General features: G+C 43.9%; 10 protein-coding genes across 19 annotated transcripts; 5 read left to right on the forward strand and 5 right to left on the reverse strand.

Moving 5' to 3' along the window:
* Positions 1-12721: 12721 nt before the first annotated feature.
* On the reverse strand, positions 12722-14814 carry cbr1 (carbonyl reductase 1). Its single transcript, XM_029667950.2, has 4 exons — positions 14728-14814; positions 14090-14371; positions 13879-13986; positions 12722-13565 (listed from the first exon to the last, which is right to left on the reverse strand). The coding sequence occupies exons 2-4, from the start codon at positions 14367-14369 to the stop codon at positions 13129-13131; spliced, it is 825 nt and encodes a 274-aa protein (XP_029523810.1). The 5' UTR covers positions 14370-14371; positions 14728-14814; the 3' UTR covers positions 12722-13128.
* Positions 14785-21322, forward strand: setd4 (SET domain containing 4). Of its 3 annotated transcripts, XM_029667928.2 has the most exons (11): positions 14788-14879; positions 15481-15565; positions 15655-15750; positions 15865-15902; positions 15987-16075; positions 16456-16885; positions 17816-17990; positions 18267-18351; positions 18448-18528; positions 19811-19934; positions 20597-21322. In XM_029667928.2, exons 2-11 carry the CDS (start codon positions 15490-15492, stop codon positions 20774-20776), a joined length of 1374 nt encoding a protein of 457 aa, XP_029523788.1. In that variant the 5' UTR covers positions 14788-14879; positions 15481-15489; the 3' UTR covers positions 20777-21322. The 3 variants fall into 3 exon arrangements, with proteins under 3 accessions (XP_029523798.1, XP_029523788.1, XP_029523779.1); XM_029667938.2 differs by lacking the exon at positions 15481-15565 and having other exon boundaries at positions 14785-14879; XM_029667919.2 differs by lacking the exon at positions 14788-14879 and having other exon boundaries at positions 14886-15565.
* Positions 21323-22525: 1203 nt separating this feature from the next.
* LOC115134212 (quinone oxidoreductase-like protein 1) lies at positions 22526-28109 on the reverse strand. The gene is made up of 12 exons (XM_029667961.2): positions 27942-28109; positions 27738-27815; positions 27412-27484; positions 27255-27299; positions 26987-27055; positions 26698-26831; positions 26415-26526; positions 25845-25943; positions 25568-25677; positions 24201-24306; positions 23971-24016; positions 22526-23376 (listed from the first exon to the last, which is right to left on the reverse strand). Exons 1-12 carry the CDS (start codon positions 28005-28007, stop codon positions 23277-23279), a joined length of 1038 nt encoding a protein of 345 aa, XP_029523821.2. The 5' UTR covers positions 28008-28109; the 3' UTR covers positions 22526-23276.
* Positions 28110-28536: 427 nt separating this feature from the next.
* On the forward strand, positions 28537-99708 carry LOC115134218 (intersectin-1-like). The gene is given in 45 exon segments (XM_065025856.1): positions 28537-28680; positions 45570-45765; positions 48595-48662; positions 49224-49319; positions 51428-51491; positions 51797-51963; positions 54143-54262; positions 54265-54303; positions 54488-54563; positions 54650-54651; positions 55998-56108; positions 56205-56268; positions 56627-56764; positions 57114-57226; positions 57663-57925; positions 58297-58446; positions 58555-58695; positions 61514-61601; positions 66508-66647; positions 69249-69335; positions 70079-70165; positions 72172-72293; positions 72446-72514; positions 72516-72646; positions 73065-73186; positions 75849-76074; positions 76077-76176; positions 76333-76507; positions 76922-77127; positions 84834-84916; positions 85418-85584; positions 85959-86126; positions 86449-86647; positions 87226-87420; positions 91055-91176; positions 91553-91659; positions 91927-92110; positions 92513-92611; positions 93177-93344; positions 93579-93791; positions 94210-94331; positions 94432-94514; positions 95074-95157; positions 96728-96901; positions 97064-99708. Coding segments are annotated over 43 exon segments (5442 nt in total). The 5' UTR covers positions 28537-28680; positions 45570-45765; positions 48595-48634; the 3' UTR covers positions 97213-99708.
* A 9433-nt stretch (positions 99709-109141) lies between these two features.
* LOC115134243 (homeobox protein PKNOX1-like) lies at positions 109142-116373 on the forward strand. Of its 3 annotated transcripts, none has more exons than XM_029668020.1 (11): positions 109142-109229; positions 110170-110289; positions 112114-112250; positions 112464-112635; positions 113143-113316; positions 113506-113653; positions 113947-114044; positions 114143-114277; positions 115217-115293; positions 115390-115562; positions 115867-116373. In XM_029668020.1, exons 2-11 carry the CDS (start codon positions 110239-110241, stop codon positions 116043-116045), a joined length of 1344 nt encoding a protein of 447 aa, XP_029523880.1. In that variant the 5' UTR covers positions 109142-109229; positions 110170-110238; the 3' UTR covers positions 116046-116373. The 3 variants fall into 3 exon arrangements, with proteins under 3 accessions (XP_029523880.1, XP_029523897.1, XP_029523889.1); XM_029668037.1 differs by having other exon boundaries at positions 113506-113623; XM_029668029.2 differs by lacking the exon at positions 109142-109229 and adding an exon at positions 109279-110084.
* A 48-nt stretch (positions 116374-116421) lies between these two features.
* LOC135574371 (transmembrane protease serine 3-like) lies at positions 116422-118221 on the reverse strand. The gene is made up of 3 exons (XM_065025877.1): positions 117996-118221; positions 117522-117674; positions 116422-117152 (listed from the first exon to the last, which is right to left on the reverse strand). The coding sequence occupies exons 1-3, from the start codon at positions 118119-118121 to the stop codon at positions 117129-117131; spliced, it is 303 nt and encodes a 100-aa protein (XP_064881949.1). The 5' UTR covers positions 118122-118221; the 3' UTR covers positions 116422-117128.
* LOC115134258 (transmembrane protease serine 3-like) lies at positions 118138-125333 on the reverse strand. Of its 2 annotated transcripts, XM_065025863.1 has the most exons (10): positions 125181-125333; positions 124658-124931; positions 124313-124432; positions 123618-123734; positions 123272-123395; positions 121552-121680; positions 120120-120166; positions 119849-120014; positions 119512-119684; positions 118138-118351 (listed from the first exon to the last, which is right to left on the reverse strand). In XM_065025863.1, the coding sequence occupies exons 1-10, from the start codon at positions 125235-125237 to the stop codon at positions 118230-118232; spliced, it is 1329 nt and encodes a 442-aa protein (XP_064881935.1). In that variant the 5' UTR covers positions 125238-125333; the 3' UTR covers positions 118138-118229. The 2 variants fall into 2 exon arrangements, with proteins under 2 accessions (XP_064881935.1, XP_064881931.1); XM_065025859.1 differs by having other exon boundaries at positions 118261-119684.
* Positions 125334-132282: 6949 nt separating this feature from the next.
* Positions 132283-165604, forward strand: pdxkb (pyridoxal (pyridoxine, vitamin B6) kinase b). Of its 2 annotated transcripts, none has more exons than XR_010465429.1 (11): positions 132283-132679; positions 137954-138008; positions 145978-146082; positions 150051-150134; positions 152831-152865; positions 154149-154234; positions 155825-155870; positions 157686-157797; positions 157932-158068; positions 158505-159961; positions 164369-164400. XR_010465429.1 is itself a non-coding variant. In XM_029668061.2 (11 exons), the coding sequence occupies exons 1-11, from the start codon at positions 132590-132592 to the stop codon at positions 164485-164487; spliced, it is 936 nt and encodes a 311-aa protein (XP_029523921.1). In that variant the 5' UTR covers positions 132285-132589; the 3' UTR covers positions 164488-165604. The 2 variants fall into 2 exon arrangements, 1 of the variants encoding a protein (XP_029523921.1); XM_029668061.2 differs by having other exon boundaries at positions 132285-132679; positions 159895-159961; positions 164369-165604.
* Positions 165605-169249: 3645 nt separating this feature from the next.
* On the forward strand, positions 169250-221459 carry LOC115134283 (1-acyl-sn-glycerol-3-phosphate acyltransferase gamma-like). 4 transcript variants are annotated; one of them, XM_065025904.1, is made up of 11 exons: positions 169250-169432; positions 171724-171878; positions 212263-212320; positions 212783-213010; positions 216153-216322; positions 216434-216595; positions 217107-217260; positions 217339-217441; positions 217605-217680; positions 217797-217995; positions 220414-221459. In XM_065025904.1, the coding sequence occupies exons 4-11, from the start codon at positions 212833-212835 to the stop codon at positions 220503-220505; spliced, it is 1134 nt and encodes a 377-aa protein (XP_064881976.1). In that variant the 5' UTR covers positions 169250-169432; positions 171724-171878; positions 212263-212320; positions 212783-212832; the 3' UTR covers positions 220506-221459. The 4 variants fall into 4 exon arrangements, with proteins under 4 accessions (XP_064881976.1, XP_029523965.2, XP_064881983.1 ...); XM_065025911.1 differs by lacking the exons at positions 169250-169432; positions 171724-171878 and adding exons at positions 207272-207540; positions 210166-210247; XM_029668105.2 differs by lacking the exons at positions 169250-169432; positions 171724-171878 and adding an exon at positions 206107-206137.
* A 17519-nt stretch (positions 221460-238978) lies between these two features.
* Positions 238979-281342, reverse strand: LOC115134294 (parathyroid hormone 2 receptor-like). Its single transcript, XM_029668117.2, has 13 exons — positions 281137-281342; positions 279525-279624; positions 270475-270585; positions 269271-269392; positions 265257-265354; positions 263222-263405; positions 255148-255301; positions 254833-254893; positions 254351-254417; positions 250147-250241; positions 246886-247024; positions 242155-242196; positions 238979-241172 (listed from the first exon to the last, which is right to left on the reverse strand). Exons 1-13 carry the CDS (start codon positions 281242-281244, stop codon positions 240795-240797), a joined length of 1659 nt encoding a protein of 552 aa, XP_029523977.1. The 5' UTR covers positions 281245-281342; the 3' UTR covers positions 238979-240794.
* Between the last annotated feature and the right edge of the window lie 7016 nt (positions 281343-288358).

Here is a 288358-nt window from a genome sequence, read left to right on the forward strand (position 1 = left end):
AAGGCAAAGGGTGGCTACTTTGAAGAATCTAAAATATATTTTGATTTGTTTAACACTTTTTTGGTTACTACATGGTTCCATGTGTTATTTCATAGTTTGTCTTCACAATTATTCTACAATGTAGAATTAAAGAAAACCCCTTGAATGATTAGGTGAAATCATTTAATGGGAACTAAAAGGTGTGCAACATGAAAATAGTGTCTCATTTACATTGTATAATTTATTGATGGTCCTTAATTAGCCCCAGGGATAGGCTTTACAAAGTTCAACCAACTTTAACACCTGCAAACCCACACACACCCTAAAACCAATTTACGTTTGAGTTCAGCCATGGCCGCTAGCATCCTTTAATTAATGACACAAATCTAAAAGGAGGCAAAATCAGGACGTGCAGTCACCTTTAAGGTCATTTCCAATTGAACAGACATATGCAGCGTTTACCACACATCGAATCGAGCCCCTAATTCAATTTCACTGGCACCAGAGTCGATCAACATATTAAACAGTAGATTAGACAATCTATAAGAAAACCACACAACAATCTAATCAGTACTCCAGTAATCACATTGATTTTATTCTTACAAATAACTCCATTCTTTCTAAACATGAAAATAATTAGTGTTAGGTTAAATTCTGATTAAAAAGGTGTTTGTTAGTGTCTGTTAGCTTTCTCGGTCAAATAGTGCATGTCTGATATAAGCAACAACCTCACACAATGCATACATAGTTTGACAATTCAATTGACACATGCTAAGTGTGTTTTTACACATATGTGTGTAGTTGCATATAGACAGCAGTTCCTGTCCATCCTAAGACACTGGAGTACAGGTGCTGTTGATCAGAATCAGCTGCTTCTTCCAAGGAGCAGTCACAATGACAAAATGACAACGGAAAATCTGGAACGAGAGAGAGAGAGAGAGGAAAGGAGTTTTGGCATTAGGGAGTCAGCATAGCAGAGAAACTTCCATATCCAAGTTCTTTGTGATAAGGACTGTTACCAAGGCAAATAGTGTAAACATGCACAGCCTCTGTGCTATTAGCACTAACTCAACCCCCTTAACAAGAGATTAGATTAAAGACTAAATACTGATAGCTCTCGAAGGACTTTCACTGCCTCAAAAAAACATGCCGACCCCAGTCCGACCCCATGCAAGGCTCTCCCAAAGCCATTCTTGAAATGAATTCAGAAAATATTTACATCCTCCATCTCTATCAGAAGGAAATGTAGTTTATTTTATACCTATTGGTAATGGACGTTCAGGTCTGCCCCCCCTCTTTCTCATGCCCCTAAATTAAATCCATAAAATAAATGCTGCAGATACCGAGCGGGTTCAAGATGTGGTTGAGGCATACCTGGGTGTTGGAATTGTCTGGAGAACAGAAGGAGGACTGGCAACCTCTCACCTCCACATCAATATCGTACTGACCTGCACCGACCTCCTGAGAGAGCCACACCTTAGTTCAGCTTCACTTGTGCGTTAAAGGGCTTTCAACAAGAAATCGGACGCAGAGCAAGCAATTGCAAAATCATACTTCAATGTACAAGGCAAATGCAACAAAGCTATGTTTATCTAGTTGGGAAGTGAAAATAAAATGTACAGTATTAGGGGAAAAAAACATGTGTAAAAATACTAACTCTCGAATCATCATACCTAGAAAGATGAAAATGCACTCCCTAAATCTTTATTAGGAGTTGCAGTCTTTACAAACAGATTGCCCATAAGGTATGATCCCTTAAAATCAATTATGAGCTGGAGAGACTGCAGTCAAACAAGGGGGTCTCTCACCTCTCTGTGGACAGAGTGGAACTTGGTAATGTTGTGGAGCTGATGAGTCTGGCTGTGGAAGTTGAAGCTCTTGATGCCGAAGGCAACACAGGCCTGTACCTCTGGGTCAGCTGGGTCCACATCCTGCCCAAGAGGTGCCGCAGTGGCCATGGCTGACAGGAGGAAGAAAGGGCAGAGGAAATGCCAGAAGTAGGACATATTCGATCTGGTTAGTAACAGGTTTTCCTACGACTTAGAGAGACTCTCTGGCTGGCACCAAGAAGGGCGGCACCAGATTATACACTGTATGTACACAGAAACTCACACGCACACCCACGCTGGTTTGTCAGTAGCTTAATCTGTTTAGTGAGCTGTGTTGGTGTGAGCCTTTGATACTTCTGTCTTGTGTAGGACTCGGACAGTAATCAGTTTAGTGGGTTAGGTTTGAATATCTCATGTTAGGTATGGCCTGCAGTAACACATGGTGAGGTCAGTGGCTGGATAGGCACTGGCAATTATCAAAGCACAAATGAACCTTGATGAAGGCCAAGTTCACCATACAACAGATACTGTAGCTTCAACAACCAGGGTGACATAGGCCAGGGTTTCTGAAACTTGGTCCCGGGGCCCCCTCTGGGTGCACGTCTTGGTTTTTGCCCTAGCACTACACAGCTGATTTCAAATAGTCAAAGCTTGATGATGAGTTGGCTATTTGAAACCGCTGTGTAGTGCTAGGGCAAAAATCTAAATGTGCACCCAGGTGGGGGTGGGGTGGGGGGGGGGGGCATACGCTATTAACTGAAATTGAGAAACGATTTGATGTAGCCATCCACAATTTTAACCTATAGGTGGCACTAAAGACCAATATATGGACACATTTGTAAAAGTCAAGCTAATGCTGTTCAGCCTACTACTTACTGTAGGGGGAGAGAGGGTGAGAGAATGACCTGTGATAAAGACTGTGATGAAGACAACGTCAGTGACTTGCTGGTGCCAAGGCACAGCTTGTGATCAATCACAATTCATGGCATTGTCTGGAGGAATGGCTATACCACAGGGACTGGGGAGATTTTCAGGATAAAAGAAACAGAATGGAGCTAAGCACGGGCAAAATCCAAGAGGAAAAAACAGTTTCCGTCTGCTTTTCTCCAGAGACTGGGAAACTAATTCACCTTTCAGCAAGACAATGACCTAAACACAAGACAGAATCTGCTGTTGCTTACCAAGAAGACAGTGAATGCTCCTGAGTGGCCTATTTAGAGTTTTGACTTAACTCTGCTTGAACATCTATGGCGAGACTTGAAAATGGCAGTCTAGCAATGATCAACAACCAAACTGTCAGAGCTTGAAGAATTTTGAAAATAATAAATGGGCAAATATTGCACAATCCAAGTGTGCAAAGCTCTTAGGGGCCAATCCCGATTTAGGAATTTATGCCTTACTCACTTCCTACTCACTTCTCTGTATTTGGTGTTCAGACTTGCCTTGTTCAGTCATGTATTGCGCTCTGCAGGTGTGGCTACCTTTGCACACTGAATATATTTCATTCAACCACTGAAAACCCTCCCACTTTCTGGCCAACAGATTTTCCTGTGGAGTTTTCATTCAGTAGGGTTTTCAGTACATTTATCTGAAGCCACCCCTTAAATACGGTGCACTTTTAATTATAATTTGTCGACAGACTCAATAGAATACATTCTTAGAACAGGTTCAGAATATAGGAACCAATACAGCCCCACAGAGGAGGTGTCATTATACCCATAAAACCTAGCGGTCAAACAGGGAAATGGTTCCGATAATTTTTCCACCATTCATTTTTCCCATAGGGGACGTTTTGACAACCATGCAAATCTCTCTCGGACAAGGTGGCCTTTAAATCAAATCAAATCAAATTCGATTTGTCACATACACATGGTTAGCAGATGTTAGTGCGAGTGTAGCGAAATGCTTGTGCTTCTAGTTCTGACAATGCAGTAATAACCAACGAGTAATCTAGCTAACAATTCCAAAACGACTACCTTATACACATAAGTGTAAAGGGATAAAGAATATGTACATAAAGATATATGAATGAGTGATGGTACAGAGCGGCATAGGCAAGATGCAGTAGATGGTATCGAGTACAGTATAGACATATGAGATGAGTATGTAAACAAAGTGGCATAGTTTAAAGTGGCTAGTGATACATGTATTACATAAAGATGCAGTAGATGATATAGAGTACAGTATATACGTATACATATGAGATAAGTAATGTAGGGTATGTAAACATTATATTAAGTAGCATTGTTTAAAGTGGCTAGTGATATATTTTACATCAATCCCATCAATTCCCATTATTAAAGTGGCTGGAGTTGAGTCAGTGTGTTGGCAGCAGCCACTCAATGTTAGTGGTGGCTGTTTAACAGTCTGATGGCCTTGAGATAGAAGCTGTTTTTCAGTCTCTCGGTCCCAGCTTTATCAATATATTCAGCTCTATTTACTTTCAGATTCAAAAATGCAAATTAGGATCAAAGTAGACATCATGCAAAACTACAAATCCCTGCATATCATCTCTAGCTGATACCTTTGCTAACAGGTATTGTGTCAATTTAAAACTTGCGCAAGACAGATCACAGAATTGTCCATTTAATGAAATGTAACCAATTCAATCATTACTATATTTGCCAACATTAGATAGTTAATCCAGAGATTCTTAACTAAGCCTTGATTCGGCCTTCTCGTACAGATCATCATGGCATTTGTAGTTCTTTATGATAGCCACATTAGCAGCTAATTAACATTTCGTTTTGGGGGAGGGAGGGGGGTAAATACAGGTGAATATTTTGATAAAAGTCACCTTGTCCTAAAGAGATTTACATGGTTATCAAAAGGTCACACCAGGGTAAGCACAAATCACAGCCCTTATTTTAAAAGTTTCTAAAATCCCCTATGGGAAAAACAAATGGAACCATTTCCCTGTTTGACTGCTAGGTTTTATGGGTGTTATGGCTCATACTGTGGTACTCTATGAAAGAAACCAATCTATGCATTTTCGTCTCAATTTCAGCACCAACTGGTAGTTAAAAATACTCTGATTTTGTAAACTATTTAGGCACATTTTAGGGTTAGGAAAGTATGTATGAATCATTAATAGAACCGTTTGGAGATCCTTTACGCAAGAAATACTGTATATTACACCAATCAAAAATACAGTGGTTTGATTAATCCGGAAAATTGTTAGATTAAAATGTAATCCATTAAATATTGGAAGGTGGAAAAAAAAGTGTACAATGGGGGTTGAACAATAATCCTATAAATCTACCCTAATTCTCATTCTCAAATCGTCGTGAACCGTGCTTCAGGCTCCCGATTTAACCTGATACGTGAGTTCCATGATGATTCAATTAGGCTACATGCCCGAAATTATTGCACAACGTTAGCCTTTTATAATCCACTAATTCATTTACAAGGACGTGACAGAGGAAAGAAAGGTAAACGGAATGGAATGATGCGAAAATAAATGTATCTGGGTATTACTGACGGTGGCTCCCGTTAGTGGAGCCGGTTCACGACGACTTTTAAAATAAAACGGAGAAAAGCCCGGGTATATAATTAAAACATTTTAATGCGCTTACGTCAAATTGACAGGTTCAGCCCTACAGAAGCCTATAGCTTGGGTCTACAAATTTCATCCAAGCAAATTATGATAGCACACAAATCGATTTCGGAATAATGGCACAGCTAGCTATTTATTTCCAAGTTCACTGTGGACAAGGGGCCGCAATACATGTCATGTTTATATGATTTTCAGTTTGCTTCAATATGTATGGTTTCACATTCGTCTCCGGGGATCATCTAAAACAATTGCTATGTGTATTTACAATCCCCCTTTCCAAACTGATTACTAATTTACCGAGCTCTTATCAATCGAGATGATCAAATTGTCAATGACAGTGCATGGAGGATGGTCTTATTTCTATCGGAAGTATTAGGGAGTTAAATCAAGGTCGGAATACAGTCTATCTGTAGACACACCTCCGCCACACTATCATTCATTTGAGCTCCACCTCAAAACGTTTAAAATCAATGTCAGAATACGCATAGAGAGAAAAGTGCATAACCCAGGTCGGAATCTGGCCCTTAGTCAAAATAACTCAACGCTGTAATTGCTGCCAAAGGTGTTTATAACATGTACTGATTAACTCAGGTGGGTGAATACTTAGCTAATTTATGTGCGTTGTTAGTGGTTAATTAATTCATGTTATTGTTTATATTTTTATTTTTCCGCGTTGACATGAGTGTTTTGTGTAGATTGACAAAAGGTGGCAAATCAAATCCATCTCACTGTGTAACAAACAAATGTGAAGAATTCCAAGGGGGTGAATACTTATGATGAGCACTGTAGCCTATTCAATTTCATGCCCAAATCATCTTATACAATTTTAAACCATAAACAATAACCCAGTACATGTTTGTCTACTTCTAAAAGGTATTCGTCGACATTTCCATAACTACAATTATCAGCGGAGGCTGCTGAGGGGAGGACGGCTCATTATAATGGCTGGAATGGAGAACATGGAACGTTATCAAACACATGGAAGCCACGTGTTTGATACCATTCCATTAATTCCGGTCCATCCATTTACTATGAGCCTTCCTCCCCTCAGAAGCCTCCACTGGTGGATTCATTCTTTGCGAGATTACGAGATGAGATGACCAGAGCACCATATGAATGAATATAGACCTACCATTACCATCATCTTTGGGCGTTTCTGTAATTCTATCCTCTTATTCCAGGCTCAAAACTACTACACTGAACAATAAAATCCCCAACATTTTCCAGATGCACAAAAAGGCTATTTCTCTCAAATCTTGTGTGGAAATTTGTTTACATCCCTGTCAGTGAGCATTTCTCATTTGCCAAAATAATCCATCCAATTGACAGGTGTGGCATATCAAGAAGCTGATTAAACAGTATGATCATTACAAAGGTGTTCCTTGTTCTAGGGACAATAAAAGGCCACTCTAAAATGTGCAGTTTTGCCACATAACATAATGCCACAGATGTCTCAAGTTGAGGGAGCATGCAATTGGCATGCTGACTGCTGGAATGTCCGCCAGAGAATGTAATGTTAATTTCTCTACCATTAGCCGCCTCCAATGTCATTTTAGAGAATTTGGCAGTACAACCGCAGACCATGTGGATGGCATCGTGTGGGCGAGCGGTTTGCTGATGTCAACATTGTGAACAGAGTGTCCCGCGGTGGGGTTAAGGTATGGGCAGGCATAAGTTACGGACAACGAACACAATTGCGTTTTATCTATGGCAATTTGAATGCACTGAAATGCTGTGATGCGATCCTGAGGTCCATTTTTTTTAAAGGTATCTGTGGCCAATAGATGCTTATGTGTATTCCGAGTCATGTAAAATCCATAGATTAGGGCCTAATGAATTTCAATTGACTGATTTCCTCATATGAATTGTAACTCAGCAAAATCTTTGAAATTGTTCGGAATATTTTACCTAAGACAAGCACCCCATTAAAACCTATACCACCAGACCTAAATACTAAGGCAACGATGGTTTTATGACCAATAATGTATCATTTACTTATTCAACATTTTGTTGTGTTAGAGCCTGAATTCAAAATGGATTACTGTTTTTTTTCCTCCCTCACCCATCTACACAAAACCACATAATGACAGTGAAAACAAGTTAAGACATTTTTGCAAATGTATCAAATTAAATACAGCAATATCTAATTTACATAAGCATTCACACCTGAGTCAATACTTTGGAGACGCACCTTTGGAGACGATTACAGCTTTGTGTCATCTTGGGTATGTCTATCAGCATTACACATCTGGATTTGGGGATTTTCTCAAGCTCTGTTAAGTTAGATTGCTGTTCACTTGCGATCCCCAATCTTCGTCTTTCCAAAGATTGTCTGGACTTTTGGCTGGGCCACTCCAGAACTTTCACATTCTTGTTCTGAAGTCATTCCAGCGTTGCATTGGCTGTTAGCTTGTCCTGTTGGAACATACATCTTCCCCAGTCTAAGGTTGATTGCACTATTTGTCTCCATTCATTGTTCCCTCTATCCTTACCAGTCTCTCAGTCCCTGACTCTGAAAAGCATCTCTATATCACGATGCTACCACCACTGTGCTTCATGGTAGGGATGGTGATAGATGGGTGATGAGCTGTGCCAAGATATTCTCCAGACATAGCTCTTTTCATTCAGGACAAAAGAGTTACATTTTTGTATCATCAGACCACAATCTTTTGTATTATGCTCAGACTTTCTCGTGTCTTTTTGCAAACTCCAGGTCATGTGCCTTTTTCTCAGGAGTGGTTTCTGTCTGGCCACTCTCCCATAAAGCCCAGATTGTTGAAATGCTGTCGGGAACGGTTGTCCTTCTGGCAGGTTCTCTCATCTCAGCCAAGGAACTCTGTAGTTTTGTCAGAGTGGTCATTGGGTTGTTGGTCACCTCCCTGACCAAGGTCCTTCTTGCCCGGTTGCTCAGCTTGGTCAGACGGCCAGCTCTAGGCAGAGTCTGGGTAGCTCCATATTTTTTTCAATTTCCAAATAATGGAGACCACTGCGCTCCACTGTGCAGTTGATAATCAAAGTAATAAATGCCACAAAGTCCACCTTCTTCACACGCAACATGTCAGGATCCCTCTGTTGACAAGGAACATCATCTGGTGTCTCATCTACTCCTACTACCATTACTTCTTCAACTTCACTCCTGTTCTTCCACTCTCACCGCCTCTGCATAGCAGCCCTTATTCTTGACACCTCTGTCTCCTTCAGATATTCAGGTCCATGTTCACCACAATTGCAGCTTTTAGATTCAGCCTGCTCATACTGTAATACTCCCCCGTTTGGGCATGAAGGCTCTCACAGGGAATCTCATATTACCCAAATACATGCCAGGTGATTCAAACAGAACATCTGCATCCGCCATTTTCCCCCCGGCGCCATGTCTTCCTGCTCTCACCCTGACATGCACTATCAACTGTGGGACCTTATATAGACAGGTGTCTTTCTTTCTAAATCATGTCCAAACAATTGAATTGGCCACATATCAAGGATGATCATAGGAAATTGGATCCATCTGAGCTCAATTTGGAGTGTCATAGCAAAGGGGTGTGAATACTTACAGTTGAAGTCGGAAGTTGACATACACCTTAGCCAAATACATTTAAACTCAGTGTTTCACAATTCCGGACATTTAATCCTAGTAAAAAACAACCCCTGTCTTAGGCCAGTTAGGATCACCACTTTATTTTAAGAATGTGAAATGTCTGAATAATAGTTAATAAATATAATTGATTTATTTCAGCTTTTATTTTTCTTTCATCACATTCCCAGTGGGTCAGAAGTTTACATACACTCAATTAGTATTTGGTAACATTGCTTTAAATTGTTTAACTTGGGTCAAACGGTTTCAGGTAGCCTTCCACAAGCTTCCCACAATAAGTTGGGGGAATTTTGGCGCATTCCTCATGACAGAGCTGGTGTAACTGAGTCAGGTTTGTAGGCCTCCTTGCTCGCAAATGCTTTTTCAGTTCTGCCCACACATATTCTATAGGATCGAGGTCAGAGCTTTGTGATGGCCACTCCAATACCTTGACTTTGTTGTCCTTAAGCCATTTTGCTTTGGGATGGTGTTCTTCGGCTTGCAATCATCCCTCTTTTTCCTCCAAACATAACGATGGTCATTATGGCCAAACAGTTCTATTTTTGTTTCATCAGACCAGAGGACATTTCTCCAAAAAGTATGATCTTCGTCCCCATGTGCAGTTGCCAACCGTGGTCTGCCGTTTTTATGGCGGTTTTGGAGCAGTGGCTTCTTCCTTGCTGAGCGGCCTTTCAGGTTATGTCAATATAGGACTCATTTTACTGTGGATATAGATAGGGTTGTACCTGTTTCCTACAGCATCTTCACAAGGTCCTTTGCTGTTCTGGGATTGATTTGCACTTTTCGCACTAAAGTACGTTCATCTCTAGGAGACAGAACATTTCTCCTTCCTGAGCAGTAGGATGGTGTTTATATTTGCAAACTATTGTTTGTACAGATGAATGTGGTACCTTCAGGCGTTTGGAAATTGCTCCCAAGGGTGAACCAGACTTGTGGTCTACAATTATTTTATGAGGTCTTGGCTGATTTCTTTTGATATTCCTATGATGTCAAGCAAAGAGACACTGAGTTTGAAGGTAGGCCATGAAATACAACCAGAGGTACACCTCCAATTGACTCAAATGATGTCAATTAGCCTGTCAGAAGCTTCTAAAGCCATGATATAATTTTCTGGAATTTTCCAAGCTGTTTATAAGTGAAATAATCTGTCTGAACAATTGTTGGAAAAATTACTTGTGTCATGCACAAAGTAGATGTCTTAACCGACTTGCCAAAACTATAGTTTGTTAACAAGAAATTTGTGGAGTGGTTGAAAATCAAGTTTTAATGACTCCAACCTAAGTGTATGTAAACCTCAAATTTGACATTTCTGTATTTCATTTTCAATAAATTTGCTGAAAGTTTTTCATTATGGGGTATTGTGTGTAGCTGGGTGAGAAAATACAAGATTAAATATATTTAGAATTCAAGCTGTAACACAACAAAATGTGGAACAAGTCAAGCGGTATGAATACTTCCTGAAGACACTGTACGTGCCCCATTCACTTACAGTGGGGCAAAAAAGTACTTTTGCAAGTGTGCAAGTTCTCCCACTTAAAAAGATGAGAGGCCTGTAATTTTCATCATAGGTACACTTCAACTATGACAGACAAAATGAGAGAGAAAAAAATCCAGAAAATCACATTGTAGGATTTTTAATGAATTTATTTGCAAATTATGGTGGAAAATAAGTATTTGGTCACCTACAAACAAGGAAGATTTCTGGCTCTCACAGACCTGTAACTTCTTCTTTAAGAGGCTCCTCTGTCCTCCACTCGTTACCTGTATTAATGGCACCTGTTTGAACTTGTTATCAGTATAAAAGACACCTGTCCACAACCTCAAACAGTCACACTCCAAACTCCACTATGGCCAAGAACAAAGAGCTGTCAAAGGGCACCAGAAACAAAATTGTAGACCTGCACAAGGCTGGGAAGACTGAATCTGCAATAGGTAAGCAGCTTGGTTTGAAGAAATCAACTGTGGGAGCAATTATTAGGAAATGGAAGACATACAAGACCACTGATAATCTCCCTCAATCTGGGGCTCCACGCAAGATCTCACCCCGTGGGGTCAAAATGATCACAAGAACGGTGAGCAAAAATCCCAGAACCACACGGGGGGACCTAGTGAATGACCTGCAGAGAGCTGGGACCAAAGTAACAAAGCCTACCATCAGTAACACACTACGCCGCCAGGGACTCAAATCCTGCAGTGCCAGACGTGTCCCCCTGCTTAAGCCAGTACCTGTCCAGGCCCGTCTGAAGTTTGCTAGAGAGCATTTGGATGATCCAGAAGAAGATTGGGAGAATGTCATATGGTCAGATGAAACCAAAATATAACTTTTTGGTAAAAACTCAACTCGTCGTGTTTGGAGGACAAAGAATGCTGAGTTGCATCAAAAGAACAACATACCTACTGTGAAGCATGGGGGTGGAAACATCATGCTTTGGGGGCTGTTTTTCTGCAAAGGGACCAGGACGACTGATCCGTGTAAAGGAAAGAATGAATGGGGCCATGTATCGTGAGATTTTGAGTGAAAACCTCCTTCCATCAGCAAGGGCATTGAAGATGAAACATAGCTGGGTCTTTCAGCATGACAATGATCCCAAACACACCGCCCAGGCAACGAAGGAGTGGCTTCATAAGAAGCATTTCAAGGTCCTGGAGTGGCCTAGCCAGTCTCCAGATCAAGGGAGTTGAAAGTCCCATGTTGCCCAGCAACAGCCCCAAAACATCACTGCTCTAGAGGAGATCTGCATGGAGGAATGGGCCAAAATACCAGCAACAGTGTGAAAACCTTGTGAAGACTTACAGAAAACGTTTGACCTCTGTCATTGCCAAAGGGTATATAACAAAGTATTGAGAAACTTTTGGTATTGACAAAATACTTATTTTCCAACATAATTTGCAAATAAGTTCATTAAAAATCCTACAATGTGATTTTCTGGATTTTCCCCTCATTTTGTCTGTCATAGTTGAAGTGTACCTATGATGAAAATTACAGGCCATCTTTTTAAGTGGGAGAACTTGCACAATTGGTGGCTGACTAAATACTTTTTTGCCCCACTGTATATTGATTGTTAGCTAGTGGTGGCTAAAGTTAGCTGAAGTTGTAATGGTTGTGACGACCATTGTCAAATTCTCTTTGCTCTTGTTTTCCTTAATAGGATGTCGGTGGGCGGAGCCGGGAGGGTCGTCAGCAAAATGGGACACACCTGGGCCCAGGTGAATTCTGGGATAAATACACCTCTTTCCCCATTTATTGAGGAGGCTTTCTCCATGCAGACACATTGTTGATTGGATTGGTTGCTTGGGCACCTTTCAACACCACATCTATGCATGCAAACACTCACTTACACTACTGGCTACATACACCATTGTATTTAGGTTACTTCAGTTATTAAATATATTTTTGTTATTCCTTATTCTGTGTCCCTTTTGTTACGGGCTTCGAGCCATTATGTGACCATTTTTAAAGAAAAACAAACCTTGGTATACAGTTTATCCTGGCCCAGACTACTTTAATGGTGCAGAACCATCTAACATTGAGTTGTAAAATCCTGACCTGCCTCTGTTTTGTTTTTGAGTCTTTTTACTTTGTTGTTTTACACCAGTTTCAACATTTTTTATAACACTGAGCCAATCACAGTGCAACTAGAGAACATTACCAACCCCCTACGCTCCATATTTTCCGCTGCCTGCCCTAGCACCACAGAAAGCACTGAGCTAGGCTGAAACGCCTGCATCTTGGAGCTGCCTTACTAAAGAAAGCAAAAAAAAGACCAAGTTTGTATGCAGCTTTATTAACTAAATTATGAAATTACATTGTTTGCAAACTGATATGTGACACATTAATGCCAAAACATGCTAAACATTTTTTTTTTTTGCTAAACAGCCCACCTGATTGTGTGAAAATAAGTTGTTTGTAAAATGTTGAATACAATATCATACGTAGGTGCTAAAAACATGGTTAATTCCATTGACCTGAAAAACACTATTAGAGTGAGATTGGATAAACAACAAACACACACCTGGGTTTACACATTTGTGTTACCAAAAATCAACATTCCTGCATTTTCCTGTGATGTTGTCCTTTCCAATGTATACAGTGCATTTAACCCACATTCCCACAGATAAGAACCAGACTCTAAACCCCTCCAGAATACACACATTACTCGATAACCTAATCCTCACCACGGATGGACCTTCTTGTCCATCACAAACTGTCCCTGCGGCTCCCCAGCCCCCGCAGGAAGCAGGGCCAGGTAAACGGGGGTGATGGCGCCCTCGTCAGGTGACTTGGTGGCGGTGGGCCCAGCCATATCGGTCCTCACCCAGCCCGGGCAGCACGCATTCAGAAGGATCTGGTCAGCTGGTCTCTCATGCCTCAGCTTGCGGGCGTGGATCCTGGAGAGCACGGTGAGGCCTGTTTTGGACACCCCGTAAGCTGTGTCTGGCCAGCCCCCCTGGGAGTGCGCCCCTGCCTGGGCCTCCTGGACAAACCTCTCCATCAGCCCCACCAGCTCCTCCTCTGTGATGTCATTGCTGCGGAACCGGGCCTGGAGTTCAGGGCTGCAGCGGTTCAGGGCGATGGAGCTCATACCACTAGACACGTTCACCACCCTCCCTGAGGACAGAGAGACACAAACAACTGTGTTGTTAGTCAAATAAACAGTTACGGTATCTACTGCCAATTGACACAGCAAAAATAACCCTACGACTATGAGAGAGGGCGGGTAATGTGGTTGTGAGGTTCTGTGGCACAGGAAAAACACAGGGTCCTAGATTGTGTATGGTCATAGGACATCATTGTTCTGAAAGTGATAAAACACAATGATGTGTGATCATAAAAGGTCCCTCTGTTCCAGGGGATAGGCTCTAAAATCTACTGCTATGCATCAGTGTTCCAGCTGTCAGTTGGCTTGTTCTAACAGTATTACCTCCTGGTTTGATGATGGGGAGAAACTCATTGCACATGTCTCTTGTGGCAAAGAAGTTTGTTTTGAGAGTCACCTCAGCTTGGGTTCCAAAGGGTGTAGTATCAGCATCTGTAAAATAAACATCAGTCGTCTCTCAGATCAAAGGGGCTTCATATAGCATCATTATGGCCAGTCATAGTAGCTATTACATTTGAGCAACTTAAATCCATACTTTTAAAGGCAATCCCAGCATTGTTAATGAGCACATCAAGGCCACCGTATTTCTCATTGAAGAAATCTCGGGCCGCCCGCACACTTTCTGGGTTGTCGATGTCAAGCTGTTGGAAGAGGGGTTTCAGCCCTTCAGAATTCAGGCTCTCCACAGCCGCTGTGCCACGGCCAGCATCCCGGCCACTGAGGAAAACATCACAATTGAATTGCTTGCAAAGCGACCGCACAATTGCAAATCCAATCCCCTTATTGGAACCAGTCACCAGTGCAACTTTTGGCATACCTGAAATGCAAAGTTCGAGAGATTTAGATTATACCAGAGGTGTATTCATTAGCCAGATTCCGTTGAAAAACGTCATGAGGACCTGGATTTGTCCAATAGAAACTCTCGTTTGCGTTGCAAAACGTTTTTCGGTTGGCGTAGCTACACGGTTTCCATGGCAAAACATTTTTGCAACGGAATCCGACTAATGAATACACTCCAGGCAGAGAACCATTTTCTAACTGACAACTCGAGAGCGCTTTGCTGCTCAAACTAGCGATATGTTCTAATTTGCTAACGTTAGTTAGTTGTGTGCTAAATTGAAGTGACTACTCTAAAACAGAAGCAGTTAAGTTAAGCAGTTTTGATGTACTTACTTTAGAGTGAGGGTACTCTTGACGTGTCGTACAGTACTGTCACAGAACTGGCTTCAAACCACGGAGGTTGACACGCTTCAGTCTACTTCCTGGCTTTCGTAACAACAGCCTACTGCGCAGAACCGGAAAAACAAACTAAAATGTAGATCCGGGTGAGCATGCGCTGAATTACAAAATCCTTTTTTACACAATTATAATCTGTCTATGCTATTACAATTGTATTTTAACATACTTCAATAGATGGATAGAGAGAGCCCACTGAGAGATACTTGTGATGCCGCTGGTTTTGACTAGATGGGATGCAGTTTGTATCAGAATTGACTTCTCGTAGCAGGTTCGAATTTACGATGCAGGTTAGGACAATTAGGTTAAGGGTAGGAAAACGGTTAGCTAAAGTGCACTAAACTAAGAAAAAGAAGAAAAAAAAAATCACCTTTAGACCTAAGTTTGACTAACTATCTCCTCTAGCCATGACCACATGCTGCTTGCTTGGTCAAACAGTTGGATAAACGCAAAAGTAGTTAGGTTAGCTAGCCGGTCGTTTATTTCTTGGACATATGATATACTAACGTTACATATTACTAATGTCAAACGGGTTTAGCAACAGCATTAGCTACCCACGAACATCAACTACATTTTTACAGTTAAACAACATAACCATGACAGTGAGGCATGAATGAGATTATTATCAACATTAGAACACGGAGTTTGCCAGTTAATACGAATGTCTATGGATCTGATTTCCCATCAAAGTCCATCAACATGACGAGGAAGCAACATGGGAGAAGGGCGAGAAAGAAGAGGCAACGGGAGTGCAAAGAAACAACTGTTCAGTCTGGTGCAAATCATTACTGTCACAACCTCCTAATTCTCAAATTGGGTTCATGTTTCACAAGCCTTACCTTGTGCTATTTGTTACCTCTCCAGTGACACTATCTCATGAACCACAGTTTGTGGCTCTAAGAAGATGGCTGCAACAGAGAGGCTTCAACTCCAAGCTTCTAGTACCTGCAAACTTCTCAGGTAGAAATCCTTCGGAGCCAAGATGCATGCCAAAACGCCATACATTCTGGATCCAGGGTTGTCTTCTATTCTTCATACATTTCTGACCAGCAGCTTTGTCTTATTTTTCTTTAGACACAGGACGTGGACTGATGACCTTACAGCCTATCAAGGTTATGAGAATACCTGTCTTCTTTACTTAAAATACCAATTTGGTTCCAGTATGCCTTCAAACTCTTGTTCTGATTTGACTTTAGGCTGAGGATTTGGTGATCTCCTTACCAGAAAAATGCCTTTTAACTACCTCTACTGTTCTAAGGAGCTACATTGGTGAATACATAGAAAGGTAACATACAAACAGCATCACACACACACCAGGGGTGTATTCATTAGTCACACACAGTAGAAACATTTTTGCGGTGGAAACCGTTTACTCAATGCTCTGCAACTTGACGTAAAAACTGCTCTTAAACGGAAGTTGTCGTTAATAGGCATTTCTCTCTGCTACCCTGCTTCAAAATAATTAACTCCAACTTCCATTTCAGAACTAAACGGAACTCGACAGCTTTTACATCACGCTGCAGAGTTTAGAGTTAACGGGTTCCATTTAAAATGTTCTCTGCTGAGAACTGATGTTCAAGTCCAGTTCAAATAAAAAACTGGTAAAAAAAAAAGAAATATTTATATTTCTAGTTTGTTGATATGTTTAATTAAATCCTCTCCTAGATGGAAACCGCCTGTGTCTCCTCTCTTAGCCCTCTGTGCTTTCCTCATCTCTGAGAAACATTTTGGCCAACGTGCAGAATGGAAGCCCTACATTGACGTCCTGCCCCAAAAATACACGTGCCCTGCTTACTTCTCAGATGAGGTCATCAACCTGCTGCCGGGGAGTCTGAGTGGGAAGGCCCTGGAGCAGAGAGCTATGGTTCAGGAGCTGCACTCCTCTTCGTTGGACTTCTTCAGCTCCCTCCAGCCTCTCTTCAGTCAGCCCGTGGAGAGTGTGTTCACGTATGATGCACTGCGCTGGGCATGGTGCAGTGTGAACACGCGCACTGTGTACATGGAGCACCAACACACCCCCTACATGTCCAGGGAGAGAAATGTGTATGCCTTAGCCCCCTACCTGGACCTGCTCAACCACTCCCCAGCCATACAGGTGAGAGCAGTGAGTGCACCTACAATGTAGGAACACACAACTTAGTCATTACTAACCTGGAATCCAAACTGAATTCTGCTCAGTGAAACAGCAGTGAAATGGAACAATATTCAGTTTAGATTCCAAAAAATATAAAGTGTGGTTTCATGAGCTGAAATAAGATCCCCAAAACTTTCCAAATGCACAAAGCTTATTGGTCTCAAATTTTGTGCACAAATTTGTGTACATGCCCTGCTAGTGAACATTTCTCCTTTGCCAAGATAATCCATCCACCTGACAGGTGTGGCATATCAAGAAGCTGATTGAACAGCATGATCATTACACAGGTTCACCTTGTGCTGGGGACAATAAAAGGCCACTCTAAAATGTGCAGTTTTGTCACACAACACAAAGCCAAAGATGTCTCAAGTTGAGGGAGTGTGCCATTGGCATGCTGACTGCAGGAATGTCCACCAGAGCTGTTGTCAGAGAGTTGAATGTTCATTTAGCAGCCTCTAACGTCATTTTAGAGAATTTGGTAGTACGTCCAACCGGCCTCACAATCGCAAACCATGTGTATGGCGTCATGTGGGCAAGCCGTTTGCTGATGCCAATGTTGTAAACAGAATGTCCCTCGGTGGCGGTGGGGTTATGATATGGGCAAGCATAAGCTAGGGACAACAAACACAATTGCATTTTATTGATGGCAATTTCAATGCACAGAGATACCGTGACGAGATCCTGAGGCCCATTGTCTTGCCATTTATCCTCCGCCATCACCTCATATTTCAGCATGATAATGCACGACCCTATGACATCGCAAGGATATGTACACAATTGCTGAAAGATGAAAATGTCCCAGTTCTTCCATGGCCTGCATATTCATATATATATATGACAGTTCAAATTGAAGGTATCAGAGTGAAGCATCAAAATGTACTATGTTCTCAGGTAAAGGCGAGCTTCAGCCATGTGAGCAGGTGCTATGAGATCCGTAGCATCCAAGGCTGCAAGAGATTCCAGCAGGCTTTTATCTGCTACGGTCCCCATGACAACCAACGTCTCCTGCTAGAGTATGGGTTTGTTGCTCCTGGAAACCCTCACAGTGTGGTGTATGTGGACCAAGGTAAGGAGGGCTACCTTAGTGGGATAACACAATACACTGACCAGTTCTTTTCAGCAACGATTATATGTTCATGGTCTCAATCCTAACTTGAGTTCTGCACTCCATTGACATAAATGCATGATGTACGCAAAAGTCAGAGCTCGCACCTCAAGTTAGTTTGGCCTTATGTTTGCTGTAATATTTAGTATGCATTTATTACACTGTCCCTATCCCAATTTCCAAGCAATAGAGCCAATTGACTTGTTTGTTTTTTGGGGTTATTCGTGTGTTTTCCAGTTATCCTTCAACAGTGCGTCTGTATAAAATACATAAATCAGCTGGCACAGAAGCTACTCTTCCTGAAGAAAAATGACTTTTTAGCGTAAGTGTTATCAGCATCACAACTTACTGCTGTCTCGTACAGATACCAGTATTTACAGTACCATGAGTTCACTTGCGCTCTCTCTCTCTAAAACAGAAACTTGACCCTTAGTTTGGATGGGCCCTCCTGGAGACTGATGACCGCCCTCAGGCTGCTGTCACTTAAGACAGAACAATAGTAAGAAATATAATCTTTCAGTTTTATAACACAGTCAACTGCAAAACATTCTTAAAGGGGCAATCTGCAGTTCAAATAATAACAAAGCGGTCACGGCCACTGCTTAGGTAAACAGCTGAGGGGTGGGGCTGGAGAAATCTAACAAATAGGATCCAGGAACTGACCATCCATGATATTAAAACCATGTTGAGGCTATAGTGTTTTACAATTACATTGTTTACAAACAGTAGAGTAAGAAAACAAGCTTATATTTAGTTCTGATGGGGTACAACCGTTGAATTAAGCTCATGAGGCATTTATAAAGAATCAATGGGTATACACAGCATGTGGACACATGCTCGTCGAACATCTCATTCCAAAATCATGGGCATTAATATGGAGTTGGTCCCCCCTTTGCTGCTATAAACAGCTTCTTCTCTTCTGGGAAGGCTTTCCATTCGATGTTGGAACATTGCTGCGGGGACTGGCTTCCATTCAGCTGCGTGCATTAGTGAGGTCGGGCACTGATGTTGGGTTGATTAGGCCTGGCTCGCAGTTAGTGTCCTTAATCAGCCCAAAGGTGTTCGATGGGGTTGAGGTCAGGGCTCTGTGCAGGCCAGTCAAGTTCTTCCACAACGATCTCGACAAACCATTTCTGTATGGACCTCGCTTTGTCATGCTGAAACAGTAAAGGGCCTTCTCCAAAAACTGTTGACACAAAGTTGAAAGCACAGAATAGTCTAGAAGGTCATTGTTAAGATTTTAAGCTTTCCCTTTACTGTAACTATTGGGCCTAGCCCGAACCATGAAAAACAGCCCCAGTTGGCACTATGCATTCAGGCAGGTAACATTTTCCTGGCATCTCCCAAACCCAGATTCGTCTACCGAACTGCCAGATGGTGAAGTGTGATTCATCACTTCAGACAACTTGTTTCCACTGTCCAGAATCTAATGGCAGCGAGCGTCACAATAACAGCACTTAGTTACTGGGGCAGCTCTAACGGGGCAGAAACTTGACAAACTGACTTGTTGGAAAGGTGGCATCCTATGACAGTACCACGTTGAAAGTCACTGAGCTCTTCAGTATGGGCCATTCTACTGCCAATGTTTGTCTATGGTGATTGCATGGCTGTGTGCTAAACTGTATACACTTGTCACCAACGGGTGTGGCTGAAATGGTCGAATCCACTAATTTGGCCATGTAGTGTATTTAAATATAAAAGTCCAAAAATGTGTGTACCAATCGCAGATCAAGATTGCTTAAAATTGGAATGATTTTGAAGTGTGTGAATGTGTCTTTCAGCCCTTTCTGGAAGAGTGTCCTCTTGGGGGCGGGGGTGAGCCACGACAGAGAGGAGTGGAGTGTCGATGCAGCCCTTAGGCTTTGTCACTACCTGATGGTTGACAACACTAGAGCTCTGAACAAGGTACCGTAGGAAATAGAGACCTGAAATTTAAATCCAAAATAGAAAAAGCAAACCCATAGACCCTCAGAACGTGTCATGAAAAAGTATGGGGGTGTGACTTAAGCCAAGAGATGTCGGTCTAATGGCAGGAAAAATGGTCCTCAGGTGACAGGATTACCAAGAACTTTGGAGGTCCATATATAAGAAAGAATAGTTGTAAACTCTGTCACCCTTAACAAAAAGGCAGTATGTATAGTGCTGATCACTTGAAGCCTCTTGAGGTAGGATGAAGATTAGAGAAGGACAAAAACTCATGAAGAAGACCGACAGAGGTGGGATATAGGAAAGTCGGGAGACAAAAACAGAATTCAGGAGCAGAGGAGAAAAATGAATACAGACAAATCGAGAGCAGGAAAGAAATGCGGAGAACAGATACAGAAAAGCACAAAGAGCGAAGCAGAAAAGCATGAAGACCCAGGTACCGTAGTTGTGAGTTGCACTTGATACCCATGGCTATATCCGTAACATTCAAGTTTAATTTGTTTGTTATTCTCCATTGGCCACTTTAACAGATACTTGCACCTACAGACAGAGTGGAGCAAACTTATTTAGGATTTTGCTGATTCTAGGATCTGACAGAGTTTGTTTTGAAATTGTGTTGAGGCTTTATCCTCTTTTTCCAGATCTCCCAACTAACAGAGAGGGCAGACGCATCTCTCAAGGAGCAGCTAGCTGTTGTGGAATGTCTACGACGAGAGGAGCAAGAAATTCTGGGTCTTAACCAGGAAATGCTGCAGGGTCTTCAGAAACAATTGTTGCCAAGCAGACAGCATGCACAACTTAGAACAGCATGCACAACTTAGTATGACATTCCAGAACCGGTCAATTTATTTATCTATCACTGGCTATGCTTCTATGAGGAGACAACCATGTCCGTTTCATTATCAGTGCAATGAAGTGTCCCAGCAAAAGGGCACTGTCACTAGTTATGTTTCCATGAACTTGTCCAGTGATTTATTTTTTGGGGCAACATTTAACGTTTGCATAGAAAATAGATGCGACAATTGCCTGCTAGGGTGCATTTCCATTAAACCATTTTGTCGATTAAAAACAGCTGGACGTAATGACATCTCACCTAAAAAACAATTTACAACAAAAATAATAGCAGCCTGTATGCCCTCCCACCTATCTGTGTCTCAGGTAGCCTGCAAAAGCCAGCATGGATAGAATGCAATAATCAGGGGCACAACTTTGGTTTTAGAAGTGTTAGGGACATTAAATGTTTGTTTTTTATCCAGTTGGATAAACAGCCTACCTGACCGCTCAGAGGCATCGGCATGGTCCTAAAGCACACCGGTGCCTCATTTTGTATCACATTCCAATTATAAAAATGCAATTTCAGAATAGGGAGGGGGTCCCCAGTGAAAGTTGTGCCCCTGGCAACAATTGACTAATATTTGCCATATTCTAATAATTCTCATGTGCCAACGTATAGCCTCGGATCTAGTGCCCTTGGGCAGGCAATATCGGCTACCTAGGCTAGTCTGTGTCATGTTGAATCTTGCACTGAAATAATTGGAAGGGGAAACTTGCATTCAGCCAACCAGAAAAGCAAGGTGAAGTATTCTTAAGTCAGGACAATCCTTGTGCTATTTTTATAGATGGAACATTTTTATTTTGTAAGCAGTAGGCATTTAATATTAAATGTAGAGTGGATGATGACATCACGTACCCTAAAAGTATTCAGCAATCTTGTTAAAAAAACAAACAGTTAATGTCAATTTGTCAAAGATCTTTAGAAAATGTCTCATATCTGCCGTTTCCATTACACGCCGCAATGATTTTGTTGAATAATCGTGGGTCAATGGAAACCTGTCTATCGATAGGTCAACGACCTCAGACATCAGGGGTACGTTAACATTTGCTACATTGCAGAACGTTTGGTATTGAATGACACAAGAAATTTTGGGAAAATGTATGTTCTTGAACAGACTTTGAAATACGTTTGCGCCAGTCGGTGGGTTTGCCAGGGTGTGGGTTAAAGCAATGAGTGACGTATTTAAAAGGACAGCTGTGCATTTTTAACCCACAACCAAACCCTGCCATGTTTTTTTTTTCAATTGGTCGTTCAGTACAGCACGATTTCTGTTCAATTGAACTTTCTATTACGTTATGTACTGAATGCAGCCCTGTTAACTCTGGCCAATCACAGTGAGGGTCACTTGACAACAGAGCGTTGACTGGAAGGACAAACTATTTGGAAGTGACCCGTCTCTCAACACTTCTGATATGCCCTCAGAGAGCGGTACAGATGGACAATGGTATCTCCAATCCCACAAAGCCTCCAGAAAACAGGACATTGTTGTTTCCCCACCTTAGATTAAATCATTTAGCAAGAATTTCACTGGTCACAAATGACAAACGAAAAGCAGTTGCAGTTCATGTAGAATTCAAGCTGGGTCATGTTCAGTAAGGCACCAAACGGAATAAAACTTCTAGGTTCTACAGATGTTTTGTTTTCTGTTGCGAAATGATTTGCTACGGTGTGTCATACTAAACGCCACTGATGTATTGCTCTGTTGGAGGCTGTAAAGAATTACAATGCTTCATGCTTGAGGGTTAACCACAGGTTTTTAATAACAAGACAACTCTCAATGTGTTGAATGTAATTACATTATTAGATATCCATCTCATTTCATAGGTTTTGATCAGCTCAGAAACGGACTCTTAGCACATATTTACATTGTACTGGAATGACTGGCAACCAGCGGTATAAAGTACTACTTAAGTTGTTTTTTGGGTAACTTTTACTTCACTACATACCTATAGAAAATATTGTACTTTTTACTCCATACATTTTCCCTGCCAACCAAAAGTACTTGTTACATTTTGAACGCTTAGCAGGACAGGACAATTGTGAAATTCACACACTTAAAGAGAACACGTGGTCATCTTTACTCCCTATGGTCTGGCAGCCTCACTAAACACATGCATCTTTTGAAAATAATGTCTGAGTTCTGGAGTGTGTCCCTGGCTATCTACATTTTAAAAACAAGAAAATGGTGCCGTCTGCTTTGCTTAATATAAGGAATTTACTTTTGATAATTAAGTATATTTTAGCAATTACATTTACTTTTGATAATTAAGTACATTTAAAACCAAATACTTTTAGACTTTTACTCAAGTAGTATTTTACTGGGTGACTTTCACTTTCTATTAAAAGGCATCTATACTATTACTCAAGTATGACAATTGGGTACTTTTTCCACCACTGCTGGCCACAAATACATAGGAAATATGAGAGGCAGAATTTGGGAGCCTGCCTTTGACAAGGGGAATGCTGGACCAGAGTGTCTGTCCGCCTCAGAGTTGAATAACCAACCTCTTCCGGACTTGATTCTTTTGCACCATCTCCATGGAAACTGTGGCATCATACAAAGGCACCGGGTCCTCTAGCTGGGGCCTGCATAAGACAGAGGGCAAAGTGAGCACTGTCCACCAGGATAAACACAAACTCATCAACATACCAAGAACAAATGTGCAGTATAAACATGCTTATTCAAACATATATATTTTTGTACTTTTCACCCCTCTCGTGATATCCAATTGGTAGGTACAGTCTTGTCCCATTGCTGCAACTCCAATACGGACGAAGGTCAAGAGCCATGTGTCCTCCGACACACGACCCTGACAAGCCGCACTGCCTCTTGACACACTACTCGCTTAACCTGGAAGCCAGTCGCATCAACGTGTTGGAGGAAACACCGTACAGCTGGCGACCGAAGTCAGCATGCACGCGCCCGGCCCGCCACAAGGAGTTGATAGAGCACGACGGGACAAGGACATCCCGGCCAGCCAAACCCTCCCCCAATCCGGACGACGCTGGGCCAATTGTGCGCCGCCTCATGGGTCTCCTGGTCGCGGCCGGCTGCTACACAGGTCTGTAGTGACACCTCTAGCTCTGCGATGCAGTACCTTAGACCACTGTGCCACTCGGGAGGCCCTAGCTTATTCACACTTGCACTGCACATACACACTCATTATTGCAGTTCTGTACCTTAAGGTTCCAGTGGAAAGCTTCTCCACTATATCCTTCATGATGTCTGAAAAGGAGCATGTAAGGTTAACATGTAACATATTAGCAATTCTATTATCCATGCTCAACCCCTTATATCAGATTTTCATTTCAATATGTCTTTCATCTCAATGAATTATAGTTAGGAGATTTTAAAATTCCTGCCCACTCCAGAGGCTGACCCAGAGGGGCTGGGGTAAGCTAAAGGATACGGAGGTACCTCCCCTGGCGGGCACTGGATGCCCCCCACACTTCCTCGTTGAGGAAAGACAGGGAGGCGGCCTTCAGGAAGAGGCTGCGGCTATCTGGAGGGTCCAGCTGAGAAAGAGAAGCGAGACGAGATAAGATTAAACCCCAAACAAAGACGCTGTGTACAAACTTGAGCAAATCCACTTGAAGGTCAATGGGAAGACATAAATACACATTAATACAGGAAACACCATCTAACCCAGATCTCTTCACTCCTCCCAACATAACATTTGCAGCGTTCATGGTCTTTTTTTGCAGTATGTTTAACTTCTCAGAAAGCACACATTAATAAGCTGTAACAAACAAACAATATTTAAATCACCCATGGTATGTATGAGTGTGACAAGTAGTGATGAATAAATCTTATATGATGACTAGTGGAAATGAACTGCCAAATGGCTACTCTAATCCAACACGGATGGATAGAATACTTTACTTTATCGAAAACTTCAACAAGCATTTCTCAACGGCTGGCCATGCCTTCCTCCTGGCTACTCCAACCTTCGGCGATGTCATCTACAAAATAGCTTCCAATACTGTACTCAGCAAACTGGATGCAGTTTATCACAGTGCCATCCGTTTTGTTACTAAAGCACCTTATTCCACCCACCACTGCGACCTGTATGCTCTAGTTGGCTGACCCTCGCTACATATTCGTCACCAGACCCACTGGCTCCAGGTCATCTACAAGTTCATGCTAGGTAAAGCTCCGCCTTATCTCAGTTCACTGGTCACGATGGCAACACCCACCCGTAGCACGCGCTCAAGCAGGTGTATCTCACTGATCATCCCTAAAGCCAACACCTCATTTGGCTGCCTTTCGTTCCAGTTCTCTGCTGCCTGTGACTGGAACGAATTGCAAAAATCGCTGAAGTTGGATACTTTTATCCCCCTCACCAACTTCAAACATCTGCTATCTGAGCAGCTAACCGATCGCTGCAGCTGTACATAGTCTATCGGTAAATAGCCCACCCAATTTACCTACCTCATCCCCATACTGTTTATATTTATTTACTTTTCTGCTCTTTTGCACACCAGTATCTCTACCTGTACATGACCATCTGATAATTTATCACTCCAGTGTTAATCTGCAAAATTGTAATTATTCACCTACCTCCTCATGCCTTTAGCACACAATGTATAAAGACTATTTTTCTTTTTTTTCCTCTACTGTGTTATTGACTTGTTAATTGTTTACTCCATGTGTAACTCTGTGTTGTCTGTTCACACTGCTATGCTTTATCTTGGCCAGGTCGCAATTGTAAATGAGAACTTGTTCTCAACTAGCCTACCTGGTTAAATAAAGGTGAAAAAAAATACTGCCATCTACCTGCAGGTTTTGCTCAGTTGTAACCCAGTGACCTCCGACCCCAATCAGGGTGATGATGTCATGCTTGTAGGGCAGAAGACACCTGGCCTCTGGCTCCTCATGCAATCTCACTTGAGAGACCACACACACACACACACAAATCCATTTTCCTTCTATTCCCGTTACAAACCTTTACGGTTTTGTGTTAAGATACAAAATCACAGAAGCACACACTCACAGCACTATGATTCATGTTAGATAAAGCTAGCGAGCATAATGGATTACATTGGCTTCTTACCTCCGGAGTCCATGACAATGTCCACCCCTAGACCGCCCGTCTCTTCCAAACAAGAATCCACCAGGTCTACCTTGGCATCCCACACACCTATCACCCTGGCTAGACACAGGACAGGGGAAACCCTTTTGAAGAATACACGCCAAAGAGTGTACCAACAAGAAATAAGCATTTTTGGTACTCCATTTCCCTCCAAGAGGACACACACACAAGACCTACCTACAAGAGACTCTCACACTCCTAGAATGCGTGATTTGAGTGGAAAAGTGACAGAGGAAACAGAGAGCATAGACTATGATTAAATACTACGGGCCAGTTTCCCAGTGAATTTCCATCTAGCACGCTTTTCAGTCCGGGACTATGCTTAACCTGTGTCTGAGAAACCGGGACCTATGTGTTGCTGTCAGAACTTTACTACTGTATTTTTCATGATGAGAGTGGTTTAGGTAACAGATAATAACGCTGTCTCTTCGCATTCGTTATTACCAGGCTGCATCAATTTACAATCCTCAACTTCCAACACCGCTACTCTATTCACACAAACTACACACACGCCCCCCTCCCTGTTCTCACCGACGCTGGGCCGAAGCTGCTCCAGGAACTTCTGGTCTTCGGAGGACAGGGCTGACGCCAGTACTTTAACCCCATGATAGTGGGCCAGCTGGATGGCCAGAACTCCAAAGGGCTGAAAGGTATAAACACAGCCAAAATAGCAGTTAGTAGTCTTGTTCTCTTAAAGAGAAATGGTGTGCTACTATTAAGATTCTTTGCTGACATCTTCTTGTGATGTCCAACTATGGATTTATACCGTGCCATTGAATGCTCAGATGAGGGGTCACTATGGGGAAATACCTACACTGGCTCCATCCAGCACCAGCAGTGTGTGCCCGGATGCCATACGGGCTAGGGTATGGAGGGCTGTATAGGCCCGCAGTCCATCCCGAATGGCCCCTGCCGCCTCCACCCAGCTCAACTTCTCTGGCTTCTGCACTGGTGAGCGAACACAAGTCACTCATTATTGCAGAAGAAACAATTACTTAATTTGTACCAACAAACCCCTTTATTACTTTGTTAATTTGTACCAACAAATACTAATAGATGCTATAGATGTACTCTTGCGTAACTTTTGGATGTGTGCAACATACCAAGATGATGCTCGTTGATGACAACGGCATCGCACAAACCAGACATTGCTGTATCCAAGGGCAGAATTCCTGTCATGTGGAAGAAGGGAAAAGCAAAGCCTAGATAAATCCACAATGGTCATAACCCCAAAAATATAAAAAGGGTCTTTCAATAGGTTATCGGGAACATGGCCGTTGACAATATAAAAATCATCAAAATAAGGGGATGTTTTGAAGCTCTATGATTTATCCTTATGTAGCAGGTTCAGATCCCACCTGTAACATTTACCTACAACTTCATCATCAGGTTGGAAAAAGGTCACCTTAGGCCCAACTGAAAACAGGACAAAAACATTGCAAAAGATTAAAGGTTTGCTCCAAAAATATAGCACATTGTGTAATTATCAAAGTGATAAACAAGGTCAATTAGTGGATATTCTGTTTACCTTGGAGGACGATCCCAACAATCTCCCTCCCTACTGGCACCAGGTCCCTTTGGAACTTTAGATCCTCATGGAGCTAACCAGAGGAGAGAAGGTAAGGAAATGTTACAAATAGCCCATACATGCTGTGTGGTCATCCTATAGGCCTATCCTATAGCAACACATACTTTGGTCTAAAAAAAAATACAGGGGCTGATACTTATTTTCAGCAGCATATTGAGAGCGACAACAGTAAGTCTTGTCCATTATGACTGAGACAGTAGGGCTATTGCTAGGTCTATATAGTCAACATTGACAACACAATGAGTATAACACACATTTACACTTACTTTTATATCCAGTGGACTAAGGGCACATGCCTTCACTTGCACTTTGACCTGGTTGCTACCAAGGGCACTGGGTACATTCTGTGACATGTTGAAAAGACAATCAGTGAGTTTGTCAGACAGCAAACTAGCGTTATGAGCCCTCCTGCGAAAACTGTTGGCATGCTAGACTAAAGTGACAGCTACATTATTATGCTGGGCACTCACCGTCTCCCGGACGACAAATTTCGCATCTGCAGCGGTTTCACCCAGTTTACAGTAAAGCCCTTTCATGGTGGAAAAACGGTCAGCATGCAGGTGAAATTCACGCGCAATAAGAGCAACTAACGTTAGCTAGCAATGCTGTTTGTTTATCTGTGCATTGAAAGTAGAAACTTGTACTGCCAAAATTATTGTTAAACCATGTCAATGAGTATGCAGATATCTTACAAAACAAATACATGTCATTTTGGACATATTATATTAGTTAACGGTCTTCGGTTAAAAGAAAATGGGCAGAAAGTTAGCTAACTACATGCATCAACAAATATTTGTATGTTTTCCTTTAGTTCCTCTGTACGCCCAAAAATGTTGATACCGCGAGATTGGCTTAAGCTGCCCATTGGTCTTTTGATTTATCGCGTTCACAAAATTCAGTGTCAATCAACGATTATAGTCCAATAGGGCACTTCCATCACATTTTTGCTATTTGTGATTAGTACAATTTTACGTCGATCATATTATATCGTTCGCTGATTGGCTCGATACTGCCGATAGTCAGAAAATTCAACATCTCGCGGTAGTACCCCATTTTCCAATTTGCTTAGCCTTACGGCGGGCCCATGGTGGAAGGGAATTTGGAATTAAAGGGAAAATATATCGCTAAATCGACCATTCGATTTTATCTTATAAGTACACACAGTACCTTAGCTCATCAATTATTTAAGAATGGAAAACGAATGACGAGGTAAGAAAAATATGTTAATCAATCAGTACAAATTTGGAAGAATTTCTGGCTAGCGCAAACTGGTAACAGTAACGTTAGCTGGTAGGGGGCAGACCAGACGGTCGGTAGGAAAGTGCAGTGCAGCGATTATCAACCCATTTCGTGTTATTAGCTAGCTAACCAGTCAGATGCCATTGTATGAATTTTAGTGTATGATGTTTCCAAGGTTCCTTACCCTGCTAACTAGTTAGCCAACCAAGTTAATTTGTGTTGAATGTGATGTTAACGTTAGTTAGCAACCAGTCGGATTAATCAGACTGTAATGCACAATGAATTGTTAAATTATATACGGGCTGAAACAGTTGTGTGCAAAATCGTGTAAATGTTCCTTACAAAACAGAATGTTGTATATTTGAACTTATTCTACCGGTTGCCTGTGTGGTTTGTCCTTCCCTTCAGCTGCTCTTAATATGAGACAAAATATCCACAGGAAAGTATTGTGTACCCGACTGTTTAGAGCGCAAGTTGGTAGCTACATATTATTATATGGTTGGGTTCGTCACTGAGGGAAAGGTATATATTTGATATTCGGTTCTCTCGTCAATAGATATTGACCCAAGCATACCTACCTACTGCTAAAATGTTGGATAAATAATAAACTATTCTTTCCTGTGGATATTACCCTCAAATTTTAAGCAGCTGAAGGACAAACTGCACAACTGCACAGACAACCGGTAGAATAAGTTTCAATGTCATTTTTTGCAACATTCTGGTTTGTAAGGAACATTTTACAAGATTTTTCACACGTGTCCGGCTGCATATACCAATTAATTATGTATTACTCAGACTAGCTAACAATCAATAATATAAGCCAACCGGCTAGCAGACTGACTAGCTAGCTAACGAAGCTGCATTGACAGTTAGCTTGCTAGCTAGGTATGCTTTATTTTCTGTTGTGGGCTCTTATTAAGAATTTAAATATTATGCTTAGCTTCAATAGGAATGACATGGCCATAGCTTTGTATTTGCAATAGAAAAGAAGGCTCTAGACCTGGCCATATCTAACAAGAACTGTGCTGTGCTCTTGCCCTGAGATCATTAGTCTTGCACAGGTTGGATTATGTTGTTTCTTTTGTTTAGCTGATGAAATGAATATCCCTCACAAACATGTCTACTCTAGGATATTTCTGTCTGACATCTCGCCATGCCACTACGCGTGTATTTATCAGAGAGAGACCGGCAGAGAAAGAAAGAAAGGGCATGATTTTTAACAGCAATGTTTGGCATTGCCTCACACCCTGTGGGCCAATCTAAACCTAGCCCCACTGTCTGATGCTGTCTAGAAGCCATGCCAGTTTAGCTGTCAAGAAAGATCATATAAATGATCAATGTGCATTGAACTTTGTTGTTGGCAGTGATACCCTACCCCACATTATCTCTATTTGAGGGGCATGAAGGAAGTGACATGCTTTGATTTTGTAATATGATTTTGGTCACAGCATAGAATCCTTTTGCCACCGTAGTTTTGCTTTCCAGTGTTATAGCCTGCTGAGTTTTGTTTGACTTGTAGGAGACCCACTATTCTGCTCTGGTGCCAATGATTAGTGTTAGTGTGCTAATTCAGTTATTTGGTTTTCTGCTTTGTCTTACCACATCTTAACAGCAAAGGCTGGTTGGAACTCTGCTTTGCTAGACTTGCATCTCCCTCTCAAATGGGGCTTTGTATTTTTCTTCATCAGCTTTATTCAATATTATAGAGTAGGGCTGGGCGGTATATACCAGTATTGATGCATGGACCATTATGGGTTTTTACTTTCTTACATCTGCAAACAACTAGTTTATTTTTCCTTGGCATGTTTTAGCTAAATTGTGTTAGACTCTAATGCTAATCGCTAGCTAGCTATTAAATGTACTGAGTCAAAGAAAACGTAGCTAGCTATACAGCCTGATACCAGTGATGGTGTAGGCCTAAATCAGCGTGTTGTTTGTGCAACAGTATCTTTTAAGAGGAATAGGCAAAGCATGAATATGTTGTCAACATGAAGAAACATTTAATGTAGCCAAAGATTATATGGTCTCCTATAAAACACTGACCAACACTTTGGTTCCTACCCTGTCACAATAACTCCTCCCTGACATTTTCATTCTTTGTCATATCAAACACGTTTATGACCATTCCATTTACTCCATTGCAGCCATTATTATGAGTCATCCTCCCTTCAGCAGCCTCCACTGTTATATTCTAAATATACAATTTGAATAAACATTCTATTTCCATGATTCCAACTGTTCACCCTAGTGTTTTGATGTAAAGCACAAGTCAAATTTCAATTGCAACATTTTGGTTAAAAATAAGGTCTAGATTTTTTTTTTTTCATATTGTGCAGCCCTACGTGGCAGTGTGGAAATTATCTCAAATGAGTGCAGGAATTGATTAAAATGAAGGAAATTATTTTTGGTTTAATTGAACAGTATTAAACAATCAGAATGGAGAAACCCATTGAAATCACTTCGAATGTATGTGTTGCCACCCTAGGTTCACATACTACTCAAAGCAAATTTCAAAAACACAAAATACTGTCATATCAAAAGAAAATAACCTGTTATGATCATTTGGCTGTATCACCCAGCCCTACCATAGTCAGGACAAGAAAATACAGAAAATTGCGCTGTCTGATAGGAAATGCAATCTTGTTGATGGTAGGTAGATTTTCAATGCATATAGTATTGACTTGGCTTTTGAACTGGGGCTGTGCTGATGTAGGATCTGGGAATTTTCCTCTACGGGCTGAACATGGTGTGCTTATTGCAGAGAGAATTCCAGACTTATCAAGTTAATTGAATTGCCTCCGATGCCAACTAGTGCAGGGAAAACGGCCCACCAAACCTCCTAATCTTTTCTGAGATTTTACATTAACCTTTGACGATGTTGATCCGCATCGGGGCTTATGGGCTGACTGATAGGTAACAGGCGTGTGTGTGTGTGCGCGCATGCATGCATGTATGTGAAGAGCTTTGGCTTCACTGTTGCTGATACTGCAGCGCTCCTATCGCCCCTGGGTTGCTCAGCTACAGGGCAACCTTGCCTTGACATTGGCCGGAGCATGGTATTTCAGGTCCTCAACAGAAAAGTGTCACATTAAATCTACCCACCAGCAGTCCACACAGTCAACTGCAGTCCATTTTCAGCACAATTATACTGCCAATGCAACATGATGTAGGTTCCAGCCAGATATGTTTCAAAGATGCAGGCAATGCCCTTGTCTTGGCGTGCACCATAGACGCTGTCGGTGCCCTGTTCCCCACCTCAACCTTTTGATTATTGACCAGTGGACCAGTGCTGCCCTTTGGTCACCAGACTACCAATCGGTTGCACAGCATTCACTGCAGGATCTGTGGGCCCGAGATTGACAAGTTATAGAGTCGTCTGTTTTTTTTAAACACCAACTCCCTTATATCCAAGGTCATGTTAGTTTGATGAGCGATAGTTCTGATGTTGGTGCTGCAGTTTTGGAGTAGGATTCCCTCAAAAACTCTGCATGCAGTTTGGACCTCTCTTGGGGATGGTGGAAAGAACTGTGTGTGCTGCACAGTTCTCAATTTGGTTGTACAGTGCATTAAGTATTCAGGCCCCTTGACTTTTTCCACACTTTGTTACGTTACAGCCTTATTCTAAAATGTTTTAAATCCCCCCCCCCAACAATCAATATACACACAATACCTCATACTGACGAAGCAAGAAAATATTTTTTAGAAATGTTTGCTAATTTATGTATATTATTTTTACTGAAACATCACATTTACATAAGTATTCAGACCATTTACTCAGTACTTTGTTGAAGCACCTTTAGCAGCAATTACAGCCTCTACTCTCCTTGGGTATGACGCTACAAGCTTGGAACACTTGTATTTTGGGAGTTTTTCCCATTCTTTTCTGCAGATCCTTTCAAGCTCTGTCAGTGTTGGATGGGGAGTCTTGCTGCACAGCTATTTTCAGGTCTCTCCAGAGATGTTTGATGGGGTTCAAGTCCGGGCTCTGGCTGGGCCACTCAAGGACATTCAGAGACTTGTCCCAAAGCCACTCCTTCATTGTCTTGGCCTTGTGCTTAGGGTCATTGTCCTGTTGGAAGATGAACCTTCGCCCCCAGTCTGTGGTCCTGAACACACTGGAGCAGGTTTTTATCAAGCATCTCTCTGTACTTTGCTCCGTTCATCTTTCCCTTGAGCCTGACTTGTCTCCCAGTCCTTACCACTGAAAAACCTCTCCACAACATGATGCTGCCACCACCATTCTTCACCGTAGGGATGGTGCCAGGTTTCCTCCAGACTGAATGCTTTGGCCTGAATGCCAAACGCCACATCTTGTTTTCATCAGACCAGAGAATCTTGTTTCTCATGGTCTGAGAGTCCTTTAGGTGCCTTTTGGCAAACTCCAAGCCTTACATTGCACTCCACGAGGAGCCTGCATGGCAGGCAGACTACCTGTTACGCGAGGGCAGCAAGAAGCCAAGGTAAGTTGCTAGCTAGCATTAAACTTATCTTACAATCAATCTTAACATAATCACTAGTTAACTACACATGGTTTGATGATACTACTCGTTTATCGGGACAGAAGCTATACTGTAACACTTGCAATACTAAAGTGCCTATAAGAACATCCAATAGTCAAAGTATATGAAATACAAATCGTACAGAGAAATAGTCCTATAATTCCTATAATAACTACAACTTAAAACCTGGGAATATTGAAGACTCATGTTAAAAGGAACCACCAGCTTTCATATGTTCTCATGTTCTGAGCAAGGAACTTAAACGTTAGCTTTTTTACATGGCACACATTGCACTTTTACTTTCTTCTCTATCACTTGGTTTTTGCATTATTTAAACCAATTTGAACATGTTTCATTATTTATGAGGCTAAGTTGATAATATAATACATCAACAATAAGTTAAAATAAGTGTTCACTCAGTATTGTTGTAATTGTCATTATTAGAAAGAAAGAAAAATCGGCCGATTTAAAATAGGTATAGTTTTTTGTGTCCTCCAATAATCGGTATCGGCGTTGAAAAATTATAATCGGTCGATCTCTAGTTTTGATTGCTTTTTCTCACAATGCTTTTTTTGCCACTATTAGTATTCTACTGAGCACCTCAAGGACACCTATATAAGTCACTTGATTACTTAAATAACCACCCCACCTGTGCAGGGATTCTTCTGATGTAACCCTTGGATGTTTAAGTCTGTAAAAAAAAGTTTGAGTGCAGGAAAAATCAGACACTAGTTGAGTGTCTGGAGCATCAGCATTTGTGGGTTCGATTACAGGCTCAAAATGGCCAGAAACAAATAACTTTCTTCTGAAACTCGTCAGTCTCTTCTTGTTCTGAGAAATTAAGGCTATTCCATGTGAGAAATTGCCAAAAAAACGGAATATTGCGTACAATGCTGTGTTCTACTCCCTTCACAGAACAGTGCAAACTGGTTCTAACCAGAATAGAAAGAGGAGTAGGAGGTCCCGGTTAAGTTTGAGCACAAGAACGCAGCATTAGCCATGGCATAATGCATACATTTGCAGGAGATTATCTTTAAAAACTGCAACATTTTCTCTCAGGTCCATGGCTAAATGTGTAGAATTGCAGGAAAATGTATGTTAAAACTGCAAAATTGTATCCTGGCTCCATGGAAAAATTAATTGAACTGCAAGAAATTGTCTTAAATGCTAAAATTGCTCAAGAAAAGATGGGGGGCCTCTATGGTTTTCTAAATTTCAACCGTGCCGACAGCGCTCATAACTTTTTTTGCGTGTAAAATCATCTTTATGAAAGTATTTTTTTTCCTATTTTATAAATAATAGATGTGATTACAAATGTGTTTTCACATCAATAAATGGGTTCATTATTATGCTACATGATTTACATATTTAATAGTGTCCATGGAAGTTTTTGTAGGTCAACTAGTTCTTTGGAGTCCAGCATTCAAATAAAAAAAAAAATTCCCATTTGATTAATTTAAAACAAAAATGTTTAAATGGACAAAAAGTCATAATACATTTTGTCTTCCAGATCTTATTGTTCCCAATGCATAATATTGTCCACCATATATCTTTAGTATTGTCATCCATGTGAGTATCAAAAACACAGTGAGACTGTCTTGCAATTTATGCATACATCATTTACCATATTTCTTAAGTTCTGTAGCAGTTCAATAAAAGGTGTTTTAAACTCTCTTCATCAAATTTATTTATATAGCCCTTCGTACATCAGCTGATATCTCAAAGTGCTGTACAGAAACCCAGCCTAAAACCCCAAACAGCAAGCAATGCAGGTGTAAAAGCACGGTGGCTAGGAAAAACTCCCTAGAAAGGCCAAAACCTAGGAAGGAACCTAGAGAGGAACCAGGCTATGTGGGGTGGCCAGTCCTCTTCTGGCTGTGCCGGGTGGAGATTATAACAGAACATGGCCAAGATGTTCAAATGTTCATAAATGACCAGCATGGTCAAATAATAATAAGGCAGAACAGTTGAAACTGGAGCAGCAGCACAGTCAGGTGGACTGGGGACAGCAAGGAGTCATCATGTCATGTAGTCCTGGGGCACGGTCCTAGGGCTCAGGTCCTCAGAGAGAGAGAAAGAAAGAGAGAATTAGAGAGAGCATATGTGGGGTGGCCAGTCCTCTTTTGGCTGTGCCGGGTGGAGATTATAACAGAACATGGCCAAGATGTTCAAATGTTCATAAATGACCAGCATGGTCGAATAATAGTAAGGTAGAACAGTTGAAACTGGAGCAGCAGCATGGCCAGGTGGACTGGGGACAGCAAGGAGTCATCATGTCAGGTAGTCCTGGGACATTGTCCTAGGGCTCAGGTCAGTTGAAACTGGAGCAGCAGCATGGCCAGGTGGACTGGGGACAGCAAGGAGTCATCATGTCAGGTAGTCCTGGGGCATGGTCCTAGGGCTCAGGTCCTCCGAGAGAGAGAAAGAAGGAGAGAATTAGAGAACGCACACTTAGATTCACACAGGACACCGAATAGGACAGGAGAAGTACTCCAGATATAACAAACTGACCCTAGCCCCCCAACACATAAACTACTGCAGCATAAATACTGGAGGCTGAGACAGGAGGGGTCAGGAGACACTGTGGCCCCATCCGAGGACACCCCCGGACAGGGCCAAACAGGAAGGATATAACCCCACCCACTTTGCCAAAGCACAGCCCCCACACCACTAGAGGGATATCTTCAACCACCAACTTACCATCCTGAGACAAGGCTGAGTATAGCCCACAAAGATCTCCGCCACGGCACAACCCAAGGGGGGGGGCGCCAACCCAGACAGGATGACCACAACAGTGAATCAACCCACTCAGGTGACGCACCCCCTCCAGGGACGGCATGAGAGAGCCCCAGTAAGCCAGTGACTCAGCCCCTGTAATAGGGTTAGAGGCAGAGAATCCCAGTGGAAAGAGGGGAACCGGCCAGGCACTACGATTTGGCATTGCCATGTCCCCTGCCACGCCCACCAACTACGGCCCTTTTTGATCCAGAAAAAATACTCCTGTGCCATTAGTCAGCCCCAATTGATGCTGTTCACCTTAACTAGTAGGGTTGTGACTCGCAATGTTTTTTCCATGGCAAAACTGAAAACACGAAGCAGGCCACCTATTTGGTCATTTAAAAACCTGCTGTATGTAAAATATTGTGTGCTGTAGCTTGGAAAACAACTAAACGTGGCTCTGAATGACAACATACAAATTGTCTATAAATGGAGAAAGTTCAGCACTGTTGCTACTCTCCCTAGGAGTGGCCGTCCTGCAAAGATGACTGCAAGAGCACAGTGCAGAATGCTCAGTGAGGTTAAGAAGAATCCTAGAGTGTCAGCTAAAGACTTACAGAAATCTCTGGAACATGCTAACATCTCTGTTGACAAATCTACGATAGGTAAAACAAGAATGGTGTTCATGGGAAGACACCACGGAAGAAGCCACTGCTGTCCAAAAAACAAAAAAACAAAAAAAAGACAGCACCCCAACATCAAAACCATCCCAGCTGTAAAGTATGGTAGAGGGAGCATCATGGTTTGGGCTGCTTTGCTGCCTCAGGGCCTGGACAGCTTATCATTGGCGGCAAAATTAATTCCCAAGTTTATCAAGACATTTTGCAGGAGAATGTAAGGCTATCTGTCCGCCAATTGAAGCTCAACAGAAGTTGAGTGATAAAATAGGACAACGACCTAAAACACAGAAGTCAACAGAAGAAATGCAGGTGCTTCTACACCTGCATTGCTTGCTGTTTGGGGTTTTAGGCTGGGTTTCTGTACAGCACTTTGAGATATCAGCTGATGTACGAAGGGCTATATAAATAAATTTGATTTGATTTGAAAATACCCCTTCTGGAATGGCCCAGTCAGTCCTGACCTCAACCCCATTTGAGATGCTGTGGCATGACCTCAAGAGAGCAGTTCACACCAGACATCCCAAGAATATTGCTGAACTGAAGCAGTTTGGTAAAGATGAATGGTCCAAAATTCCTCCTGACTATTGTGCAGGTCTGATCGGCAATTACAGAAAACATTTGGTTGAGGTTATTGCTGCCAAAGGATGGTCAACCAGTTATTAAATCCAAGGGTTCACGTACTTTTCCCACCCTACATGTTTACACTGCATGTTCAATGAAGACATGAAAATGTATAATTGTTTGTGCATTATTAGTTTAAGCAGACTGTGTTTGTCTATTGTTCCGACCTAGATGAAGATCAGATCAAATTTTATGACAAATTTATGCAGAAATCCAGATTTTTCTAAAGGGTTCACATACTTTTTCTTGCCACTGTATGTGTGTGGAGTCAATATGCGTGTTTGTGTCCAGTTTAGTATATGTGGGAATGTGGTCAGTCCAGTGAGTGTACATGGATCCTGTGCAAGAGAGTCAGTGCAAAAACCTATAATAGATGAGAATAAAATAAGGTTGCCACTGCAAATAGTCCAGTTAGCCATTTGATTAACTTATGTCTTTTGGGGTAGAAGCTTTGTTCCAAGGCTTGGCGCTCCGGTACCGCTTGCCGTGCGGTAGCAGATAGAACAGTCTCTGCCTTGGGTGGCTGGAGTCTTTGACCATTTTTAGGCCCTAGCCCTACTAGGATGACAGTCCCTCCAACTTGTCATAGCCACTTTTGTCCTCCAGTGTGTCACTGCTTTGGACGTCAACAATACAGGAATGTCATAACGGTAGTGGCACAGGACTTTCACACCGGAGTGGGTGTCTAGGCGTTGCTAGTGAGGGTGAAGTGGGGGGGCTATTATTACCCCTCACACTGTCCCATCACCCCATGCCCCAATTAAGACGGAGAGAGAACAAAAACACATCGACTTCCAGTTCATCGTCATAATTCCCTCATCCACTTAATGACGATGGAAGAATTAGCCCAAAGAGTAATGCCCAGGATGTATTATTGCTTTGTCTGGTTGGTTGTTGTGTATCAGGGATATATTCAACCTCCCCTGGAGTTAACATGGTCAGCTCAGACACAGAGAAAACAGCCATAAGCCTGACTTAGTGTACTCAGGGCTTAGTGGACACACATCTGCTATGGCGGGCTCAATGAGAGGGCCTTGGCCCCATGTCACCCTAAAGCATTAGTTACTAATCATTTATGCATACATACAGTGCCTTCAGGAAGTATTCACACCCCCTGACTTTTTCCACATTTTGTTGTGCTACCAAATTTTTGGGTCACTGGCCTACTACACACAATGTCAGTGGAATGATGTTTATTGAGATTTTTACAAATTAATTAAAAATGAAAAGCTGAAATGTCTCAAGTCAATAAGTATTCAACCCCTTTTATTTATGGCAATCCTAAATAAGTTCACGAGTAAAACTTCGCTCAACAAGTTTCATAAGTTGCATGGACTCACTCTGCAATAATACTGTTTACCTCATTTCTGTACCCTACACATACAATTATCTGTAAGTTCCACAAAGACCAAGGAGGTTTTCCAATAACTCACAAAGGGGACCTATTGGTAGATGAGTAAAAATACATTGAATAAAGCAATTGTACACACAAGGTTGTGCAAAACTACTTTTTTTAGCAGGGATGTGCTGATCTACAGTGCTCTGCTCCACCTCGGACCTATGACTGCAGCACAGCCGTGCTAAAAAGGTAGTTTTGCACAACCTTCAGTGTACAATGGCTTTTCTACAATGGGTTACAAATGAAATAAAAATGTTATTTTTGATAAATGTGTTCATATGCTACTATTTCATCCATCAATGAAAATATAGGCCTAGTCCCAACACATCTGTTTCTAGCCAAGCCATCAGTTATGTTGCCAGACGCAATCGTGAAGTATTTTTGTTCTATATCTATGGACACAACCCAGTCGTTTGTTCTAAATGTTCCGTTTCCATGCTGGCTGGCAACACTCTTATCCCTTGCTTGCTAGCTAGCCAACTACGGCTAACACAGTCGCGTCAAACTGCAGCAAGAACAACAAAAAATGACTCGACCCAATAGAAACTGTGTTGAAATGATAGTGGATCTACATTCATACAGTTTCTTAACTGGGTCCAGCTCGCAAAAAATAATCTAAATGAAAGCTAGACAGTCAGGGAGCATTGACAATTTACAAACAAGACGGGTAGAGGACACTATTTTCACACTCACTGTTCTTTCCCTTTGGCCTCTATATTAGTTTGAGCAGTGGAAATGTGCAGAGAGTGTAACCATGTTGTCCTATGAGCAGGCAGGATGTTGTTCTGCACTGTTGTCCTGTCCTGCCCCCTGAGCTGTGAGTGACACTGCCGTGGAGTTGCACGGTAATATCACAGTACCAAAACATGATACCAACATTTTAGAATGCCTTGGCACTGTTTCGTTTGATACCACCAACTGTTTCAGCTCTATAAATCTAAAGAACCTGCTAGCGTCTTTTTAAAATGTTTATAAAGTCAGTTTAGTTCATAAATTCAGCTAAGTTTAAAGCCACTAGTCTTTTGTGTGCACAGGTCCAGTAATATCCACTTCACTTTCCTGCTATGCTCACGTGACAGCTGTAATCAGCCAGCAGTGTCCCCTACCAACCCTCAATCACCTGCTTTTCTCCGCCCGCTGTCAGTCTTCTTTTTTAAATCGAATTTAGCCGAGATGCAGATCCTGATGAGTCTTCTGTTATTAGATTTGTACATTTTGTTAAATTGGAGCAGTGCGTAAAGCAAGCAATGTTGATACGTTGTATAATTTCATCTGTTATAACCAAGAGCACAGACCAGTCTGAGTAGACTTTGCAAGTTCTGTCATGTAGCCTCTGAGTGGCAGAGATGGAAAATGGAGCACCTGCTTTGTGACAGGCAAGCTTGAATCTTTACAGTAAAGAAAACGGCGTGTCTGTAGCCTAAATGGTCAAAAACATTTTTTACCCATATTACCGATACCTTCTTTTCCCATATTGTGAATCACACACTTTTTATATAATTTCACAAGCGGGCCATTTTAAACTAATCCCGAGTCACTAATTATTGGTTGTTCAGTCATGTTACCTTGATCGCTAACAAGCTGGTAACTTGACAGTAGGTTTATGCAAATTTGATTGGCACAGCAAGAAAGGAAAAGTGTCTGCTACTCATGAGATGTGTTTCAATGGTAGCATTCATATAGGCCTAAACAAAAATCCTGTTTCTTTCTGGTGCTCCTTAATAAATGGTTTGGTGTTTGTGGGACAGGTGTGTGTGTGTGTAAGGGAGACAGAGTGAGGAAGGGAGGGAGAGTTTGTGTGTTAACTAAAGAGAGTTTCATGCAGTGTTTTTCCCTTTATTGGCACAATGATAATGCAGATCATTATGCACGTATATTCCTTCCTCCCATTCCTCCAGCCAAATCACAGGTAGGCCTTTGCAAATATGTGCAAAACAGCCATTCTATGCAGAATTCCATTGGACACTGAACAGTGAAGTGAAATTCAATGTGTTCACATTTCAGTGACAGATTTTTGGAGAACGGTTAGAAAACGTGAACAAGTGTGCGTCCAGGACAAGGCAAACAGGATGCTTGGCGACAGAATTATTTTCCCCACCGTGGTATCGCGATACTAGGCCTGGTATCGTATCGTTTGTAAAATGTGGGTATCGTGACAACACTACACTGCAGTATACAGGGCCAAACAATACCCGCTTCCTGTGTTGGGCCTCTTAAAAAGAGGGAAGTGGTGCATGTAATAGCGGGACACTTCGAGTCCCACAGTGGGGCTGAGGGAGAGAAGTTTTATACTGCAGGCCATAAAACTACTGAGCGAGGAGAACACTGGAGAGGAGAGAGGTAGTTGGTGTCTGAGCCTTAGACTCTGAGGAGAAGTAGGACTCAGTCATGACCAAAGTAATGACTCACCACTTCTTCCATCAAATCAAATTTTATTGGTCACATACACATGGTTAGCAGATGTTATTGTGAGTGTAGCGAAATGCTTGTGCTTCTAATTCCGACAGTGCTGCAATGTCTAACGGGTAATCTAACAATTCGACAACAGCTACCTAATACACACAAATCTAAGTCAAGGAATCATATATACATATAAATATATTCATGAACAATGACGGAGCGGCATAGGCAAGATGCAATAGATGGTATAAAATACAGTATGTACAGTGGCTTGCGAAAGTATTTACCCCACTTGGCATTTTTCATATTTTGATGCCTTACAACCTGGAATTAAAATATATCTTTTTTAGGGGGGTTGTATCATTTGATTTACACAACATGCCTAGCACTTTGAAGATGCAAAATGTTTTTTTATTGTGAAACAAACATGAAATAATACAAACCTGAACTTCAGTGTGCATAACTATTCCCCTCCCCCAAAGTCAATACTTTGTAGAGCCACCTTTTGCAGCAATTACAGCTGCAAGTCTCTTGGGGTATGTCTCTATAAGCTTGGCACATCTAGCCACTGCCCATCCTTCAAGGCAAAACTGCTCCAGCTCCTTCAAGTTGGATGGGTTCCGCTGGTGTACAGCAATCTTTATGTCATACATCAGATTCTCAATTGGATTGAGGCCTGGGCTTTGAATAGGCCATTCCAAGACATTTAAATGTTTCCCCTTAAACCACTCGAGTTTTGCTTTAGCAGTATGCTTAGGGTCATTGCCCTGCTGGAAGGTGAACCTCCGTCCCAGTCTCAAATCTATGGAAGACTGAAACAAGTTTTCCTCAAGAATTTCCCTGTATTTAGCGCCCATCATCATTCCTTCAATTCTGACCAGTTTCACATTCCATGCCGATTAAAAACATCCCCACAGTATGATGCTTTCCCCACCCTGCTTCACTGTGGATGGTGTTCTCGGGGTGATGAGAGGTGTTGGGTTTGTGCAAGACATAGTTATTTTTTCTTGGTGTCCCAAAAAGCTCAATTTTAGTCTCATCTCACTCTTCCGTAAAGCCCAGCTCTGTGGAGTGTACGGCTTAAAGTTGTCCTATGGACAGATATTCCAGTCTCTGCTGTGGAGCTTTGCAGCTCTTTCAGGGTTATCTTTGGTCTCTTTGTTGCCTCTGATTAATGCCCTCCTTGCCTGTTCCCTGAGTTTTGATGGGTGGCCCTCTCTTGGCAGGTTTGTTGTGGTGCCATATTTAAACAAATAAAAATTAACAATGGATTTAATGGTGCTCTGTGGGATATTCAAAGTTTAAGATATAGAGATGTGTGTGTGTGGAATATATATATATATATATACTGCTCAAAAAAATAAAGGGGACACTAAAATTACACATCCTAGATCTGAATGAATGAAATATTCTTATTAAATACTTTTTTCTTTACATAGTTGAATGTGCTCACACAAAAATTATCAATGGAAATCAAATGTATCAACCCATGGAGGTCTGGATTTAGAGTCACGCTTAAAATTAAAGTGGAAAACCACACTACAGGCTGATCCAACTTGATGTAATGTCCTTAAAACAAATCAAAATGAGGCTCAGTAGTGTGTGTGGCCTCCACGTGCCTGTATGACCTCCCTACAACGCTTGGGTCTCCTGAGGGATCTCCTCCCAGACCTGGACTAAAGCATCCGCCAACTCCTGGACAGTCTGGTGTAACGTGGCGTTGGTGGATGGAGCGAGACATGATGTCCCAGATGTGCTCAATTGGATTCAGGTCTGGGGAACGGGCGGGCCAGTCCATAGCATTAATGCCTTCCTCTTGCAGGAACTGCTGACACACTCCAGCCACATGAGGTCTAGCATTAGGAGGAACCCAGGGCCAACCGCACCAGCATATGGTCTCACAAGGGGTCTGAGGATCTCATCTCGGTACCTAACGGCAGTCAGGATACCTCTGGCGAGCACATGGAGGGCTGTGCGGCCCCCCAAAGAAATGCCACCCCACACCATGACTGACCCACCGCCAAACCGGTCATGCTGGAGGATGTTGCAGGCAGCAGAACGTTTTCCACAGCGTCTCCAGACTCTGTCACGTGCTCTGTGTATTGAACCTGCTTTCATCTGTGAAGAGCACAGGGCGCCAGTGGTGAATTTTCCAATCTTGGTGTTCTCTGGCAAATGCCAAACGTCCTGCACGGTGTTGGGCTGTAAGCTCAACCCCCACCTGTGGACGTCGGGCCCTCATACCACCTTCATGGAGTCTGTTTCTGACCGTTTGAGCAGACACATGCACATTTGTGGCCTGCTGGAGGTCATTTTGCAGGGCTCTGGCAGTGCTCCTCCTGCTCCTCCTTGCACAAAGGCGGAGGTAGCGGTCCTGCTGCTGGGTTGTTGCCCTCCTACGGCCTCCTCCACGTCTCCTGATGTACTGGCCTGTCTCCTGATAGCGCCTCCATGCTCTGGACACTACGCTGACAGACACAGCAAACCTTCTTGCCACAGCTCGCATTGATGTCCCATCCTGGATGAGCTGCACTACCTGAGCCACTTGTGTGGGTTGTAGACTCCGTCTCATGCTACCACTAGAGTGAAAGCACCGCCAGCATTCGAAAGTGACCAAAACATCAGCAAGGAAGTGTAGGAACTGAGAAGTGGTCTGTGGTCACCACCTGCAGAACCACTCCTTTATTGGGGGTGTCTTGCTAATTGCCTATAATTTCCTGTTGTCTATTCCATTTGCACAAAATTATTGTCAATCAGTGTTGCTTCCTAAGTGGACAGTTTGATTTCACAGAAGTGTGATTGACTTGGAGTTACATTGTGTTGTTTAAGTGTTCCCTTTATTTTTTTGAGCAGTGTGTGTGTGTATATATATATATATATATATATATATATATATATATATATATATATTACTGAGATCATATGACAGATCATGTGACACTTCGATTGCACACAGGTGGACTTTATTTAACTAATTATGTGACTTCTGAAGGTAATTTGCTGTTTCCTGAAGTCCACAATCATCTCCTTTGTTTTGTTGATGTTGAGTAAGAGGTGTTTCCTGGCACCACACTCCCAGGGCCCCCACCTCCTCCCTATAGGCTGTCTCGTCTTTGTTGGTAATCAAGCCTACTTCTGTTGTGTCATCTGCAAACTTGATGATTGAGTTGGAGGCGTGCATGATCATGTAGTCATGGGTGAACAGGAAGTACAGGAGGGGGCTGAGCATGCACCCGTGTGGGGCCCCAGTGTTGAGGATCAGTGAAGTGGAGATGTTGTTTCCTACCTTCACCACCTGGGGGCGGCCCATCAGGAAGTCCAGGACCCAATTGCACAGGGCGAGTTTAAGACCCAGGGCCTCAAGCTTATTGATGAGCTTGGAGGGTACTATGGTGTTGAATGCTGACCTGTAGTCAATGAACATATAGGTATTCCTCTTGTCCAGGTGGGGTCGATGTAGGTGTCCGTGACGTGGCTGGTTTTTCTTTTGTAGTCTGTAATTGTCTGTAGACCCTGCCACGTACATCTCATGTCTGCGCCTTTAAATTGCAACTTCACTTTGTCTCTATACTTACATTTCCCTTGTTTTATTACCTTGCTGCGGGAATAACTACACTGTTTGTATACGGCCATATTCCCAGTCAACTTTCCATGGTTAAATGCGGTGGTTCGCTCTCAGTTTTGCGCGAATGCCGCCATCTATTCACAGTTTCTGGTTAGGGTAGGAATTAATAGTCACAGTAGGTACAACAGTAGGTACAACATCTCCTATGCATCTCCTATTACTTATAAACTCACTCACCGAATCAGTGCATAAATCAATATTATTCTCTGAGGCTACCCGGAACATGTCCGGGTGATCAAAACAATCCTGAAGTGTGGATTCCGATTGGTCAGACCAGCGGTAAATAGACCTTGTCACGGGTACATCCTGTTTGAGTTTCTGCCTATAGAAAGGGAGGAGCAAAATGGATTCGTGGTCAGATTTGCCAAAGGGAGGGCAGGGGTGATGTTTGCATCACGGAAGATAGAGTTGCAGTGATCCAGAGTTCTGCCAGGGCAAGTACTACAATAAATATGCTGATACAATTTAGGTAGCCTTGTTCTCAAATGTACTTTGTTAAAATCCCCATCTACAATAAATGCAGCCTCAGGATATATGGTTTCCAGTTTGCATAAAGTCCAATGAAGTTCTTTTGGAGGGGGATATACACGGCTGTGACAATAACCGACGAGAATTCTCTGGGGAGATAATACGGTCTGCATTTAATTGTGAGGAATTCTAGGTCAGGTGAACAAAAGGACTTGCGTTCCTGTATGTTGTTACAATTACACCATGAGTCGTTCATCATGAAACACACTCCTGCCCTTCTTCTTCCTGGAGAGATGTTTATTTCTGTAGGCACGACGCACAAAGGATCCCGGTGGCTGTACCGACATATCCCGGGAGTTCTATGTTTCCGTGAAACAGAGTATGTTACAATCCCTAAAGTTTCTCTGGAAAGCAAACCTTGCCCTAATTTCGTCTACCTTGTTGTCTAGACTGGACGTTAGCGAGTAATAAACTCGGAAGCGGTGGGTGGTGTGCGCACCTCCGAAGTCTGACCTGAAGGCCGCTCCGTCTACCTCTTCTGCAGCGACCTTGTTTTGGGTCATCCTCTGGAATCAGTTCAGATGCCCTGGGTGGTTCGGACAAAGGATCCGCTTCGGGAAAGTTGTATTCCTGGTCGTAGTGTTGGTAAGTTGACGTCACTCTGATATCCAATAGTTCTTCCCGGCTGTATGTGCTAACACTAGTTAGTGTTACTGCATTAATATCTGCCCTTGAAGGGTGGAACAGGGGTGTATGTAACATGAGTGTATGTAGTGATTGGCCTTCCAAAATCGTAAGCCTCCTTTTTTATGTAATTGTATTTAATCTGTTAAATAAAATACCAAATCCAACTCCATGTGATGTCCTTCAAAAATACATTATTTTGGCCTGGCCTTTTCGTCTGCGGAATAGGCTTCAAATCCGGTTGATTTAAGAACAATTCTCTCCTTCACCTGTGTGCCAGGTGTGTCTGTCAGTCTGTTTGCTCTCTGTCACTTCTGACCCTGCATTGGGCTATGCCCTCCCTCAGACTGCATACCTCTGCTATGACATCATGTGCGGTGGTGCACTAGCCCCAGCCCTAGGCGTCTAGCCTGTCTGTCTTATAAGGGGCGTTCCACCACAACAGGAGCTTGCCAAGTGACCAGATTATGTAGATAAATCCACCTTGCAGCCTAGCCTATGTTTCTCTCTCTCTGAACTGTCCTGTTCAAGACCTTGGGTCACAGGGAAACACTCATCACCACCAAAGACAATCAGAAAAGTTTGAGGGAGAAACTAGGTCAGAGGGACAAAACAGCCTTGCCCCGCTTGGTATGTGCGAGGCGTCTGTGAGTCAGTAAGTGTGAGGCTAGCTCAGAATGTGTGACGAGGCTCTTGTGTGCCTTTCGAGGGCGACGTGAATGAAGTGTAGGATGATGAATCACTGTGGAACAGCATGGTAATCTGCTCTGCCTTTTCTCTGCTCTTTCTGCCTGGAGGACAGAGAGCGAAGCTGGTAGCAGCGTCAGTGCACTGCTGGCCTGGCTTTGCTCTTACGAAACAGAACCTCTCAAAGCTCCGGAAACAGTCACTACTCCCATAATTAACGCACATGAACAAGCTTCTTTTTTTTTTTTTTTTTTTTTACCAAACAGACACTGCCTAGTATGTACATGTCATGGGATATTACTTATTTTTTTTATGAACAGAGAGAAGAATACAGTGCCTGTGTCTCCTTGTCATTGAAATGTTTCAGCCTGCTTGGGGCTCCCACTGTGAGGGCTGTACGGGAGGAGTGGTCTGGCTCTGATTAAAATACCTTGGGGGGGGTTGTGTCTGTGTGCTGCTCCCTTCCCCCATGTCTTTGTTTTACTGATACTCCGGCTATGGCTGTCCTTTCCTCACCATGACGTTTACACAGCTGGGAGATAACATTGCCTCTCTTCCGTTCCCTCTCCCGCTATCTTCCCCCCATCTTTGTATCTAAGGCACTACATACCCTGGTTCGATTCCAGGCTGTATCACAACCGGACATGATTGCGAGTCCCAGAGGGCGGCGCACAATTGGTCCAGCGTCGTTAGGCCGTCATTGTAAATAAGAATTTGTTCTTAACTGACTTGCCTAGTTAAATAAATAAAATCTCATTCATCCACTTTATAAAAACATGAAGAGGGCCCTTCTGTCCCCCTTCTTCCCCTCTTGTGACAGCCACCCCAGGATGTAGCTAGGCCATTTTAAGGCCAGAGTTCTGCCTAATCAAAATCGAATAAAGTGTTATTTGTCACGTGCTTCGTTAACAACAGGTGTACACTAACAGTGAAATGCTTCCGAGCTGACAAGGTACAAATCTGTCGTTCTGCCCCTGAACAGGTAGTTAACCCACTGTTCCTAGGCCGTCATTGAAAATAAGAATTTGTTCTTAACTGACTTGCCCAGTTAAATAAAGGTAAAATAAAATAATCACATCTACAGATTTTTCGCTCTTAACAGCTCGGCTACCTGCTGCCATCGTCGTCGGTGATCATCGTTGTCGGTGATCTGGCCTACCAGTGTCCAGTTCAGAGGGAGGTGTTTAATCCCAGAGTCCATAGCTTCGTGATGAGCTTGGAGAGCTCTGTTGTTGAACGCGGAGCTGTAGACAATGAACAGCATTCTCATGTAGGTGTTCCTTTTGTCCAGATGGGAAATGGCAGTGTGGAATGCAATAGCAATTGCGTCATCTGTAGAGCTGTTGGGTGGTATGCGAATTAGTTGGTCCACGGTGTCTGGGTTGATGGTGTTGTGAGCCATGACCAGCCTTTCAAATAATTTCTTGGCTACAGATGTGACTGCTAAGGGGTGCTAGTCATTTAGACAGGTTACCTTTGCGTTCTTGGGTCTGCTTGAAACATTACAGACTGGGTCAGGTAGAGGTTGAAAATGCTCTGAGTATGCATCCTGGTAATCAGTCTGTCCCTGCGGCCTTGTGAATGTTTACCTGTTTAAAGTCTTACTCACGTCGGCTACAGAGAGCGTGATCACATATTCGTCCAGAACAGCTGGTATGCTCATGCAGGGTTTAGTTTTGCTAACCTTGAATTCAGTGTTGTTAACCAGATGACAATCCACCCATACATAATGGTTGTCTCAAATGGCACCTTATTCCATTTATAATGCACCACCTGACCAGTAAGCAATGCACTATAAAGGGAATAGGGTGCCTTTTGGGATGCACCCCACGACAACCATTTGTCTGTCAGTGCAACACCACTGACCGACTCGCTGTACTTTACAGACAAGTGATGCATTTAGGCCTATCAACCTATTACCAAACAAGTCTCTATTGCAAAATGTTAACCTTGTCTGTTAACAACTTGTTGCCTGGCCTGGCCTCCCTCTGAGGAAAGGAATAGAAAAAAGGCATAGAACATGAAGCTGCTTTGGGAGATGGAGGAGAGGATATAGACACAGTTGTGGACCTGTTGACTGTTCCGGACCTTCCTGTCTTTCAGGTGTTTGCAGCGAGGCTGCAGTTGACTGACCCACTGAACAATGGCTCAGTTTCCCACGCCCTTTGGAGGTGAGTGCCACCCAACCAGATTGACAACCGTCTGTGTGAGTCACAAGCGTGCATGTGTGTCAGAGAAATGTCTGTGCGCGCAGCTGCGTGCCTGCATGCAGGTGTGTGTGTCCTGATCTCCCTCTACACATGGGTTATTGAGAGTTATACTGTAACTTCAGCACGAAGGAAGGGCCACTATCAAGTTATTACTCCCAGGTGGTGGAAGCCTGCCCTTTTGGACCGCAATTGGCTGCATCCCTAATGCCACCCTTTTCCCTACATTCCTCAACATCAACTCTGCACCTCAGCCAGTTCCACTGTTCCCCTTTAATCAGGGACTGATTTAGACAGACACCAGGTGGGTGCAATTGGTTATCAGGTTAGAACAGAAAAGCAGCAGGAGCCGTACCTCGTAGAGTAAGAGTTGTATACCCCTGCCCAACATAGCGCACTATATAGGGAATGGGGTAGCATTTAGGATACAGCCATGGTGTATGGTGGACTTAACCCCCCTCTCACGCACACACACACACACACACAGGCCAGGCGAGAGCTGCAACTGATCTTTCTCTCTCTCAGGAGGTCTGGACGCCTGGGTGATCTCTTTGGACGAGCGAGCCAAACATGACCAGCAGTTTGTCAGCCTGGCCCCCTCACCAGCTGGCTACATCACAGGTTAGCTTTACTCACAGCCGGGGAGGGGATGGACAAACGAAGGGAAAGAGCGGTGGAGGACAGTCTTTGCAGTACATCATGTCAGGCAGAAGTTGCTTGAAGATAGCAGAAGGTCACTTCATAAGGGCTTTCTCTTATATTACACACAGAGTACCAGGTCAAAGGTGAAGGGTTAGTGCTTCTTTATCTGCATTGCTCGCTGTTTGGGTTTTTAGGATGGGTTTCTGTACAGCACTTTGACATCGGCTGATGTAAAAAAGGACTTTATAAATAAATCTGATTGAATGAAGCCTGGTGGAGTCTAGGGCAGGCCTTGAAGTGTTTCATTCCTTACAGCCCACACCGTAGCAAGCCACGTCATTCTCCACTTTTCTCACTTTCAGAAGTGTTTCATTCCTTACAGCCCACACCGTAGCAAGCCACGTCATTCTCCACTTTTCTCACTTTCAGGGGTGTTTCATTCCTTACAGCCCACACCGAAGTAGTTTCAAGCCACGTCATTCTCCACTTTTCTCACTTTCAGAAGTGTTTCATTCCTTACAGCCCACACCGTAGCAAGCCACGTCATTCTCCACTTTTCTCACTTTCAGAAGTGTTTCATTCCTTACAGCCCACACCCACTTTTCTCAGCAAGCCACGTCATTCTCCACTTTTCTCACTTTCAGAAGTGTTTCATTCCTTACAGCCCACACCGTAGCAAGCCACGTCATTCTCCACTTTTCTCACTTTCAGAAGTGTTTCATTCCTTACAGCCCACACCGTAGCAAGCCACGTCATTCTCCACTTTTCTCACTTTCAGAGGTGTTTCATTCCTTACAGCCCACACCGTAGCAAGCCACGTCATTCTCCACTTTTCTCACTTTCAGAAGTGTTTCATTCCTTACAGCCCACACCGTAGCAAGCCACGTCATTCTCCACTTTTCTCACTTTCAGAAGTGTTTCATTCCTTACAGCCCACACCGTAGCAAGCCACGTCATTCTCCACTTTTCTCACTTTCAGAAGTGTTTCATTCCTTACAGCCCACACCGTAGCAAGCCACGTCATTCTCCACTTTTCTCACTTTCAGAAGTGTTTCATTCCTTACAGCCCACACCGTAGCAAGCCACGTCATTCTCCACTTTTCTCACTTTCAGAGGTGTTTCATTCCTTACAGCCCACACCGTAGCAAGCCACGTCATTCTCCACTTTTCTCACTTTCAGAAGTGTTTCATTCCTTACAGCCCACACCGTAGCAAGCCACGTCATTCTCCACTTTTCTCACTTTCAGAAGTGTTTCATTCCTTACAGCCCACACCGTAGCAAGCCACGTCATTCTCCACTTTTCTCACTTTCAGAAGTGTTTCATTCCTTACAGCCCACACCGTAGCAAGCCACGTCATTCTCCACTTTTCTCACTTTCAGAAGTGTTTCATTCCTTACAGCCCACACCGTAGCAAGCCACGTCATTCTCCACTTTTCTCACTTTCAGAAGTGTTTCATTCCTTACAGCCCACACCGTAGCAAGCCACGTCATTCTCCACTTTTCTCACTTTCAGAGGTGTTTCATTCCTTACAGCCCACACCGTAGCAAGCCACGTCATTCTCCACTTTTCTCACTTTCAGAAGTGTTTCATTCCTTACAGCCCACACCGTAGCAAGCCACGTCATTCTCCACTTTTCTCACTTTCAGAAGTGTTTCATTCCTTACAGCCCACACTGTAGCAAGCCACGTCATTCTCCACTTTTCTCACTTTCAGAAGTGTTTAATTCCTTACAGCCCACACCGTAGCAAGCCACGTCATTCTCCACTTTTCTCACTTTCAGAAAGGACATTTCAGTCACTCACACTCACTCATATTATTATCTGATACCATTGCCTTGGGTGTGTTGATGTTCAACATCACATTGCAGAACCTCCTCACACAATTTTTTTAGTGCTTGTTTCACTCTGCTACTTCAGCAACAAGAATTGCTGATTGTGTTCAAATTGAAATCATTTGCCCTATGATTCCCCTTGAAAGAGGAACCAACTGGCCTTTTCTCTCTGCGTTTGAATAGATATATTCATAATGGTGTACAACAGACTCGACAGTATTATAATGTAATTTTCCCTTCTCATTGTCCGTAGGTGACCAGGCCAGGAATTTCTTCCTGCAGTCAGGCCTGCCCCCTCCCATCCTGGCACAGATATGGTGAGTGTCTCCTCTCACTCCATCTCTCCAATTCTTAACTTAATCTGCTGCTAATGTCAACCACTGTTGTCTCTCTCTCTTTGCCCTTCTCCGGTTTTTGTCGCTCTCCTCCCTCTGTCTTCCACTCCAGTTTCACTCATTCCTTCTTTCTCTCCTTTTATCTTTCTCTCACCCCTCCCTCGCTCTTCAATTGCTTTATTGACACGACATCCGCACGGACATCTTGTGAACAACAATGATAATAATCAGTATAATGTAATCAAATCTTTACTTTCTCCCTCTCTTGCTCTCGCTCCCTCTCTCAGGGCCCTGGCCGATATGAACAATGATGGGAAGATGGACATGCACGAGTTCTCCATCGCCATGAAGCTGATCAAGCTCAAGCTGCAGGGTCACCCCCTGCCCCCCTCTCTGCCCCCCTCCATGAAGCAGCCGCCCCTCACCCTGCCCCCGCCACCCACCGCACCCTTTGGTAAGGGATTAGACAGGGGCAGGGTGCGTCTCAATAGTCTTAAGGGGCTTCCTTTTCTCCATCTGCACTGATCTGTACAGCAGGATAGGTAAAAGCAGTGTGGTGGATGCAACCCCAAAAAAAGTACATTTTTGCTTTGACCTGTCCACTTGTTCTTTCAGATCAATGCAGGTGATGTACAAGAGACTAGGAGTGTGTGCCACTAGGCTATGAGATACACCCATGTTACTGTCCCCATGGCCACCATTAACTAAATGGACTTTAGAGTGCTCAAAGCCAACTCTGCCATATCATCTGCACCATCTATGTTCATACAGTTGAAGTCGGAAGTTTACATACACCTTAGCCAAATACATTTAAACTGAGTTTTTCACAATTCCTGACATTTAATCCTAGTAAAAAATTCCCTGTCTTAGGTCAGTTAGCATCACCACTTTATTTTAAGAATGTGAAATGTCAGAATAATAGTAGAGAGAATGATTTATTTCAGCTTTTATTTATTTGATCACATTCCCAGTGGGTCAGAAGTTTACATACACTCAATTCGTTTTGTAGCATTGCCTTTAAATTGTTTAACTTGGGTCAAACGTTTTGGGTAGCCTTCCACAAGCTTCCCACAAGAAGTAGAGTGAATGTTGGCCCATTCGTCCTGACAGAGCTGGTTTAACGGAGTCAGGTTTGTAGGCCTCCTTGCTCGCGCACACTTTTTCAGTTTTGCTCACAAATTTTCTATAGGATTGAGGTCAGGGCTTTGTGAAGGCCACTCCAATACATTGACTTTGTTGTCCTTAAGCCATTTTGCCACAACTTTGGAAGTATGCTTGGGGTCATTGTCCATTTGGAAGACCCATTTGCAACCAAGCTTTAACTTCCTGACTGATGTCTTGAGATGTTGCTTCAATATATCCACATAATCTTTCCCCCTCATGGTGCCATCAATTTTGTGAAGTGCACCAGTCCCTCCTGCAGCAAAGCACCCCCACAACATGAAGCTGCCACCCCCATGCTTCACGGTTGGGATGGTGGTCTTCAGCTTGCAAGCCTCCCCCTTTTTCCTCCAAACATAACAATGGTCATCATGGCCAAACAGTGCAGTTGCAAATCGTAGTCTGGCTTTTTAATGGCAGTTTTGGAGCAGTGGCTTCTTCCTTGCTGAGTGTCCTTTCAGGTTATGTCGATATAGGACTTGTTTTACTGTGGATATAGATACTTTTGTACCCGTTTCCTCCAGCATCTTCACAAGGTCCTTTGCTGTTGTTCTGGGATTGATTTGCACTTTTCGCACTAAAGTACATTCATCTCTAGGAGACTGTACGCATCTCCTTCCTGAGCGGTATGACGGCTGCGTGGTCCCATGGTGCTTATACTTGCGTACTATTGTTTGTACAGATGAACGTGGTACCTTCAGGCTTTTGGAAGTTGCTCCCAAGGAAGTTGCTCTCCTTTTGATTTTCCAATGATGTCAAGCAAAGAGGCACCAAGTTTGATGGTGGGCCTTGAAGTACATCCACAGGTACACCTCCAATTTACTCAAAGGATGTCAATTAGCCTATCAGATGCTTCTAAATCCATGACGGAATTTTCCAAGCTGTTTAATAAAGGCACAGTCAACTTAGTGTATGTAAACTTCTGACCCACTGGAATTGTGATACAGTGAAATAATCTGTCTGTAACCAATTGTTGGAAAAATTGCTTGTGTCATGCACAAAGTAGATGTCCTAACCGACTTGCCAAAACTATAGTTTGTTAACGAGACATTTGTGGAGTGGTTGAAAAACGAGTTTTAATGACTCCAACCTAAGTGTATGTAAACTTCGGACTTTAACTGTAGCTAGATGTTTCACTGGGGCAATTTAAAAGCTTTAACTTCCTATTATCTCAAAGCACAACTGTGTTTGTTTCTGGTATTTGAACAGGCAACGCCCTGGGTCGATATTTGGTTGCTTCCCCTGACAACCAGGGCATTTTGCTGTGCACTGCCTGTTTATGACCAGGCTAATGTTGTTCATTTTCAAGTGAATCAGTCAGAACTCAGCACTTGTAGACTCATCGGCTTTGGGTGAGTGGGGAAAGTAATAATAATAAACAGTGTTAAAATAATAGGCCTGTCAATAGAAAATGAATGGATGTCTGTTGTCTTATGTTTGTCTGACATACCTTACTTCATTCTACCCTGCAGGAATGCATGGTTTAGGTGTAATGCCAGGCCTCCCAGCAGTCCCTCCATTACCCATGCCCCCTATGCCAGGGGTGGGTATGTCCCCCCCTCTGGTGTCGTCGGTTCCCCCGTCTGTACCCCCTTGCCCAACGGAGCGCCAATGACGGGCTTCTCCCACCCAGGTATGGCCCAATCAGCATCGCCGTAAGACATACCACTGATTATTCAAAGCGGAGTTCTAGTGAATGACAGTGAAGCCCTCTGGCAACGTTTCAGAGCATCTCACTTTGTTGATTTAATCCTTTCTCAACCTCTTTTTGTGACCCCATCTCTCTCGGTCTCTTTCTCTCCATCTCTGTCTCTCAGCCACCACACTCAACAAAAGCTCTTCTTCCAACCGCTCCGGTGCCAAGATGCAGGGCCAGTCTTTTGAGACTTCTAGGTGAGTCACGGCACCCACTTGGAAGAGCACCCACTTGGAAGAATGGCCCCTGCTCATTGAGCCCAAACTCAAAGGGACAAATGTAGCTGTGTTTGTGCCTAGACACCGAGACTTTTTTTTTTTGAACACACAACAGGCTAGCTCATTAAAATACCATCACTTTTAGATGAGATCCCTCTGTTAAAAAGAGATGCACAGCCGACGTCCCATGTTGTCAGTTGGAGAAGAGCAATTCTTCTGTCCAGACCGCTTTGCTTTCTAACGTTACACAAAAATAACTTAATGATTCAAGTACATTTTTTTCAGAAGTTAACCCTTTACACTTGTGGGAGTTGGTCTATATGGATAAATTGAAATGTTTCTTAATGAAGAAATATGAAAATCATATACATAAGCATGGTAGCAATTGAAAGGGAACCGTTTGTAGATTATTGGAAAATGATTCGACCAAAGTTGAGGACACAAACGAGACTCAGTCCAAACGTTACACTGTTGATTTTATGTGCATTTTACATCTACTGTACTTTTCGCTGCATTTGTTGACAACTAAATGTGAAAATACTCTGGATACATTCAGTAACGTGATGAGAATATTCTTGTTAAATGTGGGCTAGGTGCAACATAAGACAACACATTTAAGGGTTTGAGTGAGAAGACTAACTGGTGTCTCCAAGTGGCGCCACACACCTCTTCCTAAGTTGTTTCAATGCACTTTTGTGACTCAAAGAAGAGTCTTCAACTATAATGTACAGTAGACATTCTGTTCAGAACAACCCGGATATAAAACCATGTCATCTTGTAACTGTACATTAAACATCGTGATCATAAACGTTGACACTCTATGACGTGAGTTTTATGTTATGGAAATGTGAAGTGCACATTTGTACTCACAGGTGTTTTGGCTTGCTTGTATGACGTCAAAGCTGTATTTCTTATCCTCAACATCTCATCTTTCTAAATATATCAAGTCTTCTTCATTTCCAGCATTTCCCTCACTCGGACAACAAAACATTTGCAAAAGTTGCGGGAGGGATTAGTGGGAGGGATGTGGGGCAATTTCTTATCTTGTGCGGCGTAAGTTCAGAACATCTGTGAGTCAAAACCCATACAGCGCTGTGAAGCGTAGAGCCTGATCTCTAGCGTCATGTATAGCATGTTACTGTACAGCCACTGTGTTCCAATTTAGGTGCTTATCAGTGTCCAAACCCGTATACCGGTACGAGTGTAAAGGTTTATCATGGAAATTTGTCTTTGTCTTAAAGGCAATTTCCAACTGGCTCCGACACAGACAGCAAAGCAAAAACACACAACTTAACACAACAGTACTATTAAAAAAAACAACGAATAGATACAAGCAGATGTGAGGCATCGTCAAAAAGTCTGTTTAAAAATACGCATTTAATAAGATATTGTCTCCCCCCCTCTCCATCTTAGCTCCCCTGTGCCCCCAGCCTCCCACTGACTGGGCTGTTCCCAGCTCGTCCCGGCTAAAGTACCGGCAGCTCTTCAACAGCCACGACAAGATGATGAGCGGCCACCTCACCGGTAAGACCTTGTCTGTCAACAATACACACTGCTGGTTTGTCCAGTCCACATCAGCGGTTTCTCAAAAAAGCTAATGCTTTTATCCTCGTCTTTCAGGACCCCAAGCAAGAACCATCCTGATGCAGTCCAGCTTGCCCCAGACCTCACTGGCATCCATATGGTAAGAGATGGGAGCAGAGCCAATACTTAAGACACTTGGCCACTAATTCCTATATGTTCACACATTGCTGCTCTTTGTTCTCTGACTACTGCTTCTCTCTGCTGACTCTGGGTAGAAGTTACTTTTCGACACAGATCTAGGATCAGCTTAACCATCAGATGACAAAACAAATCATATCAGTTTCTGTTTAGGAGGGTGAAACGCAAAACTAGTCTCGGATCAGTGCCGTCGGGGTGCCCCTAAACGGCACTTGTTTTTACCTTCGTCCACTCTGCTAGTCACAGGACAGGAAGTGCATGGCTGGTGGTAACACGACACGTCTTTCTCTCTCTCTCCCCCTCTCCCTGTTTCTCTATAGGAACCTGTCGGACATCGACCAGGACGGCAAGCTGACGGCCGAGGAGTTCATCCTGGCCATGCACCTAATTGACATGGCCATGTCCGGCCTGCCCCTGCCCCCTATCCTGCCCCCAGACTTCATCCCCCCCACCTTTAGGTACAATCCACTGCCCCCTCTGCTGTCTGGCAATGCCCCTTAACTCTACCTCTGTCTGCAGAGCATTGATACCGGCACTTACCTTAGAGAGTCTTGTCTAAAGATGCTTTATTGTTCTTATTGCCCTTCACCACGGCCAGGGAATCTTTCCTTAACCCCGTGACCTGACCCGGAAAAACACTGGCTCCTATTGTTTTAAGTATCAATCAGTCTATATTGATTCCATTAGGAGTTTTTCCTGGTCAAGTCACACGGTCAGGAAAAACCCCTGGTCCTGCTCACCCATGCCCTATATGAGGTGCTGTAGGTTAGTGAGCTGCTCTGACTGTGGTCTGATGTCCGTCTCCAGGAGGGTACGTAGTGGTAGCGGGGTGTCTGTCACCAGCCTGCACTCCACTGACCAGCGGGTCCAAGAGGAGGCCGAAGAGGAGCAGGAGAGCGAGAAACAGAAGCTGGAGAAACGTAACCACTCTTAAATTCATAGACCGAGCTATGGGTGACTGACTGTCCATGGGCTCGAAGTGATAGATCTGAAGCTATGCAGTGTTTGTTTACAATTACGTTGTTAATGAACAATGGAGCAAAACGAGCTCACGTTTTGGGTGCGGTGCGTCAGTTGAACTAAACCAAAATGCTTGGGAGCTATGTTCTTCTCGAATCTATGGCTATGTATCATCAATTTTAAAGTCCAAAAATGTATGTACCAATCCCTTTAAACACAGCAAAACGCTCCTTTTTAAATATAAACAGGTATATAAAAATGACCCCAGTTTTCCAAGAAATGCCCCTGAAAATTTGGCAACAGGGCAAAATATGTTCCCCATTTCTCTCTCCATTTCTCTCTCTCTCTCTCTCTCTCTCTGACCCCTCCTATCTCTCTCTTTCTCTCTCCCCAAAGTGACTTTCGAGGACAGGAAGCGGGAGAACTTTGAGCGGGGCAACCTGGAGCTGGAGAAGCGTCGACAGGCCCTGCTTGAGCTGCAACGCAAGGAGCAAGAGCGTCTGGCGGCGCTGGAGCGCGAGGAGCAGGAGAGGAAGGAGCGCGAGCGGCTCGAGCAGGAGAGGCGGCGGCAGCAGGAGCTGGAGAAGCAGCTGGAGAGGCAGAGGGAGATGGAGAGGCAGCGGGAGGAGGAAAGACGCAAGGAGATTGAGAGGAGAGAGGTGAGGAGAAGAGGTGGAAAAGGGGAGTAAGGAGGACAGCGAGGATAGATCAAGAGAGGGGGCTGGAGAGGTGGAGGGGGAGATGTAAGGGGAAAGTGAAGAACACAGGAACCAATGCAGTGTGTGTGTGTATTAACAATTCTATTACGTTGTCTTTTTAAGATTTGTAAATTCATTCTCCTTATTGTGTTGCTTTAATGACAGGGGGAGACGGGTGTAGAGAAAAAGGTGGAAACGCGGGTTGAACCCAGGTCTCCGGCAGGAAGTTGAATATGTGCGCAGACCTGGAAGTGTTACCACTCGACCACGGCTGGCTTTGCACTATTTCTGCGTATACAGTATAACATTCTCTCTGTGTTTCCTCGGGCTAGGCGGCAAAGCGGGAGATGGAGCGTCAGCGTCAGTTGGAGTGGGAGAGGAACCGCCGGCAGGAGCTGCTGACCCAGAGGAACCGAGAGCAGGAGAACATTGTCCTGCTCAAAGCCCGCAAGAAGACCCTGGAGTTAGAGCTGGAGGCACTGGTAAAGACAGAGACACACACACACACACACCATCATAACTGTCTTTACTTTGTTCTTTGGAAGAAAAGACAATAAGGTATGATAATTAGTTTCACCCTCCCTCCCCAGAACGACAAGAAGAGCCAGCTGGAGGGCAAGCTGCAGGACATCCGCTTCCGCCTGTCTGCCCAGCGGCATGAGATCGAGAGCACCAACAAGACCCGCGAGGTCCGCATCGCTGAGATCACCCACCTCCAACAGCAGCTGCAGGTATGTACACACCTTGTGTAACACATACAGTCCCCTCCATAATTATTGGGACAGTGAAGCATTGTTTCTTCTTTTGGCTCTATAGTCCAAAAGTTTGGATTTGAAATCAAACAATGACTATGAGGTTAAAGTGCAGACTGTCAGCTTTAATTTTGGGGACACATGTATATTAAAGTAGTCAAAGGTTAAGTAATTGGTCCCATATTCATAGCACGCAATGACTACATCAAGCTTGTGACTTCATATTTGTTCCATGCATTTTCTGTTTGTTTTGGTTGCGTTTCACATTATTTTGTGCTCAATAGAAATGAATTGTGAATAATGTTGTGTACATTTAGTAACTTTTATTGTAAATAAGAACAGAATATGTTTCTAACCACTTATACATTCATGTGGATGCTACCATGATTACAGATAATCGTGAATAATGATAAGTGAGAAAGTTACAGACGCACTAATATCATACTAATATCGCACAGACATGCTAACCCCTCACCATCACAATAACAGGGGAGGTTAGTATTTTATGTCATACCTCCAAGACATGCTAACCCTCACCATTACAATAACAGGGGAGGTTAGCATGTTATATCATACCCCCAAGACATGCTAACCCTCACCATTACAATAACAGGGGAGGTTAGCATGTTATATCATACCCCCAAGACATGCTAACCCTCACCATTACAATAACAGGGGAGGTTAGCATTTCATATCAGAACCCCAAGACATGCTAACCATTACAATAACAGGGGAGGTTAGTATTTTACATCATACCCCCCAAGACATGCTAACCCTCACCATTACAATAACAGGGGAGGTTAGCACTTTATATCAGAACCCCAAGACATGCTAACCCTCACCATTACAATAACAGGGGAGGTTAGCACTTTATATCACACCCCCAAGACATGCTAACCCTCACCATTACAATAACAGGGGAGGTTAGTATTTTATATCATACCCCCAAGACATGCTAACCCTCACCATTACAATAACAGGGGAGGTTAGCATTTTATATCATACACCCAAGACATGCTAACCTCTCACCATTACAATAACAAGGGAGGTTAGCATTTTATATCATACCCCCAAGACATGCTAACCCTCACCATTACAATAATAGGGGAGGTTAGCATTTGGGGGGGGGGGCATGATATTTAGGCGTCTAACTTTTTCACTCATCATTATTCACGGTTCATTCAGGACTATCCGTAGTGTATGGTAGCATCCACATTCATGTAGAAGTGTTTAGAAACATATTATGTTTTTATTTACAATAAAAGGGACTCCAAAATGACACTATACATTATTCTAGAGCCAAAAGAAGAAGAAATGATTCACTGTCCCAGTAAGTGTGCAAAGCTGTAACGGTATAGGGTGGCTACTTTGAAGAATCTAAAATATATTTTGATTTCTTTAACGCTTTTTTTGGTTAGTACATGATTCCATATATGTTATTTCATAGTTTTGATGTCTTCACTATTATTCTATGCTGTAGAAAATAGTAAAACTGAAGAAAATCCCTTGAATGAGTAGGTGTGTCCAAACTTTTGACTGGTGCCTTGACTTTATCCACATTTTGTTACGTTACAGCCGTATTCTAAAATGGATTAAATAAATAAAACATCTCAGCAATCTACCCACAATACCCCATAATGACAAAGTGAAAACAGGTCTTTAGAAATGTTAGCAAATCTTATTTAAAAAATCAAAAACAGAAATACCTTATTTGCATAAGTATTCAGACCCTTTCTCATGAGACTCGAAATTGAGCTCAGGTGCATCCTGTTTCAATTGATCATCCTTGAGATGTTTCTACAACTTGGAGTTCACCTATGGTAAATTCAATTGATTGGACATGATTTGGAAAGGCACACACCTATCTATATAAGGTCCCACAGTTGACAGTGCATGTCGGAGCAAAAACCAAGCCATGAGGTCGAAGGAATTGTCGGTAAAGCTCCGAGGCATGATTGTGTCGAGGCACATATCTGGGTAAGCTATTCCTCAGTAAAAGGCACATGACAACCTGCTCGGAGTCTGCCGAAAGGCACCTAAAGACTCTCAGACCACGAGAAACAAGATTCTCTGGCCTAATGAAACAAAAATTACTCTTTGGCCTGAATGCTAAGCGTCATGTCTGGAGGAAACCTGGCACCATCCCTAGGGTGAACTATGGTGGTGGCAGCACCATGCTGTGGAGATGTTTTTCAGCACCAGGGACTGGGAGACTATTCATATCGAGGCAAAGATGAACGGAGCAAACTACAAAGAGATCTGTGATGAATACCTGCTCCAAAGCGCTCTGAACCTCAGACTGAGGTAAAGGTTCACCTTCCAACAGCACAACAACCCTAAGCACACAGCCAAGACAATGAAGGAGTGGCTTCGGGACAAGTCTCTGAATGTCTTTGAGTGGCCCAGCCAGAGCCTGGACTTTAACCCGATTGAGCATCTCTGGAGAGACATTATGGTGCATATCTTCCACCCAAACCCTCTACAGATTAGGGATGTGACAAATAAAGTTTGATCTGATCATTAGCAAACAGACAGAGCAGGCAGGCAGGCCAGCATGAGGGAGAGAGAGAGCGAGAGAGATGGAGAGGTGGGGCAGGCAGAAACGTGCTCGTATGTTTTTGTAATCTGCATCTCGCAGTGTCTTACCTTGCAAATTCACCAAAGTAGCCTGACATTTGCCTCTTCCTCTCTGCCTTTATTTGAATTACACAAGCCTATGGACTATAACCCACAAAATAGTACTTTTTGTGATAACTGCACTGAGATTTTAATTAAGTGCTTTGTTTGTTTCCCCAAGGACTCTCAGCATTGGCTCGGCAGGCTGATCCCTGACAAACAGTGTCTAAACGAACAACTCAAACAGGTTCAACAGAACAGCCTGCACAGTAAGTACTGTTCCTCACCTCCGCACATCTTTCTACAGAGACCGTCTCCCAGATCCCTGGTCAAAAGTAGTGCACTTTAGGGGGATGGTAGGGGACGCCATGTGCGACTGACGTGTTTTCCGTTTGCTCCCGTGGTATTCTTAAAGTTTATGTGAATTCTGCAGCAGAACCGTATTTATTTTCAAATATTAATTTGGTGATCCCTTTCCGTAAAAACCAAGACTACTTTGCTTCCGAATGTCAGCATGTCGACCAAGCATAAGGCCAAAAGCATGACCTTGAGAAAACCCGGCCTACAAGACCCGCTCTCATCACCACCCTCTCCTGAGTCTGAAGGCCCGGGGACGCACACTTTACCCGGGGGCGCGGCTTGGCCTGGCGGCGCTGAAATGAACATTCTCGAGGCCATCAAACTACTACGCTCTGAGATAGTTGAAATGAAAACACAGGTGGTTGCTATGATTGAGGCTAGAATACAGGAGGTTTCTGATACTTTGAAAGCAGATTTCGCGCCACGGATTTCGTTTCAGGGCTGCTGAAGGATGTTCTTGCCTCAGATGAAAAGCCCCTGATTGATCGAGCCCACCGATCGCTACGCCCAAAGCCCCGGAATGGGGAGAGGCCCCGTGACATAATTCTCAGAGTGCACTTTTTTCATGAGAAGATGGAGATCCTCCGACGAGCCCGCAATACCACTCTGAGCTTTCAAGGACCGAGCTTTTCCATCTACCAGGACTACTCCCCCACAGTTTCCAGGCAGCGCGCAACATTCGGACAGGCCAAACGAGTACTTCGGGACCATCCAAGTGTGAAGTATGGACTGCGATTCCCGGCCCATTTATGGATATCTCATGAGGGTAAAGACTACACATTTGAATCTCCGGATGATGCTATGGCTCACATTCAACGTCACATCAAGAAGTCTTGAATATGCTCACAGTTCAGCAATTGTTGCTTGCGAACTGTGGATAGTAAGTAACCCACTTGTGGTACAATTATGTTTAGATATAACAGGCTAGTCTTGTATAGTTGGTGAAACTATTCAGGCTTATTTGATGTGATCTAATGTTTTGATCATCTAGTGTGCGTGCCGTATCTCGCTCACCTATTTAGTTTCTTTACACATTGGCTCAGTGACTCAAAATATTTTTGGTTATTTGTTTACTGCATCCGTTTGCATTGACCCAGTAAACAGTAAATGTCTCCCGAGGCTACACGGTTTTTGGGGCCTCACTTTAATTTTAAAAGTTTTGAGCGTCATTTATGCCCAGCAAACGTTCAACGTTGCGCACGCGTAGTTTTTTGGTATTGGTTGTAAGCTGTCTCAGCTTCAACTAGACTACTATTATAATTACTATTATTTTTAATTGTCTTACTACGATTTCCTTACTTCAAATTAGATTTTTGGCTGAGAGCCTTTATACATTTTATTTATTTTCTCTCTCAATGCCTGTTATAAGACTGGGAATACAATTATATACATCTACAAGTGGTGCTTTTGTTATTCCGTTTGGGATTCGCCTTTTTTTTATTTGAAAAAATACATACAAATATTTCTTTTTGCTGCTTGATCCACTAACAAAACGCGACTTTAAAGAGCGGGACTCTGGGTTTAGGTTTAAGACCGCACTCTCACAGACATACTGTGCGAAGAGAACATGTTCTATTTAGGCTTGTACCTCGTTTGGGGAGGTATTGTCTGGGATGGGGGGAAGGGGAGGGGGGCAGGTTGAATTGTTCAGTTCTAATGTTGTCCTTCTGTCTTTTTAGTTTTTTTTTCTGTACTTTCTCCAAACATTTACCACCCTACATTATTACTCTGAGACAAGTTATTCTGGGGGTTTTGGGCGCTCAATCCTTTTCCATTCTATGCTCTAATGACAGGGTTGAATAACGGGAATGCCCAGAGGGGCCGAAATAATACGATCAAGTACATTTCATGGAACACCAAAGGGGTTAACAACCCGGTGAAGCGTAAGAGGGTGTTGACACACTTAAAGGGTTTGAATGCAAATATTGCATTTCTACAAGAGACTCACTTGAGGACTGGTGAGCATTTTAGGATGCGTAAGGACTGGGTTGGTCAAGTGTTCCACTCAAACTTTCATAGTAAATCAAGAGGTGCTGCTATTCTGGTTGATAAAGCTACTCCCTTTGTAGCTTCTGAGGTTATTGCTGATCCTAAGGGACGATATGTCATAGTAACCGGTGAACTGTTTTCTACCCCTCTTGTTTTGGCTAGTGTTTATGCTCCCAATTGGGATGACACAAGTTTCATTTCTTCCTTTCTGTCTGCTATTCCCAATTTAGATTCTCATTTGTTGATTTTAGGGGGGGATTTCAACTGTAAAATGTCCCCAGTTATTGACAAGTCCTCACAAACATATACAGGCCCATCTAAATGTGCCCTACATATTCAAGCCTTTCTTCAGAAATATGCTATGTTTGAGGCCTGGCGTTTCCTACATCCTACAGATAGACAGTATTCCTTTTATTCTCATGTTCATCAAACATACTCCCGGATTGATTACTTCTTTTTGGACAAAAAACTTCTGCCTAACCTTCGGCAGTGTACTTACGAGAGTATTGTTATCTCTGACCATTCACCATTAGTGCTTGAACTAGAATTTCCCCAGAGACCTCCTATGTGTTATCAATGGCGTCTCAACCCCATTTTACTCTCAGATAAGGAGTTTGTCAATTTCATTTCTTCTGAAATCACCTTATTCCTAGAAACTAATTCAACACCAGGTATGTCCTGCTCTACCATATGGGAGTCTCTCAAAGCATACCTACGTGGCCAAATTATTTCTTATACAGCCAACCAAAACAGAGTTTGCTCCCAGCGACTTCGGGACCTGAGCAAATCCATAGCCACATTGGATGAGAAGTATGCTACGGATCCTTCCTCTGATCGGCATAAAGAGCGCCAACTACTCCAATCTGAATTTGATGAGCTTTCTACCAGGCAAGCTGAACGGTTACTCTTGCGAGCTCGAATCCCACTTTTTCCGCTATCTCCAGACTAGAAACTTTGTCAGGGCTAACACACCTGGATTTCCCAATAGGCCTGCAAATACAGCTATAGAGAGCATCTTGGAGCTGAACAAGCTTCCTAGGGGCGCAATTTCAGATGTATATGCAATCATTCATGACTTACAGAACCCTTCTTTGGTGCCTTTAAAGACTCGATGGGAAAAGGATTTGGGGGAGGAACTTGGGGAAGACGCCTGGGAATCTGTGCTGCACTGGGTGCACTCGTCCTCTTTTAGCACTAGACACAGCCTCATTCAATTCAAGGTGGTTCACCGTATCCACTGGTCGGGGGCCAAACTTGGAAGAATATTCTCTGATTTTGATCCTACCTGTGTCAGATGTAAAGTGGAACCAGCCACACTGTTGCATATGTTTTGGGGCTGTCATAAACTGTCAGGTTTCTGGGAATTAATATTTAAATGTTTCTCTGATATATATGACACTGTTATCGATCCGTCTCCCCTTACAGACCTTTTTGGAGTACTGCCCATGGGTACCCCCCTATCAAGAATCCAGTCGGACACTGTTGCTTATAGAACTCTTTTAGCTAGACGGCTAATACTACAGAATTGGAAGATGGCAGCTCCCCCAGCTTATAAATATTGGGTGAGAGATGTGTTGTGCTCTCTGAAACTAGAAAAAATTCAATTCAATTCACGTGGGAACCCCAAACTGTTTTATGAGGCTTGGGCTCCATTCTGGTCTTACTTTAAACAGTCCATCCTCTGATGGCATTCCAATTAATACTAAAATAAGTCTGTGACCATGTGCTCCATGTGCTTATTGATTGTGATCCGCAGATGCCTTGTTCATCTTGCCCAGGCAGAGACTGAAGTGTGAGCTTGTTTTTCCCAGTTATTTTTACATTTTGTTCACGCCTACATGAATAATCTTTTTTTTTTTTTTTTTTAAAGCATTGTAAACTTTTTTTCTGTCCAGTGGATGGTCGGTCTGTGGCCATGACTCTCTGTGAGTGGTTGCATTTCTCCACCCTTATGCCTTGACTGTTTACAAGAACAATGGTGAGGAGTTTGCTCTGTCCCTGTACTATAGATTGCCCTTTAACCTTTGTAGCCTTCTGCCTGGTGTGTTTAACTTGTCTAAAGTATGGTATCTTTAAAGCTATTTTTTTATTTGTTTTTTTGTTTGTATTTTTTTTCTAGTTGAGTATATTATTTATATTGCTTTGTCTTGTCTGTGTGTGTGTGTGTGTGTGTGTGTGTGTGTGTGTGTGTGTGTGTGTGTGTGTGTGTGTGTGTAAAACTTAATAAACAGAGTTTAAAAAAATAAATAAAGTAGTGCACTTTATAGTATAGGTGTGGAAGTGCCCCCCACCTAGCGGCGCATCAAATAATCTGGCCTATTAGTTTTAATTGACAAACTGTTGCCTTTGTAACCCACCTGCAAACAAAACTAAGGGAAATACTGACTGCCCTACTATACTTAAGCAATAAGACCAGAGGAGGTGTGGTATATGGCCAGTATACCACAGCTAAGTCCTTATGCACAACGCAGTGCGGAGTGCCTGGATACAGCCATTAGCCGTGGTGTGTGTGTGTGTGTATATAGGCCACCGACCACAAACCCCCTAGGTGCCTTATTGCTATTATAACCTGGTTACCAACGGAATTAGAACGGTCTGATATATCACGGCTTTCAGCCAATCAGCATTTAGGGCTCGAACCACCCGGTTTATAATAACCGATACAGCGCTTGCTCTCTGGGTCATATTCACTAGGCTCAAAATGAACGTGCCAAACGGGGAGGGGCTAGCCGAACTTGTCCAATAAGAAATGCTTGTTTTAGTTTTCTGCTGCAAAAACAATTTGCTACACTGGGCACTAATAAATACAACCCCGTCCTTGTCCAGGAGACTCCCTGTCGTCGCTGAAGAAGGCGTTGGAGGTCAAGGAGTCTAGTCGGCAGCAGCTGAGAGAACAGCTTGACACCGTGGAGAGAGAGACCCGCTCCAAGCTGCTGGAGATAGATGCCTTCAACACCCAGCTCAAGGTAGTACTACTCACTAACCACTCATCTTACTAGGTTACAGACCAGGGCCCCGGTTTTCAAGGCTAAGTTCATCGTTAGAACCTTCGTAGGAGGTTGTTTCTCAAAACCATTGGCATTCAAGCGTCACTTTGTCACTCCGTGACCGCAGCTAACTTCAGAAGGAAGTTGACTACAAAATAGAAAGTTGTCAACGGTTTGTCAATCGTTACAAACAAACAAAGGATAAAAATGCATTGAATGAACACCGAGATGACTGCATTAAAAGAAGATAAGTATAGGCTACTTAGGCCTATTGCCTATATTTCAATCATAAGCTATTCAAATCAATTTCATGTTCAATCAAGGAGTTCTATTTTGCAATGCTAATGTCTATCATTTTTGTCTCAATTTATTTCATGCTGTGTGACATGTGCGCAATGATGTACCAAATCTGTGATTTAGCGCATTATGATAGGGTTGGCATTAGAATAAACATCCTCAATATTTGCAGCCACATAGGGGATGATATCCTCTAGTGACTCCCCATCCCGGGTTCGGGAGTGTAATCATCGACCGACACTAATTAGCATAACGCAACGGACATAAATATTCCTAGAAAATATTCCTATTCATGAAAATCACAAGTGAAATATATTGAGACACAGCTTAGCCTTTTGTTAATCACCCTGTCATCTCAGATCACATCTCAGTTTGTAACACGGAAATCAGAAAAGCAATCAAATTAAATTGTTTACCTTTGATGAGCTTCGGATGTTTTCACTCACGAGACTCCCAGTTAGATAGCCAATGTTCCATTTTTCCAAAAATATTATTTTTGTAGGCGAAATAGCTCCGTTTGTTCTTCACATTTGGCTGAGAAATCGCCTGGAAATTGCAGTCACGAAAACGCCGAAAAATATTCCAAATTAGCTCCATAATATCGACAGAAACATGGAAAACGTTGTTTATAATCAATCCTCAAGGTGTTTTTCAAATATCTATTTGATAATATATCCACCGGGACAATTGGTTTTTCAGTAGGACCGATTGAAATAATGGCTACCTCTGTATTTTACGCGAGAATCACTCTGGGAGCCATCTGGTGACCAGTTGCGCAATGTAGCCGCTTACGGGTATTCTTCAACATAAATGCGTAAAACTATGTCACAATGCTGTAGACACCTTGGGGAATACGGAGAAAAAGTAATCTGGTTGATAGCCCATTCACTGCTCAATTGGAACGCAGAGCTTTCAAAAGATGAGTCACTGGATTTTTCTCAGGCTTTCGCCTGCAATATCAGTTCTGTTATACTCACAGACAATTTTTACAGTTTTGGAAACGTTAGAGTGTTTTCTATCCTAAGCGGTCAATTATATGCATATTCTAGCATCTTGTCACATTATATTTCCAAAAATGAAAATACTGCCCCCTAGTCACAAAAGGATATTTCTCTAGGTGCAGATCTGTTGTCAGTATTGTGGAATAATTCTAATGCTAAAATAAGATTTGAAAGGAGAAACCTCGATCCAAGAGCAGCGCTGACTTTCTTTCGTCTCGATCAGTATCGACACATGCTCCAACGACGCGCTTATGGACATTCTCTGTACGTGGTGTTTTGGGGAAAGCATGTGACAATCTTCAGCCGTTTTATAGGAACGATGCCTCGTTAAAACATTATGGAAGCTTTAAGTTCCATCGCTATCGGGAACCCCGGCCCTGGTCTCTCCAACCCTGTTCCTGGAGAGCTATCCTCCTGTAGGTTTTCACTCTAACCCGGTTCCTGGAGAGCTATCCTCCTGTAGGTTTTCACTCCAACCCCAGTTGTGACTAGCCTGATTCAGCTTATCAACCAGCTACTTATTAGAATCTGGTGCTCTAGATTAGGGTTGGAGTTCAAACCTACAGGATTGTAGCTCTCCAGGAACAGGGTTAGAGTGCCCTGTCTCCTGTTCCCAGTGGATAGACCTATCCCACAGAGCACAGACAAGAAGTGACCAACAACTGGCTACAGTTCTTCTCATAGGGGCGAATCCTAACTACCACAGGTTGAATTTTCACAATGCATTGATTTCAATAAGAGACCAAATGAAAATCTGACTTATAAAATGGAAGTTAGGATTTGCCCCATGTGCTCAGTTTAACAGTTGATAGTGGACCATTTTAAAACACTGACTTCCAGAACATTCTTTCTGCCTAATGATACCTTTGCATCTCTTTTGTGTGTGTGTGTGTTGGGAGCAAAAACTGTCAGAGGGCTTGATGATTTGTGTGTCTGATGATCCCCCTTTTTTAATTTCAATGTGATCTCAGTACTTTAGTCCTTTCTTTTCAACCAAAACTTTGTTAATTGCTCCACATACCACATCAGGGCCCCAGCATAGTGGAGTAGGGTTAAATTGCCTGTAGACTCTGATCTTGGGTTGGATTTGGGGAAGGGGAGCTGATCCTAGGTCTGTACCTAGGGGAAAACGTGGGGTTTTACACTGTTCTCTCACTGTATCTGACTGTTGCTCACTCTGTCGCCCCGCCCGCCATCCACCCTGAAACCCCCGTCTGGTCTGTGTGGCTTGGCTGACCTTTTCCCCGTGCCCTCTGACCTCTGCCCTCGCCTGTCCTTCCAGTCTCTGGCTGTGTTCTATCAGGGCCACACTGCCCGGATAGAGGGCCTCCGTCTGGAGCTGCTGCTGGAGGAGCAGAGGGGGCGACAGGTAGTCCACTCACCAGCACTGCTGCCCACCGCAGGACACTCTAGAATAGTGCACCCCTCTGGAGAATAATAACCAATCAGAATAACTCCGTGTGCTGTTACTAAGCAGATTTGAAACCCAATGATAAAGAAGGAAGCTGCCTTACTAACTGATGAAGAAAGTTAGACCCATGTCACACTACAGGGCCAACCGGAACTGTACTGGGCTGGCTCAATTTCACATTGCCCTTTCAAAACACTGTTCCAGCAACTATGGTGGATGTGTAACCAGGCCTAGTGCAGTACGGTTCTGCTCAGCTGGGCTCAGTAATGTGATGGGTATGTTAGGCTCACCCTGTGTCTGTACCTGTGGTAGGCTGTGCTGTTTCCGAGCAGCGTGGCCCTCTTCCCCACAACATCCTGTGGGCTCAACCTGGGGAATCAAAAATGGTTAAGCTGTATGTGGGTTGCTATGGTTTGACATCGGACACAGCCACATGGGGCTGTTGGGCCACCTAACTCAAGGCGCCAGGTCAGGGCTAGGGGTTGAGTCTAATCTGGATGTTTACCTGGGTCGTGTTCGTTAAGGACAACGCAATGGAAAACAAAAATGTGCTTTCCTTATTGGGCAGGTAGTCCCTCCCTTTTTCAGTCTGTTTCTTTCTGTTTGGTGCATAATGAACACGACCTTGTTGTTGACCTCGGTGGCACTGCTGCTGTTCTATCTGACCCTTGACCTTGGGGTCCCTGTGTGTCTCTTTTCAGTCCGAGGGGGGCTCGGTGGACCAGATGCTGCTGGACTGTCTCTCGGCCCTCCTGGCCTGTTTGCAGCGTATAGACGTCTACCTGCAGGTGTCCCTACTGCCTCCCCTTCCTCCTCCTCTTCCTCCACGCCCTCCCCCCTGCGCTCCCCCACCCCAACCCCCTTACCACTCCTCTGCTTCCTTTGAAGGGCTGGTCAAAGCAAGCCATGCTGTCCTTCCGCTTGAGCGTCTTTAGCTTTAGCCTCGGTAGCCCTGCAGCGAGTTAATAAATGCCAGCTGCCGCTTCCCTCCTTTATCTGTCCTCTGGGTGGTGCTGGAGTATATCTCTCTCATTGCCTCCTCAACCCTCTAGACTAGGGCCCAATAAAAACACTAGCATACTATTTAGTATGCGTTGCCAAGACCAGAGTCAATTGGGTCACACTAGGTAGTATGCAAGTGTATACTGGGACACAGCTCCGGTCGATGTTGTTAGCCACCATGTGCGTGAACCTGGTTGTTTCTCTATTTCATTTTATTAAATTGAATCAATGACAATTTTATATTTTTTGAGCTCCTTTAGCACTTGAGCTTTAAGTTGTCAGGCTTTGTAGTTTTGGTTACGGTGAGAGGACAACATTTACCTATTTGGAATCCCCCAAAAAACCATTAAGACATAAGCTTGTTGCGTTAGTAAACATCTGTTGAAAGCACAAAAACACTTCTCAAAAGACTCGTAAGGCACTCTGTCTTATTGGAAAGAAATGAAATGCCTTTGTTTAATTACATGGCAGGAGGACAAGATTAAAAACAGCACACTCGACCGACGCTTTGCGGCTGTACAGTCCTTCTACTGGGTGAGTGACCTAGTGTTAGTGATGTATTTATTTAATAGTGAACTGTGGTGTAGGGCCTACTATTTTGGGAGACCAAATCCATACAGACATAGGCTAATTGAAGACTTGGTACAGTAAAGAAATATAGAACAAGGTAGTGAACAGGGTAATGTCATTTATCAGTAGATTGAAGCGATATGAAAATGACCCTCAATTTGTTATTGTGAGACTATTTAAAGAAATCTTCACAGTTTCTCAGTCAGTCGTGCATCTCTTACCATTTTAACCAAATACTAAACAAATCTTGCTTTCCTGAATGTACATCACTCTCCAGCCCCATGTGTTGATGACACACCAACTAAACATATGGGGGTGAAACCTTTGGTTGCATGGTGTTGCATCTAATACTGATTAATGATCTTGATAGTAATTCATTCAGGAAAATCAAGTCCTCAGAACTTAATTCCCTGCTCAGACTGTATATTAAGACTTTCTTAACCCTTTAGAGACGATGGGTTTGAATTACACCTACCTATGATCCTTGTGAATTTCCCATTCAACTCTTTTGACTGATCTCCATATCAGTCTGTGTGCTTTTGAGAATCATAGTTTGGCTCAGATTTCTCCCAGAGCCATGAATGTTCTCTGTGATTGGTTGGTACCACTTGGCTTTAACCAGTAGTGTTTCCATTTGGTGCTCAAACCAGAGCAGAGAGAATTTGCCCCTAGATGCTGATCATAGGTCAGTTTTGCATTTTCCCCTACTAGGTTAAGGTTAGGATTGGGGGAGATGAAGCTGATCCTAGATCTGTACCTAAGGGAAACTTCACCCCGGAGCGCTGAAACACTGCAATCTTCCAGTTCCAGTGGTGTCAGTGTTGCCGTAGTAACCCAGGGCTTGTTTAACCCTCCCTCGGTGGTTCATGTGCAGCACTCGCCAGACTCCGAGAGCTGTCCAACTCCCATGAACGCACTGTGGTGGCGGCCATGTTTTGTGCAAGTGTGTCCGCCCCAAAAATCCAACTGACACCTACATTTCAGTAGTAGTAGTAGCCCAGCATTAATTGGAGAAAACACCGAGATGAGATTAAATGGAAGGAAGCAGTAGACTAAACACAGACTTTACATCTGGTAACTGAGCCCGGCTGGGATCATAATGGCGCTTACAGGGCACAAAATGGCTGACGCCTCACTGTGATGTGAGTGTTGTGTTGAGTCCCGGCGACCCCGCCCACACTTCCCCCTCACCGGTCCTCCTCTATCCCACGCTGCCTTGCAGGAGCTCCGAGAGATCCACAGCAAGCAGCAGAGGCAAAAGCAGAAGGATCACCTGGAGGGAGAAATCAACATCCACGCCATCGCCCAGGAGAGGGCCAAGTCCGCCGAGCTCACAGACGGAAGGTGTGTGTGTGTGTTTGCGCACAGGACACCATATGTGTGAGCGAGCTGTTCCTATGTCCGCTCATTCTGTATGGGTTACGCGGATGCAGCCCCATCACTGTGATCCAGTCATTTTAGAGGTTACCTCTTAACACCCCCTTTCCTCTCCCCAGGTTGTCTGCCACTGACGAGGGCCTGGCGTGGCGAGATGAGGGCACGGTGGAGGCCCCCACCCCACCCCCAGCCCTGGATGAAACGCGTGAGTGAGGAGGAGGGGCGCACTAAGAAGGACATGCAGGACAAACTCAACCAGCTCTTCATGCAGCAGCCTGAACCAGGGAAACTCATGAACCAGAGCCCATGGCCCACGGGCGGTACGTGTCAAAATTCAAATGTATAACAGAGAAGCCTTGAAAGAGCGTGCATACAGTAGAACCTCAGATTTACAAATCCTTCGATTTCTGGACTGACCAGGGGCACTGTTGAACTGGGACAATTAAATCAGACAACCAAAATGTGTGCTGTAGGTATCTGAATAAATGATTAGGAAATGCATGTAGATTCAATTCACACAATTCAAATTTCACACAATTCAAAAGTTTAATGCAGTGTTTAAGTATTCTCGAGTATTTCAGTGTTCCCGAATGACATCCATTCCAAACATTTTCAAATATCAGAGGTCCTACTGTAGACGTTCTAAGAAGGTTTGGATGTGCCTGGTTCTGTGGGTGAGAGAGAAAGATGTGACCCTGTCCTGTGTTCCTAACTCCCTTCCTCGTCTCCTCCCTGCAGACAAGATTCCGGTGACTGGGTTCAACCAGGACAAGGTCAAGGTGGTCTTCTACCGGGCGCTGTACCCCTTTGATGCCCGCAGTCACGATGAGATCACCATCACCCCCGGAGACATTGTCATGGTGAGAGGCAAGCTGTCAATCACTCCTGCCAAGCACCATTTGTGTGTATGTTATGGAGGTTTATGTAAAGTGATTAGTCTATATGAACCAGGAAGTGTGTGGTTGAGTGTAGAGGTCAACCGATTATGATTTTTCAACGCTGATAACGATTATTGGAGGATCAAAAAAAGCAGATACCGATTAATCGGCCAATTTTAAATATATTTGTAATAATGACAAATACAACAATACTGAATGAACAATGAACCCTTTTATTTTAACTTAATATAATACATAAATAAAATCTCAAATAAATAATGAAACATGTTCAATTTGGTTTAAATAATGCAAAAACAAAGTGTTGGAGAAGAAAGTAAAAGTGCAATATGTGCCATGTAAAAAAGCTAACGTTTAAGTTCCTTGCTCAGAACATGACAACATATGAAAGCTGGTGGTTCCTTTTAACATGAGTCTTCAATATTCCCAGGTTTTAGGTTGTAGTTATTATAGGAATTATGACGCATCGACTATTTCTCTCTCTACCATTTGTATTTCATATACCTTTGACTATTGGATGTTCTTATAGGCACTTTAGTATTGCCAGCCTAGGCTCAGGACTTGTTAGGCTTGAAGTCATAAACAGTGCTGTGCCTCAAGCATTGCTAAGAGCTGCTCGCAAACACAGTAAAGTGCTGTTTGAATGAATGCTTACGAGCCTGCTGCTGCCTACCACCGCACAGTCGGACTGCTCTATCGAATATCAAATCATAGACTTAATTATAATAAACACAGAAATACGAGCCATTGGTCATTAATATGGTCAAATCCGGAAACGATCTTTTCGAAAACAAAACGTTTATTCTTTCAGTAAAATACGGAACCATTCCGTATTTTGTCGAACAGGTGGTAACCCGAAGTCTAAATATTGCTGTTACATTGTACAACCTTCAATGTTATGTCATAATTATGTAAACGGTCTTTGTTAGGAAGAAAGAAACATCGATCGCAACGAGCCAGGTGGCCCAAACTGCTGCATATACCCTGACTCTGCTTGCACTGACCGGAAGAAAAGTGACACAATTTCCCTAGTTAATATTGCCTGCTAACATGCATTTATTCTAACTAAATATGTAGGTTTAAAAAAATATACTTCTGTGTATTGATTTTAAGAAAGTCATTGATGTTTATGGTTAGGTACAAAAGAATGTACTTTTTCACGAATGCGCTTTTTTAAAATCATCACTCGTTTGGCGAAGTTGAATTAGGCTGTGATTCGATGATAAATTAACAGGCACCGCATTGATTATATGCATCAACCATGTGTAGTTAACTAGTGATTATGTGAAGATTGATTCGTTTTTTATGAGATATGTTTAATGCAAGCTAGCAACTTACCTTGGCTCCTTGTAGCCACAAGATCCTGTTGATGCTGCACTCGCGTAACAGGTGGTCAGCTTGCCGCACAGTTTCCTCGTGGATTGCAATGTAATAGGCGATAATCGGCCTCCAAAAAGGCAAATTACCGATTTGTTATATGAACTTGATATCGGCCCCAATTAATCGGCCATGCTGACCCCTAGTTGAGTGTGTGTCTGCCTGCATGCGTGCATGTGAGTATTAACTCTGACTCTCTCCCGACTTTGCTCACTCTACCTGAAGGTGAAAGGGGAGTGGGTAAGTGCAGGTCCACTGTCCAATCAGCTGCTCACTTGTGATCCCAACACCTGCTTTCATTGGTCCATCTCATGTGTCCATCTCAACTGCTGTCATCTCTTCATAAGCGCTTAAAGAATTTAACCGTTGGGTTGCATGTTTGTGGTTGTATATCCGTTATATGGTCAGTATACTCGGAGGATACACACTTGTTCTCAAAGGGCATATGATTATACATCTATACAAGCGTGCCTCTACGTTGGTTACTGGAAAGGGCATTTTGTAAGCTGCAGAGAATGAGACGATCATACAGACACATTTGATCCCATTTCACCAAGTACTCCTTCAACAAAGCAGCCCCAAAGCCATCCACTGTCATTCTTATTCTCTCAGCTTCTCTTCATGACCATCCGCATGCTTGGAAAGGAAGCGGTGATATTCAACTTGTCTTGTGAATCGCGAACATCCATTCCAAAAGTGGTCCAACCACTCTGTCGTATGTTTTAAATAAGGAATAACCACACATGGCTGGGCAACCCTAGTCCACAGGATTTATTGTAACCGCTCTTAATTTAATTTGTTTCCCCACAATTTATCAATCTAATCCTGTGTTGGCTCGTCACTATCTTGGTCCAGACTACTCGCCTTTTCTGTCAGTCAGAGTTGGGGTCCATTCAATTTCAACTCAGTCAATTCAGGAATTTCCCCATTGCTTTTCAACAAAGCTTTTCAGTACATGTTCCTAATTTGAAATAGAATTGATCCTAACCCTGCTGTCAGGTATGAGCCTGTAGCTGGTTAAAGGAAAAGGTCCAATGGATAGTGTGATCCCTGAGAACTGGGGTTGTGGGTTGTTCTTGGCATAGAAATATAATTACTAGAAGGTACACTCAATATGGCCCACCCGGTCCACTCATCCCAGCATGACTTAAATGAGAATATCCGTTCTATTCATTTGAGTCATTTCTATAGTCTTCTTTGGCTCTGTAGTGCTATGATGGTGAGCTGACCTTTGACCTTCGCCCCCCAGGTGGACGAGTCCCAGACAGGTGAGCCAGGCTGGCTGGGCGGCGAGCTGAAGGGGAAGACGGGCTGGTTCCCTGCCAACTACGCAGAGAAGATCCCAGAAACCGAGGTTCCCATGAGCCTGCGGGCCAGTGCTGCCACCACGGGCGCTGCGCCCAAACTGGCCTCACGGCTCACACCCACCGCCGTCTCCACCACACCCACGCCACCCAGCCAGCCAATGGCAACCCCTCCCCGGCAACAGCTCCCCCTGCCCCTGGTCCCTGCCCTGGCCCTGGTCCCGCCTCTTCCTCCTCCTCTGCATCTAGTAACTGGGCAGATTTCAGCACCACGTGAGTGACAGTTCCAACCCTTCCTCTCACACAGCACTCAATACATTAAAATGCAATACAAGTGTTTTTCAGTCATAGTCTTACCTACACCAGGTTATTAATTGAAGAGAAATCAGAGTTTGAGTTGGTAAACTCTGTGTGCCTCTCTCCGCTCAGATGGCCGTCCACCAGCTCTGTAGAGAAGACTGAGACTGGGGAGGGCTGGGACGCTTGGCCCACCCAGCCATCTCTCTCTGTGCCCAGTGCCGGGCCCGGGGGCCAGCTGCGCCAGCGCTCTGCCTTCACACCCGCCACCCTCACTGGCTCCTCTCCGTCTCCCGTCCTGGGACAGGTACAGTCGTTTTTTAAATGTTTTTTTTTTTTTTTACCCTTTTATTTAAAAAGAGGGAGTCACACTTGAGACCGAGGTCTCTTTTACAAATGAGCCTTGCAACATGCAACAATTAAATACAAAGTACACACATCAGTCAAATAATAGTAATAATAATACATTTGATTGTAACACTCAGTTTAGATGACTCTGAGGAGCACAGGAACATATCACCTAGGCCTAGCAGGAGAATGATATTGACTCTACCTGAAGCATTGCGGTTCTACTGTCAGATGAATGAAGAGCAGGACTTAGAAACAGCACATAGAGGTTCTGTAGTACTTCCCTTCCTTCTCTCACACTCTTCCTCTCCCACTCCCCATTCCTTTCTCTCGCTCTCTGTTTCACCCCCCTCTCTCTTCCTCCATCTCTCAGGGGGAGAAGGTGGAGGGCTTGCAGGCCCAGGCGCTGTACCCGTGGCGGGCCAAGAAGGACAACCACCTCAACTTCAACAAGAGCCACGTGATCACAGTGCTGGAGCAGCAGGACATGTGGTGGTTCGGCGAGGTGCAGGGCCAGCGGGGCTGGTTCCCCAAGTCCTACGTCAAGCTCATCTCTGGCCCCGTACGCAAGTCCATGAGGTGAGGAGAATGAGGATGAAACTGTCCCTCTCCATAGTCACATTTATCAATAATGTATGTTTGTGTGTATATATATGTGTGTGTAATAATATAATCTATTATTGGAGTATTATTATTAATCAAAACCATTATTTATATACAGTGGCAAGAACAAGTATTTCATACACTGCCGATTTTGCAGGTTTTCCCACTTACAAAGCATGTAGAGGTCTGTAATTTTATCATAGGTACACTTCAACTGTGAGAGACGGAATCTAAAACATAAATCCAGAAATCACATTGTATGATTTTTAAGTAATTAATTAGCATTTTATTGCATGACATAAGTATTTGATACATCAGAAAAGCAGAATTTAATATTTGGTACAGAAACCTTTGTTTGCAATTACAGAGATCATACGTTTCCTGCAGTTCTTGACCAGGTTTGCACACACTGCAGCAGGGATTTTGGCCCACTCCTCCATACAGACCTTCTCCAGATCCTTCAGGTTTCAGGGCTGTCGCTGGGCAATACAGACTTTCAGCTCCCTCCAAAGATGTTCTATTGGGTTCAGGTCTGGAGACTGGCTAGGCCACTCCAGGACCTTGAGATGCTTCTTACGGAGCCACTCCTTAGTTGCCCTGGCTGTGTGTTTCTGGTCGTTGTCATGCTGGAAGACCCAGCCACGACCCATCTTCAATACTCTTACTGAGGAAAGGAGGTTGTTGGCCAAGATACATGGCCCCATCCATCCTCCCCTCAATACGGTGCAGTCTTCCTGTCCCCTTTGCGGAAAAGCATCCCCAAAGAATGATGTTTCCACCTCTGTGCTTCACAGTTGGGATGGTGTTCTTGGGGTTGTACTCATCCTTCTTCTTCCTCCAAACACGGCGAGTGGAGTTTAGACCAAAAAGCTCTATTTTTGTCTCATCAGACCACATTACCTTCTCCCATTCCTCCTCTGGATCATCCAGATGGTCATTGGCAAACTTCAGACGGGCCTGGACATGCGCTGGCTTGAGCAGGGGGACCTTGCGTGCGCTGCAGGATTTTAATCCATGACGGCATAGTGTGTTACTAATGGTTTTCTTTGAGACTGTGGTCCCAGCTCTCTTCAGGTCATTGACCAGGTCCTGCCGTGTAGTTCTGGGCTGATCCCTCACCTTCCTCATGATCATTGATGCCCCACGAGGTGAGATCTTGCATGGAGCCCCAGACCGAGGGTGATTGACCGTCATCTTGAACTTCTTCCATTTTCTAATAATTGCGCCAACAGTTGTTGCCTTCTCACCAAGCTGCTTGCCTATTGTCCTGTAGCCCATCCCAGCCTTGTGCAGGTCTACAATTTTATCCCTGATGTCCTTACACAGCTCTCTGGTCTTGGCCATTGTGGAGAGGTTGGAGTCTGTTTGATTGAGTGTGTGGACAGGTGCAGTTAATACAGGTAATGAGTGGAGAACAGGAGGACTTCTTAAAGAAAGAGCTGGAATTCTTACTGGTTGGTAGGTGATCAAATACTTATGTCATGCAATAAAATGCAAATTCATGACTTAAAAATCATACAATATGATTTTCTGGATTTTTGTTTTAGATTCTGTCTCTCACAGTTGAAGTGTACCTATGATAAAAATGACAGACCTCTACATGCTTTGTAAGTAGGAAACACTGCCGATTTTGCAGGTTATCAAATACTTGTTCTCCCCACTGTATGTATATTTATAGTCATGTATTTTTATTCAACCCTTAGGACAGACAAAATTGATTCACTGTTTAACGGATTTTCCCCCAGAAAAGTGAGGCGAGCGAGCAAAAAAAACGAAACATTCAGTGTATAAGGAATAACAGTACTTTACCACATTATATGGACATGAACAATAGGAGAAATATTCAATTTCAGACTGATTTTCAGATTATTATTGTTAATACACAAGTTAACGTTAATGAACATTATTTTGATGTATAATAGAATGCAGTATTCTATCATATTGAGAGAAAAAGTAATGTATTATCAGTTCATTAATCTACTTAAATCAAATGTTATTGGTCACATACGTGATTAGCAGATGTTATTGCTGGTGTAGTGAAATGCTTGTGCTTCTAGCTCCGACAGTGCAGAAATATCTAACAAGTAATATCTAACAAATTACACAACATATACCCAATACACACACATCTAAGTAAGAATTAATTAAGTCTATATACATATGGACGAGCAATGTCAGAGCGGAACGGACTAAGATACAGTCAAATAGTATAGAAAAACAGTATATACATATGAGATGAGTAATGCCAGATATGTAAACATTATTAAAGTGACTAGTGTTCCATTCCTTAAAGTGGCCAGTGATTCCTAGTCTATACCAATAGGCAGCAGCCTCTAGCGATGGCTGTTTAACAGTCTGATGGCCTTGAGATAGAAGCTGTTTTTCAGTCTCTCGATCCCAGCTTTGATGCACCTGTACTGACCTCACCTTCTGGATGGTAGCGGGGTGAACAGACAGTGGCTCGAGTGGTTGATGTCCTTGATGATCTTTTTGGCCTTCCTGTGACATCGGGTGCTGTAGGTGTCCTGGAGTGCGGGTAGTTTGCCCCCGGTAATGCATTGGGCAGACTGCACCACTGCAAGGCTTTCAAGAGGGTGGTGCAGTCTGCCTAATGCATTATCACAGTTGCCGTACCAGGCGGTGATACAGCCCCAACAGGATGCTTTAAATTGTGCATCTGTAAAAATTTGTGAGGGTTTTAGGTGAAAAGCCAAATTTCTTTAGCTTCCTGAGGTTGAAGAGGTGTTGTTGTGCTGCCTTCACCACTATTTGCGTGGGTGGTCCATTTCAGTTTGTCAGTGATGTGTACACCAAGGAGCTTGAAGCTTTCCACCTCCCGTCGATGTAGATAGGGGGGTGCACCTCTGCTGTTTCCTGAAGTCAACGATTATCTCCTTTGTTTTGTTGACGTTGAGTGAGCGGTTGTTTTCCAGGCACCACACTCCCAGAGCCTACTACTATTGTGTTGTCTGCAAACTTGATGATTGAGTTGGAGGAGTGCTTGGCCACGCAGCCATGGGTGAACAGGGAGTACAGGAGGGGGCTGAGCACGGAACCTTGTGGGGCCCCAGTGTTGAGGATCAGCGGAGTGGAGGTGATGTTTCCTACCTTCACCACCTGGGGGCGGCCCGTCAGGCAGTCCAGGACCCAGTTGCACAGGGTGGGGTTCAGACCCAGTTGCACAGGGCGGGGTTAAGACCCAGGGCCTCAAGCTTAATGATGAGCTTGGAGGGTACTATTGTATTGAATGATGAGCTATAGTCAATAAACAGCATTCATACATAGGTATTCCTGTTGTCCAGATGGGATAGGGCAGAGTGATGGCGATTGCATCATCTGTGGATCTATTGGGGCGGTAAGCAAATTGAAGTGGGTCTAGGGTGGCAGGTAAGGTAGAGGTGATATGATCCTTGACTAGTCTCTCAAAGCAGGTGAGTGCTACAGGGCGATAGTCATTTGGTTGAGTTACCTTTGACTTCTTGGGTACAGGAATAATGGTGGCCATCTTGAAGCATGTGGGGACAGCAGACTGGGATAGGGAGGGATTGAATACTTAATTGTTTTGCCTAAAAAATTAAAGAATGATTGACAATAAATAATTGTAATCAAATTAAAATATTGATGCATAATAATAAGTTCATTACCTGAATGCATCTCCATAGCCAAGGCGTTAGGTCTAATCATATTTGTATGAATATTTTGCTATCATAGACTAGGCCTTGTAGAAAGAGGGTCAATCAAGTTAGGTCTGCCAAATTTAACGTAGCATTGGAAAAAAGCCTCACAAAACAAATCAAATTTTATTTGTCACATACACATGGTTAGCAGATGTTAATGCGAGTGTAGCGAAATGCTTGTGCTTCTAGTTCCGACAATGCAGGAATAACCAACAAGTAATCTAACAATTCCAAAACTACTGTCTTATACACACAAGTGTAAGGGGATAAAGAATATGTACATAAAGATATATATGAATGAGTGATGGTACAGAGCGGCATAGGCAAGATACAGTAGATGGTGTCGAGTACAGTATATACATATGAGATGAGTATGTAAACAAAGTGGCATAGTTAAAGTGGCTAGTGATACATGTATTACATAAAGATGCAGTAGATGATATAGAGTACAGTATATACGTATACATATGAGATGAATAATGTAGGGTATGTAAACATTATATTAGGTAGCATTGTTTAAAGTGGCTAGTGATATATTTTACATCATTTCCCATCAATTCCCATTATTAAAGTGGCTGGAGTTGAGTCAGTGTGTTGGCAGCAGCCACTCAATGTTAGTGGTGGCTGTTTAACAGTCTGATGGCATTGAGATAGAAGCTGTTTTTCAGTCTCTCGGTCCCAGCTTTGATGCACCTGTACTGACCTCGCCTTCTGGATGATAGCAGGGTGAACAGGCAGTGGCTCGGGTGGTTGTTGTCTTTGATGATCTTTATGGCCTTCCTGTAACATCGAGTGGTGTAGGTGTCCTGGAGGGCAGGTAGTTTGCCCCCCGGTGATGCGTTGTGCAGACCTCACTACCCTCTGGAGAGCCTTACGGTTGTGGGCGGAGCAGTTTCCGTACCAGGCGGTGATACAGCCCGCCAGGATGCTCTCGATTGTGCATCTGTAGAAGTTTGTGAGTGCTTTTGGTGACAAGCCAAATTTCTTCAGCCTCCTGAGGTTGAAGAGGCGCTGCTGCGCCTTCTTCACGATGCTGTCTGTGTGGGTGGACCAATTCAGTTTGTCTGTGATGTGTATGCCGAGGAACTTAAAACTTGCTACCCTCTCCACTACTGTTCCATCGATGTGGATAGGGAGGTGTTCCCTCTGCTGTTTCCTGAAGTCCACAATCATCTCCTTAGATGATAAATCCAGACCGAGTATAGCCTATCGTCAACTAAATAAAAAATGTTGTTTATAACTTGCACAATTGGAAGCATCAATCTATATGCAGTTGAAGTGGGAAGTTTACCTTAGCCAAATACATTTTAAACTCAGGTTTTCACAATTCCTGACATTTATTCTTAGTAAAATGCCCTGTCTTAGGTCAGTTAGGATCACCTCTTTATTTTAAGAATATGAAATGTCAGAATAATAGCAGAGAGTGATTTATTTCAGCTTTTATTTCTTTCATCACATTCCCAGTGGGTCAGAAGTTTACATACACTCAATTAGTATTTTGTAGCATTGCCTTTAAATTGTTTAACTTGGGTCAAACTTTTTGGGTGGCCTTCCGCAAGCTTCTCACAGTAAGTTGGGTGAATTTTGGCCCATTCCTCCTGACAGAGCTGGTGTAACTGAGTCAGGTTTGTAGGCCTACTTGTTCGCACATGCTTTTTCAGTTCTGCCCATACATTTTCTATAGGATTGAGGTCAGGGCTTTGTGATGGCCACTCCAATACGTTGTCTTTAAGCCATTTTGCCACAACTTTGGAAGTATGCTTGGGGTCATTGTCCATTTGGAAGACCCGTTTGCGACCAAGCTTTAACTTCCCTGATTGATGTCTTGAGATGTTGCTTCAATATATCTACATTGTTTTCCTGCCTCATGATGCCATCTATTTTGTGAAGTGCATCAGTCCCTACTGCAGCAAAGCACCCCCACAACATGATGCTGCCACCCCCGTGCGTCACAGTTGGGATTGTGTTCTTCGGCTTGTAAGCCTCCCTTTTCCTCCAAACATAACAATGGTCATTATGGCCAAACAGTTATATTTTTGTTTCATCAGACCAGAGGACATTTCTCCAAAAAGTACGATCTTTGTCCCCATGTGCAGTTGCAAACCGTAGTCTGGCTTTTTATGGTGGTTTTGGAGCAGTGGCTTCTTCCTTGCTGAGCGGGCTTTCAGGTTATGTCGATATCGGACTCATTTGACTGTGGATATAGATTATTTTGTACCTGTTTCCTTCAGCATCTTCACAAGGTCCTTTGCTCTTGTTCTGGGATTGATTTGCACTTTTCTCACCAAAGTACGTTCATCTCTAGGAGACAGAATGCGTCTCCTTCCTGAGCGGTATGACGGCTGCGTGGTCCAATGGTGTTTATACTTGCGTACTATTGTTTGTACAGATGAACGTGGTACCTTCAGGCGTTTGGAAATTGCTCCCAAGGATGAACCAGACTTGTGGAGGTCAACAATTTTGTTTTCGGAGGTCTTGGCTGGTTTCTTCTTTTTTTCTCCTCCATGATGTCAAGCAAAGAATCACTGATTTTGAAGGTGTGCCTTGAAATACATCCACAGGTACACCTCCAATTGACTCAAATGATGTTGATTAGCCTATCAGAAGTTTCTAAAGCCATGACGGAATTTTCTGGAATTTTCCAAGCTGTTTAAAGGCACAGTCAACTTAGTGTATGTAAACTTCTGACCCACTGGAATTGTGATACAGTGAATTATAAGTGAAATAATCTGTCTGTAAACAATTGTTGGAAAAACTACTTGTGTCATGCACAAAGTAGATGTCCTAACCGACTTGCCAAAACTATAGTTTGTTGACAAGAAATTTGTGGAGTGGTTTATAAACGAGTTTTAATGACTTACACCTAAGCGTATGTAAATTTCTGACTTCAACTGTAGATCAAGCGTGACTAAATTCAAGCCCAGTAACCTTGTTCACCACATCCTCCTCTATTGTCTCGTCTGGCTGCCACGAAAAGCCCACACCTGCGGATCTGCGCAGTGCGTGCGTGCCACTGGCGATGTACTTTGCTGGACACGCTAGCTGTTCTCGGCGGCGCATCATCACTTCAAACGCATTCCGTCGTGGTGTTATCGGTTGGCCTTACTACTACTGGTAGTACCAGTAAAATGTAAGTTATGAATCGCAAATCACCATACAGCTGACACACTTCGATTTCATCAATCATTTTGACTTCAATTTGGTTGTCCAAAATACTATCAGCTTGCGCTGCGTATTTTCTGATGAATGCCCTGATCTCTGGCCAGTCAATTGGTTAAATTACATTGTTGTTTCGTCTATTACTCGCTTCTAATAGATCTGAAAATGATGCAATAACCATGAATTTAACCGACTGTTTGTTTATAGTCAGGGACGTCCCACGTTTAACCTGGACACATAAATTAGTAGGAATTTGTGCTGGCTTCAACCATGATTGTATGAGAGAGAAATGAAACATCTGCACGTCGCCTGCAGGTGCGAGCGTGTGTGTTTCACTGTCCAATCCGAGGCTTGAACATGATCTGAGCGTGTGATCTGAGGCTGCTTGGTCTGTTGGGCATCAACTTGGGAAAGCCTCAAGGGAGAGCGGACAGCTCATTATAAACATATATTGGCCAAAATATAACACATCTGATTTAGATTTGTTTGTGGAGTGGAGAAAATTGAGGCGGGGGCATCCGTTAAACAGTCATTCAACTTTGTCCGGCCTTTTCAACCAGGAAAGACGCTTGAGGTTAAAAACCTATTTTGCGTGGGTGACCTGGTCAGCAGGACAGACTTCAGCCAACTTTAGAGTAAATCCACAACTACTATTGCTTGATATTGTCTAGGAGGGAGCAACATGGCTGCCATGGAATGACGTGACATCATTATGTTTTTTTTATTGAAACCTCAATGGCCAAGTTCTCTGTGTAAGGCTTTAGTCCCTCCCCCTTTTAGAATGTATTGTTATATTATCCACTGGCTTGGCTGTCTGAGTGATTGTTTGCCCTCTCTCTGGTGCAGCATTGAGTCTGGCTCGTCCGACAGCCCCCCGATCATGAAGAGACCCACCCCGTCCCCTACCAAGTCCATGGACCCAGGAGAAGGTGGGTGATGGCCCTAGACACACACACACACACACACACAGCTCAGCATACGCTTGGAATCCCTTGAGGTGAAACTGCAACGTCCGTTTGCAATATTACAAATAAATGACTTCAAACAATGAACGCTGTTGTTTTTTTCTCTGACATCATTGTATTTCATTGCATGTGCGATTGAACAGCAGAGTATGTACTACGATTACTTTTACCGTGACGCTGGACGCTCATGTCCTTTTGGATAAGCTCAACAAAACAATAACAAATACGCCTGGGGCAACCAGTGGCACAGTTTCACCTATCATCGGATTTAGGCTTTAAATGACTCTTTCTCTCAGACTATGTTCCACACCATATATACAATATAAAACAGAACAATTACAACAGAGTTTATCATGGAACACAATATGTTCCTGTTACTCTACCCATTTAGATGAAATCCTGTGTAAAACACAACTAAAAAAGTCTATAAACAGACCCTGTTGCTCAGATGTTGTGTTTTCCCAGAATACATAGCCATGTACACCTACGAGAGCAATGAGCAGGGCGACCTGACCTTCCAGCAGGGCGACGTCATCGTGGTCACCAAGAAGGAGGGCGACTGGTGGACGGGCGTGGTCTCAGGCAAGACGGGGGTATTCCCTTCCAACTACGTCAAACCCAAGGACTCTGAGGTAACTTCTAGAAAACAGTCTTTGTGTGGCGATTCGTAAGCTCTGCGATGCAGTCCTGTTTGTCTGATCAGCTCTCCCAGTAAAACCAAAGTGCTCTCCTTTAAAAAATAAATACAAATATTTTCGTTTTCTTTTTTAGGTTTCAGACAGCTAAAACAACAGTAGGACAGTAAAATGATTTTGCCGTGTTAATACATACACATATATAAATATACTTTATACGCGTTCCAAAGCGCTCTCCTAACATTAGCGAACGTTCACGGTGAACATAAAACAAATGGAGTATGTTAGTTGGCCAGCGTTAGCTAACGTTTCACCAACTGTGTGCCTTGTTTAACTCCCAGTAAAACCAGAGCTCTCGGTCTTCCCTCTAGGGACTGGGACCCGCAGGGAAGACTGGAAGCCTGGGGAAGAAGCCCGAGATAGCCCAGGTCATCGCCCCGTACACGGCCACGGGGGCCGAGCAGCTCACCCTGGCACCAGGCCAGCTCATCCTCATCAGGAAGAAGAACCCGGGGGGCTGGTGGGAAGGGGAGCTGCAGGTTGGAGGACCATCTCTCAACACTACTCACCACAAACCAACAACACTTTCTTGAAATATCGTAGTAGATGTTTAAATACTAAGTTGTATTAATACGTGGACTTAGATGTGCCAATAATTGTCTTAATATATAGTACTAATATACAAGGTGATATGGTAATTTATACGTAGACAGTGATGTAGAAATTACAATACAGTAATGTAGATTCATTGTCATCCACACATTTGCTTTAAAAACAAGTAAAAGGGACTGTTTCTAACTGTTAAAATTCTTGCTCTGCCCCTGTGGCCTCTCATACTCACAAGTCCTCTCATTGGTCCAGGCCCGGGGAAAGAAGCGGCAGATTGGCTGGTTCCCGGCCAACTACGTGAAGCTCCTGAGCCCCAGCACCAGTAAGACCACGCCCACAGAACCCACACCCCCCAAGCTGCCAATGCCCAGTGCAGGTAGGGGCCAGGAGCAGGGATCTGACGGGGGCCCGCCAGGGCTTTGGGGCCCCTCCTTGACTCAACATATGACGGGTACTAACACGGTGCAGACATTCTCTGTGTACTTTCATGTTATAGTAGCGTCCTTGATAATAACATTCTTTCATGTTAAAATAACATTCTTTACAAGAACATTCTGTCATATTATTAGTAACAGAGGCCTGTGTTGTGCAGTGGGCCTAATAGTAGTGTTTTAATGTCCTGTCCAGGAGTAAACCCCTAGCCCCCTACACCCCTAGTCTCCTGTGTGGATCTGAGGGGATTGGATAGGTATAATTAATTTGGTAGCAGCTCTACCTTGCCCTCTGATAAGCTATACGTAGAATTGTCTCCATAGTGGCCTATATAATACCCATTCCAATCCTCTCAGATCCTAAACACAAGTTTTTGGGGGGTTTGGTCGACATTGCCGACTGATTTGATCTACAAATTGCCTTTTTTGCTTCATTAATATCGAATAATTATTAGATCAATCAGTCGGTAACAATTTACCCACAAAGTATCACAGATTTGATCAAACACCGCCTTTTGTCCCTTTTCTCGTGGACGGGGCCCAAGTCTCTTGTGTTGTATGACTAACCCTTCACTTGTATCTGTATGTGTGTATCCAGCAGTGTGTCAGGTGATTGGCATGTACGACTACATGGCGCAGAATGATGACGAACTGCCCTTTGGGAAGGGCCAGATCATCAATGTGCTGAGCAGGGAAGACCCTGATTGGTGGAAAGGCGAGCTGAACGGTTCCGTGGGCCTCTTCCCCTCCAACTACGTCAAAATGACCACCGACACAGACCCCAGCCAACAATGTGAGTGCACACACTACTACTAAAGTCTACCTCTCTGTCACACCCAGCAGTTTGAGTACATACTGAACCCTTTCTCACACACACACACACACACACACGGTCAGTCACACACACACACAGTCACACACACAGTCACAGTCACATACACACACTCACAACCCAGCACGGGTCATAACGAGTACTATGACTACATTCCTTCCTCTCTCTTCCACAAACTCACACACCAATACGGGTGATAACGAGTACTGTGATTACATTCCTTCCTCTCTCTTACACATACACTGATGTGGACTCCTGCTTTGTATAGACGTGATCTTTCTTGTATCCTCTCACTCTCTTCGAAACCTAATTCATTTCAACTAAAACCCCTGGAAACCTCTGGAATCTAATCAAATGGGACAGTGTTTGACAAGGGTACAATCTGTAGTCAACTGATCATACTGATACCTATGGGCCCCCTCTTTGAAGACCTTTCAGATCATGTACCATCCTCAGTTGAATAGAGATGTGTGTCTGTATGTACAGTCCCTCCTCACTAACATCTCCCTCAATGTCCTGTAGACGCCCCCTCCTCCCCCACATCCCTCATGCATATACTGTACCATGGTTAGACTCCACCTCATCTGTTATGCTGCACGCTGTGTGTCGTCTCGTGAACTCGTCCGCCACCGACGTCCATTTAGTTCTGCACGCTCGTGTATTTGCATATTTTTCTTTCTTTTGTTGTTGTCTTGTTGGTTTGTTTCCGTTTTTGGTTTGCGTTTTTTGCTTATGTGCTGTGTTCTCCTCCTCTTTCTAGGACTCATATGTTGCCCATTCCCACTCAGCCTTGAAAGTCCTCAAAGAGACCCACTATCCCCTAAACACTGCCCCCGTGGGATGATGGGAGATGCAGCCACCCCGATCATGTGACTGCCACATGATTACCACCTGGCCTTGTGGGCTAGAAGAGTCAAGCTGCAGAGAGCAGGCCGCATATTCGAACTGTTAGGCGCATTCGCCAAAATTGCCAAGCAGCTTCCTTATCCTACACCGTTTTATTCTTTTAAACAATTTACTTAAACAAATTAAACATTTATTATTAATCGAAACATTTCAATGTTTTTTTTAGGAAATTGAAAAAAAGAACTACTTGGAAGTGATCATATGAATGGGAGACTGGATAGTGGGTCCTTTTGTGGCTTTCTGTGAACTCTGATTCTTTTGGTAGATTTAGACATTCTGCTTTTATCATTCTGCTTTTTTTTTATCAGCGCACCACGGATTTGGTCTATTTATTTAAAAAATAAATTACTAATGAGTCAAATGGCTTCCTTTTGACGTTAAACTTCTCCCTCCCCTCCTTTACTAACCCCTCCCCCATCCAACCCACAGCTCCACAGAAAGACCCACTATTCATGACACACAGCATCAGACGGGCCCCACCAAACAACCGGGGCCTGGCCCGAAAGACAACCCCAAGCCCCTTCCCCCTACAGTTTGCAGATCTGAAGGAAACGGGATCGGTTGTAACCACATTGCTTACGTTTTACAGATCTGCACAAACCGAAGGGTTATATGGGAATGGGTGGTGGGTTGGTTGTCCGACTGAGCCCGGGATTGGTTCATCATGAGCACCCTGTCTAATGGGCTAGTCTAGGGGTTCAAAGGTCACCGAAACACACATGGGTCACGTTATAGGATGGAGGGAGAGCTTATTACATTTACTGTAGCTTACATCCAGACCACCCCTGCCCCAAAGCCAGCTCATACAGTGGACAGAGAAGCTGTCTGTCAAACCTATGGGCGGGACTGAACCTGTCCATTTATCCACTCGCATCTAGCTGTGTTTTTTTATGTTCATACTAAACGTTCTTTGGGCGAGTCTTGTTGTTTGGAGGTGCTGGGGTGTTTACTTTGTGCTGTGGCGTTTTGTGAAACGGGGTTATGATCGACGCAAACCAAATAATGCACAGCCACCAAGTGGAGTGGGGATGGTACACTCACAGTATGCACAGGCTTGTAATTGTGTGATTTGAATGGCACACCCCAAGTAAGTAAGGATGTTATATCCTCAGCAAGTCAATTATTGTCTCCTCAGAACTATGTATTATTCAGAGTATATGGGGTGTTTTGTATTCATGAGTTGGTTTATGTGTTTTCTCCTAGATTTATGTCTATTGAAGTGTAATTTCTACACAAGTTGAACAACTCTAAATCCCCAGTCACTATACCATGACAGTCTATTTTTTATAAATGAATGCAATTATAATGCATAGTGTTTTAAATATATATGGTTATGTTGTATTGTATTTTTCCCCTTCCCTCCTGAAGTTATTTTTTACCGGTTTATGCAATTGCCATTCGTAAAACTCAGAAGCAACATGTCCATTTAGTTTGACCTTTTCCGCAGTTATTTTGTCAAGAAAATCCTATTGAAAAGAACTGTGATTCAGCTGAATATGAACATACTAAATATGAAATGAATAGCCTCCCGATAATAGCTTTTTAACAATGTTTACATATGAAAACTAAGATAAAACTAAGACTATGGTATTTTTTATTTGTAGTCCTTGTAACAGAGTGGAATGCCTAGTTCTAGGGCTATATAGCTATGGCCTTAACCTATTATTATTATTATTATTATTATTATCATCAAACAAAAGGAAAAGTACTGGTACCATATCAATCTTGTTTGCTTTTGTCACAACAGTATTGTCATTTCATTGTTCTTCTAAAACACAAAGATGGAATTCCTGTATGCCGCCTTTTTTTATATATTTTTTAATATAACCGTTTGGTTCCTATTGGTTCCACTATGTGACAGTATTGGTGTTTGCTGCTTTATGATTGGTTTGTTGGACTTTCCCAATGTGTCTTTTTGAGACTCATCCGTTTCAAGGGGGTTTGTACTCCGTTGCTGACTCGGGTTTGAGAAGCACAACAAAAATTCTAACTATTACGGTATATACAATACTCTGACTATAAACTGAATTGCTTCTGGTATGTTATGGAATCAACAACCAAATCCAAAATGTAATCGTTACTCTTGGGTCCTGAAGCATTTGATCAGAAATGAATGTACAAATTGAAAAATGTATACAAACAAGTCGGCTTTCATTTTTTTGTAAGTGTCATGCCGTCTTTAATATAGAAAATGACGTGTATAATGATTAAAAAGCTCAATGGCAACGGTGGACTTGTGTTTTTTATGTATTTACCGATTTTAAAAATCAAAAGGTTTGTTTACTTGAGCAAGAGACCTACCACCATTTCTTTTTATTTCCTTTTATAGATAACTGGAAAAATGTAAATTACTAGGGTCTAAAGAATTATTCTTTCAACTTTTTATTTTTATGTATGATGTTTGGCTGGCTTTTGAGGGGAAGATCCTTTTACCCGACACCTTGTGAATACATTTTTGAAATACTTTTCCAGGGAAGTATTTTGTGGTGTATATTGTTTATTTCAATGACTTGTTCAGGTGTCAGTCTACATGCCTAGAACTCTGAAGACAGAAAGTCCAAAGAGACAGCAATTGGCTTTCTGTGGAAGTTTGTTTGAAAGATGGGTCATTGAGATTGTGTTTCTAATTGACTGTTGGTATTTGAGCTGTTGGTGGGGAGCTGATCGAAGCTGTTGTCCTGTTCCACAGGGTGCGCTGACCTGCACCTGCTGGACATGCTGACCCCCGTTGAGAGGAAGAGACAGGGCTACACGCACGAGCTCATCGTCACCGAGGAGAACTATGTCAATGACCTGCAACTCGTCACCGAGGTAACCATATTTATATATTTAATTGTTTTATTTTTTTTTACCTTTGTTTAACTAGGCAAGTCAGTTATGAACAACTTCTTATTTACAACGATGGCCTATCGGGGAACAGTGGGTTAACTGCCTTGTTCAGGGGCAGAATGACAGATTTGTACCTTTGTCAGCTCTGCGATTCAATCTAGCAACCTTACGGTTACTGGCCCAACACTCTAACCATTAGGCTTCCTGCCGCCCCATATTCAAATGTGTGTGTGTGTGTATATATATTGGTAACATGATCACACATGCAGTCCAAGCATACACACTCTGCCCTTTCTGCATTACATGCAAACGTTTCCGGAATGTTTGTGTTAACATTGCGTCAACGTTTCCTCGCCAGGTCTTTCAGAAGCCTCTGCTGGAGTCGGAGCTGCTGACTGAGAAAGAGGTGGCCATGATCTTCGTCAACTGGAAGGAGCTCATCATGTGTAACATCAAGCTGCTCAAGTACGCTCCCTAGCCACCTCTGGTCCTGTTGTCATAACTATAGTTTAACTAGCTATATGGTGGATAGCAGCTGATTTCCTGTGGGTCTTTATGACTCGTGGCTTAAAGGGGCAATCTGGGATTGGTACATCCATTTGTACACTTTCAAAGTAATTATATTTTGCCATTGATTCTTGTAAACAAACACTGTACAACTTCAGAACTATAGCCAGACTCACCAATCGTCTCATTCTCTTCTGCCCCCTTCCTCCGGTTCCCCATCACTAGGGCTCTGAGGGTTAGGAAGAAGATGTCGGGCGAGCGGATGCCGGTGAAGATGATTGGAGACATTCTGACAGCCCAGCTGCCCCACATGCAGCCCTACATCCGCTTCTGCAGCTGCCAGCTCAACGGGGCCACGCTCATCCAGCAGAAGACCGACGAGGTGCCCGAGTTCAAGGACTTTGTCAAGGTAATGGAGAAAGGTCGTAAAGAACGCGTTGCCTGCGTCACCATCTGAAATGCCACCATATTCCCTATATAGTGCACAACTTTTGACCAGAGCTCTGTTTGACTAATTTGTATCGATATTTTATTGGCCCCTAGTGTCTCGTGCACATTCGGTTTGTTCATGCCTCTTGTTTGGTTGACTGTGAATAGCCTCGACTCCAGCCGTTCTTGGTTTCTTCGCCTGATGTCTGACACCACAAGACTAGACTGTGATATACTAGCGTCAGTGTACTTTCTTATTTGAGGGTAGCCGAGCCACAGCAGTAGGTTGGGACTGTGATTCCTGTGTATATATATTTATATGTGAGTGTTATTAGGTTCTACGCTGATATCTGATACTGATAATATTTCCTCTCCCCTACAGAGACTGGCCATGGACCCAGGTTGTAAGGGAATGCCCCTCTCCAGCTTCCTCCTCAAACCCATGCAAAGGGTGACGCGCTACCCCCTCATCATCAAAAATGTATGTGCACATGTTTTCTCACACCCACTCTTCCCACCATCTGAATAAAGTGTATGTGATTTGAAAAGCCTGACCACAGCCTCCGAAGCTAAGCAGGGTTGGTCCTGGTCGGTCCCTAGATGGGAGACCAGATGCTGCTGGATGTGATGTTGGAGGGCCAGTAGGAGGCACTCTTTCCTCTGTTAACCCCGGTGTCCTAAATTCCCAAGCTGTCCCTCATACCATCAAATCAAAATCAAATCAAATGTATTTGTCACATACACATGGTTAGCAGATGTTAATGCGAGTGTAGCGAAATGCTTGTGCTTCTAGTTCCGACAATGCAGTAATAACCAACAAGTAATCTAGCTAACAATTCCAAAACTACTACCTTATAGACACAAGTGTAAGGGGATAAAGAATATGTACAGCAACAAGTATTCCCCAGGTTGTTGCTGTAAATGAGAATGTGTTCTCAGTAAACCTACCTGGTAAAATAAGGGTTAAATAAATAAAACATTTAACTGATATACACACACACACACACACACACTGAAATTGACTAACTATGTGTGATACGGCTCAGATCCTAGAGAATACTCCGGAGGCTCACCCGGACCATAGCCATCTGAAGCAGGCTCTGGAGAAGGCTGAGGAGCTGTGCTCCCAGGTCAATGAGGGTGTCAGGGAGAAGGAGAACTCTGACCGGCTGGAGTGGATCCAGGCCCACGTCCAGTGTGAGGGGCTGTCTGAGGTAATACACACAGAGACCGACACACAAACACACACACAAATCATTATGAATAAAATAAGGGGAAAAAATCTTAATTGACTCGCCTGGTTAAATAAAGGTCAAATAAAACACAATGAAAAACACAGGAACATGTACACAGGTCAAATACACACACAATTGACTCATTTCCACACCGTGAAAACAGACTCAACTCCCAACTCAATCACCTGGCCTTTTTTCTTTAACGACTTTTAGCAACTCGTGTTCAACTCGGTGACCAACTGCCTGGGCCCGCGCAAGTTCCTGCACAGCGGCAAACTCTACAAGGCCAAGAGCAACAAGGAGCTGTACGGTTTTCTATTCAACGACTTCCTCCTGCTGACTCAGATCATCAAGCCCCTGGGCTTCTCGGGCTGCGACAAGGTGTTCAGTGCCAAGTCCCACCTGCAGTACCGCATGTACAAGACCGTAAGTACTCTCCTCTCCCCAACCTACACATTGTCCGCACCCTATAGGGCAGCAATTCTCAACTTGTGGGTCGTGACCCAAATTTGGATCGTATGAGGTTTTGAGTGGGTCATGGGTGTCTGATTTGCCATACAAATCCAGTAGTATGGCTGTTTTTGTGGCATGTTCAAGACCAGGGCTACATCCCAATTATCTCTCCTTCCTGTACATTTGTTCACTTCTCTTCACTGATTCGAAAGGAAATTACCTGTATAAGAAATATTGTGGAAATCCCCTCGAGCCCAAACCTGCACCAATCCCGTGCTTTTAGATTTATGGGATGTAGTAAACGAGTGCGCACTTCAGGAACGAGACGAGATATTATTGCGATGCACCCCAGGAGTTCTGAACTTGTTGTGACCTTTAACCCCCGCCACAGCCCATCTTCCTGAACGAGGTGTTGGTGAAGCTGCCAACAGATCCCTCGGGAGATGAGCCCATCTTCCACATCTCCCACATCGACAGGGTCTACACCATCCGGGCAGAGAGCATCAACGAGAGGTACGCACACAGACGAATGCATGCAGTCACAGACACACACACACACACACACACACATTGCCACGGCTTTCTTTTGACCTTGTTGTGATGACTCATGCAGGACTGCTTGGGTGCAGAAGATCAAGGCAGCTTCGGAGCTCTTCATCGAGACAGAGAAGAAGAAGAGGGAGAAGGCTTACCTGGGTATAACAGTCTGTCTCTCTGCTCCTCTGTAGGCCCACTGTGTCTGGGAGGGACAGCTTTGTCACCTACCCTTCCAGACCATGGTCTCAAAAGCACTGTTGGTAACACTTTATATGAGTGTCTTTTTTTTAAGCATCTTTGGGTTTCATAAAAGCCCTATATAAGTACTTTGTATTATTACCCCCTTGTAACTTTGTAACCTTGTATTTATGCTAGTAACATTTTATGAAAATGTTGCTACATAGTAGTGTGGGAATTGTGGAGTTGAGCGATTTCTGTGTTATACTTGAGGAATAGTGACTACTTATTCCACTTTTAACAAAAACGGCTTAATTTCACTAAGAAGCAAAGAACGAGCTAACAACGATTTTGGTTTTGAATGTATGTACAGTGTTAGTACACAGTTATAAGACCAACTTCATGTAAAGTGTTACCAAACTATCTCTCATGACCACTGAGTGTTTTCATGCTGGCTTTGTCTCCTCTGACTTTGCCGCGTGTTTGTCTCAGACCATTACGTTTAGGTCTGACCATTACGTTTGTGTCTGTCTCGATGCAGTTCGCTCACAGAGGGCCACGGGCATCGGCCGGCTGATGGTAAACATTGTGGAGGGCATCGAGCTGAAGCCCTGCCGCTCCCACGGTAAGTCCCTAGAGATGACCCCCTGCCACACACAGACCGGAGGTTGATCTCAACACTTGATCTGTGTGTCTCTGACACGAGAGAGTGACACACACCACCTTTTAATACATGTGTCGATTGCTGTTCAGTACACTGGGAGAAGAATGATAGTGTTAACAGTACATGCAGGGGTTCAAATAGTATTTTGAGCCTGCCTGCAGTGCCAGATGGGTGGTGTTTGCCCTTTCGGGACTATTCCATTGGTTCCATTTCACCAAGCCAGCTTAATCGAGCACAAGTATGTGGAAGATCTAATCTCTCTAGGCCAACATCCAATGAGATTGCAGAGCGCCAAATTCAAATACAGAAATACTCATTATAAAAATTCTGAAAACAAAACATATTTTACATAGGTTTAAAGATTAACTTCTTGTGAATCCAACCACGGTGTCAGATTTAAAAAATGCTTTACGGCGAAAGCATACCTTTCGATTATTTGAGAACATAGCCCAGCAGACAAATCATTACAAACAGTAACCAGCCAAGCAGAAGAGTTACACAAGTCAGAAATAGAGATAAAATGAATCCCTTACCTTTGATGATCTTCATATGGTTGCACTCAGAAGGCATTCATTTACTCAATAAATGTTCCTTTTGTTCGATAAAGTCTCTTTATATCCAAAAACCTCCGTTTTGTTCGCATTTTCTTCAGTAATCCACAGGCTCAAACGCAGTCAAAACAGGCAGACAAAAAATCACAATTGTATCCGTAAAGTTCATAGAAACATGTGAAACGATGTTTATATTCAATCCTCAGGTTGTTTTTAGCCTAAATAATTGATAATATTTCAACCGGACAATAACGTTGTCAATATAAAAGGTAAACAAGAAAGGCACTCTCTCAGTCGCGCACATGAAAAAACTAACTCATTCAGACTGCTCTTACTCCCTAATTATTTCATTCAGACTGCTCTTACTCCCTAATTTTTCAGAATACAAGCCTGAAACCATTTCTAAAGACTGTTGACATCTAGTGGAAGGCATAGGAACTGCAAATTGAGTCCTAAGTCAATGGATACTGTAATGGCATTGAATAGAAAACTACACACAAAAAAGAAAACTACTTCCTGAATGGGTTTTTCTCAGGTATTCGCCTGCCAAATCAGTTCTGTTATACTCACAGACACTATTTTAACACTTTTGGAAACTTTAGAGTGTTTTCTATCCAAATCTATCAGTTATATGCATATCATATCTTCTGGGCCCGAGTAGCAGGCCATTTAATTTGGGCATGCTTTTCATCCAAAATTCCGAATGCTGCCCTCTACCCTAGAGAAGTTAAAATAATATTTTGAGGAGGAATACCCATATTGGTCTATTCTAAACGTCTATACAACTGTGCCAATCTGTTATTGGGTTGTAAAATTCTGGTAACTTGACAAAGTTTTTTTCCAGAAATCCCAGTTTGAGGGTTTAGGAATCAGGAGGGAATCCTCCAACTTGGAATTCTTCAACCAGGATTTCTTTCAAACCAGTGGATCTGGGGAAAGTGAGTGGAATTTCCCAACCCTAAGGTGTGATCTCTTCTCAGGTAAGAGCAACCCGTACTGCGAGGTGACGATGGGTTCCCAGTGCCACATCACCAAGACCCTGCAGGACACGCTCAACCCCAAGTGGAACTCCAACTGTCAGTTCTTCATCAAGGACCTGGAACAGGACGTGCTGTGTGTCACCGTGTTTGAGAGAGACCAATTCTCTCCTGACGGTGAGGCTGCGGGCACACACACACACACACACACACAAACAGCTTTTTATTGACCCGGCCTTTTTGATTCAGTGTGCTGTCTTGCGATATATTCTATCACAATATTTGGTGTGACAACCTTGTATTGAACCCTCATTACTTGTCTGTCTTGTCTGTCTGTAGATTTCCTAGGCAGGACAGAGATCCGTCTGGCAGACATTAAGAAGGACCAGGGCTCCAAAGGGCCCATCACCAAGAGGCTGCTGCTCCACGAGGTGCCCACAGGAGAGATTGTCGTACGACTGGACCTGCAGCTCTTCGAGGAGCCCTAGCCCATCCCAGTTCATCCCAGCCCTGCTCAGCTCAGCCTAACCCAGCCTAGCCTAACACCCATATACTGTACACCCCCCCCCCCCAAACCCCGTTATCCCTGCCCGAAGACTCACCAAGCTCTAGTGACAATCCCCAATGGCCCAGCCCCACACTCCTGTGTGTGTGTGTGACTGTGAATGAATGTCTGCAGAAGGGTTTTAATTATGGTGTGGGTTTTTTTCTCCTCTTTATGATTTGTATCATTATGGTGTATATATGATATCATGATTCCACTATTATTTGATTGAACAAAATTATGAAGCATTCCACAGCTAATCTAAAATCTCAAAGGCCGTCTTATAACGCAATGAACCTTTGAAACATGATATACTGTGGAGAAATGTTTGAACAACACATATGATCATTGCTTATGCACTGTATGTCTTAAAGAGCCCACCCTGTGGCATTAACACCTGGGGTGTGTTCATTAGTCAACAAGCGGAAGAAAACGGACAAACCGGGCGAGACTCCCTTGTCCAATAATAAACGTTAATTTTCTTTTCACGTTGCAAAACGTTTTAAAACGCCTTCCGTTGTGTGGCCAAATGAACACCACCCAGGTGACCACACTTGTTGTGCCATCCCTGTGACAACATACGGCAACCTCCCATATAACCTTTGACACTGTGTTCATGTTTATAAACATACGGCTATTATGTCATTGCAGGTCAGACCATTTCAAAAGCTTGTCTGAAGCCCATCTAATAAACAACCCCTGGTTGTTTTAGCTGGAACTTCTTCCCTTGTGTTTCTTTCATTCAAACGTGACCCAGGTTTCGAGTTATTTGTTCGTTTCTGTGTACGTCTGTTTGAGACCAGGGTACAAAAGCAGGTGCAGTACATAAGTGAATGTGAGGAGGAGAGCTATACTTTGTGATATACCTTCAAAGGTTTGGTGAGACACTTTGGAAAAATGTGTTAGGGAATTAAAGAGCTGTGTTGTGTTCGTATACTACAGTATGCTGAGACTGAATATGAAGCTATCAGTAATCTTTACACTGTACCTTTATATGGTCCACATATTGAGCGTTGTGTTTTAGATTGGAAATTCAAATGAAAGGCCAGACGAAATGTTTGGGTGTATTTGAAACATTACAGAAGTACTGTACGAAAGTACACGCTATCAAATTGGCTTAGCCCAAAATATATTGTTGTACGGTTTGAGGGAAATTGAAGAGCAGATTTCCTGTTTTCTAAATGATGTGTAAATGAGTGCCGATTTCTAGTTACATTTGCAGCGTAGGCCAAGATGATGGAGTACCAATGTACTACAAATCATTCGTTTTTTGATGGTTAGAAGAATCATACGGTGATGTCAGGAATGTTTTTGTACTTGTTCCGAAAAATTCAGTTATTTTCAACGCATTCATATCTTCACGTTTTGTATGTATATTTTAGTTGTTTTTAATTACATTTTTTCGTACGGCAAAAAAGCACCATTTAATATAGAGTGCTATATTTATGTGTTGGAAAGCCATTTTGTAGGTGTTTTGGAGACTGCGGTCAGGCTTTGTTATGATGGACATATTCCGCCAATGCTGTAACTGTTTGTGAAGAGGAGGCATTTCAGGTTCATTCAATTTGGGTCTCAAATGAATATATTTCCTTTGCAAGAGAACAGGAATGATTTTTTTGTTTTTGTTTTGTGTGGCACTGTGTTCAGTTGAACAACACTGTATTACATATTTATTGACGTTAAGAAAGACCATTCGGACAAAAGGGAAATATCAGCCTCCAGGTTGCTGCAATATGCAATCTACTCCGAGGTATGAGACCATTTGAATCTTTCACAGGGTCTTATCTGTTCTTTTGTTCTTTATGACGACCCTCCCATTATCTTGGGTTCCGCGTTCGAAAGGAGATGTACAAGGATATCCGAAGGCAGCAGAGACGACTGACTTCAGTCTGTTAATGTTAGCATAGTTTGTCTAATGTTAGTTTAATGTATGTTGTTGTTACCAGCTATGTGTCCGTGTAGATAATGTACAAATACTAGTGAAATTCCACTGCCGTGTTAGTGAGAGTGGTCAAGGAGAACAGCGTTTGCAGAGCCTGTGTTCCTTATGTGTATGTCTAGGAGGGAGTGAGTAACATTAACTTACTATTCTCGAGTGCTTTTGGGTTTGTGCTGGGTCTCTGTTCAAGTTGGAGGACTTAGATTATGACTAGTCATTTCCCTATAGCGTGCGACCTGTACCTCCACTCTTTCCCGGTTACCCCACAGTAGTGCCCTTTTAATGTTCACTCTAAAACCAGTGATGGTCTCTCTTCTTTTTAATGAGCAAAGTCTTAACTGATAAAGTACAGTATGTGAATATGTTGAAATATTTGAAAGGAGTATAAGTAATATATTACAACAACTACCGTAGAATAATGTTGATGACAATGTATTGTTATCAAGGTATGAGAAGTGTATTGTCTTAAATGTTGAAAATAAAATTTGATTGGACCAATGAGTTTGATGTATGTTTGGTTGTTAGCCTTAATTTACAAACCTTGTAAGTACTTATTTCATACAAAATATACTTAAATGTTTTGGAGTTTACCGCCATATATGACTTTTCCATGAAATGGGTCTCATGGATGGCGTTCACTTCAGTCAGTGCCTGAAAGGTTTGTACATTGAACGTATCATTCATGTTAAAGCAGTAACCTTGATGATTTGAAGGGGCTGGTGATTCAGCATGGGCGCAATTTTGTTACGCAAGGAACGTTTGGGGCAACAGAACATCGCTGGATTTGGCGGAGTTTGACGTTGAAATAGCAATATGTATTGTTTTTGTGTCGAACTTGCATATATACGTCACATTGAAACTGAGAATGTCTTGATGTGTGACATTTTGGTCATTTCGTTCTTTGAGGTAAGAGGGTGGAACTAAATTTGTTTTCACATTTGTTTCCGTTTAGATGGCATTCTGTGATTGCTCATTCAAGGTAGTAATGAAAACAAATATCAAATCAAAATCAAATTCAATTTTATTTGTCACCTACACATGGTTAGCAGATGTTAATGCGAGTGTAGCGAAAATGCTTGTGCTTCTAGTTCCGACAATGCAGTAATAACCAACGATTAATCTAACCTAACAATTTCACAACAACTACCTTATACACACAAGTGTAAAGGGATGAAGAATATGTACATAGAAATATATGAAGGAGTGATGGTACAGAACGGCATAGGCAAGATGCAGTAGATGGTATAGTACAGTATATACATATGAGATGAGTAATGTAGGGTATGTAAACATTAAGTGGCATAAAGTGGCTAGTGATACATTTTTACATCAATTTTTCCATTATTAAAGTGGTTGGAGTTGAGTCAGTATGTTGGCAGCAGCCACTCAATGTTAGTGGTGGTTATTTAACAGTCTGATGGCCTTGAGATAGAAGCTGTTTTTCAGTCTCTCGGTCCCTGCTTTGATGCACCTGTACTGACCTCGCCTTCTGGATGATAGCGGGGTGAACAGACAGTGGCTTGGGTGGTTGTTGTCCTTGATGATCTTTATCGCCTTCCTGTGATATCGGGTGGTGTAGGTGTCCTGGAGGGCAGGTAGTTTGCCCCCGGTGATGCGTTGTGCAGACCTCACTACCCTCTGGAGAGCCTTACAGTTGTGGGCGGAGCAGTTGCCGTACCAGGCGGTGATACAGCCCGACAGGATGCTCTCGATTGTGCATCTGTAGAAGTTTGTGAGTGCTTTTGATGACAAGCCAAATTTCTTCAGCCTCCTGAGGTTGAAGAGGCGCTGCTGCGCCTTCTTCACAATGCTGTCTGTGTGGGTGGACCAATTCAGTTTGTCTGCGATGTGTACGCCAAGGAACCTAAAACTTACTACCCTCTCCACTATTGTCCTGTCGATGTGGATAGGAGGGTGCTCCCTCTGCTGTTTCCTGAAGTCCACGATCATCTCCTGTTTTGTTGACGTTGAGTGTGAGGTTATTTTCCTGACACCACACTCCGAGGGCCCTCACCTCCTCCCTGTAGGCCGTCTCGTCGTTGTTGGTAATCAAGCTTACCACTGTAGTGTCGTCTGCAAACTTGATGATTGAGTTGGAGGCGTGCATGGCCACGCAGTCGTGGGTGAACAGGGAGTACAGGAGAGGGCTCAGAACGCACCCTTGTGAGGCCCCAGTGTTGAGGATCAGCGGGTTGGAGATGTTGTTCCCTACCCTCACCACCTGGGGGCGGCCCGTCAGGAAGTCCAGTACCCAGTTGCACAGGGCGGGGTCGAGATCCAGGGTCTCGAGCTTGATGACGAGTTTGGAGGGTACTGTGGTGTTAAATGCTGAGCTGTAGTCGATGAACAGCATTCTCACATAGGTATTCCTCTTGTCCAGATGGGATATGGCAGTGTGCAGTGTGGTTGCGATTGCATCGTCTGTGGACCTATTGGAGCGGTAAGCAAATTGGAGTGGGTCTAGTGTGTCAGGTAGGGTGGAGGTGATATGGTCCTTGACTAGTCTCTCAAAGCACTTCATGATGACGGAAGTGAGTGCTACGGGGCTCAGTTACCTTTGCTCTCTTGGGAACAGGAACAATGGTGGCCCTCTTGAAGCATGTGGGGACAGCAGACTGGGATAGGGATTGATTGAATACGTCCGTAAACACACCAGCCAGCTTGTCTGCGCTTGCTCTGAGGACGCGGCTGGGGATGCCTTCTGGGCCTGCAGCCTTGCGAGGGTTAACACGTTCAAATGTTTTACTCACGTCGGCTGCAGTGAAGGAGAGTCCGCAGGTTTTGGTATTGTTTGAAATGTTCTCCGTTTATTACCAAGTACTTCACCATATTTCAGCGCGAGTCAGTTTGGCTTGATGTCTAACTTGCAACAGTCGTTAGCCTAGTAGTCTCTTTGAGTGGGTCTAATTTTGGATGCTGATTGGTTAAAGTTCCACAAGTTACCACCGGCTGAAGCTATGACGTTGCAATTCCTATTTACTATGTTCCATCTCACCTCCAATCCAATCTCATCAGCCCAGCCAGACAATTTATGAACTTTGATATCCACTGTGAAAACCATCTAGACATTATCTCCCATTTATTTTAGACTAGCAATTGGGTTTTCAATAGCGGAAACTTTTATGAACCTTACTGTCTGTCTCTGACATTTGCAACATTGTTTCAATATTGAAACTTTGTCTCTGGTCTCAAACGCCCATGCCAATATATCCTCCAAATACTGTCTTCTTGGGCATTATTACTTCATTCAGAATCATGCAGCAGCAACTGCTGTTGATAATGGCTATCTACACTGAACAAAATATATAAAAGCAACATTTTCTTTTTACTTTAATTGACATAAAATATTTATTATTTACTCTAATTTTATTTGTCATAACATAACCGATTGGCTCAAATGCATTAAGAAGGAAAGAAATGACAGAAATTAACTTTTAACAAGGCACACCTGTTCATTGAAATGCATTCCAGGTGACTACTTCATGAAGCTGGTTGAGAGAATGCTAAGAGTGTGCAAAGCTGTCATCAAGACAAAGGGTAGCTACTTTGAAGAATCTCAAATATAAAATATATGTTGATTTGTTTAACACTATTTTGGTTACTACATGATTCCATGTGTTATTTCATAGTTTTGATGTCTTCACTATTATTCTGCAATGTAGAAAATAGTTTAAAAATATATATTTAAAAAACTTGAATGAGTAGGTGTGTCCAAACTTATGACTGGTACTGTATATATTTTTTCCACACACAAAAAAAATCCCCTTAAAACTGAAATATCAGAATTGGATAAGTCTCCAGCCCCCTGAGTTAATACCCGGTGGAAGCACTTTTGGCAGCAATTACAGCTGTGAGTCTGTTGTAGGCCTGTCCCCGACCCAAATAAATATTGGTCGACCATAAGTCATCTGTTCTTTCTACCAATCAATTGATGGATATTTTTAAATGTGTATTTTTCCATATATAGACACACCCTATGTGTTTTAATAAAATTAACTACATTTGAAGTCGGAAGTTTACATACACTTAGGTTGGGGTCATTAAAACTTGTTTTTCAACCACTCCACAAATTTGTTGTAAACAAACTATAGTTTTGGCAAGTCGGTTAGGATATCTACTTTGTGCATGACACAAGTCGTTTTTCCAACAATTGTTTACAAACCGATTATTTCACTGTATCACAATTCCAGTCGGTCAGAAGTTTACATACATTAAGCTGACTGGGCCTTTAAACAGCTTGGAAAATTCCAGAAAATGATGTCATGCATTTAGAAGCTTCTGATAGGCTAATTGACATAATTTGAGTCAATTGGGGGTGTACTTGTGGATGTATTTCAAGGCCTACCTTCAAAGTCAGTGGCTCTTTGCTTGACATCATGGGAATATCAAAAGAAATCAGCCAAGACCTCAGAAAACAAATTGTAGACCTCCACAAGTCTGGTTCATCCTTGGGAGCAATTTCCAAACGCATGAAGGTACCACGTTCATCTGTACAAACAATAGTATGCAAGTATAAACACCATGGGACCATGCAGCTGTCATACGTTCTGTCTCCTAGAGATCAAATCAAATCAAATTTATTTATATAGCCCTTCGTACATCAGCTGATATCTCAAAGTGCTGTACAGAAACCCAGCCTAAAACCCCAAACAGCAAGCAATGCAGGTGTAGAAGCACGGTGGCTAGGAAAAACTCCCTAGAAAGGCCAAAACCTAGGAAGAAACCTAGAGAGGAACCAGGCTATGTGGGGTGGCCAGTCCTCTTCTGGCTGTGCCGGGTGGAGATTATAACAGAACATGGCCAAGATGTTCAAATGTTCATAAATGACCAGCATGGTCGAATAATAATAAGGCAGAACAGTTGAAACTGGAGCAGCAGCACAGTCAGGTGGAAGTTGAAACTGGAGCAGCAGCATGGCCAGGTGGACTGGGGACAGCAAGGAGTCATCATGTCAGGTAGTCCTGGGGCATGGTCCTAGGGCTCAGGTCAGCAGCATCCAGGTGAGGGGACAGAGTCAAAGAATGGTCCTAGGGCTCAGGTCCTCCGAAGGAAAGAAAGAGAAGGAGAGAATTAGAGAACGCACACTTAGATTCACACAGGACACCGAATAGGACAGGAGAAGTACTCCAGATATAACAAACTGACCCCAGCCCCCCGACACATAAACTACTGCAGCATAAATACTGGAGGCTGAGATGAACGTACTGTGGTGAGAAAAGTGCAAATCAATCCCAGAACAAGAGCAAAGGACCTTGTGAAGATGCTGGAGGAAACAGGTACAAACATTTCTATATCCACAGTAAAACGAGTCCTATACCGACATAACCTGAAAGCCCGCTCCGCGAGGAAGAAACCACTGCTCCAAAACCACCATAAAAAAGCCAGACTACGGTTTGCAACTGCACATGGGGACAAAGATTGTACTTTTGGTCTGATGAAACAAAAATAGAACTGTTTGACAATAATGACCATCGTTATGTTTGGAGGAAAAAGGGGGAGACTTGCAAGCCGAAAGAAGCACAGGGGTGGCAGCATCATGTTGTGGGGGTGCTTTGCTGCAGGAGGGACTGGTGAACTTCACAACATAGGTGGCATCTTGAGGGAGGAAAATGATGTGGATATATTGAAGCAACATCCCAAGACATCAGTTAAAGTTAAGGCTTGGTCGCAAATGGGTCTCCAAATGGACATTGACCCTAAGCATACTTCCAAAGTTGTGGCAAAATGGCTTCAGGACAACAAAGGCAAGGTATTGGAGTGCCCATCACAAAGCCCTGACCTCAATCCTATAGAATATTTGTGGGCAGAACTGAAATAGCGTGTGAGAGCAAGGAGACCTACAAACCTGACTCACTTACACCAGCTCTGTCAGGAGGAATGGGCCAAAATTCACCCAACTTATTGTGGGAAGCTTGTGGAAGGCTACCCAAAACGTTTGACCCAAGATAAACAATTTAAAGGCAATGTTACCAAATACGAATTGAGTGTATGTAAACTTCTGACCCACTGGGAATGTGATGAAAGAAATAAAAGCTTAAATAAATCATTCTCTCAACTATTATTCTGACATTTCACATTCTTAAAATAAAGTGGTGATCCTAACTGACCTAAGACAGGGCATTTTTACTAGGATTAAATGTGAAAAACAGGAATTGTGAAAAACAGGAATTGTGAAAAATTACATGTATTTGGTTAAGGTGTATGTAAACTTCCGACTTCAACTGTATAGCATTGAGCTTGTCTAATGCTTTAAGTTTACAGTTTGATGAAATAAGACAAATGCCTCAAGACGGCACAAGATCTAGATAACCACAAGACAAAAACCTTAACCTGACCCAACTATTCTCGTCCCACCCGTGTTGGCTTTTGCAGATTCTGGAGAGAGAAGTACATCTGGGCGCATGGTCAATCCATGCAGTCAATCCATGCGGCGATATGGCCTCAGCAGAAGTCAGGGCATTCATATTTCTTGCAGATCAGTACAGAGCTGTTATGAAGTGAGTTTTGTATTTATACAGGATGTACCGCCCCCACCTACCGTCAACCAATCATGTGAAAGCGGATCTATACAGAGCCCTCCACATTGTTAGAAAATTTGCAAAGCGTATGGCGATGCAGTACGGAGCTCTATTTGGCCTTCGCATGCCTCTGGATGCTCCACGATTGCATCACACCCAGTCTATATGGAGCCTCCAACCACATTAGTCCCTGACAATGAGAAAAATCCCCATAACATGATGCTGCTACCACCATGCTTCACAGTAGGGATGGTGTTCTTTGGGTGAAGTGCTATGTTAAATCAGTTTTACCTCATTTCTATCAGCATGTTAAATGAGCAACCAGAGGAAAAAAATGTATAGACCACCTTTACTCAACACATAGAGACGTGTACAAAGCTCTCCCTCACCCTCCATTTGGCAAATCTGACAATAATTCTATCCTCCTGATTTCTGCTTACAAGCACAAATGAAAGCATAAAGCACCCATGACTCGGTCTATAAAAAAGTGGTCAGACGAAGCAGATGCTAAACTACAGGACTGCTTTTCTAGCACAGACTGGAATATGGAAACATTTGCACTGAGCTAAAGGGTAGAGCTGCCGCTTCAAGGAGCGGGACTCTAACCCGGAAGCTTATAAGAAATCCCGCTATGCCCTCTGACGAACCATCAAACAGGCAAAGCATCAGTATAGGACTAAGATCAAATGTTACTACTCAGGCTCCGACGCTCGTCGGATGTGGCAGGGTTTGCAAACTATTACAGACTACAAAGGGAAGCACAGCCAAGAGCTGCCCAGTGACACGAGCCTACCAGATGAGCTAAATAACTTCTATGCTCACTTCGAGGCAAGTAACACTGAAACATGCATGTGAGCATCAGCTGTTCCGGACGACTGTGTGATCACGCTCTCTGCAGCCGATGTGAGTAAGACCTTCAAACAGGTTACCAGGATGAGTACTGAGAGCATGTGGTGACCAACTGGCAAGTGTCTTCACTATATATATTTACCAAAAATATATGGGGGATTGGAAATTATGCAGACAATTACATTGATGGAAGCAACAATTTATCCGCAATATTAAAACTGATCCAGGAAAGAAAGTGTCTTCACTGACATTTTCAACATCTCCCTGTCTGAGTCTGTAATACCAACATGTTTCAAGCAGACCACCATAGTCCCTGTGCCCAAGAACACTAAGGTAACCTGCCTAAATGACTACCGACCCGTAGCACTCACGTCTGTAGCCATGAAATGCTATGAAAGGCTGGTCATGGCTCAAATCAACATCATTATCCCAGAAACCCTAGACCCACTACAATTTGCATTTCGCCCAAACAGATCCATAGTTGATGCCATCTCTATTGCACTCCCAGCTGGACAAAAGGAACACCTACGTGAGAATGCTATTCATTGACTACAGCTCAGCGTTCAACACCAGAGTGCCCTCAAAGCTCATCACTGAGCTAAGGACCCTGGGACTAAACACCTCCCTCTGCAACTGGATCCTGGACTTCCTGACGTGCCTCCCCCAGGTGGTAAGGGTAGGTATCAACACATCCACCATGCTGATCCTCAACACCCCTTCAGGGGTGTGTGCTCAGCCCCCTCCTGTACTCCATGTTCACTCATGACTCCATGGCCAGGCACGACTCCAACACCCTCATTAGGTTTGCTGATGACACAACAGTGGTAGGCCTGATCACCGAAAACGATGAGACAGCCTATAGGGAGGAGGTCTAAGACCTGACCATGTGGTGCCAGGACAACAACCTCTCCCTCAACGTGATCAAGACATATGAGATGATTGTGGACTACAGGAAAAGGAGGACCGAGCAAGTGCTCATTCTCATCGACGGGGCTGTAGTGGAGCAGGTTGAGAGCTTCAAGTTCCTTGGCGTCCACATCACCAACAAACTAACCTGGTCCAAGCACACCAAGACAGTCGCGAAGAGGGCATGACAAAACCTATTCCCCCTCAGGAGACTGAAATGATTTGGCATGGGTCCTCGGATCCTCAACAGGTTTTACAGCTGCACCATCGAGAGCATCCTGACGGGTTGCATCACTGCCTGTTATGGCAACTGCATGGCCTCTGAGCACAAGGCACTACACAAGATAGTACGTACGGCCCAGTACATCACTGGGGTCAAGCTTCCTGCCATCCAGCACCTCTATACCAGGCGGTGTCAGATTGCCAAGACTCCAGCCACCCTAGTCATAGATGTCCTCTCTGCTATCGCACGGCAAGCGGTACCGGAGCGCCAAGTCTAGGTCCATGAGGCTCCTAAATAGCTTCTACCCGCCGAACAATAAGACTCCTGAACAACTAATCAAATGGCTACCCAAACTATTTGCATAGCCTAGCCCCCCCCCCCCCCCCCGGAACATTGATGCTACTTCCTGTTATTATATTTGCATAGTCACTTCAATAACTCTACCTTCATGTACATATTACCTATATTACCTCGACTAACCGGTGTCCCCGCACATTGACCCTGTATCGGTACCCCCTGTATATAGCCCCACTATTGTTATTTACTGCTGCTCTTTAATTATTTGTTATTCTTATCTCTTACTTTTTTTTCTTAAAACTGCATTGTTGGTTAAGGGCTTGTAAAGTAAGCATTTCACTGCAATACCTGTTGTATTTGGCGCATGTGACAAATAACATTTTATTTGATATCAGAGCCTCTGGGGGCTTGGTGGATAAGTATGAGAAAGCACTGTCTGAGGAGATGGCCAAACGACAGCAGTTGTATGGTGGTGGTGACCCACTGAGTTCCCCGATTTTTAGTTCCCTGGTGAGTCAATTGTGTGTTCATAAGTATCCGTCCTTTGTTAATTTTGGTAAGATTTGGTTGTAGTTTAAATGACATTTAAAAAGTCAGGTCAGTCTAGGCATACGTTCTACTATCCTTTGATCATCTGTGATGCACTTTATATCAATAATCTACATCTTAATTTAGGAGCATAGATTTCACAGTGTACAGTGTCGCTTTTCTTTCTCTTTTCAGGGCCCAAGTTAGATGATTGGTCTGCAAAATTATCTTCACTCTGTCTTTTTTTGTCTTTTAATTAAATCTGACCAATAGCCATCTTTAATTTAAAAAAAATGTTTTAGTATGGGTAGTCTCCTTCACTTCTTTGTTTAAAAAGTTGTGATTGCATCAGAAATATAAAACTCATGTCGTCAATTGTTAGGGATAATTTTTCAATGATTCATGTTTTTGTCATTTGTAGGCCTAGTCCATTACATACACTTTTAAGTGTGTATACATTTTATGTAATGGAAATGTATTTTTAATTCCTAATAATAATTTGTAATCATAATTTAAGCATAAGGGGAAGGATATCGGCCTCTAGGGGCGGGACAAGGCATGTTCGGGATTGCTTCTCCTCCCACATGTTGAATATTAATGAGAGAAAATAGTCTGCGAGCCTATACGTAGTGACGACACACGAAAACTGCGGGCCCGGATTGCAGCAGCCCCTTGTCACTGTGACGAAGATTGGCACTAAGGTAAGCTGTCACTCAAATTCCTCTTTTTTTTCGTCGCCCATCAATCTAACAATCGACGCAACATGCTTGAATGCAGTGGCTCGCCATGGAATGAGCCAATGTGCACTTTGCAGAATGGACAGTGAGCCAAAAAGACTGATCACACAGAAAGGCAAGCTGTTGTGGCGAGAGAAAAAAAAGATGTCCGCTTGTTTGGAAAAGGCGCATTGGAAATGGTGAATGAGAAGGCCAAGCGTGTGTTCACTCATCTACAGACTATTGGATATTCGAATGTTATTATGAGAGATACCTAGTGATGACCGCAATGTAGATGGGACGTGTGCTGTTGACAGTTTTATTTGTTCAACATTTGAAAGCACCAATATTATCTGCTACATGTAGCCTGAGCCGCTATACGATCTTTAGACAGCGAGGGTATGATACACTGGTAATCAAATTGACACGAAATTGGATGCACTTTTTTGTTTGTTATGGAAACACATTTGATTTTTTTCCCCCCTTGTTTATTTTTGCCAATGGATACGGCTTGCTAAAGAGAGATTCGTGGGCCTAGTGTCCCAGTTTAGGATGATGCTTGGTGAACATTGCGAACTGTAGATGCACAACTACTGAGTTAAAAAAAAAGCTTTATTTAATCTAAATGTGTGCCCGGAAGTTAGGGCTACTGACTGTACAACATACCTCCCACCCTGCACGCGCGTGAATTGATAACTGCACTGTCTGAATTCCATTCTGATACACGCATACAGTGACCAAGCATTTACCACACTCCAAAAAAAGATGAATCCTCCTACCCCAGAATGAAAGGCCCCGTGTTGGCATTAGTACCCTGACTCTACGTTCTTCATTGGCTATGTATGTATCATGCAATGGTTATATCTAATCTATGACAACAACGAAAACCTTATCTAAACCCCATGTCTGATGCATTTGTCTGTAGGACTGGTAGCCACACAGGTCTTAGGTCTTGGACTGGAATGCCCGTGTATTGGCATCATTGGCAGCAACCATGATGGAAGCCCAGTCGGCATCTCTAGATGAGTACCCGGAGGTAGATCAGGTAAGAGATTGAAGACGAGGAGGAGTGAAGTTTGAACATTTTACAAAGTGGGTGGCCATATTCCAATGAATGAGCTGTGTGACGTTATATACCCCAAACTTAACCACAAATTCACTAGTAAATGCATAACTGTCTGATGAAGTGATCCTGTCCTGAATTCCCAATTTCAATGAGCTGCTGTGAAAGTTAATATTACACACTTTAAAAGTCTATCAATCCTCTGGACTCCATGGCCTCCCAGCAAACATGGCAGAGATAGCGGGGGCTGAGTCTAACCGCACATCTTCTAGCTCTCACATAAATGTGTATTTTAACACATTTGCCTTTCAATCAAAGTCATTGTTGCGCCATCACATGGCAATCACAAGGGCAAGGACCATCGATATCCAGAGACCGTGAGTGGGGGAATGATTTTCAAATACTGTAACAGCCACACATCTACGGTGTGCAAGTAGGAGAGAGGCAATATTCCTCATCATACATGTCATTTTAATATAATATATGCCATTTAGCATATGCTTTTATCTATACAGAACAAAAATATAAACGCCACATGTGAAGTGTTGGTTTCATGAAATAAAAGATCCCAGATATTTTCCATACGCACAAAAAGCTTATTTCTCTCATTGAGTGTACTCATTTGTTTACATCCCTGTTAGTGAGCATTTCTCTTTTGCCAAGATAATCCTTCCACCTGACAAGTGTGGCATTAAACAGCATGATCATTGCACAGGTGCACCTTGTGCTGGGGACAGTAAAAGGCCACTAAAATGTGCAGTCTTGTTACACAACACGTTGCCACGGATGCCTCAAGTTTTGAGGGAGTGTGCCATTGGCATGTTGACTGCAGGAATGTCCACCAGAGCTGTTGCCAGAGAATTGAATGTTTCATTTCTCTACCAACGTTGTTTTGGCAGTTCGTCCAACCGGCCTCACAACCGCAGACCACGGGTTAGCACGCCAGCCCAGGACCTCCACATCTGGCTTATTCACCTGCTGGATCGTCTGAGACCAGACAACTGGACAGCTGATGAAAGATAGACTGGTTTTCTGATCCACTCCCCTACTTTTTTTTTTTAAAAGGTATCTGTGACCAACAGATGCATATCTGTAGTCCCATCCATGCGAAATCCATAGATTAGGGCCTAAGGAATTTATTTCAATTGACTGATTTCCTTATATGAACTGTAACTCAGTAAAATCTTTGATATTGTTGCACGTTTTTATATTTTTGTTCAGTATAAAATTATTTGCAGTCATGAGTGCATACATTTTTCTCGTATGGGTGGTCCCATTAATCAAACCCACAATCCTGGCATTGCACGCACTGTGCTCTACCAACTGTGCTACAGAGGACCACTTTAAAAACCAATGAATCTCAGATCCAGTGAAGAATTAGGCACAGTTGGAATGAGCCTGACCTGAGGCAGTGTAGGACAGGGTCGTGTTCACTAGAAACCAAATGGGAAAAAACCGTTGAAACAGGGAAGGACTAGAATGGATCATGAGTAATTTATAACTGTGTGTAGAAGTTACAGACAGTGTATTCATCAGGGTTCAATGTGAGTAGATAAATGGCTAAGGCGGTGTCTGTAAACCGCTGAATTGAGACAGTGTTATGAGTGGAAAGAGTCAGACCAATATCTCTCTCCTCTCCCTGTGTGTACTCACCCCATTACCACCCTGAGGGGGAGTCATCTACCAACCACTGACTAACTTTACTGGATTTCACTCCTATCCCATCCCTTCTCCTCCACTCTCCTATTTTATCTGCCTTGTTTCCCACTCTTCTCTTTACCATACTTGTCTCTTCCCTGGGTAAAGGTCTTGGTGCAGATGCGCGTGGGAGCGGAGGGGGATCCGGAGCAGAGTCTGACCGAGGGAAGCGAGGGGGGAGCAGGCAGCCCCTCTGCCATGCAGCCCCAGATGCCCATGGACACCGACAAGCAGGCCATCTACAGGTAGGCAAGTCATGGTACTCCTCCACTCCATCCTCCTCATCAGAGCTGTTTCCCTCTGTTCCCCCCTCCTCCTTCATTTTCCTTCCCTTGTCCTGTTTATGACTGTGAGCTTGTGTGGATGTTGCGAGCGTCGGTGCATGACTGTGTGTTTGTGTACTTTCATTAACTGCGCCGACTGGCGTTAAATCCTTTGCGCTCGCCTGTGCATCGCAGGCACCCCCTGTTCCCTCTGCTGGCCCTGCTCTTTGAGAAGTGTGAGCAGTCGACTCAGAGCTCGGACTGCGTCAGCTCTGCCAGCTTCAACGTGGATATTGAGAACTTTGTCCGTAGCCAGAAGAAAGAGGGCAAGGGCTTCTTCTGTGACGACCCAGACGTGGACAACCTGGTGAGGAACTCTGCACTACCAGGGTCTTGTTCATTTGGGCATGCAACTGAAAACATTTGAAAATGTTGTGCAACTGGAGAAAAAAATAGTTGTTTCTTATTGGATATGCCCAGTTGGTCCTTTCCTGTTTGTATGTTTTCTTCCTTTTGGTACCTAATGAACATGACCTAGCTATTACACGTCTGTCTTTGACGTTATAAGATAATATAACGAAGTTCCACGGCTGTTGTGCCCCTCAACAAACCACTCTTGAATTGCCTCCTTACATCGAGCAATTGAAAGAGTGTATGTGTGATGGTAAATGTTTTATCAAAAATAAATAAATGTTGTGACCCATGTCTTTATTGGAAAGAACTGAAGAGACATGACTGACCAGCAAACTTATGTTGAATGACCTAATTGGTAAGGGTTAAGCTTCACCCTTGGCTACGGTCAGGGTTAGAGTTATGGGTTGGCAGCATACCTACCCATGGACCGCTAATGACCTCACCTGACCTTTGACCCCAGATGGTGAAGGCCATCCAGGTGCTGCGTATACACCTCCTGGAGCTGGAGAAAGTGAGCGACTTGTGTAAGGACTTCTGTAGCCGCTACATCGCCTGCCTGCGCACCAAGATGAACAGTGAGACCCTGCTGAGTGGAGGAGAAACTGACAGCCCCTGTTCCCCTGTCCAGATACAGGTACACACACTCACACACATGTTATACACACACATTTCCCCTTCATAGATTATTTGTATCTTTCCCAGAGGGAACTTTGGCTATTGTATTGGGATTAAATGATAAGCGCATAATAGTACAATTATACAAGATGAACACATGAATGTGAATGCAGTAAGGCTAATTCTGTGTGTTTCACCCCTCCCCCAGACCCCCAGCTCACTCACAGGAACCCTCAGCCCTCAAGGCATTGTGATGTCAGCCTCGGCCCTGCAGCAGGGCAACGTTACCCTGACAACAGTCAATTCTGCTGGCCAAGTGTTAGCAGGTATGTCTCCGTGGCATACCACCTCTACAGGTACCCTCTCCTCTCCGGCCTTACTGTGTCCCTGTTAAGACAACTACTAGCAATACTGGGTCATATTAATCATGGCACACCGTAGCAAAACCTTTTTCAACGGATAACGAAAACAATATTTTCTTAGCAGGTTCAGGTAGTCCCTCCCTGTTTTAGTCAGTTTTCTTGAATCTGTGAATGTTGCCTCTTTTTTTTCAGAGTTGATTTCAAAGTTGATTATGGTGAGGTGCTGAGGGTCCTTGGATCAAGGTGTTACCAAAAATGCCCTAACTTTTATTTGTGTGTATGAGCAGGTGGTACAGTGTACCAGCCCATCACAGTAGTCACTCCTCAGGGACAGGTGGTGGGACAAGCTATCTCACCCCAGACAATACGCATCAACAACACACAGGTGAGGAATACACCACACACACAGACAGACACACGGTCACACATACTACAGCCGGTTCTGTGAATTGACTGTGTGTGTGTGTGTGTGTGTGTGTACAGCTCCAGTTGCAGCTCAATCAGGACCTAAGCAGTTTCTTCACCCAGGAGGACAGCTCATCCAAGAGCAACAAGAGGGGGGTCCTGCCCAAATCAGCCACCAACATCATGCGCACCTGGCTCTTCCAACACATAGGGGTGAGTGAAAAACACCTCGTCTCAACCGTTCTTAAGATTAGAATAACTTCAACTATAACTGAATGTAATGTAACCCAGAGTAAAGCTCTGCTAGGTTATTCCAAGGGTGTCTGAGCATGCTTGTGTGCACGTGCATTCATTTGGCCCCCGTCACGATGGCTCGTCCCATGATGGCTCGGAGCGGTTGCGTTGACAGAGACGGATGTGTTAGGTCCTCATATGACTGGCCCATGGTCTGCTGGCTAAATGCTAATCAGAAGTTAATCAGTAGACAGCCCACAGGCCCAATGGTGGACCTAACCAGACTGGTAGCTAACAGAGACCCTTTGTTCCCTTTGTGTGTTCGTGCATGTGTGGGTGTCGGTGTGTGTTTGTTGTGTGCCTGCGCGTGTGTGTAAGAGACAGTTAACTAGCAGCCAGATGTTAGAACATCCTAGCCCTCACAAAGACACTTTGAGATGACGCGTCTTCACTACAGCTTGTTCCTCTCTGCTTGCTCCCGAGCGGCCAATCCTGGCCCTCAGGCCTTTGTACATCCTAAAGTTGAATCTAAATACATCCTGGTTGGGGCGAAAGCCCAACCTCCCAGTACCTCATCATTTTTCCCCACATGGCCCACTAGCAATTTATACCGGTGTTATTAATGGTCGATGTGGTGCCCACAAACGTTGCATGATGGCAGATCAAGTAACATAGAAATTGGGGAAAAGGTATCCGACTAGTGGCCAGGCTGCTCCGAACTCTTAATTCACATAGAAGCGACTTTACTTAATCAACATCCTGTGCCGTTCCAATACAAATGGACCTTTAGTCTTACGTCATCCATCAACAGTCTCACAGTCATCCACCTACTCGGCTTAATAGGGAGCTAATAGAACTCATTTGCTGTAAATGATTGTTTGTGTTCTTTACCCTTCTCTCTCTTTCTTTCTCTCTCAGCATCCCTATCCCACAGAGGACGAGAAGAAACAGCTCGCCATACAGACCAACCTGACCCTGCTGCAGGTCAACAACTGGTGAGGCAATCTTTCACACACACACACCTTATACCCAAGCGTAGAAATGTGGCCTCGGATGATTGGCTTAGCCCCTGTCCGTCTCTCCCTCTCCAGGTTCATTAATGCTAGGAGGCGTATCCTACAGCCCATGATGGACAGCAGTGCTTCAGACACGCCCAAGAGCAGGAAGAGGACTCCCCAGAGCCGGCCCACCCAGCGTTTCTGGCCCATGGCCAACAACATTGCCTCGGTCGGTGTAGGGCAAGAGGTGGCCATGGACGATGACGGTAAATGCCCAGAAAAATGAATAATATGAAAAGTCTGCAACTCTGATATGCTCCTGTTGTGATTTATTAAACCGCAAGTGAGAAATCACCGTAGGAACATATCAGAGTTCCGGACGATCCCCAGTCCCTACTACAGGCTGGGAGGAATGCCATGCTGTGGTTTTCACACCTTGATATGACTTGATCTTGCCCTTAACATACCAGCCATCTCTATTACCACGATAACCCCGGTCAACTCTGACTATACGCTGTTCAATTCCGTACTGGTTAGTGGGTGTGGCTGAAGCTTGATCTTTTTCCTCAGTGACCATGGTGACGATGGGCATGAGTGTAGACGAGCTGCAGACACTGACCTCAGACGGTGCAACACTGGCCATGCAGCAGGTGATGATGGGAGGACACAGCGAGGAGGAGGAGGGCGAGAGCGAGGAGGAAGAAGAGGAAGAGGAGGAGGAGGGGGGTGACATGGCCGGATTGGAGTGACATGCCACTACTGCGGGATGTGATGTCACACCCTCATGCATGCCTATGTTTGACTATATTACTCAACACTCATCACAGTATCCAAGACAACCCACACTAGGCCTTTAAGGCCCTTCTAGAAACAGAAAAAAAATTGCTATTTTTATATGTAAAATGTTTGGAATGAAGACTGTTTAATTTTTTTCATTTGGCTTTTTTGCTTAGTGTTTTTATTTTGTTTAGTTTGTTTTTTAAAGAATATTTATGTATGAACATTGAATGTCCAATATGGCTGACCTGCTTTTCAAGGTCTGTTGGATTTCTCTAATAATAAAATGTTCAAGAAAGATTCTCCTCAACTTAGTTTTTTTATTTCGGAGTGTAGACGCAGTATTTCAGGGGAGGATATCGACAGGGTGAACTAGGATGTATTGATAAGAAATTCACACCCTTATGAGTGCAACATCAAAAATGAATCATTGGAGAAAAAAAGCTTATTTTTTTGTAAAAATAAATACATATCTTTATGGCATTTTTAAAATTATACAGGTTTTTACTTGTGTTCTCTGTACCATATTTCTCTACAAACACATCTGCTATATAACGGTATATAACAGTGTACTATACACAGTACATGTTACAACTATTCACCTATGTTACAACTATTGTCTACATACACGGTTTGTGTGTAGGGATGGGAAGGGGCTCACGGTGGAGATGCCGACCTTCTAATATGAGACCAAGCTTAGGCCAGGATTCAATCTGATCACCCTTTTTGGCTATGCCCCACTTACAGGCGACGTTACCACGATCGTGGAGATCGCATTCAAAGTAAACGCTGCAGATGCCGGCTCAATCGGAATTGACCTTTTACTGTCAACTTTGCTACAACGCGGTTCCCCCGCAGTCCGTATTGAATCCTGGCCCTAGTTCATCTCCCCAGTCCTCCATTTATTGTCCACCATTCCCCTCCATCTTGTTTCTCTGACTTTAAAATAGAGCTCAGCCTCAGATGGTGTCCATTCATTGTGGTGCTTAAGAACAAATAATTAGTGTCTCTGAGTAATGTCCTCTAAATATGTGAGCCACTGTATCCTTTGGGGATCAAGGACTCAGTGCCTCTTCTTTCTGGGGAAAGATATCACAGAATGAGTGTGTGTCATTTTGATGTTAAATAGACTAACAGATTTAACTGACTCATCCTAAAGAATAAACTACCAAAAGGTTTTCCATTGATTTCACTGGCTGGCTCGGACTTCAAGACTGCTTCACTCTTAAATGAACGGTTCATTCTGCAACTGATGAAACCCTTAGTAAATCCAGGCCTAAATGAATGTTTATGTCTGAAAACATCTGACAGACTTTGATTTTGGGGTGGACTGTCCATTTAAACCATGTATCTCTCTTCTTTGCATAGCAGCCTTAACAGTATTGCAGTACTGTCTGCCACCAGCAGAGTTCATCAGTGCACCAGTATACAGTACCAACAGAATTCACCTCCATCTGCTGGTGGATCCAGGTCAGAGTGTGTGAGATGAGAGTGTACATGGCAGGATTGTTCCTCCCAGCACAGCCATAGCCCCAGCTAGTGGCCCCTGCCAGCTTCCACACTGATGACTCCTCACAGGCCAGAGGGCCTCCGCTATCCCCCTGAGGAGCCAAACACACCAGGATTAGCAGCAGTGCATTTGACTCCAAATAGGTGAACGTTATAACACAAAACACACTGTGCTAAGGAACGGTTAAAAGCAGCGGGTGACCGTTCTTGCACCTTTGAACAGGAAATTGGTTGACATTTTCTGTTCATTTCCTGGCGATTCTACTTGCTGAATCACCACCGTTTCGTGATGGCAAACACACAGCGGCCACCCCCTGCTTTTAACCGTTTGTCTTCGCTGTGTGCTTTTTGTCTGCACTTTGTCCTTTAGACAAATGGGGCATGGAACTCTGAGGTCCACTTCTGAAAGATACCTGGCAAGAGTCTTTGCCCCCCTCTAGGTAGCCTGCACAGACCATCCAAGGAGAGATGGCACCCTGGTACACTCCCGGTCCACTGCAGTCCCTGCTGGAGAGCACAGGGACCTGGGCAGAGTGCATGGACACACTGGTCTCCCCTGGAAAGACACACACACACACAGAGAGAGGAAGGGCAGGAAAGGTGTATCACAGTATGTGCGGGCATGTGGTGCATGCTTGCGCATCTAGTCAGGTGTTGAATTTGAGCCCATCACCTCCATCCACTGTGGCACCCCACCCAGAGATCCAGCACATCTTCCCCTCCTCAAATCTCTCCCCATAGTTCGGCAGGCAGATAGGCTCAACCAGACCTGGAGGAAAAGACTTAGCCAATGAACCTGATGTGCTCCTTCAGATTTGAGGTGAATAAGAGCAGTTACTCTAAGGGCTCTATTCAATCCGTATCGCGGAAGTTCAGCACTGAAGCCCAATTTAAATGTAAAGGAAATGTTCATGCGTTGGCGGGGGACTGTGGTCACAGTAAACCTTGCATACTGTATGTCAGCATAATCAGAAATGACTTTTACATTTCTATCACGCAATCTCTAATGCTTCCGCGATACAGATTGAAGATTGAATAGAGCCCTATATCACTATCACTCAGTAGGACAAGACAGACAGGAAGAATTGGGACACATTTTTTTTTTTTTTTTGCCTTGGTACTCCATGATACTATGACTATGAGGTTAAAGTGCAGACTGACAGTTTAAATATGAGGGTATTTTCGTCCATATCGGCTGAACCGTTTAGAAAAAAATTATATTTGTGACTTTTTCACTCATTATTCAAGGTTTATCCATAATCATGGTAGCATCCACATTAACGTATAAGTGTTTATTTTTACTTAACCAGGCAAGTCAGTTAAGAACAAATTCTTATTTTCAATGACAGCCTAGGAACAGTGGGTTAACTGCCTGTTCAGGGGCAGAACGACAGATTTGTACCTTGTCAGCTCGGGGGTTTGAACTTGCAACCTTCCGGTTACTAGTCCAACGCTCTAACCACTAGGCTACCCTGCCGACCCGACATATTATATTCTTATTTACAATAAAAGTCACTGCAAAATGACACAATACATTATTTACCATTCATTTCTATTGGGCACAAAATAATCTGAAATACAAACAGTAAATGAATCCAACACATGTGTAGAGTCACACGTGTGATGTAGTCATTGCGTGCTATGAATATGGAACCAAACACTTAACTTTTTACTACTTTAATACACATATGAGTTCATTTGTCCCAATACTTTTGGTCCCTTAAAATGGGGAGATTATGTACAGTGCTGTCATTTTTTAACGGTTCACCCGATATGGATGAAAATGCCCTCAAATGAAACCCGACAGCCTGCACTTTAACCTCAAAATCATTGTGTCATTTAAAATCCACAGTGCTGGAGTACAGAGCCAAAACAACAACAAAATGTCGCTGTCCCAATACTTTTGGGGCTCATTGTAGACCGTGGTACCATTAAAGGTAAGAGGCTCTGTTAGCTTCAATAGAGCGATGTCATAGTTTAAGCCCTTTGGTTGGTAGCGGGCATGGTAGACAATCTTCTCCAAAGAGCGAGACAGCACCCCATTGATCGGCTGATCTGTCAATCCCACTTGCACCGCCCACAGCATGGTTTTTGTTGCAAACCTTGAGAAGGGATGGACAGTCAACCAATGAGATATCATATCACTTTAAAAAATAATGCTGTGTTCATGTAAGGTCAGTACAGTATAAATGTTTGTGTGTGTACGTACTTGCATGCGTGCGTGCGTGTGCGCACATGTGCACCTGTGTTTGTGAGAGAGACTCACCCGTAGACACAGTGTGCTGCTGTCACTATCCAGCGTGGTGTGATGATGGAGCCCCCACAGAGGTGTCGGTTCTGATAGTGCAGGCTGGCCTGCCAGGGAAACTGGCCTGGTTTGGAGACGTTCCCTCCCACAATACGAGACCTGAACATGGGCCTGGAGCCACAATCTGCAGGGGGCAGCCAGGGGAAAACCATTGATATGATAATGTTGCTAGTATGCACTCACAACGCACACACACACTTCCTAACTCCACTGTCACTCTTTCACTCACCTATGCACTTGAGTACGATCACACTCTCAGAGCTGCACTGGGTCTTACTGGAAAAACAGAGAATGAAGGCTTATACTTACTGCCAACATACACACAGACAGTCTGTGGACCTGAGCAGAGAAACAATTGTATATAACATGCTGGAAATAACTTCAGAAAATGAAATTATACAGTAAACTGGTTCAAATGAGGTTCTTCTCTGTATAACACCAATGCGAAAGTTTGATGTGTACCATGTACAAACCCAGTCAAGCCCTGATGTAATTGAGAAACATGATATGGACTGAAGTGAAACATGAGATCACAACTAGACTTATGAAGCAGAGCAGAGCAACATAAACAATCAACACACGCTTACGAAACATGCTTTAGTTACTGCCGCCAAGCAACATGCGTTTCTGAGGGAAATGCTTCACATGACAAATGTGAAGCATTGACAAATACTGTATCATGCGCCACTTTGGGGGTACCTCCAGACAGTTACAGTGCCTTGCAAAAGTGTTCACCCCCCTTGCCGTTTTTCCAAATACACAGAAATTCTTGAGGGAAACCTGTTTCAGTCTTCCAGAGATTTGAGACTGGGACGGGGGTTCACCTTCCAGCAGGACAATGACCCTAAGCATACTGCTAAAGCAACCCTCGAGTGGTTTAAGGGTAAACATGTAAATGTCTTGGAATGGCCTCGTCAAAGCCCAGACCTCGATCCAATTGAGAATCTATGGTATGACTTAAAGATTGATGTACCCCAGCGGAACCCATCCAACTTGAAGGAGCTGGAGCAGTTTTGCCTTGAAGGATGAGCAGAAATCCCAGAGGCTAGATGTGCCAAGCTTATAGAGACATACCCCAAGAGACTTGCAGCTGTAATTGCTGCAAAAGGTGGTTCTACAAGGTATTGACTTTTGGGGGGGGGTGAATAGTTATGCACGCTCAAGTTTTCTGTTTTTTTGTCTTATTTCTTGTTTGTTTCACAAGAAAATATATTTGCATCTTCAAAGTGGTAGACATGTTGTGTAAATCAAATGATACAACCCCCCCCCCAAAAAATATATTTTAATTCCAGTGTGTAATGCAACAAAATAGGAAAGATGCCAAGAGGAGTGAATACTTTCGCAAGCCACTGTAGCTCAAAAGGCTTCAGTTCTGATAACAGGAACGGGGAGACATTCAACCATCACAGCCCTGTTGACAGCCTCACATCAGCATAGTATGTAGTCCTTGCGGTGGCATACCGTAGCTTGATGGCACAATCAAGAATTTGTGTACTTAACGCAATAGTGCTTGTGAAAAGATCTTTGGTTGTAAGGGCATACGCCAGAAGAGGAAGAACTTGCGGCGGCAGCTGTACATTAGAACTTTAACAGAAAGACTGGCAGACTGGTAGCGAGCACAGTTGTATTTTCTGTCAGAAATGGATGGCCAAATGGTTCACCTGAGGAAGGTGGTGTTATGGATCTTGACAGTCTGCTGGCGATCTGGATGACTCAGGTTGACTGATACCAGGTTAGCCTGGAAGGCCGACTCGACAGAGGAGAGAGGCAGGGATCTGGAACTGATGTAGCTGAGCGAACAAGAAGGAACCACACAGACATTTACAGTTTATTGGGGCAAATAGTGTGAATCTTCATTTGCCGCTTATAAGGCAATGGGTGGGTTTGGGATGCTATTATGCTGACGTTCTGTGACTAGATCCATTGACAGCACTATCCATTCATTTACAATACATTTATAAAAGTGGTCACAGGATCCTAATATACTTGGACCACAACGGAAATAAGTCTGTTGACTTTATTGTGTTTCATCCACAGTTATTTTGAATGTGTGTCTTTGATTTCATGTGCCTGTGTCACGCCCTGACCTTAGTATTCTTTGTTTTCTTTATTATTTTGATTAGGTCAGGGTGTGACATGGGTGATATATGTGTTTTTGTGCCAGTCTAGGGGTTTTGTATGTCTATGGGTGTTTACTCGTCTAGGTGTTATGTATGTCTATGGTTGCCTAGATTGGTTCTCAATTAGAGGCAGCTGTTTATCGTTGTCTCTGATTGGGAACCATATTTAGGCAGCCATATTCATTGGGTATTTCTTGGGTTATTGTCTATGTGTTAGTTGCCTGTGTCTGCACTTATCTTATATAGTGTCACGTTGTTTTTGTATAGTTCGTTCAGTGTTCTTTCTTCATTAAAGAAGATGTATGCAAATCATGCTGCGCCTTGGTCTCATCGCTACAACGAACGTGACAGGCTGAGTCAACTTTATTTGTATTTTATAAAAGCAGTTAATTATTAATCCAAACATACTCCTAACATTAACTAGGAAGGTCTTAAAGGGATACTTTGGGATTTTGGCACTACATCTTTAGTGTTTATCTACTTCCCGTGAATCAGATGAACTTGTGGATACCGTTTTTATGTCTCTGTGTCCAGTTTAAAGGAAGTTAGAGGTAGTTTTGTGAGCCAATGTTAACTGGCGTTAGCACAATGACTGGAAGTCTATAGGTATCTACTATGCTAGCAGATACCCATAGACTTTCAGTCATTATGCTAATGATAGTTAGCAATTGCGCTAGTGCTAATTAGCAACTTCCTTCAAACTGCACGCAGACTTAAAAATTGTATCCACATGTTCATCTGAGTCTGGGGAAGTAGATAAAGGGCTTCATTACCAAAATGATCCCCAAAATGGGAACGTGGCCAGATCCGTTGTAACACTGCCAATGGTATAACTGACAATCTTGACCTACTTAGAGCGCTGGTTGTTTGGGCTGGTGATTTTTCACTTCATTTAATGCCAGGCTGATTTTAATGGGATTAGCAATGCAGTTAATGGGACCTTTGGGTACAGAAACCCATTAGAAAGCCCTCCCTCTGAAAGCTGGGTAAATGTGGGTGTATTACAACGAGGAGGGAGAGCGTTTTATCACAAACTGCAGAGTCATGTCGATGTAATAGTCTCTATCTCCTCAGGCCCTGTGGGAGAATGGTTTCTATGGTGGAATGATCTGTATTCTCTGTGCGTCTCTTGACATTGCTCCACTCACCCTCACCCTAGTCATCCACCATGCCAGCCCCAGTGAACCTCTGACCCTTCACTTATCTTTTTACCCCTGTCACAGAGAACTAATTCAATTCCATTCAATTCCCAACCGGGTACCTGGAGTATCCCAGCTGTTTGCAGGCAGAATAACCCAGTGTGTGATCCCAGTTGGTGGAGCACACAGTCCCCCATACACCCCTACAGTTGATCTGCAGCACAGAGCTCCTCCCACTCAGACGCACTAAGGGACAGACAGACAGACAGACAGACAGACATTATTGTGTGTACAGGTTACTCTGTGAAAAGTCTGGCCTATCTGACCTAGCCTGGGGATGAGGTTACACAGTGAATAATGTGGATGAATGGTGCGAGGGAATTTCAAGCCCTTTATCAGGTTTACAGGGGTGGGGGTGGGGGGCGTTTTTAGTCGTGCATGCGTGTGGGAGAGAAGTGTGCATCTCACCACATTGCAGTTCGTCCTCCCCATCTGCGCAGTCGCTGACTCCATCACACTGCGCAGATCTGGCAAAACACAAAGTGGATGTGCTACAGTGGAACTTCCCCGTGCAGCTGACTCCCACTTAGGAAACAAGGAGGACACACGCATGTACACACAGACACACACACACATTGTTACACACACACGCACATTGTTACACACGGTGGTGGAATTGGAAAGAAGTTGTAGTAAAATCCTATGATTCTATGTAAAAAAGCACGTCACAATGATAAGTAATGACATGTTGACCCCCCCCCCCCCCCCTGATTACACACACAACTTGTCGTGTCATTCAGGCCTCAAGAGTAACTTACTGCACCCTGTCTCCTGTTACACATATGACACACGACTCCTCTTACAATCACAATAAAACAGTACAGAACAACGATACTATTACAATAACACTATGAGCCACTCAGACGCTGTATACCCTAATCCTAGTACTTGACACTCTATCCTAACACACAACATTGCCTGTTGTAACAGATAGATAACACTTTATAATGCAGCCATATAGTGTCAAGTGCAAATGTGTCCTTGATTTCAATCCAACGACACGTGGTTCAACATTACTGCTATAGACAGACTTTCTGATTATCTGTAATAATATGCTTGATAATGACTTTGTAATAACAAGGCCACAAACTGTGTTCCCTTACCTCCAAGCCCAATGCCTAGGGCTAGACTCAGGGCCAGTAGACCACACGCAACAATCACCAGCAGCAGCCAGTGTGCCAGGAGCTGGCTGCATAGGGTCTTAGTCTCCACCAAGCCGTCATCTGAACCAGCAGAAATGAACCATGAGAGAAAATCTAAACAATGGGGGACAGGGCAACACTGGCACTAGTAAGGCCACAAACCATCAAGAGCCATGGTTAGCCCCAATACAACATGCGAGGCACTCATAGACAGAGCAAGGGGGTTTTCCTGATTCTGTGTCCAGACCACGAAAAACTCTTGACGCATAGACGGAGAGTCATTGTGTCCTCTGAGGATTTCCATACCGTGCATGAAGGGCCGGACCTTGATGAAGCGCATGGAAGGGAGGTAGCTGGTTGGGGTGAGCTGGCCCTGGCTCTTTGGGGTGGGGGCAGGGGGCTCCTGGAACGGAGCGGTGGGTACATGGGGGTCCTGGAGGTCCTGAGAGAAGGAGCCGCTGGTCTGGCCACTGAGGGGGCTGACATTGAAGGTGGTGGGGATCTCCACGGTTGGCAGGTCCTCGTGACTCACAGACTCAACCTCAATACGGAACGGGTCCGTGCCCTCTGCCCCAGACACCTGTATGGAGTGTGTATGAGAGAGAAAAGAGAGAGAGAGAGAGACAAATAGGGAGTCAGAGAGAAATAGAGGGAAGGCGTGCGAGAGAGAAGATGGATGGCGTGAGAGAGGGAGGGGGAGAGAAAAAGGGAAAATGAGAAAGAGATTGAAAAAGAGATGAGGATGAATCTTCATGGTCAGTTGTTCGTTCATCTGAAAAGCATTGACGTTAAAACACGCAGACCTCGGGAGGTCAGTCTGGCTACACACCTCCCTCTCTTCGGCTAAACCACCAGCAGCAGTCTTGTCACTATCAGGCATGGCCATATCTCCTCACCCAGCTAATCATCTTGGCCCCATGGTAGTAAGATGACCACCACTGGAGGCTGGTTGGAGCGATGGGAGACAGACCAGACTCTACCTCTCTCTCTCTCTCTCTCTCTCTCTCTCTCTCTCCCTCTCTCCTCTGGCCACACCCTGATGGAGAGAATGGGACACCTGAGCAGGTGCTACACCAGTGTGCCGTGCCACATAAAGGGGGGATCAAGTAACGTCTGAAAGCTCCTCGACCTCGCGGGTAAGGTTACAGTGGAGTATTCTGGGAAGACACTCAGGTCACATTGCTGCTACAGGTGTTGGGGGAATTAGGGAGGGCGTGGTGGGTCTGTGGTTGTAAGGTGAAAGGTCATAAGCCTACTTACTGGCTGTTCCATATGATGTGGTCAGTCAGGTGTACAGGCTAATAGAGATGGATGTAAGGAGGCCATGCATCTGGGGAATGCTCAGTCATTTGAATTGTGCAGTGCGTGACTGATCATTGGTGCATACTGTATAGGAGGAAGGTTTCTCTATTGTCAACAGGCATGATCTTCGATGCGTACTTATCTGAGTCTAAGTGTATGACTAAAATAAAATACTATACGTTAGTAATTGTATAGTGAGCAGAACCTCTAGTGATCTAACGCCACCAATAGCAGTACTGTGTCACCAAGGAGTGGAGGGACGATGAGTTCCATTATTGGAGAACCCTTTAGTGTTTGACCCTTTTCCTCTGCTTCCTGTGTCTTGTTTCCTTGGGTGGTGCTTCGGTGTCTTTACATGTGTGGGTGTATGGCCATATGCGGTGGCGATTTTAGAAAATAAATCTTGCTGGCGCAACAAAAAAAACAACATGCCAGCAAAGCCACTACACAACACTAAACAATACATTAATTGCACTATACTGGTGATAAACGGTGCCCCCAAACTGTTAGGGCCTACACAAAGCTGTCCCAACAGCAGAGCTTTCTTTTCAGCACCATGGAGTGAATTCTAACCACTGCTACAGTGGAGCCTTGTCTGGCAGCGAACCAGTTCATTCAGCCTCATTTACAGCCTCATTGTAAAAAACAAAGCTGGTATGGCTGACTTGCTTAAACAAACTTATTTTCCACCATAATTTGCAAATAAATTCATTAAAAATCCTACAATGTGATTTTCTGGATTTTTTTTCTCATTTTGTCTGTCATAGTTGAAGTGTACCTATGACGAAAATTGCACAATTGGTGGCTGACTAAATACTTTTTTGCCCCACTGTATATTATCATTAATCTACACACAATATCCCATAATGACAAAGTGAAAACAGGTTTTTAGACATTTTAGGGAGGTGACCAAGAACCCGATGGTCACTATGACAGAACTCCAGAGTTCTTCTGTGGAGATGGGAGAACCTTCCAGAAGGACAACCACCTCTGCCGCGACTCCCCAGTAAAAGGCACATGACAAGCCCGCTTGGAGTTGAAACCAAGAATGAATTATTTTAGCCTGATTGCCAAGTGTCACTTCTGGAGGAAACCTGGCACCATCCCTACGGTGAAGCACGGTGGTGGCAGCATCATGCTGTGGGGATGTTTTTCAGCGGCAGGTACTGGGAGACTAGTCAGGATTGAGGGAAAGATAAACAGACAAAGTACAGAGAGATCCTTGATGAAAACCTGCTCCAGAGCGCTCAGGACCTCAGTCTGGGTGAGGGTTGACCTTCCAAGAGGACAACGACGCAAAGCACACAGCCAAGACAATGCAGGAGTGGCTTCGGGACAGGTCGCTGAATGTCCTTGAGTGACAAGCCAGAGCCCGAACTTGAACCCCATCGAACATCTCTGGAGAGACCTGAAAAATGCTGTGCAGCGACTCTTCCCATCCGACCTTACAAAGCTTGAGAGGATCTGCAGAGAAGAATGGGAGAAACTCCCCAAATACAGGTATACCCAAGAAGATTCTGTAATCGATGCAAAAGGTGCTTCAACAAAGTACTGAGTAAAGGGTCTGAATACTTATGTAAATCTTTTTTAATTTTTATAAATGTGCAAACATTTGCATTGTCATTATGGGGAATTGTGTGTAGATTGATGAGGGAAAAAAATATTGAATACATTTTAGAATTAGGCTGCAACGTAACAAAATGTGGAATAAGTCAAGGGGTCTCAATACTTTCCGAATGCACTGTATCTCCTGGCATATTACATCATTTATGAAGCAGTATACAATACATTTTTGGACTCACCATTGTGCTGTGCTCACTTGAACAGGAAGGCACGGCAGTCCTTCTTGTGTGCAAATTTTGCCGTGAAACTTTATCATCAAAGTCTGTCATTCTCTGGATTTATGGTGCTTTCAAGACGACTGGTCAAATCATGACATCAGTGATCTTCAGGTCGGAGCTCTAGAAAGAGGCCCGAGTTCCCGAGTTGGATGACCGTTCAAAACCTATTTTCCCAGTCAGATCTTGTTTTTTTTTCAGAGTTCCCAGATGTCTTGAACTCACTGAAGTCTGAGATTTCCCAGTTCCGAGTTTCTAATTGTTTTGAATGAGGCAGAAGTCATGCTGGATTGACAGCATGGCCAATGTATTCAACCTTCTCTGGCCCATGGTGTTACATGAATGTTTATCATTTTCAGCTTGGAAAACAGACCCTTTCAGACAGATGTTTTAAGCCCTTAAACCCAGACATGGACCACATACCCTCTCCACTGAATAGCAGGGGAAGCAAAATAGTGATTGCTTTGCAACGCTCGTAGTTAGTCACTGATTCCTTCCAAACCACTCATTGTTGAATTTGCGATTTCCAACTTGTTGTGTAACGTTTATGTCCAATGGCCAATGAGCACAGATACATTTTATCTACAGTATAATTTCTCTTCATATGACAAGGATTGAAAAGGATTTGCCAGTAGATTGTCGATGTGATTCCTGATGATGACTGCATGTCTAGCTTGCTAGCTAAGATTTTGAAAGTATGATGTTGACATGGTCAGTCCAATCAAAGCTACGGTAGATATAACATGATTTGAAATCATTTTTTATCTGTGGCCAATGACCTTAAGCCTTCTTGGATGGGCACTTCAAATGTAAATCTATGGCAGCACCCAAGGGGGCTTGAACTTTCTTGCTCTCCCTGTAGATTTTGCGGTGACGTAGTGTCCCCATGAGTGTCAGAACACTGAGCCAATCACAGCGCAACTAGAGAACATTACCAACCCCTACGCTCTGTATTTTCCGCTGGCTACCTCTCCATTTTATTTTATTTTACCAGGTAAGTTGACTGAGAACCCATTCTCATTTACAGCAACGACTTGGGGAATAGTTACAGGGGAGAGGAGGGAGATGAATGAGCCAATTAATCACAGAAAGCACTGAGCTAGGCTGAAACAAATACATTTTGGAGCTGCCTAACTCAAACAAGCAAAAAAAGAGACCATGTTTGTGTACGGCTTTATCAACTCAATACATGTTTTAAAATATTGTTTTCAAACTGATATGTGACACGTTTTAATGCCAAAATAACCTATTCTGCCCCATCTGCCCTGAATGACGCGTCGCCACTGGCCATGTGTCTGTGAACGTTCTTCCTCTTTCAACGACTCACCATACATGTGTAGGAATAAGGAGAGGGCATTCATAAATGAGGACTAGGATGTTGTGGAAATATCTTACCAGCAGATGTCAGAACCTTGTTCTTTGTTTAACCCTACAGCTAAAGGGGTTCTCGATGGGATGTACAGTATCTAAATGTGTCTTTCCAATGTGATTATTCGCATCCTATCTCCAAGCTTCCTTCTCAACTGCATTGATGAAGAAGGTCCACGATCCCTCCCTCCAATGAATTTTGAAGAAGGAGACGAGGAGAGAGGCTGCGAGGAATCGAGGAAAGATGGATTGAGAAAGAGACCTGGACGTAGAATTGTCCACATAGCCTGTGACACAGCCAGGCTACAGTAAAACTATGGGAACCATGCTCATACAGAGTAACCCAATCGCCCATGAAGACAGCTAACTAAAAGCTAGGTAAAAGCTAAATTGTAGCTGAAGTGGTGGGTAGTTTGGTAGCGTTGATTCAATTTCACAGCTTTGGGTACAGTAATATCACGAAGCCAAAGTTAGGCTCCCCTTTTAATCCCCTCCTCTTCCTCCTCCTCTCAGCTCTCAGCTCTCAGTCACGACTGTGCAGATAAAGACTGTATGACTCAGCAATCAGAACCGAACTGCACGCCCAGTCAGAATGAATACCTCAAATAACCACATCCATCCGGCTTAGATGCATCCATTATTATGACGTCTGTTATAATGGTGATTGGTTAGCGCAATAGTTGGGGTCGCTGTGGAGTCCGTTTGGGGGGTGAGTGTGTAGCAGATGGGGATTTGTGAAGCTCGCTCCTTAGCTTGAAATTTAAAAAGAGGTACGGCTAAACAAGCAGCGTGACACCTGTTCACATCTTCTCACCTTGCCTCCTTCTCAAAACAAATTGGAAAATGTTCGCGAGACCTTGGACCTTGTCCTCCAATATGGTCGAGGAGGCGGCGAGGAGTTTAGATCCGAGGAATGGCGAGTGACACATTTAGAAAGAACCCTCGCCTTGACTTGGTCAACTTATTGACCTTCCTCTCTGTACATTGGGCTAGTGCTCTGAATAATTTGCTGCTCGATAATGATCCACTATTTCTAGTCTAGTTGAGAAGAAATACTGTGAAATATTTTTTCTTTTTTAGCATCATCACTTTCCAGCCAGACAGTGTCTAGACTAGCCTACATGAAATCCTATCACACTGTGAAAAGAGTGCATCAGTCGAGTCTGGCTTGGCTTGATTCAGTGGCCTCTATTACGTGTGTGTATGTATGTGTAATTATCTAAAGGCTGCTACAGGTCCCATTTACCTCCCAGTGATGGGGTTATACTGTCCTGTTCCCAGTCAGTATCACATTCTCAATATCCTACTGTACATTCATATCCATACATCTTCCATTGAATCACTCTGGTCTATGTTCACATCATTATGTAGGCGTGACCATTCAGAGAGCCCATTCATTAGCACCATTCCCCATCTCCCCTACTATTTCTGATAGAGGATGTTCACAACGCGACAAAGATAACCTGGGGTCCAAGCTCTGCTGGCTGCAGTGGAGGGGGTGTCAGGGCCTCTATGATAAACCGAAAAGGGACAAGGCCAAGCACACATCATAGAGGACCCCACACACAATCCCAATGTTTTGAGCTGCTGCCCTCCATGAGGGCCCCAACTGTTCAGCAAGAACAGGAGCAAGGCAAGTTTCATACCATCAGCCATCGGGCTGCTGAACAGTGGGACATAGGATGATGCAGGCCCAGTACACGGTCAGACAGTAGGCCGCAGAGACTTTGAACATGTGAAAATGTAGCCTAAATGTGTGACTTGTGTACTAACTTTCCAGTTTTCCATGCTGCGTGTAATATATTGTGTTGTGTATTTGTAGGCTGACGTCACAAAAAGCCTTTCCATGTAATTGGCCAATCAAGTATAGATCTGTACTATACAGAATTCTTGGGACGTCCCTCCCCCATTGAAGTTTAAATGTACAATGGTTATGGTAAGGGTTCTGGTTAAGGTTAAGGTTGGGATTAGGGTTTAGGGTAGGGCATAGCTGCGGTAAGTAGTTTGGAGGTGGGCGTGCTGCAAAAACAATTGGCCTGCACTACAGAAGTCTATATCTGTCAGCTAACACAGGACTAGTAAAGGCCCCGTGCACTACTTTTGTGATTTTTATTTTACTAAATGTATTTGTATTTGAGTGTTTACCAGAATTTGTAACTTGAGTCTCATAATTATCTGTACAAAACAGTTAATCTGATAATACTTGCTTGATATACATTTTCCAGTTTCTTGCAAATTCAACTTAGTGTCACCCTTGGTTCTCTATGGTGTTGTAGGTCAGGGCGTGACTAGGGGGGGGGGGGGGTGTTCTAGTTTTCCTATTTCTATGTTGGTGTGCTTGGTATGGTTCCCAATTAGAGGCAGCGGATTATCGTTGTCTCTAATTGGGGATCATACTTAAGTTCTCCATTGTTCCCACCTGGGTTGTGTGAGTGTTATTGTGCACCATGACTTTCACTGTTCGTTGCGTGTGTTGTTGAAGTTTCATGGTTCATAAACATGTGGAACTCTATGCACTCTGCGCCTCGGGCAAGTCTTTAATCACGACCGTGACACTTATTCCTATGTGAAAACTGAAATGGTCTATTCATTTATTTTACGAGATGCTTTTATCCAGACAAATTTACAGCAGTGAGTGCATGCATTTTCTTTCTGGTCCCCCTTGGGAATTGAATCCACAACCCTAGCATTGTAAGCACCATGCTTTACCAAATGAGCCAGGTCATAAACCACTTGATATTTCAATGTACTCAGTTACTGTATTGTGCATTGCTTTTCTTTATGGCGATGGAAAGTCTACAGGTACAAATCTAGATGACCAGCCTATGTACAATACAGTAATATAGATTTACATTAAGTGGTTTGTAAGTATGGTAAATTAATACTGCACAAAAAGTGGTTGTTTTCCATCTTATTTGATCAAGAAAAATATTTAATTTGATGTGGGCATGTTTTGGGTCTTTGCATATAACTTTACAGGACTAGTAAAGGCCCAGTGCACTACTTTATAAAATATTTGTATTCATATATTATTTTGAATTCCGATGTTTCAGGGGGTGCTGCAGCACCCTCAGCACAACTTCTTCTCGCGGCTATGGTGTAGGAACGTCCCAAGCATCCCAGATAGCACTGACCATAATGTGTAACATAATGAAGGACCCCCCAACCCGATTCACACACTGCCTCTTGCTCCAAAGAAATGCCTTGTATCCTCGCTCTGCTTGCTCCCATTACAGTCCTGTTAGACAGGGTTCTTTGCTCCCATTAATACTTATATAGTTACAAAATCCCTGGCTACAAATGAGTGTTGGGCTCTACCTATAACATTTGTATTGATTTCATTCGAATTAGCCCACTGCTTCCTGGGTGCGCACAACACCTGCCCTTGAAATCCACAGATAACATCGTAAAGGACTACGGGTGGTTTGCATAGAAGCAACACGCTTTTTTCTATTTCACAATATTGCTGTCACGTCTGTTCCATTATTGCGCTTGTGATGTCAGTGGATTTAGGTGCCCGTCACGAATGCCTGAAGAATAACGATGTGTCTCTTCAATGAGCGTTTCTGTGTGGGTTCCATGTCCTTCAGTTTAGTGGCTGGATTCTGATTTTATCCTCACTGAAAACACCTTGGATTGTGGACTCGGGATCGCTGCTTTACGTGCAGCCCTGAACACAAAACCTGCGTTTGTTTTGCGCGGATTGTGTAGCGTGTTTTATTATAACTTTATGCACGAAATGGAATGCAGAGTATTGTCAATTCAGAGTCATGTTGTCAGGGGATATGTTGGCAATAAATCGGCATCATTTCCGTTACAGGTAGGAATCTATTCTATTCTGATTCAATGTTTTGATGAGCTAATGTAACGGTATTTCATTCTATTTATTGAGTAGAGACAATTGTGCACGCTTGCAGGTAGCAAAAGGTCACATGGCAAATACCCTTTTGGCGCTGACAATCCCTGAACACTCAAAGGAAATAGAGATGATAGTATATTTTACATGTAACAATCATCAGACATATTGTTATGGCGAGAATATTCGTTCCATGATCATGCCTGTCAGATTAGGCACAGCACTGAAGAATGGACGTATGTGACATTCGTGAAGAACATTCGGATTTGACTCTTGCAGCAATGCAATCTCATCAATAGGGTCCGCGTGTCATCCGTTCACCCTCGTCCTCCTCATAATCAATACCATCATGACATTCATCACATTAGACACTGCTGTGATTTGGGTACCATGGTTGTCATTATTTCCATGGACAGTTGATTGTCATCCAAATGTACAGGTCTGTCATAGTTGATGACCGTAAAGGCATTTCAATTAGCTGGGAATCCTCAGTTTCTGCTGTCCTCAATTAGCTAGGAAATCCTCTGTTTCTGCTGTTCTATCAGTTAAGAAAGACAGCAGAGAGATTCTGCATGGATAACTGACATATTTAGCATATATTCCTCTGACTGACGTCACTAAGGAGGAGACAGGGGCTTGTAATATAATTATCTTGATTAAACCCTGAGGCCAAAAGCAATTCACTAACTGTTTATATTCACTGGCGATTTTAAAATGTACATCTTGGTGGGGCAAACTCCCCACATTTTTTGGGATGCATGCCAGCAAAGCCACTACACTACACAAAACTAAACAATACATTAATTGCACTATGACGGTGACAAATGGGGCCCACAAACTGGTAGGGCCTACACAAAGCTGTCCCAACAGCAGAGCTTTCTTTTCCACTGCTACACCTGGCTATCAGTGGAGCCTTGTCTGGCAGCAAAACAGTTAATTTAGCCTCATTTACTGCCTTTGTAAAAACATAGCTGATATGGCTGACTTGCTTAAATGAATGTGGATTTTACTGACAATTGAAATGTACAAACTATGGCATAAGGGGGCGACAAGCGGCAAAGAGGCAATCCGTCATTTCGATTAAGACATTAATGAGCGAGCCTCGACGGACATATTCAATATAACTATTTGTTCAGCACTTTTGAAATGAACAGCGACAGAATTCAGAATATGGGCCATTCTTACAGTATTATCCCTGTACACCAAGTCAGAACCGTAGGATAAATAAAGGGGGCATTTAAGCAGACAATGAAAGCTCTTACAATATTCAATTATGACATTTCTCTTAAACAGGCTTAAGGCTACATGTGCATCAGCAAATCAGAACAGTAGGCTAAGTTATGAGGGGAAAGGGACAAAATTATTAGGGTGAAGCACAATGGCTACTAACAGCTTACTACACAACATACACTTATTATTACTTGCTTAGCTACAGTATACATATGTCCCTGACATATGACATGATTTATTCAGCAGCATACAATACATTTTTGGACTCACGTTGTTGTGCTGCAATCATTTGAACAGCGAGGTGTGGTGCAGCGGACCTTCTTGTGGGCAAATTTTGTAATCAAACTTTGTCATCAAAGTCTTCCATTCTCTGGATTTATGGTGCTTTCAAGACAACTGGGAACTAAAAAAAACAAACATGGCTGATTCATGACGTTAGTGATCTTCTGGTCGAAAAGAAAGAGGCCAGAGTTCCCAACTTGGTTGGATGACTGTTCAAAACCTATTTTCCCAGTTGAAGCTTGTTTTTTACAGAGTTCCCAGTTGTCTTGAACTCACTGAAGTCTGAGATTTTCCTGTTCCGAGTTTCCAGTTGTTTTGAACGTGGCATGCTGGGCTGACAGCATGGCCAATATATTCAACCTGGCCCATGGTGTTGCATGTGAGTGTTTATCCTTTTAAGCTAGGAAAAGAGACCCTAAAACCCAAATTTGGACCACACACCCGCTCCACTGAATAGTAGGCTAGTGATGGCTTTGCAACACTTGCAGTTAGCCACGATTCCTTCCAAACCACTCATTGTTGAATTTGCGATTTCCAACTTGTTGTATAATGTTTATGTCCAATGGCCGAGGAGCACAAATACGTTTTATCTATCATTTATCTTCATATGACAAGGATTGAAAAGGATTTGCCAGTAGATTGTCCACTTGATTCATGATGATGACCGCTTGTCTAGCTTGCTAGCTAAGATTTTGAAAGGTTGAAATTATCAGTCCAATCAAAACTACGGTAGATGAAGTACCAGTCAAAAGTTTGGACACACCTACTCATTCAAGGTATTTTGACTATGTTCTACATTGTAGATTAATAGTGAAGACATCAAAACTATGAAATAACACATATGGAATCATGTAGCAATCCAAAAGTGTTAAACAAATATAAATATATTTTAGATTCTTCAAAAGTAGCCACCCTTTGCTTTGATCACAGCTTTGCACACTCTTGACATTCTCTCAACCAGCTTCACCTGGAATGCTTTTCCATCAGTCTTGAAGAAGTTCCCACATATGCTGAGCACTTGTTGGCTGCTCTTCCTTCACTCTGTGGTCTGACTCATCCCAAACCATCTCAATTGGGTTGAGGTTGGGTGATTGTGGAGGTCAGGTCATCTGATGCAGCACTCCATCACTCTCCTTCCTGGTCAAATAGCCCTTACACAGCCTGGAGGTGTGTTTTGGGTCATTGTCCTGTTGAAAAACAAGTGATAGTCCCACTAAGTGCAAACCCGATGGTATGGCGTATCGCTGCAGAATGCTGTGGTAGCCATGCTGGTTAAGTGTGCCTTGAATTCTAAATAAATCACTGACAGTGTCACCAGCAATGCACCTCCACACCATCACACCTCTTTCTCCATGCTTCATGGTGGGAACCACACGTGTGGAGATCATCCGTTCACCTACTCTGCTTCTCACAAAGACACGGCAGTTGGAACCAAAAATCTCAAATTTGGACTCATCAGACCAAAGACAGATTTCCACTGGTATAATGTTCATTGATTGTGTTTCTTGGCACAAGCAAGTCTCTTCTTCTTATTGCTGTCCTTTAGTAGTGGTTGCCTTGTAGCAATTTGACCATGAATGCCTGATTCACGCGGTCTCCTCTGAACAGTTAATGTTGAGATGTGTGTTACTTGAACACTGTGAAGTATTTATTTGGGCTGCAATCTGAGGTGCATTTAACTCTAATGAATTTGGATATTCCTTTCCTGTTGCGGTCCTCATGGGAGCCAGTTTCATCATAGCTCTTGATGATTTTTGCTACTGCACTTGAAGAAACCTCTTGAAATGTTCCGGATTGACTGACCTTCATGTCTTAAAGTAATGATGGACTGTCATTTCTCTTTGCTTATTTGAGCTGTTCTTGCCATAATGTACTTGGTCTTTTACCAAATAGGGCTATCTTCTCTATACCACCCCTACCTTGTCACAACACAACTGATTGGCTCAAACACATTAAGAAGGAAAGAAATTCCACAAAAGCACACCTTTAACAAGGCACACCTTTTAATTTAAATGCATTCCAGGTGACTACCTGGAAGCTAGTTGAGAGAATGCAAAGTGTGTGCAAAGCTGTCATCAAGGCAAAGGGTGGCTACTTTGAAGAATCTCAAATATAAAATATATTTTGATTTGGTTACTACATGATTCCATATGTGTTATTTCATAGTTTTGATATCTTCACTATTATTCTACAATAGAACAAAACCCCTTAAATGAGTAGGTGTGTCCAGACTTTTGACTGGTACTGTATAACGTGATTTGACATAATTTTATTTGTGGCCAATGACGTTGAGCCTTCTTGGATGGGCACTTCTATTGTAAATCTATAGCAGCACCCAATGGGCGTGAAATTTCAAGCTCTCCCTTTAGATTTTGCGGTGACGTAGGGTCCCCATTAGTGACTGGACACTGAGCCAATCACGGTGCAACTAGAGAACATTACCAACCCCTACGCTCCATATATTCCGCTGGCTGCCCCACCACCACAGAAAGCACTGAGCTAGGCATTTTGGAGCTACCTTACTCAAGAAAGCAAAAAAGAGACCATGTTTGTATGTGGCTTTATTAACGACATATTTATTTATTACTTTGTTTGCAAACTGAAATGTGACACGTATTAATGCCAAACAGGCATGTTGCATGTTATTTTGGCATTAATACGTGTCACATATCAGTTTGCAAACAATGTAAAAAATTATTATTGAGTTAATAAAGCCACATACAAACATGGTCTCTTTTTTTCTTTCTGACACCAAGTCAGAACCGTAGGATAAATAAAGGGGGCATATAAGCAGACAATGAAAGCTCTTAAAATATTTGATGACATTTCTCTGAAACAGGTTAGAGGCTACATGTGGGGTTCAAAATGACGGGACGCGCATGGTTATGTCAATCTGTTGCATGTGAAGTCATGTAAGTGAAATCTATTAGTGTGGGTACCCTAAGTCAAAACCATTGCCTTCTATTTATAGAAAGGTCAAGTCATGTTAAAAAAAATCCCCTTGGATTTTTTCTCAATACAGTGCAGGAGTCCATGTCAACATGAGGCTTTTCACCAGGTACATTCTGTCATTTTAGTTGAAGACTACCAGGAACCCTATTGTGCAGGTATCTGAAACTGCTAGTCGAAATATAAGTAAAATGGCTGGTAATTTGAAACGTGTAGGGCTGTTCTTGCTTTGTGGACTATTCCCACCATATCAGGTGGACTTAGCTGTGTTTAATTTCAAGTTAAATGGGCGCCAATAGCCCAGGAGACCCTTACTGTTAGTCACTGACTCAACAGCTTTATTGGTCCAATACATTTCAGAATTGCATGCATTAAACATGATGAAAAATGTGTTTTTAGATGTGGAATAATACAAATGTATGGGGGGGTTGGCCCTTTTGGGGGCTGGTTCAATGGCATTTTTAAACGGACCACCACATCTCTAAATCTGGCCTTTTGTATAGCCTAAATCAGGGATATTAAACTCTTACCATACGAGCTACGGCGCCTAGGTGATTAACCTACCCACCAGTGGAGGGTGCTGAGTGGAGGACGGCTCATAATAATGGCTGGAATGGAGAAAATGGAATGGCATCCGATACCATTCCATCTATTCCGCTCCAGCCATTACCACGAGCCGGTCCTCCCCAATTAAGGTGCCACCAACCTCCAGTGCTACCCACATTGTTCGTCTTTTGCCCAATACTTTGATTAATGCTCTGTCTGTCTCTTCCACAGGTGCTGGGGTTTGAGGTGGATTCAATCAACTCGGTACAGTTCTCCAATCATACAGGTACATATAATGTAGAGCAGGGTTGGGGTCATTTCTATTGACATTTTAGTCAATTCAGGCACTGAAATTCCAATTCTCTTAATTTAAGAAAATGTGGAATTGGAATTTAGTGAACTTTATGAATTGCCTGGAATGTATAAAAGCAAAAGAATAAAAGTACCATGTGTTGCTGTCTTGTATATTTTTAACCCTGAAAGGAAATTATTTCACATTTTTGAGAGAAGAACAGCATCTTTGGTACCGTTACTATCATTGCTGAAAGATTTTGACATATTTTGTGTAGGCTAATAATTTTCATATACCCTTAAAAAGATAGGGCTGCAATCCCGTTAACGGGATGATATGACAACAGCCAGTGAAAGTGCAGGGCGCCAAATTCAAAACAACAGAAATCTCATCATTCAAATTCCTCAAACATACATGTATTTTATACCCTTTTAAAGGTAATCTTGTTGTTAATCCCACCACATTGTCCGATTTCAAAGAGGCTTTACAGCGAAAGCACCACAAACGATTATGTTAGGTAACCACAAACTCACAGAAAAATCCAGCCATTTTTCCAGCCAAAGAGAGGAGTCACAAAAAGCACAAATAGAGATAAAATGTATCACTAACCTTTGATGATCTTCATCAGATGACACTCATAGGACTTCATGTTACACAATACATGTATGTTTTGTTTGATAAAGTTCATATTTATATTAAAAAAATCTTTTTTACATTGGCACGTTACGTTCACTATTTCCAAAAACATCCAGTGATTTTGCATAGCCACATCAATTCAACAGAAATACTCATCATAAATGTAGATGAAAATACAAGTTATACACATGGAATTATAGATATACCTCTCCTTAATGCAACCGCTGTGTCAGATTTCAAAAACACTTTACGGAGAAAGCAAACCATGCAATAATCTGAGACGGCGCTCAGAAAATAAATACAATTATCCGCCATGTTGGAGTCAACAGAAATCAGAAATCACATTATAAATATTCCCTTACCTTTGATGATCTTCATCAGAATGCACTCCCAGGAATCTTAGTTCCACAATAAATGCTTGATTTGTTCGATAATGTCCATTATTTATATCCAAGTAGCTACTTTTGTTACGGCTTAGGTATACAAATCCAAACGCTCGTGCAGGTCCATCCGAATGTCAGACAAAAACTTTAAAAAGTTATATTACAGGTCGAAGAAACTTGTCAAACTAAGTATAGAATCAATCCTTAGGGTGTTGTTATCATAAATATTCAATAAAGTTCCAACTGGAGAATGCCTTTGTGTGTAGAGAAGCCCTGGAACGCAGGTCACTATATCATGTGAATTGCGCGTGACCAGCCCTTGGCTCTCTGCCGGACACCTGGCTCATTCAGCTCCCATTCAGCCCCACACCGCAGTAGAAGCCTCATTCAAGTTTCTAAAGATGGTTGACATCTAGGAAGTGCAACTTCATCCATATCCCACTGTGAATTCAATAGGGGCTAGGTTGAAAATTGACCAACCTCAGATTTCTCACTTCCTGTTTGGATTTCTTCTCAGGTTTTTGCCTGCCATATGAGTTCTGTTATACTCACAGACATCATTCAAACAGTTTTAGAAACGTCAGCGTGTTTTCTACCCAATACTACTAATAATATGCATATATTAGCAACTGGGACTGAGAAGCAGGCCGTTTACTCTGGGCACCTTTCATCCAAGCTACTCAATACTGCCCCTGCAGCCATAAGAAGTTAAAGCTACCTGCCTCCCCCTAACCTACCATTATATTTCCACTATGACTGCAATCAACCTTTATCACATGAAACAAAATCTCTTCCATCTTGAAAGTGGAGCTGTTGATCAGGCTCACATCAGGAAAAGTGTGATGAAAAGATATGGGTTTTGTGTTTTGTGTCACATTCCTCATTGTGTCAAGTTATCAGACAAGTTCTTGGGTGGAACAAAGTGTCACTGGTTGTAATGGTTAAAGTGACGCCACATGTACAATTTGTCCTCCCTTAAGTGGAGAAGATTAATTGTCTGTCAGGGCCAGTTCAGGACACAGTCTCAGGATTGTATTTTTCTCTACATGGGATCTGACTGGGGGATAGCCTACACGCTGACAGTGCAGGTGGTCTGAGAGAAACGGAAACGATGGCATAACAAGAGGCCACTATACTACAGTATAGGCTACTGCACCTGTTGACTCTCTCTCTCTTACACACACCTGCCCTGCTTAATAGGCCTTTGCGTTACTAAATAGTAACACGTTTGTGGCCATCTTCAGTGCCACTGGTGTGTCTTGGGTTATTTATTGAGAAGTGTTCCCAACAGGGTTCAAACCTGGGTCTTCTGTGCCTTACTAAACTGTGTTAGCCCACTAAGCCTACATAAATAATCAGGTCTCAGACAAGGTTACTCATGACGCAAGCTTACATGAACCACCTTTACACTTTCCTCCCCTTTGACCTCCTCCTGCGCCTCACATAAACCCATCCAGGTTACAGCACCTATGTGATCAACTGTGGTTTGAACCTGGGTCTCTTGTATGCCACAAGACTGTGTTAGCCCGCTCTAGTCATTCATTGATTACAGCTCAGGGTTCAACACCATAGTGCCCTTAAAAATTCATCACTAAGCTAAAGACCTGGGGACTAAACACCTCCCTCTGCAACTGGATCCTGGACTTCCTGACGGGCCTCCCCCAGGTGGTAAGGGTAGGTAACAACACATCCGCCACGCTGATCCTCAACACGGGGCCCCTCAAGGGTGCGTGCTCAGTCCCATCCTGTACTCCCTGTTCACTTATGACTGCACGGCCAGGCACGACTTCAACACCGTCATTAAGTTTGCCGATGACACAACAGTGGTAGGCTTGATCCCCGACAACGATGAGACAGCCTATAGGGAGGAGGTCAGAGACCTGGCTGTGTGGTGCCTGGACAACAACCTCTCCCTCAATGTGATCAAGACAAAGGAGATGATTGTGGACTACAGCAAAAGGAGGACCGAGCATGCCACCATTCTTATCGACTGGGCTGTAGTGGAACAGGTTGAGAGTTTCAAGTTCCTTGGTGTCCACATCACCAACAAACTATCATGGTCCTAACATGTGTCCCCGCACATTGATTCTGTACTGGTACCCCCTGTATATAGCCTCGCTTGTTATTTTACTGCTGCTACTGAATTATTTGATACTTTTATTTTAAATTTTTTACTTAACACTTTTTTATTTATTTTTATTTTTAAAACATTGTTGGTTAAGGGCTTGTAAAGGAAGCATTTCACTGTAAAGTCTACTACACCTGTTGTATTCGGGAGCGTGTGACAAATACATTTTTATTTGATTTAGTGTTAGGGAAGGTTACTCAACATGCGAGCAAGGTTCTCTGAACCAACCTTGTTACAGGAGCCCCATTTGCAACGGACTCCCTGACACTGAGTCCCATAGCTATGGGGCAGAGATTAGCAGTCAGTCTCACAGTAATCTCTCTCAGATATCCAAGGATTCTATGTCCCAAACCATGGACCACTATTCCCTATATACAGTTGTGTGCTACTTTTGACCAGGGCTTATAGAGCTCTGGTCAAAAGTAGTGTACTATGTAGGGAATAGGGCGTCATTTTGGATGCAGCCTCCAGGCCACGCCAATCACAGCCCAATCACTCCGCTGCCTGTTCACGCCTCACTGCCGCACGAGTCACCTGCCGGTGGCCCCATGAGCCCGTCACATCCACCACAGAGGAAATCTTCAGAGTGACTCCAGCTCTATTGTGATGTCAATAGTGACAGCAGAATGCACTGGATGCCGCTGGGGCAATAATGTAACATTTGTGCCAAATGTTTTGGGGTTGTGGACACTGTTATAGCCTAATACAGTAGTTGTACAGGGTCACCTAAGGGAGGATGGGAGGGGGCTGTTGGTCTTCGAGCTGAAGGTGAATGACATGGTAGACACCAGTGTGTTTGTGTGTGCGCACGTCCGTGTGTGTCTGTGAAAGAAACGTGAATGAGTGCTAATTGAGATCGCACCACTGTCAGGCTCCTCTCGGTTTCCGTCTGTCACTTCACCTGTCGCTCCGTCTGGGAAAACCACGGATGCCTGCCTGAGCCCGATGAGCAGCGTGGGCAAGATGACGGAGAGGAAGTGAGGATTGAGATTAAAAGAGAGCAGAGGGATAAGTACACTGTGTGTCTCTGACGTAGGTTTGAGGAATGACCCTATCGATTGCGCCGCGTCTGTCAACGTACGAATTAGCCAGCCTCGTGTGCCCGCTAGTGTTCTTGCTAAGTGTTCATTCATGGGGAGATGTCCTGGAGAGCGGCACTGTGTCAAAGAGCCAGCTTGGCTGTGCTGACCTCATCCACTTGAATGTGCCAGTCCTCACCATGCTATATGCTAGTCCCGTAGCCCTCTCTGTCCACTTGTCATACAACTCCCTGTGTCCTCTCAGCCTCCCCACGCTCCAACAGCTTCTGGGTAATTGGTTAAACTTCCCCCATTTTGCTTTGATACAGCGTTCAGACCTAACCCGAATGCATACAGTCCAGCAGTACAAATCGACCGTGTTAAATCCGCTTTAAGTCCGGAAGTTTACGTGATTCCTCTGAGTCAGGGAAAGACTTAGACAACCAGGTGATGGGGTTTCCTTACTAATCAGTGACCTTAATTCATCAATCAAGTACAAGAGAATAGCGAAAACCCGCAGACACTCGGGCCCTCTGTGGAATGGGTTTGGCACGTGCTCTGAGTTATTTAAGCTTCAGTTTGTTATTAAGTTCAGGTTTAAGTTATTTTGAATGCACCAATAACAACAAAAAGAGTTGGTGCCTCTAGGGCAATTCAGACGGCTAATTAAGGATTTTTTTTTTTAACTTTAGAATGCGTTTGTTTTCAATGATTGCTTTTGCTTTTTGTGTATTGGTTTATATCGATGTGCATAGATGTGTGTTTGATACAAGGCTCATCTGTAGAAGATACCTTGGTCACAGCATGACTCTCTGTCAAAATAAAGATACAAATAAAGAAACAATCAAATACAGACTTATTGGGACATCATGATGCCCAAAACGTGCATAGCGATTATAAGACCCCATGCACATCGCTCATGAATGATCCATCTTTGAATGCCTTAACATTTGTTGCCACCTAAATCAGACTCATTCCTCTGGTTGTTTTGTTGTTACCTGCCATTCTTTATGTCCCTGCACTGGGTTAATGGAAACTTTTATTTTTGAAAAGGCTTGGCTCAGACTTATCCTTTGTAAGTAGTTCCAGTGGCTAAGGATGAGAGAATGCCACATCTTGACTACTTCTTAAGGGTTTTTACTGTCGTTTCTTTCGAGACAGGAACATTACTGTATCTACTAACTCAGTGGTAGTTTTCTCATGAGCACACAATCACACACAGTTCATTGAGTTTCTGAAGATGTGTGGATTAGAGGTCGACCGACTATGATTTTTCAACGCCGATACCGATTATTGGAGGACCAAAAAAGCCGATAATCGGACAATTAAAAAAAAATCTATATTTATTTGTAATAATGACAATTACAACAATACTGAATGAACACTTATTTTAACTTAATATAATACATCAATAAAATAAATTTAGCCTCAAATAAATAATGAAACGTGTTCAATTTGGTTTAAATAATGCAAAAAGAAAGTGTTGGAGAAGAAAGTAAAAGTGCAATATGTGCTATGTAAGTTAGCTAACGTTTAAGTTCCTTGCTCAGAACATGAGAACATATGAAAGCTGGTGGTTCCTTTTAACACGAGTCTTCAATATTCCCAGGTAAGAAGTTTTAGGTTGTAGTTATTATAGGAATTATAGGACTATTTCCCTCTATACCATTTGTATTTAATTTACCTTTGACTATTGGATGTTCTTATAGGCACTTTAGTATTGCCAGTGTAACAGTATAGCTTCCGTACCTCTCCTCGCTCCTACCTGGGCTCGACAACAGCCACCCTGGCAGCAGCGTTACCCATGCAGAGCAAGGGGAACAACCACTCCAAGGCTCAGAGCGAGTGACGTTTGTAACGCTATTAACTTGCTAGCCATTTCACTTCAGTTACACCAGCCTCATCTCGGGAGTTGATAGGCTTGAAGTCATAAACAGCGCAATGCTTGACGCACAACGAAGAGCTGCTGGCAAAACGCCCGAAAGTGCTGTTTGAATGAATGTTTATGCTCCTGCTTCTGCCTACCACCGCTCAGTCAGATACTTAGATACTTTTATGCTTGTATGCTCAGTCAGATTATATGCAACACAGGACACGCTAGATAATATCTAGTAATAGCATCAACCATGTGTAGTTAACTAGTGATTATGATTGAATGTGTTTTATAAGATAAGTTTAACTAGCTAGCAACGTACCTTGGCTTACTATATTCGCGTAACAGGCTCATTGCGGAGTGCAACGAGAGAGAGGCAGGCCGTTATTGCGTTGGACTAGTTAACTGTAAAGTTGCAAGATTGGATCCCCCAAGCTGACAAGGTGAAAATCTGTCGTTCTGCCCCTGAACAAGGCAGTTAACCCACCGTTCCTTGACCGCCATTGAAAATAAGAATGCGTTCTTAACTGACTTGCTGTGTTAAATAAAGATTAAATAAAGGTGTAAAAATCGGTGTCCAAAAATACAGATTTCCGATTGTTATGAAAACTTGAAATCAGCCCTAATTAATTCGGTCATTCCGATTAATCGGTCGACCTCTAGTGTGGAACATCAGACATAATCTAGATTCTGGAACATCACAGCAATGGAGGCCAAAAACCCTTGCTCCTGTCGTAAGGGTCACTCCGCTCATCACACATCAAACATTACTGCAATGAGGAAGATTCAGACTTTAATTATGTCAATTGACTTAGGCTAGCTACTGCAGTTTCATCTCTGGTTGTCTACCAAATGGCACCCTATTCCATATAGTGAGTGGCAATAGGGCTCTGGTCAAAAGTAGTGCACTATATTGGAAATGAGTACCATTTGGGATGTAACATTTGTCTTTTCCCATGCCCAATAGTATTTTTTCAAGGTTTTAAAGAACAAATGTTTTTGCTGTGTGTAAGTGTCTCTCTGTGTTAGCTTTAGGGGGGCAAAGAGAAGCAGGGCCTGATGGGTAGATTCAGCTCAAAACACAGTGGCGGTTATCTTCCCAGTGGGGAAGGATACGCAGCGTCTATCTCTTCTTCACTCTGCACGTGCTGAAGAAAACGTGTGTATGTGTGTTTGTGTATGTGTGTGTGTGTGTGTGTCTTGGATTGTGACGAGCTGAAAATGCTCTCCCCAGCAGCGAATCATGCAATTGCGACAGCAGAAAATTATGACGACAGAGCCAGCCTTTATCACAAAGATTTCTCTCCTTCCTTGGCTCCCTCCCCCTCTATCACACACACACACACACACACACACACAGAGAAGAGCAGCGGCAACTCTTTATTGCTCTCAGTCCCTCAGGCTTTCTTCTGGCCTGTTACTAGGCAACCAGCACCACACCATGTGATCTGCTGGGTGACTCCCCTGAAGTGTGACATCACAATTCCTGCGGCAGCGACAATGGTCTCTTACAAAATGCTGGTTGCCCCCACAGCCCCACACATTTTTTTTTGCATTTGAGGGAGCTGACGCAACAAACATGCCCGTCCCATCCCCCTTCCTGAGAAGCTGTCTCACTGTGGGTGGGGGCTTCTCTAGGCCCCCTCTGTGTAGGAAAGACATCAGCACTGTTAACTGTTGTTTTCATCATTTAAACCATAGAAATTAATGAAGATACTAGCCTATGTTGTGAACTGTCAGTTGTTCTGATTGCGTCCCGATTCTCCACACTTTCCTCAAAGTTGCACTGGTTCAATCCCCGTCATAGATTTAAAAGCATTGGTGGAGGGAGTTTTCACCATTGTTAAATCCATTACAGGGGAAGTGTTGTCACTTTGTTGTGGAGTTGTCTCCCTGACCTCTAACCCCTGACCTCTGTCCCAAGGCTACTCTCACTGGAAAGGCCAGGTGCTGACCGCAGACGAGCTGCACGTCCTCTACGAGGGAATCAAGCTCAACAACGTCCACCACTATGACTATGTTCTCACAGGTGAGACTCACACACAGAAAGAAGTGAAGGCTAGCGCTAGCAGTGCTATAGCAGACTGGGGATGGTTGTTAGTTTATATCAAGTATTTATTTATGATTGTTTAGACTGTCTTGGGACACATTCGCTGCTAAAAGCTGAATTGCAGTATGCAGACAAAAAAGAAACAAGAAAAAAAAGGAGATAACAGTTAGCTAGCTGAAGAAATGTTTCATAGAGAGCGGCTAGCTAAGTCAATAGCTTCAGAGAGTGCCTGCTTCTGGTCAAGGCCTAAATTCTCTTTAGACAGATGTTGTTCTCGTCAGTCCTCGGCTCCCTCTGCAGCTTTCCAGGGAGAACACAGGAAGCAGTTGATGGACATGAGCCTCATGAGGTCACCCAGACAGAGATGGTGTCAGGCTGCAGGGTTTACAGAACCTAATGTCAGTCAGGCAGTCAGATGTTCGCCCCCAGCCACTGTTCTGTGGTAGCCGTCGTGCTCCGCTAGCCCTGGCCCAGAGAGAGAGAGACGGAACAGAAACGCTCGCACTCCCTGATGGATTACGTCTCCTCTCCTATCACCTTGAGAGGGAGAGGAGAAAATAAGAGAGAGGGAGAGAGAGAGAGAAAGAGGGAGCAGACAATAAGGGAGAGAAGAGAAGAGGAGAGGAGAGAGTGAAGGTCATGGTTTTATTCTCTCCGAGTCCTTGTGAATCTGTCGAGGTGTGAAATGTTGCCAAACAGGAATGTGTTGGAACAGCTACATTCTAGTAAGCAGACTATTGGTTGGTCAGCTCTTTTATTAAGACAGACTGCTAGACATTTGGAAGTAATCGTTACGGACACACTAGAGTAGATATCATGGATACAGTAGTTGAGACTTAAGTGCGGCTAAAAATCACATCAGTTAGGTTACATACTGTATAACACCAACAATGAAAAGGTTCACCTTTTAGTAGACTTAGGTTTGTCAGTTGAAACTTTGTCTGTAAGAAACATAGCTTACAAATGGGACTTACAGATGTCTCTGCGGTCAGATACATGGCATGAAGTACTCTCTGTGTTTATCATCCAATAGGTGGATAACCTGAATAAGTGGAGTTTGAGTTAGAATCTAGCCGTGCCAATTTGCTCCCTTTTCCCAACTCTTCCCATGGCCCTAAATCTTCATAATTTACAGATCGGTCAAAAGTTAGAAATATGGTGGAAGCTCAACTAATACACTGCTCGTATTGTGCATGGAGATGTGTGAAACTCACTCCTTAGCCTGAAGTGTCCCCACTTGCGCTGCCTAATAGCTAGCTTCAGGAGGGAGGTATGTTTGCAAGGCAGAGGTCCTGGGTTCGAGCCTTCGGTATGAGCCAAAATTAGGAGGAAGCGGTAGTCGCTAAGCAAGCAGTGTGTCGTTATTTATACTCATACCTATCCAGACCCTTCAGATTGGCGAAAACTCGGGTTAGGGACTAGAAAGGGAATAGGTGTTGAGACAGTTAGTCCCTGTGTGTTTAAATCAGCCATGAGGACATGGGCTTTCCCTCACTGAGAGCCTTGTGGCCGAGCACAAAAGTGAGGCACACACGCAAACAAGCCTTATATCAGCATTCCCATTGAATCATCTTCCTCTCTTCTGGCCCTTATCTCCCACGTACTGTATGTACAGCCAGCACTGCAGCGTCAGCAGGTCCTGCTCACGCACACGCACACACACACGATCCACTGCTGTTAACCAGGGCAAGGAGCCCGGAAACATGACCGAATACAAACAGTGTAGCTATTCCCTCCGCCAGGCAATCAAACAAGCTAAGCGTCAGTATAGAGACAAAGTAGAGTTGCAATTCAACGGCTCAGACACAAGAGGTATGTGGCAGGGTCTACAGTCAATCACGGATTACAAAAAAAAAACAGCCCCGTCGCGGACCAGGATGCCTTGCTCCCAGACAGACTAAACAACTTTTTTGCTCGCTTTGCGGAAAATACAGTGCCACTGACACGGCCCACTACCAAAACCTGCGGACTCTCCTTCACTGGAGCCGACGTGAGTAAAACATTTAAACGTGTTAACCCTCGCAAGGCTGCAGGCCCAGACAGCATCTCCAATCCTTATCCCAGTCTGCTGTCCCCACATGCTTCAAGAGGGCCACCATTGTTCCTGTTCCCAAGAAAGCTAAGGTAACTGAGCCAAACGACTACCGCTCCGTAGCACTCACTTCCATCATCATGGAGTGCTTTGAGAGACTAGTCAAGGACCATATCACCTCCAGCCTACCTGACACCCTATACCCACTCCAATTTGCTTACCGCCCCAATAGGTCCACAGACGATGCAATCGCAACCACACTGCACACTGCCCTAACCCATCTGGACAAGAGGAATACCTATGTGAGAATGCTGTTCATCGACTACAGCTCAGCATTTAACACCACAGTACCCTCCAAACTCGTCATCAAGCTCGACCCCGCCCTGTGCAACTGGGTACTGGACTTCCTGACGGGCCGCCCCCAGTTGGTGAGGGTAGGGAACAACATCTCCACCCCGCTGATCCTCAACACTGGGGTCCCCACAAGGGTGCGTTCTGACCCCTCTCCTGTACTCCCTGTTCGCCCACTACTGCGTGGCCATGCACGCCTCCAACTCAATCATCAAGTTTGCGGACGACACTACAGTGGTAGGCTTGATTACCAACAACGACGAGACGGCCTACAGGGAGGAGATGAGGGCCCTCTGTGTGTGGTGTCAGGAAAATAACTTCACACTCAATGTCAACAAAACAAAGGAGATGATCTTGGACTTCAGGAAACAGCAGAGGGAGCACCCCCCTATCCACATCGACGGGACAGTAGTGGAGAGGGTATAAGTTTTAAGTTTCTCGGCGTACACATCACGGACAAACTGAATTGGTCCCCCCACACAGACAGTGTCGTGAAGAAGGCGCAGCAGCGCCTCTTCAACCTCAGGAGGCTGAAGAAATTTGGCTTGTCACCAAAAGCACTCACAAACTTTTACAGATACACAATCGAGAGCATCCTGTCGGGCTGCATCACTGCCTGGTACGGCAACTGCTCCGCCCACAACTGTAAGGCTCTCCAGAGGGTAGTGAGGTCTGCACAATGCATCACCGGGGGCAAACTACCTGCCCTCCAGGACACCTACACCACCCGATGTCATAGGAAGGCCATAAAGATCATCAAGGACAACAACCACCCAAGCCACTGTCTGTTCACCCCGCTATCATCCAGAAGGCGAGGTCAGTACAGGTGCATCAAAGCAGGGACCGAGAGACTGAAAAACAGCTTCTATCCCAATGCCATCAGACTGTTAAACAGCCACTACTAACATTGAGTGGCTGCTGCCAACATACCGACTCAACTCCAGCAAACTTTAATAATGGAAATTGATGTAAAAAATGTATCACTAGCCACTTTAAACAATGCCACTTAATATAATGTTTACATACCCTACATTACTCATCTCATATGTATATACTGTACTCTATACCATCTACTGCATCTTGCCATCTTTATGTAATACATGTATCACTAGCCACTTTAAACAATGCCACTTTTATGTTTACATACCCTATTTTACTCATCTCACATGTATATACTGTACTCTATACCATCTACTGCATCTTGCCTATGCCGTTCTGTACCATCACTCATTCATATATCTTTATGTACATATTATTTATCCCTTTACACTTACAAGGTAGTAGTTGTGGAATTGTTAGGTTAGATTACGCGTTGGTTATTACTGCATTGTCGGAACTAGAAGCACAAGCATTTCGCTACACTCGCATTAACATCTGCTAACCATGTGTATGTGACAAATAAAATGTGATTTGATTTGACACACACACACACACTGTCACACCATGATCCCCGATCCTCTCATTAGAGCCCTGGGTGATGGGTTGGTTTTGTCTGCAGTGAACTGTATAAAACTTTGAGACATTGAGGATTTTGCTTTGACCCAGAATCCTCTTCGCCCCTCAGGGTACACTCGAGACACTTCCTTTCTGGAGATGGTTGTGGACATCGTACAAGAGCTGAAGAGGGCCAATCCTAACCTTGTGTATGGTGTGTATCCCTCGCTATGTCAACCCTATGTGTGTGTGTGTGTGTCTCACACATCTGTTCAAATCAACAGGGTGGGGTTCGACCACTGCTGATCACAAGTTCAAGATGCCAGTATGGATTATTGTTAGGGCCAAGAGTTTTTCCTGACCACCTGACCTGACCAGGGAGAACTGGTCTGGAAAACTCCTGGCCCTAGCTGTTGTATCATCGTCTTCAGGTTTGAGTTGGTAGAAGCGTAAGGACACGTAACAAAGAAAAGAAAAGCCTCACACTCATGGCTCCGAAGCAATACATTTAATATAACCTGTTATTCGACAGCTAAGCTGCCTTCATTCGGTTTCAGGGTAATGACAAGCTTGATGTGGAATAAAGCTTACCATATGTTTCCCAGTCGAAACAGTTCATGCATATATTATGACAATATTTTGTTTGTTTTGGTCTTCAGCAGGTTCGTTTTGGGCTGTTTGTGCACACAACATTTTTTCCTGAGGCAAGCCGAAGTTCGGTAGCTGAAGTCTAGCCCCCTTTGTCTGTGATTGGTCAACAGTACTACTCCTAGAAGGAGTGGGAACAGGAAGTGTTGTCATTCAACAAGAGACGACTAGTTTTCACGAAAATCTGTTCACATGAGAAATACTGCACCAAACATCTTAGTCAGATGTAACATTGTGTGACTAAGACTTCCTCTGCAAAAACTGCCAAATGAGTGACTTACCTTGATTCACGGTGCATTTGGAATGTATTCAGATCCTTTGACTTTTTCCACATGTTGTTACGTTATAGCCTTATTCTCAAATAGATTAAATCGTTTTTCCCCTCATCAATCTACACACAATAATCCATCATCGCAAAGCAAAACCCATTTTATTTTAGAAATGTTTGCAAATGTATTAAAAATAAAAACTGAATTATGACATTTACACAAGTATTCAGGCCCTTTACTCAATACTTTGTTGAAGCACCTTTTGCAGCGATTACAGCCTTGAGTTTTCTTGGGTATGATGCTATAAACCTGGCACTTGGGGAGTGTCTCCCATTCTTCTCTGCAGATCCTCATCAAGGATCTCTCTGTACTTTGCGCCATTCCTTTGTTCCTGACTAGTCTCCCATTCCCTGCCGCTGAAAAACATCCCCAGAGGATGATGCTGCCACCACCATGCTTCGCCGTAGGGATGGTACCAGGTTTCCTCCCAACGTAACGCTTGACATTCAGGCCAAAAATAGTTTAATCTTGGTTTCATTAGACCAGAGAATCTTGTTTCTCATAGTCTGAGAGTCATTACGTGCCTATTGGTAAACTCCAAGCGGGCTGTCATGTGCCTTTTACTGAAGAGTGGCTTCCGTCTGGCCACTACCATGAAGGCCTGATTGGTGGAGTGCTGCAGAGATGGTTGTCCTTCTGGAAGGTTCTCCTATCTCCAAAGAGGAACCATTGGGTTATTGGTCACCTCCCTGACCAAGGCCCTTCTCCCCCGATTGCTCAGTTTGGCCGGGCGGCCAGCTCTAGGAAGAGTCTTGGTGGTTCCAAACTTCTTCCATTTAAGAATGATGGAGACCACTGTGTTCTTGTGGACCTTCAATGCTGCACACATTTTTTGGTACCCTTCCCCAGATTTGTGCCTCGACACAATTCTGTCTCGAAGCTCTCCGGACAATTCCTTCGACCTCATGGCTTGGATTTTTCTCTGACATGCACTGTCAACCGTGGGACCTTATATAGACAGGTGTGTGCCTTTCCAAATCATGTCCAATCAATTGAATTTATCACAGTTGAACTCCAATCAAGTTGTAGAAACATCTGAAAGATGAAACAGGATGCACCTGAGCTCAATTTCGAGTCTCATAGCAAAGGGTCTGAATACTGTAAATAAGGTATTTTTGAAATAAAGCATTTTTTTGTTGATCATTTATCATTATGGGATATTGTGTGTAGATTGATGAGGAAAATGTTTATTTAATCCATTTTCGAATAAGGTTGTAATGTACTTTCTGAATGCACCGTTTTTTGTATTAATTTTGCCTATTTTGAGGAAGGGTTACTGGGTATGTTGTTGCTATGGTTGCTCATTAGGGACAAACAACAGTGATATTACTGCTTTTTCCCCCTTTTTTCAAGTAAAGGTCTTCAGGGAGTATGTGAGCTCAGACGTTTGTTTCTCCTAACTGAGTTCTCCATGAAGCAAACTGAACATTAAGTATGCGGACGCCTTAAGCCCTTGCTGCGTTTAGAAAAAGCACTGACAGGACAGTTGTGTCTGTTTCAGCGAGTCCAAAGTAAATCATTTTTCATTAAGCTGCTAATTAAGATTAAAGTTGACATCATTTAATAACGCCCATGCATTTCCATGGAAATGAGTTGAACAACATGTAGGAGCGGGATGAATGAAACTGCTGTAGCGCGTGTTTACAGTCTGTTCCCGAGGGCATTAGTGCACAACATAGCAATACGTTTCGCAACGGAAAATGAAAACAAGATTTTTTTTGTCCATGTCGTCCATCCCCATTTCGTCCCGTTATCCTCCGTTTTGGCGTCTAGTGAATACGCCCCAGGTGTTTTGACGTAATTAGCTGACGATGAACATAATCGGAAGACATCTTGGGTCAGCTTCACTTCGATGCAAAACATCTGTAATGTCTGTGTGAAACCTGAGAGATCTGTGTTAAGAGGTTGAGCGTGTTCTCGTTTGCCTTTTCAGTGTGTGACCCGGTGCTGGGGGACCATGGCTCCATGGTGAGTACTTTTGTGTTTTTGTGTTACGCTGCCTGTATTTCGTATGTTTTATTGAACAGAGCAGAAAAGACTATGAAAATATAAGTGGGTAAGATTGGAAGAGTTCATCATAGACAGTGGGTCGGATTTGAACCCACACTGACATTGGTAGGTATGTATCCTACACAATCCAGGCCAACAGAGAGTACTGTGCCTTTAATGGGTGATCAGATGGTACTAGTAAGTGATGTCACTACTCCTGCTCAATCTCATTCAATGGGGCAACGCTGACCTTCAGCTTTACCTGAACCAATGAGTCAAACCGAAGACCCCGCAGCCACACTGAGAACACATAAACGGAAATTCCAAATGTGCATTCATCGATTGCCTGTTTTTGTCTGTCAGGCAAGAGTTCAATTCAAGTCAACTATTTTCGGATGTAAAAAGGCATATTGAGCACTTTTTGATGGATAGCGATCTCCGTTGTCCGTTGGAAAACCACTGGCAAATTTTTCAGACGCAAAATCCGCAATGTGACTGCGGACTTAGAACCCCACTTTCACTTTCTGTTATCCCTTGTCCTTTCTCTGTCTGTCTCTCCCTGTGTCACTTCCTGTCCCCCTCTATCTCGCTCCCCCATCTCTTACTGGAATCTCTTCTTTACCTTTATGGGCTGAGCATCAGGGATCAGTCGACATGATGTCATTGTTGCATCATGGTGTGTGTGTGTGTGACGTGCGTATGCGTGTGTTGTGGATTGGAGAAGGATAGACCGCATCTCATTTCACAGTGACAGATGAAATTAGCATGAGCGGAGCTGCCCTCGCTGTCTGTACAGAGAGAATTATGCGGAATAATTTGCTCGATTGTGACTCACTGTGCGTGCGTGTGTACGTGTTACAGTGTGTGTGTGTGCGTACACTAGTATTTGTGTGTGTGTGTGTTTGATAGGTAGAGAGAGCAGAAGGGCATACATGCATAATGTTTGTTGATGCATATAGTGACATTGAGAAAATGGTGTGTATACTTGTTGTGCTCAATCATTCTGATTTACTCAATACATCCATCCTTTCCTTGTTATGCATCTCAGTAGTCTAAAGTTGATTCCTTTCCTCGTCCCCTTTTTTTCGTCTGCTCTGATCTGAGCTAGGCAGAAATTTCAGCTCGGTGTAGATAAATAAGGGCTGATGAGGAGAGGCAGCCACTTCAGGTGATTGAGATGCACCCTGTGTGTGTGTGTGTGTGCGTGCGTGCGTGCGTGCGTGGCTGCTCACCGGTACTGATGTGTTTCTTTCTGTCTCCAGTACGTTCCAGAGAACCTGCACCCAGTCTACAAGAACAAGGTGGTGCCAGTGGCCGACATCATCACACCCAATCAGTTTGAAGCAGAGTGAGTAGTAGTGAACCTATACAGCTGCTGTGTGTGTGAGAGAGAGAGACGGAGAGTTAAATCACCACAGGGACTGTATCGTATCTGTTACTATCACTAAGCCTCGTCCACATCCTAATCAGCTACATTGATGTCATTTTACTCAATATCCTATCAACTGATATACAGATACACCAAAGGCCTATGTATGGCGTGTAGCATGTCAGTAAGATGGCTGCTAAGCTGAGTGATACCCAGTCACTCCTCTCTGTGTTTGTCTGCTTGTCTTTTTGTCTGCATTCCTCCATCATTTTTGGTTTGTGTGTGCTGTGTTGGTTTGTGTGTGCTGTGTTGGTTTGTGTGTGCTGTGTTGGTTTGTGTGTGCTGTGTTGGTTCGTGTGGGCTCTGTGTTGGTTTGTGTGTGCTGTGTTGGTTTGTGTGTGCTGTGTTGGTTTGCATGTGCTGTGTTGGTTTGTGTGTGCTGTGTTGGTTCGTGTGGGCTCTGTGTTGGTTTGTGTGTGCTGTGTTGGTTTGTGTGGGCTCTGTGTTGGTTCGTGTGTGCTGTGCTCGTTTGTGTGGGCTCTGTGTTGGTTTGTGTGGGCTCTGTGCTGGTTTGTGTGGGCTCTGTGCTGGTTTGTGTGTGCTGTGTTGGTTTGTGTGTGCTGTGTTGGTTTGTGTGTGCTGTGTTGGTTTGTGTGTGTGTGCTGTGCTGGTTTGTGTGGGCTCTGTGTTGGTTTGTGTGTGCTGTGCTGGTTTGAGTGGGCTCTGTGTTGGTTTGTGTGTGCTGTGTTGGTTTGTGTCTGCTGTGTTGGTTTGTGTGTGCTGTGCTGGTTTGTGTGGGCTCTGTGTTGGTTTGTGTGTCCTGTGCTGGTTTGTGTGTGATGTGTTGGTTTGTGTGTGCTGTGTTGGTTTGTGGGCTGTGTTGGTTTGTGTGGGCTGTGTTGGTTTGTGTGTGCTGTGTTGGTTTGTGTGTGCTGTGTTGGTTTGTGTGTGCTGGTTTGTGTGTGCTGTGTTGGTTTGTGTGTGCTGGTTTGTGTGTGCAGTGTTGGTTTGTGTGTGCGCCACTGCTTCTCCCCTCGCTCCTTTCAACCCTACTTCTAAACCACCTCCTCTGCTCATCACTGCAATCCCAGGTCTACCGGTGCACAGGGTCCCTCTGGTGGATACCCAGGGAATGACAGATGAATAATAATATACTGTACGTTGTGTCTTGAGGTGTTTCCACAGCCTAATGATAGTCTCAGTCATTTAGCTTGGAGATGATGGCGTAAATGTTGCTCACTGTCTCTCACTATGGCCACTAGAACACTATAGTAGAACACTAAACAGACTCTTCCTTAGACTGTTTGTCGGTTGCTGTTTACAATGAATGTGGTGTTAGTGTCAAGCAGAGGAGGCTGGTGGGGGGAAGCTATAGGAGGACGGGCTCATTGTAATGGCTGGAATGGAACGGATGTGTTTGATACCATTCCATTTATTCCATTCCAGCCATTACAATGAGCCCATCCTCCTATAGCTCCTCCTCCCACCAGCCTCCTCTGGTTTCAAGGTTAAATTAGCATGGGCATGTTTGTGTGTGACCTTATTAATGTGCCCGTGTTTGTCCTCCAGGCTCCTGACAGGGAAGAACATTAGCACAGAGAAAGATGCAGTGGCGGTGAGTCTTACCATAGACCATGCAACATATATATTATGTTGCAAAGTTGTCCTCAAGTCATGTCGAACTTTGTCCATAATCCATGGGCCATGTTTGAATACCAATAAAATGGATTCTTCCTTCCTTGAGGTATTCACTGATATGTAAGTAAGCAGATGGCATCCACCCCATTGTTTTCACCAAGCCTTCCGTGACAGAGCTGTGATTTCCTCAAAGAAAAAATAAACTAAGGGTGTATTTAAAAAAATATATTTTAAGGAGAGTGGAACTTTTACCATATGTTTTATGCTTTATTACACTGAACTAAAATAAACACAACGTTGGTCCCATTTTCATGAGCTGAAATAAAATATCCCAGAAATGTTCCATACGCACAAATGTGTTTACATCCCTGTTAGTGAGCATTTCTCCTTTGCCAAGATAATCCATCCACCTAACAGGAGTGGCATATCAAGAAGCTGATTAAATAGCATGATCATTACACAGTTACACCTTGTGCTGTGGACAATAAAATGCCACTCTAAAATGTGAAGTTTTGTCACACAACACAATGACACAAATGTCTCAAATTTTGAGGGAGTGAGCTATTAGCATGCTGATTGCAGGAATGTCGACCAGAGATGTTGCTAGATATTTGAATGTTCATTTCTCTACTATAAGCCGCCTCCAACGTCGTTTTAGAGAATTTGGCAGTTCATCCAACGGGCCTCACAACCGCAGACCACGTGTAATCACGGCAGTCCAGGACCTCCACATCCGACTTCTTCACCTGCGGGATCGTCTGAGACCAGCCCCCTGGACAGCTGATCAAACTGTGTTTGCACAACCGAATAGAAACTGTCAGAAACTGTCTCAGGGAAGCTCATCTGTGTGCTCGTCATCCTCACCAGCGTCTTGACCTGACTGCAGTTCGGCGTTGTAACCGACTTCAGTGGGCAAATGCTCACCTTCGATAGTCACTGGCAAGTTGGAGAAGTGTGCTCTTTATGGATGAATCCCGGTTGCACATCTGTACCCGGCAGATGGCAGACAGTGTATATGGCGTTGTGTGGGTGAGCGGTTTGCTGATGTCAACATTGTGAACAGAGTGCCCCATGGTGGTGGTGGGGTTATGGTATGGGCAGGCATAAGCTACGGACACAGAACACAATTGCATTTTATCGATGGCAATTTCAATGCGCAGAGATACAATGATGAGATCCTAAGGTACATTGTCGTGCCATTCCTCCGTCGCCATCACCTCAAGTTTCAGCATGATAATGCACGACGCCATGTCGCAAGTATCTGTACACAATTCCTGGAAGCTGAACATTTTGCAGTTCTTCCATGGCCTGCATACTCATACCAGACATGTCACCCATTGAGCATTTTTGGTATGCTCTGGATCGATATGTACGACAGAGTGTTCCAGTTCCCGACAATATCTAGCATCTTCACACAGCCATTGATGATTAGTGGGACAAAATTCCACAGGCCACAATAAACAGCCCTGAACAACTCAATGTGAAGTAGATGTGTCGCGCTGCATAAGGGACATGGTGGTCACCAGATACTGACCGGTTTTCTGATCCACGCCCCTACCTTTTATTTTAAGGTATCTGTGACCAAATCTGTGTTCCCAAGAAGAGTGGAGACGGGGATTGAAGCCCTGTCTCTGCTGGGGAGGCATGAATATGTGCTGGGTGTTACCAACTCAACCATGGCTCTGCACAGAAGGGTGCATTTTTTAAGTATGTGATTTTGAATAGGGAGGTGGCTCCATTAAATGTAGCAGGAAGTTGACCTTTTTCCCCTGGCTGCTGCCTCCTTCCCCAGGTGATGGACCTGCTCCATAAGATGGGTCCTGACACGGTGGTCATCACCAGCTCTGACCTGCCCTCGCGTCTGGGTGACCGCTTCCTTGTGTCCCTGGGCAGCCAGAGGACGTGTAAGTGTGTGTGTGTGGTCAAGGGTGGGCAAACTAACAATGACAATGAGTAATTGATGTAACTGTCATGGTTATATGTCCCATCTGTGAATCATTGGTCATTGGTGTAACATTTCCTCTTCTTGCATCTCCAGTGATGCCTGATGGTACCAAGTCCACCCAGAGGGTTCGTATGGAAATCCCCAAGGTGGACGCTGTGTTTGTGGGGACAGGGGACCTGTTTGCTGCGATGCTGCTGGCCTGGACTCACCACTACCCCAACGACCTCAAGGTCTGACCACCGTGTACTAAAGCCAGTTATAAAACCTAGAGGGCTCATTTTGGCACAAAAGACTGTGATTGTAAGGTGTAGGGTGAAGTTGCCCCTAGACTTTTGGTCACCAACCAAAATGCAAGCCGAGATCTACCACTCAGATTATTTTAAAAACATGACTTAAAAAACGTACGCCTATGCAATATTAACCAATTAAAAACAATTCTGTAGTAATGAGGTTTGTGCAGTAGGCTATAAGCCCAATACATTATCACTGCATATTGGCTACACTTCAATCGCCCTGCCAATGTTGTTCTTCTAAGGCCATTTTTAAATGATCTACATTTTTAAATGTAGGTATATGATCACACTGGTAAGAGATCATTTGTTGTATTCCTTGTGAGGCACAGCTGAGTGAGCATAATAATTTGGTCTTTTTTTGTTTGTTTACTAGACTGATGGCCTGCATCTGATGGTCAATCTGAGGGGAGGGAGGGAGCAGCGTTGAGGCTGCCTCTTTCCCGACTCACCGTCTCTCCTCTCTCCCTCCCTCCGCTCGGAAAAGGGGACACTGTCTTCCAGCTGATGGTGAAACTCAAGTCGCACTGCATTATTTCTGCCTCATGCACCAATTCATGTTACTCCTATGACCACAGAAAATGAAATATTCCTTGATATTAAAAAGGCCGCTAAGCCGCTAATAATAACAACGCAAGCTTATCGAAACACTTTGCGATACTCATTTATTGCAGCTGCAGTGCTGGTTGTAGTGTGAGTGGAAGTAGGGAGAACACACATTTAATGACTTTTAAAACTGTTGAACAAAGTGTTGACAGTGCTGAATAACAACTTAAACAGGAACTTACTTACTTATAAAAACATCAGCACTTTGCTGTATTCGTTGAGTCTCTCTCTAGTCGTGGTTTTAAACGTTTTGAAATCTCACATTAGCAACTTTGCTGTGCGTTCGAGGCTTCTTTTTACAGTCTATGGCGCGAGGAAACTGTAGACACGGAGATTTGAGCTATGTGATTGGCTAGCGGTAGACATATGGGTGCACTTGATTTGCTCTCTGGGCCTGCCGGGTAGGTGGAGTTCTACCTTCAGACACGTGAAATTGTTCAAAATGGTAACACTTTGCCATACCGGCACTAGGGCTGCTGAATCAAGTGCACCTACCGCCAACAGCATAAAACATATTTTTTTTAAAAGAGGAACGCAAGGCTTTATCATTGGGTTTTTTACAGAAATGTTTGGTGATCGACTAGGAATGGCTTGGAGATGGACCAATCGCGATCGACCGGTTGGTGACCACTACCCTACATGCTGATCTTGAGTCAGTTTTGCATTTCCCCCACTAATGGTTAAGATTGGGGAAGGGGAAGATCATCCTAGATCTAGGGGAAACTTCACCCCGGAGTGTGATAGTAATGGCCTTCCATGGCGCTGCCCATGCTGTCATAGAAGCAATCAATAGAATAGATTGGAGGTGCACCCTCTAGGTTTTATAGCTCTCTCTTGTATAGCTGAAGCTCACCACTGATACTGTCAGCATCATACTTAGAATAATAGTGATCTCAATCAGTCAGCTACATTCCCACCATTCAAACTTCCCCCATTCTCAAGGTAAGGTCAAACTTGATAGGTGTGGTATGCTGGAGCTCTTACCAATATTTCAAAAAAATGTCTGGACCACTGAAGGGGTGCTCAGTCCTAGGATTTTAAAACCACAATTGTAAAAGAAAGACCGGGATGGCAGCTTAATTTCCTTTGAAAGTTTCATCATTGCTTTGACAAACAAGTCTCTCTCTGTCTCTCCCTGTCTCTCCCTGTCTCTCTGTTAGACTGCATGTGAGAAGACCTTCTCAGTCATGCATCACGTTATCAAGAGGACCATCTCCTATGCTCACGGTAAGACAAAAACAAGCACCATTTTACTCACTGTAAGAAGTGTTTGTGTGTACAGTGGGGCAAAAAAGTATTTAGTCAGCCACCAATTGTGCAAGTTCTCCCACTTAAAAAGATGAGAGGCCTGTAATTTTCATCATAGGTACTGTCACGCCCTGGTCTTAGTATTTTGTGTTTTCTTTATTATTTTGGTCAGGCCAGGGTGTGACATGGGTTTATTATGTGGTGTGTTTAGTCTTGTTTTTTTTGTAGGTATTGGGATTGTGGTATAGTGGGGTTTTCTAGAAAGGTCTATGGTTGCCTGAAGTGGTTCTCAATCAGAGGCAGGTGTTTATCGTTGTCTCTGATTGGGAACCATATTTAGGAAGCCATATTCTTTGAGTGTTTTGTGGGTGATTGTTCCTGTCTCTGTGTTACTTTGCACCAGTATAGGCTGTTTCGGTTTTCGTGTTACGTTTCTTGTTTTTGTATTGTTCGTGTTTATTCGTTATTAAACATGTATGAAAATTACGACGCTGCATTTTGGTCCGATCCTTGCTACACCTCTTCGTCAGAGGAGGAGATAGAAGAAAACCGTGACAGAATCACCCACCACAACAGGACCAAGCGGTGTGGTGACAGGCAGCGGCAGGAGGAGCAGCGATCACAGGACTTCTGGACTTGGGAGGAGATCCTGGATGGTAAAGGACCCTGGGCACAGGCTGGGGAATATCGCCGCCCCAAAGCAGAGCTGGAGGCAGCGAAAACAGTAGGCGGCATTACGAGGAGCAGGAGAGGCAGCGATGTCAGGATTTTGGGACATGGGAGCAGAATCTGGACTACACTACTTGGGAAGAGATAGACAGGTGGTCGGTCGACCCAGGGAGAGTGCCGGAGCCCGCCTGGGATTCGATGGAGCAGTGCGAGGAAGGTTACAGGAGAATGAGGTTGGCGAGACGAATACGGCGGCGTGGAAGGAAGCCCAGGAGTCAGCACCAAAACATTATTGGGGGGTGGCTCACAGGGAGTATAGCGACGCCAGGTAGGAGACCTGCTCCAACTTCCTGTGCTTACCGGGGGGCTAGAGAGACCGGGCAGGCACCATGTTATGCTGTGGAGCGCACGGTGTCTTCAGTGCGGGTGCATAGCCCGGTGCGGTACATACCAGCTCCTCGTATCGGCCGGGCTAGAGTGGGCATCGAGCCAGGTAAGGTTGGGCAGGCTCGGTGCGCAAGAGCTCCAGTGCGCCTGCACGGTCCGGTCTATCCAGTACCACCTCCACGCATCAGCCCTCCGGTGGCAGCTCCCCGCACCAGGCTTCCTGTGCGTGTCCTCGGTCCAGTACCACCAGTGCCAGCACCACGCACCAGGCCTTCAGTGCGCTTCGCCTGTCCAGCGCTGCCAGAGCCTTCCTCCTCTCCAGCGCTGCCGGAGTCTCCCGCCTGTTTAGCGCTGCCAGAGCCTTCCTCCTCTCCAGCGCTGCCGGAGTCTCCCGCCTGTTCAGCGCTGCCAGTCTGCATGGAGCAGCCAGAGCCGTCAGTCTGCATGGAGCAGCCAGAGCCGTCAGTCTGCATGGAGCAGCCAGAGCCGTCAGTCTGCATGGAGCAGCCAGAGTCTGCGCCAGGCCAGTCTGCATGGAGCAGCCAGAGTCTGCATGGAGCAGCCAGAGCCGCCAGTCTGCATGGAGCAGCCAGAGCCGCCAGTCTGCATGGAGCAGCCAGAGCCGCCAGTCTGCATGGAGCAGCCAGAGCCGCCAGTCTGCATGGAGCAGCCAGAGCCGCCAGTCTGCATGGAGCAGCCAGAGCCGCCAGTCTGCATGGAGCAGCCAGAGCCGCCAGTCTGCATGGAGCAGCCAGAGCCGCCAGTCTGCATGGAGCAGCCAGAGCCGCCAGTCTGCATGGAGCAGCCAGAGCCGCCAGTCTGCATGGAGCAGCCAGAGCCGCCAGTCAGCATGGAGCAGCCAGAGCCGCCAGTCAGCCAGGATCTTCCAGATTCGCCAGGATCCGCCAGTCAGCCAGAATCTTCCAGATCCGCCAGTCAGCCAGGATCCGCCATTCAGCCAGGAACCGCCAGTCAGCCAGGATCTGCCAGAACCACCAGCCAGCCAGGATCTGCCAGAGCCAACTACCTGCCTGAACTTCCTCTCAGTACTGAGCTTCCTCTCAGTCCCAAGCTTCCCCTCATTCCCGAGCTTCCCCTCAGTCCCGAGCTTCCCCTCAGTCCCGAGCTACCCCTCAGTCCCGAGCTACCCCTCAGTCCAGTGGGGTCCTTGGTGAGGGTTATTAGGCCAAGGTCGGCGGCGAGGGTCGCCAATCTAAGGACGCTATGCAAGGGGACTAAGACTTTGTTGGAGTGGGGTCCACGTCCCGCGCCGGAGCCGCCACCGTGGACAGACGCCCACCCGGACCCACCCCTATGGGTTTAGGTGTGCGGCCGGGAGTCCGCACCTTGGGGGGGGGGGTTCTGTCACGCCCTGGTCTTAGTATTTTGTGTTTTCTTTATTATTTTGGTCAGGCCAGGGTGTGACATGGGTTTATTATGTGGTGTGTTTAGTCTTGTTTTTTTGTAGGTATTGGGATTGTGGTATAGTGGGGTTTTCTAGAAAGGTCTATGGTTGCCTGAAGTGGTTCTCAATCAGAGGCAGGTGTTTATCGTTGTCTCTGATTGGGAACCATTTTAGGCAGCCATATTCTGTGAGTGTTTTGTGTCTCTGTTTACTGTGTTAGTTTGCTGTTTCGGTTTTCGTGTTACGTTTCTTGTATTGTTCGTGTTTATTCGTTATTAAACATGTATGAAAATTACCACGCTGCATTTTGGTCCGATCCTTGCTACACCTCTTCGTCAGAGGAGGAGATAGAAGAAAACCGTGACAGGTACACTTCAACTATGACAGACAAAATGAGAAAAAAATCCAGAAAATCACATTGTAGGATTTTTTATGAAAATATTTGCAAATTAGAAAATAAGTATTTGGTCACCTACAAACAAGCAAGATTTCTGGCTCTCACAGACCTGTAACTTCTTCTTTAAGAGTCTCCTCTGTCCTCCACTCGTTACCTGTATTAATGGCACCTGTTTGAACTTGTTATCAGTATAAAAGACACTTGTCCACAACCTCAAACAGTCACACTCCAAACTCCACTATGGCGAAGACCAAAGAGCTGTCAAAGGACACTAGAAACAAAATTGTAGACCTGCACCAGGCTGGGAAGACTGACTCTGCAATAGGTAAGCAGCTTGGTTTGAAGAAATCAACTGTGGGAGCAATTATTAGGAAATGGAAGACATACAAGACCACTGATAATCTCCCTCGATCTGGGGCTCCACACAAGATCTCACCTAGTGAATGACCTGCAGAAAGCTGGGACCAAAGTAACAAAGTCTACCATCAGTAACACACTACGCCGCCAGGGACTCAAATCCTGCAGTGTCAGACGTGTCCCCCTGCTAAAGCCAGTACATGTCCAGGCCCGTCTGAAGTTTGCTAGAGAGCATTTGGATGATCCAGAAGAAGATTGGGAGAATGTCATATGGTCAGATGAAACCAAAATAGAACTTTTTGGTAAAAACTCAACTCGTCGTGTTTGGAGGACAAAGAATGCTGACTTGCATCCAAAGAACACAATATCTACTGTGAAGCATGGGGGTGAAAAAATCATGCTTTGGGGCTGTTTTTCTGCAAAGGGACCAGGACGACTGATCCGTGTAAAGGAAAGAATGAATGGGGCCATGTATCGTGAGATTTTGAGTGAAAACCTCCTTCCATCAGCAAGGGCATTGAAGATGAAACATGGCTGGGTCTTTCAGCATGACAATGATCCCAAACACACCGCCCCCGGGCAACGAAGGAGTGGCTTCGTAAGAAGCATTTCAAGGTCCTGGAGTGGCCTAGCCAGTCTCCAGATCTCAACCCCATAGAAAATCTTTGGAGGGAGTTGAAAGTCCGTGTTGCCCAGCAACAGCCCCAAAACATCACTGCTCTAGAGGAGATCTGCATGGAGAAATGGGCCAAAATACCAGCAACAGTGTGTGAAAACCTTGTGAAGACTTACAGAAAATGTTTGACCTCTGTCATTGCCAACAAAGGGTATATAACAAAGTATTGAGATAAACTTTTGTTATTGACCAAATACTTATTTTCCACCATAATTTGCAAATAAATTCATAAATAATCCTACAATGTTATTTTCTGGATTTTTTCCCCCTAATTTTGTCTGTGATAGTTTAAGTGTACCTATGATGAAAATTACAGGCCTCTCTCATATTTTTAAGTGGGAGAACTTGCACAATTGGTGGCTGACTAAATACTTTTTTGCCCCACTGTATATGTGCTTCGTGTTTAAGATGCTTGAGCGTTCATTTGCTCCTTCTGTCTTTGTTTTTCTCTTTCGCTGGGTGACCCCCCCCCCCCCATCTCCTTCTCTCTGTCAGATTTAGCAGGGCCTGGCCGAAAACCCAGCCCGCCTCAACTGGAGCTGAGGATGGTTCAGAGTAAAGCAGACATTGAGGACCCCGCCATCGTGATGGAGGCTACTGTCCTAAACCTATAGAGTCCCCACCCCCAATCCCCCCGCGCCACAACCGCACAATGTATAGGTGTTGTACATTTTGATCTGTAATGTGACATTGCCTTAGAAATCTCTTACAGAGCACAACATTTCCATATGAGGAGACTTAGCAGGGTATGGATGGACAGATGGGGGGGTGAGCAGAGGAGGGGAAGACCTGAGTGGGCCGGGGTGGGGGCTACTGCACTCAGACACCTCTTTTCGACAACCTGGTCTCTCTCGGTCTCTCTTTATCTCTCCCACTCCCTCTTTGAGCTTGCCTAACCTCTTGGTTTGTCCTGCACACACAGCTTCACAGCCCAGGCCAGCCCAGGCCTAGACTATTCCAAGGCCAGCCATCACAGGGCTTAGGCCTATTGGAGTTGCAGCACTAGCTAACTACGGTGGCAATGTGGTGGCTCAGGCTAGCTAAAGCCTAGGCCGAGGTTATATCTGGCCTGCAAAAATCAACCAATCAACAATCTGTCAATCAATCAAGCCTTGTGAAATATATGCACAGCTGAGGGCAGAATACTGATCAGGGATAGGATAGACTCTGAGGCACTTATTTGAGTGGAGGTGTGGTGGTTTATAAACGTTTTACCTCATATGTCACAACAGGACAATGGTTTTGGGTATGTTGATTCTTAAATCAATTGTCCATGTTCGGTGCTTAGATCATGATCAGCGTATGATCATTGTAAGCACGTCACTAACTTTGTTGTTGTACGTTTTTGTGTGTTGTTTGTTATTTACAATGTGTGAAATGCTGGAGATCTATCATTTCAACATTTGTTGATGTATGATCCGTGTGTGTTCAAATTTCAATGTTATTGGAATTACCATGCGTATGTCTTTTATTTTGTTCTTAATTGGTTGCAAGGACTAGCAAGGATAATCTACACTGTTCATTTTATACATACAAATTAAGCAAAACATTCATATACTTTTTTATGTGTTTGTATATTTACATATCTTGGGTAGATATAATATTGATATGGTTTCTCTGTCTGTACCAAACTTGTGAAATCAAATTATGTTAGAGAGTGCCAAACTGGCTGTTTCCTGAAACAGACATGAAATTGCAATAAAGTTAATATGATTCCTGTTATTTAGCCAACTTGCTGTAAGTTTTCTGTCTTCCCCTGCTTTGTGGGGAATTCTCCATATCTTACGCTCTGTTCTGAAGAATGAACAATGTGGAGAAAGATGATTTGATCTTTCTGGTGATGCTATGTGACAACCATTTCTCCTCAGGCGGGGGAGTGTCCGTGTGCAGGACCAATCAGGGGTTAGTTCTGCTCTGACTGACATGTACTTACTCCTCAGCTTTTCATGAAACCAGTGAACTGTTTAATCTATGTTCCAATTGTGCGTTACTGTACATTTGTGTGTTTGCGTGTGTGTGTGTGTGTGAGAGTATGTACATGTATGTAAGTGTATATTTCCTCTGTAATGGGTTTTAGGGGAGGGGTTGGGGTGTATATAAATATATTTAAAAAATAAGAGAAGCAAAGACATCATCCAGAAACTAGCCTTTCCGGTGCTCTCGTAGGAATAGCCCAGCTGCTGACTAAGTCGGTGGTGGTGAGGTTTGTTGGCTGTGCCAGCTTTTGAACCCAAATACTGTATGTGGGCATTGAACTCCAAAACGGAAGCACCTAAAACTGCCATTGAGTGGTCCGAGTGTGTACTTTGAGTAGGAGCTTTGGGGAGTTGGATGGTCGAGGCTGTCTGTGTCTTCGGACGATATGTATATGTTGGTCTGAAGTGGGTTGCCTTGCAAAATGGAGTCTGGTCACATAACTAAATCTTCAGCTCCCCCAGTATTCTGTGGGAAACCATGGAAACAACATATTGACTGTTGTTGCAGCAATGTTTTATCACATTCCCTGGGGGAAACGTAGAGGGATCATTCACGGTGGATTACAAAATGTATGTTATTTATACATATATTAAAGTATATGTATAAATATGTCATGTACTGTGGATCATAAATCTGTGCTAAAGATATTGCCAATTTCTGAAACATATATTTGAGGGCGCTGCCTTGACTCCGATAGGACATTCCGAAGTATCTTCTTCCTTAATATTCAGCCAATAGCACGTGCAGTAGTGGTGAAACAAAAACAAAATGGGTTAAGGATGATTGTTGACATGTAACGGTGTGCAACATTTTGTGTCTTGGTCTAGAAAAAAATGAGAAAAAATGCCCATGTAGGGCATTACATGTCAACAATCATCCTTAACCCATTTTTTGGGTTTCACCACTACTGCAATCGAGCCACGTGCTATTGGCTGAATATTAGGGAAGAAGAGATTTTGGAATGTCCCATCTGATTCAAGGTAGTGCCTAGTTAAATAAAGGTTAAATATATAAAAGTAATAAATATATATAAAAAATAAATAAAATATGTTTCTTTGTTTGGACCACTGTGTTTGCAGTAGTGTTGGCTCTCTCCTAAAATAGTCCCTTTGGCAAAGTCTCATAACATATACTCTTGCCATGTGTATACAAGAAACAGTAGGCAACACTAGAATATTAACCATGATGTCAGTACAGAAAGGGAGATCTTTGACTAATGCAGCATTCGTGACCAAGTGGGAGGTGGGAATTTACAAGTTGTGAAGTCGTAAAAAACGAGTTGGTTGCAATTTCCTGCTTTGAACTCATCGAAACGCTGATTGACTAATGGCCAACAAGCTGCAAAAACCATAAACTAAAAATACAGCTGTCACGCTTGTAAACAAATTATAGTGTTCAAAAACCATATTAATAGATTTTTTATAAATAATGTTTTGTTGCATTTAACTGCCGGAAATGCTATTATCGAGGTTATATCCTTAGTAGATGATGTCAGCATGTAGGAGAATGGGGAGCTCAGGGTGGTGGACAAGTTTCCCACAGGTAATTACCAGTTGGAGGGCCGTTCAAGTGGATTTTTCCCAGTTGTATGTGGTAAATTCCCACTTCTCACTTGGTTACGAATGCAGCATTAAGCGCAACTGAGTGCCCCCTACTACCCCCTGCCTTTGTAACTGTATCTGTCCCTTAGTGGTTTTAACAGTGACCAGTCTATGCTTGGCTCTTCTTTTGTTTTGTTCTTATGTTAAAGATGTTATTTTTACATTTTCTTTTCTCAATGGGCAAACAATGAAATGTGTTAACTGTTTGGTAAAGTTTTTAGTGCTTCGTTTTTTGAGCCTGAATATTTTATAACATGTTACAATGAAGATTGTAGTGTACAAATCCACATTTATAATATATGATATGTATGTTATGATGCAATAAAAATAAAGTAATGATTATATTATATCCATCTGCTTTTTTCTGTAAGTAATGAGTATCAACACACTGCCAAAGGAAGGGGCCGGTCAAGGAAGTCCATAGTTGGCTGAAACTGAAAGTATTAAAAAAAAAAAAAAAGAAAGTGTTTTAAATGTAACAGATGCAAAAGAAAATGTCTATTTGAAATAGACAGGTGTTTGCATTTTGTACATTCAATATCTACCTGCAATGTCAGGTAACTAACTTTCCTGGTAACATATCCCATACGATGCTTGTCATGTACGTAAGCCAATGCATGCCTATCAGGGGACACTTTACTACAAGCAACTAATATGAATATTAGTTTCCTCCAATACGACAGACAAACAAAGGTTGACTATTTCATTGAATTCATGAACATGACACATGTCAAAAACGGTATTCTGTATATCTGTATTGCATGGTCAATGAAAGATCATACTCACATATGCTGTCTACCTATACTCAACTGAACACAGGTATACCCGTTTGCACAGAGTTAGAATACCTAAGATGATACCTATAGGCAGTGCTTGACTTGGACTTAAATAGGTGCCGGTACTCATTTTGGGTGCCGGTACTGTTTATATTTAGGTGCAAGAGCTCCACAATACTTTTGAGATAATATTATATAAGAGGAACAAGAGCTCAAGCAGTAGAACATTTGAGGTGCCGGTTCTTAGCTCCTTTGGCAGTGTGAGGTCCTGCCCAAGTCAAGTACTGCCTTTACACCTACTTTCTGGAGGGTCTTCAGTACTGTCTGTTGAAAACTGCATTCCCTCTCACTGCATGGGGTTGTCAATTAATGATCATAAATGTTTCATGTGTGTATACCTCAGTTATTATAAGACACAACACGCATAAACAGCTTGTGGAGAACATTTAAAATCAGAGCATTTTGCCATGGAAACCAAGATGACATAACTCTGTGGCCTAACATATTCAGAATGAAAAGAGTCACAGGGATATCTACCTGCATTACAATTCCGTTACAGGTGTTGGGAGAGAAGGGGGACATAATGGAAACGCTGGCTTGTTATCAGAGAGGAAGAGGCAAAGCGAGAGTGTTTACTCTCTGCCAAAGAGGTCGATGAGAGAGTCAAATTTGGTCAACAAAAAAACAATGAATTTGCTACGTGAGGCTTATTTGATCCAATATAAGTTCGGTAATTGTTAGGTTGTTACGGGTGCACTGATATAATTGGATGCACGTAGCATTTCGGCAGAAAAAAAACATCAACTTTATATCCGAGTTGTGTCTATTGTGCACACGCGTATCTGGCCTCTCATTGGCTAGAATGGTCCCACCTGATCTCGCCACCTCCCGCCTGCCTTCCATCTTTGAGGACACGTATTACCATTGTTAGAGCGGTCACTCGATTATCTTGGAAATATAATAGATACTCTTTATTGTTATGCATTGTTTCCAGGGGGACAGAGTTTGAGGTTGGATAGACAGGAAGTTGCATGTTTCACAGAAGGATGTAGCTAGCTAGCTAAAAGATAAACCTTTATATTGAAAAATAAATGCGTCTATGACTCTGTGGTGCAAAGACAACAATGTTATTTATGTGTTGAGTTGAAAACCAACGCGTTGGACCTGTTTGGTAACATTACTCGTCGTCGGGATCCAGAAATCAGGTAACGTTAGCTAGCTAAAATGCTATCCAAGTTAGCAGAGGTGTAAATAATATTTCTGTTGCAAAACGTTTACTCAGACGGAAAACCTAAACCAGTGTTTCTATTGGACACATGCAGGTAGGTCCCGCCTCATTTCCGTTTGGTTGTTAAACGGTAAACGGTTTCCGTAATGAATACACCCCTGGTTAACTAGATAGGTAAAACCACTGCAGTAGCTAGCTAACATGCCACCTAATTTAACATATCACTGCATAGCAGTCTGGACTCAGGTTTGGTAGGTATGACCACAGTATGTGAGCGGAGCGTGCCCAATTTGACTGGAGCGCAGAACGAGTTTTCCAAGGCTGGAGCTTCGGCCTTCTCCAGTAGCGCTCACTTCGTGAGCTCACTCCTCTATCACACTGGGTGTTTTTGCATTTTGGTACCAGAAGTACATTCATTTCAATGGCACGCTGCGTTTGCCTTACAGCATTGCGTTGCAGAGGCAGTTGTTGTAGTACGTTCTGTGTGGCGCATACATTGGATTTATTGAACATATGCATCAAACTACCCGTAGACGGCTTGACAGAAATGATAGTAGAAGCTGAATGTTGAACCTTTGTTGTACACATTCAGATGATAGTGCATACCATTTTGTGCAATAACACTGTCGGTGTGCCTGCCCATCATGCATTTGTTGGCTACTTTTTTAACATTTTTATTTTTAGTATTTGTTTTTTGTATTATTTTTTAAAACATGTTTTTGTTATTACATTTTTTTGTAAACTACTTGTGTGCTGCTATAGAGTACCAGGTCAAACAAGAAATGGTTCCAATTGTTTTTCCACCATTCATTTTTCCCATAAGGGATTTTAGTAGCACTTAAAAGAAAGGCTGTGCTTTGTGTAGGCTTACCTTGCGTTTTGCACAAAACAGTTCTCAACTCCGCTGCTATTTCCGTCGCATTGTTCTCAACACCAATATGCTGGTTAACTTTGCTATTAGGCACATAGCAACATTGTATAGGAAAAGGCACCTATTCAACAACAAACTGACGTTTCAGAACCACAGACAGCGATTGTTATCCAACACAGGAGAATGTGCATTTGTTATAAAATAATATTATTTTTATTAGTGTTGCACCATTGTTCTTACATAATATAAGGTAGCCTAGTGGTTAGAGCATTGGGCCAGTAACTGAAAGGTTGCTGGATAGAATCCCTGATCTGTCGTTCTGCCCCCTTAGCAAAGCAGTTAACCCAAAGACATGGACGTCGATTATGGCAGCCCCCCGCACCTCTCTGATTCAGAGGGGTTGTGTTAAATCTGGAAGACACATTTCAGATGTACAACTGATTAGGTATCTCCCTTTCCCTAATAATATACAATTTCAGTAGCACATGTCTTAGTGATGGACTGCACCATCCCCACGGCATCCACAATGGATTAGTCCACTCAGACAGGCGCGAATCAGACATGTCTTGTAGAGGTCGACCGATTCAGATTTTTCAACGCCGATACCGATTTATTGGAGGAACAAAAAAAAGCTGATCCCGATTAATCGGTCAATTTTTTTTTAATAAAAAATTTAAACGATTTAATCTGGATAGGTTTCTTTTTTTGCTGAGTTATTTATATATATATAAAAAAAGAAACAAAAAAACAAAAAAATACAAAAAAGAAACGTTCTCTCACTGTCAACTGCGTTTATTTTCAGCAAACTTAACCTGAAACTAGGGGACACTATTTTTATTTTTGGAAAAATATCGTTCCCAAAGTAAACCGCCTATTTCTCAGGACCAGATGCTAGAATATGCATATAATTGACAGCCTAGGATAGAAAACACTCTGAAGTTTCCAAAACTGTCAAAATATTGTCTGTGAATATAACAGAACTGATATTGCAGGTGAAACCCTGAGGAAAATCCAATCAGGAAGTGCCTCTTATTTTGAAACCGTTGTGTTCCTATGTACCCCTATTGACCATTGAAAGGGATATCAACCAGATTCCTTTGTCTACGTATTCCCTAAGGTGTCTACAGCATTTTGACGTAGTTTCACGCCTTAATGTTGAAGAATGAGCGTAAACGACTACATTGCGTAAGTGGCCAGCTGAGGGCTCTCAGAGTGATTCTTGCGTAAAAGACAGAGGTAGTCATTTTTCCTCTCGCTATACTGAAAAGCCAATTGTCCCGGTTGATATATTATCATTATCGAATAGATATTTGAAAAACACCTTGAGGATTGATTATAAAAAACGTTTGCCATGTTTCTGTCGATATTATGGATATAATTTAGATTTTTCTTTTCAGCATTGTCGTGACCGCTATTTCCGGTGGATTTCTCAACATAACGTGACCAACAAACTGATGTATTTTGGGTATAAAAATCATCTTTATGGAACAAAAGGAACATTTGCTGTCTAACTGGGAGTCTCGTGAGTGAAAACATCCGAAGATCATCAAAGGTAAACAATTAATTTGATTGCTTTTCTGATTTTCGTGACCAAGCTTCCTGCTGCTAGCTGGACATAATGCTATGCTAGGCTATCGATAAACTTACACAGACGCTTGTCTTGCTTTGGCTGTAAAGCATAATTTCAAAATCTGAGATGACAGGGTGATTAACAAAAGGCTAAGCTTTGTTTCACTATATTTCACTTGTGATTTCATGAATATTAATATTTTCTAGTAATATTTTTTGACCGTTGCGCTATGCTAATTAGTGTAGTTGATGACAATTCTCCCGGATCTGGGATGGGTAGTTCCAAGAGGTTTTGTGCAAATATTTGTATGAACATAACAAGATTTAACAACTGAGACATAAACTGAACAAGATCCACAGACATGTGACTAACATAAATTGAATAATGTGTCCCTGAACAAAGGGGGGGTCAAAAAAGTAACATCAGTATCTGGTATGGCCACCAGCTGCATTAAATACTGCAGTGCATCTCCTCATGGACTGCACCAGATTTGTCAGTTCTTGCTGTGAGATGTTACCCCACTCTTCCATCAAGGTGTCTCACAGTACATACATTGCAATTTATTGCCCTGGCCACATCTGCAGTCCTCATGCCTCCTTGCAGCATGCCTAAGGCATGTTCACGCAGATAAGCAGGGACCCTGGGCATCTTTCTTTTGGTGTTTTTCAGAGTCCATAGAAAGGCCTCTTTAGTGTCCTAAGTTTTCATAACTGTGACCTTAATTGCCTACCATCGGTAAGCTGTTAGTGTCTTAATTAACGACCGTTCCACAGGTGCATGTTCATTCATTTTTTTATGGTTCATTGAACAAGCATGGGAAACAGTGTTTAAACCCTTTACTATGAAGATCTGTTCAGTTATTTGGATTTTTACGAATTATCTTTGAAAGACAGGATCCTGAAAAGGGGCCGTTTCTTTTTTTGTTGAATTGTAATAATGACAATTACAACAATACTGAATGAACACTTTTATTGTAACTTAATATAATACATAAATAAAGTCAATTTAGTCTCAAACACATAAGGAAACATGTTCAATTTGGTTTAAATAATGCAAAAACCCAAGTGTTGGAGAAAGTAAAAGTGCAATATGTGCCATGTAAAAAAGCTAACGTTTAAGTTCCTTGCTCAGAACATGAAGAGGGAAACGAGGCGGTGTTCTGGTCAGACTCCGAAAAAGGGCACATCGCGCACCACTCCCCAGCATTCTTCTTGCCAATGTCCAGTCTCTTGACAACAAGGTTGACGAAATCCGAGCAAGGGTAGCATTCCAGAGGGACATCAGAGACTGCAACGTTCTCTGCTTCACAGAAACATGGCTTACTGGGAAGACGCTATCCGATGCGGTGCAGCCAACGGGTTTCTCCACGCATCGCGCCGACAGAAACAAACATCTTTCTGGTAAGAAGAGTGGCGGGGGCGTATGCCTCATGACTAACGAGACATGGCGTGATGAAGGAAACATACAGGAACTCAAATCCTTCTGTTCACCTGATTTAGAATTCCTCACAATCAAATGTAGACCGCATTATCTTCCAAGAGAATTCTCCTCGATTATAATCACAGCCGTATATATCCCCCCCCAAGCAGACACATCGATGGCTCTGAACGAACTTTATTTAACTCTTTGCAAACTGGAAACCATTTATCCGGAGGCTGCATTCATTGTAGCTGGGGATTTTAACAAAGCTAATCTGAAAACAAGACTCCCTAAATTTTACCAGCATATCGATTGCGCAACCAGGGGTGGTAAAACCTTGGATCATTGTTACTCTAACTTCCGCGACGCATATAAGGCCCTGCCCCGCCCCCTTCGGAAAAGCTGACCACGACTCCATTTTGCTGATCCCTGCCTACAGGCAGAAACTAAAACAAGAGGCTCCCACGCTGAGGTCTGTCCAACGCTGGTCAGACCAAGCTGACTCCACACTCCAAGACTGCTTCCATCACGTGGACTGGGACATGTTTCGTATTGCGTCAGATGGAAATATTGACGAATACGCTGATTCGGTGTGCGAGTTCATTAGAACGTGCGTCGAAGATGTCGTTCCCATAGCAACGATAAAAACATTCCCAAACCAGAAACCGTGGATTGATGGCAGCATTCGCGTGAAACTGAAAGCGCGAACCACTGCTTTTAATCAGGGCAAGGTGTCTGGTAATATGTCCGAATATAAACAATGCAGCTATTCCCTCCGCAAGGCTATTAAACAAGCTAAGCGTCAGTACAGAGACAAAGTGGAATCTCAATTCAATGGCTCAGACACAAGAGGCATGTGGCAGGGTCTACAGTCAATCACGGACTACAAGAAGAAACCCAGCCCAGTCACGGACCAGGATGTCTTGCTCCCAGGCAGACTAAATAACTTTTTGCCCGCTTTGAGGACAATACAGTGCCACTGACACGGCCTGCAACGAAAACATGCGGTCTCTCCTTCACTGCAGCCGAGGTGAGTAAGACATTTAAACGTGTTAACCCTCGCAAGGCTGCAGGCCCAGACGGCATCCCCAGCCGCGCCCTCAGAGCATGCGCAGACCAGCTGGCCGGTGTGTTTACGGACATATTCAATCAATCCCTATACCAGTCTGCTGTTCCCACATGCTTCAAGAGGGCCACCATTGTTCCTGTTCCCAAGAAAGCTAAGGTAACTGAGCTAAACGACTACCGCCCCGTAGCACTCACTTCCGTCATCATGAAGTGCTTTGAGAGACTAGTCAAGGACCATATCACCTCCACCCTACCTGACACCCTAGACCCACTCCAATTTGCTTACCGCCCAAATAGGTCCACAGACGATGCAATCTCAACCACACTGCACACTGCCCTAACCCACCTGGACAAGAGGAATACCTATGTGAGAATGCTGTTCATCGACTACAGCTCGGCATTCAACACCATAGTACCCTCCAAGCTCGTCATCAAGCTCGAGACCCTGGGTCTCGACCCCGCCCCTGTGCAACTGGGTACTGGACTTCCTGACGGGCCGCCCCCAGGTGGTGAGGGTAGGCAACAACATCTCCTCCCCCCCGCTGATCCTCAACACGGGAGCCCCACAAGGGTGCGTTCTGAGCCCTCTCCTGTACTCCCTGTTCACCCACGACTGCGTGGCCATGCACGCCTCCAACTCAATCATCAAGTTTGCGGACGACACAACAGTGGTAGGCTTGATTACCAACAACGACGAGACGGCCTACAGGGAGGAGGTGAGGGCCCTCGGAGTGTGGTGTCAGGAAAATAACCTCACACTCAACGTCAACAAAACTAAGGAGATGATTGTGGACTTCAGGAAACAGCAGAGGGAACACCCCCCCTATCCACATCGATGGATCAGTAGTGGAGAGGGTAGCAAGTTTTAAGTTCCTCGGCATACACATCACAGACAAACTGAATTGGTCCACTCACATTGACAGCGTCGTGAAGAAGGCGCAGCAGCGCCTCTTCAACCTCAGGAGGCTGAAGAAATTCGGCTTGTCACCAAAAGCACTCACAAACTTCTACAGATGCACAATCGAGAGCATCCTGGCGGGCTGTATCACCGCCTGGTACGGCAACTGCTCCGCCCTCAACCGTAAGGCTCTCCAGAGGGTAGTGAGGTCTGCACAACGCATCACCGGGGGCAAACTACCTGCCCTCCAGGACACCTACACCACCCGATGTTACAGGAAGGCCATAAAGATCATCAAGGACATCAACCACCCGAACCACTGCCTGTTCACCCCGCTATCATCCAGAAGGCGAGGTCAGTACAGGTGCATCAAAGCTGGGACCGAGAGACTGAAAAACAGCTTCTATCTCAAGGCCATCAGACTGTTAAACAGCCACCACTAACATTGAGTGGCTGCTGCCAACACACTGTCATTGACACTGACCCAACTCCAGCCACTTTAATAATGGGAATTGATGGGAAATGATGTAAATATATCACTAGCCACTTTAAACAGTGCTACCTTATATAATGTTACTTACCCTACATTATTCATCTCATATGCATATGTATATACTGTACTCTAGATCATCGACTGCATTCTTATGTCACTAGCCACTTTAACTATGCCACTTTGTTTACTTTGTCTACATACTCATCTCATATGTATATACTGTACTCGATACCATCTACTGTATGCTGCTCTGTACCATTGTTAGTAATTGGATATGTAGATGGGTGAGCCGGTCAAGGATCGATTCAGACTAAGTGGTAAATTTTATGACAAGTAAACAGTTTATTCAGTGTGAAAATATGTAGTACAGCGTAATTACGGCTCTTCCGTTAGTTCGTGTGGAACGGCAGGCAGAGAGTGCGTAAACAGTCAGCACAGCTCTTATATACGTCACAGAAAGTAGGTTGACCCTAGGAAGATCGGATCTCCGGTTTGGTTCGGCTGGTTGTAGTCTGTAGTCTTCCGCCATTGGCTCAGTTGTCTGTCCGTCATCGTAGGATCTTCTTCGGGCACACAGTGTTCGGTTAAAAAAGGGAGATTATGTGTGTAATGTGGGAACTATCCTGTAGGGGACCCCACAGGCTTTACTGTGAAAATACGTTGCTATGTGTTGTCTCAGTTATAACAATGCAATAGCCATATATTTAGCAGTAGGTTGGTCTCCTGCATAATAGCAATTCTTTACACCATCACTCATTCATATATCCTTATGTACATATTCCTTATCCCCTTACACTGTGTATAAGACAGTAGTTTTGGAATTGTTAGTTAGATTACTTGTTGGTTATCACTGCATTGTCGGAACTAGAAGCACAAGCATTTCGCTACACTCGCATTAACATCTGCTAACCATGTGTATGTGACAAATAAAATTTGATTTGATTTGACAACATATGAAAGCTGGTGGTTCCTTTTAACATGAGTCTTTAATATTCCCAGTTAAGAAGTTTTAGGTTGTAGTTATTATAGAAATTATAGGACTATTTCTCTCTATACCATTTGTATTTCATATACCTTTGACTATTGGATGTTCTTATAGGCACTTTAGTATTGCCAGCCTAATCTCAGGAGTTGATAGGCTTGAAGTAATAAACAGCGCTGTGCTTCAAGCATTGTGAAGAGCTGCTGGCAAACGCAGGAAAGTGCTGTTTGAATGAATGCTTACGAGCCTGCTGCTGCCTACCACCGCTCAGTCAGACTGCTCTATCGAATATCAAATCATAGACTTAATTAATATAATAAACACATAGAAATACAAGCCGTAGGTCATTAATATGGTCAAATCCGGAAACGATAATTTCAAAAACAAAACGTTTATTCTTTCAGTGAAATCTAGAACCGTTACGTATTTTATCGAACGGGTGGCAACCCTAAGTCTAAATATTGCTGTTACATTGTACAACCCTCAATATTATTTCATAATTATGTAAAAATCAGGCAAATTAATTACGATCTTTGTTAGGAAGAAATGGTCTTCACACAGTTCGCAACGAGCAAGGCGGCCCAAACTGCTGCATATACCCTGACTCTGCTTGCACTGAACGCAAGAGAAGTGACACAATTTCCCTAGTTAATATTACCTGCTAACATGAATTTAATTGAACTAAATATGCAGGTTTAAAAAAAGATACTTGTGTATTGATTTTAAGAAAGGCATTGATGTTTACGGTTAGGTACATTGGTGCAACAACAGTGCTTTTTTCGCAAATGCACTTTTGTTAAATCATCACCCGTTTGGCGAAGTTGAAGTAGGCTGTGATTCGATGATAAATTAACAGGCACCGCGTTGATTATATGCAATGGAGGACAAGCTAGTTAAACTAGTAATATCATCAACCATGTGTAGTTAACTACTGATTATGTGAAGATTGATTGTTTTTTATAAGATAAGTTTATTGCTAGCTAGCAACTTAAGTTGGCTCCTTGCTGCACTCGCGTAACAGGTGGTCATCCTGCCACGTGTAACTGATGTGAAATGGCTAGCTAGTTAGCGGTGGTGCGCGCTAATAGCGTTTAAATCAGTGACGTCACTCACTCTGAGACCTTGAAGTAGTTGTTCCCCAAATCTTTTCAGTCTCCTGAGGGGGAAAAGGTGTTGTCGTGCCCGCTTTACGACTGTCTTGGTGTGTTTGGACCATGATAGTTCGTTGGTGATGTGGACACCAAGGAACTTGAAACTCACGACCCGCTACATTACAGCCCCGTCGATGTTAACCTCTTGCTTCTACTCAACTAGAGCTCTGGAAATGCAAATGCGCTACGCTAATAGTATTAGTTAAAACTCAAAAGTTCATTAAAATACACATGCAGGGTATCGAATTAAAGCTACACTCGTTGTGAATCCAGGCAACAAGTCAGATTTTTAAAATGCTTTTCGGCGAAAGCATGAGAAGCTATTATCTGATAGCATGTAACACCCCAAAAGACCCACAGGGGACGTAAACAAAATAATTAGCATTTCGGCGTTACACAAACCGCACAATAAAATAGAAAACATTCATTACCTTTCACGGTCCTAGACCTAAGGAGATACGGTGCCCTGCATGTGTTTGACCAAGAAAAAACTCGAAGGGAAATGACAAGACTCTAGACACCGTGTGGAAGCTGTAGGTACTGCAACCTCAGTCAATTAATTGTGGTTCACCTTTATCAATGGGTTCAAGTAGCGCATGGATATATTTTCCCATTTTCAGTGATCAGTTTTTCCTGTGCTTTTCGATGTAAATGCCGTTCTGGTAAAGCCACAGCAGTGATTTAACCAGTTTTATAAACGTCTGAGTGTTTTCTATCCACACAGACTAAGCAAATGCATATACTATATTCCTGGCATGAGTAGCAGGGCGCTGAAATGTTGCGCGATTTTTAACAGAATGTTCAAAAAAGTAGAGGGTCGACTTAAGAGGTTAATGGGTGCTTGTTCGGCCGGCCCTTTCCTGTAGTCCACAATCAGCTCCTTTGTCTTGCTCACATTGAGGGAGAGGTTGTTGTCCTGCCACCACACTGCGTCGAGAGGGTGTTCTCCGCTGCTGGTCTGCACCATCTCATGGACCTGAAGCAACAGACTCTGTAGGCATTTTTAATTTAATTGTAAGTATTTCACATTTATAGACTAATTATTTAATACAACAAAATGTTGTTTAAATGCTGAGCGCTTAATGTTCCAGCCAACCTAGTGTGTCGCACTCGCAAATACTTCACAATTGATTTATTTGTAGGCTACAGACTTGAAATAATTTAAATAATAGGCTCAACTCCAGTCACATATTATGGTTACAACCAAGTTCGAGTTAACGTTAGAGAGAAACTAGATAGCTTGGAGAAGTTAGCCTAGCTAGCTAGCTGTGACTTTCAGTTAATGCTGTCATTCACATGAAAATTGGAGTGTGTTTGCTAACTAAAGTCAGTATAAATATGCATGCGGAATTAACCAGCAACTATTTATGTTCATAATACGCTCCCACGTGTGAATGAATTAGATCAGCTAATGTCAGTCAACCACTAGCCCTTGATCATGACTCAGTTCCATTACATTATACATAAGTCGCATAAGAGTCAAGGCATTTTCTGTAGGGGGAGTTTTGTTAAGAGCTCCGAAGCTCAACCTGAACATTAACACGTGGCGCTTGTGGTATGTTTTTGGAACCATAATGACCTTATCTTTCATATCAGCGAGAATTTTTTAAATTTTTTAAAACAAGGTTAAATTCATACAAACTTTGATAGGGTTAGTGTTTCCACACGGTCATATGTCCATGTTACAGCGCTTGTTTACGGAAAACATATGGAAGACGAGGCGACCGCCTGTGTTAAGCTATCTAGCATGCTCTGAACAACTGTGTGTAAGCGTAACTCAGGAAGTGTAGCGGAAGTGTAGTTTCCTCAGATGGAGGCACTCTAAGCTGGTATGGATCTGTGCAAAACTGCTACAGTAAGTGTATCTTTTATTTGAAGTATTCTTTCTCGCTGATGAAAGATAAGGGCCATGTACACTGCTCAAAAAAATGAAGGGAACACTTAAACAACACAATGTAACTCCAAAATTAGGAAGAAGGCAGAATGCCGCCTACTAGTCAATCAACATCTAGGTCATTTAAAAAATATATTGTTATATATTTAACTTGGCAAGTCAGTTAGGAAGAAATTCTTATTTACAATGACTGCCTATCCCGGGCCAAATCTGGACGACACTGGGCCAATTGTGCGCCGCCCTATGGGACTCCCAATCACGGCCGGATGTGATACAGCCTGGAATCGAACCAGGGACTGTAGTGATGCCTCTTGCTCTGAGATGCAGTGCCTTAGACCGCTGCACCACCATTTCTCATGCACAGTAGCTTGCCGGAAGATACCGACCGTTACGCTTGTTTACACTGAGCTGCACTGGGGTCAGAATGCGATCCTGGTTACATTAAGACACAGTGGAGCCGGCACGAGATATGGGTCGTAAAACATACTGTAATGCAGGGATGGGATATGCCTCTGTACTCCAGGTTTTACTTTTATCAACACTGCTCCATCGAAAATATTAAAATACTGCTAGTTTTCCAGGAAAACAGCCTTTTTCGTCCTCATGCTAGCTTGTAGTAGCCACCGCAGAAATTTTGGAATGGCAGTGTCAGCCAATCAGCTCCTTTGTGTTGTTGAACCACAAAGTCATAAACCCCGCCTATTTCGACAATTTCTTTAAAACTAACCCTAACCATACTGCTAACATTATGCCTAACCATAACCTTAAATTAAGGTTTTGTTTTCCTGAATTTTACGAGATAGGCCATTTTGACTTTGTTATTTTTACTAGTTACCACAGCCACAATGTGCCAATCTATAATGCCTGCTGTGGCTACTGCCAGCTAGCACGATGACAAAAAGGGCAGTAAATGAATACACCCCAGGTAGTTTGGGTCCCAGATGCTGATTGGCTGAAAGCTGTGGTATATCAGACAATATACAACAGGTATGATGAAACATTACTTGTTTACTGTTCTAATTGTGTTGGCAAACAGTTTATACACTGAACAAAAATAGAAACGCAAACATGTTAAGTGTTGGTCCCATGTTTCATGAGCTGAAATAAAAGATCCCATAAATGTTCTATACGAACAAAACGCTTATTTCTTTAAAAAGTTGTGCACAAATTTGTTTTTTTTGCCAAGATAATTACATTTACATTTAAGTCATTTAGCAGACGCTCTTATCCAGAGCGACTTACAAATTGGTGCATTCACCTTATGACATCCAGTGGAGCAGCCACTTTACAATAGTGCATCTAAATCTTTTAAGGGGGGTGAGAAGGATTACTTTATCCTATCCTAGGTATTCCTTAAAGAGGTGGGGTTTCAGGTGTCTCCGGAAGGTGGTGATTGACTCCGCTGTCCTGGCGTCGTGAGGGAGTTTGTTCCACCATTGGGGGGCCAGAGCAGCGAACAGTTTTGACTGGGCTGAGCGGGAACTGTACTTCCTCAGTGGTAGGGAGGCGAGCAGGCCAGAGGTGGATGAACGCATTGCCCTTGTTTGGGTGTAGGGCCTGATCAGAGCCTGGAGGTACTGAGGTGCCGTTCCCCTCACAGCTCCGTATGCAAGCACCATGGTCTTGTAGCGGATGCGAGCTTCAACTGGAAGCCAGTGGAGAGAGCGGAGGAGCGGGGTGACGTGAGAGAACTTGGGAAGGTTGAACACCAGACGGGCTGCGGCGTTCTGGATGAGTTGTAGGGGTTTAATGGCACAGGCAAGGAGCCCAGCCAACAGCGAGTTGCAGTAATCCAGACGGGAGATGACAAGTGCCTGGATTAGGACCTGCGCCGCTTCCTGTGTGAGGCAGGGTCGTACTCTGCGGATGTTGTAGAGCATGAACCTACAGGAACGGGCCACCGCCTTGATGTTAGTTGAGAACGACAGGGTGTTGTCCAGGATCACGCCAAGGTTCTTAGCGCTCTGGGAGGAGGACACAGTGGAGTTGTCAACCGTGATGGCGAGATCATGGAACGGGCAGTCCTTCCCGGGAGGAAGAGCAGCTCCGTCTTGCCGAGGTTCAGCTTGAGGTGGTGATCCGTCATCCACACTGATATGTCTCCCAGACATGCAGAGATGCGATTCGCCACCTGGTCATCAGAAGGGGGAAAGGAGAAGATTAATTGTGTGTCGTCTGCATAGCAATGATAGGAGAGACCATGTGAGGTTATGACAGAGCCAAGTGACTTGGTGTATAGCGAGAATAGGAGAGGGCCTAGAACAGAGCCCTGGGGGACACCAGTGGTGAGAGCACGTGGTGAGGAGACGGATTCTCACTACGCCACCTGGTAGGAGCGACCTGTCAGGTAGGACGCAATCCAAGCTTGGGCCGCGCCGGAGATGCCCAACTCGGAGAGGGTGGAGAGGAGGATCTGATGGTTCACAGTATCGAAGGCAGCCGATAGGTCTAGAAGGATGAGAGCAGAGGAGAGAGAGTTAGCTTTAGCAGTGCGGAGTGCCTCCGTGATACAGAGAAGAGCAGTCTCAGTTGAATGACTAGTCTTGAAACCTGACTGATTTGGATCAAGAAGGTCATTCTGAGAGAGATAGCGGGAGAGCTGGCCAAGGACGGCACGTTCAAGAGTTTTGGAGAGAAAAGAAAGAAGGGATACTGGTCTGTAGTTGTTGACATCGGAGGGATCGAGTGTAGGTTTTTTCAGAAGGGGTGCAACTCTCGCTCTCTTGAAGACGGAAGGGACGTAGCCAGCGGTCAGGGATGAGTTGATGAGCGAGGTGAGGTAAGGGAGAAGGTCTCCGGAAATGGTCTGGAGAAGAGAGGAGGGGATAGGGTCAAGCGGGCAGGTTGTTGGGCGGCCGGCCGTCACAAGACGCGAGATTTCATCTGGAGAGAGAGGGGAGAAAGAGGTCAGAGCACAGGGTAGGGCAGTGTGAGCAGAACCAGCGGTGTCGTTTGACTTAGCAAACGAGGATCGGATGTCGTCGACCTTCTTTTCAAAATGGTTGACGAAGTCATCTGCAGAGAGGGAGGAGGAGGGGGGGGGATTCAGGAGGGAGGAGAAGGTGGCAAAGAGCTTCCTAGGGTTAGAGGCAGATGCTTGGAATTTAGAGTGGTAGAAAGTGGCTTTAGCAGCAGCGACAGAAGAGGAAAATGTAGAGAGGAGGGAGTGAAAGGATGCCAGGTCCGCAGGGAGGCGAGTTTTCCTCCATTTCCGCTCGGCTGCCCGGAGCCCTGTTCTGTGAGCTAGCAATGAGTCGTCGAGCCACGGAGCGGGAGGGGAGAACCGAGCCGGCCTGGAGGATAGGGGACATAGAGAGTCAAAGGATGCAGAAAGGGAGGAGAGGAGGGTTGAGGAGGCAGAATCAGGAGATAGGTTGGAGAAGGTTTGAGCAGAGGGAAGAGATGATAGGATGGAAGAGGAGAGAGTAGCGGGGAGAGAGAGCGAAGGTTGGGACGGCGCGATACCATCCGAGTAGGGGTAGTGTGGGAAGTGTTGGATGAGAGCGAGAGGGAAAAGGATACAAGGTAGTGGTCGGAGACTTGGAGGAGTTGCAATGAGGTTAGTGGAAGAACAGCATCTAGTAAAGATGAGGTCGAGCGTATTGCCTGCCTTGTGAGTAGGGGGAAGGTGAGAGGGAGAGGTCAAAAGAGGAGAGGAGTGGAAAGAAGGAGGCAGAGAGGAAAGAGTCAAAGGTAGACGTGGGGAGGTTAAAGTCGCCCAGAACTGTGAGAGGTGAGCCGTCCTCAGGAAAGGAGCTTATCAAGGCATCAAGCTCATTGATGAACTCTCCGAGGGAACCTGGAGGGCGATAAATGATAAGGATGTTAAGCTTGAAAGGGCTGGTAACTGTGACAGCATGGAATTCAAAGGAGGCGATAGACAGATGGGTAAGGGGAGAAAGAGAGAATGACCACTTGGGAGAGATGAGGATCCCGGTGCCACCACCCCGCTGACCAGAAGCTCTCGGGGTGTGCGAGAACACGTGGGCGGACGAAGAGAGAGCAGTAGGAGTAGCAGTTGTTATCTGTGGTGATCCATGTTTCCGTCAGTGCCAAGAAGTCGAGGGACTGGAGGGAGGCATAGGCTGAGATGAACTCTGCCTTGTTGGCCGCAGATCGGCAGTTCCAGAGGCTACCGGAGACCTGGAACTCCACGTGGGTCGTGCGCGCTGGGACCACCAGATTAGGGTGGCCGCGGCCACGCGGTGTGGAGCGTTTGTATGGTCTGTGCAGAGAGGAGAGAACAGGGATAGACAGACACATAGTTGACAGGCTACAGAAGAGGCTACGCTAATGCAAAGGAGATTGGAATGACAAGTGGACTACACGTCTCGAATGTTCAGAAAGTTGAGCTTACGTAGCAAGAATCTTATTGACTAAAATGATTAAAAATGATACAGTACTGCTGAAGTAGCCTAGCTGGCAGTGGCTGCGTTGTTGACTTTGTAGGCTAGCTGGCAGTGGCTGCGTTGTTGATTCGGCGGCTAGCTGGCTAGTGTTGATAATGGGATATGATAAAGGGTGAGTCGGTCAAGGATCGATGCAGACAAGGTGGTAGATTGTACGACAAGCGACAGGTTTATTTCAGAGTGGAGATATCTGGTACAGCGTATATACGGGCCCCTCTGTTAGCTCATCAGAGACTAGCAAAAAAGACACTAGTTAACAATGGGTACAAGCTTCATATACAGAACAGAAAGTAGGTTGATATCTAGGAGATCGGATCTTCGGATTGGATCAGGCTGGGGTGTAGTCATCCGGCATTGGCTCTGTTGTCTGTCCGTCATCGTAGAATCCTGCCATGCCTGTTCTTGGTCGTCACACCATGTTCAGCTGAAAAGGAGATTTGGTGTGTGCGCTATCCTCAATCACACAATGTTCGGCTGGGAGGGAAATTATGTGTGTGTGCTTAGTTTGTCTCTAAGTCTAGGCTTTCTGCCAATGTGTGGGTGTCTTTTTTGGGTGTCCTCGGCAGCTATGTGTGTACTGTATGTGCGTCGTCCCTGTCTTCTGGGGTCAGTTTGTAAGAGCGTATGCGTCCCTGTCCTGTCCTCGAGAGTCCGTGTGTAATGTGTGTGCGTCCCTATCTTCTGGGGAGTTGTGGCCGAACTGATGGCTAGCACCTGTGGCTAGGAGTATCCTGTTGTGACAGTGTTCTGGATGATTACAGTGAGTGTGTGTGTGAGAAATATCCTGTATGGTGCCCGACCTGTTTTACTATGAAAATACGTTGTCTCAGCTATAGTAGTGTAATGTCACCTACATAGGAATTAATAGTAATGTAGTGTCACCTACATAGGAATTAGCAGTCCTCTACACTAGCTAGCAGTGTTGATTACGTTACGTTGCGTTAAAAGAACGACAATAGCTGGCTAGGTAACCTAGAAAATCGCTCTAGACTACACAATTATCTTTGATACAGAGACGGCTATGTAGCTAGCTATGTAGCTAGCTACGATCAAACAAATCAAACCGTTGTACTGAAATGAAATGAAATGAAAATGTGATACTACCTGTGGAGCGAGGCGGAATGCGACCGGGTTGTTGAGTTCTAATCGGTAGACGTTGGCTAGCTGTTGGCTAGCTAGCAGTGTCTCCTACGTTAAGGACGACAAATAGCTGGCTGCGTTGTTGATTCAGGGGCTACCTGGCTAGCTAGCTAGCAGTGTTGATTACGTTACGTTGCGTTAAAAGAACGACAATACCTGGCTAGGTAACCTGGCTAGGTAACCTAGAAAATCGCTCTAGACTACACAATTATCTAAACAATTATCTTTATCCTATCCTTCCACCTGACAGGTGTGGCATATCAATAAGCTGATTAAACAGCATGATCATTATTACACAGGTGCACCTTGTACTGGGGACAATAAAATGGCACTCTAAAAGGTGAGGTTGTCACACAACACAATGCCACATATTTCTTGTTTTGAGGGAGTGTGCAATTGGCTTGCTGATTGCAAGAATGTCCCAGAACTGTTGCCAGAGAATTTAATGTTAATTGCTCTATCATAACTGCCTCCAACATCGCTCAAAATGTCCCACTTCTTCCATGGCCTGCATACTCACAAGACCTGTCACCAATTGAGCATGTTTGGGATGCTCTGGATCGACGTGTATGGCAGCATGTTCCAGTTCCCGCCAATACCCAGCAACTTTGCAAAGCCATTGAAGAGGAGTAGCACAACATTCCACAGGCCACACTCAATAGCCTGATCAACTCAATACAAGGGACATGTGTCGTGCCAGATACTGATACTGACTGTCAATACAAAGGACATGTGTCACACAGATACTGACTGGTTTTCTGATCCACGCCCCTTATTTTTTATTTTTTTAAAGTTATCTGTGACCAACAGATGCATATTTGTATATGCATCTGCGCCTAATGCATTTATTTCAATTGACCGATTTCCTTACTGATCTATAACTCAGTAAAATCATTGAAATTGTTGCTTTTATATTTTTGTTCAGTATAATAGCAATAAGGCACCTCGTGGCTAAGAACAGCCCTTAGCCGTGGTATATTGGCCATATACCACACCTCCTTGGGCCTTATTGCTTAAATATAAGTAAGGGCTGTTCTTATGCACTGCATGGAAGCGGAGTGCCTTGATACAGCCCTTAGCAGTGGTATATTGGCCATATACCACAAACCCCGAGGTGCCCTATTGCTATTATAAGCCAGTTATCAACAAAATGTAACTGTAAACAGGTAGGTTTGTGTCATACCCATGGTATATTGTCTGATATACACACCGCTGGAATGCTGTTTCAGCCAATCAGCATTCATGACTCAAACTACACTGTTTAGCTAACTAGTTACAGTAGTATCTGAAGAGTTTAGAGAATCACCTTCAAAGTACTAGCCTAAATAATTTTTGTATTAAATGTAATAAATTCATAACTCAAAATGACCATTGGAGAAAAGAGATAGATCTTCTCACATCCCCCAAATAACAATTACATTGAAAACCAGATGGGGGTTGTCAGTGCCCTGGCTGTTGTTAGTAATTAGATATTTAGAGGGGTGAGCCGGTCAAGGATCGATTCAGACAAAGTGGTAAATTGTATGACAAGCGACAGTTTATTCAGAGTGAAGATATCTAGTACAGCGTAATTACGGCTCTCCCGTTAGCTCGCACAGAACAGCAGGAAAAGAGGCCGTTAACAATCAGCACAGCCCTAATATATGGCACAGAAAGTAGGTTGATTCTAGAAGATCGGATCTTTGGATTGGTTCAGGCTGGGTGTAGTCTGTAGTCTTCCGCCATTGGCTCAGTTGTCTGTCCGTCATCGTGGAATCCTCTTCGGGCACACAATGTTCGGCTAGAGAGGAGATTATGTGTGTGCGCTAGTTTGGCAGTAAGTGTGTAATGCGGGAGCTATCCTGTAGGGGACCCCACAGGCTTTACTGTGAGTTGTAGCCATGTATTAGCAATGGGTTGGTCACCTGCATAAGAAATAGCATTTCTTTACACTGTCGACCATTTCAGTTTCAAAACTGACCATATGGAGCATTGCCTGCCTCCAACTAGTGTTGCCAACTTAGCGACTTTGTCGATATATTTAGCGAGTATTCATACCCCTCTAGCAACACATTTCAAACTAGTGACAAATCTAGCGACTTTCTCTGGTGTTATTGGAGACGTTTGGAGACTCTGATGTGAAAGCACGTACCGTTCTTACTCTTTTCAACGGGCAGCAAGTGCTGCCGTGGGCCCCACCCCCGTCCCAAAGCACTCACAGCAATCCCTCCCAGCTGTAATCAGAGCAGGAGATGTTCACCCCTCCGGGTCCAGACTGGTCCAAATGGTTTGCGCATGCGGGAAGCCACCGCTGGCTGATCCCGCCCTGGCTTACATTAAAAAAACGAAGTAACTCCGCCGGAGTGTCTCTTTTTGGTCACTTTTGCCGGTCCCAAGCCCGGATAAAGGAGGAGGGTTGGAATTGTGACATAAAAAAACAAGAATCGACAGAAGAAAGTTAATTTGTAGTTCTAAACATATTTAGGGTGGTTTTTTTACTCACTTTTTGTCTCTCCCACAACGTTATTCCTCCCTCCTACGCGTCCATCACAATTACATGCACATGGGCAATTATGCAAATTAGGTGATGTCATTTAGCGACTTTTAGGACAGCCTATAGCTACTTTCCTTACTGAGGAGTTGGCAACACTGCCCCAAACTCCTCAACCTTCAACATGTATTTATGGACGCCGTTTGGGTCTTTGCGTGTCAAAAAAGACGAAACATCAAATAATCTTTTAATTTGATGTGCCAAATAGCCAACTTCTATTTCAACAATGTTGTGCGTGCTGAATTTGCATGCGCAACTAAGCCAAGTGCCACCACTAAGGTCAGGAGCACTGTAAAAACAAAAACAATTGGGCTACAAAGAAGCACACACACACACCGGCCACAATGTGTTTACAATACTGCGTTGGTAATAAGCCATTATGTGTTAGACCGAATGGAAAAACATATGTGTGAGCATTTAAAATAACAAGCAAAATCACAAATGTTCGCTAGGTTGTCCAACATTCCCCCCGACATGCAACTATCCCAGAGGCAGGGGTGAAAGGATGGTGATCTTGCTGGTTCTGTCTGCCTGCCAACCACATCTCAAGCAGTTTCACCTGATTAATCCTAGCTAGTGTAGAGGACTGCTAATTCCTATGTAGGTGACATTACATTACTGCTAATTCCTATGTAGGTGACATTACACTACTATAGCTGAGACACATAGTAAAACAGGTTGGGCCCCATACAGGATATCTCTCACACACACACACTCACTGTAATCATCCAGAACACTGTCACAACAGGATACTCCTAGCCACAGGTGCTAGCCGGCAGTTCGGCCACAACTCCCCTGAAGATAGGGACGCATACGCTCTTACACACTGACCCCAGAAGACAGGGACGACGCACATACAGTACACACATAGCTGCCGAGGACACCCAGATAAGACACCCACAGATTGGCAGAAAGCCTAGACTTAGAGACAAACTAACACACACACATAATCTCCCTCCCAGCCGAACATTGTGTGACTGAAGATAGCGCACACACCAGATCTCCTTTTCAACTGAACGGGGTGTGACGACCAAGAACAGGCATGGCAGGATTCTACGATGACGGACAGACAACAGAGCCAATGCCGGATGACTACACCCCAGCCTGATCCAATCCGAAGATCCAATCTCCTAGATATCAACCCACTTTCTGTTCTGTATATGAAGCTTGTACCCATTGTTAGCTAGTGTCTTTTTTGCTAGTCTCTGATGAGCTAACAGAGGGGCCCGTATATACGCTGTACCAGATATCTCCACTTTGAAATAAACCTGTCGCTTGTCGTACAATCTACCACCTTGTCTGCATCGATCCTTGACCGACTCACCCTTTATCATATCCCATTATCAACACTAGTCGAAATACAGAATAATAATCAAGCATTTTGTCACCGTTGATAACAGTTTGGAAACTGGAGGTAGGCTGTCTCCCTACTGCGTTGACTTCGGTTTGCAGTATGACAAAGTCAATCACAAATGTCTTTGATACAGATGTTATTAGCAACTTCTGGGGTAGCTAGCTAAGTAGCTTTAGCTTGGGTACTTATCTAGAACCAATACGACCAGCCAGGAAAAATGATCAGAAACTGCAATCATTTTCAACATTCTTAGCAATGATTAAGGAATATATGTGACTACGTATTAGTTAGCCAGCCACTTGTTGTTCTATTGAAATCGAACTTCAGTTCATGAAAATAACTAGCTAGCTAACAAACTAAACAAGCTAGTCAGCTACCTAGCACTGTTGCCCCAAACTAGAGTTATAAGCAGCGAGCTAGCTTAATCTCGCTAGTGTGGCTTGACTGGGTCCAACGATCATCAACAAAATCCAATAACTGTCTTATAAATTAGGGGTATTTTAAGTTAGCTAGCTAACTATAGCTACTTAAACTGATGTAGAATTGCAATGTTTTGGGGGAGAACATTGTTTGCATCCATCAGCTAGTTAGCTTTTTTTCTGACCAGTACTGTCCCAGAGTTTGGGGGAAGAGTGTCTGTCTCGTGCGGCAGGTGCAAGAGACAACTTTACCAGCACCATAGCACGTGTCGGTGAATCGCTGTGACATATGAAATACAAGTGATGTTGTAATAACGACATAAAACAATTATGAACGTGTTAAATTATTATGTGACGTGCAGTCATATTCAGGTCCTGATTGGTCAACAAGTTTATTTGGTGTGTCAAATAGTGTTATTTGACGTATATTTTATGGCATGCAAAGATCGAAACGTCATTCCATACTAATCTCATAAAATGTCTCTGTGTACTTCCAATTTGAAGCCTTTATACCTAATCTTTCACATTGTCTGGTTGCATAGATGTTTTCAGGAGTTTGCAGATTTGCATGTTTCCATAATAAATTCAGATAACCTTGTAAATTTGGTTAACCTTGTAATTACTGCCAGTGGGTCATATAATTATATAGGCTTTGTTCCTTTAAAGAGGAGTTGACTAACACATGTGTTTGTATGGATACATAGTGATATTGTTTTCCCACACCCCACAGCATTCAACACGTTTGAAACCCACCCTCTTCCCCACTGCTTGGAATGCCAGAGATTTTTAGAAGCCATGTTTGCTCTTGGATGGGGAGAGAAGGGTGAAACGTCACTTATAGAGGAAGAAATGTAATGTGAAACTGTGAAATTATGTTGTCTAGAATATGAATTGGACTTAGTCACTGCCTGTGGCATTTACTCATTCAGATCAACTTTATTATCCCACCAGGGGGAAATTAATTTGGTCAGGTGCCTAAAAAGACATACATAAAACAATATAATTAATTTAAAGTGCACTAGCTACACATTTCAATAAAATTGCAATATGTTGTGTACTCAAGGGATCAACGGACTATTTATTGGCTGTTGGAATAAAAGATTCCCCATATCTTTCTGTTTTGATTTTCTTTTGAAGAAGTCTCTTTCCCCTTGTCCGGCTGCTGCTGTGACTGAATTTTGAGTGAATGGGATTAGTACTGTCCTGTAAAATGCAGTTTTATGAGGATGAGTTTTGTGTACAGGTTGGTGGTTGATTCTTGATCTATACAAATTACATGTTTCCAAACACACATATCAGACCAAAGGACAGCACACTCTACAGGACAGATTTATAGAACATTTGTAAGATATGGTGGTCAATATTTAAAATGGTTCAGTTTGCATAAAAATTAAAAAAATCTTTGCAAAGGCACAGTCATTGGATTTCAGCTTGTCTATTTCGATTCCTCGGTACTTATGTGGTCACTCTATCGACTGATTTCCCATTGATCTTCGTAGGAGGTAGTGGAGTTTTGTTCCTTCAGAAATCAATTTCCATCTCTTTGTTTTCTTAACGTTAATTTCAAGAAAGTTATCTGCACACCACTGGATGAATTGAGCTGTTTCTCTGTCAAAACCTTGAAGAGAGGCTTGGTCTGAGTGGAGGAAACCCACAACAACAATGTCATCTGCATATTAAAAAAATGTGTGGGCTGCGTCAGAGGTTTGACAATCGTTTGTGTACAGTATCGGTGAAAGTACGCAAACTTGAGGGGCTGCCGTATTTACCATTCTAGGTGTAGAGATGACAGATTTAAACTTCACTTGTTGAGTACGGTTCACAAGGAAACTATTAATTCACTTGATCAGTAGAGAGTTGACACTGTTAGAAATTAAATGTGTAGATGGGTGAGCCGGTCAAGGATCGATTCAGACTAAGTGGTACATTTTATGACAAGTAAACAGTTTATTCAGAGTGAAAATATGTAGTACAGCGCAATTACGGCTCTTCCGTTAGTTCGTGTTGGAACAGCAGGAAAGAGACCGTTATTATTCAGTCCACCACTAATATACGGAACAGACAGAAGGTTGATTCTAGGAAGATCGGATCTCCGGATTGGTTCAGCTGGTTGTAGTCTGTAGTCTTCCGCCATTGGCTCAGGTGTCTGTCCGTCATCGTAGAATCTTCTTCGGGCACAGTGTTCGGTATAAAGGGAGATTATGTGTGTAATGTGGGAGCTATCCTGTAGGGGACCCCACAGGCTTTACTGTGAGTTGTAGCCATGTAATTAGCAGTAAGTTAGTCACCTGCATACGAAATAGCAATTCCTTACAAAACCCTCTCTTCACGTCTCACCAGAGACGTGACACAACCTAACTGGATCCAGACACAAAGAGAAACTTCTCCCATAAGGGACTATGAAATAAGGCACGGTATTAAACAGAAATAGACATATATGTATTACCATCATGTTCTCCATTCAATCCCACTATGTACTAAGTTGGCTACCAGCCACCTAGGAACTTACAACCCTCATTTAACAGAGCAGAGAACAACAGCTCAAAATAAAAGTAAAAATGCTTGTCTACATAAGCCAACTTTTTCCCGCAGGAAAAAGTTTTGGTTCCCTCTTTTCACATCTCCAAAGAGGTGTGACTTAAACTAGGCAAGTCAGGCAGAATGATCCACTTGCATAACACATACATACATCCCCCCAAGGCAACAGCAGATATAGTATAAACCTAATAGGCACTCTCCTCCTCATCCTCGAATTCAAGTAGGTCTTTATCCAGCAGAGGAAACATCTGGGAAGGGGAGGAAGGGTCAATAGCTCTAGAGATGACCCTAGTAGTAAGGGAACGGATGCATGGAATGCAACAGCATCCACAGAGAACTAAAATGGCAGCGAACACTGAAATGGATACCAAAATGGAGGACATCAGGGTTTTATATTTACCAAACGCACTCATCCAGGAGTCCCACATCGAGGTATCTATCCCAGAATGAGATTTCATTTTACCATTAAGCGTCCGCAGACCTTCCAGAGCGACCGTCAAACTACCATCCGAGGCTGTGTTATTAGGGATGAAAGTACAACACTGGTCACCAAACATAGAGCAAACTCCGCCCTTCTCAGAGAGTAACATATCAATGGCAATATGATTTTGGAAAGCCATCAGGCTGGTTGCAGCCAGTTGACCATGTACTGCTTCAAAGTCCAGTTGCCTAGTCTTTGGACGTTGTAATGAATATAGTTAATACGATCAACATTCTTGTTAATTGTGCACCACCAACAGATGGATGATTCAAACCCTGCAGCTACCTGATCTATTAACTTATACTCATCAGGCACTCCCCTAGGGACTCCGATAGCGTCTATGTAGGAGGGGTCTCCACTAGATGGGGTGGTGGTTCTCCTGAAACGTCCCCTATATCCGGGATTCACTCCCTGGATCCGCAGAACAAGGTCCTCGGCTCCTATAGGGTAGATAGAAACAGGCAACAAGAGAGTAACAAGTGCACAGCGTCCAGTACTGTTGGAGGGTAACTTATCAAACAGGACCGTACTACCACACCACCACCACACATCTGCTCTGGATATTGGCCTGAGGCTCCCCTTAATATTAATTGTATCCAGACACCAATCCGCAGGAATCCCTCCCACCTCAGTTCCTCCTCCCGTCATATTGACACAAGTCAAATTTGCCCTTGCAACCTGGTTGGAAAACACTGGGTTCCTAGTGGTGAATTTAGTAACCGGATAGACCTCATCCCAGGCAGTACAATTATCCCTGGGGTTATCTGTAGTCATAAGAGGGATTAGACATGCTAGAGTCACTACTGCTGGGACAATGCGGAGCAATGGACGAGCTCCCATGCACACCACACAACTCTGCCTGGTGGTATTTGCAGCTTCCTCGGTCAATAATAGCCAATTATTGGAAAAACCTGAGATTCCTGTGGCTGTTAAAATTACATCATCCGGACTTTTAAGCCTGGATATTGCCTCCACCGGGCCAAACAGTGGGGATGACGGGGACCCTTTTACGGGTGTGGCCATGTCATTCCTTACTGTAACCGAAGTCGGTTTAGAATTATTAATCACGCAAATTCGCCACAACCAATAACTGACCCCGGAATTCCCTGGGGCCAGTATGAAATCATAACACCCTAAGGGCTGGCCCCCTGGCCTGACAGTAAGTTTCAGTCCCGTATTTGTCTTAGTTAAAGTCAGTCGCTTCCGCCATTTCACTGCCCCCTCGTCTGTTGTCCAGTCTTCCCACCCATTACCTGTCTCCCCCACCAAATTCCTCCAAGACCAATCTCCAACCTTCCCTAATGTCATATACCAGACATGTCCGGCAAACCGGAGTGCAATGGCCCCCACCTGTTCCCTCCCCTTTAGCCTAGAGTACCCTAAAGTCCCCCAAGGGATGTTAATGATATTAGTTGCGTGTGCGGGGACGCAAACGGTCGTGCTCCGTATGTCGTTGGCCTTACAATCAGTGTCAGTGGTGGTGGAATGCCTCTTATGCAAATGATTGGTCAGTTCTATATGTGCCATGGGTGTGGTCAGGTTGGATGACTCATTAGAGGGTCCTATATCTGCTTGTAATGTGGGTGTATGATGCTCTAATACACACAGGAGAATCCCCATGGAAACTCCTGTGACTACAATGAAAATAACAAACACGGGGCCTGATATCCCCAATCTCGTCCAGGGATAGCCCCTATCTCTGGACGACCTGTTAGTTGGTGTGCTGGGGAGTTGCTCCCACATCCTCACCAACTAAGGGTTCTGTGGTTGTAATCAAATTTAGGTCGCTCAAATCGACTCTGACTTCAGTCAGGGTTCTGGAAGGAGTCGGTGCTGGTGTACAATGAGTCAAGTGGTGCCAAGGTGAGCCCGATTTACCTTTGACCTGGACTGAGTGTGAAGTAACCTCCTTCACTTCGTACGGTCCAGTCCACCTGGGATCCGCCCACTTTCTTTTGTGGACCCTGATCCTTACCCAATCGCCGACCTTTACCCTCAGTTGCTCCGGATCTCCCGTCAGCTCCCCCTCATGGACTTTGTGTATCTGTTTGGAAAGAGCTGCGGACAGTTCCGTCAATTTTCTTACATAGTCAGTCATACCTATCTGGTGTACATCAAGAGGGGGCATATGACCTCCCTCTCTTGGTGGACCTGGCATTACTCTCCCTGTCATTATTTCGTGGGGTGAGAGATGAGTCCCTGCCCCAGGTGATGACCTCATGGCCATCAACGCCAGTGGCAGGGCCTCCACCCATGTCAGTTTTGTACCAGCACACACTTTGGCTATCTTACACTTAAGAGATTGGTTGCAGCGCTCCACAAGGCCTTGGGCCTGCGGCTTATACACGGAACCAAACTTGTGTATAATGCCGAACCTCTCCTCCACCTGTCTCAGGTGTTTGTTTGCGAAGTGGGACCCATTGTCGCTTCGGATATGTCTAGGGACCCCATATCTAGGTATGAGTTCTGTTTGTAGCCACTTAATGACCGTTTTCCCATCCTCCTTAGCTGTTGGAATTGCTTCTACCCATCTAGAGAATCTATCTACCATTACTACCATTACCATCTCTTCCCGTTCTTTACATTGTCTTCTCCCATGTCTGTATAGTCTATACTGATGTCTTGGAAACATGCGTTTGGCACCGGGTAGGCCCCCATCGGGGTTTGGTAGGGCTTCTTTGGATTGTGGCTCCCACATATGTTGCATTCGTCACAGAATAAATCTGTCATGTCCTTCATGTGGGGGTGCCACCATATGTATGAAACCTTCTGTAAAGTTCTGAGTTTCCCTTCATGAGTGGGTCCATGGGCTTCCCTTATCAGTTCTGGACAGAGATTAGCCGGAGCCACCAGTCGGCCGTCATGGCATCTCCATATTCCATCTGGTCCCTTGGAGCCTCCCTTCTGTGTCCAAACCGAATGTTCGTAAGGGCCCGCCTCTTCCTGTAGTTCTAGTATGTGTTGGCTTGTCAATTCAGTCCTTGCCGGTTCTATCCCGAGCACCATCTGTCGGGGGCTGTATCCTCCTGCGGCCTTGGCTGCCAGGTCTGCGGCATCATTTCCTTGATTGGTTTTGCTGGTCAGTCTTTGGTGGCCTCGGCATTTCATTATGGCCACTGTCTTTGGTAAGGACACGGCATGCATCAAACGTTCCATTTGGGCTCGGTGCTTGATGGGTAGGTTACCTGTGGTGGTAAAGTTGCGCCTAACCCATTGTGGTCCATCTATGTGCACAGCTCCGTGTGCGTATGCCGAGTCCGTGTAAATGTTTACAGTTTTTCCTTCGGCTTTCTCTAGAGCTTGAGTCAAGGCCACAATTTCCGCAAGTTGTGCCGATGCTGGCTGGGGATAATTCCTGATTCCAACGTGACATGTGTTTTGTCATGCAGCTGCTGTACGACCGCATAGGCAGCTACGTTTCCTGTGTCTCCCTTGTAGCAACATCCATCTGTGTACAGCCATAGGTCTGGAGATGTCAGTGGTTCATTTTCCAGGTCTGGTCTCAGTTTGAGCTCTTGTGCTGCCCTCTCTTCGCAGGAGTGTGCTAGGCCATCTTCTGCAGTAAGTGCATCTGCCATGTTCTTGTCGGTGTTCACAAAGGTGATGTGTGACTGGGTGCATTTGTTCTGGATTTTGTTTATTCTGTCTGCACTGAAGGTAAATTCTTTGCTGATGAGGTATGCTGCCACCCCGTGGTGGGTGTGTATTTGCATCTTGTGGCACATTACCAGATGGGCTGTCTTCTCAATTGCCTTTGCTACCGCCGCAACGTACCTGGAGCAGGCGGTCTGGCCAGTTTCAATGTGGTCAAGTTTTGAAGAGTGGTACATGAGAACTCTTCTCTCCCCCTCATGTTTCTGAAAAAGGACGGCGGATGCAAAACCTTCCCTTTCAGAAACATCCAGGTGAAATGTTTTACCGTAGTCTGGTGCCGCGAGAGCAGCAGCCACAGACAGGTCAGTCTTCAGGTGCCCAAACGCCGTTGAAGCTTCAGGAGTCCATGTAAGTGGGGCCTGTAGGTTTCTTGGACCAGCTTCTCGAACAATTTCTCTCAGAGGTTCAGTTCTTTCAGTATAGTCTGGGATGTGAGTACGGCTGTATCCCGTCAACCCCAGGAAAGAGAGCATTCCTGAAACAGTAATGGGCCTGGGATGATGTAGGATTGAGTTTCGGTGTGATTTTGAGAGGCCGGCCCCCTCGCTTGAGATTTCCCTTCCCAGGAACAGAACGGTTCGTCTGCATGATTGGACTTTTGACATCTTGACTTTGTAGCCTTTGACTGCCAGAAAGTCTAACAGGGTTTTAGTCATTTCTAGACAGAGGTCTGAGGTGGGAGCCCCCAGCAACAGGTTGTCTACGTATTGTATGAGTATCACTCCTTCTGGGATTTTTAGTTCTGCCAGGTGAGTCTTCAGAATGTAATTGAAGATTCCCGGGGAAGAAGTGTAACCTTGGGGGAGTACGGAATAGGTAAATTGCTGATTCTCGTAGGTAAAGGCAAAAAATGGCTGGGAAGCCTCATCCAATGGGATGCTGAAAAAGGCATTGGCCAAGTCCACTACGGTGAAATACCGATGTTTGGGTGACAGGTTGCTCAGTATGATGTGTGGGTCTGGAACAGGGAGATCGATGGGTGTGGTAACTTCATTTACAGCCCGGAAATCCTGCACCATCCTGTATGTTTCTCCTCCTGCCTTCAGAACAGGAAGTATGGGGGTGTTCCAGGGTGACCAAGTCCTGTATATGCACCCAGCTCCAAGGAGGCCTTCGATAGTGGGTCTGATCCCCTCAGTCTGTTCTTGCTTCAATCGATATTGGGTTCGAAATATTGGTACCTGTGCCGGATTGGTTAGGGTAATGCACACTGGTTGGACCTGTAACTTTCCCACGTCAAATGGTGTGGTTGTCCATATTGCCTTGTCTATGGACTCCAAGACAGCAGGAGAGGAAGGGTGATCAGAATATGGTTTCCCGTGATGCCTGGGGAGAGTGAGGCGCTCAGGCTGGCACTGTTCTTCAGTGTCTACCATGGTCAGACGCCACATCTGTTCGGTGGGTGCCTTCAATAGGCCTGGTGTACTAGTCGCTTCCCAAGTGAGTTTCGAGGCCCTTTTTATCATTGGACCCAGGCTTCGGGCCTCGTGTCCATTCCCTACTGCGAGGGTCACGTGTGGAGCCGAGTCGGGTCCCAGTTGATACCAAGGTTTAGTATGGTGTGGGAGTATGACTAGGGCTGCCACCCCCTCAGGGCCGCACACAATGGTAAGGCAGCGTATGTTTGGGGTAAGATGCATCATGTTTTCATCCCAGTCTTGTGTGTAAGGCGTGTCTTCGTCGTCAGTGACGTTGAGAGTGCAGTGCAACTCTGCCAGTGGTGTCTTATAAGGATGAAAGGCTGCCCACCACCACCAGTCGGGTGGTGGTGAATTGAAATTGGATGGCAGGAGTTCCAGGTCCAGATGGTAGGCACTTAAGCCAGTAAACCTCCTGTGTGGTGGATAGAGCAGGTACGGGCAGAATTGGGAGCATCAGGATTCGGGCCCTTGGCGGTGGATCGAGCGCGACCTCCACACCTGACTCAGTTAGGTAGATTGCGCATCCTAACTTACAGAGTAGGTCTCGACCTAGTAGGTTGATTGGGAAATTTGGACAATATAGGAATTGGTGTTTCAAACTGGAAGGGCCCCACTGGAACAATAGGGGAGTAGTTTTGTATTGATCTTCAGGATTTCCTGAAACCCCCACCACCTTTACCTTGTCTGAAGAGAGGGTTTGATTAGAATTGATGGCGGAATATGTACATCCAGTGTCCACAAGGAACCTGTGGGTGACCCCTTGTACTACACATGTAATAGTGGGTTCCGTGTGGACAGAGAATTGTTGGCCATCTAACCCGACTGGTGGTGGTGGGCAGCCTCATTCCCATGGGGGGTATCCCTCGGACATCCCCTGGAAGGTGGGACCGGTAGGGGGCGCTGGGTTGTAGGCTGGTGGATATCCCTGGGCAGGGGCTGGGTACCTTGGGGCCCCTCTTCCCCGTTGTCCACCTCTCCTCCCCCTGTAGGCCAAGTATGACTGGCGCTGCGGAGAGAGGGGAGCGGGGCAGTCTCTGGCGTAATGGCCTTCACGGTTACAGTTGTAGCAGTGAAAGGGTCTTGCTTGTGGCGGTCCCCCCCTTGTTTGTGGTGCCCCCCCCATGCTTGTGCTGGGGGGTTGGAGAAACTCGGCTGGGCATAACCTCCATATCCGTAGCTGGCTCCTGGATTTGGAGTGGCGGCGTATACGACCGGTGCCTGTGCGGGGGTCGGTGGTGCTGGAGCGGCCACCAACATCTGGTTCATGGTCTGAGTCAAAATTTTGGCTATATCAGTGGGTTCCTCCGCCACCATTTGCTTTTTTGACTTTGCGGTCTTTTGGGCCTCATTCAATTGTAATTTGAGCAACTGGAGTTGCAGCGACTGAACTTGTGAATCAGCCGTGCCCTTGTCTTTGTTGTATTGAGAGATGTGATGGTGGACATGGGAGTTGAATTGGGCAGTGGGCAAGGCCATCAGCCCCACTGTGGCCCTAAGCTTGGTTTTCACTTCTGTGGGTGTCCCATTCACCACCATCTCCTTCCACATGCTGAGAGTGGTTCCGCTTTGGTCATGGGGTTCAATGTGGACTGACCTCCAGGTGGTCTTGGCCCTATTTAGGTATCGAGCTGCCTGCTCCCCGTCTTCCATGGCAAAAGAGGTAAGGGTTGCATAATTTTTCTCGGTGGGATATGCCCTTCTGAGCTCATTCCACAGTGATACTCTGTATTTCTCAGGTTCTGTTGCTGACCCCAATTTTCCCAGTCCTGCTGTGTTTATTAGGGCATTCATGGTTGTGTAGTCGGTTGACCTAGCCAATAAGGCCTTCATGTCCCCCAAGGCAAGCCGGACCCCGGAAGTTAGGGACTGAAGCTGAAGCAGCCAGGCTGAGGCACCCCCATGTAAGCTCGGGAGCTGTTCCATAAAGGCCGTTAAATCTTGCATCTTCCAGGCAACGTATTCCTCTCGGTGCGTTGTGTCGTCCATCCTGAGTGGCATTTGATGCGACCCATGTCGTCTTTGATCTTCTTCTTCTTCTCCTCTCCTTTTTCTGGCTATGAGGCGCCTCGACCGTCTTACTGCCGTTTCAACGGGGGTTGATTTTCCCTTAAAAACTCCTTGTATCAGGACCATTTCACCCGTTTCTCCTGCGACTTCTTCCATGAGTTTCAGTTGGCTTTCTGCCTCCCATACACCTGCAGCCGTGAGGGGAACGTCTTCCTCTGTCTCCTCTTGTGATTCCATATCATCTCCTTCCTGTTCTTCCGGTTCGCTAAAAGTCATTAAATTTTCTTCTTGTCGGCGGCCACTTGTGAAATACTCCTTACTAATATCGCTCCTTTGTTCCCCTCTATGTTCTCTGTACACTCTGGATGTGCAAGAGGTGGGGGTTCCCCTCTCCTCTGACTTCAAGCTGCTCCCGTTGCCCCCTGCTCCATTTTTGAATGGATTCCTCGTGTGGCCACTGGGGTGGAGCTGTTCTCGCATAGATCTAGGGGCATGCATGTCAGATAGCCCTGGTGTACACCTTTGTGCACCCACTGGTGTGGAGTAATCCTGTGGGCCAGGCTTTAATTCTTCACACTCCAGGTGGCCCCCTGTTATCAACGTATCCCCTCTAAGTACTCCTTCTTTTACAAGGAACACAGGGGCCTGTGTTGACGCAGGCCCGGCCCTTTTCCCGTTCTCAGTATAAGGTGGAGGCAGATTTGATAGGACCGGGTAAAGGGGTCGGGTCGTTGAGGGCACTTGTGTTGGCGGGGCAGAGGGAAATGGATTTGGCGCCATCTCCTGGTGGTGGTCCGTCTGCTCATCTTCCCCTTGTGAGGGCGTGGCCACCCCCATCATTTCCGGTTTGTTATTCAGTTGTGCTCTTAGCGCCTCTTCGATGACCCAAGTTCCTATCTTCAGTTCCACTTCTGCCCTTTCTCTCTGTTTAGTCCCTTTATTCTTAAATACGTGATTTTTGTTCTTTTCTGTCTCTTTCTCTCTAGCTTCCTGCAACGTCTCTTTTAACCCACATTCCATTGTTTTCAGCTGAACTGCGGATGGCGGTCCTCCTCCTAAATTACCTTCCTGTGTCCATTTTAGCTTTAATCCCTCCCAAACTTTCTTCATGTGCTTCCATTGTCCCTTTCCCCCTGATCTATATTCTATTTTTTGTTCTTGGAACTCATTAAACCTCAGTTTTGGAGTATTGGGGGTCGCCATTGTGAATTTGCTTTAATCGTAATTAAATTTAATTCAATCGGAATTTAATCGTAGTTTTAATCGGAATCCTCTCCTTCTATCTGAATATAGTTAGCATATACTTCGCCCGACGTTGATTAATACCCACGATGTACTGAAGAGACACTGCTGCACGTGCTCTGTCTTATCTCTGAGCTTCTCCTTTGTATGTTTTAGTTCGAGAAAAACGCATGAGTCGGTATGGGATTTGTGGAGCGCACAACCAAGGGATCTATTCGACTAATTAGTCTCAACATTCAAATATTATGTTCAGATATTATTTCAATTATACATCAGTCATTTCGTTCCTGATTATACATCCAACACAGAAGTCATTGGTACATACAATATAGAAGTTTCGGATTTATCCAATAACCCTTATTATATAATTCTATCTCTCTCTCTCTATGTAACCACCAACAATCTTAATGGAAACAATTACAACCACCTTGCATTTTCATATTAACAGTTACAAATAGACCAAACAAGACAAAACATACAATTACAGGTTATATCTCTGACCTATTTTAATCAACCCCTATCAGACCGAACTAAGCGGATTTACTGGACAGAATTCAACTCTAGAATTCAATTCTATCCCCTACTGATCCCTATTGAATTAACCTTATCAGATTTAATACATGTTATATCTCTGACCCCTGAAAGCCGATCCTTATCAGTGAATTTCTATCGGACTGAGCCGTGCCGGGTCGCAGGAGAAAATTACCATTTCCCCCCTCGGTGCCAGATTTAATGAATAGTAATTAACTATCCCCTTACCGATCTCTATTCCTGATTTATATCACACTAACCCCTATCAGAATTCATACACATGTCCAATCCCTATCGGAACTGAATTTATATATGTCCGACCCCTATTGGAACTAAGTGATCTCTCATCAATTGAAAGCTACCAGACTGTGCTGACCGGGTCACGGGACAAAATTACAATTTCTCCCCTCAGTTCCAGGTTTAATGAATAGTAATTAACTATCCCCTACTGATATCTTATCAATGATTTATATCACACCAGCCGTCGCTGGCTTGTTTCTACATATCTTCACTACACTGTTCTTTTCGACTCGTCAGCAAATGTATAAATTTACACAAGAATTCATACTTACTCGGAAATACTGATCAAAATTTAGGCAGACTATACGACAATATGCAAAGTTTGATTTAACAGGTTTTGCTTACCTTATTTATGGTGCACCTTTAGATCAGTTTCCCGAGTTGAGCAGAATTGTTGTCCACCCAGCGAAAATCATCACTCGTCCTCCTTGAATCGTCCCTTCCACGCGCTCACCCGCTCTCTCACACCCAATCTGCTCGCTTCGACTGGACCGTTAGTTAACAATCCTCTGCGTACCAAGTTCTGTTAGAAATTAAATGTGTAGATGGGTGAGCCGGTCAAGGATCGATTCAGACTAAGTGGTACATTTTATGACAAGTAAACAGTTTATTCAGAGTGAAAATATGTAGTACAGCGCAATTACGGCTCTTCCGTTAGTTCGTGTTGGAACAGCAGGAAAGAGACCGTTATTATTCAGTCCACCACTAATATACGGAACAGACAGAAGGTTGATTCTAGGAAGATCGGATCTCCGGATTGGTTCAGCTGGTTGTAGTCTGTAGTCTTCCGCCATTGGCTCAGGTGTCTGTCCGTCATCGTAGAATCTTCTTCGGGCACAGTGTTCGGTATAAAGGGAGATTATGTGTGTAATGTGGGAGCTATCCTGTAGGGGACCCCACAGGCTTTACTGTGAGTTGTAGCCATGTAATTAGCAGTAAGTTAGTCACCTGCATACGAAATAGCAATTCCTTACAACACCCAAATTCACCAGCTTGTCCACCAGTAGGTGGGGTTGGATGGTGTTATTTATTTCACCTTTATTTAACCAGGTAATTGAGAATAAGTTCTCATTTACAACTGTGACCTGGCCAAGATAAAGCAAAGCAGTGCGACACAAACAACAACAGAGTTACACATGGAATAAACAAGTGTACAGTCAATAACACAATATATTTAAAACAAAATAAAGTCTATATACAGTGTGTGCAAATGGCGTGAGGAGGTAAGGCAATAAATAGACCATAGTAGCAAGTAATTACAATTTAGCACTGGAGTGATATATGTGCAGATGATGATGTGCAAGTAGAAATACTGGTATGCAAAAGAGCAGAAAAGTAAATCAAAACAATATGGGGATGAGGTAGGTAGATTGGATGGGTTATTTCAGATGGGCTATGTACAGCTGCAGCGATCGGTTAGATGCTCAGATAGCTGATGTTTAAAGTTGAGGGGAATATAAGTCTCCAGCTTCAGCGATTTTTGCAATTTGTTCCAGTCATTGGCAGCAGAGAACTGGAAGGAAAGACGGCCACAGGAGGTGTTGGCTTTGGGAATGACCAGTGAGATATACCTGCTGGAGCGCGTGCTACGGGGTGGGTGTTGTTATTGTGACCAGTGAACCTGAGTTAAGGCAGAGCTTTACCTAGCAAAGACTTATAGATGACCTGGAGCCAGTGAGTCTGGCGACGAATATGTAGCGAGGGCCAGCCGATTTAGAGCATAGAGGCCGCAGTGGTGGGTGGTATATGGGGCTTTGGTGACAAAATGGATGGCGCTGTGATAGACTGCATCCAGTTCGCTGAGTAGAGTGTTGGAGGCTTTTGTAAATGACATCACCGAAGTCGAGGATCGGTAGGATGGTCAGTTTTACCAGGGTATGTTTGGCGGCGTGAGTGAAGGAGGCTTTGTTGCGGAATAGAATGCCGACTCAAGATTTAATTTTGGATTGGAGATGTTTAATATGAGTCTGGAAGGAGAGTTTACAGTCTAGCCAGACACCTAGGTATTTGTAGTGTCCACATATTCTATGTCAGAACCGTCCAGAGTAGTGATGTTAGTCAGGTGGGCGGGTGCGGGCAGCGATCAGTTGAAGCTAGTTTTTCTAGCGTTTTAAGAGCAGTTGGAGGCCATGGAAGGAGTGTTGTATGGCATTGAAGCTCGTTTGGAGGTTTGTTAACACAGTGTCCAAAGGGCCAGATGTATACAGAATGGTGTTGTCTGCGTAGAGGTGGATCAGGGAATCACCCGCAGCAAGAGCGACATCTTTGATATATACAGAGAAAAGAGTCGGCCCGAGAATTGAACCCTGTGGTACCCCCATAGAGACAGCCAGAGGTCCGGACAACAGGCCCTCTGATTTGACACACTGAACTCTGTCTGAGAAGTAGTTGGTGAACCAGGCGAGGCAGCCATTTGAGAAACCAAGGCTGTTGAGTCTGCTGATAATAATACGGTGATTGACAAGAGTCGAAAGCCTTGGCCAGGTCGATGAAGACAGCTTCACAGTACAATATTTTATCGATGGCGGTTATGATATAATTTAGTACCTTGAGCGTGGCTGAGGTGCACCCGTGACCAGCTCGGAAATCAGATTGCACAGCGCAGAAGGTACGGTGGGATTCGAAATGGTCAGTGATCTGTTTATTAACTTGGCTTTCGAAGACTTTACAAAGGCAGGGCAGGATGGATATAGGTGTATAACAGTTTGGGTCTAGAGTGTCACCCCCTTTGAAGAGGGGGATGACCGCGGCAGCTTTCCAATCTTTAGGGATCTCAGACGATATCAAAGAGAGGTTGAACAGACTGGTAATAGGGGTTGCAATAATTTCGGCAGATCATTTTAGAAAGCGAGGGTCCAGATTGTCTAGCCTAGCTGATTTGCACGGGTCCAGGTTTTGCAGCTCTTTCAGAACATCTGCTATCTGGATTTGTGTGACGGAGAAGCTGGGGAGGCTTGGAGCTGTTGGCTTGGGTTGGGGTAGCCAGGAGGAAAGCATTGCCAGCCGTAGAGAAATGCTTATTGAAATTCTCGATTATCGTGGATTTATCGGTGGTGACAGTGTTACCTAGCCTCAGTGCAGTGGGCAGCTGGGAGGAGGTGCTCTTGTTCTCCATGGACTTTACAGTGTCCCAAAACTTTTTGGAGTTAGAGCTACAGGATGCAAATTTCTGTTTGAAAGAGCTAGCCTTAGCTTTCCTAACTTCCCTGAACAGTTGCATATCGCGGGGACTATTCGATGCTATTGCAGTCCACCCCAGGAAGTTTTGTGCTGGTTGAGGGCAGACAGGTTTGGAGTGAACCAAGGGCTATATCTATTCCTAGTTCAAATTTTTTTGAATGGGGCATGCTTATTTAAGATGGTGAGGAAGGCACTTTTAAAGAATAACCAGGCATCCTCTACTGACGGGATGAGGTCAATGTCATTCCAGGATACCCCGGCCAGGTCGATTAGAAAGGCCTGTTCGCTGAAGTGTTTTAGGGAGCGTTTGACAGTGATGAGGGGTGGTCGTTTAGATAGAACAGTGGGTTGGGGCCTGATCACCTCCATGAAAGGGCTGTAACAAAGCGTTTTAAAACATTGAGCAAGGGAAAGTAAAAATGTGCATTTTATCAGACCAATCCAGGCACTCCCAGTTTCCATCTGTTTTCTTCCATTTTGGTGACTATTGAACACGACCCAGGCCCTTCCTCATTGCTGGACCCATCACAGCAGCTGAGCTTCTCCACCCAACCCCCCCGTTCAAATGGATGGTGATTTATCCAGGGTGCTTCTGCAAGAGCACTAAGCAGTGCTAATCTGTTCTGGGCCAGATTAGAGCTTTGTTATCCAACATCTCTCATTTTCCTCTCTGTACAGAGGAGAGGCTCCTTCTGTGTTCCGTCTGTTTTAACACTTTTAAACCAGTGTGTCTTGATTATTGTTCTCGTCTTGTGGGGATCTGGTGCGAAGCCGTCGCCGACTAGCTCTTTCGTTTCTCACCTGAGTTGCTTTCTTGTTGCGCAGATGGACGCTCCCTCCTCATCCTCCTCTTTTCCTTGGGATTTATTGTTCATGCTGTCATCATAGTTGGTCTCCTATGCGTATGTATTAGCATGAGTCTCGGACACTGACTCCCCCTCGTCCTCCTCTTAAAACGCTTTGGAGATTTTCATCTCTCTTTTCCGTGATCCTTTTTTCTTTCCTTTGGGGGGGAGGGGGGTGAGGTAATCAAGGAGGGGGGTGAAGATGCTGAACCAGGGGGCCGTGATGCTCTTTACAGGGCTGTGTGGGGCACTGGTGGTGCTGGCGATCGCATACTATACCTACTGGTAAGTCCTGTTGAGGGAGCAGTCAAGGATCGCGCCAGAATTTATAAGAACTTTATAGACATGACTGGTACGTTTGTTGACTCCAACTGATGGAGGCTGTGGGCAACCACAAACTATAAATTAAAATATATTCTACTGCCTGACACTGGTTTCGGGAGAGTGTAGACTGGGCTTGGTTGGTTGTTGACTTCTGTGGGTTTGTCTTATTTGTTCAGACGTGGCTCGGGACCTTCTGCTGCTGAACATCTTGGCCAAGTTTAGCCTGTTTTGGCCTTCGGAAGGCCAATGGAGGCCGGGCTGTTTCTCCCTGTTAATCAGTTTAGCCCTGAGTGGCTATTGCTAATCTCTGTCACAACCCACATCCAATCAGGCCTTGTGTGTGTGTGTGTGTGTACCCTTGCATACTTGGTAGCCTGCTAAATGGAATTAACCTGGTACATAATCAATGGCAATTTATATCCTTTGCCTGCCATGTAGGCTAGGCCAGGGGTTGTAAATCGTTTCTGTTTCAAGACTCACTGAAACGCTTAAACAAATATATGGGGACCCCCTACATCAGAAATCAAAATGACATTTCACAATGTGTTAATGCCTACATACATACTATATGTGAGATGTTGTTTTATCTACTGAAATCTGCCTGAGGCCCCCTAGTTGGCAAACAGTGGACTTCTTAGGAAATATTTGGGTAAATCATCAAATGATCATCAAATAACACAATGACACCATTTGGTCTCAAACTAATAGACAAGCAGCCTATACAAGCACCATGCCCATAGAAAGCAAGAGATGAGTTGAGAGACAACTGAACATCCCCAAAATGTCTTGGCCTGTGTATAGACTTTAAAGAAAAAGAAAAAAAGTTTGAACACGTGTTCTATTTCTTCCACTCAATTTCATTCAGTGATTAGAATAGAGTTTGTGTCGGGGGGGAACGAAAGCAGGACGCGGTCTCCCCCACCCCCCTTATACCTGGTGAAAAATGGCTGAACTTTTTTAACCTCTTTGTGTGTGTGTGTGTCACTCAGTTCGTTGGCCCAGTATTGACGGCCAGCCATTCGTCTGAGGGAATCAGGTGATGGCAGACATCCCCTCCCCATCCCATCCCCCCTCTCCCCATCCCCCCTCACCAGGCAGCGCTTTGGCAGGCAGGCTGAGGGAGCGTATCCCTCTCCTTTTTGTTCTGTGTGGGGACAAGTTTCCGACTCTGCTAATGGACGGGCTTGTGAGATGTCATTAGTCTCTTAGGCAAGACTCCAAAGTTCACTCACGTTTACCGAGGAGCGCTGTTGTTTCTCAAGCTCTCTTTCCCACTATTAGTCATTCTCACTCTGTTCCTGTCTGTGGGCAAAGCTAGGGCTTCACACTTTGACAAAAAGACTTGCTCTCTCTTCCAGAACAAGGTTAGTGGTATTTATGCTCATTTCCCAGGGGTTATTGGTGTGAATGGGATGTTATTTTATGAATATTGACATCGTTGGACGATGGAATTACTAGTCAAAGAAATAATTTCTGTTAAACCTCAATCACCTGTTTGACTGTGAACTGATGCTCCTATTGTAGAGAAATAGATAGGCTATGCCGGAAGTTACAATTTTAAGCATGCATGCTATTATCTCCTTGCAGATGCCAGACGTACCGTAGCAACTGTTTGTATTATAATTAGACTTGTTTGCAGAGTTGATATTGCCGGCTACCGTTTTTACGTTTGACTGCCGTGGTTGTTTGGTGAAGGAAGCAGTCCACTGCATTGCAACCTGATGTCAATGTGGGACAAACCTGAAGTTTGATAGCCTATACCAAAGATCAGTATCCGTAGAGAATGTCACCCGCCTTTGTGGATGTCTGCTTGATTCTTGAGTGTCGGATAAGGACGTTTTCTGGCCTTCAGTGCAGGAAACGGCCTTCGTTTAATGGGCCATTTAAAACATGGTTCCTACAGACCTACACCACACACCCTGTTATGCCTTGGTTTTATGGCATCTATCACAACTCTTCGGGGCAGTGAAGTTAGAACATAACCTTGAAGTATTGAGAAAGTGGATTGGGAAATCCTAGTGAGCTCACGGAGAAATATGCACACGTGTCACTGCTTGCTTAACAGTATAGCTTCCTTCCTCACAAGTCCTTACTGACCCTTGATCTTGAAAAGATAGCAGTTCGGAAGCACAGATGGAGACATTTCAAGCTGTGGAATGAGGTTATGAATCCAACTCGGTTACACTCGCACCTCCTAAACTCACTCCAGTGACCCCAGTCGTTGAGCAGAGTGCAGCTGTAGATCCGGGTCACGGCACCACTACTGCCCGCTCGACAGTGTCTTAGCCAACTATAGAAAAGTTAGCAGTTTGATAGCTTGAAATGTCTCCACCCACTCTAAGTAGTGAGGTTATGAATCCAACTCCGTTACACACACACCGGAGGGTGAGCGTTAGTGTGTTTAGAGGGACCAAGTCTGTTCTCTCAGCCCTATGTTCCCTCAGTTCCCACAGTTTCCTCAGCCCTATGTTCCCTCAGTTCCCACAGCCCTATGTTCTCTCAGCCCTCACAGCCCTATGTTCACTCAGTTCCCACAGCCCTATGTTACCTCAGTTCCCACAGCCCTATGTTCACTCAGTTCCCTCAGCCCTATGTTCACTCAGTTCCCTCAGCCCTATGTTCACTCAGTTCCCACAGCCCTACGTTACCTCAGTTCCCACAGCCCTACGTTACCTCAGTTCCCTCAGCCCTACGTTACCTCAGTTCCCACAGCCCTATGTTCACTCAGTTCCCACAGCCCTACGTTACCTCAGTTCCCACAGCCCTACGTTACCTCAGTTCCCACAGCCCTACGTTACCTCAGTTCCCACAGCCCTACGTTACCTCAGTTCCCACAGTCCTACGTTACCTCAGTTCCCACAGTCCTACGTTACCTCAGTTACCACAGCCCTACGTTACCTCAGTTCCCACAGCCCTACGTTACCTCAGTTCCCACAGCCCTACGTTACCTCAGTTCCCACAGCCCTACGTTACCTCAGTTCCCACAGCCCTACGTTACCTCAGTTCCCTCAGCCCTATGTTCACTCAGTTCCCACAGCCCTACGTTACCTCAGTTCCCACAGCCCTACGTTACCTCAGTTCCCACAGCCCTATGTTCCCTCAGCCCTATATGTTCAAGTGATTTGAGTAGATGCTGGTCAGATACATGTTGTTTTTTTCTCAGAAAATGCCTTTTGGGCTGCTGGAATATTGACAAAAGGTCAAGGTCATAGTGATTAAACAATTCAGTGGGTTCCAACAATAAGCATTGGTGCCAACATTGATTCAAATTGGTTCAGTGGGTACTGAGGTTACTCAAGTCCACGCTCTGTAGATAAGACCTCCTGTGGAGTTGGTACAGCTGGCCTGTAGTACACACACACACAGCCATTGATTTTGTTTCTCGGATGTGATTTGACAAAAACAGTGTAACTTTGACTTAATGCTCAATTTGTTATTAGGCCACTGTAGTTATCACTGTTTTAGGATGGGTTCGGTATAGCTTTGGAAAGTAGCCTATTTTATTATTGAGATTGGACATAGGAATTGGGGCACAGCAGGTGAAATTTCTGTAGTGGATAAAGTATGACTAATTCTGTAGTATTACTAATGATAGTAATATGTGGAAGGGAGTGGAGTGATGCAGGGCTGCTGTTTGAGGGTGTGTGTGGGGTCTAGATTTAGAAAAGAGGACACACCAGAGTCCCAGAGAGGTTGAATGGGGCAAGTGTTGCCAATTTAGAGACTTTGTCTCTATATTTATTTAGCGAGTTTTGAAACCGCTCCAGAGACTGTTATTGTTAAGAGCCTAGCAACAAATGCAGCTACTTATCAGGCTGCCTTGGAGAGTTTTGCCACCAAGGGGTTTTAATAGCATTTGGCGACTTTTCCCACTCAATTCTGGGATTATCTATCTGCAACAGAAGTCACAGCAACATCACACGAACAGTTAACACTTTGTGACAACTGCTGATGTAAAAAGGGCTATATAAAATGTATTTGATTGACAGGCATAGAAGCAAGGGGAGAGGGTGTGCGGCAGGAGAGGGGGCGAAAACGCTACTTTGGGGACCGCAGCTGTGTTGCAGCAAGGCAAGTCTGTGCTGTGACTTTGAAAATAAAGTTGGCAAAACACTGAATTGTGTGTGTGTGTGTGTGTGAGTAAGGAGTTGCTGGCCTTTTTCCAACTAGGTGAAAGGGTGTGTGAGCGTATATGTGTGTGTGGGTATGCAGACATGTACATATCAGTGGGGGGGAGGTTATGTGCAACGCCATTTGGGTGGAAGGGAGTTTATTTTTGTGGGCAAGCTGTGTTTTTAACCTGATAGTTTCCTATTTAATATTGGGGAAATGGAAATAAGTCACAGAAACTGACTGGTTGTCTGCTGATCTCCTCAGAATTAACCTTTTCTGTCACAGTTCTCTGAATTATTCAGTTGTATGTTGTTTAGTCTTTAAAAAAAATTGTTTGCGGCCATTTGGTGCAAGTTAGATTCTGTTTTGGGAAAGAGTTAAGATTGTTCAGATCTTCTGGTCTTTAAAAAAAAAAATCACCTTTATTTAATTAGGTAGGCTAGTTGAGAACAAGTTCTCATTTGCAACGGTGACTTGGCCAAGATAAAGCAAAGCAGTTCGACACATACAACAACGCAGAGTTACACATGGAATAAACAAACATAGTCTATATACAGTGTGTGCAAATGAGGTAGGATAAGGGAGGTAAGGCAATAAATAGGCCATGGTGGTGAAGTAATTACAATATAGCAATTAAACACTGGAATTGTAGATGTGTAGAAGATGAATGTGCAAGTAGAGATACTGGGGTGTAAAGGAACAAGATAAATAAATACAGTATGGGGGTGAGGTAGTTGGATGGGCTATGTGCAGTGATCTGTGAGCTGCTCTGACAGCTGGTGCTTAAAGCTAGTGAGGGAGATAGGAGTCTCCAGCTTCAGTGATTTTTGCAGTTCGTTCCAGTCATTGGCAGCAGAGAACTGGAAGGAAAGGCAGCCAAAGGAAGAATTGGCTTTGGGGGTGACCAGTGAGATATACCTGCTGGAGCGTGTGCTGCGGGTGGGTGCTGCTATGGTGACTAGTGAGCTGAGATAAGGCGGAGCTTTACCTAGCAGAGACTTGTAGATGACCTGGAGCCAGTGGGTTTGGCGACGAATATGTAGCGAGGGCCAGCCAACAAAGAGCGTACAGGTCGCAGTGGTGGGTAGTATATGGGGCTTTGGTGACAAAACGGATGGCACTGTGATAGACTGCATCCAATTTGTTGAGTAGAGTGTTGGAGGCTATTTTGTAAATTACCTCGCAGAAGTCGAGGATCGGTAGGATGGTCAGTTTTACGAGGGTATGTTTGGCAGCATGAGTGAAGGATGCTTTGTTGCGAAATAGGAAGCAGATTCTAGATTTAATTTTGTATTGGAGATTCTTAAAATGTGAGTCTGGAAGAAGAGTTTACAGTCTAACCAGACACCTAGGTATTTGTAGTTGTTCACATATTCTAAGTCAGAACCGTCCAGAGTAGTGATGCGGGACGGGCGGGCAGGTGCGGGCAGCGATCGGTTGAAGAGCATGCATTTTGTTTTACTTGCATTTAAGAGCAGTTGGAGGCCACGGAAGGAGTGTTGAATGGCATTGAAGCTCATTTGGAGGTTTGTTAACACAGTGTCCAAAGAAAGGTCAGATGTATACAGAATGGTGTCGTCTGCGTAGAGGTGGATCAAAGAATCACCCGCTGCAAGAGCGATATCATTGATAGTTACAGAGAAAAGTCGGCCCGAGAATTGAACCCTGTGGCACCCCCATAGAAACTGCCAGAGGTCTGGACAACAGGCCCTCCGATTTGACACACTGGAACTCTATCAGAGAAGTAGTTGGTGAACCAGGCGAGGCAATCATTTGAGAAACCAAAGCTGTTGTGTCTGCCGATAAGAATGTGGTGATTGACAGAGTCGAAAGCCTTGGCCAGGTCGATTAATACGGCTGCACAGTAATGTCTCTTATCGATGGCTGTTAGGATACCGTTTAGGACCTTGAGCATGGCTAACTGTTAAACTGATTGTGACTAGTTTGTAATGATGTTCTTCTCTGTCCCACAGGTCTGTAGTATTGGCTGACGGGCCGTGCAAACGGGGCTTGTGAAGGGAACCCACCGTGGTTAGTTGCACTGGAATTTCTGAACATTATCACCCTTCCACTATTAACCCAGCCTCATCGAATGGGTCAGGAGTTTTCCCTGACCATGGGACCAGACTAAGAGAACTCTGGGTCCTCGTCATAGCCAATAAGGCTCAGACCTATTCCTGGTCAGATCAGTTGGTCAGGGGAAACTCTTTTCCCGACTCATATTCATAAACATCCTCTTTTGAAGGGTAGGAAGCATGAGTTTTTACTCACTGATGTAACAACAGTTTTGTTCAAATACTTAGTAACTGAATTGTAGTCATGATCATAGTTATGTTATTTTTTGTACATATTTATTAACTTCTTTTGGATATCTTCGGAACTACCCACAATGCACTATTTCTCAACGTCATATGGAGAACCGGTGCTACCTGGTGGTATTTTCCACCGAATTAAATGGAAATGCATAGTTTCTTTCATGGTTTTCTCCCCCAGGTCGGCCGTAGTGCGTTGGCAGCCCTGCTAGACCCCAGACAGCCCTGGTCATGGGGCTGATAGCGTACATCAAGAGCCTGTTCATCGTGCAGCTGCTCGTTGGATTTGTGTTTGTGGTCAGCGGCCTCATCATCAACTTCATTCAGCTCTGCACATGCGTCCTATGGCCCATCGACAGGCAGCTCTACAGAAAGATCAACACCCGCCTCTCCTACTCCCTCTGGAGCCGTGAGTCACACTCATAGTCTTGGGTCGTGTGTGTTTGTTTGTTTGTGTGTGTGTGTGGGGGGGGGGGGGGGGCTCGGCTCAGAGCAGCACATCCTGTCTGTTGTCCCAAAACAAACCAGTCTTAAATGCAGTGCAAACTCCACCCACATAGTGTACTGGTTTTGGCATTCCCCTCTAGCCCTCTCGTTGCTGTGTTGTGTGCATTCCTCTCTCATGCGGTCTGTGTGTGGGGCTGCCGGTGAACAATGGGCGCAATGGATTTTGGTCATTGTAGTTCATTACTACATTTTCTGCACTGAACTAGGTTGAATATTTTGTCTGTTGAAAACTACAACTTCCTACAGCATCCCACAGTTCGTTCTTGATTTGATGTCTCTTGTGCTTGATAGGATATTTCTCTAGAGAAACGGGCATTGTGCTCACACAAAAAAAATATCTAAATGGTATTCAAGTAATTGAACCAACTTCAGTCAATTTGTTGTTTAATAATCAAACATAAAAATAATTTGGTTAATCGTTGATGGTGTGTTTAATAATTATGAACAGACTAAGGATTGACTGGTTGATGCGCAGATAGTACAGTGGGTTAACTGCCTTGTTCAGGGGCAGAATGACAGATTTTTAAAAACTTGTCAGCTCGGGATTTGATCTTGCAACCTCTCGGTTACTAGTCCAATGCGCTAACCACTAGAGGTGTGTGTGTGTGTGTATGTGTGTGAAACCTGCATCACAGGAATCTGGTTCACTTCAGCCTACTTCTTGTTTACGCCCACAGGGTATTTTCATTAGGAAGAACATAGCTTGTTTCCTAGCATAAACATACACTGTTGTTAACTGAGTTTACACTGATGTGATTTTTACAGGTTCAATGTTTTGTCAGAATTGAGACTAGTGTAATGTAATTCATTGCGACTGGTTACATTCTGGCCACACCGCTCCCATCGCGTGCGCGAACGGGGCAAAATAAATTTACACATGTTATTCAGTCATTGCACCCACGTCTGCGTAGCCAGGCGCCAAAATAGAACTTGGTTCTATTTGTTATGCTTGATGCGCTGCAAGTCCCGCCTCTCCCATCTCCTCAGTGGTTTTTAGGAGCATATACCCACGTGGGTGAATGAAAGACGAACTGAGGTCCACAATCCAGAGCAGTTGGTGGTGGTAATGCACCTTAAAGTTGGTTGCCAACCTCCATATAAAGTCCAGAGAAGAAGAAGCAGCCTGAAGGAGGAGATATTACTAGAAACACACTCGGTTTACCGTTTTATCTGTGGATTATTTGTCAGAATAGAGGACCTTGTGCATTTCAGGTAAAATAACAACCCAATGTTTATATCCCAGGACAAATTAGCTAACAGCAAGCTAGCGAGCTAAGTTGTCATAAATACAGTGGGGCAAAAAAGTATTTAGTCAGCCACCAATTGTGCAAGTTCTCCCACTTTAAAAGATAAGAGAGGCCTGTAAATTTTCATCATAGGTACACTTCAACTATGACAGACAAAATAAGAAAAAAAATCCAGAAAATCACATTGTAGGATTTTTAATGAATTTATTTGCAAATTATGGTGGAAAATAAGTATTTGGTCAATAACAAAAGTTTATCTCAATACTTTGTTATATACCCTTTGTTGGCAATGACAGAGGTCAAACGTTTTCTGTAAGTCTTCACAAGGTTTTCACACACTGCTGCTGGTATTTTGGCCCATTCCTCCATGCAGATCTCCTCTAGAGCAGTGACGTTTTGGGGCTGTTGCTGGGCAACATGGACTTTCAACTCCCTCCAACAATTTTCTATGGGGTTGAGATCTGGAGACTGGCTAGGCCACTCCAGGACCTTGAAATGCTTTTTACGAAGCCACTCCTTCCTTGCCCGGGCGGTGTGTTTGGGATCATTGTCATGTTAAAAGACCCAGCCACGTTTCATCTTCAATGCCCTTGCTGATGGAAGGAGGTTTTCACTCAAAATCTCACGATACATCCATTCATTCTTTCCTTTACACGGATCAGTCGTCCTGGTCCCTTTGCAGAAAAACAGCCCCAAAGCATGATGTTTCCACCCCCATGCTTCACAGTAGGTATGGTGTTCTTTGGATGCAACTCAGCATTCTTTGTCCTCCAAACACGAGGAGTTGAGTTTTTACCAAAAAGTTATATTTTGGTTTCATCTGACCATATGACATTCTCCCAATCTTCTTCTGGATCATCCAAATGCTCTCTAGCAAACTTCAGACAGGCCTGGACATGTACTGGCTTAAGCAGGGGGACACGTCTGGCACTGCAGGATTTGAGTCCCTGGCGGCGTAGTGTGTTACTGATGGTAGGCTTTGTTACTTTGGTCCCAGCTCTCTGCAGGTCATTCACTAGGTCTAGTGTGGTTCTGGGATTTTTGTGATCATTTTGACCCCCTGGGGTGAGATCTTGCGTGGAGCACCAGATCGAGGGAGATTATCAGTGGTCTTGTATGTCTTCCATTTCCTAATAATTGCTCCCACAGTTGATTTCTTCAAACCAAACTGCTTACCTATTGCAGATTCAGTCTTCCCAGCCTGGTGCAGGTCTACAATGTTGTTTCTGGTGTCCTTTGACAGCTCTTTGGTCTTGGCCATAGTGGAGTTTGGAGTGTGACTGTTTGAGGTTGTGGACAGTTGTCTTTTATACTGATAACAAGTTCAAACAGGTGCCATTAATACAGGTAACGAGTGGAGGACAGAGGAGACTCTTAAAGAAGTTGTTACAGGTCTGTGAGAGCCAGAAATGTGGCTTGTTTGTAGGTGACCAAATACTTATTTTCCACCATAATTTGCAAATAAATTCATTAAAAATCCTACAATATGATTTTCTGGATTTTTTTTCTTCTCATTTTGTCTGTCATAGTTGAAGTGTACCTATGATGAAAATTACAGGCCTCATCTTTTTTGCACAATTGATGGCTGACTAAATACTTTTTTGCCCCACTGTATTTGCTTATTGACCTGTCCCCAAATTAATATAGTTGGTTTTGAAATTTCAACCTGCGTGTCCTGATCGCGTCTTGTGTGGGGGGAAACATTGACAGCAGTTTGATGTGACTGGGTGGTTCATTGTGACGGAGTTTACACTGGTTTGTTGTCTTAACTCTCTACTGACCCTCTCTGTCCTGTAGAGCTGGTGATGCTGCTGGAGTGGTGGTCGGGTACAGAATGCACCATATTCGCAGACCAGGCCACGGTGGACAAATTTGGCAAGGAGCACGTCATCATCATCCTCAACCACAACTACGAGATCGACTTCCTCTGTGGCTGGACCATGTGTGAACGCTACGGCGTGCTTGGAGTGAGTGTGTGTGTGAGAGAGAGGGGGATTGAGTTTAGCCGCCTATATCTACTGTTTATGAAAATAAAATGGTTGGTAGGTTGGCTGAATAAAGTCGTCTTGTCTTCTCAGGCTTCAAAGGTCTTGGCCAAGTACGAACTGCTGAAGGTGCCTCTGATTGGCTGGACCTGGTACTTCCTGGAGATTGTCTTCTGTAAGAGGAAGTGGGAGGAGGACAGAGACACTGTGTTCAAAGGCCTGGCCCAGCTAAAGGATTACCCTGAGTTCATGTGGGTGAGTAGGACGACAAACCGACAACACCTTTACGTTTGCCCCTCTCCCTCTGACCGTCCGAGCGTCTCTGTATGGAGTTGTACCCTGGGGCATGTTCATTAAGCATCAAACAGATGAAAAACGCATATTTCTGTTTACCGTTGCATAATGTTTTCCGCTGAGTGTCCAAATAAACACGCCCCAGAATTGTTGGTGGGAACGTGCACACAATCTAAGCCAGTAATCTGACAAACTCTGATGGGGGGGGGGGATGCAAGAGAGAGAGAGGGTCTGAGGGGAGGAATCAAAGAAATACAACTGAGATTCTGTCTGTGTTTGTGCATGTGTTCGTGTTACTGTGGACAGTGTAGCAAGAAAGGCAGGGTGTGTCTGAGGTAGTTCCTACCTTCTGTAGTTTCCAGTGGGACAACCGGGGATTACAAGGTCATGAGCTTTAGCGTGTTAAGTGTTTACCCTCCAAAGACTGCAGCAGTGTGCGTGTGTGTGTTGACTTCTCTCTCTCTTTCTTCAGTTCCTCTTGTACTGTGAAGGTACCCGTTTCACACCGAAGAAGCATGAGATCAGTATGGAGGTAGCAGAGAGCAAAGGTCTGCCGAAACTCAAATACCATCTACTGCCCAGAACCAAAGGCTTCACCACAACACTGAGCTGTCTCAAAGGCACAGGTGGGACACACACGCACAGGCACGTGCACACACACATTTACAGCATCACACTCATGGTCGCACTCTTTCCTTTCTCAGTATCTGCTGTGTACGACGTGACACTAAATTTCAGAGACAAGAAGGTCCCAACGTTGCACGGCATCGTCAGTGGAAAGAAGTACATGGCCGATATGAATATCAAGTAGGTGGCGCCTGTCCCTCTCCCACAAACAAAGGCAGGGCACTGGTCCTAAATGTGAGCTATGGGTCCTTTGACCTGCTGACTTACTGTATCACCAGTACAGTGACTTGCTGCCCTTTAGAAGCGTTGTACTGAACTGACAGTTCCTCTCCTTCCTGTATAGGCGGTACCCAGTGGAGGAAATCCCAGAGGACGAGAAGGAGTGTGCAACCTGGCTTCACAAGCTCTATCAGCAGAAGGTGCTGGGAACTCGGCTTTCCCTTCCATTTATTTACCCTTTCTAGCCATAAGTCAATGACTCTCCACTATTATAATATTGACAACATTCTCTCTTTCTTCCTTTCTCTTTCTGTAGGATGCACTGCAGGAGCACTACGAGAAGGAGGGCAGTTTCCCCGGTCCCACCATCAAGCCCCCCCGTCGGCTGTGGACACTGCTCAACTTCCTCTTCTGGGCCACCCTGCTTCTCACCCCCCTCCTCAACTTCGCCTGTGGGGTGTTTGTCAGCGGCTCTCCCCTCCTCATCGTCGGCTTCCTGATCTTCTGCATCATCGGTGCGGATGCCACCCATTTAGCCTGCGCTAAGCCTACTGCCTTTTCCAAGTTCTTATGTTGTTAGGTCCTTCCTGTACTATATAATCTCATTTTGACTCATTATTGGCTGGTTTCCCAAACCTAGTTCTAGACTAAAAAGCTATTTCAATAGAGATTCTCCATTAAGCATGCGTTGTAGTCCAGGACTTGGGCTCCCGAGTGGCGCAGTGGTCTAAGGCACTGCATCTCAGTGCAAGAGGCGCCACTACAGTCCCTGGTTCGAATTCAGGCTGTATCACATCCGGCCATGATTGGGAGTCCCATTAGGGCGGCGCTCAATTGGCACAGCATTGTCCGAGTTTGGCCCGGGGTAGGCTGTCATTGTAAATAAGAATTTGTTCTTAACTGACTTGCCTCGTTAAATAAAAATACACATTTATCTGCTCTAAATGTATAGTGTAAATAAAGAATGCCTCTAGACTACCCTTTTCTGCTGATGGGACTGGTGCTAACAACTTTTTCAGTTGATGGCACCAGCACAAGATTTGGTCGCACCAATTTTTTTCACCACTGAGCGCTAATTAATGACTTGACCAGTGGTTTTGCATTCCATACAGAACCAGGCTGATGATGACTAGCCATCTTTTCAATTATGTAAGCGCCCCTGCGGAAATCAAATGAGCGTAACAAAATCCCCATCAAAGTCTGTCTGTCTGTTTAAGATGGAGTTATCTGTTGTATTGTCGGAATGGTTTGAGGTACAAACTAATATGACCCCTCTATGGAAAGATAAGACTCTCACGAACACATACAGGATTCTCACAAGACTCGTCTGAAGGTAGACAGACCGATACGAGATTTTAAAAACGAATGGAAATATATATGGAAGTACTTTAGTGCCAAAAACAAAGGGGTTAAATACAGGTAATAATAATTTATAACTTATATCAATTAGATATAGGACAGACACTTCAAAACATACCTCCTTTTGATTTATTTTTGGACTATCTGTTGTGCCTTGTATGAATGTTATTCAATATGTTAATAAGGGCTAATAGCAGTAAGACTAAAATAAATGTTTAATCCAAAAATATGTATTTATATTTTTATATTAACAGAGGTCCTAAAATTCTAAATCCAATAGCTAACCCAGCCCTGGGCCCTTTGACCTAAGGGGGTTTTAACTTGACTATCATATTCACATTGATTGTTTGGTTAGATTTTTTCCCCCCAACAATCTCAAAAAAAAGATGCTATTGTATGGGGTCAAATTCACGCCACATGTGTTGAATTAAAAATGAAAAACATGAAAAATAAACTTGAGAATGTAAACATTATATTTTTAAGGACGGGTGAAATGATGGATGCTGAAATCAAAAACCCAACAATTGAAAGCAAAATGTATAGAATTGTAAACAAAAATAAGACATCAAAAGCAAAACCCCAAAACTCGTAAGCAAATAATTTTAAAGCAAAACTCTATGACAAATGATTTGAACAAATATTTGAAAATGAAGGCAAAAATCGTTTTTCGGTTAAACTTTCCCAGAAACCAATCCTATTGGATAGATTTTGCCTACGCTCTTGCCTGCATGTACTACCTTTTGGTTACGCTCCTCGTATCTTTGCTTTCGATGTCTTTCTTTGCTTTTACTGCCAGGTTTTTCGATTGCGAGTTTTGTCATTTTTTCCATGAAGGGCGCGGTTTAGAGGGAGGCGTAGACAATGAATCTCCATTGGTCCGCTAGTTTTGGAGTGACGGTTCGTCTTAACCCAATCAATGAACACGATAGACAGGCTTTTCCCCCCCTATTGCTTTACTTAAGTAGACGTCTGACGTCACCTAGTTTTAGGGTTTTAGCTAACGTACTTCACCGTTGTCAGTCACGGGTCAATAATGTACGGATATTAGAAGCATGTCTATCTAATACATTTAATGAAAAACCATCTAACTACTTAGGTAAGCATATGAATTACCTGTCGCACAACGTTCGGCGCAGGTGTTGGTAACTGGTTCGCCATACACCTGCTCCGAAACGTTGTGCAACTGGTCATTTTTTAAATTCAATACATATGGTGTGAAATTGACCCAATACTATTGTTAGAGATTCTGAACAGTCACTCTACAGTTGGAGTGCCCTATAAAGTCTGTTTTATCTTTTCGGAAATTCCGTTTTCCTGATTCTATCTTTGCAGTCAACATTTAAATCGGGGGAAGTTTTTTGGGAAAGACTTTTGAAATGTTAATTCCAACAGCGCATGATGACGGAAATATGAGTGTTTTGGTCGCCCGTGTTGAGCCTTGTATAGTATGTACATGTGATTGCCTACTCCTGTATCTGCACTTTGTTCATTAGTATTATACCTCTTTTTTTTTTGTCTTCTGCTTTCTTTCTACTAATTATTGACACATATCTCTCTGTCTCCTCTCTCCACAGCCTCCATAGCAGTGCGCCGCCTGATCAGCATGTCTGAGGTGAACAAAACCGGCTCTACTTACGGCAAAATGGAGGGCAAGAAGGAGAACTAGAACTCTTTACGGCAGTCACGTTACGGTCCCTCTACTGTCGACACTCGGTCTGAGCGGTCGTTGCGGTCCCCGCACAGATGCACCCTGTGCAGCCTCCCTCCTACAAAAATATGTTACAACACAGTGTGGGGGGGGGTATAACCGAATAGACTTTTTAGACGTAAGTTAAAATATTGATTATGATTGTGAAAAAAATTTTAAATGGAATTCTTGCAGTTGACTCGCTGTGAATGCATCCTTCCAGTGAGAGGGGGGTGACAGACAGCAGGACTGAATGGTAGATACCAGGGGTGTATCTCTTTAACACCCAACGCTCACTGCACCGCAGCTCGTGGTCCCCCCCCATCGGTGTCGGTCTCCTCTGCACAGCCTTGTGGTTTCACCTCATCCACATGCGGCAGAATTTTCATGTTTCAGCGGTACCACTTCCTCCAACATGCACCCCACTTCCTGCCACATTAGCCCATCCTAAAGAAGTTTTCTCCACCTATCAAATATCCAAATTTTCTGCTTCAATATCTTTGACTGGGCCAGCCCAATACCAGTCAGATGTCCCTCTGTAGTTTCAGCAAGGGGCTCTACTGTCTGGAGAAGACAGATTCCCCAGCATGCTTTAGCTCCCCACCCTTACCCCCATGAAGGTTGGGTGTGGAGGTGAAGGAATCTTAACGCCTCTGAGCACACATCCTGTTATTTGTTTGTCCGTCTCCTCATGAAACTTGTGCAGAATTCTGACACAAATGAGATTGAGCATGCTGCTACTCCTCCCGTCCTTCCCAGAAAAGCAGACGTGATGGCCAACCTCGCACCAATGAAATGCAGTATTTAATGTTAATATAAAGCCAGGTTTGGGCCTGAGTTGATTTCCAAATTGCTTGTAGATCCCAGAAATACTGATTGTTATAAACCAATAAAATATTTATCGTTTGGTTGCCAATGAATATACAAAACTGATTGAATGATGGGATTTCATTTCTTTCCCTACAGTACTCTGGCGGGAATTCTTCAAAGGATTTTGATCTAACACAAATTAATTGTAAAATAGTTAGGCCTACCATCCCACCACACCCTGGTCCCCTGTCTATTTGACCCCTTAGTGTATGCAATATAAAATCCATAACCACAGTTTGAATGTCTTTAGGCCCAATATAAGGTGACACAAAGCTAGTATAGCAGTCGTCCAATGACCAAGAGCTGAGGACTCGTCTGAGGATGACATCACTAACACTGGCTGTCCCTGCCATCCAACTCAGCTGCCAGCAGAATAGATTTATGCTTTTACCAAGAGCAGGTGAAGTGGCCCACAGGCCATTTGCGAAGTGGATTTGTCATATCCATAATTGGATTTTCCAGCATTTTTTAAGAAAAATAAGCATAATACTTAATGCATGGCCAGTTATTGGCATTCTAAAATGCTATGCCTCTCCCACCCCCTGAAATTAGCCCAATAACATTTATTAAAAAGTAGGCCTACGTGACCCATATTATCAGATAGGTGTTATTTAAGTAATACAACTGATCACCTACAGTGTATAAAACTGATGAAGCATAGTGGCTATATATAGATGGCTGAAGCATGGGGTTAACCATTTGCATTAATGCCCCACTGGTTCAGATTAGATCAGACTAGATCATATTTTTGCTAGTTAGGCAGGTATTGATGAGCCCAGTATGGGGCAGTTGGACAGTGGAGGAAGCAGAGCTGTTAGCAGCACACAGGTGCTGCTGATACTACTGCTTCATCTGCTATTGCTGCTGCTCCTACTGCTATTGCTGCTGTTGCTGCTGCTCCTGCTGCTGCTTGGTTCTTCATCAGAGTCAAAAGAACCAACCTATCCAACCGATGGAGCTGCTGGTCCATGATCAGCCACAGCAGGCTAGACAGAAGCCCAGGGTGGAGTTGGGCTCTGGCTTGGGCATGGGAAGCCACATGGGTACGCTGGGTGGTGGGCAATTGTATTTGCCTCTGGGTCCGTTCATCATGCCAGAGTGGTTGGTGGAAAGGGGCTCCATGTGTTACGTGGATAAGCCGGGAACCAGGCGACAGAGGTTTGGTGCCAGGTTGGACTTGCTCGGCACGGGCACCAGATGGCAGATGGGTTCCATGCCAACGCTGCTTCCGAAGGCCTCTCACCACTTCTTCCAATTCTGACAGCCTGGGGCAATGTCTAAACAGTGTGTTCTGATTAGCTCAGAGTACGAGAGCATGGTGTTAACAACACTAAAAACTGTTGCCTACATCTTGTTTTCAGAGGGTAATGTTTGACAAGGGTCTCTAAGTAAATCAAATGATTAAAAGACAATGTGAATTGTGAGTTTTCTACTGTACTCTATTAATATTGGACGTGCCTCTACAAAACTAAAGTACACAATAGCATCCCTCGATCATGTGTGGTGGTACTTACTATAGAATGTTGTAGAACAGCCTTTCTTAAAGTATGGATCGCGTACCTGTTAATGGTGGGTCGCGACGTGTCAGAGTAAATGTATAATTATTTAATGAATCACTAGAATTGATTTGGCCAAGTGCAACTGCGGTCTGTTCAGTGCTCTCTCTGCTTAGCAGAGGTCTGTTCAGTGCTCTCTCTGCTTAGCAGAGGTCTGTTCAGTGCGCTCTCTGCTTAGCAGTGGTCTCGCTTCAGTGCTCTCTCTGCTTAGCAGCGGTCTCTTTTCAGTGCTCTCCCTGCTTAGGAGCAGTCTCTGTTCAGTGCTCTCTCTGCTTAGCAGCGGTCTCTGTTCAGAGCTCTCTGCTTAGCAGCAGTCTCTGTTCAATGCACTCTCTGCTTAGCAGCGGTCTCTGTTCAGTGATCTCTGCTTAGCAGCAGTCTCTGTTCAGTGCTCTCTCTGCTTAGCAGCAGTCTCTGTTCAGTGCTCTCTCTGCTTAGCAGCAGTCTCTGTTCAGTGCTCTCTCTGCTTAGCAGCAGTCTCTGTTCAGTGCTCTCTCTGTTTAGCAGCGGCCTCTGTTCAGTGCGCTCTGCTTAGCAGCGGCCACTGTTCAGTGCGCTCTCTGCTTAGCAGCGGTCTCTGTTCAGTGCACTCTGCTTAACAGCGGTCTCTGTTCAGTGCTCTCTCTGCTTAGCAGCGGTCTCTGTTCAGTGCTCTCTCTGCTTAGCAGCGGTCTCTGTTCAATGCGCTCTCTGCTTAGCAGCGGTCTCTGTTCAGTGCTCTCTCTGCTTAGCAGAGGTCTGTTCAGTGCGCTCTCTGCTTAGCAGCGGTCTCTGTTCAGTGCTCTCTGCTTAGCAGCGGTCTCTGTTCAGTGCGCTCTCTGCTTAGCAGCGGTCTCTGTTCAGTGGGCTCTCTGCTTAGCAGCGGTCTGTTCAGTGCTTTCTCTGCTTAGCAGCGGTCTCTGTTCAGTGCTCTCTCTGCTTAGCAGCGGTCTCTGTTCAGTGCGCTCTCTGCTTAGCAGCGGTCTCTGTTCAGTGCACTCTGCTTAACAGCGGTCTCTCTGCTTAGCAGCGGTCTCTGTTCAGTGCTCTCTCTGCTTAGCAGCGGTCTCTGTTCAGTGGGCTCTCTGCTTAGCAGCGGTCTGTTCAGTGCTCTCTCTGCTTAGCAGCGGTCTCTGTTCAGTGCTCTCTCTGCTTAGCAGCGGTCTCTGTTCAGTGCGCTCTCTGCTTAGCAGCGGTCTCTGTTCAGTGCACTCTGCTTAACAGCGGTCTCTCTGCTTAGCAGCGGTCTCTGTTCAGTGCTCTCTCTGCTTAACAGCGGTCTCTGTTCAATGCGCTCTCTCGTTAGCAGCGGTCTCTGTTCAATGCGCTCTCTGCTTAGCAGCGGTCTCTGTTCAGTGCTCTCTCTGCTTAGCAGCGGTCTCTGTTCAGTGCTCTCTCTGCTTAGCAGCTGTCTCTGTTCAATGCGCTCTCTGCTTAGCAGCGGTCTCTGTTCAGTGCTCTCTCAGCTTAGCAGAGGTCTGTTCAGTGCACTCTCTGCTTAGCAGTGGTCTCTGTTCAGTGCTCTCTCTGCTTAGCAGCGGTCTCTGTTCAGTGGGCTCTGCTTAGCAGCGGTCTCTGTTCAGTGCTCTCTCTGCTTAGCAGCGGTCTCTGTTCAGTGCTCTCTGCTTAGCAGCGGTCTCTGTTCAATGCGCTCTCTGCTTAGCAGCGGTCTCTGTTCAGTGCTCTCTCTGCTTAGCAGCGGTCTCTGTTCAGTGGGCTCTGCTTAGCAGCGGTCTCTGTTCAGTGCTCTCTCTGCTTAGCAGCGGTCTCTGTTCAGTGCTCTCTGCTTAGCAGCGGTCTCTGTTCAATGCGCTCTCTGCTTAGCAGCGGTCTCTGTTCAGTGCTCTCTCAGCTTAGCAGAGGTCTGTTCAGTGCACTCTCTGCTTAGCAGTGGTCTCTCTTCAGTGCTTTCTCTGCTTAGCAGCGGTCTCTGTTCAGGGCGCTCTCTGCTTAGCAGCGGTCTCTGTTCAGTGGGCTCTCTGCTTAGCAGCGGTCTCTGTTCAGTGGGCTCTGCTTAGCAGAGGTCTCTGTTCAGTGGGCTCTGCTTAGCAGAGGTCTCTGTTCAGTGCTCTCTCTGCTTAGCAGCGGTCTCTGTTCAGTGCGCTCTCTGCTTAGCAGCGGTCTCTGTTCAGTGCTCTCTCTGGTTAGCAGAGGTCTGTTCAGTGCGCTCTCTGCTTAGCAGCGGTCTCTGTTCAGTGCTCTCTCTGCTTAGTAGCGGTCTCTGTTCAGTGCTCTCTCTGCTTAGCAGCGGTCTCTGTTCAATGCCATCTCTCGTTAGCAGCGGTCCCTGTTCAGTGCTCTCTCTGCTTAGCAGCGGTCTCTGTTCAGTGCGCTCTCTGTTCAGTGCGCTCTCTGCTTAGCAGCGGTCTCTGTTCAGTGCTCTCTTTGCTTAGCAGCGGTCTCTGTTCAGTGGGCTCTCTGCTTAGCAGCGGTCTCTGTTCAGTGCTCTCTCTGCTTAGCAGCGGTCTCTGTTCAGTGCGCTCTCTGCTTAGCAGCGGTCTCTGTTCAGTGCTCTCTCTGCTTAGCAGCGGTCTCTGTTCAGTGCTCTCTCTGCTTAGCAGCGGTCTCTGTTCAGTGCTCTCTGCTTAGCAGCGGTCTCTGTTCAGTGCTCTCTCTGCTTAGCAGCGGTCTCTGTTCAGTGCTCTCTCTGCTTAGCAGCGGTCTCTGTTCAGTGCTCTCTCTGCTTAGCAGCGGTCTCTGTTCAGTGCTCTCTCTGCTTAGCAGCGGTCTCTGTTCAGTGCTCTCTCTGCTTAGCAGCGGTCTCTGTTCAATGCGCTCTCTGCTTAGCAGCGGTCTCTGTTCAGTGCTCTCTCTGCTTAGCAGAGTCTCAAGTTTGGCAGATGCGCGAGTGGGAGAGGGAGATGCCTGTGTGCTTCGTGGTTTATCGGATCTTTTTTCTGTAGATTTCTTGAACACACGCTGCAGCACTGTCGTTCAGCAGCAGATGATGCGCTGTCTGCCACTGACGTCTTTAAATGGACTCATGCTAAAAACCAGTTCTGACTGAGCTCAATAGTCATGAAAAGCCTGTACACAGATGAGTTTAGCTCTCTTTCATACAAACTTTGAGAAATAACGAGGAGCTCCCTCAATGTGTTTTGTGTGGGGAAGTACTTAGTTATGAGGCAATCAAAACGAACAAATCTCTATAACGGACACATCCTGACCAAACATCCACAGCATGACGGTATACCCAGGGAATTCTTTCAGAGCAGGGTAGAATGCTTCAGGAAGCAGTGCTTCGACAGTGGAAAAGTAAGTCAGCTAGCAAGGCATTGTTGTCATTTTATAACAGGTGATGATAAGCAGAAATAAGGGAGTACTATCTCATAGTAGTATATGTGAGTTTCTCTTTCAAACAATCCCCTGGCCTTGTACACAGCTAACAGCTAAAGGTAGCCAAAACAAGCTAGCTAGCTACTGATAGTGCAACCCTAAGTAACAGTACAGATGAAAAATGATCAGGCCTACTGTACATCTTACTGTAGAAATTATTGTTGCAAACAAGTCTAGGTTGGAACAGTTGCTGTTAAAGTACAAGTCATCATTTTTATTCTGAACTGGAATAAACTGATTGAAGCCAGATACTTTTTAAGGCAAACACACACACAGTTCTGGGTTGCTCATCTAGAGCAGGAAGCAGTCTCCTGCCTAACTGAGAAAGCAGTAAATGTCCTGGTCCAGTGGGTTAACTGCCGTGTTCAGGGGCAGAATGACAGATTTGTACCTTGTCAGCTCAGGGATTTGATCTTGCAATCTTTCGGTTACTAGTCCAATGCTCTAACCACTAGGCTACGCTGCCGCCCCATATGGCTGACTTACTTAAGCAAATGTGGTTTCTAATGACAATTGTGATATACAAACTATGGCATAAGTGGACGACAAGCGGATAAGAGGCAATCCGTAATTTAAGACAATGAGCGAGCTAGGACGGACGTAACGTTAGTCAATATAACTATTTGTTTAGCACTTTTGAAATGTACAGCGACAGAATTCAGAACATGGGCCGTTCTTACAGTGCTCTCCCTGTACACCAAGTTAGAACCATAGGATAAATAAAGGGGGCATATACACAGACAATGAAAGCTCTTACAATAGTCAATGATTACATTTCTCTAAAACAGGTTATAGGCTACAGTAAAACATTCAGAACAGTAGGCGAAATTAAGAGGGGTAAATAGACCAAATTATTAGTGTGAGGCACATGGGCTACTAACAGCTTACTACACAACATACACTTAGTATTACTTTCTTAACTACAGCATACATATCTCCCTGGCATATTACATCATTTATGAAGCAGAAAACATAATTTTTTTGGACTCACATTGTTGTGCTCGGCTCACTTGAACAGGAAGGTTAACAGTTGTTTTGAGCGCAGCACAAATCATGTTCCATTGACAGCATGGCCGATGTTGACTGTTTATCATTTTAAATTTGGAAAAGAGCCCCTTAATCCCAGATTTGGGACCACACAGCCACTGTCACTGATTCCTTCCAAACCACTCGTTGAATTTGCGATTTCCAACTTGTTGTGTAATGTTTATGTCCCAATGGCCGATGAGCACCGATACATTTTATCTATCATTTCTCTTCATATGACAAGGATTAAAAAGGACTTGCCAGTAGATGCTCTGTATTTTTTGCTGGCTTGCCCCACCACCACATAAAACACTGAGCTAGGCTGAAACACCTGCATTTTGGAGCCGCCTTACTCAAGAAATCAAAAAAGAGACCATGATTGTATGCAACTTTATTAACTCAATGATATATATTATTTTTTACATTGTTTGCAAACTGATATGTGACAAGTATTAATGCCAAAATAACTTGCAAAACAGGCAAGCCCAGTTATTTATATGTTTTTGTGGGGCTCTGCCTGGTATACTGTACCCATACCCAGTTTTCTTTTCAGTGGGCATTGCCTATACTCTCCTTAATCCCTACTATTGCGTATCAAAGTATAGTGGAGGTATACGACGTATTACTTATGTAGTACAATAGAGAAATCATGCACAATGTAGCCTACACAATCGCAAAGCACGTGAAATATATTATATTCATATAGGCTATTTGCAATGTGCTATTCAGTCATCATGCACTGTTCCCTTACAACAAAATATTGCAATCAGAGTGCAGTATAACTGCAGTTCTAGTGCAGTATATAAGTGAGTATTCTGCAAACACCGTTTTTTTTTTTACTGCAGTAGTTTTGCAGTGTAACTGCAGTTCACTTATTGCACAGTGGCCTGATGGCCTTTGAGAAGGCAGAAGTTCCACCCATTACAAGTCAATGTGATTGGTTGATTCCACTGTCACTCCGAGTGTTTTGCCATAATACAGTTGAATGGCAGATGCCTTCTATCAGGTGTCTGATGGTCTAGCCAATGGCTGACTTAGCTAGCTAGATGTATCCCCCCTTTAACCCTTTCCTTTCTAACAAAAAATGCAGAGATTAAATCAGAACATAATTGAAAATAATGAGAGATGGTGTAACTGAGTCAGGTTTGTAGGCTTCCTTTACTCGCACACGCTTTTTCAGTTCTGCCCACACATTTTCTATGGGATTGAGGTCACGGCTTTGTGATGGCCACTCCAATACGTTGACTTTGTTGTCCTGAAGCCATTTTGACACAACTTTGGAAGTATGCTCGGGGTCATTGTCCATTTGGAAGACCCATTTGCACCCAAGCTTTAACTTCCTGACTGATGTCTTGAGATGTTGCTTCAATATATCCACATAATTTTCCTTCCCTCATGATGCCATCGATTTTGTGAAGTCCCTGTCCCTCCTGCAGCAAAGCACTCCCACAACATGAAGCTGCCACCCCCGTGCTTCACGGTTGGGATTGTGTTCTTCAGCTTGCAATCCTCCCCCTTTTTCCTCCAAACATAACGATGGTCATTATGGCCAAGCAGTTGACATTTCTCCAAAAAGTACGATCTTTGTCCCCATGTGCAGTTGCAAACCGAAGTCTGGCTTTTTTATGGCGGTTTTGTAGCAGTGGCTCAATTTAGGACTCGTTTTACTGTGGATATAGATACTTTTGTACCTGTTTCCTCCTTTGCTGTTGTTCTGGGATTGATTTGCACCTTTTGCACCAAAGTACATTCATCTTGAGGAGACAGAACGCGACTCCCTCCTGAGCGGTATGACAGCTGCGTGGTCCCATGGTGTTTATACTTGCATACTATTGTTTGTACAGATGAACGTGGTACCTTCAGGCGTTTGGAAATTGCTCCCAAGGATGAACTATTTTTTCTGAGGTCTTGGCTGATTTCTTTTGATTTTCCCATGATGTCAAGCAAAGAGGCACTGAGTTTAAAGGTAGGCCTTGAAACACATCCACAGTTACACCTCCAATTGACTCAAATTATGTCAAGCCTATTAGAAGCTTCTAAAGCCATGACATCATTTTCTGGAATTTTCAAACTGTTTAAAGGCACAGTCAACTTAGTGTATGTAAATGTCTGACCCACTGGAAGTGTGATACAGTGAATTATAAGTAAAATAATCTGTAAACAATTGTTGGGAAAATGACTTGTGTCATGCACAAAGTAGATGTCCTAACCGACTTTCCAAAACTATAGTTTGTTGACATGAAATTTGTGGAGTGGTTGAAAAACGAGTTTTAATGACTCAAAACTAAGTATATATAAACTTCCGATTTCAACTGTATAGGAAGGATGGTTGGTTGATATAACATGTAAGATACACGTTATTCATATGTTGCATTCATATCTACATATCAACCAAATATCAAAGTTGAAGAAGAGGACTTTTGAGAATGTGTGAATGGTCCGTGGACAATGAAGGGACAGTTATGACGAGTGTTTCATTTGGCGATCTCATGAAGGACAGGAAACACACATAACTGTGTCTCTTAACGCCGAGCGACTTCTACCTTTGACCAGCAGAAACACAAACAATTATCACAAGACCACTTCTGATTACCCTCGCCGATTCCACAGCACCCAACTCTGTTTTCACCCACCCTAAAAGGCAAGGGTCCACTTTTTTCCAAACACTTCACTCCGACTGTCAGACTCCTCTTTATCCTGACCCTCGGTGCAAGCATCAGTCTCCGAGAACTTCACCACACCAATCACCTCTGATAATTCGCCCTCATCCACTTTCATTTCCACTCCTGTCTTCAGCTTACTCTGCTTGCAATTTCTATCATTCTTCTTTAACAAACCATCTACCTTTTTCCCCCGACATTTTTAACCAACTCAAGCTCACCAGCTTCCTCCCTCTCTCTCTTAGACCTCCTCTGCCTCTCTTCTTTCCCTCCATTCCTCCTCCGTATTCCAAGTATACGTCTCCTTATGATAATACTGCACTTCTCCTGACATACATTTTGTTCTTGCTTTCTCAAGGGACGCCATTTAACCGGCTGTCCCAATCTCAGTCAAATCAGCACGAACCCCTCGGGATGTAGCGCTCAACAAGTGCATCCCACTTATAAAGCAGCTGCTTCGTCTGGATGTTATTCTTTATCAAAAGCTACCGCGACACTTTTCCATTTCAAACAAGCGCGCTCTCTGCCTTCCTTCTCCGAAGTGCTCCCCCCACACACTTTTATATACAATATACCGACGCACAGACTGCGCATTGCGCAAACAAAACAACCACCCTTGCAACATCAACTGGAATTACATGGGTCTATTACTGAACTTTTTGTTGAAAACAAATATTTGACTGTGAAGAGACTGTCACTGGCAAACATGGTTACAGACCAACAACATTATATAGTATCTCCTCGTCAAGAAAAGCACATGAGCTAATTATAATACACAAAGTAAGCAAAACAGGTAAATCATTCCAACATAGCCTAAAATGATTAATAAGATACTAATGATATATACCTATATAAGCAATTGAGATGTACAAACTACGGCATAAGAGAATGATGAGCGGATAAGAGGCAATCTGTAATTTCGAAATTAATGAGCGAGCTAAGATGGACTTAGTCAATGTAGCTCTTTGTTCAGCACTTTTGAAATGTACAGCGACATCATTCAGAACAAGGGCCGTTCTTACAGTATTCTCCATGTACACCAAGTCAGAACCGTATGATAAATAAAGGGGGCATATAGGCAGACAAAGAAAGCTCTTACAATATTCGATGATGACAGTTCTCTAAAACATGCTATAGGCTACAGTACATGTGCACCACCAAGTCAAAACAGTAGGCTAAGTTCTGAGGGGGAAAGAGACCAAATTATTAGTGTGAGGCACATGGGCTACTACACAACATAAACTTAGTATTACTTTCTTAGCTACAGTATACATATCTCCCTGGCATATTACATCATTTATACAAGACATTTTTGGACTCACCATTGTAGTGTTGTGCTCACTTTGCCCTCAGACCATCCTTAATTGATCAGAGCATGGACTCTACAAGGTGTCGAAGCGTTCCACAGAGATTCTGGCCCATGTTGAATACAATGCTTCCCACAGTTGTGTCAAGTTGGCTTGATGTTCATTGGGTGGTGGACCATTCTTGATACACATAGGAAACTGTTGAGTGTGAACAACCCAGTAGCGTTACAGTTCTTGACACAAACCGGTGTGGCTGGCACCTACTACCATACCCTGTTCAAAGGCAAAAATAATTTTTTAACCCGTCTCCACTTCATCTACACTGATTGAAGTGGATTTAACAAGTGACATCAATAAGGGAGCATAGCTTTCACCTGGTCAGTTTATGTCATGAAAAGAATAGATATTCTTAATGATTTGTACACTCAGTGTAAATACATACCTCTATTTTTAAAGGCTTGTATCTATCTATAATACCTGGAGAGTGAGCACACATTTCATAGCCCGCTTCCAGATCTGTTTGTGCTGGATAGCCAACCCGTATGGTCTTTATCATGCAGCACAAACAGATCTGAGACCAGGCTGTCTGCATACAGCTTTAACTGGTGGTGGAGGGAGGTGGCGTAGATGACCTGGAAGCTCTTGCCCTCATCTGTCCCGTCTTCCATAATGACCTCCAGAAAGCCCACAGCCCTCAGGGCTTTCAATGTGATGCTTAGCCCTTCTGATAACAGAATGCTATGTTACCATCACTCCTGACTCACAGCTATATTATACTTGCCAAAGGATGGCATTGTTGGATAAACCCAGAAATTCTGAAGAATAGATCCAAGTTCCCTTGATTGAACCAGTACAACCAGTACTTTCTACCATTGATAACATCTCATCGCTGTTCTTCAGGATTAGTCACCCTGAATCAGTGCAGCCAGATTTGGAATTTTATCTGAGCGCTAGATGTATTTCAGCCTCTAATGCTTAATTCATTCATATATATCAGTGGTTTTTATAGTCCCGTACCCCTTCAAACATTCAACCTCCAGCTGCGTATCCCCTCTAGCACCAGAGTCAGCGCACTCTCAAATGCTGTTTTTTTGCCATCATTGTAAGCCTGCCACATGCACACTATATGATACTTTTTTTTTTTTTTTTGTCACAACCCGGCTCGTGGGAAGTATAATAATAATAATCAATATTTTTGCTCTTTATTTAGCCATCTGACAATAAAACCTTATTTGTTCATCAGAAAATGTGAATAACTCACCACAGGTTAATGAGAAGCGTGTGCTTGAAAGGATGTACATAACTCTACAATGTTGGGTTGTATTGGAGAGAGTCTCAGTCTTAAATCATTTTCTACACACAGTCTGTGCCTGTATTTAGTTTTCATGCAAGTGAGGGCCGAGAAGCCACTCTCACAAAGCTACGTGGTTGCAAAGTGCATTAGTGTCTTAACAGCATAATTTGCCACGGCAAGAAACTCTGAGCACAGCCCTATCCAGAGATCTGGCAGTAGCTTCTGATTAAATTAAATTTTTACAGAACCGCTTGATTCAATTTCGATGAGGCTCTCTTGTTCAGATATCGGTAAGTGAACTGGAGGCAGGGCATAAAAGGGATAACGAGTCCAGTTGTTTGTGTCGTCCGTTTTGGGAAAGTACCTGCGTAATTGCGCTCTCAGCTCACTCGGGTGCTTCGCTATATCACGTTTGACATTGTCCATAAACTTGAGTTCATTTGCACGCAAAAAAAATCATACAATGATGGAAAGACCTGTGTGTTGTCCTTGTTAACGTAGACAGAAAAGAGCTCCAACTTCTTAATCATAGGCTCAATTTTATCCCGCACATTGAATACAGTTGCGGAGAGTCCCTGTAATCCTAGATTCAGATCATTCAGGCAAGGAAAAACATCACCCAGATAGGCCAATTGTTTGAGAAACTCGTTATCATGCAAGCGGTCAGACAAGAGAAAATGATGGTCAGTAAAGAAAACTTGAAGCTTATCTCTCAATTTAAAAAAACGTGTCAATACTTTGCCCCTTGATAACCAGCATTCTGTATGTTGTAAAAGCGTTACATGGTCGCTGCCCATATCATTGCGTAATGCAAATTTAGCAGTGTGATGTTGTTCCCCTAGATTATGCACCAAATTACACACAAGAACCAATTCAAATAGGCCAGGTCAAGAGGGGATGTTAATAATTTGATAATAATAATAATTCAGTGTATTTTTTAAATTTAATTACAGCTGCATAGCTAATGTTTTTCTTTGGTGTACAAACACTTTTTCATATCAATATTGTACAGACATGTGATTGTAAAAGTTTTGTATATTTTGGTTTGGCCCATCGCGGGTTATCTGTATTTCCGTACCCCATAATGTTACACAATGTACTGTTATGCTACCATAAGTCTGTTACAATGTGGATAATATAAAGATTTATGTTAACAAGTTTCACAAAGCTCGCTAACTAGGGTATCTATTGTAACTTGTGAGTACTTGGGACAGTGTTTGAGGGAGTGTCCATGTGCTTGCGCAGGTGCCTGAGAGCTAGGACTGCTCCAAGGGTTGACATAATGTGCGTTGTCTCTCCGTGTGCAGGTATGTCTTTTATTTTGTTTGAATTATGTTCTGTATCATTTTACTTGTATTGTATGTGCGTGCTGTTGTGCATTGAATGTGCACGCAGCCCCTGTTATTTCCTTTTGGCGCTCTTTTAACAAAGTTAACCATTTTCACTGTAGTGTCCAAAACATCTTTCAAGCTGTCAGGCATTCCCTTGGCAGTAAGAGCCTCTCATTGGATGCTGCAGTGTATCCATGTGGCGTCAGAAGCAACTGCTTGCACGCGCGTTTCCACTCCACTATGTCTCCCTGTCATGGCTTTTGCTCCATCAGTACAGATACCAGCACATCTTGACCACCAAAGTCCATTGGATGTCACAACGCTGTCCAGTACTTAAAAAATATCCTCTCATGTTGTACTGGTTTCCAGTGTTTTGCAGAAGAGGATGTCTTCCTTAATTGACCCCCCACAAACGTAACGGACATATACCAGGAGCTGTGCCAGGCCTGTCACGTCTGTTGACTCATCCAGCTGTAATGTATATAATTCACTGGCTTGTATGTGAGGCAGTAATTGTTTCAAAACGTCTCCTGCCATGTCACCGATGCGTCGTGAAACAGTGTTGTTTGATGAAGGCATTGTCTGTATATTTTTTGGGGCCTTTTCCCCCAGCATTGTTCCAGCCATATCCGCAGCAGCAGGAAGAATGAAGTCCTCCACAATAGTATGGGGCTTGCCTGTCCTAGCCACTCGTTAGCACAACATATAAGACTCTTCTAGCCCCTTCTTATTAATAGTATATGTTGCTTTTATACATGTCTTACTACTTGAAAGTCATCTTTCTTCTTGCTCAAAACTCTCCCATGGCTTATTTTTCAAATTGTCATGTGTCTAAATGTCTGCGCAAGAGTGAAGGTTTCCTGCGGGAGAGTAACGGCTAATGTGATTAGATGTTAATTATTTGACTACCTGTATTTGACATTGTGTTGTTATTTCGCTACACACTAGATGGTTTAATTTTGTACCCCTGGGGATATGCGTACCCCAGTTTGGGAATATCTGATATTGGGATATTCTTCAATTGAGCGCGGTTTCCCCAGAATAGTGGTACATTGATACATTATTGCGCTATTTGTTCTAACAACAATACCCCTCAGATGATTGGGATCAGAGTGTGTAGATGTGTGCCACTGCGTGCCCCATCGGTCTCCACCGCCATTATTCACATTCCTGTCATTATACCCCCCCCCACAAAAAAATGTACAGTGTCATTGTTATTATTCACGCAGTCTCCTCTGAACAGTTGATGTTGAGATGTGTCTGTTGCTTGAACTCTGTGAAGCATTTATTTGGGCTGCAATGTGAGGTGCAGTTAACTCCAATGAACTTATCCTCTGCAGCAGAGGTAACTCTGTATCTTCCTCTCCTGTGGCGGTCATCATGAGGGCTAGTTTTGTGCTTGATGGTTTTTGTGACTGCACTTGAAGAAACTTTCAAAGTTCTTGAAATTTTCCAGATTGACTGACCTTCATGTCTTAAAGTAATGATGGACAATCGTATCTCTTTGCTTATTTGAGCTGTTCTTGCCATAGTATGGACTTGGTCTTTTACCAAATAGGCCTATCTTCTGTATACCACCCCTACCTTGTCACAGTACAACTGATTGTCTGAAACGCATTAAGAAGGAAATAAATTCTGGTGGGAAAATGTGCATATTTTCTACATGCGGAATTTTAGAACATTCTGTCACCAATTGGATGGATACCTAGCTGCTGGTGTGAAAATGTGGCTGCCATTTTCTTACTCTCTGGCTGCTCAATATCACAGTGTGACATGAAGACATACATTTAGCTAATGGCTAATTTCTCCACTATTTTGCAAAAGTTAGGTAATTTTTGGCAGTATGCTACAGCCATTTATTCTGTATTGTTCTTAGTCAGCAAGTTAATTTCGTAGACATCTTGTCTTACTGTGTGCTACTCATGTTTAAGGGTAATACTTTGTGAAAGAAGTGAGAAGACACTTATTATGCTCCTGGGGGCTAGTTTAGAATATTTATCAGAGTTACTGTGTAGTTTCAAGTCAATATATCAGTTGCTTTCACAGCCCAAGAGTTCAACTAATAACATGTCCGAAATTCAATAAAAGACTTGGGAAATCGTTTGACAGGCCGCCAAGCCAGTTTTAGTTTTAAGATCCCAAAGAATGACATTGATCCATGGTTCTGCATGTTCAATCAATAAGTTTATGCAGCAGCTCTTTTTCCCCATGTTCAAATAAAATCACAGGTTGGTCTTGGGTACTGTATACAAACCTACAACGACAACCCGATACTCTCTCACAGCTATGCTTTCACTTTTCAGGAAGTGTGTGAGACACTGTGTAAACATCACTAGCAGGTTTGATTGAATTCCAGTTTGAAAAGCAGGTCATACTTTACTTGACCTCCAGCATCATAACACGTCATAACAGTTGACATAACTGGTTGTCGTGATGTGACTATTATTAATGTGATGATGGCTATTTTATCAAATCAATTAACTGTTTCATTATTACGCGATTCAATTAATCATGTAACAATTAACTCATTAGGAACTTGGGGCACCACTTGAAAAGTTTGTTTAATGAGTTACCGTTTCCCGAATTAACTCAAGAATGTATATCGTTATCATACCAGTCATCCATTTATCATTATTATCAGTCTCATTCTGATGTCGTTGGCCTCGTAAATCTGCACAAACAATAGTCTAAATTATTATTCAGCGATACACAAATTGGGTTAATTATTTATTTACTAACTAACTAAACAATAACACAGAAATACATAAACACACACAGTATAGGTTAAATTGATTACTAACATAATGCAATGAAAAGTCCCTAGTGGACTAACCCGATGTAACGGCTTGTTACACAATGGAAAGGGGTGGGGAAAGAAAGAGCGGGAGAGACAGAGGGGACTCATCTTACATACAGTTGGAAAACTATGCTCATGGGAATGTGAATACTTTGCACATGAACGACCGCTCAATCGGAAATAATTGCAATGTATATATTTACACTTGTATGTCTCTGTCGTCGATCTCTGTTGAAGTCGCCCGGTCCGTCTATGGGGTCGTCGTCCGATGCAAGTTTCTGGTTGTCCACCAGAGGTCACAATAACCTGTTATGGCATTTGTCATAACCTGTTATAATATGGTCATAACACTGTCATGACACAAATTTAGTCTTGTGACATATATTGCATTATTTTATGGCTAGTTATGACACCTATACAAGAGTATCAAAACCCACAAAACTTACCACACGAGGCAAAACATTCCATTACACCATAGCTTACGTGTCAACAGTATGTTTATTATATATATTTTTTTTTTTAAATTGACCATATTCAATTCTAATTGTAATTGCCCACACATTGATGTCAGACATGCACCTACCCCAATGCTCTGTTGCTGAGGACTAGGATAAATGCAGGAGCAGATTTCTGGAGCAGGACAAGACACCCTGTTTTTGACAGATGACTGATATAAGGTCATGTACGTGATAGGTCTATCTGGCTTACATGATTATGATGGTTCTTGACAGCGTTATAAAGTGACACAAGATGCTCATAATGCTTCATGACAGTGTCATAAAGTGCATTTTCTACAAGTTATTTAAAATATGAAAAAACATTAATTCATTAAAACAACAGCAAAGGATTAAAGACACAAAGTTTCAAATGAAAGGAATCTTCTTGGCAGAGAAAAAAAGAATTTCAATTATATGTGGGATTTGACCAGCCATAAAATAACACAATATATGTCACAACAGGTATAAATATGGGTCATGACAGTATTAAGATAGGTTATGACAACTGTTATGAAATATGACATGGTTATGACACTGGGTGTCAAGTAAAGTGTTATCGAAAAGTGTGTTCCTGGTATTTGGTTAAAGGGGCAATCTGGTATTCAAACGACAACAAAGCAGTTACTGCCCACCACTTTTTTGGTAAGCTGAGGGATGGAACTGGGGCAAATGTAAAGATGGGGCTATTAATGAATTCTAAAGCAACCAAAACACATGGGCCTTTTTATTTTACAGGTATCCTACTTCACTACAGGACTACCACAAACTAGCCAATAAACATGTTCAAATAAACTGTGGCTGAAACCACATGCCATTTGGAAAATAGATTTTTCTGTTGCTGAGAGAGAGAGAGGTCAAGGTTAAAGTAAAATGCCAGACATACTACCACTAGCTGTGCCGTGTGAAATTCCACATGCTTATTTGACGAGTTTCCTCTGTGAAGCAACCAGGTATATACTGCATATGCTTTGGTTGTCAGTAGTCACCCAGGTGTTCCATTTAAAACCAAATTGACATTTGCAGGGATTGTGCCTTTTCTGTCAAATCGCACACTGCTTTGTTGAATCCACTCTGTATTCTGATTCATAGTAATTAACTATTACTCATACAGGAAACCAAAGCGACCAGAGTGTTACTGGCTGGAATTGGCAGAGCAGTAATGAATGCATTTTCTAGATAAAGGCCATTAATTGGTCCATATAGAATGTGTCCAAAATGGCACCCTATTCCCAATATAGTGTACTACATTTGGCCAGAGCTCTATTGGGCCCTGGTCAAAGTAGTGCACTGTAAAGGGAATAGGGTGCCATGTGGGGCTCAGATGTAGTGTACTGAAGAAATGACAGGGCAGGAGCACAACTAATGGGGTTCTATTAATACAGACATAGAACATGGATATGGTCGGTACTACACACATGTGTTTGAAGTAGGGTCTTTAACCTGGTAAGGGGATAAAATCTCTAATGGCCTAGCTTACATCATAGCCTGATCTTACATTACTGTAAGTTGATCATATGTTATATGATCACTGAATGTGATCGATTTGGTTAATGTGCATTATGCAATCAAGTGTTTTATTATGTACAATTCATTTTTGGCTCTGCTATCCTGTGAACTGTAACTAGGACTAAGGAACATTCAATGTCGTCTTGGTAAGTAATTCCAGTGTATATTTGGCCTTGTGTTTTAGGTTATTGTCCTGCTGAAAGGTGGATTGGTCTCCCAGTGTGTAAGGGATCTCGTCCTCCTCTTCTGAGGAGGAGAAGCGAGAAGGATCGGAGGACCAAAACGCAGCGTGGTAAATGTCCATAATTTAATGAAGCAAAATGAACACTGAACAAAAACAATAAACAACAAACGAACAGTCCGTAAGGTGAATGACAAAACACTAAACAGGAAATTAACACCCACGAAACCCAGGTGGAAAAAGGCTACCAAAGTATGATTCTCAATCAGAGACAACTAACGACACCTGCCTCTGATTGAGAACCATACTAGGCCAAACACAAAAACCAACACAGAAAAACAAACAGACTGCCCACCCCAACTCACGCCCTGACCATACTAAAACAAAGACAACACAAAGAACAGAACGTGACACAGTGTCTGTTGGAAAGTAGACTGAACCTGGTTTTCCTCTAGGACTTTGCCTGTGCTTAGCTCTATTCCTTTTCTTTTTATCCAAGAACATTCCCTAGTCCTTGACAATGATAAGCATGCCCATAACATGATGCAGCCACCACCATGCTTGAAAATATGAAGAGTGGTACTCTAATGTGTTATGTTGGATTTGCCCCAAACATAATGCTTTGTGTTCAGAACAAAAAGTACATTTCTTTGCAATATTACTTGCCTTATTGCAAATGGGATGCATGTTTTGGAATATCCTGTACAGGCTTCCTTTAATTCGTCATTTAGGACCGGCAGGTAACTGAAAGGTTGCTAGATCGAATCTCCGAGCTGACAAAGGTTCAAATCTGCCGTTCTGCCCCTGAACAAGGCAGTTAACCCACTGTTCCTAGGCCGTCATTGTAAATAAGAATTTGTTCTTAACTGACTTGCCCAGTTAAATAAAGGTTCAATTATTATAATACATTTTTAAACTCTACCTGGTTTAAAATCACCATTGGCCTCATGGTGAAATGCCGGAGCCGTTTCCTTCCTCTCAGTCAGGAGTTAGGAAGGACGCCTGTATCTTTGTAGTGACTGGGAGTATTGATACACCATCCAAAGTGTAATGAATAACATCACCATGCTCAAAGGGATATTTAGTGTCTGCTTTTTTTTCTTCTACCCATCGGTGCCCTTCTTTGCGAGGCATTGGAAAACCTACCTTGTCCTTGTTGTATCTGTGCTTGAAATTCACTGCTCAACTGAGGGACCGTACAGATAATTGAATTTGTGTGGTACAGAAATGGGATAGTCATGGAACGTATTATTTTACTCCTGAACTTATTTCGGCTTGCCATAACAAAGGGGTTGAATACTTATTGACTCAAGACATTTCAGCTTTTTCATTTGTATTCATTTGTAAAAATGTCTAAAAACATAATTCCACTGACATTATGGGGTATTGTGTGTAGATCAGTGACACAATCTAAATTGAATCCATTTAAAATTCCGGTTGTAATACAACAAAATGTGGAAAAGGTCAAGGGGTGTGAATACTTTCTGAAGGCACTGTAATTGTCTTCAGCATTACGAATGACACAGACACAAACTCGTCTGTAGCTGCAGCACCAGTCCAGTCATATTTAGCCACAGACCTGACTGATTGTCTAGCCACCACTCGGAGTGACAAATAACAGTCCATGAAAAAAAAAACGCTAGCTGGCGTAAGACAAGGATATGGTGATATACAGTATCCCCAAAACATCAAAGATATTAGAGTCTGGTCTAGTGGTCTAGTGTTAAGGCTGCCAACTCCGAACCACGTATTCTCTTGACGATGCGAATTTGAGTTCAGAGTTCAGTCTCAGCCACTTTCTGTTTGTGGCCCTAATTCCTGTGTATCTCCTGCTCTACCTTCCCTCTGTCCTGTCATTCAAAAAAATATAAAAAACACAATTGTTGTCAGCTGTACATTCCCACTTTCCCTCTACTCTCTCTCTCTCTCTACAGTGTCTCCTCCAAGTCCTCTCCTATGCTGGTGGTATTCACCACAGGTAAGGACTCTCGGAGGGAGATGTCGTCCACCTGCTTGGCTCTCTCGTCTGGCTCCTCTAGGATGGATGGGGGCAGGCTTTCCACCTCAGAGTTGCTGAACACGTAGCCGGGCAAGGTGGTGTGGGTGCTGACGCTGTGCCTGGCTTGGCTGCTGCGGTACACGTGGCTGGAGAAGAGAGAGGAGGTGCCCGAGATCACGGCCAACGGCTGGGGCTGACTGGTAGTGGTCTGATTGAGGCCGTACCGGTAGTTGGCACATGCCGCTGGTCCCTTACCGTCGAACTCCAGGTTCCAGCGGGTCCAGGTCTTCTTGATCTCTGCCTGGACCTGAAGAGAACAAGAGGATTGTGTGGGTCAGGTTATAGTATAGTATAGTATGGGTCGTGGTATTGTGTGGGTCATGATATGGGTCAGGATTTTGTATGGTAGCCTATAGTACCAGTCAGGGCAGAAACTTATTTGGGGAGTTCAGACAACTTTTAGAATGGACGCAATGTTAGCACCTTTATCGCGAAACTTTGTTGATGTAACAATACAAGAGCGCCTCCAACCATTCTCAATGAAATGACTCGCCGCAAACAAGAAAAACAGAATAGTGAATTCAAATGTTGTTTTGACCGACTGACATTCACAATGAAATTTGTTGACAACACAACACAAGAGACTTGAATACATATTATTGCCAATGCCAAAGTTCCTATTGTGTTGTGGTGCCCACAAATATCATATTCGCTTTCACTGGACTTTTTCAGAGGTTTTAAAAGCTTTCAGAAATAAACAGCCCAACCCAGAAGCGTCAATTATCACTTAGCAACGAACATGGATGAGAGCAGGGGTGCTCTCGGAACATTACGTTCTAAATGACCAAACTCTCTAAATATTGTATATGGGACTAATAAATGTGGAAATTATTGGGGGAAAAGTAGCACTTTATTTTACAGTAGCTACTGTTTTTACAGTGGTATTGACCGGCAAGTTATGCGGTAGTAACAATGGGTATTTTCTGGTAGCCTACTTACTTACAATACCCACAAACAGGGTTTGAAGTATCACTGATGGGTACAATGCGTACGCACAGTATGACTGTTCTATTGTTCTAATAAATGACATCAATAAGTTCCATTAGTTCTAATAACATCTCCCCCCCCTCTCATTATGGTTAGTTCCTAGAACACTTATAAATGGGCAACAAATGAGCACGTGACTTTGGTTCAATTAGAGAGTTCAGCATGATAGATTCTTGAAAGCAGCAGCTCTAGAGTGGAGAAGATCTTAAACCTTCTGGCCGGGTCTGGTGAACAGTACTCACCTCTCCATTGCAGTAGCAGTAGATAATGGACACAAAGAAACCCTACGAAGAGATGAAAGCGACTAAGTTTAGAGGCATGTGTTGAAAGCTCAAATTCCCGCTGACAGTATGAATGATGTGACATTCTTTACAAATGAGAGGTGTCCATGACCTTCGGAGAATAATATCGACATGATGGTCTCAGGAAAGAGAGCTCTTAAAGAAAAACACACAATGGATTGTATTTTTTTTTTTTCAAAAGTAGTGTGATAAGATAAAAGCATGTCCCACGACATCAGTTGTGTTGTGTTGTGTATATCCAGCTATACACTTCAATCCCAAATGAATGGAAAAGATGAGCACCATTTACATTCCTGGTTTTATCTGGTGCTCATCCTTTCATTCATTTATTCATAGCTGGATTTGCACATGTCATGAGATGTGGTTTCATCTTGACATAAGACTACATTAGAGGTCAGAAAACATCTGAAAGAAGTGAAAGTGTAATGTCCCTTTAAGCTATAATGCTCAAATTCTCACATTTAAAATCGTATCAATATTGCTTTCAAGTGCTGAGCGATTAACGGAAATTTCTGTTATTTTTAAAAAACAAATAATTGACTTTTTGAATTTGATTTCATTCCGTTTTTTTTCTGTGAGCTCAATGCGCATTTTCTCACTGTAGTTTCTCGAATAGAGGTAAATCAGATCAAGCCCGAACTGTGCAATGTAGCAGGGAGTTGTAGTTTACAACAGCCCAATATTCAACATAGTTTAGAGCAGAAAAAGTGGTAACTACAATGACCATAATCCATTGTGCCCCTATTTGTCCGGAGACTGAGAAGAGAGAAAAATGCACAATCAAGAGGGATGGAGCAGTTGCTTCGCGAGGTATCTCTACCTGAAAATACATGATCGATAGTGTTCAGCATTCATAAAAGTATTTTTTAAAATAATTTAACCGATTTGACCTCAAAAAGCACTAATTGCTCAGCACTATTGCTTTCTACAGTTTTAAATCTATTAGCAATGGTCAATACAGTGCATTCGGAAAGTGTTCAGACCTCTTGAATTTAAGTTACTGCCGTATTCTAAAACTGATTACATTGCTTTTTTCCCTCTCATCAAGCTACACACAATACCCCATAATGACAAATCAAAAACAGGTTTAGACATTTTAACAAATGTATAAAATGTCAAATAAAATAAATATCACATTTGCATAAGTATTCAGACCCTTTACTCAGTACTTTGTTGAATCACCTTTTGCAGTGATTACAGCCTCGAGTCTTCTTGGGTTGACGCTACAAGCTTGGCAAACCTGTATTTGGGGAGTTTCTCCTATTCTAAATCTGCAAATCCTCAAGCTCTGTCAAGTTGGATGGGGAGCGTCGCTGCAGAGCTATGTTTGATCGGGTTTAAAGCCAGGCTCTGGCTGGGCCACTCAAGAACATTCAGAGACTTGTCCCGAAGTCACTCCTGCGTTCATCTTTCCCTCGATCCTGACTAGTGTCCCAGTCCCTGAAAATTCTCCACAGCATGAGTCACATGCGCCGAATACAACAGGTGTAGACCTTACAGTGAAATGTTTAAGAGCTTGTAAGTAATCAACAATGCAGTAAAGAAGTGTTCAGTAAAAAATATAAAAGTAACAAGTAATTAAAAGAGCACCAGTAAAATAACAATACCGAGGCTATGTACTGAGAGTACCAGCACAGAGTCAATGTGCGGGGGCACCGGTTAGTTGAGGTAATTGAGGTAATATGTACATGTAGGTAGAGTTATAGTGACTATGCATAGATAATAAACCGAGAGTAGCAGCAGCGTAAAAGGGGGGGGGGCAATGCAAATAGTCTGGGTGGCCATTTGATTAGCTGTTCAGGAGTCTTATGGCTTTGGGGTAGAAGCTGTTAAGAAGCCTTTTGGACCTAGACTTTGTGCTCCGGTACCGCTTGCCATGCGGTAGCAGAGAGAACAGTCTATGACTAGGGTGGCTGGAGTCTGACAATTTTTAGCAGTTGCCATATCAGGCAGTGATGCAACCCGTCAGAATGCTCTCGATGGTGTAGCTGCAACTTTGAGGATCTGAGGACCCATGGCAAATCTTTTCAGTCTCCTGGGGGGGAATAGGCTTTGTCGTGCCCTCTTCACGACTGTCTTGGTGTATTTGGACACCAAGGAACTTGAGGCTCTCAAACTTGCCTGTCGGTGAGAATGGGGGAGTGCTTGGTCCTCCTTTTCCTGTAGTCCACAATCATCTCCTTTGTCTTGATCATGCTGAGGGAGAGGTTGTTATCCTGGCATCACACTGCCAGGTCTATGACCTCCTCCCTATAGGCTGTCTCATCGTTGTCGGTGTGTCGTCAGCAAACTTAATGATGGTGTTGGAGTCGTGCTTGGCCATGCAGTCATGGGTGAACAGGGAGTACAGGAGGGGACTGTATCTGCCACACTGATCCCCTTTATTGAGGATCAGTATGGCAGATGTGTTGTTACCTACCTTTACCACCTGGGGGCGGCCCGACAGGCAGTCCAGGATTCAGTTGCAGAGGGAGGTGTTTAGTCCCATTGTCCTTAGCTTTAGTGATGAGCTTTGAGGGCACTATGGTGTTGAACGCTGAGCTGTTGTCAATGAATAGTATTCTCACATAGGTGTTCCTTTTGTCCAGGTGGGAAAGGGCAGTGTGGAGTGCAATCTGTGGATCTGTTTGGGCGGTATGCAATTTGGAGTAGGTCTAGGGTTCCTGGGATAATGGTGTTGATATGAGCCAGCCTTTCAAAGCATTTCATGGCTACAGACGTGAGCGCTACGGGTCAGTAGTCATTTGGGCAGGTTACCTTCGTGTTCTTGGGCAGAAGGGACTATGGAGATCTGCTTGAAAAATGTTGGTATTATAGACTCAGGTCAGGGACAGGTTGAAAATGTCAGTGAAGACACTTGCCAGTTTGTCAGTGCATGCTCGGAGTACACATCCTGGTAATCCTTCTGGCCCTGCTGCCTTGTGAATATTGACCTGTTTTAAAGGTCTTACTCACATTGACTACGGAGAACGTGATCACAGTCGCCTGGAACAGCTGATGCTCTCATGCATGTTTCAGTGTTACTTGCCTCGAAGCGAGCATAGAAGTAATTTAGCTCGTCTGATAGGCTTGCATCACTGGACAGCTCGTGGCTGTGCTTCCCTTTGTAGTCTGTAATAGTTTGCAAACCCTGCCACATCCGATGAGCATCGGAGCCGGTGTAGTACGATTCAATCTTGGTCCTGTATTGATGCTGTTGTGTCTTTGGCTTTGCCGGATTAAGTGATATGACATGCTATTCTAAAAAATAATTTATCTGTAAATGTAATTAACTAGAAAGTCGGGGGCACACAAAATAATGTTTATAGAGCTGTTATCTTCCGAATAAACTCTTAAAGACCTAGTAACCTTTTACATCAGTAGCAGTCATATTTAATCCTCGCCTTATTCAGTCTCATCTGAAAGTTGTAAATTATTGGTTATCTTCACGAACCCTGGCTAACAAGTCGAATCAGCAATACAAAATTTGGTTTATTTATTTATTAAATACCTAAATAATCACACAGAATTACATCTACACAGAATGGATCATACATTGATTACAAATTATGTCATAAAGGAAAACGGCCCTAGCGGACGGAACAGATATGACAGCTGGTTACACAAAGAAAGGGGGTTGGGTTTGAGTGAAAGAGCAGGAAGACTGAGGAGCAAAAAGGTTTTGTGTCTCTATCGGGCTGTAGGCAGCTATGCTATCGTCAATACAGTATCTTATGCATTCTAAATAACCGCCCATTTGAAAAAGGAGAATGCAATAAATATTTACTCTGAGCAGCGCTTCGGTAGATTGGTTGACGATAGAAGGCGGGTTGATCCAGCATGGATCTGGTCCTCTGAAGAATGTCTCTGGTGGTAAACTGGATACGTTGTAGTATCGTTGTGTGTGTTAGACAGATACGTCGTCCGTCCTTTCCTAGCCCACGTTTACAGCGACTGCTAGGAGGTATCACTTCTGGAGTGAATAAGAGTTCAAAGTTCATACCAAGTTGCCATACTTTTAAGCTCATGCTATATTCTGGCTGGTATAGTCGAAATTCATCCTTTCCGTGTGTTGACCGTCATCTTCACTTTGAAATTCGATGCTAATTTTGTTAGGTTATTATCTGAGCCCTTTTAACGTAGGACCATCGCCCTAACGTCCTCGGAACAGGAAGTAACATTTTCGTAAAGGGGCTTATATAGGGTTGGGAGAGAGGGCAGTGTTTCATAGTTTACAACCAGTCTCTGGTTGGCCGGGGGCCAAGGAAGAGTCTTGGTGGTTCCAAACTTCATCCATTTAAGAATGATGGAGGCCACTGTGTTCTTGGGGACCTTCAATGCTACAGACATTTTTTGGTACCCTTCCCCGGATCTGTGCCTTGACACAATCCTCTCTCGTAGCTCTACGAACAATTCCTTCGACCTCATGGCTTGGTTTTTGCTCTGACATGCACAGTCAACTGTGGGAGCCAATATAGACAGATGTGCCTTTCCAAATCATGTCCAATCAATTGAACTTACCACAGGTGGACCCCAATCTAGTTTTAGAAACATCTTAAGGATGATCAATGATCAACAAGATGCACCTGAGCTCAATTTCGAGTCTCATAGCAAAGGATCTGAATACTTATGTAAATGTGTATTTTACATGCAATACAAAGCAGGATCCCCAATTGGGGTGAATGCGAGCACCTGGAAAGAGTTGAAAAAGAGCTCACAGTACATTCGGACCTCCCATCCGATCCCTTTGAACGAGTGTGGCATGCCCACAAACACTATGTAGTGGACCCCGAACACCAGCACCAGCACTAGAGTGGACTTAGCCAGTTTCCTGTGAAAGGGACAGTAGAACACTGTATAATCCTCTATTGAGGGAATCCGTTGTGCAGCATCAGACAAAAATCTAATACAATACAAAACATTAGGCCAGGGGTGGCAAAATCAATCTCTGGAGGGCTGTGTCTGCTGATTTATGTTATTTCCATTTGAATTGTGTCCATTTAAGATCTATACAACTGGCTGAGGGGAGTTCCTAATCAATGATCAATGAATGATTGATCAATCAAGTACAAGGGATTGAGTTTGACACCCCTGCATTAGGCTGTATGAGAAAGCCTACTGTCCATGATACATTTCTGGTAAAGTGCATGAGTTTACGTGTCTGGAAAAGTGCATGCGTTAGGTATCTGGTCAAATGCATGCGTTAGGTATCTGGTCAAATGCATGCGTTAGGTATCTGGTCAAATGCATGCGTTAGGTATCTGGTCAAATGCATGCGTTAGGTGTCTGGTAAAATGCATGCGTTAGGTGTCTGGTAAAATGCATGCGTTAGGTATCTGGTAAAATGCATGCGTTAGGTATCTGGTAAAATGCATGCGTTAGGTGTCTGGTAAAATGCATGCGTTAGGTGTCTGGTAAAATGCATGCGTTAGGTATCTGGTAAAATGCATGCGTTAGGTGTCTGGTAAAATGCATGCGTTAGGTGTCTGGTCAAATGCATGCGTTAGGTATCTGGTAAAATGCATGCGTTAGGTGTCTGGTAAAATGCATGCGTTAGGTGTCTGGTCAAATGCATGCGTTAGGTGTCTGGTAAAATGCATGCGTTAGGTGTCTGGGAAAATGCATGCGTTAGGTGTCTGGTAAAATGCATGCGTTAGGCATCTGGTAAAATGCATGCGTTAGGTATCTGGTAAAATGCATGCGTTAGGTATCTGGTAAAATGCATGCGTTAGGTATCTGGTAAAATGCATGCGTTAGGTGTCTGGTAAAATGCATGCGTTAGGTGTCTGGTCAAATGCATGCGTTAGGTATCTGGTAAAATGCATGCGTTAGGTGTCTGGTAAAATGCATGCGTTAGGTGTCTGGTCAAATGCATGCGTTAGGTGTCTGGTCAAATGCATGCGTTAGGTGTCTGGTAAAATGCATGCGTTAGGTGTCTGGTAAAATGCATGCGTTAGGTATCTGGTAAAATGCATGCGTTGGGTATGTGGAAAAATGCATGCGTTAGGCGTCTGGTAAAATGCATGCGTTTAGGTGTCTGGCAAAGTGCATGCGTTAGGTGTCTGGCAAAGTGCATGCGTTAGGTGTCTGGCAAAGTGCATGCGTTAGGTGTCTGGCAAAGTGCATGCGTTAGGTGTCTGGTAAAGTGCATGCGTTAGGTGTCTGGTAAAGTGCATGCGTTAGGTGTCTGGTAAAGTGCATGCGTTAGGTGTCTGGTAAAGTACATGCGCTAGGTGTCTGGTCAAATTCATGCGCTAGGTGTCTGGAAAAGTGCATGCGCTAGGTGTCTGGTCAAATTCATGCGCTAGGTGTCTGGAAAAGTGCATGCGCTAGGTGTCTGGAAAAGTGCATGCGCTAGGTGTCTGGAAAAGTACATGTGGTGGTGATGGGGTTTGAGAGGGACAGGATGGAAAAGACATGGGTCAAGCTAAACCACATGCAGCTGGCATCGAGCTAAAATAATTGAACTTCTTGCCAGCCATCTTTATCTGACAGTCTCTTGCAGTGCTTGGGACTGAAATATATGCCGGTACTCATTTTGGGTGCCGGTATTGTTTACATTTAGGTACAGGAGTTCCGCATCAAGTCTGAGGTAATATTCTATAAGAGGAAGAGGAGCTCAAGCAGTAGAACATTTGAGGTGCCAGTACTCCGCTCTGGTGAACTCCGGCCCGAGTCAAGCACTGCTCCCTTGAGCACTTTCCAAAAACAATCCCCTCAACAGATTTGTGATACAAATGTCAATAGCCAAGGATGATTACACATTGCAATCTACACGTTAACATTAATATCGAGCCAACCTTTGCATCTAAATTGTTCAAAGACACTCAGCAGTTTAAAAAAAAAAAGTAAATAAATCACAGCTAGAGAAAGAGTTAGGTGAAGTAGAGCGAGGGAGAGAGCAAGAGGAAAACAGTCTACATCCCAAATGGCACCCTATTCCCTATATTGTGCACTACTTTTGACCATAGCCTTATCCGTGACAATCCTATCTACACCTGTGGGAATGGAGCGGGCTCAAGAGACAACCTGGATCTGATGTCATGTCTGTTTACTAATGACTGACAGGAGGGTTACCCCCTCAGCCTTCAAGCCTTGGCAAAGACCTGCCAACCAACACATTACCCCAGACAGGAGTGGGAATTAAACAAAGACTCAGGAAGCCCTATAGGGATGGCTTCATAGCATGTCAAAATTTGTCTTGCACTTAGATATGAGAAGAGCATGTACAAAACACTGCAGCTGGGACACTGGGCTGTCAACCTCTGCAGTGAACAGAGTAGTCAGGAAGTCCCGCAGCATCATCAAGGACCCCACTCACCCCAGCCACGGAATGTTCTCTTCCGAGACGGTTCCTGGCCCAACGCTCTTAACCGCTAGGCTACCCGCCGCCCACAACTGGGTTTAATAGACCAGTGGAGGCTGCTGAGGGGAGGACGTCTCATAATAATGGCTGGAACGGAGTCAATGGAATGGTATCAAACACACCAAACACCTGGCTCAGACTGCATATTGGCGTAAAAATATGTTTTTTTGCCTGATCGTAATGCATTATGGGAGTCATGTTTAATTAATCTTTTCCAATACACATATTAGAAAATAAAATATGCATTCTCCCATGGCTACGACGCAATACATTTAATAAATCCCAACATTTCAACAGCTAAGCTGCCTTCATCAGGGTTTCGGACACAGATGAACCTGCTTTAAATTCATAACACAGCCTGTATCCTCAGTCTCAGTAAATGACGTGAATGGCTTGTAAACACAAACACATGGATCATGAATATAAAAGAAAATGATTCAACTCAAAGGCACATTTGGAATAAGATGTTCATTTAAAAGGCACATTTACTGAAAAGTGGTATTTACAATATCTAATGTTTTTTCATACAAAATCACATAAATGAGATTGACTAAAGGAACAAGGCACTAATGAGACATCAACCCTACCTGCATTGCTTCCGAGTGTCATATCTCCCAGCATTTGTCTCTCTGATTTTTGTGGCCAGCACTCGCACAATATTCACAAACAAAATAAAGTTGAGCTGAAAATCAAAACAAAGCAAGTATGACTCACTGCTCATTGTAGCGGGGCTACCGTTCTGTGGGTGACATGGTCAGATTGTCTCATTGTAGTGGGGCTACCGTTCTGTGGGTGACATGGTCAGATTGTCTCATTGTAGTGGGGCTACCGTTCTGTGGGTGACATGGTCAGATTGTCTCATTGTAGTGGGGCTACCGTTCTGTGGGTGACATGGTCAGATTGTCTCATTGTAGTGGGGCTACCGTTCTGTATGTGACATGGTCAGATTGTCTCATTGTAGTAGTTCTACCGTTCTGTGGGTGACATGGTCAGATTGTCTCATTGTAGTAGGGCTACTGTTCTGTAGGTGACATGGTCAGATTGTCTCATTGTAGTAGGGCTACTGTTCTGTAGCTGACATGGTCAGATTGTCTCATTGTAGTAGGGCTACCGTTCTGTGGGTGACATGGTCAGATTGTCTCATTGTAGTAGTTCTACCGTTCTGTAGGTGACATGGTCAGATTGATGCTGTACACCAGGGAGTCACTAGGGAGCAGGGACAGGTATACTGTACACCAGGGAGCCACTAGGGAGCAGGGACAGGTATACTGTACACCAGGGAGTCCCTAGGCCACTAGGGAGCAGGGACAGGTATACTGTACACCAGGGAGTCACTAGGCCACTAGGGAGCAGGGACAGGTATACTGTACACCAGGGAGTCACTAGGCCACTAGGGAGCAGGGACAGGTATACTGTATACCAGGGAGTCACTAGGCCACTAGGGAGCAGGGACAGGTATACTGTACACCAGGGAGTCACTAGGCCACTAGGGAGCAGGGACAGGTATACTGTATACCAGGGAGTCACTAGGCCACTAGGGAGCAGGGACAGGTATACTGTATACCAGGGAGTCCCTAGGCCACTAGGGAGCAGGGACAGGTATACTGTACACCAGGGAGTCACTAGGCCACTAGGGAGCAGGGACAGGTATACTGTACACCAGGGAGTCACTAGGCCACTAGGGAGCAGGGACAGGTATACTGTACACCAGGGAGTCACCAAGCCACTAGGGAGCAGGCACAGGTATACTGTATACCAGGGAGTCACTAGGCCACTAGGGAGCAGGGACAGGTATACTGTACACCAGGGAGTCACTAAGCCACTAGGGAGCAGGGACAGGTATACTGTACACCAGGGAGTCAATAAGCCACTAGGGAGCAGGGACAGGTATACTGTACACCAGGGAGTCCCTCGGCCACTAAGGAGCAGGGAAGGGTATACTGTACACCAGGGAGTCCCTAGGCCACTAGGGAGCAGGGACAGGTATACTGTACACCAGGGAGTCCCTCGGCCACTAAGGAGCAGGGACAGGTATACTGTACACCAGGGAGTCCCTAGGCCACTAGGGAGCAGGGACAGGTGTACTGTACACCAGGGAGTCCCTAGGCCACTAGGGAGCAGGGACAGGTGTACTGTACACCAGGGAGTCACTAGGCCACTAGGGAGCAGGGACAGGTATACTGTACACCAGGGAGTCACTAGGCCACTAGGGAGCAGGGACAGGTATGCTGTACACCAGGTAGTCACTAGGCCACTAGGGAGCAGGGACAGGTATACTGTACACCAGGGAGTCACTAGGCCACTAGGGAGCAGGGACAGGTATACTGTACACCAGGGAGTCCCTAGGCCACTAGGGAGTCAGGGAGGGACAGGTATACTGTACACCAGGGAGTCACTAGGCCACTAGGGAGCAGGGACAGGTATACTGTACACCAGGGAGTCACTAGGCCACTAGGGAGCAGGGACAGGTATACTGTACACCAGGGAGTCACTAGGCCACTAGGGAGCAGGGACAGGTATACTGTACACCAGGGAGTCTGCCACTAGGGACCAGGTATACTGTACACCAGGGAGTCACTAGGCCACTAGGGAGCAGGGACAGGTATACTGTATACCAGGGAGTCACTAAGCCACTAGGGAGCAGGGACAGGTATACTGTACACCAGGTATAGTCACTAGGCCACTAGGGAGCAGGGACAGGTATACTGTACACCAGGGAGTCACTAGGCCACTAGGGAGCAGGGACAGGTATACTGTACAGGGAGTCCTAGGCCACTAGGGAGCAGGGAGTCACTAAGCCACTAGGGAGCAGGGACAGGTATACTGTACACCAGGGAGTCACTAGGCCACTAGGGAGCAGGGACAGGTATACTGTACACCAGGGAGTCACTAAGCCACTAGGGAGCAGGGACAGGTATACTGTACACCAGGGAGTCACTAAGCCACTAGGGAGCAGGGACAGGTATACTGTACACACTAGAGCAGGGCAGGGACAGGTCACTAAGTCCACCACTAGGGAGCAGGGACAGGTATACTGTACACCAGGGAGTCACTAAGCCACTAGGGAGCATGGACAGGTATACTGTATACCAGGTAGTCACTAGGCCACTAGGGAGCAGGGACACTGTATACCAGGGAGTCCCTCGGCCACTAAGGAGCATGGACAGGTATACTGTACACCAGGGAGTCACTAAGCCACTAGGGAGCAGGGACACTGTATACCAGGGAGTCCCTCGGCCACTAGGGAGCAGGGACAGGTATACTGTACACCAGGGAGTCACTAAGCCACTAGGGAGCAGGGACAGATATACTGTATACCAGGGAGTCACTAGGCCACTAGGGAACAGGGACAGATATACTGTATACCAGGGAGTCACTAGGCCACTAGGGAGCAGGGACAGGTATACTGTACACCAGGGAGTCCCTAGGCCACTAGGGAGCAGGGACAGGTATACTGTACACCAGGGAGTCACTAGGCCACTAGGGAGCAGGGACAGGTATACTGTACACCAGGGAGTCACTAAGCCACTAGGGAGCAGGGACAGGTATACTGTATACCAGGGAGTCCCTAGGCCACTAGGGAGCAGGGACAGGTATACTGTATACCAGGGAGTCACTAAGCCACTAGGGAGCAGGGACAGTTATACTGTATACCAGGGAGTCAATAAGCCACTAGGGAATAGAGAAAGGTATACTGTATACCAGGGAGTCACTAGGCCACTAGGGAGCAGGGACAGGTATACTGTACACCAGGGAGTCACTAAGCCACTAGGGGGCAAGGACAGGTATACTGTACACCAGGGAGTCACCAAGCCACTAGGGAGCAGGGACAGGTATACTGTACACCAGGGAGTCACTAGGCCACTAGGGAGCAGGGACAGGTATACTGTACACCAGGGAGTCACTAAGCCACTAGGGAGCAGGGACAGGTATACTGTATACCAGGGAGTCACTAAGCCACTAGGGAGCACGGACAGGTATACTGTATACCAGGGAGTCACTAGGCCACTAGGGAGCAGGGACAGGTATACTGTACACCAGGGAGTCACTAAGCCACTAGGGAGCAGGGACAGGTATACTGTACACCAGGGAGTCACTAAGCCACTAGGGAGCAGGGACAGGTATACTGTACACCAGGGAGTCACTAGGCCACTAGGGAGCAGGGACAGGTATACTGTATACCAGGGAGTCACTAGGCCACTAGGGAGCAGGGACAGGTATACTGTACACCAGGGAGTCACTAGGCCACTAGGGAGCAGGGACAGGTATACTGTATACCAGGGAGCAAGGTGTCACTCCATTCTTCCAAGGGGCAGATTGAAAGCTTCTGGACAAGAGAAAAGCAGATTAAATCCTCTCTTCGGATTTGAGTTCTTCAAGAGTATTATACATAAACATAGTTTGTCTGAGAGCTACAGCAAGTAGTTTATGCATGATAAAAAGCCACCAGATCTTTGTGAGGACCAGCACTTATTTTTTGTATGTCAGCATTTCTTGGCACTCTCTTATTTGTCTTTATTTAATTTCTTTATTTTATCTCCCGAAATAAGAACTTCACCCAGAAATGCAGTTGTAGAGTTGTGCAGAGCAAACTAAGCTATAAGCTTGACCAAAGTTGCTAACACTTGAACATGAATTCAGCTGTACTAAGAATAAAACACTTTTTTAAAACCAAGATAGGAGTCAGGAATGTAACCTTCTAGTAATGCATGCAAACGACTAGATTCTCGCCTCATTGGCAATGATTGATGAATTGGGGAGAGTCATTATACCGCAATTGAAGCCACTTACACCAATGGCTGTAAGGATGGGAACTTGATAGATCCATTTAATGTTACCAGCACTTAACTCCCAGCATCTGGGGGAGAAGGAAAGGGAAAGAGAGAGAGATTAGAGTACATTTGTACTGCAGGAGTTCCTTACTGCTCTCAAAACAGTGCATGTTGAGGTGCAACAAAAGTGTAGTCTCTCTTGCCAGACTCAGGGCTTTCCGCACACACAGCGGCTGTGAGAAGAGGCAAAGGTGTGCAGCTGCAACAATAAGGCAAGTAGGCCGCTGACTGAATGAGAACAAGAGTTCTGCAACACCTCGGGAGATCCTGTTTCCAAGCCAGATGATTGCGGGGAGCCTAGACAGCTGATGCACAGAGTTCATCTCAGCAGGCTCCTGCATGCTGCCATGGGCTCCTCCACTTAAAAGTGTTTTCCTGGAGGTGTATGTGTTACACGGATATGGTAGGTGAAGGAGGGGGCGGCGTGTCACTCTCACCCACCGTGCGTCTGCCAGCGTTGCCCGGACAACAGCCCAAGCGGCGACGAAGAGAGCAGGGACACCTGTAATTAGAGAGGACAATGATTGCCTTAAGATCTTCAGTACTCTGAATACATTAAATTGATACCGGCAAGAGCAGTGAGATTCTAGTTTCTTCTTTTAAGATATAAAATGATCACCACACACCTGCAACAAGCAAACTCGTATGTCGGAGTGCTTTTCCTATTTTGAATAACAGCTATAGTGGCCGTCAACAACATGAGCGCTGTTGTGATTGGGTGACTGCATGCGTTTCTAAGATGGCAGAGCAGCTCACCCCATCCAATCAGGGTTAAGCCCCACAGGTATTTGGTGTTGGAGTAGAAGGCCATGAAGATGAGGCTGTGGAGGTACAGCCCCTCTACCAGGATCCAGTAGTAGTTGGTTGCCAGGAAGTAAATGAAGAGCAACACAGTAATCTTGCATCCAACCTGGTAAAATCAACAGATTGTTAAAAATATCCTGTAGTGCAAAGATCTGTGGTCCAGTGGTAACACTTTCGGCTCCATACACATATGCAGCTCCCTGCCAGCGACAGGGTTCAATCCCTGCATATGCCCCCTTCTCACTGTCTCCTCCTCACGTATCTCCCACTCTAATCTATCTGTCAATAAAGCACAAATGAAAAAAAGTGATTGTTAGTCCCACGAGCTGAACCACACAGAATGCTTTGTGATCACAAAACAGATCCTGACTGATTGAAGTATTAGTCATAGTAGGGATATCAGATGTGTTGGTGCAAACAGAAGTTTTTATTTTTAAATTTTTTATCTATGCACAAATCGTCCCGTTTGTTATGATTTACCTGCTGAGGGAATAGTCTTTTTTTCTAGAAATGCAAACTAGATAGTTAACTAAATAGTATGTTTTTCTAGTAATAAAAATTAAGTTCTGGGAAAATAAAAACCTTTGAATGTTATTCTCTTTCCCTGATGTTTGTCTGTCGTGATGGAGATATTTGTGTAGAGGAAATTGCCGCCTGCCTGGGGATATCCTGACAGAGGAAAAACTGGAACAACAAGATGGCGCCGACAGAGATGGTCGCCTCGCTTCGAGTCCTATTTAGTTTTTTTAATGTATTATTTCTTACACTGTTACCCCAGGAAATCTTAAGTCTTATTACATACAGCCGGGAAGAACTATTGGATATAAAAGCAACGTCAACTTACCAACATTACGACCAGGAATACAACTTTCCCGAAGCGGATCCTCTGGACCAACACTCAGGACAATGGATCTAATCCCAGAAGCCGAGCCAAAACAACGGCATCACAGAAGGGGCAGACCGAGCGGCCTCCTGGTCAGGCTCCGTAGACCTGCACATCGCCCACTGCTCCCAAGTATACTACTCGCCAATGTCCAGTCACTAGGCAACAAGGTAGATTAAATTCGAGCAAGGGTTGTCTTCCAGAGAGACATCAGAGATTGTAACATCCTCTGTTTCATGGAAACATGGCTCTCTCAGGATATGTTGTTGGAATCGGTTCAGCCACCGGGCTTCTCCATGCATCGCACCGATAGAGAAGAGAAAGGGCGGGGGTGTATGCTTCATGATTAATGACTCGTGTAATCAGAACATACAGGAAGTCCTTCTGCTCACCCGTCCTAGAATTCCTTACAATCAAGTGCCGGCCATATTATCTCCCAAGAGAATTCTGGTCAGTTATCGTCACAGTGGTGTACATTCCCCCTCAAGCAGACACCAAGACTGCCCTCAAGGAACTTCACTGGACTCTATGTAAACTGGAAACTATATATCCTGAGGCTGCATTTACTGTAGCTGGGGATATTAACAAAGCAAATTTGAGAACAAGGCAACCTAAATTCTATCAGCATATTGACTGCACTACGCGCGGGTGTAATACACTCGGTCACTGCTACTCTAACTTCCGAGATGCATACAAAGCCCTCCCCCGCCCTTCCTTTGGAAAATCCGACCACGACGCCATCTTGCTCCTACCGTCTTATAGGCAGAAACTCAAACAGGATGTACCAGTGACTAGAACCATTCAACGCTGGTCTGACCAATCGGAGTCCAACTTTCAAGATTGTTTTGATCACGTGGACTGGGATATGTTCCGGTCAGTCTCAGATAACATTGATCTATACGCTGACTCGGTGAGTGAGTTTAAAGAAGTGCATTGGAGATGTATCCACTGTGACTATTAAAACCTACCCTAACCAGAAACCGTGGATGGGTGGCAGCATTCGCGCAAATCTGAAAGCGCGAACCACTGCATTTAACCATGGAAAGAGGTCTGGGAATATGGCTGAATATAAACAGTGTAGTTATCCCCTCCGCAAGGCAATCAAAATGCCGGTTCAGGGACAAAGTGGGCCCGCAATTCAGTGGCTCAGACACGAGCCGTATGTGGCAGGGTCTACAGGAAATAACAGACTACAAAAAGAAAACTAGCCATGTCACGGACGTCAAGCTTCCAGACAAACTAAGAACACCTTCTTTGCCCACTTTGAGGATAGAACAGTGCCACCGTCGCGGCCCACTAACAAGGACTGCACCCCCCTCCTTCTCCATGACCGACGTGAGTAAAACATTTAAATGTGTTAACCCTCACAAGGCTGCTGGCCCAGACGGCATCCCTAGCCGCGTCCTCAGGGCATGCGCGTACCAGCTGGCTGGTGTGTTTACGGACATATTCAATCACTCCCTATCCCAGTCTGCTGTCCCCACATGCTTCAAGATGGCCACCATTGTTCCTGTACCCAAGAAGGCAAAGATAACTGAACTAAATACAACCACTCCGTAGCAGTCACCTCTGTCATCATGAAGTGCTTTGAGAGACTAGTCAAGGATTATATCACCTTCACCTTCCCGGCCACCGTAGACCCACTTCAGTTTGCATACCGCCACAACAAGTCCACAGACGATGCAATCGCCGTCACACTGCCCTATCCCACCTGGACAAGAGGAATACCTACAGTATGTAAGAATGCTGTTCATTGACTACAGCTCAGCTTTCAACATCACAGGACCCTCCAAGCTCATCATCAAGCTGGAGGCCCTGGGTCTCAACCCCACCCTGTGTAATTGGGTCGTGGACTTTCTGACGGGCCGTCCCCAGGTGGTGAAGGTAGGAAACAACATCTACACTTCGCTGACCCTCAACACTGGGGCCCCACAAGGGTGCGAGCTTAGCCCCATCCTGTTCTCCCTGTTCACCCACAACTGTGTGGCCATGCATGCTTCTAACTCAATCATCAAGTTTGCAGACAACACAACAGTAGTGGGCTTGATTACCAATAACAACAAGACAGCCTATAGGGAGGAGGTGAGGGCCCTTGGAGTGCTAGGATAATAACCTCTCTCTCAACATAACAAAGGAGATGATCGTGGACTTCAGGAAATAGCAGAGGGAGCACCCCCCCATCCACATCGAAGGGACAGCAGTGGTGAAGGTGGAAAGTTAAGTTCACCAAAAACCCTGACAAAACTTTTAAAGATGCACAATCGAGAGCGTCCTGTCAGGCTGTATCACAACCTCCCTCAATGGCGTTGCTGCCGCAAGGTCATCAACATTATCAAAGACGTTGGTTACGTGTGGCAGCGGTAGTGCTGCAATCGACCATGCATGCATAGGAGTGACATGGGTTTGAATCCCCACCTCAGCCACTTTCCTCCCTCCACAAACTATACATCCACAGTAGATCTACATTCTGAACTGTCTAAATAAAGAGAAAAATACAGGAAAGCTCTCTAGGCCTGTCTGAATACCCCTACCTGCGTTCTAAGTAGTACTCTGACTGGGTACGCAAAAACAAAGATTTACAGCATGTGGCACTTCTAAAAATGTATGCTGTAAACACCAGGATGTCATATATCTAGGATACATTCGCTAGGATGAATTCACTGCACACTGAAGAGAATGGTCTTTCCAGACCATGTTTGACTACAGCTGATAACCAGAGTACCAAAATGAACAAATGGCGGGAAACAACACAATTGACTATCGCCCTGAGGCACTCACACCTGCCATTATGAAGTGCAGTCTAGTTAAGGAACACATATCACCTATAACTTAACAGACACCCTAGACCCACCGCAATTTGCATACCGCCCCAATAGATCCATGGATGACGCAATCGTCTGCACACTGCCCTATCCCACCTGGACAACAGGAATACCTATGTCAGAATACTGTTCATTGACTACAGCTCAGCATTCAACACCATAGTACCCTCCAAGCTAATCATTAAGATTGGGGCCCTGGGTCTGAACCCTGTGTAATTGGATCCTAGATGTCCTGACGTTAGGCAACAACACCTCCACTACGTTGATCCTCAACACAGGGGCTCCACAAGGGTGTGTGCTCAACCCCTTCCTGTAGTCCCTGCTCACCCATGACTGCGTGGCCAAGCACATCTCCAACGTAATCATGAAGTTTGCTGACGACAACAATGGTAGGCCTGATTACCAACACCTACGAAACAGTGTACAGGGAGGTGAGGACCCTAGCGGAGTGGTGCCTGGAAAATAACCTCTCCATCATCGTCAACAAAATGAAGGAGCTGATTGTGGACTTCAGGAGACAGCAAAGGGAGCACACCACCATCCACTGGGACGCAGTGGATAAGGTTCCTCGCCATACACATCACTAACAATCTGAAATGGTCCACTCACGCAGACAGACAGTTCTTCAGGAGTCTGAAGAACCCGGTTACTCAACCCTGCACCTTAATGGCTGATGCCCTATGTATAGTACATAGAAATTGAACACTGGTCACAATGTTTACAAACTGTTTTACCCACTTCATGTGTATTTTGTGGGCTCCCGAGTGGCGCAGCGGTCTAAGGCACTGCATCTCAGTGTAAGACATGTCAGTACCTGGTTCGAATCCAGGCTGTATCACATTCAGACGTATTTGGTAGTTCCAAAGGGTGGCGCAAAAATTGGCCCAGCGTCGTCTGGGTTTGGCCGGAGTAGACCGTCATTGTAAATAAGAATTTGTTTGAGGTGATAGTTTCCGGATTTGACCTTGTATTTCTGTGTGTTTATTATAGTTAAGTCTATGATTTGATATTTGATAGAGCAGTCTGACTGAATGGTGGTAGGCAGCAGCAGGCTCGTAATAGTCAATCGGAATCGGCTTTTTTGGTCCTCCAATAATCGGTATCGGCGTTGAAAAATCAGTCGGTCGACCTCTAATTACAATGCTGGAAGATGAGGTGATGGCAGCGGATGAATGGCATGACAATGGACCTTAGTATCTTGTCACGATATCTCTGTGCATTGAAATTGCCATCTATAAAATGAAATCGTGTTCGTTATCTGTAGCTTGTGCGTGTCCATACCATAACCCCACCGCCACCATGGAGCACTCTGTTCACAACGTGGACAACGAGCAAACCGCTCGCCCACACGAAGCCATCTGCTCGGTACAGTTGAAACAGGTGTGCCAGTGTCCATCGAAGGTGAGCATTTGCCCACTGAAGTTGGTTATGACGCCAAACTGCAGTAAGGTCAAGACCTTGGTGAGGACGACGAGCACCCAGATGAGCTTCTCTGAGATGGTTTCTGACCGTTTGCGCAGAAATTCTTTGGTTGTACAAACACACAGTTACATCAGCTGTCTGGGTGGCTGGTCTCAGATGATCCCGTATGATGTGGAGGCCCTGGGCTGGCGTGGATAACACGTGGTCTGCGGTTGAAAAAGCCTTCCAAGTGAAGCTGGTTGAGAGAGAATGCCAAGAGTGTGCATCATCATCTTTAAAATGAACAAGATAAAACAAACATTCAGATAGGATGATGGGGACAATTTCAGTGAAAGTGAGAGCTGGGACCAAAGTAACGAAGTCTACCATCAGTAACACACTACGCCGCCAGGGACTCAAATCCTGCAGTGCCAGACGTGTCCCCCTGCTTAAGCCAGTACATGTCCAGGCCCGTCTGAAGTTTGCTAGAGAGCATTTGGATGATCCAGAAGAAGATTGGGAGAATGTCATATGGTCAGATGAAACCAAAACTCGTAAAAACTCAACTCGTCGTGTTTGGAGGACAACATTTTTTGAGTTGCATCCAAAGAACACCATACCTACTGTGAAGCATGGGGGTGGAAACATCATGCTTTGGGACTGTATTTCTGCAAAGGGACCAGGACGACTGATCCGTGTAAAGGAAAGAATGAATGGGGCCATGTATTGTGAGATTTTGAGTGAAAACCTCCTTCCATCAGCAAGGGCATTGAAGATGAAATGTGGCTGGGTCTTTCAGCATGACAATGATCCCAAACACACCGCCCGAGCAACGAAGGACTAGCTTCGTAAGAAGCATTTCAAGGTCCTGGAGTGGTCTAGCCAGTCACCAGATCTCAACCCCATAGAAATTCTTTGGAGGGAGTTGAAAGTCAGTGTTGCCCAGCAACAGCCCCAAAACATCACTGCTCCAGAGGAGATCTGCATGGAGGAATGGGCCAAAATACTAGCAACAGTGTGTGAAAACCTTGTGAAGACTTACAGAAAACGTTTGCTCTGTCATTGCCAACAAAGGGTATATAACACAGTATTGAGATAAACTTTTGTAGGTGACCAAATACTTATTTTCCACCATAATTTGCAAATAAATTCATTAAAAATCCTACAATGTAATTTTCTGGATTTTTTTTCTCATTTTGTCTGTCATAGTTTAAGTGTACCTATGATGAAAATTACAGGCCTCTCTCATCTTTTTAAATGGGAGAACTTGCACAATTGGTGGCTGACTAAATACTTTTTTGCCCCACTGTATAGAGTACAGGGAACATAAGGTTGAATATATTATTATAGACCTGCTAGATCTACTGTCTTTATTATATTACAACAGACCAGCTGTATATACTGACTCCATTTCACTTTGGCCATTGTTGTGGGCCTGCCCTCCCCTCAACAGCCTCAAATAGGCTATTTAATTTCACAAATGATATTTTATATATATTTTTTTATATTATTCAAACAACGGCATTAGCATGAGAAGAACTTACCAGTCCAAAACAATGTCCTCTCCATTCAAAAAATATTCCTCCATTTGGGAATCGCTAAATGAATCGTCCTCGATCAATTTCTTCTAAAAGTGTGTGTACATCTGTATATCTAGACTTAGATTTAGCTTTTCCTGACTTAGGTTGCCATACTGATTGATATATAAACAGCTGAATATGCGCTTTACCAAAATAATGCTGTGTGCAACATGCGTTGCTCCTTCCGGTATGAATCGTCAATGGCGAATGAACCTCTTTACGCCGGAGTTTACTACATGGGTTGGTCTTCCAACACATAAACATTACATATTGCCGTTTACCTCAGCTCATTGGCTATCTACCCAGCTAGATTTCAAGACGATCAGTGGTCATTGGGTTAAAATACAGTCAATCAACGAAACAGCAGGCAAATCATTGGTGCACAATGATGTCATTACTTGTTGTCTTCAAATCGGTTTCTTTCAGTCAATACGTCCCGCAAAACGACCCATCAGGTTTGGTTGTGTTACAAACAAACCAGTTGATTGCAATGAAACCATACATGACTAGAAAAGTCACGTTCTGTGTGTGTATTTACCTCGAATGTGTAGTCGAAAATAGAATGAGATTGAATTCAAGACACAAGCGGTTCACAAAATGTTTCGTGTTAGGCTATAAAAATGGATTTTATCAAACAAAAAAACATTCATTGTGTAACAATGAACATTGGGATTGCAAACAGAGGAAGATCGTCAAAGGTAAACCATTTATTTTATTGCAGTTTGTGATTTTGTTACGCCTGTGCTGGTTGAAATAGTTGTTTTGAAATAGTTGTTTTTTTATGGGGCTCTATCCTCAGATAATCGCATTGTATTCTTTCGCAAGTAAATCCTTTTTTAAATCTGACAACGCAGTTGGATTAGCAAGACTCTAGGTTTTCGAAACATGTGAGACACTTGTATTTTCATGAATGTTTAATATGACTATTTATGTAGCGATCAACACTTTTTTGGTTACTACATGATTCCATATCTGTGGGACTCCAAGGGTCAAGGGTCTGAATACTTTCCGAAAGCACTGTATATTTATACTCCGGACTCCAATATTGACCACCCTAATATTTCTATATTCCTTAATTCCGTTCTTTTACATATGTGTGTATTGTTGTGTATTGTCAGATATTACTACACTGTTGGAGCTAGGAACTCAAGCATTTCGCTACACCCACAATAACATCTGCTAAATATGTGTATGCGATCAATATAATTTGATTTCGATTTTCTTTTATTCAATGTTTATTCATCAACCCCGCTATGTTGTGCAAGCCTTTAAGTTTGAGTGCACTTCATACAACAAACAAACTGACCTTGAGTTGAAGGGAAGAACATTACAGTACTCACAAACTGGGAGTTGTCAAGGGGCATAGCAGAGATGGTCTTGTAGTTGTCCATGAGCGCTGTGTCAAACTCCTGCAGACCTCCGTTGGTGTGGACCACCTTGTCTTTGACAAAGATGCTGACGGCACGCAGCATGAAGGACACGAACAGGTGCATGTGGATGTAGTTCCTAGTGCAGTGGAGGCGTCTGCATGGCAGGTGTAAAACACTCAAGGCTCAACAATCACTATATTCGTCCAATGAAATGTATTTTATAAAAACCCTTTCACATCAAGCAGTTGTCATATCGTGCTTTACCCAGCCTGGAACCCCAAAGAGAAAGCAAAGCAGTTGCAAAAGGACAGTGGCTAAGAAAAACTAAGTAGAAACCTAAGAGAAATTCTAAACATTGACATGTTTGTTTCGGCATTCAAACCTAGTTTGTGTTGAAAGCAATGTGGAAATGTACAGTTAATACACATACATTATAAAAACCTAACTGCATTGAAGACAATAACCTGAATTGAGTAAAATACCCTAAATTCCACGTTTTTAAAATCACAATGGTTCACCGCAAATCAGCTTCCCGCAGATCATTTGAGTTTGTTTTACAGTGTACGGTGGTTTTTTCAACGGCATCTGTGTTGAAATACTGAGGGAAGATTGAGAGTAAGACGTCCTTCTCTAACCGCATTCATAATACTGACAGCTCATAATGAAAAGCATCGATTTGTTGGATTCACGTCTCCAACTCAACCAACTAAATCTAGTCTAATTAAACTTTAAATGCACACGAAATAAAAGTTTCATTTGATTTAGGTCCTATTCTTTAACTTGTACAAAGGAGTGTTTTACTCTGTTATTAGGGGATCATGACAGTCCTATTCTTTACATTTGATTCTAGGTTGAGTTGGAAACATGAATCCATGTCATGTCAATGATTCATTTGTAGACAAAAATAGAATTAGTGGCACAATTCAGTTTTTGCAATACAGTAAATAGCGGTATGTTGTGATATGTTGGATTCAGGACTCCAACTAAACCAACATTAAAAGTTAAAGAATAAGATTAAGCCAGTGGCTCAGATGAAACTATCCAAACATTAGATATCCTTTTAAAATGTGGATATTTAGCTGTATTGTCAATCAAACACAATTGAATAATAATTTTCTAATATAGTAAATAGCCTAGAGTTAAGGCTATCTTACAAACTAATGTAGCAGTGTTTATTCAAACTTAAAATGAGTAACATGTTGAGGTTAGCCTAAGAAAGTGTTCATGGTCAAAATAGCATGCAAAGGTTGCAGGTCTGTGGAGAGCTTTACAATTGCTATAATAATCTGTGCAGAATCTTGATCAGCATTGACCACTTGCTTGCACATGTACTTATATTGCAATCTCAACTGTTATCGAGGTCATTTGGTTGTGCTATTAGATGAAGCACAGTGACAACACATTAAGTTGTTGTACAAATACAAAATATCTGACATTGTGTTCCCGTTTGAACTTTGTTGTGCTTTAAAATGGTCGAAAGCGTAGTGATAACACATTCAGGTGACAACTAAAAATCTAACATTGTTTTTCCATTGGAATTTAGTTGTGGTTTTAGATGGTTGAAAGCAGAGTGATAACACATTGGGAATTCAACAAACCTCTGGCAGTTTTTTTTTTTGAGCGGGTGAATAAAGATTGAAATCTCGTTGAGAATTTGGAGATGAGTCAAGAGGATGGCCAGGATATTTGTTTTTACTTCTCATTTACATGCGTGACTGTTTTTGGAAAATGGTGAAGAACAGCTGAGGCTTAGTGCTGTATGACCTCGGTGCCATTTACACAGGTGGATAGAGCAGCACATAGAAATATATGGATGAGCAAAGACCGAGTGGCATACATCTGCGTCCCAATATATGTCCTTTCTCCCAAGGTCTGCACTTGTTCACTTCCTTTCATAGACCGAAAGGAAATGACTGGTATAACGCAAACTATATTTGTGGGAAGGAGCGCACAACTGCACACTTCTGGAGAAAGGACCAATCGTTGGAACACAAGGCTGTCTTACCTGAAGTAGCCTATGATGATAATGGCCCCAAGAAGAGAGATGAAGGACAGTGCATATCCAATGGTGTACATGACGTACAGCCGTTCAAAGAAGTCCTCCTAGAGAGAAATGGATATGTTATAGGCCTGCTACACTGTTTACATTACATTTACATTACATTTAAGTCATTTAGCAGACACTCTTATCCAGAGCGACTTACAAATTGGTGCTTTCACCTTATGACATCCAGTGGAACAGCCACTTTACAATAGTGCATCTAGGTCTTTTAAGGGGGGGGGGGGTGAGAAGGATTACTTTATCCTATCCTAGGTATTCCTTAAAGAGGTGGGGTTTCAGGTGTCTCCGGAAGGTGGTGATTGACTCCGCTGTCCTGGCGTCGTGAGGGAGTTTGTTCCACCATTGGGGGGCCAGAGCAGCGAACAGTTTTGACTGGGCTGAGCGGGAACTGTACTTCCTCAGTGGTAGGGAGGCGAGCAGGCCAGAGGTGGATGAACGCAGTGCCCTTGTTTGGGTGTAGGGCCTGATCAGAGCCTGGAGGTACTGAGGTGCCGTTCCCCTCACAGCACCGTAGGCAAGCACCATGGTCTTGTAGCGGATGCGAGCTTCAACTGGAAGCCAGTGGAGAGAGCGGAGGAGCGGGGTGATGTGAGAGAACTTGGGAAGGTTGAACACCAGACGGGCTGCGGCGTTCTGGATGAGTTGTAGGGGTTTAATGGCACAGGCAGGGAGCCCAGCCAACAGCGAGTTGCAGTAATCCAGACGGGAGATGACAAGTGCCTGGATTAGGACCTGCGCTGCTTCCTGTGTGAGGCAGGGTCGTACTCTGCGGATGTTGTAGAGCATGAACCTACAAGAACGGGCCACCGCCTTGATGTTAGTTGAGAACGACAGGGTGTTGTCCAGGATCACGCCAAGGTTCTTAGCGCTCTGGGAGGAGGACACAATGGAGTTGTCAACCGTGATGGCGAGATCATGGAACGGGCAGTCCTTCCCCGGGAGGAAGAGCAGCTCCGTCTTGCCGAGGTTCAGCTTGAGGTGATGATCCGTCATCCACACTGATATGTCTGCCAGACATGCAGAGATGCGATTCGCCACCTGGTCGTCAGAAGGGGGAAAGGAGAAGATTAATTGTGTGTCATCTGCATAGCAATGATAGGAGAGACCATGTGAGGTTATGACAGAGCCAAGTGACTTGGTGTATAGCGAGAATAGGAGAGGGCCTAGAACAGAGCCCTGGGGACACCAGTGGTGAGAGCACGTGGTGAGGAGACGGATTCTCGCCACGCCACCTGGTAGGAGCGACCTGTCAGGTAGGACGCAATCCAAGCGTGGGCCGCGCCGGAGATGCCCAACTCGGAGAGGGTGGAGAGGAGGATCTGATGGTTCACAGTATCGAAGGCAGCCGATAGGTCTAGAAGGATGAGAGCAGAGGAGAGAGTTAGCTTTAGCAGTGCGGAGCGCCTCCGTGATACAGAGAAGAGCAGTCTCAGTTGAATGACTAGTCTTGAAACCTGACTGATTTGGATCAAGAAGGTCATTCTGAGAGAGATAGCGGGAGAGCTGGCCAAGGACGGCACGTTCAAGAGTTTTGGAGAGAAAAGAAAGAAGGGATACTGGTCTGTAGTTGTTGACATCGGAGGGATCGAGTGTAGGTTTTTTCAGAAGGGGTGCAACTCTCGCTCTCTTGAAGACGGAAGGGACGTAGCCAGCGGTCAGGGATGAGTTGATGAGCGAGGTGAGGTAAGGGAGAAGGTCACCGGAGATGGTCTGGAGAAGAGAGGAGGGGATAGGGTCAAGCGGGCAGGTTGTTGGGCGGCCGGCCGTCACAAGACGCGAGATGTCATCTGGAGAGAGAGGGGAGAAAGAGGTCAGAGCACAGGGTAGGGCAGTGTGAGCAGAACCAGCGGTGTCGTTTGACTTAGCAAACGAGGATCGGATGTCGTCGACCTTCTTTTCAAAATGGTTGACGAAGTCATCTGCAGAGAGGGAGGAGGGGGAGGGGGAGGAGGATTCAAGAGGGAGGAGAAGGTGGCAAAGAGCTTCCTAGGGTTAGAGGCAGATGCTTGGAATTTAGAGTGGTAGAAAGTGGCTTTAGCAGCAGAGACAGAGGAGGAAAATGTAGAGAGGAGGGAGTGAAAGGATGCCAGGTCCGCAGGGAGGCGAGTTTTCCTCCATTTCCGCTCGGCTGCCCGGAGCCCTGTTCTGTGAGCTCGCAATGAGTCGTCGAGCCACGGAGCGGGAGGGAGGACCGAGCCGGCCTGGAGGATAGGGGACATAGAGAGTCAAAGGATGCAGAAAGGGAGGAGAGGAGGGTTGAGGAGGCAGAATCAGGAGATAGGTTGGAGAAGGTTTGAGCAGAGGGAAGAGATGATAGGATGGAAGAGGAGAGAGTAGCGGGGGAGAGAGTGCGAAGGTTGGGACGGCGCGATACCATCCGAGTAGGGGCAGTGTGGGAAGTGTTGGATGAGAGCGAGAGGGAAAAGGATACAAGGTAGTGGTCGGAGACTTGGAGGGAGTTGCAATGAGGTTAGTGGAGGAACAGCATCTAGTAAAGATGAGGTCGAGCGTATTGCCTGCCTTGTGAGTAGGGGGAAGGTGAGAGGGTGAGGTCAAAAGAGGAGAGGAGTGGAAAGAAGGAGGCAGAGAGGAATGAGTCAAAGGTAGACGTGGGGAGGTTAAAGTCGCCCAGAACTGTGAGAGGTGAGCCGTCCTCAGGAAAGGAGCTTATCAAGGCATCAAGCTCATTGATGAACTCTCCGAGGAACCTGGAGGGCGATAAATGATAAGGATGTTAAGCTTGAAAGGGCTGGTAACTGTGACAGCATGGAATTCAAAGGAGGCGATAGACAGATGGGTAAGGGGAGAAAGAGAGAATGACCACTTGGGAGAGATGAGGATCCCGGTGCCACCACCCCGCTGACCAGAAGCTCTCGGGTGTGCGAGAGCACGTGGGCGGACGAAGAGAGAGCAGTAGGAGTAGCGGTGTTGTCTGTGGTGATCCATGTTTCCGTCAGAGCCAAGAAGTCGAGGGACTGGAGGGAGGCATAGGCTGAGATGAACTCTGCCTTGTTGGCCGCAGATCGGCAGTTCCAGAGGCTACCGGAGACCTGGAACTCCACGTGGGTCGTGCGCGCTGGGACCACCAGATTAGGGTGGCCGCGGCCATGCGGTGTGGAGCGTTTGTATGGTCTGTGCAGAGAGGAGAGAACAGGGATAGACAGACACATAGTTGACAGGCTAGAGAAGAGGCTACGCTAATGCAGAGGAGATTGGAATGACAAGTGGACTACACGTCTCGAATGTTCAGAAAGTTAAGCTTACGTAGCAAGAATCTAATTGACTAAAATGATTAAAATGATACAGTACTGCTGAGGTAGGCTAGCTGCGTTGTTGACACTACCCTAATCAAGTCGTTCCGTTGAGTGTGAAGTTTCTACAATGCTGCTTTTCGGGGGCTAGCTGGCTAGCTAGCAGTGTTGGTTACGTTACGTTGCGTTAGGAGAACGACAATAGCTGGCTAGCTAACCTAGAAAATCGCTCTAGACTACACAATTATCTTTGAAACAAAGACGGCTATGTAGCTAGCTATGTAGCTAGCTACGATCAAACAAATCACACCGTTGGGACTGTAATGAAATGAAATGAAAATGTGATACTACCTGTGGAGCGAAGCGGAATGCGACCGGAATGCGAAAGTTCTATTCAGTAGACGTTGGCTGGCTATTGGTTAGCTAGGAGTGTCTCCTACGTTAAGGACGACAAAATAGCTGGCTAGCTAACCTCGGTAAATTAAGATAATCACTCTAAGACTACACACTCTAACTACACAATTTTTACGCCGGGAAAAAGTTAGGTTTTTAGCTTCCATGCTAGCTGCCTGTGCTCCCGACGCCCCAGTGTAGCTCCGCTGTTAGCATGAGTCAGAGCAACTCAAGCATTGTCATGAGTCAAGTCTGCAACCACAACCATGTTAATTGGAGTCTTAGGTGTGACTGAAGTGGTGATTGGGATTACCTTTTCCTCCTCTTGACCAGGTAAAAGGAATTTTAAGCAGTCGGAATAATTGGACCATGTTCGGTTCAACCCCTCCACAGAAACCCAGGAACCGTTGACATCACACTTCCTGTATGCATGACCTGGACATACACACAGACACAGGCACAGACACCACACACGCACACAGACACCACACACACACACACACACGCGCACACACACACACACACACGGTCTGGTCATTAACATTGCAGCATACAGTTAACTGCCAAAACGAAGGAAACACCAACATAAAGTGTCTTAATAGGGTGTTGGGCCGCCACGAGCCAGAACAGCTTCAATGCACCTTGGAGTGGATTCTGCAAGTGACTGGAACTCTATATGAGGGATTCGACACCATTCTTCAATGAGAAATTCTACAATTGTGTTTTGTTGATGGTGGTAGAAAGCGTGGTCTCTGGCACCGCTCCAGAATCTCCCATAAGTGTTCAATTGGGTTGAAGTCTGGTGACTGAGACGGCCACGGGATATGGTTTACATCGTTTTCATGCTCATCAAACCATTCAATACGTCAAATCCATTACATGTACATTGCTTGTCTCCATATAATGACCACATAATGCAACACACAGGATTTTAACACAATGGTACTGCAGTTAAAACGGTATTCAGTATATTCAATTGTTACCATGGGCCAGATTTACTAAGGGTTTGCACCAGCTCAGAAGTAAAACATTGAAGCTAGAATCCTCATTTCAAACAACAACAAAGTGGGTCACCCCGCCTCTGTTCCCCCCGGGGATACGGTTGAGCTTGAACAACCCAGCAGCGTCACAGTTCTTGACACAAACTGGTGCGCCTGGCAACTACTACCATACCCCGTTCAAAGGCAATTACATTTTTTTTTGTCTTGCCCATTTCACCCTCTCAATGGCACACATACACAATCCAGGTCTCAATTGTCCCAAGGCTTAAATCTTTATTTAACATGTCTCCTCCCTCCTCATCTACACTGATTGAAGTGGATTTAACAAGTTACATAAAGAAGGGATCAAAGCATTCACCTGGATTCACCTGGTAGCGTCATGGAAAGAGCGGGTGTTCTTAAAATGTTCCGTATACTCAGTGTACATCCCCCCTCCAGAAAAGTGCAAACTTTGCACCCAGTGCAAACACCTAATAAATATGGCCCCATGAGTATAGCCTATCTGTACCCCAATACCTTGATGGTTGAAGTCGTAGATGTAGCTGGGGCAGGGGACCTTGGTTAGCGCTCCGGGGGATCCCTGAGGCCAACAGATCAGACCATCCCAGCCAGGGGCACAAAGGTCATCTGGATACATAGTGGGAAAGGGGAGTTAGGTAATATAAGTGGTGGGCACCAATACTGAATTAAATATATAGATTTCACTTGATACCGATATGAGCAATTCATATTGTGATATTGGTTTATTTGTGTTTGATACCGATATGAGCAATTCATATTGTGATATTGGTTTATTTGTGTTTGATACCGATATGAGCAATTCATATTGTGATATTGGTTTATTTGTGTTTGATACCGATATGAGCAATTCATATTGTGATATTGGTTTATTTGTGTTTGATACCGATATGAGCAATTCATATTGTGATATTGGTTTATTTGTGTTTGATATCTGGAAGGCATATTATGATATTGGTTTATCCTTCCTGTTATTTTACACTCTTATGTAAAAACCAATACTGTACATGTTCCTGCATGAACAAACCCCTCTCACAGACCTTCTCACTGGCTCTCAACTTAGTGACTTAATTGCCTGTGATAAATTGGCTTATTTAAACTGTAGGTTTAGGCTCCCAGAACATTCATATATGGTCCAATGAGTAATCAGAAAGCACTTGTCTGGACTTGGAAGTGAACAGAGAAAAAAAAAGGTTTTTATAAAACCTAAAATCTTCACAATTACAAACATCAATATATGTGATGTAGATATTTTAGGCTTTTACTTTCATAAGTGACATTATTTGGACATTGTGTTAGAGGGTATCGTCATCAAAGGAACGGAGGCTCCCAGGCCAAATATCATGGCCACTCCCTTAGGATAAATCTGAACTTAAAAGAAATCATTGCTATTGAACTCTAGGCATTATCATTGAAAGGTTTCATTGACTTGTTGCTTTTGTGCCTGTCAATGGTAAGTGCTGGTGATCTTGCAGACACTGGACATTGATCCACTCAATTTAAGAAAGGGCAAATATCCAGCAGTGTGCACTCAGTCCACATCATCAATGAAACAAGCTGAAGAAGGATCAATTTACTACATATCGGCTCCATGGACAAAAACTCTTTCTCCCACTATGTATATTTAAACCTCCGCTCCCTTGATTAAACACATTTCTAATATTAATCTATATTCCATGATGAGAGTGTGAGATGGAAAGACAAAGCTTATGAGTCACTCATTAGCGACAAGTGCAAAAACATTGCTCATAGTCATTACAGCTATATATACACACACACCATCTGTCCACCAGATGAGTAGGCTAGTGGGAGAGCACTAGGAGTAATAGGTTGTCGTCTTTTGTCAGCTAGCCCTCCTGATGGTTCAGTGAAACAAGTGACTAGGGTGGGAGTGCGTCACAAATGGCACCCTATTCCCTTTATAGTGCACTACCTTTAGTGCCATTTGGGATGCAAGCTGAGACTAAGTAATAAAGACCTAAGACTGAGAAAAAATAAGAAGTAAATAGATTTAAATAAATTAATATATCTTATGATTGCAATTAGGGTTGCACATTTTCAGGAATGTTCAGAGGTGGAAACTTTCAGTGGGAATTAACGGGAATATATGGGAATTAATATCAATATCATTTAAATGTAGATGTTTTTTGCATTGGATATATTTACCATATATGGAGACAGAAACATAAACCCTTTACCTTATCATAAGTAGACAATTGCAAATGATTAAATCCTTCAAATAGAAATAAAAACAATTTAGTTACGAATTGAACTTTAATTAAATGAGTTGCCTCTTCACATGGGATGATTTCACTGAACAACAAAAGAAAGGGAATATTGAATGATCCCCAATGAGCCATCGCATCTCCCAAAAACATTTTCAATATACATCTGTAAAATGATAGTCCAGAAACTAAAGCTTTGGTCGTCTTCCTCTCATGCTTCCATGTCTTCTCCCCGGACCTCAATGTCCACCTCATCTTCACGGTCACTTTCCAACCTTGTTGAGGATAGCTCGTTGTCAGGCTCAAAAAGCCTCAAATTTGCCAGGATGGCCACCAATTTCTCAACCCTTGTATTGGTCAGCTTCTTGCGTGCTTTGGTGGGTGCGTTCCCAAACAAGGACCAGTTGCGCTCCGAAGCGGCTGATGTTGGTGGGATTTAGAGGATGATGGAGGCAACAGGTGACAGAGCCTCAGATCCACAAAGTCCCTTCTACCAGGTGGCTGATGAGATATGTTCCCACGACTGCCATATTGCATCTTCATCCCAAAGCCCTTGTTAGGAAGTGTACTTCGCCAGACTGCCAAGAACCTTGCCCCCATCCAGGCTAAGGTGACGAGACACAGTAGTGATGACACCATAGGCCTTGTTGATCTCTGGACCAGACAGGATGCTCTTGCCAGCATACTTGGGGTCCAACATGTATGCTGTGGCGTGTATGGGCTTCAGGCAGAAGTCTTCATGCTTTGTGATGCATTTCAGAACTGCAGTTTCCTCTGCTTGGAGCAACAGTGAAGTGGGCAGGGCAGTACAAATGTCGTCTTACATCTATAAGCAGAGTCTGAACATCAGACAGGATCGCTTAGTCTCCCTGAATCCGTGCAATGGCTACTGTTGTAGGTTTCAGGAGTTTCAGGCTGCTTACCACTCTCTCCAAAAATAGATCATCCTGGAGGATCCTCTTGATGGGGCTGTCCATATCGGCATTTCTTGGAGAGACTCCTTCTTCTCCAGGAGACTGTCAAACATGATGACAACACCACCCCAATGGGTGTTGCTGGGCAGCTTCAATGTGGTGCTCTTATTCTTCTCACTTTACTTGGTGAGGTAGATTGCTGCTATAACTTGATGACCCTTCACATACCTAACCATTTCCTTGGCTCTCTTGTAGAGTGTATACATCGTTTTCAGGGCCATGATGTCCTTGAGGAGCAGATTCAATGCATGAGCAGCACAGCCAATTGGTGTGATGTGAGGTTAAAACTCCACTTTAGACCAAGCAGCCTTCATGGTCACAGCATTGTTTGTCACCAGTGCAAAAACCTTCTGCGGTCCAAGGTCATCATCTGCATCTCTCTGACTACGTTCCTCTATTGAGTAAAAAAAAACTTCAGATTCCAGGAGGACCATGAACTGTTGCTATTGATAAGGTCTAATTCATAATTTTCAACTCGAATAGAAGTAGAGGAACTTTTGTCAGAGGATGCTTGTTGTGAGCGCTGAGGGAACTTTATGCACTTGCCAAGATGATTCTGCATCTTTGTTGTATTCTTCACATATGATTTGGCATAGTATTTGCAAATGTACACAGCTTTTCCTTCAACATTAGCTGCAGTGAAATGTCTCCACACATCAGATAGTGCCCGTGGCATTTTCCTGTAAAGATTAGAAAAAAATTGTAAAAACACAAAACAAATACAATTCCATGTACAGATAAATAGTTAAGCAGTTAGATTAAACAACTCCTTTTAAGACAAATGTTTTAAAATGAAACATGTATGGAAACAGGTGAATTAACACTCCTCAGTTAACAGGCTCAAGCAAGCTAAACCCCACATGGTAGCAAAAACTAACTAGCAGAAATTGTTTACAAGTTTAAAAAATATTTAAACACACCTTGTTGTAGGCTACAATTTAATAGTTAACAAAAAAATAATGTAATATAAAATATATTCACCCCACCCAGTATTGTAATCTAAACTTACCAGAAAGCATGTAGTCCTTGGCTCAGACAGTGTAGTAGTGTGGGCTCAATAGCATCTCATACTTGTGAATCAGCTGTACATGTGATGGAAGAATGCACTGTGCATGCAAAGGGTTGTAATTCCATTGAATTGTGGATAGTTTAACCAACATATGCCACATGACCTAGACTTGCCTTATGTGCTTCCCACAAAAAATGTTTCACTGTTTATAAGCTAACTTTTTTGATGAATTTAAGCAAAATTCCCAGGCCTAACTTCCCATGGAAAATTTCCAGAAACCCCCCGGAAATTTACCGGAAAGTTTCCAACCCTAATTGCAATCCAGGTCTAAATAGTAGATATTTGTATATTTCAGTGTCTCAGCTGCAGTAGCCTTCCTATTATGCGTATGATGTCATACTTCATTATCTCAGAGCCAAATTGGATCTGATTATAGCTGGGTTGAGTCACATTATCATTTGAGACATCAAAGCACGTTGTATTGATTTAAACTGACAGACAGGAAATGTGCCATATTGGGGTTTGGGACCACTTTGGGACCACTTGCCAGGTGGGTCCCATGTGCAGACACTGTGAAATACCTTAAAGGTGGAACTGACTTTTTTTTTTTTAACTACTTTGAAGACATGAAACCGACAATGATAATATCAGTCAAAAATATCAAATTCCCAGTTTATCCTTCAAAACCAATTTCATGAAGTTTTAAAAATAGGTTCTATTTGACTCAAAATTCCATGAAGTAGAAAGTAAGGCATTGTTGGCAGAATAAATGGACGCAGTTCAATGCATGATTAATATAATTTACAAATAGCAATATTTTTGGAATTACAAATAAATGTACCTGGTTGTAAAGCACAGATGGCCTGGTACATTGTTTGTTGCCTCCACCCATTTGGGATGTTTCAGTTTCAACGACCCAATATTTTGAACAAAAACAGATGACTAACTAAGGCTGGGAATGTCAATACAATCAAACTAGCAAGGACAGTGATCACACGTCAGTCATAACGTGGCCAATAGGCTAGCACGTGTGTCAAACAAGGCCTTCAGACCGAATAGGACGCACAAGCGAGTATAAATGAGTCAACAGTTGAGACATCTGGTTTATGACATTTTGGCATGATGCGCTCAAAATCGGTGAATTCAACTTCAATATCTGATTTTCCTCTTGAAAATGTCCATAGGCCTACTGTATTAAACCAAGTTTCTAATTAATGGACTAAATAAATTATAAACAAAAAAACATGTTTTTACTAATGGGTTTTCAGTACATAAAATGTGTCGGGAAAATTGCCACTGTATATTTGGCCTGGTAAATGAGGAAATCCTTTATTTCAGGTGTACAGAATGATTCTGAAATACTGTAGATACATCCGTCCTTAGTCTGCTCAATTACCAGGCTTGAAGTGAACTCCGACCTTTGATAACACCGAGGGAGAGGTAATAGGATGGCTAATGATGGATGCAACTGAGATCAGGTGCGTGAGTGATCTTAGCCCGTATTGACGGTTGAACGAGAGATCACTGGGCAGTAATGATTAGAATTGGGCCATTGCCTTTAAAGGAACAATCTCAGAATCAAAACAACAAAGCCATATAATTGCTTTATATCCTACATTTAAAGCCTCAAATGGAATGAACCAATCAATCCCAGATTGCCCCATTTAAAATTGAAAAGGGAACACAGTCTTATAGGGGAACAGAATTATCTGTTATCATTTAGATCTGGGTTAAATTATCTGGAAAAACCAAATACAACAGACAAATACACCACTGATTGAGGGGAAGTGGGGTTATATAATGTTTGTATTTTTTATTTATTTTACTCCTATGAAAGGCAGAATATCATTTAGCCAATAAGTGGTGTCATTGATGTGATTTCAGTAACATTTTAAGGGGCCATAATAAACCATGTATTCAGCATTTATAAAAATTGTGTGTCCACCATTTATTAATCATTTACTCACATTTATAAACTGTAATGGGAATTTTTATGTTTGTGCTTTTCTTATAACAAATGTCTGTCTTTTATTCATGTGCTGTTCTAAGAACCAATTTCTGTGTTCATGCAAGTGGCTGACTGTACAAATCCTCACTATCAGTAGCTGCATTTTGGCAGTACGCCCAGACCGTGTTTTGAGAACAAACTAAAGATCTCGGCTTCAAGGTCTCAGCTAAGAGAGAAAGAAGCCTCGTGGGGTATTGGTCTGTCACACGTTTGGAACCGGTATTGGTCGGTCACATGAATGAAACAAAACGGTAATGATTAAGTAATTATGCTAAATCATGCAAATATAACTTGTCTGCGTATAGCCGTATATAAGACAACTGCTGGGTCTGCCCAGGGAGAGCTGCTGATTGATATGTGTACTATGGTGCATTGAATTGGTTGGTACCTCTCCAGCGTGCTGACAATAAAACATTGATTCATTTAAGATTGACTTTGAGGTGTCCCTGTGTAAGAATTTCCACGACAAAACCATTTACTAATGATTAGTAAAGTCCTTTTGCAGTCCCTAATCTAAAGTGAGCACTATTTATAGTTTATAAATGTTGAGAGACCAGTGTAATTTCTCACAAATAGATGCATGCCTTTGGTAAACATTCCAGCAGTACCTGGTAAAAGAATAAGCACGCAACACAGGATGTTTAAGGAAATATACTACGTATACACAAAAGTATGTGGACACCCCTTCAAATTAGTGGATTCGGTTATTTCAGCAACACCCATTGCTGACAGGTGTATAAAACCGAGCACACAGCCATGCAATCTCCATAGAGAAACATTTGCAGTAGAATGGCCTTACTATAGGATGCCACCTTTCCAACAAGTCAATTCGTCAAATTTGTGCCCTGCTAGAGCTGCCTGGGTCAACTGTAAGTGCTGATATTGTAAAGTGGAAACGTCTAAGAGCAACAACGGCTCAGCAGCAAAGTGGTAGGCCACACAAGCTCACAGAACGGGACCGTCAAGTGCTGAAGCGCGTAAAGATCATCTGTCCTCAGTTGCAGCACTCACTACCAAGATCCAAACTGCCTCTGGAAGCAATGTCAGTACAAGAACTGTTCGTGTGTAACGGATGTGAAACGGCTAGCTGAGTTAGCGGTGCGCGCTAAATAGCGTTTCAATCGGTGACGTCACTTGCTCTGAGACCTTGAAGTAGTAGTTCCCCTTGCTCTGCAAGGGCCGTGGCTTTTGTGGAGCGATGGGTAACGATGCTTCGTGGGTGACTGTTGTTGATGTGTGCAGAGGGTCCCTGGTTCGCGCCCGGTTATGGGCGAGGGGACGGCCTAAAGTTATACTGTTACATGTGCAGCCGCAAATAAGCCTAAGATCCCCATGCGCAATGCCAAGTGTCAGCTGGAGTGGTGTAAATCTCACCGCCATTGGACTCTGAAGCAGTTGAAACGCGTTCTCTGGAGTGAAGAATCACGCTTCAACATCTGGCAGTCTGGCGGACGAAGCTGGCGGCTACCAGGAGAACGATACCTACCATAGTGACAACTGTAAAGTTTGGTGAAGGAGGAATAATGGTCTGGGGCTGTTTTTCATGGTTCGGCCTAGGCCCTTTAGTTCCACTGAAGAGAAATCTTAACGCTACAACATACAATGACATTCTAGACGATTCTGTATTTCCAACTTTGTGGCAAACAGTTTGGAGAAGGCCTTTTCCTGTTCCGGCATGACAAGTGAGGTCCATACGGAAATGGTTTGTCGAGATCGGTGTGGAAGAACTTGACTGGCCTGCACAGAGCCCTGACCTCAACCCCATTGAACACTTTTGGGATGAATTGGAACTCCGACTGCAAGCCAGGCCTTAATCGCCCAACATCAGTGCCCGACATCACTAATGCTCTTGTGGCTGAATGGAAGCAAGTCCACACACTTTTGGTCATGTTGTGTGTGTGTGTATTATATATATATATATATATATATATATACATACATACACACACACACACACACACACACGCGTGAATAACTAGCTAACTAACCTTTATAAACGTGGGAATAATGATTACTAAATGGTGGGCAAACTATTTGTAAATGCCTTATAAATGTTTTATAATGGACCCTTAAAATAAAGTGTTACAGTAATTTCTGCATATCTCAGAGTATATAGCAAACTGTATTTTCATAATGCCTCCCAGTGAAACCATAAGACTTCCATCATGACTAAATTTGGATGGGCATCAGAAGCTGGTCTGTTTTTCTAAGTAGCCAGGATTTACTTACTATAGACTGTCACCAAACAATAAACACACTAATTATCCATTATGCTCCAATATCTGTTTACGTTCTGACATTTCTAATCTCCCACCTGGTTTTAACGATTGGTAGATTCTGGATCAAACACACAAAGCGCTTTGTTTTTATCCAGCTCTCACACTGCTACAGAATGTGGGCGGACACACGGAGGATAATAGCATGGAGTGCAGCAGCCAGAAAGAGAAACAACCGCAGGGTTGGGGCTGGCAAATTGGCACAGATTCAAATTAATGGAATAAATCCTCCTTTCAGCACCCACAGATTCCGTGGCTAGGGAGAGACACAGCATAATATCTGTGATCTTAAGTCATCTTTGTCTAATCAAACTGCAGTGGTAGTCCAAGTAAATAAAGGCTTTTCAAGAAGTGCCTCCCTCCGCTCTTCAAGAGTGCCTATATGAGAACACTAAAATTGATTTTTCGAAATGTTTTTAGTGGTTGCCATAATCCCAGTTATTTTCCCAAAGACCACTTCTGCCAATTGTAGTTTTCATCCATACTGTATTGAAAGTTGTCTCAAGTTACCGCAATTAAAAATATATTATAATAATTCGGGGGGGGGGGGGTGAGAAATAATTTGGATAAATATCAGAATACACATTTTTTGCATGAAGTATTGCTCAGTTCAGTAAATCGCATGTTGAGCATTGACTGACAATGTGAGAAATGCAAGGAGTTCAGCGTTGTCAGTGTACATGCAACAGCACCACATCCAGTCTCTTTCACCAACTCCAACCTCTGACTGAGTGAAGCCTGGGAGAACGTGGAGCAGGCTAGTGTTTGCCCGTCCCTCAAAACCCAAACCCCTTTTCCAATACGCGGGAGACGAAAACACGTTAAGTCATGGGATTTGGTCTCTCCAGGCGGGATTGAAGTATGGCGGGCTGCTACGGTTACCATAAAGGTCTGTCTGGATCCACCCGGAAACACGCTGGCCAATGGGGCTCTGCTAAAGCGAGGTAGACCAATCATCTGCTTAGTGGGTACCGATTACACAAACAAACAAAAGGTTGTAAATGACCTATGCTGCCCAAAGAGTAAAATGATGTACGTAAGTCAGTGTTTGCCCACCTGCAGGGTTGTGTGTGGAGATGTTCTGATGACACGCGACTTTGACATCATACAGCAGGTACATCTGCTCCTGTGCTGTGAGGCCGACCTCTGGATGAACCTGCGGAGTAGATTGCAGCATTGATTCCAAAAAGTTGCCCCTTAGATGCTGATCTTTGGTCAGTTTAGAATTTCCCCCCGCTAATAGTTAAGGGTAGGATTGGGGAGGGCAAGCTGATCCTAGATCTGCACCTAGGGGAATCTTCACCCCGGAGGTCATTTTGAGCTCAAACATAACGAGGAGAAATGGTAAAGTGGCTTTGATATAAACTTTGATAAAAATCTAAAAGGTCATATTGACAATGACATATACTGTAGCATAACACACTTCATAAATAAAACAGATGTCATATACATTTGGCACACAGTAAGCAATCGCCACACGCTGACGCACTGTGCTCATACTTCCGCCTCATTTAAATGCATTCAAGGAGAAAGTGGATGTTGAGTACTAGTCAACAATGAATATGCAAACATTGACTGATGAGTACAGAAGTGGGCATGTCTGAACATATGCATGACAGAATACATTTTCACATGAAATAGCACCAATATAAAGAAACATTATGTGTGTGTGTGTGTGTGTGTAGGGGGGGTCCATCTTAGTTTTACCATTATTTACAGAAGAAGTATTTTAAAAGATAGACTGGGAGGAAAGGGTATAGGAGTAGAGGAATATAGGGGATTGTAGATGCAAGACAAAAGCAACCAAATGCATTATGCCAAGAACTTTGTCAACTAGACTTGCAATAGCCTGCCTAAACATAGGCTAATAAATGTTTTACTAGTTGAATGGTGCATTTCTAACATCCCTTCTCATTTAACCCTCACCCCATACCTACATCCTAATATACACGGAGTGTACAAAACCTTTGGAACATTTACTGTAACTCAGCAGACGCTCTTATCCGGAGCAATTAGGGTTAACACCTTCCTAATATTGATTTGCACCCCTTTCGCCGCCAGAACAGTCTCAAATCGTCGGGGCATGGACTCTACTAGGGTGTCACAAGCGTTGCACAGGGATGCTGGCCCATGTTGACTCCAACATGGCTGGATGTCCTTTCGGTGTTGGACCATTTTTGATACACACGGGAAACTGTTTAGCGTGAAAAATCCGACCGCGTTGCAGTTCTTGACACACACAAACAGGCACCTACTACCATAATATACCCCGTTCAAAGGAACTTAAAAATGCTGTCTTGCCCATTCACCCTCTGAATGGCACACATACACAATCCATGTCTCATTTGTTTAATGGCCCGTTAATTAACCTGTCTCCTCCCCTTCATCTACACTGATTGACATCAATAAGAGATCATAGCTTTCACCTGGATTCACCTGGTCAGTCTGTCGTGGAAAGAGCAGTTGTTCCTAGTGTTTTGTACACTCTGTGTCTGTAATCTAGCATCATGTTGCTTGTAGCCTATGTAAAATGGTCATGCAAATTCCATATGTGTGTGGTTTATTATATACACAGTGTAGGCTCCTGTAACAAAACAGGGGGAAACCCTAGATTCATTATTCCACAAAAAATACAAAACAATATTACTCAATCGTCTAGTCTACTTACCTGTGCGTAAACATGTAGGTAAATTACATTCCAGCATAAAATAAACTTCGCAAAGTTACGCAGAAGTATTGTATTCATTCTGCAGATCATTGGTGGACAGCGTTGCATATAGAGGATTCGATCAACTCCAAAATCAGCTGTGTTTCAGGTGTTGTGTCAAACTCGACTGGACGTGGTTCTCCTTCCTGTAGTCTACTCTGTGCGTATTTCCATCCGACGCTCTTGAAGTCTGTTGAAAGAGGATGTCAGGAGAAAAGGGCGCAGGAATAGTGTAGGCTTGGTCAGCGTTTTGGTGTCATCTGTCTGAAATAAGGATGTAGCATAAACTTGTTCAAAACGTTTATTGATCATTTGTGGACCTTGAAATAGATAGGCTATATGACTGGCCTTTCAGGCTACTTGTGTCCTGTAGTTTCTCTCTGAAACACACAATTTTAGTAGGCTAAATTTGCTTTACAGAGACAATTTGGGCATGTTGTCTCTTCTGTGGGCCATGAGCGTTAAAAATGCCACATTGTTATTTTTTTAAACACGAATACTCATTATGTTCAAAAAGTCGCAAGAAAATTCCAACCAGAATTATCCATAGGCTAGAAAAAAATCGAGTTTGCGCCTGATAACCAAAATAACTATTACTCTCTACTGTAGCCTAGCTAACCTACCTATAAACTGCATTTCCCGTTTGCACGTGAGTAATGTCGCTATCTATCCGTAGTCATGAAATCTTACGGTGTGGGAAGGGATGTCCGCAGCGGTCTGCAGTGTGTGTGTGTGTATGTTCGCCCATAAGCGTCCAAAAAACGAATTTTCTAATTAAAAATGAATGCATTTTGAGACATTTTGAGTGTCTTAACGAAATTACACAAGAAATGTATGCATTTAGAGAATAATATTGTTTGCAATTATTGTTCATGTTGAATCTTGGTCAGACTCAGAGTTTGTCAGATTTTCTGTGTGAACAGGTTACAGCGTTGAGAAATCTTTAAAGCTACAGTCTGTGATTGGCATTACATCAATTGTTTTAATTTGAAATTAATGATAAAGCCATTGTTTCTTGACGAATATAACTCATGATCTTAGATCAACTGTTTTACCCCATCAGAACCCAAATCATAAGGTAACTAGATAACCAATAACCTGACTAGATCATAAAGGAACAATTTTCCAGACAGAGGTTTGAGTTTACGAATTTACGGTTTATTAACCCAACTTCACACAGGCTACTGTTTGGACGTAGCCCACGCCAAATAAATGAAGAATACCCTATAAAATAACCGTGACCTTCTCTTGTGAAGACCAGACATAAGAGAGAGAACAATGGCTAAACCTGATCTTAACTTCCAATGCTCCATCCCCCTGCCCAACCCGCCTCCGCCAACCATCAGGATGCCCGGCATCAGAACATTCCAGACATTCCCGTGATTGGCAGATAGCAGGTTGATTGGCATGTTGGACCCTGCGAACACTGGGTGCTGGTACGTACAACACAATCAACTAACCTAACACATAACTCACAGCTGTCTGTGCGGGTCACTACAATAACATGTATTAAACACTGTATAGCTTCAAAACATGGTTTAAACTATCATTTTGATCTCATGGATGGTCAGTCCTTGCATTCCTATCTCTGTCGTGGTCACTTAACCATGTTAAATTACCCATGAGCACCCTAGACCTTAACCGGCACCCAAGACCCGCTACAATTTAAAATTGCGATCATTTTAAATTTTACAATTTAATGATCGCTCCAACAGATCCACGGACGACACAATCGTCATTGCACTAAACACTGACCCATCCCAGCTGGACAAGAGAAATACCTATGTAAGAATGCTGTTCATTGACTAGAGCTCAGTCTTAAACCCCATAGTGCCCTCCGAGCTCATCACTAAGCTCAGGGTCCTGGGTCTGAACCCCTCCCTGTGCAACTGGGTCCCGGACTTCCTAATGGGCCAATTTATTCGAGGTACTCCTCACTCTTTTGTTTGGGTTTCAACCCTGTGTTTTGTATACGTGTTTGTTTGGTCTTCGTCCCTGTTCCTTTACACGGCACACTGTAATTATGGTCAATAAAAAAAACTATTCCTGCACCTATCTCCCGATCCCTTTATACCAACGTGACACACACCTGTTAATTGAAATGCATTCCAGGTGACTACCTCATGAAGCTGGTTGAGAGAATGCCAAGAGTGTGCAAAGCTGTCAAGGCAAAGCTTGGCTACTTTGAAGAATCTCAAATCTATTTTGATTTGTCTAACACTTTTTTGGTTACTACATGGTTCCATGTGTTATTTCATAGTTTTGATGTCTTTATTATTCTACAATGTAGAAAACAGTAAAAATAAAGAAAAACCCTTGGATGAGTAGGTGTGTCCAAACTTTTGACTGGTACTGTATGTAAATGTATATTCCAGTTTCTGACGTTATTTCTGATATTTCTTAATTTCTATTTATTTTTCTGGAATACGTGTGTATTGTTTCTTAATGACATTTTCATTGCTAGGTATTACTGCACGGTTGGAGCTAGAAACACAAGCATTTCGCTGCACCTGCAATATCTACAAATCTGTGTATTCGACCAATAAAATTTGATTTGAGCACCAACATGTGCCGTTTAGAAGAGCATATAATATTTGGTGTGAAATGAAAGCTAAGATTCTATATTTGAGGGAAATGAAGGCATAGATACATTTTTCAACCATTTTCCATCTTAAAAATGTCTGGTTACAAAAATGGAAAAGGAGTATTAGAAATCATCTACTAGAAGTCTTAAAATGTATTAGAAATACATAAAAACACAATCTTGAAGGCCCCTGCATACTAATATCATAATTTATACTTCGTTTTGCAGAAACTATTTGCCTTCTGTAGGTTTAAGAAATATTGTCTAGTTTCTGTTACCTTCATTCTGTTACCGGGTGTTGAGTCAACTTCACTTACTGTAGTTCAATAAACAAAATAGATTTTTTTTCAAACTCAAGGTGTCATATCGTAGCTGACACTCCACTTTTTCTGCAGACATCCTTGAATCTTTATTCAGAGTAGATATTTAAGAGTTTTTGGAAAATGTGACCAGGTAGAAAACAGGGAGATTTTACTGTCATTCTGTTGCCAAGCTTTGCATGTGCACTGTTTCTCAAGTAAACGTGTTAAGTAAAATTATTAAAGTAGACTTCTGCATACTGTCTACAGTGCCTTCAGAAAGTATTCAAACTCCTTGACTTTTTCCATTTTGTTGTGCTATAGCCTGAATTTAAAATGGACACAATTTTGATTTTGTGGCACTGGCCTACACACAATACCCCATAATGTCTAATTGGAAATATGCTTTTACAAATTAATTAAAAAAGAAAAGCTGAAATTTCTTAAGTATTTAACCCCTTTTATATGACAAGCCTAAATAAGTTCAGGAGTAAAAATGTGCTTAAAAAGTCACATAATAAATTGCATGGACTCACTCTGTGTGCAATAATAGTGTTAAACATGATTTTTGAATGACTACCTCATCTCTGTACACATACAATTTTCTGTAAGGTCCCTCAGCCGAGCAGTGACTTTCAAACACAGATTTAACGACAAAGACCAGGGAAGTTTTCCAATTCCTCACAAAGAAGGGCACCTATTGGTAGATGGGTAAACATTTAAAAAAGCAGACATTGCATATCCCTTTGGGCATGGTGAAGTTATTCATTACACTTTTGATGACGTATCAATACACCCAGTCACGACAAAGATACAGGCGTCTTTCCTAACTCAGTTCCCGGAGAGGAAGGAAACCGCTCAGGGATTTCACCATGAGGCCAATGGTGACTTTAAAACAGTTACAGAGTTTAATGGATGTGATGGGAGAAAATGGATGATGGGAGAAAATGGATGATGGAATCAACAACATTGTAGTTGCTCCTCAATACTAACCCAAATGACAGAGTGAAAAGAAGGAAGCCTGTACAGAGTAAAAATATTCCAAAACATGCCTCATGTTTGCAATAAGGAACTAAAGTAAAATTGCAAAAAAATGTGGCAAAGATATTAACTTTATGTCCTGAATACAAAATATTATGTTTGGGTCAAATCCAAGAGTGGTACACATCACTGAGTACCACTTCATTCTTTCAAGCATAGTGGTGGCTGCATCATGTTATGGGTATGCCGGTCATCAGCAAGAACTAGGGAGTTTGTTTTTGTTGAATAAAAATAAATGGAATAGAGCTAAGCACAGGCAAAATATGTGAGGAAAAGCTGGTTGAGTCTGCTTTCTGGGAGACAAATGCACCTTTCAGCAGGACAATAGCCTAAAACACAAATCCAAATATACACTGGAGTTGCTTACCAAGGCAACTTTGAATATTCATGAGTTGCCTAGTTACAGTTTTGACTTAAATTGGCTTGAACATCTATGGTATGTCTGTCCAGCAATGATCAACAACGAACTTGGCAGACCTTATTCCAACATGTATTGATTCAGGGGAGCAAATTAGATATATTTCTGTATTTAATTTTCAATACATTTGCTAACATTTAGATGTCAAAGTGAGGAATATTTTTAAACTTTGCAATCAATGGTTTTTGCATGGCATACATTTTAGAGTGAAAAGAGGAGTCTCAGCTTCACTGTTACCTTGGAGATGGCCTCTATATTGTGAGAGCGGTTAAATTTCCCCAGCCCTACGGCTGTTTACCAAGTCCGGAGCATTTATACAACTGACAACATCTGAACCAGTCCAGCAGAGATTACTCAAGAATTTTTATGATGGTATTTTTAAAAAACTTTGTTAGCCAGGTACAGACCTCAGAGTATAGGAAAATTTGGTCTTGGAGTTTTTTTATAGTTCCCTTTTAGATCTGGGAGGCCAAGTAGGTATATCCAATAAAACTGTATGTATCCCTCCAGGGGCACTTAAGGTAAACCCGTTACAAGTACAATATCACAATCAACACCACACCCTCCAAATAAAAAATGCAATACACAACAGACCTCATTCCCCAATACAATACACCCCCCCCCCCCCCCCAACAATAGATAATACACAATACAATATCGTATTAATATAATTCCTTATCATTTATCGCCCTCCAGGTTCCCTCGGAGAGTTCATCAATGAGCTTGATGCCTTGATAAGCTCCTTTCCTGAGGATGGCTCACCTCTCACAGTTCTGGGCGACTTTAACCTCCCCACGTCTACCTTTGACTCATTCCTCTCTGCCTCCTTCTTTCCACTCCTCTTTTTTGACCTCACCCTCTCACCTTCCCCCTCTACTCACAAGGCAGGCAATACGCTCGACCTCATCTTTACTAGATGCTGTTCTTCCACTAACCTCACTGCAACTCCCCTCCAAGTCTCCGACCACTACCTTGTATCCTTTTCCTCTTGCTCTCATCCAACACTTCCCACACTGCCCCTACTCGGATGGTATCGCGCCGTCCCAATCTTCGCTCTCTATCCCCAGCTACTCTCTCCTCTTCCATCCTATCATCTCTTCCCTCTGCTCAAACCTTCTCCAACCTATCTCCTGATTCTGCCTCCTCAACCCTCCTCTCCTCCCTTTCTGCATCCCTTGATTCTCTATGTCCCCTATCCTCCAGGCCGGCTCGGTCCTCCCCTCCTGCTCCGTGGCTCGACGACTCATTGCGAGCTCACAGAACAGGGCTCCGGGCAGCCGAGCGGAAATGGAGGAAAACTCGCCTCCCTGCGGACCTGGCATCCTTTCACTCCCTCCTCTCTACATTTTCCTCTTCTGTCTCTGCTGCTAAAGCCACTTTCTACCACTCTAAAGTCCAAGCATCTGCCTCTAACCCTAGGAAGCTCTTTGCCACCTTCTCCTCCCTCCTGAATCCTCCTCCCCCTCCCCCTCCTCCCTCTCTGCAGATGACTTCGTCAACCATTTTGAAAAGAAGGTCGACGACATCCGATCCTCGTTTGCTAAGTCAAACGACACCGCTGGTTCTGCTCACACTGCCCTACCCTGTGCTCTGACCTCTTTCTCCCTCTCTCTCCAGATGAAATCTCGCGTCTTGTGATGGCCGGCCGCCCAACAACCTGCCCGCTTGACCCTATTCCCTCCTCTCTTCTCCAGACCATTTCCGGAGACCTTCTCCTTACCTCACCTCGCTCATCAACTCATCCCTGACCGCTGGCTACGTCCCTTCCGTCTTCAAGAGAGAGCGAGAGTTGCACCCCTTCTGAAAAAACCTACACTCGATCCCTCCGATGTCAACAACTACAGACCAGTATCCCTTCTTTCTTTTCTCTCCAAAACTCTTGAACGTGCCGTCCTTGGCCAGCTCTCCCGCTATCTCTCTCAGAATGACCTTCTTGATCCAAATCAGTCAGGTTTCAAGACTAGTCATTCAACTGAGACTGCTCTTCTCTGTATCACGGAGGCCCTCCGCACTGCTAAAGCTAACTCTCTCTCCTCTGCTCTCATCCTTCTAGACCTATCGGCTGCCTTCGATACTGTGAACCATCAGATCCTCCTCTCCACCCTCTCCGAGTTGGGCATCTCCGGCGCGGCCCACGCTTGGATTGCGTCCTACCTGACAGGTCGCTCCTACCAGGTGGCGTAGCGAGAATCTGTCTCCTCACCACGCGCTCTCACCACTGGCGTCCCCAGGGCTCTGTTCTAGGCCCTCTCCTATTCTCGCTATACACCAAGTCACTTGGCTCTGTCATAACCTCACATGGTCTCTCCTATCATTGCTATGCAGACGACACACAATTAATCTTCTCCTTTCCCCCTTCTGATGACCAGGTGGCGAATCGCATCTCTGCATGTCTGGCAGACATATCAGTGTGGATGACGGATCACCACCTCAAGCTGAACCTCGGCAAGACGGAGCTGCTCTTCCTCCCGGGGAAGGACTGCCCATTCCATGATCTCGCCATCACGGTTGACAACTCCATTGTGTCCTCCTCCCAGAGCGCTAAGAACCTAGGCGTGATCCTGGACAACACCCTGTCGTTCTCAACTAACATCAAGGCGGTGGCCCGTTCTTGTAGGTTCATGCTCTACAACATCCGCAGAGTACGACCCTGCCTCACACAGGAAGCAGCGCAGGTCCTAATCCAGGCACTTGTCATCTCCCGTCTGGATTACTGCAACTCTCTGTTGGCTGGGCTCCCTGCCTGTGCCATTAAACCCCTACAACTCATCCAGAACGCCGCAGCCCGTCTGGTGTTCAACCTTCCCAAGTTCTCTCACGTCACCCCGCTCCTCCGCTCTC

The sequence above is a fragment of the Oncorhynchus nerka genome, linkage group LG2, assembly GCF_034236695.1.
Source record: "Oncorhynchus nerka isolate Pitt River linkage group LG2, Oner_Uvic_2.0, whole genome shotgun sequence".
In the NCBI taxonomy this organism is placed as follows: domain Eukaryota; kingdom Metazoa; phylum Chordata; class Actinopteri; order Salmoniformes; family Salmonidae; genus Oncorhynchus; species Oncorhynchus nerka.

What these genes read in the sequence shown, in the direction of transcription:
- pdxkb (XM_029668061.2), top strand. Translation starts at nt 132,590, where the DNA reads ATGCACGAAATGGAATGCAGAGTATTGTCAATTCAGAGTCATGTTGTC. An exon ending in CGGCATCATTTCCGTTACAG is followed by an intron (nt 132,680 to 137,953) that starts GTAGGAATCTAT and finishes TCTCTTCCACAG; the next exon opens with GTGCTGGGGTTTGAGGTGGA. An exon ending in CCTGGGCAGCCAGAGGACGT is followed by an intron (nt 157,798 to 157,931) that starts GTAAGTGTGTGT and finishes TTGCATCTCCAG; the next exon opens with TGATGCCTGATGGTACCAAG.
- LOC115134294 (XM_029668117.2), bottom strand. Translation starts at nt 281,244, where the DNA reads ATGCAACGCTGTCCACCAATGATCTGCAGAATGAATACAATACTTCTG. An exon ending in ACCTACATGTTTACGCACAG is followed by an intron (nt 279,625 to 281,136) that starts GTAAGTAGACTA and finishes TCTACTCCGCAG; the next exon opens with GTTCATCCAGAGGTCGGCCT. An exon ending in CTGGTCAAGAGGAGGAAAAG is followed by an intron (nt 265,355 to 269,270) that starts GTAATCCCAATC and finishes ATTTCTCTCTAG; the next exon opens with GAGGACTTCTTTGAACGGCT.
- LOC115134243 (XM_029668020.1), top strand. Translation starts at nt 110,239, where the DNA reads ATGATGGAAGCCCAGTCGGCATCTCTAGATGAGTACCCGGAGGTAGAT. An exon ending in GACAAGCAGGCCATCTACAG is followed by an intron (nt 112,251 to 112,463) that starts GTAGGCAAGTCA and finishes TGTGCATCGCAG; the next exon opens with GCACCCCCTGTTCCCTCTGC. An exon ending in ACCCAGACGTGGACAACCTG is followed by an intron (nt 112,636 to 113,142) that starts GTGAGGAACTCT and finishes CTTTGACCCCAG; the next exon opens with ATGGTGAAGGCCATCCAGGT.
- cbr1 (XM_029667950.2), bottom strand. Translation starts at nt 14,369, where the DNA reads ATGCCAAAAGTTGCACTGGTGACTGGTTCCAATAAGGGGATTGGATTT. An exon ending in TGCTGGGATTGCCTTTAAAA is followed by an intron (nt 13,987 to 14,089) that starts GTATGGATTTAA and finishes TTTATTTTACAG; the next exon opens with ATGCTGATACTACACCCTTT. An exon ending in CCCCATCATCAAACCAGGAG is followed by an intron (nt 13,566 to 13,878) that starts GTAATACTGTTA and finishes CTCTGTCCTCAG; the next exon opens with GGAGGGTGGTGAACGTGTCT.
- LOC115134258 (XM_065025859.1), bottom strand. Translation starts at nt 125,237, where the DNA reads ATGGCCATGCCTGATAGTGACAAGACTGCTGCTGGTGGTTTAGCCGAA. An exon ending in GGAGGACGAACTGCAATGTG is followed by an intron (nt 123,396 to 123,617) that starts GTGAGATGCACA and finishes TCTGTCCCTTAG; the next exon opens with TGCGTCTGAGTGGGAGGAGC. An exon ending in GATCGTACTCAAGTGCATAG is followed by an intron (nt 120,015 to 120,119) that starts GTGAGTGAAAGA and finishes TGCCCCCTGCAG; the next exon opens with ATTGTGGCTCCAGGCCCATG.
- LOC135574371 (XM_065025877.1), bottom strand. Translation starts at nt 118,121, where the DNA reads ATGCACTCTGCCCAGGTCCCTGTGCTCTCCAGCAGGGACTGCAGTGGA. An exon ending in GGGGCAAAGACTCTTGCCAG is followed by an intron (nt 117,675 to 117,995) that starts GTATCTTTCAGA and finishes TTGGCTCCTCAG; the next exon opens with GGGGATAGCGGAGGCCCTCT. An exon ending in GGATCCACCAGCAGATGGAG is followed by an intron (nt 117,153 to 117,521) that starts GTGAATTCTGTT and finishes ATCTTTCCCCAG; the next exon opens with AAAGAAGAGGCACTGAGTCC.
- LOC115134283 (XM_065025904.1), top strand. Translation starts at nt 212,833, where the DNA reads ATGGGGCTGATAGCGTACATCAAGAGCCTGTTCATCGTGCAGCTGCTC. An exon ending in AACGCTACGGCGTGCTTGGA is followed by an intron (nt 216,323 to 216,433) that starts GTGAGTGTGTGT and finishes TTGTCTTCTCAG; the next exon opens with GCTTCAAAGGTCTTGGCCAA. An exon ending in ATGGCCGATATGAATATCAA is followed by an intron (nt 217,442 to 217,604) that starts GTAGGTGGCGCC and finishes CTTCCTGTATAG; the next exon opens with GCGGTACCCAGTGGAGGAAA.
- LOC115134212 (XM_029667961.2), bottom strand. Translation starts at nt 28,007, where the DNA reads ATGAAAGGGCTTTACTGTAAACTGGGTGAAACCGCTGCAGATGCGAAA. An exon ending in TTAGTCCACTGGATATAAAA is followed by an intron (nt 27,485 to 27,737) that starts GTAAGTGTAAAT and finishes TCCTCTGGTTAG; the next exon opens with CTCCATGAGGATCTAAAGTT. An exon ending in CATTGTCATGGACTCCGGAG is followed by an intron (nt 25,678 to 25,844) that starts GTAAGAAGCCAA and finishes TGGTCTCTCAAG; the next exon opens with TGAGATTGCATGAGGAGCCA.
- setd4 (XM_029667919.2), top strand. Translation starts at nt 15,400, where the DNA reads ATGAATGAGATTATTATCAACATTAGAACACGGAGTTTGCCAGTTAAT. An exon ending in TGTGGTGTATGTGGACCAAG is followed by an intron (nt 17,991 to 18,266) that starts GTAAGGAGGGCT and finishes TGTGTTTTCCAG; the next exon opens with TTATCCTTCAACAGTGCGTC. An exon ending in TCACTTAAGACAGAACAATA is followed by an intron (nt 18,529 to 19,810) that starts GTAAGAAATATA and finishes TGTGTCTTTCAG; the next exon opens with CCCTTTCTGGAAGAGTGTCC.